General features: G+C 43.1%; 2 protein-coding genes across 16 annotated transcripts; one reads left to right on the forward strand and one right to left on the reverse strand.

The window, feature by feature from the left end:
• Positions 1-2,530: 2,530 nt before the first annotated feature.
• On the forward strand, positions 2,531-97,257 carry fancl (FA complementation group L). 8 transcript variants are annotated; one of them, XM_041215361.1, is made up of 17 exons: positions 2,531-2,574; positions 17,505-17,667; positions 29,839-29,953; positions 40,036-40,122; positions 40,297-40,355; positions 43,267-43,327; positions 44,273-44,329; positions 51,419-51,516; positions 60,038-60,134; positions 73,630-73,698; positions 87,587-87,737; positions 88,403-88,486; positions 88,579-88,624; positions 88,738-88,819; positions 94,842-94,958; positions 95,087-95,158; positions 97,121-97,257. In XM_041215361.1, exons 3-17 carry the CDS (start codon positions 29,861-29,863, stop codon positions 97,154-97,156), a joined length of 1,209 nt encoding a protein of 402 aa, XP_041071295.1. In that variant the 5' UTR covers positions 2,531-2,574; positions 17,505-17,667; positions 29,839-29,860; the 3' UTR covers positions 97,157-97,257. The 8 variants fall into 8 exon arrangements, with proteins under 8 accessions (XP_041071295.1, XP_041071329.1, XP_041071312.1 ...); XM_041215378.1 differs by lacking the exon at positions 17,505-17,667 and having other exon boundaries at positions 2,549-2,578; XM_041215384.1 differs by lacking the exon at positions 17,505-17,667 and having other exon boundaries at positions 2,552-2,574.
• On the reverse strand, positions 96,654-194,274 carry LOC121292843 (serine/threonine-protein kinase VRK1-like). 8 transcript variants are annotated; one of them, XM_041215345.1, is made up of 13 exons: positions 193,864-194,274; positions 189,197-189,337; positions 186,612-186,667; positions 182,064-182,133; positions 181,625-181,712; positions 181,437-181,545; positions 178,695-178,787; positions 176,588-176,720; positions 138,303-138,423; positions 134,262-134,320; positions 123,640-123,839; positions 98,107-98,235; positions 96,654-97,845 (listed from the first exon to the last, which is right to left on the reverse strand). In XM_041215345.1, exons 2-13 carry the CDS (start codon positions 189,333-189,335, stop codon positions 97,600-97,602), a joined length of 1,443 nt encoding a protein of 480 aa, XP_041071279.1. In that variant the 5' UTR covers positions 189,336-189,337; positions 193,864-194,274; the 3' UTR covers positions 96,654-97,599. The 8 variants fall into 8 exon arrangements, with proteins under 8 accessions (XP_041071279.1, XP_041071259.1, XP_041071268.1 ...); XM_041215325.1 differs by having other exon boundaries at positions 96,654-98,235; positions 193,961-194,274; XM_041215334.1 differs by having other exon boundaries at positions 96,654-98,235; positions 193,869-194,274.
• Between the last annotated feature and the right edge of the window lie 94,084 nt (positions 194,275-288,358).

The raw sequence follows: 288,358 nt of genomic DNA on the forward strand, positions 1-288,358 counted from the left end.
TTTAACTAACCTTTTAGCATTAATGTATTTGGGTTATTTTTAACTTTACTTGCTAATCTTTTTTTCATGCCCTCTCTTTGATTTCCTTATTTCCTGTTTTACTTCGTCCCTGCACTTCCTATATTCGTCTAGGTTATCTGCAGTGCTTAGTTCTTTGTGCCTATCGTATGCTTTCTATTTCTGTTTGATCTTCCCCTGTATCCCTCTAGACAACCAGGGAGGTCTAGATTTGGCAGTATCACTCTTATTTTTGTAGGGGACATATCTACTTTGTACAATTAGGATCTCGCTTTTTAGTGCTTCCCACTGGTTTTCCACTGTTTTATCCTCCAGCAGTGCTGTCCAGTCCACTTCAGCCAAGTCCCTTCTCATTTCTGCAAAATTTGCCTTCCCCCAGTTCAAGACTTTTAATCCTGCCTTATCTCTGTCCTTTTCGATGGTAATGCTAAAACCAACTGAATTGTGATCACTGTCCCTGATATGGTCGCCAACTGTCACTTCACCCATTTGCCCTTCTTCATTTCCCAAAACTAGGTCTAGAATTGCATCTCCTCTCATTGGGTTTGTCACTAATTGGTTGAAAAGATTTTCCTGGACACACTGCATGAATTTTTCTCTCTCAGTGCCCCTTATATTGTTTGAATCCCAGCTGATATTAGGATAGTTGAAGTCTCCTACTATTATTGCCCTCTTGTTCTTACAAGCAGAAATTTGCCTACATATTAGTTCTTCTATCTCCTTTTCATTATTTGGGGGTCTGTAGTATACTCCCAGTAGTGTAACTGCCCCTTTTTTATTTCTAAGCTCAATTCATAAAGCCTCGTTTGTTGACCCATTTAGTATATCATCCCTTCTCACAACTGGAATTGATTCTTTAACCATTAGTGCTAGCCCCCTCCTTTTTTATCTTCTACTCTGTTGTGTCTGAAGACTCTATAACCAGGGATATTTAGCTGCCAGTTTTGTCCCTCCTTTAGCCAGGTCATCTTGCTGCCATGTGTCTACCTGTGCCCTTAACTCATCTACCTTGTTTGTAATATTCCTTACATTGAAGTATAAACAGTTTAACCCCGTCAATTTCCCTTGTGGACACTTTTTAAACTTTACTTCTCCTGTACCTCCATGTCTATCACATCGTCCCTAGCTAATGTTCTACTTCCATTTTTCTGATCTGAATCTGACCTATCTGATCCTACTCCTGGGATCCCGCCCCCTGCCACACTAGTTTAAATACTCTCCAACAGAACTAGCAAAAGGTCCCACAAGGACACTGGTCCCAGCTCTGCCTGGGTGCAGCCCGTCCGCTTTGTACAGGTCCCACCTTCCCCAGAACCGGTCCTGGTGCCTCAAGAATCTAAATCCCTCCCGGCTACACCATCTCTCCAGCCACGTGTTCATTTGGTCTATCCTCTTATTCCTGCTCTCACTAGCACGTGGAACTGGGAATAATCCTGAGGTTACTACATTTGAGGTCCTGCATTTTAATTTCTCTCCTAACTCCCTGTACTGAGCTTGCAGGTCCTCATCCCTTAGTTTACCTATGTCGTTGGTACCAATGTCTACCATGACCACTCGCTGTTTACCTTCCCTCCCCACAATGTCCTGCAGCTGCTCCGTGACATCCCGGACCCTGGCATCAGGGAGGCAACATACCATCCTTGATTCACGTTTGCGGCCACAAAAGTGTCTGTCTATGCCCCTAACTATTGGATCCCCTATCACTATAGCCTTGTTTTCCTCCTGCCCCTCTGAGCTGCAAAGCCACCGACGGTGCCGTAAACTTGGCTGTTGCTGCTTTCCCCTGAGAGGCCATCCCCCCTAACAATATCCAAAGCGGTATATCTGTTAGAGAGGGGAAGACCACAGGGGACTCCTGCACTACCTTCCTGAGTCTTTTAATGTTCCTGATGGTCACCCATTCCCTTTCTGCCTGTGTAATCTTCACCTGCGGTGTGACCACTTCACTAAAGGTGCTATCCACTTTTTATCTGGTTTAGTGCTCATAGATAAGATAGTGTTCAGGAATGCTCCTTATGTAAGGTTGTTTTGTCTACTGTTTTGTTTTGGATTTCCAGCATCGCAGTTCTTTGCTTTTATGTTTTGTCTACTTACTATCTAATAACTCCCTCAATATCTGTGTACCAAACACTTTCAATATAACGATAAAAACAAAAAACTGCGGATGCTGGAAATCCAAAACAAAAAATAAAAAACAATTGGTTTGTTTTTCCTTGCAGTGCATGTACTGTTATTATTACTGCAACTCGGCACCGTTTACACTGTTTTAATTCACTTTAAAGGTGATCAGGTCTGGCGTGTTTTCCCATGTACTACCCACGTGGCTCTCTGTAACTAATCGGGACTGGCGGAGGCTGTGATTGGCTGAACAAGGCGGTGCGGAGGTTGTGATTAGCTGAGCAAGGAGGGGTGGAAGATGTGATTGGCTGAACAAGGCAGGACGTAGGCTGTGATTGGCTGAGCAAGGCGCGGGTCGCTGGGTCGTTTTGAATGAAGTGGTTGTTGGGGGTGGCGGGGATAGAACTCTGGCGGGCGGGAGATTCGGCAAAGTGTAACGTAAGTGAGTATTGATTAACTGGATCGCTTTAACTGGAAAACACCGGGAAATACTGTTCTAGACTGTTACGAAAGTGGCGAATGGAGAGTCTGAGAGACTGCTGACAGTTTACCGCGCTGATTGATTTATTTACATCTTTAGTATTGTATGAATTCATGGTTACTGGAAATTGCGCTCAATATGCCCATTTATAATGGTTTTGGCCTTCTAAGAAGTGGTTCCTTGTCAACTGTGGCTCTGTGGGTAGCCGTTCCTCCTCTTGAATCAGTAGGTTACGGATTCAATTCCTGCTCCAGAGACTTGAGCACAAAAATCTAGGCTGAGACTTCAGTGCAGTACTGAGGGATAAGGGCAGGAATTTCTCTCCAGTGTTGTGGCCACTATTTATACCTGGACCAATATCACTAAAACTGGTTATTTTCATATTGCTAATTGCGGGACTTTGCTGTAAGTAGGTTGGCTGCCATGTCTCCTATACTACACCAGGGACTGCTGAGTATTTTCTGCATTTTCTGCTGAAGCTGGAAACCTGAAAGACTCTGCCTTTGTGTTATGCCTTTTACTGTTTAGTCACCTTCACAAGTTTCTTACTAAAAAATGTTGCTTAATAATTTTTCTTTCAAAATTTGTTTATTCTTATCTTTTATGTTGAGGTCATGAGTCGTCAAATTCTGTACCTGATGGAATAATCTTCCTCAATCCAAATTGTCCAAACTAGTGAAAATATGTAACATCACCTGATCACTCTCAATTACTTGGAGATGTTAAAGGACGAGAGTTGGTGGGCTAGAGCCAAAGGGAGTGGTGATGGGACAAGAAAATAAACAAAAGATGGACCCAGAAGAGGTGTAAATGGCAGAAATGAACAGCTGTTTCTGAAAGCTAAAATGAGAAAAACAAGCTAAAGGCCAACACATGCAAATACAACCAGGCAAATTGGTGGGGCATAGACTATGGTATTAAATTGTTCAACTCATTGTTGAGTCCAGAAAGCTGTAAAGTGCCTAATCAAAAGGTAAGGTGCTGTTCCTCAAGTGTACATTGAGCTTCACAGGAACGCTGCAGTAGGCCGAGAACAGAGATGTCAATGTGAAAGCAAGGCGGAGAATTAAAATGGCAAGCCATTGGAAACTCTGGGTAATGCTTGCAGACTTAATGGAGGTGTTCCGTAAAGTAGTCACCCAATCTGCGTTTGGTCTCCCCAGTGTATAACAGGAAGCATTGTGAGCAGTGAATACAGTATAGTAATTTGAATAATTATATTTAAACTGCTGCTTTAGCTGGAAGGAGTTTTTGGGGCATTGGATGGTGAGGAGAGGAGGTAAAAGGGCAGTTATTGATCTCCTGCACTTACATGTATAGGTGTCTTAGGAAGGGTTGGGGTTTTGGGAATGATAGAGGAGTAGACCAGGGTGTCATGGTGGAAATGGTCCCTTTGGATGCTGAAAGGGGAGGGCAAGGGAGGATGTTTTTGGTGGTGATGGAAATGGCAGAGCATGATCTGTTGAATATAGAGGCTGCCGGGTGGACGGCAAGGACAAGGGGAACTCTATTGTGGTTCTGGAATGGAGGGGATGGGGTGAGAGCAGAAGTGAGGGAAATGGGATGGACACAGTCGAGGGACCTATAACCACAGTGGAGATAAGGAGGACATTGGAGGTGCTGATACGGAAGGTTGCATCATCAGAACAGATGCAACAAAGACGAAGAAACTGGGAGAATGGAAAGGAACCCTGACAGTGTGTGAGGAAATGTAGCTGAGATTGCTGTGGGAGTCAATGAGCTTATAATGAATATTTGTTAATTTACTATCCCCAGATAACTTTCATGCTTGATTACTTCAAGCGTGTTGCTGTTTAATATGGAATACCTATATTCACTCCTTCTATCTAATCTCATGACTTTACACCTATCTCTGTTGAACTCCATCTGTATGCATCCTTGGTGAAATTTTTGCTGATTTGAAACATTTGGGTATTTCAGTTTTTATTTTAATGTCAAAAACCAGAGGAAAAATTGATTCCAAAATCCAGGGTAAATTTGGAGAAAGTCAGTTATTTTGAACATTGTGAAAACATGTAATTGCGTTCCAATGTTGTACAGGTTTCCATGATCACCAAATATTGTCAAGTTATTACAGCATTAAGATTTATTTACAGTATTTTTGAATGAGCTGAAAAATGCCCACTGCAAAAATGTATATTTGAAGTAGCACATTGTTACTACAAAATCATGAAACAAAAACATATACCAAAATGTAATGCTGTATTGTGTATAATGAACAGTAAATTGGAATCATTTTGTTAATAACCTAGATGTAGTCAATATCAATATTCTTTAGATATTCTTCGTTTTGCACTAACAGCTTCCATTCAAATCATATTTTTAATGTAGAAAATGACCAACCCACTGTACAGAAGTAATCCGCAATACCCATACCCTGTGGAAGTGTTTTAAACATGTATAAACAAAAAATAAATGCCTTGCCAAGAAGATGGTAAGGGTAAGGCTATTTTTCATTGGGCTGTGCTTGTCACTGTCAAAGCCAATATTTATTTCCCATCCCTACGTTGCCCTTGAGAAGATGGTGGTGTGTCACCTTCTTGAACTGTAACTGTCCTTGTGGTGTAGGTACTCCCACAGTGCTGTTAGGTAGGGAGATCCAGGATTTTAATCCAAAAATGATGAAGGAATGGAGATATATTTCCCCGTCGTGCTGGTTTATGAGTTGCAGGGAAACTGGCAGGCATTAGTGTTTCCATGTGCCTACTGTCCTTGCCCTTCTAAGGGTAGGGGTTGCAGGCTTGGAAGGAGCTGTCGAAGAGCGAGTTGCTGCTGTGTATCTTGTAGAGGAGGAAGTCAATGTTTAAGGTGATGGATGGGGTACAAGTCAAGCTTTGTTACCTAAGGAGTTGTGAATGGAACTACATGCTTTGCACATCAGTGAATATCCTGACATTATGATGGAAGGAAAGTCATTACTGCAGCACTGCAAGAGTGGTCACTTTCACCTAGCCTTTGGGATCAACTGTTGTCCATGTTTGGACCAAGCTGTAATAAGGTCTGGAGCTGAAAGGTCCTAGCAGGAACTGAATGGCACATACATAAGAACCACAAGCAGGAATAGGCCACTTAGCTCTTCAAGCTTGCTGCGCCATTCAATAAGATTATGGCTGAAAAGATTGTAACCTACCACTGATAACCTTTCATCCCCTTGTTAATCAAGTCTATCTAGCTCTGCCTTAAAAAATATTTAAAGACTGTGCTTTCACTGCCTTTTGAGGATGATAGTTCCTACGACCCCCTGAGAGAAAAGAACTTCTCATCTCTGTCTTAAATGAGTGACTCCTTATTTTTAAACCGTGACCCTAAGTTCTAGATTCTCCCACAAGAGGAAAAGTGCTCTCCACATGCACTCTGTTAAGACCCCTCAGGATCTTAAAGGTTTCAATTAAGTCATCTCTTACTCTTTTAAATTCCAATGGATACAAACCTAACCTGTCCAACCTTTCCTCATAGGACAGCCCACTCATTCCTCTCAGCCTATTAGCCTAGTAAACCTTCTCTGAACTGCTTCTAAAGCATTTACATCTTTCCTTAAATAAGGAAACCAAAATTGTACACAGTACTCCAGATGGGTTCTCACCAGTGCCCTGTACAACTGAAGCAGAACCTCCCTACTTTTCTATTCAATTCCCCTCTCAATAAACAATAATGTTCTATTTGCTTTGCTGATACTTGCTGTACCTGCATACTAGCCTTTTGTGATTCATGCACTAGGACATCCAGATCCCCCTGAATCTCAGAACTCTGCAATCTCTCACCATTTAAATAATATGCTTCTTTTTTATTCTTCCTGCCAAAATGGACAATTTCATTTTTGCCCACATTATACTCCATTTGTCAGCTCTTTGTCCACTCACTTAACCTATTTATGTCACTTTGTAGCCTCCTTATGTCCTCTTGACAACCTATTTTCCTACCTATCTTTGTGTTGTCAGCAAATTTAGCAACCATTCCTTCGGTCCCTTCATCCAAGTCATTAATATAAATTGGAAAAAGGTGAGGCCCCAGCACGGATCCCTGTGGTACACCACTCGTTACATCCCATCAACCAAAAAAAGACCCATTTTTGGCTACCCTCCATTTCCTGTTGGCTAGCCAATCTTCTGTCCTTTTCAATATGTTACCGCCTACATCATGAGCCTTTATTTTCTGCAATAACCTTTGATGTAGCACCTAATCAAATGCCTTCTGGAAATCTAAGTACAGTACTTCAATCGGTTTCCCTTTATCCACAGCACATGTGACTCCTTCAAAGAATTGCAATAAATTGGCTAAACCCTTTCACAAAACCATTTTGATGCTGCTTGATTGCCATACACTTTCCTAAGTGCCCTGCTATAATAATAATAGCTTCTAATATTTTTCCTGTGACAGATGTTAAGCTAATTGGCTTGTAATTTCCTGCTCTGTCTCCTTCCCTTTTTGAATAAAGGAGTTACATTTAGCATTTTCCAATTGAATGGAGCCTTCCCCAAATCTAAGGAATTTTGGAAAATCTAAACCAATGCATCAATTATTTTACGACCCACTTCTTTTAAGACTATTGGATAAAGCCCTTCAGGATCCAGGGTATTGTCAGCCTGTAGTTCCAACAATTTGCTCAATACCACTTCCCTGGTGATTGTAATTTTCTTGCGTTCCTCCCTTTTATTTCCTGATATACAGCTATTCGTAACCTCTATAGTGAAAACTGATATGAAATACCTGTTCAATTCATCTGCCATTTCCTTACTTTCTATTATGAATTCCCCAAGCTCACTTTCTATAGAACTAGCGCTCACTTTGTTACCTCCTTTCTTATTTAAATATCTATGGAATCTCTTACTATCTGTCTATATGCTTCCAGCTGGCTTTCCATTGTACTTTAATTTTTCCATCCTTATTAATCTTTTTGTCATTCTTTGATCATCTTCATATTCTGTCAAATCTTCTGACCTGCCACTCCTATTTGCACAATTATATGTTTTTTCTTTAAGATAGATGCTGTCTTTAACTTTTTTAGTTAACCTCAGGATGGTGTCCTAGGCCCAACTATATTCAGCTGCTTCATCAACGACCATCCTTTCATCATAAGGTCAGAAGTGGGGATGTTCACTGATGTTCAGGATCATTCACAACTCCTCAGTTACTGAAGCAATCCATGTCCAAATGCAGCAAGACCTGGCCAATATCCAGGCTTGGACTGACAGGTGACAAATAACATTCGTGCCACACAAGTGCCAGGCAATGACCATCTCCAACAAGAGAGAATCTAACCATCTCCCCTTGACATTCAATGGCATTATCATCACTGAATTCCCCACTATCAAATTCCAGGAGGTTACCATTGACCAGAAACTGAACTGGACTAACCAAATAAATACTGTGGCTACAAGAGCAGGTCAGAGGCTAGGAATCCTGCAGCAGGTAACTCACTTCCTGACACTCCAAAGCATGTCCACCATCTTCAAGGCACAAGTCAGGAGAGTGATGGAATACTCCCAACTTGCCTGGATGAGTGCAGTTTCAAGAACTTTCCGGAAGCTTAACAACGTCCACGACAAAGCAGCCGGCTTGACTGGTACGCCACCCACAAACATTCACTCCGTCCATCACAGCCGCAGTGAGTGCCATCTACAAGATGCACTGCAGGTACTCACCAAGCCTCCTTAGATAGCACCTTCCAAACCCATGACCACTACCATCTAGAAGGATAAGGGCAGCTGATACATGGGAACACCACCACCTAGAAGCTCCCCTCCAAGCCATTCACCACCTTGACTTGGAAATATATCACTGTTCCTTCACTGTCGCTGGGTCAAAACCCTGGAACTTCCAGCAGCACAGTTGGTGTACCTACAACACATGAACTGCAGCAGCTCAGGAAGGCAGCTCACCACCACCTTCTCGAGGGTAATTAGGGATGGGCAATAAATGCTGGTCTAGCCAGCGATGCCCACACCCCAATAATGAATAAAAACAAACTATGGACGGTGGGTTCTCCACTTGGAAGCTTTTTTTTCTCATTGGAATGTATCTATTCTGTGTATTCCGAAATATCCCTTTAAAGGTCTGCCACTGCATCTCTATGGACCTATTCCTTAACCTCATTTGCCAGTTCACTCTAGCTAGCTCTGCCCTCATAATTGCCTTTATTTAAGTTTAAAATGCTAGCCTTGGACTCAGTGAACAGATTATTGGTACACAAGTGCCATGTAATAACACTGCATTGATACCTTCCATCTCTATGCTGATGATTGGAAGTAGACCGGGGTAGTAATTGCCCGAAAAGATTTGTCCTGGTTTTTGTAGACATTACCTGGGCAATTTTTTACTTTGTTGGGTAGATGTTAGTGGCTCTAGAGCATGAAGCAGTAAAGTTTGAATGGGGGTGCCTTGACTTTTATTCTCCAAATCTGGTGTTTCATGTTTTATATCTTAAAGGTTTCAAATACTTGATTCAGAAACTAAATGATCCAAAACCAGACTGATGAATCCTTGCATGGATCATTTAAGGTGAAACTCTGTTTCTCTGTCCACAGATGCTACCTAACCTGTGAGCATTTCCAGCACTCTTTTTGTTTTTATTTCAGATTTCCAGCAACCACATTATTTTGTTTTCATATTGATGAAATCTAGATGGATAACAAAAACTACATCACCCCCTTATCTACCAGATCTGAAGCTTCTTAAAGAAGTTCAATAAATTGATCAGGTGTAACCTGCTTCTTGTGAGCCAATGCTAACTTTGACGAATTAGACTTTGTCCTTCTGGATCTCTTACCCCATCCTCCATGAATGTCTCACATACTTCCTCCCCCTCAACTGAGGGGAGGTTCACAGGTAATTTAAGGTTTCATTGCCCAACCTTCTTTAAAGATGAAAGGAGCTCGCATTTCCTACTTTCTAATCCAGTAGGACATTGCCTAATTGCAATGAATTTTTCAATATACTTGTGAGAGGATTTGTAATCTCAACCAATTCCATCAGCATCCTTCGATAGATGTTCTGATTATAGATTAACAGAACTTTCTACAGACATAACCAGGAGTCTGGGACAGGCTGTTGCATCTTGGTTATCAAGATTCAGGATTTGAATGGATAAAATCCTGCAGTGGGAAGAGGAGATGCTGGAGATTATGGGGACAAACAACATGGGAGTCCCTTGCGACATTATTACCCCTTGAGCAACCATTTACTGCTCTGCTTCTTCAATCTGTTCATGGATATCATCATCTACTATTATATTCTGTCCATTTTCAGAACTGAAAATCTATGGAACACTTTTTGCCCCACTGGTGTCTCTGTTTCTTTCTAATCCCTTTGCATGCCTCATTATCTGGAACCCATATGTTACTGCTTGCTGTGTTGTTTGTTATCCTGGTGAAGACAGCCTCATGGACGATCTCTTCCAGACACTTTTCCTGCTTGTGTATAATGTGCCAGGTAGCTAGTTGGTTATTTAGTGCAGGAATTTATCTCTTGAGGGAGTCAATTACTTAGTATTCATGAAGGCACGCTCCACCCGGATTCTTTGCAGATCCAAGATGACCCACATCCTGTATGTCATGCTTACAGTAAGCTTAACATTCAAAACGACATCTCTATTTTTAACAAGTTAAAAATGTTTTAATTTTTTTCTCTAGATGTACTTTGATATAAAAATAATTACTTCCTACTGTCAAAAACTCACTCCAAATCTCCAAATATATCAAATTTGAACTTGTAATAAAGTTAATCATGTACAGTATAACCTGCAGGGCCTGTCTTGAGGGAAGAAAGCTGAACTTTACATAAAAAGCAAATACAGACTCCACTTCAGCTGTATACAGTGGCACTGAAGCAGCTCTCTTAATTTTAGCTGAAATTAAAGTCTAAACATTAAGATTTGTAAGTGGGAGAAGAGGACCTATCAATGAAGTTGTTAGTTCCTCCTCACTCATACAATTAGCTTATTGATGAAGAACATAGTTTAAAGGAGCAAGCAGTAAAAGTGAGGTTATTGAAACTGATCCAGCAAAACAGTTGTTGGAATGGGTTTGCAAAACTTCAAACAGATAACCAGCTGAGTGAAATCCTTTTAATGTCTTGTTTGCAGACATTGAGATAATTATTTTCTGAAAAATTCTCCGGGAATTTGGGGCAGAACCTTGTTCTGTTGGGATTCTGCCCTGTTTTGATTGGCCTTTTTCAATTCTGCTCTGGGCAACCACAGAGAGACCTTTCTCACTTCCCGTGTCAAAGGGGCCTCCAGGGCTTCTCCAGTAGATTCTGCCCATTTTCTGTCTTGAAATACCTCAGTGGCACTTTTCAAGAAAGACCCCAAATGTTACCTAATCTGAGGTAATCAATTGTCAATCCTAGAAGCAGAATGATTCCTTCGATGCCAAAGATTTGGGGCATTTTTTTTTGGCACTGTTAGGCATCAGGAGTTTAGGGAGAATGAGTCTGGGTCACTGATCCACGCTGATGAGTTGGGTTGCGTGTCATTGATTGTTCACTGCAGACATTGGCAGCCCATTGTGGCCATGTAAGTAACTTGGGCCCTGGGATTTAGGATAGGTTTCTAGCCTGGGGTAGGATAGATAGAGGTTCTAGTCTGTTTCCAGTATGCAGGTAGAGTGAACCCAGAAACTTAGACATATTAGAGATAAATTTTGATTGTGCCCTAAAATCACATGGGAATTGCGATGGGCAGTAAATCAGAGAAATTGATTGTGACCCTGGTAATATGAAATCTCCATGTTTTCTAATCATTTCAATAATTTTAGCATCCAGCCGTTGGCTGGACCTTTTAGCGCAGCACCAATATCGTGAGTGACTATTGCTTGCAGTCAGACTGCATTGCTTAAAGCTAGTTTGCTACTTAAGGTAAGACTAGGAAAGAGGATCTGTTTGGGGATTATCAGGAACTAGGAACTAAATTAAAGAACAGGTCCTCAAGGGTTATAATCTCCGGATTACTATCCGAGCCACGTGCAAATTGGCATAAGGACGTGAGAATAAGGCAAGTGAACACATGGCTAAAGGAGTGGTGCGGGAAAGAGGGGTTCAATATCTTGGGGCACTGGCATCAGTATTGGAACAGGAGGGATCTGTACCATTGGGACGGTCTCCACCTGAACCGATCTAGGACCAATGTTCTAGCGAAAAGGTTAAATAGGGTGGTCAACAGGACTTTAAACTAGAAGGTGGGGCGGGGGTGCATAGGGAAGGGTAAAACTCCAAGAAGTATGACTAATGGGTAACAAAGCAGCAGGTTAGGTGTTGGGGGCTGGATTCAACTTCATGGAAAATTATGAAAAAGCTGAAAAGAAAGGAGAGCCCAGGAGAGGCTACTAAAGTCTCCAGAACACAAAATAGGACAGAGTGTTTGGAAAGGGCTAGGAATCTAACTTCAAGCACATCAGATAAAGGGATGACAGTGAGAAAGGGGATGGGAAATACAATGCTGAAGGTGTTGTATCTGAATGCACGCAGTATATGAAATAAGTTAAATGAGCTTGTGGTGCAGATTTAAATTGACAGGTATGATGTGGTGGACATTACGGAGACATGGCTGCAAGGGGATCAGGACTGGGAGCTAAATATCCAAGGATATACATCCTATCGAAAAGATAGGTTGGCAGAAGGGGTGGGGTTGCTTTGTTAGTAAGAAATGAAATTAAATCGATAGCAAGAAATGATGTAGGGTCAGATAATGTAGAATCTGTTTGGGTAGGGTTGAGGAACCACAAAGGTAAAAAAACCATAATGGGAGTTATGTACAGGCCTCCGAACAGGATGTGGGGCACAAGATACACCAGGAGATAGGAAAGATGTGTAAGAAAGGCAAGGTTACAGCGATCATGGGGCATTTCAATATGCAGGTAGACTGGGAAAATCAGGTGGGTAATGGATCCCAAGAAAAGGAATTTGTGGAATGTCTACGAGATGGCTTTTTGGAGCAGCTTGTGGTGGACCCCACTAGGGAACAGGCAATTCTAGTTTTAGTGATGTGTAATGAGGCAGATTTGATAAGGGAGCTTAAGGTGAAGGAACCCTTAGGAGGAAGTGACCATAATATGATAGAATTTACCCTGCAATTTGAGAGGAAAAAGCTGGAATCAGATGTAACGGTATTACAGTTGAATAAAGGCAACTACAGAGGCATGAGGGAGGAGCTGGCCAGAATTGACTGGGAGATGAGCCTAGCAGGAAAGACAGTGGAACAGCAATGGCAGGAGTTTCTGGGAGTAATTTGGCAGACACAGCAAAAATTCATCCCTAGGAAGAGGAAGCATACTAAAGGGAGGACGTGGCAACCATGGCTGACAAGGGAAGTCAGGGACAGCATAATAGCTAAAGAGAAAGCATACAATGCGGCGAAGAGCAGTGGGAAACCAGGGGATTGGGAAGCCTACAAAGACCAATACAGGACAACTAAAAAAGAAATAAGGAGGGAGAAGATTAAATATGAGGGTAAACTAGCCAGTAATATAAAAGAAGATTGCAAGAATTTTTTTAGATATATAAAAGGTAAGAGAGAGGCAAAAGTGAACATTGGGCCACTGGAAAATGATGTTGGAGAAGTAGTAGTGGGGAACAAAGAAATGGTGGAGGAACTGAATAGGTACTTTGCGTCAGTCTTCACAGTGGAAGACGCGAGTGGCATCCCCAAAGTTCAAGAGAGTCGGGGGGTGGGTGGGGGAGGGGGGGAGGGGGAGGGGGAGGGGGGGGGGGAGGGGGAGGAGGGGGGGGGGGGGAGGGGAGAGGGGGGGGGGAGGGGAGTGGGGGGAGGGGGGGGGGGGGGAAGGGAAGGGGGGGGGGAGGGGGGGGAGGGAGGAGGGGGGGGGAGGGGGAGGGGGGGGGGGAGGGGGAGGGGGGGAGGGGGGGGGGAGGGGAGGGGGAGGGGGGGGGGGGAGGGGGGGGGGGAGGGGGGGGGGGGGGGAGGGGGAGGGGGGGGGGGGGGGGGGGAGGGGGGGGGGGGGAGGGGGGGAGGGGGGGGGGAGGGGGAGGGGGGGGGGGAGGGGGGGGGAGGGGGGGGGGGGGGGGGGGGAGGGGGGGGGGGGAGGGGGAGGGGGGTGGGGGTGGGGGGGGGGAGGGGGGGGGGGGAGGGGAGGGGAGGGGGGGGAGGGGGAGGGGGGGGGAGGGGAGGGGGGGGGGAGGGGGGGGGGGGGGGAGGGGGGGGAGGGGGGGGGGGGGGGGGGGGGGGGGGGGGGGGGAGGGGGGGGGGAGGGGGGGGAGGGGGGGGGAGGGGGGGGGAGGGGGGGGGGAGGGGGGGGGGGGGGGAGGGGGGGGGAGGGGGGGAGGGGGGGGGAGGGGGGGGGAGGGGGGGAGGGGGGGGGGGGGAGGGGGGGGTGGGGAGGGGGGGGGGGAGGGGGGGGGGAGGGGGGGGGGGGGGGAGGGGGGAGGGGGGGAGGGGGGGGAGGGAGGGGAGGGAGGGGGGGAGGGGGAGGGGGGGGAGGGGAGGAGGGGGGGGGGGGAGGGAGGGGGGAGAGGGGGGAGGGGGGAGGGAGGGGAGGGGGAGGGGGGGGAGGGAGGGGAGGGGGGGGGAGGGGGGGTGGGGGGGGGGGGGGGGGGGAGGGGGGGTGGGGGGGAGGAGGGGGGGGAGGGGGGGGGGGGAGGGCCAGGGGGAGGAGGGGGGGAGGGGAGGGGAGGGGGGGGGGAGGGCCAGGGGGGAGGAGGGGGGGAGGGGAGGGGAGGGAGGGGGGTGGGGGGGAGGAGGGGGGGAGGGGGGGGGGGAGGGCCAGGGGGAGGGGAGGGGGTGGGGGGGGAGGGGGGGGAGGGGGGGGGGGGGGAGGGGGAGGGGAGGGGGGGGGGAGGGGAGGGGGGGGAGAGGGGGGGGGGGAGGAGGGGGGAGGGAGAGGGGGGGGGGGGGGAGGGGGGAGGGAGAGGGGGGGGGGGGGAGGGGGGGGGGGAGGAGGGGAGGGGGAGGGGAGGGGGAGGGGAGGGGAGGGGGGGGAGAGGGGAGGGGAGGGGGGGGGGGGGGGGGGGGGGAGAGGGGAGGGGAGGGGGGGGGGGGGGAGAGGGGGGGGGGGGGGGGGAGGGCCAGGGGGAGGGGAGGGGGGTGGGGGGGGGAGGGGGGGGGGGGGGGGCCAGGGGGAGGGGAGGGGGGGTGGGGAGGGAGGGGAGGGGGGGTGGGGAGGGAGGGGAGGGGGGGAGGGGGAGGGGAGGGGGGGGAGGGGGAGAGGGGAGGGGAGGGGGGGGAGGGGGGGGGGGGGGGGGGAGGGGGGGGGGGGGGGGAGGGAGGGGAGGGGGGGGGGGGGGGGGAGGGAGAGGGGGGGGGGGGGGGGGGGGGGGGAGGGGGGGAGGGGGGGGGGGGGGGAGGGGGGGGGGGGGGGGGGGAGGGGAGGGGGAGGGGGGGGGGGGGGGGAGGGGAGGGGGGGGGGGGGGAGGGGAGGGGGGGAGGGGGGGGAGGGGGGGGGGGGGGGGAGGGGGGGGGGGGGAGGGGAGGGGGGGGGAGGGGAGGTGCAGAGGTGAGTATGGTGGCCATTAGCAAGGAGAAGGTGCTAGGAAAACTGTAAGGTCTGCAGATGGATAAATCATCTGGACCAGATGGATTACACCCCAGAGTTCTGAAGGAAATAGCTGAAGAGATAGCGGAGGCATTAGTGGTGATTTTTCAGGAATCATTGGAGTCAGGGAAGGTCCCAGAGGACTGAAAAAACGCTAATGTAACCCCCCGTTTAAGAAGGGAGTGAGGCAAAAGATGGGAAATTACAGGCTGATTAGCCTGATCTCAGTCGTTGGTAAGATTTTAGAGTCCATTATTAAGGATGAGATTTCAGAATACTTGGAAGTGCATGGTAAAATAGGGCAAAGTCAGCATGGTTTCATCAAGGGGAGGTCATGCCTGACAAATCTTTTAGAATTCTTTGAGGAGGTAACGAGTAGGTTAGACAAAGGAGAGCCAATGGATGTTATATAATTGGACTTCCAGAAAGCCTTTGACAAGGTGCCGCACAGGAGGCTGCTCAGTAAGATAAGAGCCCATGGTGTTAGAGGCAAGGTACTAGCATGGATAGAAGATTGGCTGTCTGGCAGGAGGCAGAGAATGGGGACAAGGGGGTCCTTCTCAGGATGGCGGCCGGTGACAAGTGGAGTTCCGCAGGGGTCAGTGTTGGGACCACAACTTTTCACTTTATACATTAATGATCTAGATGAAGGAACTGAGGGCATCCTGGCTAAGTTTGCAGATGATACAAAGATAGGTGGAGGGACAGTTAGTATTGAGGAGGCGGGGAGGCTGCAGAAGGATTTGGACAGGTTAGGAGAATGGGCAAAGAAGTGACAGATGGAATACAATGTGGGGAAGTGTGAGTCATGCACTTTGGTAGGAAGAATAGAGGCATGGACTATTTTCTAAATGGGGAAACAATTCAGAAATCTGGAGTGCAAAGGGACTTGGGAGTCCTAGTCCAGGATTCCCTTAAGGTTAACTTGCAGGTTGATGCGGTAGTTAGGGCGGCAAATGCAATGTTGGCATTTTATTTCGAGAGGACTAGAATATAAAAGCAGGGATGTGCTGCTGAGGCTTTATAAGGCTCTGGTCAGACCACATTTAGAATATTGTGAGCAATTTTGGGCCCCATATCTCAGGAAGGATGTGCTGGCCCTGGAGAGGGTCCAGAGGAGGTTCACGAGAATGATGCCAGGAATGAAAGGCTTATCATATGAGGAATGTTTGAGGACTCTGGGTCTATACTTGATGGAGTTTAGAAGGATGAGGGGGGGGGATCTGATTGAAACTTACAGAATACTGAAAGGCCTGGATCGACTGGACGTGGGAAAGATGTTTCCATTAGTAAGAGCGACTAGGACCTGAGGGCACAGCCTCAGAGTAAAGGGAAGACCTTTTAGAACAGAGTTGAGGAGAAACTTCTTTAGCCAGAGAGTGGTGAATATATGGAATTCATTGCCACAGAAGGCTGTGGAGGCTGGGTCATTGAGTGTATTTAAGACCCAGATGGATAGGTTCTTGATTGGTAAATGGATCAAAGGTTACGGGGTTGAGAAACTTATCAGCCATGATTGAATGGTGGAGCAGACTTGATGGGCCGATTGGCCTAATTTCTGCTCCTATGTCTTATGGTCTTAAAGTGGAGGTGCATTGTGGCTGGAGCTTGTGCTGACAGTCATACAGGAAGTGGCCCTGGGAAAAATTGAAGCTTGGTGCAATTGGGAAAGAATGGGCTCCAAGATTTCTAAATGCAGTGCTGGAAGCCTTGATGGAGGAGGAGAAATGTCCTGTATCAGAAGGGTGCCAGGAGTCCCTCCAGACATGGGCTCAGAAGGCAGTTGGAGCAGATAACTCACACTAGTGGTCAAGGTCAGTAAGTGCATCTTCATTTTACATCCTACCAATTGCATCACTAGCCTCAGCTGCTACTCAATTCATCACATTCCCATCACTTGCCAACCAACAATCTTTACCAATCAGGACTTATACCTGACATTCATATGCTCACTTTTACGCATTGAGCACTGTTGCGGATCTCAAAAAACACCTCACAGATTGCATGCACTGCCAGTTATTCGACTATGACAACCACATCATTCAAGCAGATTGCACAGCACTTGCTGGCATGCTTTCCTCTCTTTTGCAGAACAAGGTGGCACACAACCAGAGGTAACAGGAGCTAACTGGAGGGGAAGAAGTGCAGCTCTTAATCCCCCTGTAGGAGATGGTGCTGGCCATTACTGGTGTGACTATTGGTGAGCCCATGGCCAGTAATGGGGCTGAAGCCATCAAAGATGACAGTATCATCATACCTAATCCTTTTTTTCACATTCCATCTCCTTCTTACCCACAATCTCTCCTGATTTACAAGGTGCAAATGCCCCTCTTGCTTTCTGCTTCTCTCCATGGAACAACTTTATTCGTGAGCCTTTCTTCTTTCAGATACCCATGAAGTGCTGCCTGGCCAGGGAATGGCCATCATTCGATTTCACACTTGCAGCCATCAGCCCAGATACTGAGGCAATGTAATTTACAAGATGACATCATGGTGGGATCGGCATGTATTGAGACACTGCAGCCAGGACAAGAATCAAGGAGAGTGCAGGTGCCAGCTCACTTGAGGTCACAGAGTTTTCTTGCAAAGGACTTGGATGGGCAATTGGATGGGGAAGCCTATAGAAGATTGTTGATGGGTATGCACAAAAAAATACTTAGTGCATTGGGAAGCCTGCCAGAAAACCTGCAGTCAATGGGAAGGAACATGGAGGAGTCTGGCAATAACTTGGCAGTGGGCTTTGTGCAAAGAGTCCTTCTCTCCCTCTTCCTGCTGTGTGGCCTCTTCTCACTCATGTTTTATTCCATGAGGGGAATGCCAGCTAGTGCACCCATATCTGGGAGCAGCTGGCTTGTGCAGAAGTTTTGAAGTCAGCAAAAACTCTCAGCACCAGCCATACCACTTTCTGTAGACTTCTGTAATTTTAAAGAACAATGAAAAGCGCCACATACTTACAGGACCATAGCAACAGCTCAAATAAATTAGCCAGCAAGCAATCTATATGTAGTTCTTTTTACGTAGTGCTAATTGGAGAGGGACCCTTCCTGCTGCATGACACATGTCCATCTGTGTGTGGTTAAGAGAAGGGTTTTAGTTGGAATGTTGAGCTCCAAACTGGGATAACTGAGTGGAATTGGTATTGCAAACTGGCCTGATGGTTGCCTACTTAGCATATTTCCAGCAGCCATTCACGGAGCACGTGCGGATGCCATTTTAGAACTTTTAGGGCACTCGCAGTGCTCAAAAGTTGGGTGCTAATGATCCCAATTTCTCATCTATTGGTGCTAGTGGTATGTCCACCCATGAGTTTTCCAATCATAATATTTGCATATTAAAGACATTTTTGTCCTTTCAAAGAGCTGCTATTGACCTTTTGTCTTTCTAGCCAACATGCTCAGCAGTAAATGAATGCAAGTGTATCCTTTTATTTTAAGAAATACAAAAAAAGGAAGCTAAGAAAATGTTGGCAAAATATTCATTTTTTTCATAATCTCCTCTTGGGTTTGCTGGAAGAAAACAAGGGAAGCCAGGATATATACTGGAAAATCTGATACTACCCACGCACACTATTATCCAAGCAACTGTGTCAATAAACCATGGCATTGCTTGCAAAGTCACTGTCTTTGAAAGCATTTCATTCAGGATGCAATTATGCAGCCATATCATTTGCTGTAGATTGATTTGCTGACAGCCTTCATCACCGTTACAGCATTGCCCTCAATTGTGATGTCTTTGGCTCAGAGGGCTCCATGGGGACATCTAGGATAGATGCTAATTTGCAGCACATCAAACAGGTGACTGACGTGCTATTGCTCATGTGTTCAAATTCGTTCTTTATCTTCCCCATTTGAATAGCAATAGCTGCATGACTAGGCTGCCCAATTTTATCTTGTAGCTGTATTCCCCAAAGTCCAGCAAGTCACTGAAGGCATTCATCTAGCTTTCTGAACCCCTTGACACAATTATGCACAGTCAGCAAACTTCTCTTATAAGCAGGTTTCAAAAGTTCTGAATTGATGGAATTTGATGCTAAGGAACATTGGAAACTTCTCTGGCCACCAAGTGCCTGCTTCTTTATTGCCCCTAGCTGTTCCTCATGTATGCACTGTGAGTAACCTAATGCAACTTTCTCGAATTCTCTTATCTAATTTCCCCAAGGTAGATTAGCTGTGCTTAAACTTGCAGTGAGTGATGTCGGTGAGCGTGATACTTTGAGGTGCTGTTTGCTTTTGCCAGGATTGCTGGTTGTTTCCTAGGGCAAGCTTACAAAAACTATGCACATAACAATGTTGACTGCAGAACACTCCTTCCAAACTAATGGAAGGAATGTAATGTGTGTCCTGGTGTTGTTCTTGGGTGCATGTCACTGAGAAAGGAAGAGGAATAATAACAGGGGAGCCTTCTTCCTTTAAGTGCCTGAGCCAGTTATTTCTTGTTTGTCCTCCTTGGAGAAATTTAGGATCTCTTCACATAGAAGGGGAAAAAGATGATCTTTGCTCATTCATTGTCTCGCAATTCCAGTGTTCTTGGGGAGATAGTAAGATTCATTTGGTGGTATTAAGGCCATTTCTGTGTGGACTTTATTTTTTTCATTTTGTTTTTCTGATTTCACTTGAAATCAGACTCTTTCATGACTCTTGGTCGTAATCACCCTAATGCTTTAACTTACCAGCTGCATTTTGTCAACGATACAGACGAACATATGAAATAGGAGCAGAAGTAAACCATTTGGCCCCTCGAGCCTGCTGCACCATTCAATAAGATTATGGTTGATCTGTTTGTGTTTTGAATTCTACATTTCCACCTATCCCGAAAACGTTAGATTCCCTTGCCGAACAAGAATCTATCTACAAACACAGAATTACCTGGAAAAACTCAGCAGGTCTGGCAGCATCGGCGGAGAAGAAAAGAGTTGACGTTTCGAGTCCTCATGACCCTTCGACAGAACTTGAGTGAATCCAAGAAAGGGGTGAAATATAAGCTGGTTTAAGGTGTGTGTGTGGGGGGGTGGGGGGGCGTGGTTTGGGTCAGGGAAGAGAAGTGGAGGGGGTTGGTGTGGTTGTAGGGACAAACAAGCAGTGATAGAAGCAGATCATCAAAAGATGTCACAGACAACAGAACAAAAGAACACATAGGTGTTAAAGTTGGTGATATTATCTAAACTAATGTGCTAATTAAGAATGGATGGTAGGGCACTCAAGGTATAGCTCTAGTGGGGGTGGGGGGAGCATAAAAGATTTAAAAATATTTAAAAATAATGGAAATAGGTGGGAAAAGAAAAATCTATATAATTTATTGGAAAAAACAGAAGGAAGGGGGAAACAGAAAGGGGGTGGGGATGGAGGAGGGAGCTCAAGACCTAAAGTTGTTGAATTCAGTATTCAGTCCAGAAGGCTGTAAAGTGTCTAGTCGGAAGATGAGGTGTTGTTCCTCCAGTTTGCGTTGGGCTTCACTGGAACAATGCAGCAAGCCAAGGACAGACCTGTGGGCAAGAGAGCAGGCTGGAGTGTTAAAATGGCAAGCGACGGGGAGGTTTGGGTCATTCTTGCGGACAGACCGCAGGTGTTCTGCAAAGCGGTCATCCAGTTTACGTTTGGTCTCTCTAATGTAGAGGAGACCACATTGGGAGCAACGAATGCAGTAGACTAAGTTGGGGGAAATGCAAGTGAAATGCTGCTTCACTTGAAAGGAGTGTTTGGGTCCTTGGACGGTGAGGAGAGAGAAAGTGAAGGGGCAGGTGTTGCATCTTTTCCATGGGCATGGGGTGGTGTCATAGGAGGGGTTTGAGGAGTAGGGGGGTGATGGAGGAGTGGACCAGGGTGTCCACCTTTATCTACCTATCTATCTCTGCCTTAAAAATATTGAATGACTGCCCCCACTGCTTTCGGAGGCAGAGAGGTCCAAAGTCTCTCAACCCTCTGAGAGAAAAAAATTCTACTCATCTCTATCCTTTTTTGGCATTTCCTATTGTAGCTTTTCAGAGGTAAAAAGAGGAAGTGAATGCAAGTTTGGCCACACTGTGAGGATGTTTTTTGCTCACCTGCATAGTGACACATCTCATAACTGAGGAGCAGTAGTTCTTTCCCATTTTGAACTGACTTAGACCTGGGGCAGCATTTTGCCCTTGATGGGCGGGCGGGCCCAACCGACTCGGCGGCGGGTGGGTAGTCAATCGCTGCTGCCAAAACAAGCCCCACCGCCGTTATAAGTGGGTGGGCCAGTTAAGACCCACACAGCGGGCTGCCCAACGGGAAGCGCTATGCACTTCCTGTGCGGGCGGGGGGGTTCCCCAAAAGTGAGAGTGCACTCTTTCACGCATGCGCACAAAAGAGTGCACATCTCCCTGAGGCTAAGTGCTGCCTCAGGGAGATCGCTGAATGTTGTTCAAACATTAAAAATAGAAAAAAAAAATCCTTATCATGTCCCCCTCGTGTGACAATGTCACACGAGATGGGACATGTTAATGAAATACACAAAAACTTTATTAAACTTTTAAAATTCCGATATCAAACCTCATCCCGCCAGGTGAGGTTTGATAAAAAATCACCCGCCCGCCTGCCCGTTGGGCCCGTGCGCCGAGCCGAAGTTCGCATGGGCTCTTCAAAATCCTCATCGATTGGTGACTTAATGGCCTTAACAAGGCCTTTAATTAATGGTGGGCGCGCATCACACTGCATAGCGGCCCGCCGACTCAAACATCCAGATGCTGCGTGACCTGCCACTGCATGTCAGCCAGAAGATTCAGCCCATGAACTGAAAGCAGTCCCATATAACTTTGTTTGCTTGGGGCGGGAGGAGATTGTAGGTGAGCTGGTGTAAGTGTCGGCGTAGGGGTTGGAATTGACTCCTCGTACTCGAGCTTACGTTTGCTGTAACTGATTACTGTATCTTTGTACAGGTAATAGTTGATATTGCATCAGTCCTTGGACTGTTAGAAGATGAATTCTTTGACTAGCTTTTTTTTGTAATTTACCATCATGTGGCTAATGCATTTTGTATTGCAACAAGTGGAATTCAAAATTTGGGTCATTTTGTTCTTTGATGTATGTAGGACAGCAAACAATGGATATGGGAAAAGAGTGCTTACTTAGCAAGCTTTCTGCAGTTTCTGTGCTGCAGTTGTTAATGGGAATTGTTTAATATATAGTTCTGTCAGACAATTTCCTGGCAGAACTGGCTAGTGAGGATGGCTGGGCGGTAGAGTGAGTGAGTCAGCATAATATTTTTTCACCATTGGGATACTGGTTCATGTCCAGTTTTAAGCCATTGGTTGAAAGTTTCTCCATTTTACTTTAGTTGCTAGGATTTGAAATTAAAAGATTTTTAGGCAGTCTCAATTCAGTCACTTTGTAGACCTGGGCCTGCACCGCATTTAATGTGGCTGATTGGGTTGGACGGTGGGTAAGGAGGTGGGAGGAGAAGAGTTGGAGTTGGAACTGCTACTGAGCATCTGGCTGTAGGGTTACTTCATACAACTGCCTGTAATCAAAAAGTGTTTAATTTCCCTGCACTGATATCCTTCGTCATTATAAGTGCATTATTAAGCATAGTTTACCGTTTTTCTGAAGAGATTGACAGCAAAAGAAAAGGAAAACAACAGATTTTAAGCCACAATAAATTTGCAGGTTTTGTTCAGCATTTCACTTTTTATTAATCTATCATCAAAGAAGGTCTAACAGGAGTGAATACAGGCACCAGATCCCAGGACATTCAGGACCAGATGTGTTCCAGATCTAGGGATTTTATGGATTTTAGGTCCCGTATGGTGCACTTTCATAATATGAAAAAAGAATGAGAAACAAAGACTAAAAGGCTTTTATTTACTTTTATTGTTTTATTACTTTATTATTTTACTTTTGTAAATGGCATCTCAATTGAAAGAGTCAGCATCAGAGGGAATGTCTGGGGTGCTAGCTGCTTTACAGGCACAGGCTGTGGAAGTCAAAGATTCAGGCTCTGTTGTACTTCTTTTAAATAAGTCCTGCCGCTTAAGTTGTTTCAAGTATGTGAGCCTTTCTTTCAGGAACACCTCTTGTATTTTGTAAACCCACATAACATGCTGCTCAGTAATGAAGCTCTTTTGTTCCATCATACGAATCAATTCCTCCATAATGCTTATGTACCTGTCAATAGACACTTTTTCCTGTCCAATGCACCATTTTCATTGTCATCGTTATCACACTCATTCTCTTTATTCTTATTCATGGCCATGTCACATATTTCACCGTCTGAGCTGGAGGTGAACTGGAGCATCATTGTCAATATCAGACAATCCTTAACAGCTTCGTCATCCAATAACTTGGCTTCAGCACATGACAAATCTTTTGCATATATCAATAAATTTTCAACAACATTTTTTCTCCTCACACACACGGAAACCACTAAAATCAGGTTCAATTTCACCTTCACCATTTAGGGACATGGTAAATGGCCACCACCTATTCGCAAAATATCTTGGGGTACGTTGACCTAGGCCTTCGCAGAACTCCAGCGTGCATCTTTTACATTGAATTCTTTTTGGAATTCCTTAATTCCCAAGCCTCTGTTGCATGCAGTGAACGTTTTGTGCATGAATTCTGCCTTATACCTGGTCTTGACTGCCTGCAGAATGCCTTGGCCCAAGGGCTGGATGAAGGATGTACAGTTGGGGGGGCAAATAAACTCCGAAAACATCGGCCAGAATTTTCCCATTGGGGGCGGGGCCTGCTCGCCGACGCGGGATGACGTCCGGTGGAATCCCCGTCGTCATCCCGCTCCATTTAAATATTCAGGAAGGCAGGCGGACTGCGTGATCAGCTGTCTGCCCGCCGACCTGTCAATGGCTAATTGAGGCCATTGACAGGATAATTAAGACAATTAAAGGCCCTGCCCGTCCAAACTTAAGGCTGGTGAGCAGGCCAGGAACTCCAGCGGGTTCCTGATTATACATGAGACGTCATACACTGGCGGGATGAGGTTTCATGTCTGTTTTAAAAAAAACTTTAACAAACTTTGTCATATTTATTAACATGTCCCATCTTGTGTGACATTGTCACATGAGGGGGACATGTTAATTTTTTAATTTTTCTATTTTTTAATTTTTCTATTTTTAAACTTTGAAGCGCTGTCAGTAATCTCCCTGAGTCAGCATTTAGTTTCAGGGAGCAGTGCGCTCTTTCACGCGCATGCACGAAAGAGCGCACTTTGACAGATGTGGATTCCCCCCCTACTTCCTGTTGGGTAGGCCGCTGGGCCGTCCTTAATTGGCCTGCCCACCCAAAATGGCGGCGGGGCCCGCTTCGGCGGCGGCCAGCTGCTCGCCTGCCGCTGAGCCGGTGGGGCCCGCCTGCCCGTCGAGGGCTAAATTCTGCCCATTATCTCTGATGAAGAGTACTGTATTGGGATGTGCAGCACAATCATCAAGGAATAACATAATTGTGCAGCCCCCCAGGAAGACTCTCAGACTGACAAAGAGCCCTGGCTTCAGGAACAAAATGGTTCTCCTACCAGTCAAGGAAAATTGGTCTTGTCATCCACGTTCACTTATTGAACTCATAAACAACAGAAAAAACCCTGATCCCCTTGAAAGATATAGAATTCTGACTTTTCAGATAAGTAATTTATACCTGTGGCTTCCTGCTACATTTGAACATCCGAATACAGTAAGCCATTCTTTGGAATCTTTGAATCCCATTGGTGATGTTTCATCCGCAGTTACATAGGTTTTCCTGGGACCTGCCTCCAATAAAATATGATCTCATCAGCAGTGTACACTAGCTCTGCTGTTGGACCTTCTTCCGATATTATGGGGATGAATTTTGCCCTTGATGGGCGAGCAGGCCCGATTGACTCGGCAGTGGGCAGGCAGCTGATCGTCGCTGCCAAAATGGGCCCCGCCACCATTTTATGTGGGCAGGCCAATTAAGGCCCACCCAGTGTGACGCCTGACGGGAAGCGCTATGCAGTTCCTGTGTGGGCAGGGGAGGATTCCCTAAAAGCAAGAGTGAGCTCTTTCGTGCATGCGTGTGAAAGCGCGCACATCTTCCTGAGGCTAAGTGCTGCCTTAGGGAGATCGTTGAAAGGCTGTGAAAGAATGAAAATAGAACAATAAAAAAATCATGAACATGTCCCTCTCATGTGAAAAAGTCACAGGAGATGGGACATGTTAATGAAGTACACAAAACCTTTATTAAACTTTTAAATCCGATATCAAACCTCATCTCGCCACTGGATACTGGATGAGGTTCGTTAAAAAATCACTTACCCGGCTGCCGGTTGGGCCTGTGCGCCGAGCCGAAGTTCGCACGGGCTCCTCAAAATCCTCGTCGATTGGTGACTCAATGGCCTTAACAAGGCCTTTAATTAATGGCGGGCCGCATCGCGCTGCACAGCGCGCCCGCCGATCTAAACATTGCGATGCCACGTGCTGACATAGGGACGCAGGCGCGACAGTTTAAGCGCTGATGTGCCAGCCCCGCCACCCGCACGTCAGCCGGAAAATTCAGTCCATGGAAAATTTATCTAATTATGCCTCTGCAGCTTCATGGTCAGCTGAAGCTTTTTCACTGCATACTTTCAGTAGACGTACACCATGGTGTTTTTGAAACGTGTTATATCATCCTGATGAGCATTCACATGGCATTGTTAGACCTAACTGTTCATGGGGCAGAAATTTCCCCCTGTCGTGGTGGGTTATGTGGGGACAGGCGGGGGCTGGCGCACACCCGATGGGCGCCCCTGATTGGGGCCCTGCCGCCATTTTACGTGAGCGGGCCATTTAAGGCCTGCCCAGTGTGACGTGCACCCGGAAGTACTGAGCATTCCCGTGCGGGCCGGAGGGGAATTTCCCTGAGTCAGGGCCTGCGCTCTTGTGGGTGAAAGAGCGCAGAAATCTCACGTGATGGTGCCTCAGGGAGATTAGTTTAAGTTATGAAACATTGAAGAAAGGTAAAAATAAAATTTAAGGACATGTCCCCTCATGTGAAACTGTAACATTAATTAATTATTTAATTAATAAACCCTCCTTGGAACCTCAGCCCCCCTCCCCCCTCCATGGAAGAGGTTTCATGAAAAATGTGAAGGCTGCCTGGGCTCTTTGCCTGTCAGCCAACCTTAAGGTTGGACAGGCAGCATTCTTAACAACTTTAATCACTTCCTTAATGGGTCAAACTGATGATCTAAATGATGCGCGGTGATGTCGGGATGCACGCCTGACTTCATCATGCACCATTTTACGCATTGGCGAGCGGGGCCCCGCCCCCGCTCGCTGACTCGAAAATTCTTCCCATACAACATTTTTGCTTGGGCCATGATTATAAAGTGATCCAATGGATATTTTTCACTCTGACGCTGCTTGACCCACTCTAATAACGCTTAATCTGCCATAGATTGCTCATGCAGAAAAAGCGTTTTTCTATTATTCACTAATTTGGGCATATCGCTGTCCGCATAAAATTTAAGTAACTTCAAATCATAAATGGTCGATGTTCCAACACCATGGTTTTCACTTAGGGAAGAATTTCCTCCCCCCGTTTTATGTGGGCGGGCCAATTAAGGCCCGACCAGTGTGATGTCCGCATGCGCAAAGAAGAGCGCACTCATCCCCCTGAGGCTAGGTGCTGCCTCAGGGAGATTGGTGCCAAATTTAAAAATGGTCAATGTACAAAAATAAAATTTCCCTAACATGTCCCCTCATGTCATACGTCCATCACTTTTAATCAAACTTTTAATAAATTTTTAAAAACAATCATGAAACCTCATCCCTCCCATGGATGAGGCTTAATGCTTTTTCTTAAGCCCGCCAAGGCTCCCGGCCTGCCCGCCAACATTAAGGTTGGACGGGCAGGTCCATTAATTACTTGAATTAGTTTTTAAATGACCTCAATAGGCCGTTGACAGGTCGGCGGGTGCACAGCTGATTCGGCTGTGCCCCCGCCGACCTGAAAATTGAAATGACGCAGGGTCATGTCGGGAGTTCCACCTGACATCTTCCCGCATAATTTTACATGTCAGCAGGTGGGCCTCAGCACCCCCAGCTTGCCGACCTCGATATCCTGGCCTTAATCTTTTCACCTGAGGTGCCCTTATCTTGATGGCAGTTGGAAAGAGTGGGAGAGTTTCCTGATCAGCCATACTGCAGAAGGCAATGACAAGCTACTGCAGTACTTTGCTAGCACAATCACAGACCAATCCAATGGAAGCTCATGGTCCCCATTCTTAGGGAAATACCTGAAGGAGCATGAAAGTAAATCGGGGAGTTTGTATGGCATCCATAAGACTCGTGGGTTGTGGATCTTTGCAATTCTGTATCCCTGAGGACTGTGCATGCTCCTGGATTAAGTATATTCAAGACTGATATCGGTAGATTTTTGGAAACTAAGGGAATCAAAGGATATGAGGATAAGATGGGAAAATGGAATTGATTTAAAAGTTCAGCCGTGATATTGAATGATTGAGCAGCCTTGAGGGACTGTGGCCCACTCCTGCTCCTATTTCTTATGCCCATGTGAGGAAAGCTGTAGCAATATGGAATCATAATTCCCAGAATAAATAAGGTTTCAGGGATTGTTTTGAGACTTATAAGAATTTTTAAATCAGTGTTTCTCCCTTTTCTCCCTCAACTTTTACTGGGGTACAATTTCACAGGCGCTGGCAGCCCTTGAGAACAGTGCTTCCCAAATTTTTTCCTGATCTGACCCCATTTTACTGCCTCCGACTTCATGTGAACCCAGAGTGAAAAGTGGTGGGTTAGCAAGCTATTGACCTCAGGGTTGTGGGGGGCAGATGTGGAGTTTGCAGGTGTATTTAAGATTGCTGGGTTTGCCCTGGGAAAAGGGAAGATCCGCATTTTTGCAGGCTGTGGTTATAGCAGTAATTGGGCCCTTTGAGAACAGATATGAAGCCACACCCACTCAGAAAAAACAACAAACATATTTAAAGGGGCCTTGCAGCTGTCAAAACTCAGTTCAAGCTCCATGGCTACCATTGTTGCTGCAGAGCTTGTGACCCCAAAATCTAGTCAGTGGGACCATGGTCCATGGTTTGGGAACCCCTGCTTTTGTACTTTCCGTAAAAGACTGTTCTGCACGCATGAACCTTGCCAGTGAGCGTCAATGGGCTACTTGATTTTCGTGACGGAAGTGACACATTGTGGCCAAGCCCAACAGTATCCTCGCCTAGAGGCCAAGTCCCTTCATGTTCTAGCAGGGATCCTAGAGAGGGGAAAATAAATTGCAGTGAGACATTTTTTGTTGTAACCTCTCCCATGTTTAGCTTAGTATGATTAGAACAACCCCATTGCCATGCCAGCAGAGAAGATTTGAGTTTAAAATGATGATCGCTCCTGGCGGACGCAAGAGCAGGCACCACCTATCAGTGTTTTATACTATTGTTGTCACGATCATGGAAGGATAAAAAATTCACGTTGCTCTTAGAAGTTTATTATGAATATATCTGGATTTGATTGCCAGTTTATTCTCTGTTCGGAGTGTGTGTGTCAGAGTGTGTGTGTCAGAGTGTGTGTGTCAGAGTGTGTGTGTGTCAGAGTGTGTGTGTGTCAGAGTGTGTGTGTGTCAGAGTGTGTGTGTGTCAGAGTGTGTGTGTGTCAGAGTGTGTGTGTGTCAGAGTGTGTGTGTGTCAGAGTGTGTGTGTGTCAGAGTGTGTGTGTCAGAGTGTAAAATGTATATGGGCCTGAAAGGTCCCTCCGTCGGGCGGGCTCGGCAGGAACGGGCTGGGTCTGTTGAGGAGCTGACTGCCATCCATGATCAGCTCCGCACCGCCATTTTACGCGGGCGGGTCAATTAAGGCCCGCCCAGCATAATACGCAAGCAGCAGTGGGACCATGGTCCATGGTTTGGGAACCCCTGCTTTTGTACTTTCCGTAAAAGACTGTTCTGCACGTATGAACCTTGCCAGTGAGGCGTCAATGGGCTACTTGATTTTCGTGACGGAAGTGACACATTGTGGCCAAGCCCAACAGTATCCTCGCCAAGAGGCCAAGTCCCTTCATGTTCTAGCAGGGATCCCACCACCTGTGTGGGTGGGGAGGAGGAGGGAGAGTCGGGTCCAACGCTCTTTTGTGCATGCGTGCGAAAGAGCGCTTCTATCCCCCTGATTGAAGCGCTTTTTGAAAAAATAAATAAATGCAATAAAAATTTAATGAAACATGTCCTCTCGTGATTATGTCTCATGAGATAGGACATGTTTTTATTTTTCAGAAAGTTTTTATTTAATTTGTAAAAGAATTAGGAAACCTCATTCCACTCGTAGATGAGGATTCCTAAATAACGTAAAGTCCACTTGGCCTTTTTGCCTACCCGCCAACCATAAGGTTGGACAGGCAGCGTAACATCAATATTAATTACTTGCTTAATGGCCTAATAGGCCTATCAATTATTGGCATGCCCGCTCCTGTTCGCCGAATGTAAAATCCTGGCCATAATGTTTTGAGGTTGAGCATTCATTAACATTAGTAATTATTTTTATTGGGTTCCAAGAGTATTTGTAGTTATTATTTAACAGGAGAGGAAAATACCATGTGGTGCATTCAGGGTGGTGGTGAGGCGTAGGGGAGTTGCTTTATCTCTCTTGATGCATTTTGTATCAGTTGGCATGGAATATAATTTTTTAATTTTTGAAGTTGTTTTCATTTGTAAAAAATAGCTCTGCAATTGTATTTCAGCTTTCGAAGTATTTTGGTAAATAAAATACATCTTTGTTTCCATTCATATTATTATCTTCCAGATATTTATCTTTTTGGTAAACCATGACTGAATATGATGGTCTGATCAATGAATGCCCACTTCTATTGCCTCAGAACAAACAGAAGACTGTCTTTGATGGCTTCATTATGGTTAAGGTACAGTACCTATGTTAGAAGTGCTTGGTAAATACGAGCAGCACTAACAAGATAGAATTGTAGTTTGTGGAGAACATTACTGTAAGAGAGAATGTGTGGTAATTGGGGGAAAAATACATTTTTCCCTTTCTTTCTTTCTCTCTACAATTCCTCCCCACTCCCACCATCTTACCCCACTCCATAGAATTGTACAGTTCAGGAAAACTCATTCAGTTTATCATGCCCAAAAATGCTATATGCTCTAACCAATTCTACCCTTTCTATTTACCCTTTTAAATTTTTCTTTTCGAATATTTACCATTTTCCTTTTAAATGCATTGTGCTTGGAATGATCCATTCAAGTAGAATATCTCCTGACATGATGCATTTAATAAACCATTGCTCTAACTTTTTCCATCACACTTTTGGTGATGATCTTGTATTTGTGTGCTGTGATTACTGACTCATTGATCAGTAGAAATAGCTTTTCCCTATTTGTTTTCAAAAACCTTCATAATTTGAACATCTCTTTCAGATCTCCTCTTAATCTTTTCCATTTTAATGAAAAGAGCATCAGTTTCTCTAGTCTCTTTGTGATTAAACCCTCTCACCCCGGTTCATCTCTTGTGCACTGTCTCTGTGGCTTTAACATCATTCTTAATGATTTGTATAGATTGAGCATCACTTCCGCTTCTGTACTCTGCTTCTATTTATGAAATCTAGGATACCAAACGCTGTTTTTTATACCATAACTTTATTGATTTGTTCTCCCACTTTTAAAGACGTCCCTAAAATTTCTTGTTCCTCTGTTCCTTTCCATGTTTTACCACTTTTTAAAACTAGGTTTGTATTTATTTCCTTTCCTTACTTGTCTTTGCATTTTTACCTGGCATCTTTCTACCTATTTCCCCATGTCCTCCTGGAGTTGTTAATAATTGCCTTCAATTAACCAAGCTCCCTGTTTTATTTTGCCCTCAGATTTTGATACTATGCTCCCCATACCCAAGTTCAGATCACTTTTATAAAAGTTATTTAGCGATAAGAGTAGCAATTCCAAAACTGATTACCAGCGGACTCTACTCTAAGTAGAAATTTTCCTGTCTGTAAAATGTCCATTAGCTAACCCTCTCTGTATTCTGTCACGTAACTTCTTAGCTATGCTTCCACACACCCTTTAAAAACCTTTGTTTTAAATTTGCACTCAGAACTCAGGACAGAGATGGCATACATTTTATTCCCATTTTCTGCCCCACACTTCCTGCAATCACGGGAATTGCGGGAATACAGAATCACCTATGTAGAGTAAAATGTTTCAACAGTTTTCCATTTTCATATTTCCAGTAATTGAATGGCTTAAAAGAGAATTGAGGAGTAGGGATTAGTACTAAATTGTAAGAGTTATTTGTCTGGTTTAGATTTAAAACAAAAATTGTTTTGAAATTATTTTGAAATCTGCCTCTGTGCCTACATCTTTGACCAAGAGTCTTCCCTTAACGGATCCCTTCACCTTTCCCCAATATTCCCCCTCCACCTGGACCCCTCCCTCTGGCCTCATACCTTTCCTAGACCTTTTTGTTGAGAACTGCCGACATGAAACTGTCACTGACCTCATCTCATCTGGAGATCTTCCCTCCACAACTTCCAACCTCACAGTCCCCCAACCCCAAACAGCTCACTTCTACCTTGTTCCCAAAATCCATATACAAGACTGACCTGATCATCCCATTGTTTCAGCCCTTCCTGCACACAACTTATTTCTTCCTATCTCAACATCATTTTTTTGTCCCCTTGTACAGTCACTTCCTACCAACATCTATGACTCTTCCGATGTAACTTTGACAGTTTCCACTTGCCTAACTGTTTTCTGTTCACTATCGATGTCCATTCCCTCTGTACCTCCGTCCCCCATCATGATGGCCTCTGCTTCTTCCTTGAATGATGGTCCAACCAGTCCCCATCCACCACCACCTTCCTCCCCCTGTCTAGCATGTTCCCAGTTTTAACAACTTCTCCTTCAACTCCACACACTTCCTCCAAATAAAAGGTGCTCCCATGGACCCTAAAAAAGGATCCTGCTATTCCTTCCTTTTTGGTGAGATATATGAAACATTCATTATTCAGTCAACATTTGTTTTTTCCCAGCACATTGATGACTATATCGGTGCTGCCTCCTGCTCTAGCCATGAATTGGAAAATTTTGTTGACTTTGTTTCTAATTTCCACCCTTCTCTCACCTTCAGCTGTTCCGTCTCCAACCCTTTCCTTCCCTTCCCTTCCTTCCCTTGACTTCCCTGACTCCATTTCTGTAGATAGGCTGTCAACTGTTATTCACTATAAGCCACAGACTCCCACAGCTACCTTGACTATGTTTCCTCAACTTCCATCCTGTAAGGACTCCATTCCATTCTTCCGGTTTCCTTGTCTCAGTCACATTTGTTCCGACAGTGCAACCTTCCACACGTGCTTGTGATATGTCTTTCTTTTTCTTCAATTGAGGATTCCCACCCAGCATGATTGATGAGGCCCTCCACATCCATTCCATTTCGCAGACTTCTGCTCTCACCCTTTCTCTCCCTCTCAGAACCATGATAGGATTCCCTTCATCCTTACTTCTGCCCCATCAGCCTCCATATTCAACGAATCATCCTCTTTCTGCCAGTTCCATCGTGATGCCTCCACCAAACGCATCCTCCCCTCTCAGCATTCTGAAGGAACTGTTCCCTCCGCGACACTCTGGTCCACTCCTCAGTCACCCCCTAACACTCTGTCCCTTCCCTGCAGCACTTGTCCATTTAAGCTCAAAAGATACAACACCTGTCTTTACAGTTCTTCAGGTATTACCATCCAAAGCCCCAAACACTTCTTGTAAGTGAAACAATGATTTACTTGTACTTCTTTCAATTTAATATATTGTATTCACTGCCCACAATGTGGCCCCCTTTACATGGGGAGACAAAACACAGATTGATTGACTGCTTTGGGAAGCATCTCCATTCAGTCTACAAGCGTGAACCCAAGCTTCCTGTTGCTTGTCTTTTTAGTTCTCCACCCTGCTCCCACTCTGACATTTCAGTCTATGGCCTGAGACAAGTGTTTCGATGAAGCTCAACAGATGCTCGAGGAACAGCACCTCATCTTATGTCTTGGCACTCTACACCCTTCTGGACTGAACCTTGAATTCAACAACTTTGCCCCCATCTTTTTCTATGTGATTTTCTTTTAAGTTTTTTTTTGCAGGCTTGTTTCTTTCTTTATCCCTTTATGTTGCATCCAGATGGCTGCTATGTAGCCATTTATGCCTCATCTGGACATAATCTTTGTTTCTTTACAGGACCCGTTACCACTCTCTTTGATCTTTTCATCATTAAGTCTTTTGTTAGTATATCTCTCCACCTCCCCACCCAATCACAGACATTCCCTTTTGTACTTCTTGCCCCCTCTCCCTCTTTTATTGGCTCAAAAATGATTAGTTTTCTATCTTTCTTCTGTTGAAAAGTCATCAACCTGAAACATTAACTGTGTTTCTCTCCACAGATGCTGTCTGTTCTGCTATTTCCAGCATTCTTTGTTTTTATTGTTGAAATCGTTCTATCTCTGTGAGTGCTGTTTTGAAGCACGAGTTTCAATTAATATATCCCAGCGCAAACAGAGATATGTTAGCATTGAATAAAACGTAATTCCTTTAGCCTACTGAGGAGCAATTTTCTGCGCTCTTATTGTGGAAAACTATTCTGAAACTTTGTGATTTTTATTGCTGATGCCTAACAAAGATATTTTGAAAGCTGCTAAAAGAGATTTTTATAAGAGTGAAATGCTGCAGATGCTGTAAATCTGAAATAAAAACAGAAAATGCTGGAAAAACTCAGCAGGTCTGGCAGCATCTGTGGAGCCAGAAAGAGAACTAATGGTTTGAGCCCATATAACTCAGCAGATCTGAAGAAGAGTCATATAGACTCAAAACGCTAACTCTCTTTATCTCTCCACAGATGCTGCCAGACCTGCTGAGTTTTTCCAGAATTTTCTGTTTTTATTATGGAGTTTTTTTTACTCATTGTTCAGGAAGCTCATTTGCACTCCCATACAAAATGTACAGGGGCTGAATTTTCTGATTGGCTGGGAGGTGGGCATGGGCCTGTTTGCCGCCCTTGTGGCCATTTTATGTGGGCGGGCCTAAATACGCGACTCCTGAGGATAGTGGGAGCGGGCGGGCGGCGGGAGTGCATTGTCCACTGGGTCCAGTGGCGACCCGGCGACCTGATTATATGATGCGCTGGCAGCCTTTGCAAGGCTGCTCACAATGGCAAGTGGAAGAGCTGACCAGGGTGCTCCTGGTGAGCAGGCCAGTCCGGAGGGTGGGCCAGCGGAGCTGGCAAGGCTGGAGGGTAGGGTCAGTGTGTCCCTTGTTTTTCGGATGACTGCCTTGCTGCTCTCCTTGAAGAGGTGTTAGCACGGTGGGAGGTGCTGGTTCCCCAGGACGGGAGGAGGAGGCCTCACCAACATGACAAAACGTGCCTGGGAGGAGATGGTGAGCTCCCGTGACATGGTGCGACGCACCTGGATCCAGTGTCGCAAGCACTTCAACAACTTGTTGCCCTCTGGCAGGGTGATTACCATGCTGCCACCCCCTCCCCCAAGCCAAGTTTGAGTGTAGTGACTGCATTGAATAATTGATGGCATTGGTCCTTTGCTGGGTGAGCCAGCAGATACTGCCCATGCTGAGGTCAGCCTGAGAGAGCGATGAAGAGATGTGTTTTGCTCCTGCAGCATGTGTTACCCTGAGTCCCACATGAATGGTTTGGGGGCAACCTGGAGGAGCTGCTCTTAGGCACTGTGTTTGAACTCCAGGACTTGTCCAATTCAAGGTGATGACATGCTTGAAGGGGAGCTTCAATGTGGCGTGGCAATGAATCATCTGCGTTCTGCGCTCTACTTGCTTGTGCCTCCTTGCTATGGAAGGATATACCGTGTGGTTCCTAATGTGATGTAGGCAGCATGTGTCCGGGGGGGTGGGGTGGGGAAGCAGGCCTAGCATCTTTGTGTGAGTGTTCGGCACCAGTGGGGTGAGGAGGCACTGGAGCCCTGATATGCCCCACTCTGGTTGGTGTGGGCCGTGTGCGAAGAGAGTCCATGTACAATTTACACAAATCAATGCCCTTCTCTCATTTTCAGGAGAAGAATGCTAATAACGCAGCAGAGTGTGCGAGGACTGGTGGCGGCCAGGCGCAGTTAGCCATTCTTAGCCACTTCGAGCAGGAGGCCCTGGATCTGGAGAGGCACAATGCACCAAGGTCCGCTGGCGTCAGTGAGGCTGGGGTGCCACAGCCAGGTATTTATGCCCAACAGTGAGGTCAGCATTGTTCTCCCAACAGCCATGGCAGTGCTGAATGTTAATTGATTTAATTTTGCAACATGGCTTGACCATTGGCTATGGAAGGATGAGTGTATAATGATCAGGGGACAGGGATGCACTTTGACTTTGTCTCCACGTTAACTGATCCACTGTCCTTGTTCTTCCTTTCAGCATCAGTGGAGCAGGGCCGGGAGGAGGAGCAAAAGCCCCCACTCACACTTGAGGGTCCTGAAGTCTCACCAGCATCACACCATCCCTGCCAGGCAGGCACCAGCGCAGATACTAGCACCTCAGTGGGAATTCGCACATCGGCTAGTGTCCAGGGGTACAGCGGTGAGGGCACTTCACAGTCGCTGGAAGAGCTGGCAGAGACAGAGAGTGCCCATGGCACCAGCAGTCAGAGGACTGCAGGGAACCAGGCACATGCTCATTCGGTGCCTGATGATGTGCCTCTGGAGTTGTCTATGATGCAGCAGGTGCAGGAAATGTGGCTGGGTGTGCGGGATCATCTGGGGGAGATACATGAGGCTATGCTTGGCTTGGTCTCTGTGGTGGAGGGGTCTACACGGATGATTGCCGAAGTAATGAGCCACATTTCCAAGTGCCAAGTGTCCTCCATGGGGAGAATGACTACTCTCATGGAGATGCTACTCCAGGAAACCTGTCAGGGCTTCCTGGGAATGCGCTCTGACCAGCAAGCCCTCACATCGGTATTGACCTCAGCTGGTCAGTGCCAGCGTGGGAGATGGTTTGGGAATCAACTTTTCCAGCTTGGTGCACATCCATCCACAGTGAGCAGGGAGATCTGAAGTGACCTCATATTGGCACAGTAGCTGCCTGGCGTTTCTGCGGGCACCTCTCAGGGCGCTCTGGATGAGGGTGGCAGCTCCTCCGCCCTCTCCCAGAGACTCTGCGATCCATTGAGGCTGCGACGACTGGGGAGATGCCAGCTGTGGAACTGCCACCTCCCTCCCGGGCGGGGCCAGCACAGGCTCCACGGGCCGGAGGATGACTGCCAAGGTCATCGAGACCAACAGGACAGCAGAGTCAGCAGGCTGTCTCAGATGCCACTTCGAGCGATGGGGCAGCACAAGACGTAGCACCCATAAACGAAAGCTTAAGGCACCTTAGGTACACCACGGGTTTTTCACTGGTGCTTTCATGTTGGCCTGAGATGAGGTCCTTGTGATTTGTTTTTTTTTGTAACACTAATCTCTTTTTTGGAATAAGTTGGATTGCTTGACATATTAAATTCGGATATGTCACCATGGCTGAGGGTGTCTCTTTTCTTCTGCATGTGTATGGTTTCCAAAACTAATGAGTGCTTTGTTGGACATTCAGCTTTATTAACAAGGTCCTATTTGACTGTCAGATTTTGCACTTAGGTGTCGATTATCAAGCCTACAGCCCAGCCTTGTCCTGGTGGTCCATCTGTGGTGTGCTAGCTGAAGGTTCGTTGGATTAAAGCCTCCCGGATGTCCCAATGTCCCTGCAGTATGCCCGGGTCAGCGTCTACCCCCTCATCAATTCCTTGTGCGTGCTCATCCTCAGACTCACTGCTGGACTCATCGTGTGCAGCCACAGCATCGATGTCTTCATCGTCTACAGCGTCCACCCTTTCCAGTGCAAGATTGTGGAGACCGCGGCATGCAACCACTATCACTGAGACACGATCTGGAAGGTACTGGAGTGCAGTCCCTGTGTGGTCCAGGCATCAGAAGTGCATCTTGAGAAGACTGATGGTTCTCTCCACCACAACCCTTGTGGAGGCGTGGCTCCAATTGTACCGCTGCTCAGCTTCTGTTCTTGGATGGCGGAGAGGCATCATGAGACACCTTCTGAGGGGATAGCCCTTGTCACCCAGCAGCCATCCATCCAGCCGGGCTGGAGCACTGAAGAGCCCCGGCACCTGGGAGTGTCTGAGGATGTAGGCGTTATGGGAGCTGCCTGGGTACCTTGCACAGACTTGCAGAATCTGCATCCTGTGATCTGCATCCGGTGACGAAGGCACCGGGCTCCTTGGTGCCTTGATGGCCACGTGTGCAGTCTATTGCACCCTGGACATGGGGGAAGCCAGCAATGGCCGCGAAGCCTCTGGCTCACTGTGTCTGGCTTGCCTGGTCCCAATGGTAGTGGATGGAGGCTAATGCACGCCTGAACAGAGCACCTGTAACCTGCTTGACACAAGTGTGGACAGCTGATTGGGATACACTGCAAAGATCACCCACCGACCCCTGGAAGGAGCCAGAAGCATAGAAGTTGAGGGCAGCTGTGACCTTTAGAGCCACTGGCATGGGGTGTCCACCCACACAGTTAGCGGAGATCTCAGGGCCTCTCATCTGACAGATGTAGTTGACTGTCTCCCTTGAGAGACAGAGACTCCTGCGGCACTACACCTCAGACATATTGAGGTAGCTGCTTTGCCACTTGTAAACCCTGGCAGCAGGATAGTGGTGTCTTCTGCAGCCCCTTCCGCCTTGGACTTCCTCTTGGCCCTGTGCCCCTTGTGCCAGCGCTTGACCTTCCAAAGGTGGCTCCCCTGGAGGCTGAATGTGCACTCCTGGCCTCCTCCCCCTTCTAGCCCTCCCTTCCTCCTCAGAGGAGCAGCCTCCAGTGGAGAGTTCAGCTCCCATTCCCAGGCTAAGGGAAGGCTTCCTGAAACCTGCAGGCCCAGAGAAGATTACTCACTGCAAAGTGCTGACCTAAAGGTTAAAGAGTCCAAAAAAAGCAGCTGGTATGTGTTTTGAAGAATGTTAATCATTTATTGATTACAGACAAACAGGGGTGAAAACTTTACCTCCGCCCACTTTTTCAGTGGTGGGGGTAATTAAAGAAAATCTCACAACAAACTTCATTCTTTGAAAATCATCAGCTAAAAGAAGTAGTTTAGCTTCTGGGAAGTTGGGAACAAATATTTCTGGGGCAGAATTTTCCCATTGATGTGCGGAGGCAGATTACACAGGCAAGTTTATAAAAACTTTCATAAATAAATACTTGACTGTGCACACTCGCGACCTCAGTGAGCCCTCTTATCCCGCTCGTGGATAAGGTTTATACATATATATCCTACCCACCTGCCTGTTGCGCCCGTGTGCCGACGCCAAGATTGCACGGGCGCCAAAAAATTGGTGTTGATTGGGGAGTCAAGGGCCTTAACTGGCCTGTTAATTAATGGCGGGCATGTGTCGGACATCATTGCGTGCCCACCCAGCGAAATATCACGGTGGTGCCGGGAAGCTCACCCGATGTCACCGTGCATCATTTTATGTGCAGGGCCCGCCCCTGCACACCAACGGGAAAATTTTGCCCCAGAAGTATTTGTTCCCAACTTCCCAGAAGCTAAACTACTTCTTTTTGCTGATGATTTTCAAAGAATGAAGTTTGTTGTGAGATTTTCTTTAATTACCCTCACTACTGAAAGTGGGCAGAGGTAAAGATTTCACCCCTGTTTGTCTGTAATCAATAAACGATGAAACTTGGTACATAGATAGGGTATGGCCCAAGGAAGAACTGATTAATTTTTGGCGATGATGTGGATCTGGATTCTGGAATTTTTTAAAGGATCCATTATCATTAGGAGATAGGGAATTGACTTTTTTTTTTAGAATGTTGATTATTTTAGAATGTTGTGGATTGTCTCAGCTGCAGTGGAGCAGTTTGTCACAATTGGCAAAATTTGAGCAGAGTTTTCAGAGCAGTTTGTTGGATATGGACTTGGCCTAGAGCCGCCTAAGTGAGTTGGAAGCTCTTCATAAAAAGACTTTTTTTTTCAGCTTTGTAGTTACAGAGCATCAATAACCAGAGAAAAGCCTCAAGGAAGAGCTGCGTAATTGTAATAATGTTGAGTTAACACATTGTAACGAACATATACTGAATGCCTACTTCACTTGCTATTGTGGAACTAGATATCTGAGTGCTGGCAAAACATGACTTTGCTTTAGTTCAATTTAAAAGTATTTTATAACCTTCTCATTTAAAAAGGGACATTATAGTGATCTAATTCTGTAAGTTGCACACTGTTTATTTATGTCATGCTGGTTGAACAGAATTGTCATTTATTAGTTCTACAGTAATTTGTGTTCACCTGGTATGGCATAACCTCCAAAGTCCAAGCTTTCTTTAACTAACTGGATTCCTGATTTGAGAATTTCTTTGGATATTGGGAGACCAATGGTAGTTGGGTTGCCAGCATTTCTTCTTACATTTCAATTGGTTTGCTCCAATATTAGTTGGTACTGAACCATTGAGCTGTGTTACAGAATTGCCTGTAACTTCAGCCACTGGACCTATGAAACATAGATAAAATGCTTCTCCTGTGGTGATCAGTGTTCCCCCCACCCGCCCCAGCTACATAAATCAGTGCTAACAATAGTATGTGTTGACCTTCAGTTATTGTATCAGCAGTTTTTGCAGCACTAATCTCTGAGGAACTGCAGACTCCAAAGTTGTTAGAGATATTGCCCGTTTAAATGCACTTCTGCAATAGTGAACAGAGCAGGTCCTGAACATGTCAGCTTGAACCACCCTGCTCACGAATACAGAAGAGCAGTTAAGCAGACACATTTTCTATTAGTATTAAGATTGGTAGCTCCACTCAACAGTGCGGGTGAGTGCATATAGCCTTTAACATTCATCTGGATGGCTGTGATCATTTTTGAAGGAGTGTTTTCAACTAGTTCTAATTGTCTGGCAGCTGGAGTTATAGGAAGGTGCCTGGAAGAGTTGTGATAAATCAGTCGATTTTTGCCAACAGAGAGAAGTACTGCTGGGAGATCTCAGTCACCCACCAATTTGGTATCCATCAGTGAGGGATTGGTCCACTCTTTGGCAGATAATCAAGGTTCCGTTGCACTTAATTTGCTTTAATGGAACTTATGCGTTTTTAATTTTTCTTGCTGATGTCATGTAAATTGGGTTAAAAGAACATTGCTGTCATTGACATTAACAAATAGGAACTAGGGTCGCCATGGATTGTATAATAATTATTTCCTTTCTTTTGGCTTTATATTTCAAGGACAAGGAATTTCGTGTAAGGATACTGTTACCTGAACAGAAATGTCTGAGACGTGCAAGGTATGGATTTCTTTATTTTAATTATAACATTTGCACAGAATACTTAAATATTTGTCACCTTGACTTATTTGCAAGTTCTCACCAAATTTTATCCTAGCCTAGACTGGCATTTCAGTGCAGTACTGAGGGTGTACTGCTTTGGCAGATGTCATCCTTCGATTGGATTCTAAACTGAGGCCCATCTAAGTGTTCAGGTGCTTGTTAAAGATTCAGTGACCCTTTCTGAAAGAAAAACTTGCATTTATGTAACACCTTTCTTTATCTCAGGACACCCCGAAGCAATTTATAGCCAATATAGTAGTTTTGAAAGGTCATCCTTGTTGTAAAGTAAGGAACAGGACAGCCAATTTGCACACAAGGAGCAGAATTTTACATTCAGAGTGCACCTGCATGCCGAAGGCTTTTAAAGCCATTAACAAGCTAATTAGAATCAAATTAACGCTGCCCACCCAACCTTATAGTTGGTGGGCAGGCGAAAAGGCTAAGCGGCCTTTACATTTTTTTAGGAAATCTCATTTACGAGCGGGATGAGGTTTCCTAAAGCAAATAAACATTAACTAAAAAATTTATTTTTGAATTGAAAACATGTCCCAGCTCATGTGACAGAGCCACATGAGGGGACATGTTTTTAAAATTTTTACTGTCTTTATTAATTTTTTTAAACAGCGTCTCAATCTTCCTGAGGCAGCTCCTTGCCTAGGAGATTGAAACAATCTTTTGTGCGCACCCGAGAATTGTGTGCCTGGCCCACTCTCCCTTCTACCCCTGCCCACACAGCTAGCGCTGTGCGCTGTAGCTTGTGATCCACCACTGGGTGGGCCTTAATTGGAATTGGAATGGAGCTGATCGCGGGTGGCTTCCTGACTGCCCCTGCCCGTTCCCGCTGAACCCACCTGACGAGGGAAAAATTCTAGCCAAGTTTCCAAAAACAGCAATAAGATTGTAACCTGTTGGTTAAAGGATAAATATTGGCCAGGGCACCAGGGAGAACTCCTCTATTCTTCTTCAAATAATGCCATGGAGCTTTTGACCTTTATCTGAGAAGGTAGAAGGGTCGTCGATTTGATTGTCTGGTCTGAGAGATGGCAGCTTTGGAAGCATTGCCTTCATATTGCATAAAGCATTGGCCTGTACTATGTGTTAAAGTCTCTGGATTGGGTGATGAACCCATGTTCTTCTGACTCAGTGGTGACAAGCTGCTAGTGTGTAATATATTTTAATGCCACTGTGGGATCTTGCTCTGTGCCAATTGGCTTCCTCATTTGTTTACAGACAAAGCAGTTTACGTGTATGTGAGAATGTATGAAGGATCAAGACCTTCTTTGGTAACACAATAAGGCACCATATAGACCTGTTTAAGATTGCGTGGGAGGCCACATTTCAAAATTTTTCTCACTCAAGGGGTCGATGAATAAATGTCAGAAAGATAAAGTTTGGCGCTGTTATGGCACAACCGATGGTAAAAAGCGAGCTGGTCAAATCCCAGAGGGAAACTTGAAACAGCTGCCAGAACTGTTTTGCAATTTGTATTTTGTTTTGAGATGCATGCCTTGAATTCAGTGGTAATAAGTCCACTGAGACTTAGAGACTTTTTACAAAACTAAATTAAACATTTATTAATAAAAGAAAAGATTTAAGCACATACATAGGTCTACAAATTGCTACTATAATAACTCTTAAATTCCCTAATTTACCTGGCTCCCAGTTACACCTCTATTAAGGCAACAGTAAAGCAAAATATAAGTTTAACAGACCCAGGCAAAATACACCGTACCCTGGACAGTTAGTGATATTCAAAGTGAGTTTTCTTAGCTTCGGTTCCTATAGGCAGCAACTTGATGCACAGAGGCTGGAAGCTTTTCACGCTTGTTAGATCTTAGAATGCCTCCTTCTTACACACAACCTCATCTCCATTATACAGGTTTCTCCCTTTTTAATGTAAATTCCAGTTTTCCAATATGTCTTTGCAACTTTACTTTTCTCATGATATGAGTACTATGAAATAATTATATTATCAGTAACCTTTGGGAAAAATAAACGCACTGTTTGCCTTAACTTCTTATGGCTAGGCGTAACATCTTATGGGGTACAATTGATGAGTAGTGAAAGTAGAAAATAACTAATTATTTAGTTTCTGACACCTGCTACTGTTACAAAGTTCACTACTGGCAAACCGAGATTAAACATTGTAGGACAGGTGACTACGTTTTTATGTGTTTTTAAAAAATACTAATTTTAGTATATCAGGCGAAAGCAGTGAGTGAGCTTGGAGCCTTTGTTAGCTATGAGATTTGGAATAGAATCCCATTCATTCTTTATTCTTGTAACTTCGGGCATGCAAAGTTATATTAAGAAGCAGGTACGAAAGTACAGGGGCAGGTGTATTTTATTTTCAGGACTTGGATCAAAACGCTACATTTAAGTTATTTTAAATTGAGAGTACACAGGATTAGCGTCAAAATCTGATTGTTATACTTGGAGTGCTTTCAAATGCAGTGAATTCTGTTTTTATTTTAAAAATCACTAAATAATATCCCAAGGTGCCTATCTAAGGACTACAAAATTGAATTTGAATTTAGCTGGTCAAGTTAGAGTCTCATAGAGTTATACAGCACAGAAACAGGCCCTTTGGGCCATCGTGTCCATGCTGGCCATCAAGCACATATCTATTCTAATCCCATTTTCCAGCACTTGGCCCATAGCCCTGTATGCTATGGCATTTCAAGTGCTCATCCTGAGATAATTTTCTTGACTATTACTGTACACCGATAATGCCCTGAGCAGTCACCAACATCATGTACTCACTCATTTTCTAAGTGATGAAACCTGTATTCTTTAAAACTCTGCAATTTATAACTTGTAAATTATAAAATTTGTATCATTTTATTTTTATGCTTTTAATCTATTGAAGGCTTCAGTGCAGCTGGCAGTTAAAACAAGTCTTGCATGGATACCAGCACATTGTGAAGCAGGTAATGTGCAAAATAATGGCTTCAGTGGTGTAATAAAAATTTAGAGGTTGCTATAAATTGTCTTTGAACAGTAAAAATCTATTTGAATATAGTTTACTTTACTGAATGAGAAGGAGAAGTAGACTTTTAAAAATAAAATCAACACTTTATTAATATTATGAAGACCAGGAGTAACAGAAATTTTAATAACCATAAGAATCCTGCAGACCAAGGCAGGTTTAGTTAGAATACTTTTGTGACAACATTTAACTGTGTTGGCATGCTTTCTGCCCTGTTACATACGAAGGCTCAAATGTAGAGTACAAGTGAATCAAAATAGACCAGCAACTTAAGCACACAATGTTGATAATGAGCTCTGTTGCTTGGGCTGAAAAATAAAACAATGTGTTCAGTGTTCTAGCCAGAAGTGGTAGGTGGGCATTTGTGGTTCATCTTTCAACATTTCTTGCTATTACTTATCAACATAATAAATGAATGCAACCTTATGTATTCTTGTAGCTTAAATTCCCCCAGAATTATCCATGAGGCTCTCTTCAGTTCACATGCACTCCTATTTATGTTCAAATATTAGTCCACATCAGATGCTTGGAATTCATAGCTCTGAAAAGAGGGCTATTTCTGCACAAAAATGTTTGTCTCTTGAAAAAGAAAAGTTCTGTGCAGATGAGTAACCATGTTTAACTAAGCCTGCCAACTTCTTTGTCTAAATGTTATAATGAATTTCTGTTTATGAAGGCAACAGAAATCAGAAGAGTATTATTGGTATTTCTATTATATGATTTATTATCCCCCCAACTCGTGTGGCTATAAAATGCATATGGAATAGGCAAGAAGACAACACTTAATTTAGATGCTTATAATCTACTCTAGATTTGGCTTCTGATGAACTGTATTGCACCATCAGTCATTGAAAGAACATTTGACCATTTTCCTTTCCTTCACCAGAGACTACAACACTGCTCTGACCTGGTCAGTTTTATGTTGGAGTTTAAAACTGTTTTGGTGAGTGAAAACATTAATGAGTGGAACTTGAAGCATAGAGCGCCATAAACCCACCTTCTTAATGCTTACTTCTTTCAATAACTTAATCAATTCTACACTCCAGCCAAAAAATAACTCAGCTTTTAGTTTCTCCTTTGAATACAGAGAATAAACACTAGTCTAATTCTAGGTTTAGTTACGTTTATATTTCACTGGCTATATTTCACTGTGCAACTTTGGGGATAAATATTTTACTACAAGTTGTAGCTAAGTCTGTAAATTAATACCATTATCTTATTTTAAAAAAGCCCCTTTTAAAATATGATATTTATATTTAATATGTTATCATGGCTTCCAGTCTTGAAACATATTCAGCTTATCATTCCTGAAAAGAAGTTTTGCATATACATTGTCACAGTAGGAAAAATAGATGACTTATTCTACAATCTTTTTTCACATTTCAATCTTTAAAAGTACTTTTTAAAAGGGGGAAATAACCCCAGCGATGAAGTGGCGACTTTCACATTAAATATTCTTGATTAACTTACAAGTGGTCTCTTATTTCACTGGCTAGAGTACTCTTGGCAAGTCACTACTTTTGTCATCAACATCTTCTCCACTGAGTAAAAGAAAATGTTGCAGGAACTTCAGTCCCATGCAAGATCATCCCTCAATCCCATGGAAGATCATTTCTCGAGTTTGAGAGAGATCAGCTTTGTTATATATGTTACAATTATTGTGAAGAAAAGTGTTTAAATGCAAGAAACCTAAATTAACAAAAGTTGAAAAAAACAACTGAAATATTTCAAGTGAACAGTGGAAAAGGATAATAAAAATAAAAATACCTGGAAAAACTCAGCAGGTCTGGCAACATCTGCGGAGAGGAACACAGTTAACGTTTCAAGTCCATATGATTCTTCAGCAGAACTCTGTTGAAGAGTCATATGGACTTGAAACGTTAACTGTATTCCTCTTCACAGATGCTGCCAGACCTGCTGAGTTTTTCCAGGTATTTTTATTTTTGTTTTGGATTTCCAGCATCTGCTTTTTTTTGCTTTTATCTTAATGGAAAAGGATAGGTAGGGCATTTAAAACGTTGTGTACAAACACAAATGCAAAGTTAGAAACTATATGGAAAATCAAACTGACCTTGCAAACCTTCAAAACTGTAAAGTGTACAATAGTAACAGGATGAGCCTAACCAAATTAAACCCTTAGGTGCTATGTAGGTCAATCCGGTTGTTAAAAATGAGAATTGTTTTTACTTCTGTATATTGGTTTTATGTGAAATAACAACCAGGTGCCCCTTTTTGAAAAATGAATGCTTTTGTTTCTTAAGAGATCTGAAATGAGTAAGAAAGAACTGGTGAATAATACATTTGTCACACACTGAAATATTTTTTGTATTATGATCACATGTTAGAAAGTCTCATTGATTGAAGGACCTTTTTGGTTTTTCTTGACTCCCAAGCATGAGTTGGTAGTACTCCCAGCTGCAACTGAACACTGCAGGAAGAGCAAAGCAAGAATAAAATTTGATAATGGCTAAAAAAAAATGTAGCAAAAATCTTTAATAGAATGAAATTGAGGTAGTTAATAATGTGGGCCAACTGCTTAAATTCTTCAAAAAGTTAAATTTGCCACATGCATATGATGTGAATCATTAACCTGATTAACAGCTGATTGTCTGCTTTGATGTTTTTGCCAAAGGTACTTTATAACCAGCTGCTAGGTGGCCCAGAATCGCACAGGAAAATGTTTTGCTTCTTTTCCCTCTATTGTGTAATGCCTCACCCAGGAGGCTCGGCCAAGAACGCTTTGGAAAATTGCAAACATGAGGCCTCTTAATTTTTCCACAGTGTAGAGTACATTGTGGAACAGCGCTGTCTTTTGACCAGTAATTTGCATTTATTTAAACTGGGTTTTCTCTCAAACTTGCACTGTCTAATCATCTCTAGAGCTAAAGATGGTCACTTGAAAAGATTGTATTATCTATTCCATGAGCAAAAGATGGGTAACTTACTAGTCAATATACTGCAGCAGTCATTGAAAATTAATTCATTTTATCTGATATAATTTAATTTTTCACCAAAAGTCTGTTATAACTTGTCATAACAATATGCCCCAAGACTGTAACAAAAACAGAAAATGCTGCAAACACTCAGCAGGTCTGGCAGCATCTGTGGAGAGAGAAACAGAGTTAACATTTCATGTCTGATGAAAGGTCACAGACATGAAATGCTAACTCTGTTTCTTTCTCCACAGATTCTACCAGACCAGCTGAGTGTTTCCAACATTTTCTGTTTTTAATTTAGATTTGCAGCATCTGCAGTATTTTGCCTTTCCTTCCCCCCCTAAAACTGTCATCATTTATTTAAACATTTATTTCGCTCATGCAAGTTCTCAAAGTCTATTAATTTTTATAAAATATTGAAAGCATAGGCTGATGTAGCTTCATGTTGGCCTGCTTGTGGAGTTTTGAGTTTAAAACCATATAGGTTAAGTGAAGATAACATTGCTGATTGGAGCAGTTAAACAAGAGTAGCCGTGTAGTCCATTTGAAAAGAAAAATTAATCAAGCACTCAATGTTAACCCATTTCACATCTCCCAATTTTTATTTCCATTGCCGTCAATGGAAGATTGACTGGAGGCAGAGATTAGAGATGTAAAACAGGCTGCCATTTCTTTATCATCAGTTTTACACTATTGCACAAAGTCCCGATCTACCCCAGAGAGCGCTGATTATCAGTTTACTCCATCATAAATCAACCATTAAGCTCTCAAACTTCAACAGTACAAGTTGGGGCATAAGGATGATTATCGTGGTGAGGCTTGTGCACTGCAGTTGCTTACCCTGAAGAGCACGCTTTATCAGATTTCAAAAATCTTTGTCTTCTAACCTCTTCAAATTTTAAGTCAATACTTTGAATATTAGTATCTATTACAAAAACCTTATGTCATTTGTGACTTCAGAAAGTACAATTTAAAACACATTCATTGAAGCATAATTTTTGGCTCCATATTTTATACTACCTCTCTTCAAATTGCTGGGAAAGATGCCAAAAATCTAAATTTCTTTGAGCTGTGTGCATGCAAAGTTCAATAGGATTTGAGTCTTAAACCATCACAATTCACTTTCTTCTTCAAAAAAATTTTATTCTTTCGCTGCAAAATCTATGTTCTGCTTTTCTGCTTTTCTTCCTCCTGATACAATTATTTATAGCTGTTGCTTAGTTTATGGCCAATTCATATCCCACTACCTTCACATTGTAACTTCTCCATTTGCGTAGTTAGGCATTAGGGGCTGAATTTTATCCTGGGCTTTAGGACCCTGACGTTGGGCCAAAATTGGGTTCTGAGCCTGCACTTGCCAGCAGCAGGACCAGCTTGTTAATTTTACCATAGGTGGCCTCCTAATTTAGCCTCCTGTGGGCTCAGTGCCCAACTAAGGATGTCAGTGGGGCTTCTGATGCTGTCTACCCAATCAGAAGGCTGGCAGCTCTGAAGCCTCAGCAGATCCACTAGTAGAGGTGGTCGAAGATCTCGATAGTGCCTCAACATGGAGGCAACCTTGAACGGGTTTGTAAAAATTAAAATTCAGGGGCCTGAGAGGAGGAAGAGAGCCACACCCTTCACAGATGGCCTGTTGAAGCCTTGGGAGCTGCCTATCCTGCTTGTGGCCCCATTCTTTGGCCATGGAGTCTCCGACAGAGTGGGGCTGTCCGACCACCAGCAAAATTTGATGGCTCTTTAAATGGTCTGTAATTGGGCTTTTGATTATGCAAATTGGCTGCCCACCCCATTGATCCACCTCAGAGCCTGCCTGGCGGCAGGACAGTGATGGGAAGCTGTCCCAACGCAGCTCCAGCTCCTGTTTTCCCAAAGCTCCTGCAACTTCTGTTCTCACTACCCGGAGGCTTGTAATATTCAACCCTACGGGGAGAAATTTCTCCCCGTCTGGGGAGCTGAACGTGAGCAGACACTTAGCCGCTTGCGCCGCCATTTTACATAGGCGGGCCAATTAAGGCCCACCCAACATGACGTGCAACCGGAAGCGCTGGGCGCTCCCTCTGCAGGCGGAGGGAGGAGGCTGAGTCGCAGCCTGTGCTCTTTCATGCATATGCGCGAAAGAGTGCAGAAATCTCCCTGAGGCCCAGAAATGCCTCAGGGAGTTTAATTTTATTATCAAAAGTTGCATTTCTTTTGTCTATGAGACTTTATATATAAAAAAACTATTTTGTATTTTCCTTATCTGTGAGATGTTTTGGATAATGTGACAGTGAGCTGGGACATGTCTACGAATTTTATGAAATTTTTTAATTAAAGTTTAAAAACCTTCAAGAAACCTCATCCCACCCGTGGATGAGGTTTCGTGATTAAATGTGAAGGCCGCCTGGGCTCTTTGCCTGCCCCCAACCTTCAGGTTGGATGGGCAGTTCTGTTAATTCTTTTAATCGATATTTAAATAGCCTTATATAGGCCTTTGACAGTTCGGGGCACACAGCCAACTTCGGTATGCGCCCATCGAACTAAAGATCTGAATGACGCGCAGTGATGTCGGGGCACATGCCCGATGTCACCGCGTGCCATTTTATGCATTGGCGAGCGCTCGCCTCCCTCCGCACGCCAACCAGAAGATTCAGGCCTAGGTTTCAGAAAAATATTCAAAGTAAAACAAAGTAACAGCAAAAGTTAAATATATCCAATTGTTTTGAAGTGGCAATCTTGGTCCAGAATTGAATAAGCAGAAATTTCCTCAAATTGGATATTGAGATGACTTGACGGAACTCTTGGTCCTTGCCACATGCTCCATTCCCTAGCCACCAACTTCAACTCTTGACCCGGTTTGTGTCCCGAAGCTAAACCAGTCTGTTCGCAACCTTGACTGTAAGCTGAGTTTCTGATTCCGTATTTACTTCGTTCCCAAGTTCACCTATATCCAAATCGTTGCATGTCTCGGCCCCTATCTTGAGCTAAAAACCCTCATCCATGACTTTGTTACCTTCTAGACTCAACTATTCTTTCCTGCCAGGCCTCGAACCTTGCACCCTCTGTAAAATTGAGCTCACCCAAAACTCTGCTGCCTGTATCTGAACCGGCACCAAATCCTGTTCATTTACCACCCTGTGCTCACTGACCTACATTGACTTCTAGTCGAGCAATGCGCTGATCTTTAAAATTTTCATCCTTGTTTTCAAATTCCTCCATAACCTTGCCCCTCTCTACCTCCAACCTCCTCCAGCCTTTCAACATCTGCAATCCTCCAATTCTGGCCTCTTGCGCACCCAGGATTTTGAGTGCTCCAGTGTTGGCACGACAGCCTTCAACTGCCCAGGCCCTAAGCTGTGGAATTCCCTCCCTAAACCTCTTGGCCTTCTTACCTTTCTTCCTTTAAGACTTTCCTTAAAACCTGCCTCTTTAAGCAAGCTTTTGCTCACCAGTCCTGATGCCTCCTTGTGTGGTTCAGTGTTAAATTTTGTTTGATAATGCTTCTGTGAAGCACCTTTACTGCTTTCAAGACACTATATAAATGCAAGTTGTAGGACATGCCGCTCTAGTATTTTTCAGCTGTGCATTTATTTTTGACTTGTCAACTTTTTACTACTGTCAGTTTTTGTAGATTGGCTGTCTAATGTGATCTGGGACTGATCTTGCCAGTTTTCTTTTGAGGCTTCCCAAAGATTAGCTACAATGTCGCTGCAAAGTATGCCATCTGGCAGCCAAATTAAGAACTGAAGTCACTCTGTGAAGGTTGTCAAGTTTGTATGTAGAAAGAATTTGATCTTAAAATGTAAGAAATAGGAGCAGGCGTAGGCCATTCAGTCCTTCAACCTTTCTTTGCATTGAACAGAATTACGGCTGAAGTCCCTCAGCTTCATATTCCCACACTATCTTGATATACATTAATTCTGTTAGCATCGACTAATCTCTGTCATGAATATATTCAATGACTGAACATACACAGCTCTCTCGGGCAGAAAATTCCAAAGATTCACAACCCTGTGAGATTAGGGGAAATTTCTTTCCACACTCCTCGATGGCATACCCCTTATCCTCAGTCTGTGACCTAGTTCTAGACTCCCCAGCCAGATGTTAGTTTGGTTGGAGGTCTAACATGCTACTGCAGGAGCTACCAATCACCATTTTTATCCTTTAAAAGTTTCTACAAAATAGCTGCTAACTTCAGCTTTTGTATCTTAGAAGGCAGCAAGCAGATTCAACAAATGTTTCCTGCTAATGCTTGCCCCTAAAGCAAGACCACTTACTGGCTCTGTTAAATCATTGAAGTACATTTTTTGAGAATTATTGACCTGCTTTGAGAAATGATGGTGCTATAGCAAAAACATAGGGAAAAATTCCCCCCCCCCCCCCCCCACCCCATCCCCGTTGGGGGGTTGTGCGGGTGCAGGCGCTAACCTGATTGGCGCCCCTGATCAGGGCCACATCGCCATTTTACTTGGCTGGCCCAATTAAGGCCCTCCCACGTGATGCTTGCTTGGAAACGCTGAGTGCTCCCTGTGAGAGGTGCCTCAGGGAGATCAGTTTGATATTTAAAAACTGAAATAAAATAATTAAAAACTTGTAAAACATGTCCCCTCATGTGACACTGTCACATAAGCTGGGACATGTCAAAAAATTATTTTAAAAATTTTAATTGAATTTTAGAACACTTCATGAAACCTCATCCTGCCCATGGATGAGGTTTCATGAAAAGCGTGAAGGCTGCCTGGGCTTTTTGCCTGCCCGGCAACCTTAAGGTTGGACGGGCAGCCCATTTAATTGCTTAAATTAGTTTTTAACAGGCCTTAAAAAGCCTTTGACAGTTCGGCGGGCACACAGCCGACTCGGCTGCGTGCCTGCCGAACTAGAAACCAAAATGACACGCCATGACATCGGGACACCCGCCCGATGTCACCTTGAGTCATTTTACATGCCGGCAAGTGGGCGCTCCCTCCACAATGACCGACGAATTCAGCGCATAATCTCATTTATTTTCTAGCATTCTTTTGGTCTAGTGCATTGCAATTTTGTAATCTGCTCTAGAATTTTGAGTTGTATGGTAAATGTGTTGTAGGTAATCGCTAAACAATGACTTAATATTTTTGTAGGAAATTGCACTAAGGAACAAACGCGACCTGCAATCTCCTCCTCCTCCACAGTATTATGCGCAACTTATTAAAGAAATTGGAAGTTTGGGTTGGGATAAGTAAGTAGTGATTTATTTTGATTCAGTTATTATAGAATTTGCAAACACTTAATCATTTTATTAAATTGTTCTTGTTAAACTTTTATTCATTACTTAAGTATGTGGGTACTTTAAAGGAGAAATTTATATACATGGATCTTTGCCAGAACAATGGGCAGAATCTTCTGGCTTGCGTGAGGGTGGTGGAGTCCGCACGCCAGCACTTAAAATGTCGCGTGAGCGTCCCAACGTCAGCACGCGGCATCACAATATTTCGGTCGGCGGGTGTGCTATGCAGTGGGACGCCATTAATTTAAGGCCTTGTTAAGGCCATTAACTCTCCAATCGACCAGGATTTTGAGGGGCCTGTGCGAACTTCGAGTTGGCACATGGGCCCAATGGGCAGGTGGGTAAATGATTTTTTTTTTACAAACCTCATCCCATGGCGGGATGAGGTTTGACATTGGAATTAAAAAATTATTATAAAACTTTTGTGTACTTCATTAACATGTCCCATCTTGTGTGACATTTTCAACCCCCCCCCCCCCCCCCCCCCCCCCCCCGCCGCACCGTCTGCACAGGAAGTGCATAGCGCTTCCTGTCGGGCAACACATGGGCTTTAATTGTCCGGCCCACTTAAAATGGTGGTGGGGCCCGTTTCAGCGGCGGCGATTGACTGCCCACCGCCGAGTTGGTCAGGCCCACCCACCCATCAAGGGTAAAATTCTGCCCAATAGGATTGATAGGTAATAAAAACAGAAAATGTTGAAATGTTGGAAATATTCAGCAAGTCTGGCAGCATCTGTGGAGAGAAACACAGATAATATTGCCTCCTTCAGTGCTCTGACCATTCTATAATTCTATGATAGATGCTGCCAGAACTGCTGAGTATTTCTAGCATTTTCTGCTGTTATTTCATCTGCATCATTTTGCTTTTGTTGTAACTGGATTCATGAGTACAGTTTCTCTTGTATTCTTTCAACTGTGCCTTTTCAGACAGTAGTACCCCTATAACCTTCTCAGGAAGAATATCCCTTGGTCTTTGTATATCCCCTGGTGGTTCAAGAACTGCATTACTACAGGTTGATATATAACTTTTCTGTCTGCTAACTTGCCCATGTTGTTGCATCTGCTGGGGTAGATTGGAGCTCTAATTGAGGTGTTTAAATTGATTAAAAAAATTATATAAGACAGGTGCAAAACAGCTATCTCCTTTGGTGAGAAAATCTAGAACAAAGGGACATAACAAAATTAAAGCCAGGCCATTTGACTCCTAAATCAGGAAGGACTTTTTCACATGGTAGAAGAAATATGGAAGTAGCTCCCCAAAAGAATTGTGGATACTGGGCCGATTGAAATTTTCAAAACTGATAGTGATGGATTTTTTTGATCAAGGATATTGAGGCGAGAAAGGAGCAAAGGCAAGTAAATAGAGTTGAGTTATGTATCTAAGTCGTGGAATAGAGTTGAGGGGATGGAAAGCATACCCTTGTTCCTATGTTCCTAACCTCATTGGAGCTTTAGATTAGCTAAGAGATTTCAGAAGATGGGCGCTAGCTGTTTACATCAGGCGAACATTAGGGTTGTAATTTGTTTACGGACTTTGAAAATTACAAACTATTTTTCACAATGTTTGTGTGCAGAAGATGTTCTAAGAGCATTTGGTGACTCTATAATACTTGTTAGCAGTAATACCAATATTGATCTTTGGTGGATGTAATGATACTGTACATGATAAAGAAGTGCAGCTACTTGTTGTAGTTCTGCTCTGAGAACAAAACTTGTAATGTCCTTGGTCAGAGGAGGTGAGGATTCCCATGAGCTCACCTCCATCTGCCTGCTATATGCCTGTTCTCCAGTTGGTGCTGCTTCTCCTCCATCATCTCCAGCCACAATGGAATGTCTAACAGGCCCCTGATGAAGTCAAACATGGATTTTCAGAAGGACCTAATACAAGTTCCCAGTTGTGGAGAGAGTTGAAGAAGTTTTCAGCAATCAAAATCCACAACATTTCATGAGCGAAAAGTCAGAGCAAACTTCTCCATGGCCAGGATTTACCCTTTGTCGGGTGGGCCCGAGAACAGCTGCGAAACGGACTACCGCCTGCGATCAGACCCTGACCGTGAATTCACACTGGTTGGTCAATTAATGGCCATCCAGCGTGAAAGGCACGCTGAAACGCTTAGCGCTGCGGGGGTGGGGACGGGAGAATGAGAGTGCGGAAGTCTGTGCACGCTCCGGGGAGCGCGTGCTGAAAGTTCCCTGAGGGCACAGAGCTGCTTCAGGATGCTGAACATTTGGACAAAGGAAAATAGAGCTTTAATTAATGATATAAACATTTCCCCACATGCGACTCAGTCACATGAAGAGGGCCATGTTTAAATTGAAGTGGAAACATGTTTTTGCGTTTTTTACTTACCGCTGGAAACCTCATCCCACCCGTGGATGAAGTTTCGTAAAAAATGCAAAGGCCGTCTGGCCTATTTGTCCGCCCACCAACTAAATGGTTGAGCAGGCAGAGAAAAATACAACTTGCTTAATACGTTGAGGGCCTTAATAGGCCTCTTAATTGTTGGCGGGCGCGCTACCGACTCTCGTGCGTGCCCACTGATTGAAAGATTGCAAGAGTGTGTGATGACATTGGGACGCTTGCCCGATTTCACTGCGTGAGATCTAACTCGCGATCAGGTCAAGTGTGTGCCCGCCCGACGGATGTAAAATCCTGCCCCTTGTAACATTTTACATGAAAGCAGTATAGGATCCCTTTCAATTCAACAGGAAATACATTCTGCTATCATACCTTTATGCCACTATCAGCACCTTCTTTAGCCTTTAACACTACCATTAACACTCCCTTTGTCCTGTGTCCACGCCCCCAGCTCCAATGACTCCCCATACCCTCAATGCCAACCTATGCTCCTATGCCTACCCATCGCCCTTTATAGCCTTTTTGCAAACTTAGTGCCTAGTCATGTTATCCCATGTTTCTCCCACCCTCTGTGCCAATTCACTGTGTCCATCATTGGCAGACCTCAGAACCCATGCTGAGATGAAATAAAATAAAGTTCTAAGTGTCTATTGTAGACCTTATTAAAAAAAAAACTCTCATCCATAACAACCCATTCACTACCTTTAAATTCCTTCAACCACTTAATACCTTATAAAAACGAGCTTTTGCATTCATAGCACCAATTCAAAGACTTTATAACCATTGGAACTTAGAGTTATCAATCAACCTGTGAACTGACTGGCACCTCACTGTGATAATCATAGATTGTGAAATCTGTTATGCAGCACAAATCCTATAATGATATCCCTCAGGCTTATGTCAACAGACAGAGTAAATTAGCAAGCACTGATTTTTTTTTTAACTGCACAATTATTTTTAACCTTTGAAGGTCCGAAGATTTAAATGCCTCTACAGCTTGACAGTTCTGATGCATTTGGCAGTTCAAATGAGTTTGACAATTCTGATCAGATTTAGATCCCTTGACAGCTTGACAGATCCAATCAGCTTGACAATTCCAATGAGCTTATCCACTATTTTATGCATTCGTGCCTACTTTTAACAATCCAAAAGGGCACCTGACCCCTCTCAAACGTGTCCGTTGGCCCCTCCAAAAAGGTACCCTAACTCTCCAAATAACTTCGGCAGCTTTACACCTTCTGAAAAGTGTAAAGCCCACAAGTCATGTTTCGGACACCCCACTAGCGAAAATTAGATCTGTTTGAAGGCAGCTGCAGTTTTACATGTGCAGCTGTACCTATGAAATACAGATATATTGAGTCTAGGAAGAGTATCCTGCAGTCAGCATTGTGGTGAAGCAGCCTGGGAAGAGAGTCCTGCAGTTAGCATTGTGGTGAAGCAGCCTGGGGAGAGTGTCCTGCAGTCAGTATTGCTGTGAAGAGTCTGAGAAGCGTGCCCTGCAGTCAGTTCTTGTCGAAAATAACACACGTGACATCGCAAGAGAGCGCAAGAGAGTGGCAGAGAGATCAGAACCAGCGCAAGTGTGGGGAAGCTTCAAAAAGTGATGTCAGCACAAAGGTGAGAGCTGATTGGTGAGTAGTGGGTAAGTGTTTTTCCCCTGTTTTTTTTTTCTCCAGCTTTTTTCCAGTTTAAAATAGATTAAGCTAAGGAAAGATAAGGGTTCTAGTTTTTATTTAAAGTACATAAATAATTTAACATTTTTTTACTGTATCTAATTTTAAGGGTTTTTTTTCAACTAGAGACATGGCAGAGCAACTCAGTCCTGTGTTATGTACCGCCTGCAACATATGGGAAGTCCCAGACGCTCCTTGCGCTCTGACCGACCATATGTGCAGGAAGTGCCACCAGCTGCAGCTACTTGAGCTCTGAGTTTCGGAACTTGAGCGGCAGCTGGAGGCACTGAGGTGCATCCACGAGGCTGAGAGTTTCGTGGATAGCACATTTTTAGATGTCACCCCACAGCTTACGGAAGTGCAGAGAGAGAGGAAATGAGTGACCATCAGTCAGAAGAAAGGTGTCAGGCAGGTAGTCAGGAAATCCCCAGGGCGCATCTGGCTTGAGAACAGTTTTTCTGTGTTGGAAAACGATGAGAGTGATGTTTCCCCTGGGGAGTGCAGTCACGTTCATGGCACTGTGAGTGGCTCAGCTGCACAGGGGGTGAGGAAAAAGAGGAGAAGAGCAATATTGGTAAGAGACTCATTAGTAAGGGGAACAGACAGGCGTTTCTGTGGCTGTAGACGTGACTCCAGGATGGTATGTTGCCTCTCTGGTGCCAGGGTCAAGGATGTCACTGAATGGCTGCAGGGCATTCTAAAGGGGGAGGGCAAACAGAGATCGTGGTACATATTGGTACCAACGTCATAGGTAGAAAGAGGGATGAGGTTCTGCAAGCAGAATTTAGGGAGCTAGGAAACAGATTAAAAAACAGGACCTCAAAGGTTGTAACCTCTGAATTACTTCCGGTGCCACGTGCTAGTGAGTATAGAAATAGGAGGTTAGTCCAGCTGAATGCGTGGCTGGAGAGATGGTGCAGGAGGGAGGGCTTTAGATTTCTGGGACATTGGGACCATTTCTAGGGGCAATGGGAGCAGTACAAGGCGGACGGGTTGCACCTGAACCGGAATGGGACCAACATCCTTGTGGGGAGGTTTGCTATTGCTATTGGAGAGGGTTTAACCTAACTTGGCAGGGGGATGGAATCCTGAGAGGAGGTTCAGCAGGGGGAAGTGCTAAGCCAAAATTAGAAGAGAGACCAAGTGAGTCTGGAAGGCATAGAAATTATAGGCCAGTTAAGGCACAAGGGAGTTTGGTGAGGTTGGATGGTATTTATTTTAATGCAAGGAGTCTGACGAATAAAGCAGATGACTTGAGGGCACAAATTAACACATGGAAGTATGATATTGTTGCTGTCACAGAGACATGGTTGAGAGAGGGGCAGGATTGGCAGCTCAATCTTCCAGAATATAGGGTCTTCAGGTGAGACAGGGAAGGAGGTTAAAAGAGGAGAGGGATGACATCTTAGAAGGCTCTTCAACTGAAGCCATATGGGTAGAACTGGAAAACAAAAAAGGAGCAATCACATAGTTGGGAGTGTACTATAGGCCCCCAAACAGTCAGAGAGAAATAGAAGAGCAGATATGTAGGCAAATTTCAGAGATGTGTAAAAATAGGGTAGCAATAGTGGCGGATTTCAACTTCCCCAACATTAACTGGGTTAGTCATAGTGTGATAGGTTTAGAGGGAGCAGAATTCTTAAAATGTATCCAAGAAAGCTTTTTAAGCCAGTACGTAGAAGGTCCTACAAGAGAGGGGACGGTCCTGGACTTAATTTTAGGGAATGAAGCCAGGCAAGTGGTAGAGGTATCGGTGGGGGAGCATTTTGCAGATAGTGATCAAAACTCCATTAGATTCAAGGTTGTTATGGATAAGGACAAGGATGGGCCAGAAATCAGGGTTCTTAATTGGGGGAACGCCAATTTTAATAAGATCAGATGTAATTTGGCCAGACTGGACTGGGAGCAGCTACTTTTAGGTAAATCTGTGTCAGAGCAGTGGGACCCATTCAAGAAATATATAGGGAGAGTACAGAGCCAAGATATTCCAGCAAAGGTATAGGGTGGGAGCAACAAGTCCAGGGAACCCTGGATGTCGAGGGATATACATGTTTGGATAAAGAGAAAAAGGGACGCAGGCAATAATTTTCAATACCTCTCTAGCCACAGGAGAGGTGCCAGAGGACTGGAGGACAGCCAATGTGGTAGCATTATTCAAGAAGGGAGGAAGGGATAAATCAGGGAACTACAGGCCAGTCAGTCTAACCTCAGTGGTGGGGAAACTATTGGAAGCAATTCTGATGGCCGGAGTTAATCTACACTTGGAGAGGCAGGGATTAATCAAGGACAGTCAGCATGGTTTTGTTAAGGGGAGGCCATGTCTGACCAATTTGATTAAATTTTTTGAAGATGACCAGGTGTGTAAATGAGGGCAATGCATTTGACATAGTCTACCTGGACTTCAGCAAGGCTTTTGATAAGGTCCTGCATGGGAGACTGATACCGAAGGTAAGAGCCCATGGGATCCAAGGCAGTTTGGCAAATTGGATCCAGAATTGGCTGAGTGGCAGGAAGCAGAGGGTGACGGTTGAGGGCTGTTTTTGTGACTGGATGCCTGTGTCCAGTGGGGTTCCACAGGGATTGGTGTTGGGTCATTGCTGTTTGTGGTATATGTAAATGATTTAGACTTCAATGTAGGAGGGTTGATCAGTAAGTTCGCGGATGACATGAAAATTGCTGGGGTGGTAAATAGTGAGGAGGATAGCCTTAGATTACAGGAGGTTATAGACAGGCTGGTCAGATGGGCTGATCAGTGGCAAATGGAATTTAATCCAGATATAAGTGTGAGGTGATACATTTGGGCAGGACAAACAAGACACAGGAATACACGCTGAATGGTAGGACCCTGGGAAGTACTGAAGATCAGAGGGACCTTGGTGTGCATGTCCACCGGTCCCTTAAGGTAATAGGACAGATAGATAAGATGATTAAGAAAGCATATGGAATACTTGCCTTTATTAGCCGAGGCATTGAATATAAGAGCAGGGAGGTTATGCTGGAACTGTATAAAACGCTGGTTAGGCCATAGCTAGAGTATTGTGTGCAGTTCTGGAATCCACATTATAGGAAGGATGTGATTGCGCTAGAGAGTGCAGAGGAGATTTACCAGGATGTTGCATGGGCTGGAGAGTTTTAGTTATGAGGAGAGATTGCATAGACTGGGGTTATTTTCCTTGGAGCAGAGGAGATTGAGGGGGCACATGATTGAGCTGTATAAAATTATGAGGGGCATAGATAGGGTAGACAGGAAGGAACTTTTCCCTTTGGTGGAGTGATCAGTAACCCTGGGGCATAGATTTTAGGTAAGGGGCAGGAGGTTTAGAGGGAATGTGAGAGAGAATTTTTTCACCCAGAGGGTGGTGGTAATCTGGAACTCACTGCCTGAAATGGTGGTAGAGGCAGAAACCCTCATAACATTTAAGGAGTATTTGGATGTGCACTTGTGATGCCTTGACATTCAAGGCTATGGGCCTTGTGCTGGAAAATGGGATTAGAATGGTTAGGCACTTGTTTGACTGGTGCAGACTCGATGGGCTGAAGGACCTTTTTCTGTGACTCAAAGAGATGTGTGAACTGCAAACCACCCCAGTTTCCCCAACTTGCCCATCCCTGCCGAAATGGTGGGTGCCTTTTGGGGGTGGGACTTCTGGAATCTGGTCTCCAGCACTGTTTTGGCTACGCCAGAGATCCTCTCTGTCTTTCTGAAAATTCAGACCAAGTGTCACAACACAGGGGATAGTAAATTCCTTTAGCTGTAATTACTATACAAGTTTTGTTTGCAACAGTTAGAAATTGATTAACAATGCTGATCCGAGCAGTTGAGTGGCCATCGCTGGAATAGTTTATAGATTTTGTAGAGCTCTCTGATTGAATGAACTGCATTAATGAGCTTCCTATTCAGAATTGTACACAATCTGTGATAAAGTTAATACTTCAAAAGCAGGTTATTTGGAGAAGTTGTACACGCACAAATGATGGTTATGTTGCAATGTTAAAAGTTTTCAGGACGAAAGATTTAATGAGAAAGAGCAGATTAAAAACTAATAATTTTAATGGGCTTAAAAAAACATGCCGCCGGTCTAACACACTATAAAAGTGGAAAAATTGATCAAAGACCTGACAGGAAGTTTTATGTGTACATAAGTAAAGGCTGACAAGAACGTGCTGTGTGTGCCAAAGGTTCCCATGATGGAAAACTGAAACATGGTGCTCACTGACCACAGCGTGAGCCTTGACACAGGTCATAAATAACTTTGTGATATATGACCACATTAAATAGCCGACTGGTGTATTAACAGCAGTAAATCTGTGACAGGAGAAATGCTTGGCGCTCAAGACCTTGTCTTTCTGATATTAGTTTCAGATTAATAGAGGTAAAGCAAACACATCAAATCACTAGTAGACTTTGATTTCATAAACCTTTCATATATTTTCTTCTCAGACTTGCTTATATAGATGCAGAGTTCAAAACCATTAAGCTGAAGGCTGAGGATTCTGCAGGTCGAGAGCATATGATCACAATTAAGTTAAAATCAAAGGTGAGGCACTGGTAATGGATTCAAAGATATAATGCTGGGATTTCTTTTGAACTGGAATTTTGTATATTAAGAAAAATCAATATCAGATACAGTGATGGATTTATTTACTATGGCAACTTGGTTCTAGATATTAGTTGGTCTTGCATTTTCATCCTACTTAAGAGTTTGAGGTTTTAAACCAATGATATAAAATGGCCTGGTTCACAGTTGCATTTGTTTGTTTTTTTTGGGCTAGTTGATGCTTTAGCCAAATGCTGGAACTGCTCAGTATAAAATAATTAATGAATCAGTCTTGATCATTTAATGCTAACTTAAGACTTCAAGCAGTTATATCTGGTGAGCAATTATTACTTGGAATTAACTTCTGGAAGAATTAGAAGAAATATTTAAGGGACAACAATAGACATCTTTACAAGGTTTTTTAGTTTGGGTACATTGAAAAGAAAAACACACCCCTTGAATAATTTATAAATGTCTAAGTTGCAGTAGTTGATACTTCTGTTTTGAGAGTGTATATTATGTACACGTGCCACACTTTGCAAAGTAATATACGGAAACATACAGAAACGGGTGTTGAGAAAATACTCCTGAAGTTGTTGTGACTATCTTGTTGGTAGAATGGGGGTGATATTAGGCTGTCCCTACTCCCCCTCCCCACCTTAGAATTGAGATTTGAGTAGATCAGGGTACTTGGCTTAACCCTACATTAATATGTTGTTTCGAGTTTTTTTTACAGCTCTTCATGTTGCCAAAATTTAAATATTCCTTGTTGATTTTAAAAGGCAGAAGTTCTATATACCTGTTAAGAAAATATTTGCAGGTAATGTCACTGTCCGTGATTGACAAGCCATGGAATGTTCAGTCTTGCCATGGTGTAAGAAGTTGAATTTGTCAGTTATCTTGTACTACATACTTTTCTTCACAAACTAAATATCTTAACCTCTTGTAGTACTGGAGTGCATTAAATAAAAACTCTAATTTGTCACTTAGTTGTGTCTCTGTCATTGAAAGTTGGCTATGGAGCATGAAGCGAGAGTGCTCATATGTAAACCTTGTGGCAGGTGACATTGAAACTTGGTAGCTAACAAATAGAATTCACATCATATGCTGGAAGGGAAGTATGGTGTCATTTTACCTAACAGATTTGAATATGGCAGAGTGATAAAATTGCCGGCATTCTGATTTGGGTCTTTATGCAGACAGCACCTCTTTGGTGTCCTGTTTGTCTTTTTTGAAAAAATTTATAATTCCATGTAAATGTGCAGCGATACTCAATAGTATGCAAAAGTATATTTTTGGAAGCAAATAGCCGTTCTAAAACTAAAGGAGTAGCAACATTGCTTGTTTCCCATTTGATTCTTGCCTGGATGAACATGAAATAGGAAATTTGTTAGCTATTGGTTTCAAAACTTTTGATATTTAAATAGCTTGCAAATTGGTTGAGGAATCTAATAGAATGTATATCAGAGCTATTGATTTTTAAAAATAGCTGATGTGGATTGCTTTAACTTTGAAGAGAGCAGAATGTACATATTGTGCAGGAATTAATCCTATTATGTTGGTTGATAGAGAGGGCTGATTGGTGTTTTTTTAATTCATTCATGGGATGTGGTATCACTGGCATTTTGTTGCCCATCTGCTAAGTGCCCTTGAGAGGGTGGTAATGAGCTGCCCTCTTGAACTGCTGCAGTCCATATTGTTTAGGTACACCCACAGTGCTGTTAGGAAGGGAGTTCCAGGATTTTGACCCAGCGACAGTGAAGGAATAGCGATTATAGTTCCAAGCCAGAATGAGTGGCTTGGAGGGGAACTTCCACGTAGTGGTGTTCCCATGTGTCTGCCATCTAGATGGTAATGGTCGTGGGTTCGGAATGTGCGTTGGAAGGAGGCTTGGTGCGTTCCTTAGTGCGTCTTGTAGATGGCACACGCTGCTGTCACTGTGTGCCGGTGGTGGAGGAAGTGAATGTTTGTGGATGTGGTGCCATTCAAGCGGGCTGCTTTGTCCTGGATGGTGTCAAGCTTCTTGAGTGTTGTTAGAGCTGCACTCATCCAGGCAAGTGGCGAGTATTCCATCACATTCTTGACTTGTGCCTTTTAGATGGTGGCCAGCTTTGGGGAGTCAGGATGTAAGTTACTCACTGCAGGATTCCTAGCCTCTGACCTGTTCCTGTAGTCACGGTATTTATATGGCTAGTCCAGTTCAGTTTCTGGTCAATGGTAACCCCAGGATGTGGATAGTGGGGGATTCAGTGATGGTAATGCCATTGAATGCCAAGAGGTGATGGTTAGATTCTCTTGTTGGAGATGGTCATGCCTGGCACTTGTGTGACGCAAATGTTAGTTGCCATTTGTCAGCCCAAGCTTGGATATTGTCCCAGTCTTGCTGCATTTTCAAATGGCCTGCTTCAGTATCTGCGAATGGTGCTGAACATTGTGCAATCATCAGCGAACATCCACACTTCTGACATTATGGTGGAAGGGAGCTCGTTGATGAAACAGATAAAGATGGTTGGGCCTAGGACACTATCCTGAGAAACTCATGCAGTGATATCTTGGGACTAGGATGATTGAACTCCAACAACCACAACGATTTCCTTTTGTGCTAGGCATGACTCCAACCAGCGGAGACCTTTCCCCCTGATTACCATTGACTCCGGTTTTGCTGGGGATCCTTGATGCCACATTCAGTCAAATGCTGCCATGATGTCACGGGCAGCCACTCTCCCCTCACCACTGGAGTTTAGCTCTTTTGTCCATGTTTGAACCAGGGCTGTAAGGAGGTCAGAAGCTGAATGGCCCTGGTAGAACCCAAACACTAGCGTCCATGAGCAGGTTATTGCTCAGCAAGTGCCGCTTGATAGTACTGTTAATGACCTTTTCCATCACTTTTTACTGATGATCGACAGTAGACTGAAAGATGGTAATTGGCTGAATGGATTTGTCCTGATTTTTGTGTACAGGACATAGCTGGGCAATTTTCCACAAAGCAGAGTCGATGCCAGTGTTCTGGCTGTACTGGAACATCTTGGCTAGGGGCACAGCAAGTTCTGGAGCACAAGTCTTTTGTACTTTTGCTGGAATATTGTCAGGGCCCATAGCCTTTGCAGTATCCAGTGCCTTGAACTGTTTCTTGATATTAGGTGGAGTGAATCAAATTGGCTGAAGACGAACATATGTAATGCTGTGCACCTCTGGAGGAGGCCGAGATGGATCTTTCACTCTGTACTTCTGGCTGAAGATTGTTGCAAATGCTTCAGCCTTATCTTTTGTTCTGATGTGCTGGGCTCCCCCATCGTTGTGGATGGGGATATTTGTGGAGCCGCCTCCTCCTCCTCCAGTGAGTTGTTTAATTGTCCACCTATTGACAACTGGATGTAGCAGGACTGCAGAGCTTAGGTCTGATCAGTTGGTTGAGGAATTGCTTAGTTCTGTCTATCACTTGCTGCTGATGCTGTTTGGCATGCAAGTAGTCCTGTGTTATAGCTTCACCAGGTTGACACCTCATTTTTAGGCATGCCTGGTGCTGCTTCTGGCATGCTCTCCTGCAATCTTCATTGAGCCAGGCTTGGTGTTAATGATAGAGTGGGGGATATGCCATGCATGAGGTTACAGATTGTGGTTGAGTACAATTCTGCTGCTACTGCTGATGGCTCATGGTTGCCCAGTTGCTAGATCTGTTTGAAATCTATCCCATTTAGCATGGTGGTAGTGCCACACGATACAATGGAGGGTATCCTCAATGTGAAGATGGGACTTGGTCTCCACAAGGACTGTGCGGTGGTCATTCCAACCGATACTATAGTGGACGGATATATCTGTGACAGGCAGTTTAGTGAGGATCAAGGATCAAGGATGTTTTTCCATCTTGTTGGTTCCCTCGCCACCTGCTACGGACCAGTCTAGCTGCTATGTCCTTTAGGACTTGGCCAGTTCGGTCTGTAGTGGTGCTTCTCAGTCACTCTTGGTGTTGGACATTGAAGTCTCCCTCCCAGAGTACATTCTGCACCCTAGCCACCCTCAGTGCTTCCTCCAAGTGGTGTTCAACATGGAGGACCACTGATTCATCAGCTGAGGGGGAGGCAGTATGTGGTAGTCAGCAGGAGGTTTCCTTGCCCATGTTTGACCTGATGCCATGAGAATTCATGAGGTCCGTAATCGATGTTGAGGACTCCTGGAGCAACTCCCTTCCAACTATATCCCACTGTGCCGCCACCTCTGCTGGGTCTACCCTACTGGTGGGTCAGGGTATATTCAGGGATGGAAATGGTGGCGTCTGGGACATAGTCATACCCACAGAATCATGCCTTACAGACAATGTCAGGCTGTTGCTCGACTAGTCTGTGAGACAGCGCTCCCAATTTTGGCACTAGTCACCAGATGTTAGTGAGGAAGACTTTGCAGAGTCGACAAGGCTGAGTTTGCTGTTGATATTTCTGGTGCCTAGGTCGATGCCGTTGATGAGCCCAGTTTTTTGAGACTTTGTAGTAGTTTGATACAACTGAGTGGCTTGTTAGGCCATTTCAGAGGGCATTTAAGAGTCAACCGCATTGCTGTCGGTCTGGAGTCACATGTAGGCCAGATGATGTAAGGACAGCAGATTCCCTTCCCTAAAGTACATTCATCAACCAGATGGGTTTTTAACGACAATTGGCAATGGTCATCATTAGATTTTTAATTCCAGATTTTTATTGAATTCAAATTTCAACATCTGTAGTGGTTCGATTTGAACCGAGTCCCCATGGTAAGGTCTCTGAATTATTAGTCAAGTGACAATATCACTTCCCCTACTGCTTCCCCAGACTGATATAACGTGAACGTTGTTTTAAAAATGTGAGTTTGTGCATGCTTTTCTTACAAAATGTATTTTGGAAAAAAAAACATCTTGAACAAGAAGATATTTGCTGTAATGTTTAGCTCTGTAACATTGCTAGGCGCTAGTGCTTTGGAAGCTGAACAGCTAAAAATGTCAAGCACACTTTGTGTGGCCACACACCACCCCATGGTTGTAAGAACTCTGGAGCTGGTGTGCCATGTGTGCACTGGAAGCATGTAGAGTGCACAGATCACAACTTCACACAGCGTCAAAGTGATGCCCACTTTGCCAATTTTGATCATACAGGTCCAGTTAATGCCCTCTCATAATCCTTCTCAACTGGTATGCATCCAAGGGGGATCCACTGACTAACTGCCCCCCACCTCCACTAGCGTTATTTATAGAGCTAGCCATCCAACAAACAAAGAAGGTGTTTTTGACTTTTTTCCTGTTGCAAAGTTTGTGAAAGTACTGTGCTCTTGAGTAGTTTTGGTGACTTGTTTGAGTTTGAAGGGAGTGTTACTGAATCCTGACAGAACTCAGGGAAACTTTCTGTCCTGTCAACAAAGATCCTATCAGAGTTATGGGGATTACTGTTGTAATCCGTCTTGTCTTGCAACATGGCAAGGACATTTGAGCACAGGCTGTTGAGAAAGGATGCCTTAGTCGAAGGTCCTACCCACTTAATGGTCTTCAGGGAGCACTTCTTTTATCACCATTTCAGCCATGAACATTGTCTAAGGCATCTATGATTCAGCAAGGAGGTGGTCACTGAACTGTGGTACCTCCTTTAGTAGGACCTACAGCCTCACAGGAAGGTGAAGATAGCAAGGCCATTAAGGTCACTTCTCTCAATTATATATGCATGCAAATCTTTCCAGGCAGGAGCAGAAGACATAGCCAACAATTCACAGTTCATCTATTGCTGCATCAGGGAGGTGGCAAAGGCCCTGTACACCAGGAGAGGGGACTTGATAGCCTTCTGTTACCAGAAAGAAACAGAAAGGGTGAGCACATGGCTTTGCTAGGCAAGAGCGATTCACAATGGTGCCAGGTGCCATTGACAGCATGTATGTGGTTCCGAGTCTCACACGTTAACGGGAGGTGTACTGGAGCCATAAGGGCAACCACTCTATCAGCATGCAGTTGGTATGCATGCCATGACACCTTGACCTTAAGGCAGCCAACTGTTTCCACTGTTTTGAGCCACAACAAACCAGCAACTGGTTGCTCCCTTCTGCTACCCCACCATGTGTGGATGTGGTGCCTATAAGAGTACCGTGAAGCCACAAGTAGCATTGGAACAAATGATCGTCGTCTTGAAGTACTGGTACTGCTGCCTGGACCACTTGGCAGGAGTCCTCCAGTATTTATCAGAATAGCTGCCCAAATTTTTTGATGTCTGCATCCTCCACAAGTTTACTATTACCATGCCAGTACAGGCGTGAAGATATTACAGTTTTTTTTGAAAAACTGTATTCCTTTTAACACGGACCCTAATGAACTGTAAGATGGCTGCTGGGGGAATCACCTGACCTTTGCAACTTCAACACTCTAGCAAGTTTTCTGGAAAGTTCCAAATTCCATTATAATGGGTAGTGGTCTCCCTTAAATGGACATGCCTAAACAGCATTCTTATGTGGAATTTCACACCCGCTATTGTCAAGACTTACTCCAAAACACACAATAAACTCCCAGACCCTGACTCCAGGTCTGTAGTGTAACATAGGGGGCAGAATTTTGCTGTCGGTGAGCATGGGGCAGGGCCTTTCGCCAACGTGTAAAATGATGTGTGAACCCCCGATGTCATCCTGCCCCATTTAAATTTCCAGGAAGGAGGGGGGCTGTGGGCCCGCCTACCTGTCAACGGCCAATTGAGGCCATTGACAGGATCATTTAAACAATTAAAGGACCTGCCCGTCCAACCTTAAGGTTGATGAGCAGGTCAGGAGCCCCAGCGGCAAATAGAAAAAACATGAAACCTGATCCCCGGGTGGGATGAAGTTTCATGCAGGGTTTTAAAAAATTTAATAAAGTTATGGTGTAAATTATGAACGTGTCCCATCTCATGTGACATTGTCACATGAGGGGGACATCTTGGGGAATGTTTTTATTTTTATTTTTAATCTTTTTCAATGTGAACGCAATCTCCCTGAGGCTGCACTTTGCCTTAGGGAGATGTGTGCTCTTTTGTGCACATGCGCGAAAGAACGCACTTTCCCTTTTAGGGAATCCTTCGTGTGTCCCCCCCCCCCCCGGCCGGATGTCACGCTGGGCGGGCCTTAATTGGCCCGCCCATGTGAAATGGCGGTGTGGCCCGCTTCTCTGGCGGGGATCAGCTCCCCGCCCGCCGGAGATTGGATCAGGCCTGCCCGCCCGACCGGCAGAAAATTCTGCCCAGGAAGTCTATCAGGGCTGAGTATCCACAATTAAGTGCTAAAGACCTCTGCCTACCTTTTATTGTATATCAATGGCTTTTGACCATATGCCTGAAATTCCTCGTTCACTATGCAGGACCATAATTTGCCTTCCACCGTATATCAATGGCCATTCATCATGTGATTGAAGCTACCCCCAATTTGAAATCCTTTTACCAAAAACTGAGGGGTGGGGACTGGATAGTCTGCAGAACACAAGCAACTATATTACAGCAGCAGAAAAAATGGTCGTGTTATCTTGCCTTTTTAAGACCTGTGAAGTTTAAAGTCTCTTAAAGCTCTTTTGTTGGAAAAGCTCTGAGTTAGCCTGTAAGAAATTGGACCTCTGGTTACAACAGCCATCAGGACCTCTCTACACTACCAGTTGAACAGTCTTTACTTTGAGGGAACTTTACATTTAATTCAGCGTTTGGCCCTAGCCATCTGAACTTAGCTGAACTTTGATCCCAGAGTGAGAAACACTGTCTCTTTCACTGGACTGTCAAAGACATGTGAACTGCTAACCATTCTGTTTGGTTTTAATATTTGTTTAAATGAGCTACTGTCTTTAATTGTATCTTTCTTGGGCTTGAAGTGATTGATGTAGCAGTAGGCCTTTCCGGGGTGAGTGTGTGAATAAATAATACTCCTTGTTTAAATCCATGAAAGCCTGCTACTCATGACTTTTAAGTTGACCACACACTAACAGGAGTTTGAGAACACACATCAGCCTTATCAAAATTAAACTACACTGATTATGAACAGAAGGGAATTGGGGTTTCAGTAAGTCTCTCTTCCCTGTCTGTAACACCATCATGAGGGTGCAACCCTTGTCATCAGGCATTCTGAGGCCAACTAGGGAGACGGGAAAAAAAGGAGGAGGCAGGAAGAAGGCAACTAGGGCCTTGTGGCCCTGGAAGGGTTGTCTGTGACTGGCTATTCAGACTCTGTTCTCCTAAGACATCATCCTATCATTGCCATTGCTTCACAATTCTCCACCTATCTATCTGCTACATTCCATCACAGAATCCTTTTATCCAAAATCTTAAAAGCTGCCAACAAAAAGACGTTCCATAACAACTTCACCCAATTATAAATATGAACCTGAACTATGCACCCTTGCAAGAGAGGGAAGAATGCCAATGTTTGTGTTGCAATGTGTTTGGATGATATGCCTGTTATGGATGAATAGCTGGTGGTATGTGGAAGCAGAGAGAGATGGGTGTGAGGCTGGCAGCATTAAGTGTTTGGCTGAGGTGCAGTATCGGAATGTTAGCCCTGATTTCCGTTTACTAGAGATGTTCATGGCTGAGTGATGGAGGAGGAATGGTGCATTGAGTGTCACGAGAGGTTGGTGGCACAATGGATCATAAATGTGTCAAGAAACTACCATGTTTTTCATAATATTATTGTGGAGTATTATAAAGTAGGCTTATGTTTGTGTGTGTGGGGTTCTGTGTGTGGTTGATTTAATTGAACTGGAGTCAGATAGACTGCTAGGTTGAATTTATCAAAAGAGCTAGGCGTAAAAAAGGCATTTGAAATGTTGATGAGTGAGCTAGGGTAAAAGTTTCAGCAGAATGAAATTTGCAGTTTAAGATTAGTGGAGAGGCGTTTAGTTTTCAAAGAAACATGATAAAGTTATACAACTTGACAGGATAAATAGGGCAAGGTTATTATGTTTATTTTTCAAAAAGAAAATGGCCATATTAACAGCATGAAAAATTTCTATATTATGGGAAAAGTAAATTCTGAAGACATATGGGAACAATGGGATTTACAGATTAAAGAGTGAGAAATATCTTTAAAGGAGGTTGGAAGGCTGTATGGGATGGCTGTATAAGATCTAAAAGATACACTGTGTGAAACAGACTTGGGGAAGCTCTAGCCACTTTGCAGAAGTCTGCTGTTCTAGTAACCAAAGTTGTGTTAAAAGCCTTTGGAATTCTACTGTTAAGTGGGTGCCTGTGGTATCCTTGCTGGATTGCCTATCTAATTTTAAAATCTATTTTGACCTGTTGCTTTAAAAGGTGCTGTGTTGTTGGGAATCAGGTTAATTAGGAATTTTGGGATTTATTATAATAGTAAAAAAAACGGTGTAATTGTAATCTTGTGCATGTGTCTTAATTTTTTTTGTTAATATATGTTTTAATTTAATTTTTAAAACCTCTAAAGGCGATAGTGGACTCATTACTTCTGACGTTCAGTGCACAAACCTCGTAATAAATACAAATTGCAAAACCGTTGTGATAGCGTGGCCAAGTTTCCCTTGTGGATTTGGTCCATCTGGCAAATACTACCTGTCATATCATAACAAATGTCCTTTGAAGGTGGACTCACTGATCTCGACCACCTGCTTGAGGTCACTGAATTTTCTCTGTGACTGCTTTTCAGGTCCTTGGGACCAAACACCAGGAAATTATCTTCCTCGCCACCTGTTCCCATTCCCTTTTCAGGGTGTGCCTCAGAGCCTTCTGCTCATGCAGTAAATGTAATTTATCTAGATTTGCAAAAGTCCTATGATGCGATGCCCCATAATTGGCTAATGAATAAGGTCAGAGAAAGTGGAGTCGGGGCAAGGGGCAGGATGAATTGCTAGCTGGATTCAAGATAGAAATTAGTCATAGCTCTGGAGAGAGTGCAGAGAATGTTTACAAAAATGTTGCCAGCGTTAGAAAAGTGTAGCCATGAGGAAAGGTTGGGGTTATTTTCCTTAGAACAAAGAAGGCTGAGAGGTGACTTGATTGAGGTGTACAAAATTATGAGGGGAATAGTTGGAGTGGACAGGATAAAATTGTTTCCCTTGATGGAGAATTCTAGAACCAGGGGATATAGATTCAAGATAAGTGGCAGAAGGCGTAGGGGGGACATGAGGAAGAACTTTTTTACGCAGAGGGTAGTGAGTGAGTGGGTGTCTGGAATTTGCTGCCCAAGTTGGTAGTAGAGGCAGAAACTTTAAACTCTTTTTGAAAAGTACCTGGATCTGCACCTGAAGTGCTGTAAGCTACAGGGCTATGGGCCGGGTGCAGGAAGGATTAGAAAGGGCACCTAGGTGTCCTCGGGCTGGCATGGACAAGATGGGCCAAATGGCCTTCTTCTGTGCTGTAACTTTTCTATGGTTCTAATTGGGAGTAAAAAGCAGTTATTCAGAAGGGCAGAAAAGTTCACTGGTATCTGAGTAAGATACAACTGATGAAATTCTAGTTTCCCAATTTCTTGTTAGCTCAGCAAACGCCAGTTCTATTATTCAGTTGTCTATTCTCCAGATTTAATTTGTTGTAGCAAATGAATGTACCAGTATTTTCTTCAGTTTAAAATAACACATCCCTCAGTTCAACTTTTACATACAATTGGCCATCCCCAAGGAAGAGGGAAACCATCTTTGCCCATTGTTCCTTTTAGAACATTCTGACCAGAACATTCTAGTCAAGTGAAACCCCTTTATTTCTGTGCTGTATTGGGTCTCACTCTTGTCGAAGCATTTGTTTATTTTGCTGTTGGCATCAAATATGTCTGCAGATCTGTGTAACTGGGGAAAAAATCTCTTTACCTTGTCTCTTCTGTGGTTTTTATTCCATAGCTCTAATCTCTCTACGGATACTAAATGTGAATGATGACCATTTAGACTGAGTAACTAAAGTGCAGAAGTGTCCATATAAATATTCCTTAACGAAGAATTGGTGACTTCAGTAAACGGGAGAAAAATTTGCTGAGAAAATTCACAACTTTAGTATTGAAAATTCTCTAAACTGTATTAATTCTGATTAAATTCTGTTACATATGGGTGTAGTATCTAAAGCTAAAGGCCTGTCTTATCCTCGCGTTTTACTTGTGCAGTATACAATTCTTAAAAGCATCGTTTAAAAAAAAAACTGCCCTTGCTGGAATAGCTATTTCAATGCATTTCTGAGATTGAGCTGTGGAGACTCCAGGTACTTCAAAAATGGTGGGCGGGATGTGGATCCGAACGCCCTAATCCCATTTCCAACAGATCCTACTTTTGCCGGACGAGGGGAAATGGGGGCAGGATGTGACTCCTACACGTGGGAATTCCAAACTCAGCAAAGCCATTTGAACTCACTGCTGAGTTCAAACAGATCCCATTTTTGCTGGAGCAAGGGCCTTATCCCACAGTGTGGGAGTTATGAATCTTTAGAGAAGTCGTAAATACTCGTGAAGGGCAGATAAGGTCTGTAGAACTGTCAAAACGTACAAGTTAATTAAATGGACAGCCCCTTAAAAATTGAAAGTAAAGCATCCTGCTTTTGTCTGTGAGAATTGAAAAATATCTATTGTAGCAGTTTCAATAACTGTTAATATAATCCTAAATGCTATTGTAGCATTATCAATGCTTGGATGCTTTCCAGAGCCTATCATTATCACAGTGAAGTTGGCTGTAAGTTCATAATCTGGCAAAGAGGTTATTAAAGGATTGGCTGTTTTTGATCTGGGTTACGAATACAAGTCAGTTTGTTTTGATAAGGGAGGGGTTAAGTACTTGAAGGGATTTAAATGTTTTGAATGAGCTTTCATGCATAGGATTTTTAAAATATAATGAGCTCTAATATATTTCATCTCAACATGGTTCCTGAGATCTGCCCATGGTGGATACTGGATTAGTTGGCAAAGGGTTGTGGGTGGAGGATTGAGTTGGCATAGGGGCTATAAGGGGCCGTGGGGATGGTTGGGGTGCATGCGTTGGCATAAATTGGGACTAAGTTAGCATAGGCGCTATAAGAGGTCATGGGGATGGGTGGGGCCTGGGTTGGCATTAGTTGACATTAGTTTGTATAGGGACTGAGGTCTTGCGGATGGATGGGTGGCATGGGTTGGCATGGATGATATGAGGGGGGCTACGGGGCATGGGTTGGCACGTGTCGGCTTGGGGAGTGGTTGGGGGAGTGAGAGCGCTAGAAGACGTTTTTAAGAAAACAATTGGGATGAAGTGCCAAAGAACTGAGGTGGGCCTTTTAAACAGCCTGCCACAGCACTCGGCAGTCCTTGCAGCTGCCTCTGATCTGCATCTAGGAAAGGCAGGCCTGACTCCATCCTGAATGCGACCACCGCCCCACCTGCCCCACCATCCGAATGAATAACCTGCCATTTAGTTCATTTTTACCTGAGGGCAGTGGGGTGAGCCAGGAAATTTACAGACTCCCGCTACCCGACTCGGGATGAAAAATCCAAGTCTTGGTGTAGAAACTTAATGTTCCGTTGTCAGATATCAGCTTTTAGTTGCTGGGGACCAGCAGGATCTGATTCAGAATGTTTCTATGCCTCATCCATAAAAATGGCAGGATCAGTTTGTAGTCCATCCATTTGCATGAGTTTTTTAAACAGAACTCAGCGGTGTATTTTTCAGGCAAGTGCTCAAGTTAGACTTGCTTTTATATTTGAGAGCAGGAAACTTTTATGGTAGGAATTAGACTTACTTTTGACTGATTTTGATGGGCAATTGTTAATTCTACAGGCAAATGGCCTGAGAGCGGAGACAGCTGGAATTTCTGTTAATTTAATACTTGCTTTAAATATGGTACATGTGTGAATAACTATCAGGGAAATAGCGCAGTTCAGTCTAACTGTTTATATGCATTTTCTAGTACAAGTCTTTAATGTGTATCAGGAGCCTTGGCATTTTTTTATTGCCTCCAGCACAAACCAAGAGATACTGAGATCAATGGTCAAGCCCTTCTGCCTTGGTTGGAATCTCCTAAGCCGTCACAAGCCAAGAATTAAATGGGGCGACATCTTATTTTTTATAGCTCAGAACTAACTAATGGGGCATCGTGGATCACTCACTTATATTAAAAAAGAACTGTTCTGGTTGTTGTGATTATAGAATTTAAGGAATTTTGTGTTCACTATTTTTAAAATTTGCAAGGATGTTTTACGAATTACATTTTATTACTAAGCTGGAACTTATGACTGCTTGTTGGGTGTTCACTGACTTTAGGGGGAGCTGTAGAAGAAAGGTGTGAAACCTGACAAAACTAAAATGTAAGTGTATCACTTTCAGAGTAATGTATCTCAAAGAAACATGCAGCTATGTGTTGATGAATAGGTTTGAAAACTAAGCTATGCTTGCTAATTAATGGGTATGAAACTCCTACAATATCCTTTAAAAGATTTCTCACAAGCTAGATTGGAGGAACACTTGTCCTAATAGCTTGCAGTCAAGAGTTCAGAGGTCTATTCATTAACATCTTGTGCCATTCCTGAAGGCATCAACAACCTATTACTTACTTGACTTCTTTTTTATCTTCAGTATCCAGCTGAACCACCTGATTGCTCCACAGATTTTCCTGTTCCACTTGTGATTTCTTGGACACAGCAGGTACTAGTCAGATTCTGTAAATGCTCTTTTACTGTTGATGGTTTTTTTTGTAGTACCATAAGTATTCTTGTCAAGGGAATATTCTGCCTTTATAAATTATACCAACTATATAAATCTTTGCTGTAGCTGAATTTGCTGTTAAGATAAGCAGACATCTTGTTTGGAAGAGTAAGCTTATTTCAAGTTTCAAAACATTTCAAGACCTGTTGTTTGTTTGAGCTTTCTCAATGGTTTGGTGAGCTCATCTAATAATTGGCTAAGCCATACAGTTGAAGAAAGCTCCTGGCCTATGCAATGTTAGCTGATCTTAGCCTTGCTGCCAACATCCTAGCTACATGTGGCTCATAGGCTGGAAGAGAAAAGTTGGTTAGAGTTCCTGCTTCTGATCCTTAACCAGCGACCTCTGCTGCAGGGACAGATGATGGACTTTGGGTGAGGAAACATTGGCCTGAGCTGTGATGAGGCCTCCTTAATCAAATGATACGAAGGTTCTGTTGGGTCTTCTGAATAAAAGTCACTTGGGTGAAATACCTGAAGGTGACCGACCCCCAGAAATGAGTCGAGTAAGAAAATCAACAAAGGAGAAAAATCAGTGTACTTTGAGTAACCCAAACTGACACAGCTGCTGGCATCAAAATAGGCAACAAGCAATGAATGGAATTGTTATTCACTGATACCTGTGCAAGATACAGCTGATGGAATTGCCAGTTTCCCAATTTCTTGTTATCTCAGCAAATGACAGTTCTGTTATTGAATTGTCCATAATCCAGATTTAATTTGCTGTGGCAAGTGACTGTACCAATATTTTCTTCAGTTTAAAGTAACATATTCCTCAGTTCAACTTCTGCATACAATTGGTCATCCCCTAGGAAGAAGGAAACCATTTTTGCCCACACTTACTTTTAGAACTTTGTGACATTAACCTGTCAAGGGAAGCTCCATTATTTTGTGGTGTACCAAGTCTCAATCTTGTCTAAGCACTTGATTAATGTGTTCTGCTCTTAGCATCAGATACGTCTCAGATCTGTGTAGCTGGAAAATATTCTCTTTACCTGGTCTCTTCTTTGTTTTTGTTTCCATTGTCTTAATCTTCCCTGCATTGTTTCCTTTTTAATTCTTTTAATGTTTTTTCGCAAGTTCCAACATATCCTGCTATTGATTTTATTCAGAAAGCAAGCCTTGCCTTCTGTGCCATCCAAATGTATAGGTCAGATTGTCTTCTGACTTAAAAAAAAGTTATATGTTCTATTGTCCTTCAAGTTGGTTATGTCTCTCTTTGATCCTGATTTTTAAACAACTGAAAATTGTTAGCCAAATGATTCAGTGAATTCTGGATATTCTAGAATTAGATCAATTGGCCTTTTTTGTGGATTTGTAAATAAAATTACAAATTGTTAATATGTCAAGATTACCATATAATAAGCATGGTAAGGGTGTGGTATAAATTGCCTTTCTCCTAGAAGTCAGGAAACTTTTATATTAAAATCTTTCAAAACTCTTTTAGTAATTGATAATGGGGGAAGGGATAGAGATTTGAATTAACGTAACACCTTTCACAATCTCAAGATGTTCCAAAGCGCTTTGCTGCCAATTGAGTATCTTTTTAAGCGTAGTTACTGATGTAATGTAGAAAATGTGGCAGCAAAATCCCACAAGTATCAATATGGAAATTAGCAGAGAACCTGTTTTTTGTGCTGGTTGAGGGAAAAATATTGACTAGGGCACCCAGTATTCCCGTACTGTTCTTCAAAATAGTGCCATAGGATCTTTGACATGCACCTGATAGTACAGGCAGGGCCTTCGTTTAATGTGTCATCTGAAAGATGGTACTTCTATTGGACTGTGATTTAGACTTTGCACACAAATTCCTGGGACTTGTTAGGTGCTTATTCACTTATTGTGAATACCAATGTGATATAGCACATTTTTAACTAAACAATATACACTATTTCATGAATGGTAAAACTAAAAAAGACTATCCACAGGTAGAGGAGAATGAGCTACTTTCTATTAGATGGATAAAAGTCAGAAATGGCAGAATTTAGGAAAAGTATATCCATGGACAGAATGGAGGCTAAATTACTAAAATCAGAGAAGTTCCTGGGTAATCAAAGCCAGTGCATGAAAAGAGACAGGGCACCATAAAGGAAAATGTCAAACATTGAAATCCTCTAAGTTCCAATAATTTTAAGAATGATGACTCACAGTGCATATAGCAGACATGATAATAAACTTTGTTATATCTTTTACAGTTGGTTCAATACAAATTAATTTTAATCTGAAGTAAATCTTGTTAACTAGTATATCATCTTTCTGTCCCTTTCCTGCCTTTAATTTTTTTTCAAAATAAATAACTGTCCAAATCTGTTACTGCAGGCCCTATTAATTACACCAAAAAAACTGGTAACTGAGTACATGTATTTTGTAACTATTTGCTGCTTGTGTTTATTTTGTAAAGATTTGGATTCATGCACTTGTTGCCAAGGCTTAGGCAGTAGTATTTGAATATATTTATAATTAAGGAGTATTTTTTTTTCCACTGCTAGAGTTATAGCTTGACATTTTTACATGGCATCCATATTGAAATGCATAATTTTCCTTATGGTCCCTGTCTTCCTGCTGGGATGATAATGTTTTGATGTATTTTTCTGTTGCCGTGATGAGAGGGCTGCTGCTGCTGCTCTGACATATTCATTCAGATGAATAATTATAACTTGTGCAATGTCAAGCAGATGATGGCAGGTCTTTGCACATCAAGCCAAAGCCTGATCGCCAGTGCAGGTGTTTCACAGCATGATCAGATAAAGCCAGTGGTTTGAAGCTGAGATGGCACATAGTGACTAGTGAGGAATGAGCATCAAGGGCAAAGTGGCCTATGCCCATATGTAACTGCTATCTCACTGGACAGCTTTATCTAGTGACAGGGCTGTTAACCTTTTGCTCTCAACTCGTAACAAAAATAAAAACATGAATTGAAGTCCATGGCTTTCTTGAGGAAAATCACCTGAAGGCAAAGGGTTAATTTCCTACAGGCTAATCTTTGGCTGCAGCGCTGTTAACACTGAGTTCTTTTTTAATTAAGAAATGAATTGGTTTTCCAGGAGATCAGCACAATGATGCACTTTCCACTATTGTGCATCTGAATCTGCAAAATGTTCAAAAACCTGGTTCTGTGCTACAGGCATTCAAAGTAGTGAAGTCTGGCTTTCAACTCTAGCAGGTTTTTAGGTTCTGTAATTGTCATACTTATACAGTCGGCTTTTTAGTTATGTTCTGTCAGTGTGATTTAGAAAATGTAATGGTTGAATTGTGTCTTAAATTAAGAGCCCTTGGCCTGCACCACAAAGATAACCATAGAGACATTGATTTTTTTTTTAAAACCCATCATCAGCGTTACAACCACTTTTTTACCTACAAATGTGTCTTCAGATATTGGAGTTTAAAAGGAAAAACTTTTTAAAAAATAAATTTAAAAATATGAAGCATAAATGCTTTATTTGTAGAAACTAAATTATGGTTGATGAACTGTCAAGCACATGACTGCCTCAGGGCCTTGGAGTTGAGAATGAAAGTGATTATTTGGAAATTTATCTCTAAAAATGTTCATGATGTGAAGTCAAAATGAAATCTAGATCATGCAAATGCTACTGAACACAATTATTTATCTGGTGGGAGGAATCTGGTTTTATGAAGTGTGTGAAAATAAGCTGCAGTTTAGCCAAGTGGTAGCAGATGAAGGTATTAATGAACCAAAACTATGCTAGAATGATTGACAAGATTGCAGTGAAATTTTATTTTTTTTAAAGTGAGGAGAAAGAAAATCCTTAGATATTTTGAAAGAGTACGATGTTAAATTCAAGGCAGATCACACACAGTGTAATTCATTGGTGCTATTTGGTCCAATTACACACTGCAAGCTGAAGGGGATCACTATTTGCTTTGTACTTCCACAGCAGATGGAGCCACTTTACTGTAACACAACCATAAATAAACTTTCAGTAGAGATTGCTAAAGCAGACTAAACCTTTCAGAATAGTTTACATTAAAGGCAGAAGCATGAGCCTGCAGCAGAATGGACTGAGAAAAGAACATGGACCTGCAGTCTGTCATGCTGTCAAGAGTTAGTGGCTCTGGGCCAGACACCGTCAGCTGTCAATCATTGGCCTGATTTACAAGTTGAACAGAAGAAAACATTACTTAGATGGATTCTTTGGATGTAGATGGGGCCAAATATTGGATTTTCCTTTAAAAGGGGAAAGATGGGACAAACAATTTAGTTAATCTATGGAGTCTAAATATAGTTGGCATTTGGAGGATTATTTTACAATGTTCCTTTCAGTCTATATGTAGCCCTTCTCTATATGTGTGTCTATGTATATGGCTTTACAATATATGTGTAGTAAATTGAATTGTATTCCTTTGTCATGTTGGTTTCAGCAAACTGCAACATGGGAGAAAATACACTACAAAAAATAATGGGGCTTTTTGTTCAAATATTTAAAAATTTATATACTGAATGTGTTTGAAAATGAAACTGTCACATCAGCTTTAACTTTGGTGTGCACATTTGCTGAGTAATCCATCAAGTTATTAAAATATGCCAATGTCTGATCAGAGGTGAAATTCTAAGTTGTTTTTGTTCAGGAATTTGGTGTTGGGTGTGGAACATCTTCCCACTGATAGGGTTCTTGCATTTTCAGTCCAGGTATAGCACGCACAGTTGCATAAAGGAAAACCAACAAACTTGGAAAATACAATACTTTTCCACTGCCATATTTATGGTAGAGTGGAAATCCAAATAGCCAGTGACTCAAGTGCTTGACTCTCAGATTTCCCAGAGTTAGGGAATTTACATAATGTTGCTAAACATGCCAGTGCTCACATAATGAGGAGAGTGGCAACAGTAAACTAGCACCAGGCAGATTCTTGTGAATATAGCCAGGAGATCCAGCTGAAGAAACTGGCCCTCTTTTTAGGAAGGCTACCAAAGGAAATAATTATCTCTCAATAAACTAGGCCTGGAAAACTCCTGTGGATCCCATTGCCTCTGCAGAAATGTACTGTACAGAATGCCATTACACTAGTTCTGCTTCCTTTTATTATGTCAGACTGCAAGGAGGTGGATGCATTAGTTGTGTTGCCCCGCCCCAATGGAAAACGCAAGGCAGTATTGAGTCCCACCCTAATATCTGCCTACAAACTCCCTGCCTTAGACGTACATTGCGTTTGTTGCGTGATTGAAGATTTTTGGGACCTATCCCTATGAGAGCTGGTAGAACTCCTATAACCAATAGAGGAAGTATTCGCACCTATGTCTTGAAGGTGAAGTCGTGCTCATTGCAGATTTTTAGTTATGATGTCAGAAATGGTTCACTGGTCATAGAACTGATCTAAGTCTGAAGGTCATGGATTCGAGCCCCATCTCAGACACTTGTGCATGTATTTAGACTTCCATTTCTGTGCAGCCTATGAGAGAGTGCTGCACTGTTTGTGATGCCAACTTTCAAATTAAACGTCAAACTGAGGTCCTGACTGCCCTCATGACATTATATAAAGGGCAGGAGTTCTAGTCAACATTAACCCTAACCAACAAACAGATTGTTTGATTGACATTTATTGTTTGAGGAATCCTGCAGCGTACCCATTGGCTGCTGCATTTCCTAAATTAACAATTGCTACAATCCATTAGTACTTCATTGGCTTTGAAGTGCAGTGATTTCCTAAGGTTGTGAAAGACATTATATAAATGTGATTTATTCTTTTTATTCTTTTCCATTTTCTCTCATCTGCACTGACACCACCACAGTATGCAGTCACATTGAAGACACCCAACTATTGTGGGGGGGGTCTTTGGCACTGTGGTCAAATTACAGTGCCGACCAAACCACACAGCTCAGCAAGCTCCATATCTGCTGCCTTGGAAAGGGAAATGTCCCCTTTTGTAAGGAAGCCATTCATAAAAATTTAGAAAAAATATACTGCATTTTTCTTCAGGAATCCAAGCCACTTCTCTGGCCTGTACCCACTTTCCTTGTCCTGCTAGCACCCTTCATGAGGATGGTATGTCTGGAATTGCCAATTCTGATTTTGAAGTACTTCTTGGAGATTTAATCAAGTGACATTTGATCACATGGCATTTGATCATGGGCATTTTCCCAATGTTTACAAAAATTTACCTCAGTTGAGTGTTTTGGTATCACCAAATCCTTAATAAAATATTTGACTTTTTGTTTTTTACTGAGATAAGTAATACGATTTATAACTATAGTACACAAAAGAATAGAAAGATATAAGGATAAGAAATATTTAACTAAAAACTACTTCTGTGATGTTTCTATAGTATCAATCACAATGAGAAACACTTAAGTAAATACCACTGATTCAACAAATCACTAATTTTTAACTGAAGTTTTCATACAATTCTATGACTTTTTGCAATACGCAGCAAGTTATAAACACAATAAATAAAATGAAAGCCACGCCAGATTCAATGCACTGACTCCCACAGCCCCAACACTGAAGTTTAGCTTCAGCCCTCCGGGAGCAGCACTAAAGCTGCTTAATTCCTGTATTAAAACAAACTGGACCGAATTTTGCAGTCAGCAGCAAAGCAAGAGCACTCGCTGCTGACCACCAGATAAGCCTCACTGAGAAATCTGGTGATCTGTCTGGTGAGAATTTCACCTCTACCACTGTGCCACTGATTGCGTATGTCCAGTAAAGAACACTGCAGTGTGGAGTTGGAGTGATCTCATCAAGCTATTCAAGCAGCCAGATACATTAATGGATTTTCACAGACCGCCCCCCCAAGCCAACCAGGATATAAAAATCACTAAAATAAAATAACTTCCTTTTTTTTTACATGGAGCAAATTGTAGTTGATACAAACAAATGGGGTGAAGGTAGAAATGAAAATGTTCTGAAAAAAACTTATTAATTTTTAAAAATTAGTTTTAAAAATATCTAAATTATTCAACAGCACCCATAGTAAAATTATTTTTCTCTAAGCCAATTCTGTTCATCAAATGTTATTAATCAGATCATCATTAAAGACCCAGTTACACCTTTTTGGACAAGTTGTAGCTTTTCATGGGGTTTTGAACAATGATGTGGGGACAAGAAAATTGAAACTCTCACTGATTTCAATGATTGGCTGCGGGAGGAGCCATAGCTCGTGATAAACTGCAATCTCAGAATTTCCATGCTCATTAATACATGCCCAACATCTTGAAGTTGTGGTCAGTTTTAGAGTGCTAATGACAGTGAATGCTGATAGTCCGGCCCATTATACAATAGGCCACATCTCCTTTTCCCTCTCTCTCTCACACAGCTTCTGTAGCCTTCTTGGCACTCAGAGTTTCTAAGTAATTTTTGCTGGCTCTGATAGCACCATCCTCACAATCCGTAACAAAGGTTCTAAGTAGGGGATCAGCAGAGTTCAGATGATGCACTTTGGCTGCAAGCAATGAAAATCAGGGCACTGCACATCCGTGAACTGCACTCATAACGATAATTTCTCTCGAGTCATGAGCAGCAGTCCTTGAGAAGGTGGTGGTGAGCTGCCTCCTTGAACAGCTGCAGTCCATGTGATGTAGGTATACCCACAGTGCTGTTAGGGAGGGATTTCCAGGATTTTGACCCAATGACAGTGAAGGAACAGCAATATAGTTCCAAGTCACAATGGTGAGTGGCTTGCGGGGGAACTTGCAGGTGGTGGTATCCCCATCTATCTGCTGCCCTTGTCTTTCTAGGAGTTAGAGGTCTTGGGTTTGGAAGGCCCTGTAAAAGGAGTCTTGGTGAGTTGCCTTAGGTCTGTTTCATCTTGTTGCCAGTTTCCACTAACACTAAGTCCCACTGAATCTCTCTGACACAAGAGATGATGTTTGGCACAAATGGTGTTTCTGCTCCAGAAGCATTAATTGCCATTTAAGGGCCTCAGATGTGCCATGGGCAGGCGGCCCATCTGATGCCTCCCCTGCCACCTGTAAACTTGTGGTGGTGGCAGGTTGGCTGCTGGCAGGTGAACTGCCAATAGCATGAAGCCCTAATTTTTTTCCTGTCTGCGGGGTGACCCATAAAATTCAGCCCTCAGTGTGGGTGAGATGAATCTTATAAATAAATTCAATGGAAAGCTAAATGAGCCTACTGGGGAGAAGGGAGTGGAAGCATATGTTGAGAGGGTTAGGTGAACAAGGGTGAGAGGAGGCTTGTGTGGAGCATATACACGAGCATTGTCTGATTACTTGTGATGCACTGGTACAAATAAGTGAGGACATTCCATAGTCTTCACATAGACTCTGAGAATGTCTGACTCCTTTATGACTGAGGGCAGCTTGCTTGTGCTCTGTGATCAGCGTCATATCTTAAGAGATGCGGCCATGAAACTTTAAAAGCATCTAATCCTTTGTCCGCCTTCAGCACCTGAGCCCCTCAGGAGCACAGCGTCAGTGGTCACAGATGCTGCAGAGATGGGGGCCAGCTGCACCTTAAAGGTGCTGAAGCATACAGAGAGAATGATGGAACTTTGTCTCGCCTGCTCACAACATTCTGGCAGCAATGACAAGCACCATCGAGGCGCAGGCATAAGTAATGTGTCCAGGAAGTCTGAGACTGGACCATCACTTTGGTCTGAAGGCTGCACAAAGTACAGGGAAGAGGCCTTGGACTGAGACACCTTCCTTTATCTTGTGCAGAAAGGTTTCACATCTGAATGACATGAACACTGCTCATCAGAGCAGGGAGACATACTTGGGAATTTATTTACAAAAGTGAACACTATGTACAAGTGATTAACACCCATGCCCAGTCTGTGCAAACACCCGGTGCGGAAGGGAGTCGGGAAGGAGGACGACCTCCTCGTGAACCTGTTCTTGGGCCTGGCCAACTTGGCCATTAACAGGTCCAGGCAGCAGACGATCAACGGGGGAGTCCCGCCCGATTGTTTGTCCCTCTTTCGCGGCCGGGTGTCCCTGGAGAGGGAGCACGCGGTGTCTGCTGGCACTCTCGAGGCCTTCCGTGCTCGGTGAAATTGATTTATCCCAATTTTGTTAATTTAGTTTAATTGTTTTAACTCAAAAGAGTTACACAGCGCGGAGGAGCTTTCGGTACGGACTGCTGCTGCACACTTTCCATTTTCTCGCCCTTGTCCGCCGCCCAGACACGCCCTGGCGTGCCTTGTTGCCGTCCGGCGGCGGAGGCCCCCGATGGGAGGCCCTCTACGGAGGTGTCCTCCCACTTTCTATCGGGGACCTGGGTTGGAGGGTGTTGCATGCAGCAGTCCCTTATAATCGTAGGATGCATAGGTTCACGAACTCTCAGGACACATGCCCTTTTTGCGGTCTTGTGGTGTCCGTGGACCATGCATATATAGGGTGTGGTAGGTTGCACTCCCTTTTCAGTTACCTGAAAAACCTGTTATTAATGTTTTGTTTGCACTTTAGCCCCACGCTCCTGATCTATGGGCACCCGGTGCGGAAGGGGGTCAGGAAGGAGGAGGACCTCCTCGTGAACCTGCTCCTGGGCCTGGCCAAGTTGGCTATTAACAGGTCCAGGCAGCGGGCGATCGACGGGGGAGTCCCGCCCGATCGTTTATCCCTCTTCTGCGGCTATGTTCGCGGCTGGGTGTCTTTGGAGAGGGACCACGCGGTGTCTGCTGGCACTCTCGAGGCCTTCCATGCCCGGTGGGCACCGCGGGGACTGGGGTGTTTTGTTGACCCCTTTTATCACATTTTGGTTTAAAGTTTGTAAGTTTCCTTTAAACTTTGTTCTTGGTTTTACAGCTGACCTGAATTAGGGGCTGTGCCTGATTTATCCTAATTTTGTTAATTTGTTTAATTGTTTTAACTCAGCAAGAGTTCCATCTTAAGTCTTGGCACAGCGCGGAGGAGCTTTCGGTACGGACTGCTGCTGCACACTTTCCATTTTCTCGCCCTTGTCCGCCGCCCGGACACGCCCTGGCGTGCCTTGTTGCCGTCCGGCGGCAGAGGTCCCTGATGGGAGGCCCTCTACGGAGGTGTCCTGCCCCTTTCTATCGGGGACCTGGGTTGGAGGGTGTTGCATGCAGCAGTCCCTTATAATCGTAGGATGCATAGATTCACAGCCTCCCAGGACACCTGCCCTTTTTGCGGTCTTGTGGAGTCCGTGGACCGTGCTTACATAGGGTGTGGTAGGCTGCACTCCCTTTTTAGTTATTTGAATAACCCTTTATTAATGTTTTGTTTGCACTTCAGCCCCACGCTCCTGATCTATGGGCACCCGGTGCGGAAGGGGGTCGGGAAGGAGGAGGACCTCCTCGTGAACCTGCTCTTGGGCCTGGCCAAGTTGGCCATTAACAGGTCCAGGCAGCAGGCGAACGGTGGGGGGAGTCCTGCCCGATTGTTTGTCCCTCTTCCGCGGCTACATTCGCGGCCGGGTGTCCTTGGAGAGGGAGCACGCGGTGTCTGCCGGCACTCTCGAGGCCTTCCGTGTTCGGTGGTAACCGTGGGGACTGGGGTGCTTTATTGACCCCTTTAATCACATTTTGGTTTAAAGTTGTAAGTTTCCTTTAAACTTTGTTCTTGGTTTTACAGCTGACCTGAATTAGGGGCTGTGCCTGATTTATCCCAATTTTGTTAATTTAGTTTGTTTTAACTCGAAAGAGTTACATCTTACCTCTTGGCACAGCGCGGAGGAGCTTTTGGTATGGACTGCTGCTGCACACCTTCCATTTTCTCGCCCTTGTCCGTCGACCGGACACGCCCTGGCGTGCCTTGTTGCCGTCCGGCGGCGGAGGCCCCTGATGGGAGGCCCTCTACGGAGGTGTCCTCCCACTTTCTATCGGGGACCTGGGTTGGAGGGTGTTGCATGCAGCAGTCCCCTACAATCGTAGAATGTGTAGGTTCACAGACTCCCAGGACACCTGCCCTTTTTGTGGTCTTGTGGAGTCCGTGGACCATGCTTATATAGGGTGTGGTAGGCTGCACTCCCTTTTTAGTTATTTAAAAAACCTTTTATTAATGTTTTGTTTGCACTTCAGCCCCACGCTCCTGACCTATGGACTCCCGGTGCGGAAGGGGGTCAGGAAGGAGGAGGACCTCCTCGTGAACCTGCTCCTGGGCCTGGCCAAGTTGGCCATTAACAGGTCCAGGCAGCGGGCGATGGGGGGGGGAGAGAGTCCCACCCGATTGTTTGTCCCTCTTCTGTGGCTACGTTCGCTGTCGGGTGTCCTTGGTGAGGGAGCACGCGGTGTCTGCCGGCACTCTCGACGCCTTCCGTGCTCGGTGGGCACCGCGGGGACTGGGTTGTTTTATTGACCCCTTTAATCACATTTTGGTTTAATGTTTGTAAGTTTCCTTTAAACGTTGTCCTTGGTTTTACAGCTGACCTGAGTTAGGGGCTGTGCTTGATTTATCCCTTATTTTGTTAATTTAGTTTAATTGTTTTAACTCCAAAAGAGTTCCATCTTAACTCTCCCAACCATGCTGCCTGGCCATCCACAGCGGAGATAGAGGCAGCCTGCTGACTGCTACACCCTGTCTGAATTCCTTGATGAGCATCCTCTGGAAGGCCCCGGCCTGCTTTTGGAGTCCAGCTGTGTGGCAGTGTTGCCCTCCTCAGCCTGTGGAGCTGGAGCTGTTGAAGTCACAGGAAGAGGGGATTCGGATGGGCCGGACACTCTCAGAGTCACCTAGATACATGGCCCCGGGTGGTACACCTGTTTATCCACCACTCTATGGGTGCCCAAGGGTCCCTGGCTGACTCCTTGAGAAGAATGGGTAGCTGGAGTATGATTTGAACTGCTCTGCACCCCTCCTGTGCACACATTGTTGGAGGTCAGGGATGGAGTTGAGCCCATGCAGCAGTGTAGGAGCGATGCCCTGGACCAAGGTCTCCATGGCAGCTGCCATCCTACCAGTGTTGCCCTCAGTGCATTGGCATGCCAGCGCTATCACCTCAGCCTGAAGGCAGACGGACTCCTCCATCGTGCCTTGCCATCTGAGGAGTGCAGCGGATATCACTTCCTGATATTTCCGAGCTTGCCTTTGCAGCTCCAGCAACAGTGATATGATCGAGTACAGAGGCTCATCAAATGACTAGGACTCAGCAGATTTCTGGCTTCAAGCAGTCCTCCGAGTTCCGGACACCAGCAGGAGTCCCTGCTGCGGATCAAACAGTGCGATGTGCTCACCAGATTGTGACCCCGAGGCTACTGTAAAGCTATGTCCCACTGAGGTGTTTGTCTGTGTGCTGGTGGAAGGTGTGGGTGAGCGCTGTGATGGGACTAAAAGAAGGATGCCTCCAGATTCCTCTTCAGAGGTTCCTTCGGGGCTTGATTGGAGGTCCTGGGTCGTGGTCTCTGTCAGCTGTTTCCCAGATGTGACTGCAGAAGCAAGGGGAAATAATTAGTGCATGGCAGTGACCTGTGAAACTGGACACATCACTCATTGCCTGGTTGTCCGATGGATGTTTCACTGCTGGATTTTCACTTGGTAGAGCACCGCTGACCTCACTCAGCACAGGGACGGTCCAGATCATCACCGGCCAGCTGGATAGCTCTGTTTGTGATAAGAAAGAGAGTGATAAGAAAAGTGACTTATCCTGGTGGAACGGAGGAGATCATTCATCCTCTTGCAGCATTGGGTGGCTATCCTCTTTTGAAGGGCGTTGGTGCTGACCATCACTGCCACTGGCTCCTAGGCCGGATTAGTGAGGATTCTGCCCATCCTGCGGCCAGAATGGGAGTAGGTGAGCCTCCACTGCGTCCAAAAGGCACTCGAGGGATGTGTAATTGAACTGCAGTCTTTTTGCCTTGCAGGGCCATGTCTTCTTTGCAGCAGTTGTGGTCTGGAAGCACTGAGAGGTGTACGCATTACTAGACTTTAAATATGGCGCCTGGCACGCTGAAGCAGTGAGATGATGGCGTGGTGGATGAATAAGAGCGAGCCCGCCCGCCATGGAAATGGCATGCTTCCCGGGATGCATAATTAATGCGGCAGGATTGGGATGATATGGCATGGAAGGCCGCCATTGCGGCTGGCCGGTGCGCCTGCCACCACACTTGGTGCAAATCTGGGGCAATTCCGCTCCTTGGCATTTTTCCTTAAGTGGGATGCCCAGAATTGAACACAATACTTTAGCTGGGGCCTAACCAACGTTGTGCAAAGGTTTGGAAAGACTTTCTTGCTTTTGTACTCTGCCTAGATCTGTGAGACCGAGTGTCCTGTATGTCTTTTTAACATCCTTTTTACCTTGTTCTGCCAACTTCAAAGACTTGTACACATATATCTGTTCCTGCACCCTCTTTAAATGTATGCCATCTAGTTTGGCTTGCTGGTATATGCTGGTGTATATGCTCCACATGAGCCTCCACCCACCCTTGTTCATCTAATCCTCTCAGCATATGCTTCTGCTCCTTTCCCCCATAGTCCTCTTTCTTCCAGCCAAAATAAATTGCTTTACACTTTTGTGCATTCTGCTGTCTTCCTATTTCACCATTCTTTCTGTGCCCTGAAATCTGTTACCAAACTCCTCGCTGTTTACTTCATTTTCGAGTTTCACATCATCTGCAAGCTTTGAAATTATGCCCTGTATGTCCAAGTCTCATTCATTAATGTACATCAAAAGAGGAGTGGTCCCAACATTGTTGTCCGGGGTTACTATTGTATACTTCCCTCCAGCCTGAAAAACAAGCATTCAACAAACCTCTCTGCTCTATGTTCCTTAGTCAGTTTAGTATCCACACTGCAACTGTCCCTTTAATCCCATGAGTTTCAATTTTGCTAACAAGTTTATTATGTGATAATTAATGCACTTTCAAAAAGTGTTTCATATGCACATCACCTGCACTACGCTCATTAACCTTCTCTGCTACTTCATCAAATAACTCAGTATTACTCTTTTCCTTTTTCAGAGCTCCTTAACAAACCTCCACAGTCAGTTCCTGGCAGCACTGGAGTCACTGCAGGAATTCTGGGATGTTATGGATGAAATAGATGAGAAAACCTGGGTCCTAGAACCAGAAAAACCAGCACGGGCTACCACAACACGGAGAATTGCCATAGGTACAAGGCTTTTATTATAAGTAATGGATTTATCTGAATAGGTTCTGAAATGACATAGAGGAAAAAATTGAATGATACAGATACTGATGAACTATTCAGCATTTCTTTAAAAAATGGTCATAGGAACACTATTAAAAAACTGAAATCCCACTGCACAATGTATTTTTATGATCCCTCCGATAAGACAATCACCTTGATTTTACTACTGTTTTTGAAGTTGTGGTATGAAAACCTGATATTTGCTTAGCTTTAGCTCTTATCTATTTGTTGTTTTCCTTCCACATCTTAAATGCTGTGAAGATCATGACTCTAAACAAGAGGACATCTGATCATATTGATAGGATCAATAACAATTTTCAATTATAAAGCAGCCTCAATTAGTAAAAGTCACAGGTTTCTTCTCGAGATTTATCAGAAAATTTTATAGAGCCATGCAAAGAGTTATGACAGATGACCAAAAGCTTGGTCAGAGAGCTAGAGTGACTCCTATAGAAATGCTTTACTACACTGCTTATTGTCCTTGCTTTATGACACAGCACTGCCACTATTGTTGAAGGTTACTTTTTTAAAAAACCTCCATTTGATCAGTTGAGCTTGACATCAGTTAGCAATGTTAAATGTTGCTGGGTGGTTTATTCTTGATAATTTGTTCTTGGATTTCACAGGTAACAATGCTTCAATAAATGTGGAAGTGGATCCTAGACATTCTAAAATGTTGCCTGAATGCTGCTTCCTTGGTGCTGATCATGGTATGTGGTCCTACAGATCAGGTTTGACTTTCTGATTTTTTTGTTAATTCCTGTTAAAATTTAAAGAGGTAACCATATTCATTTGATCCTAGTGGTAACTCCACTGAGGAACAAGCTGAACACTAACATGCATCTTTGGTAAGTAGTGCTCAAATATTAGTCTCATCTGAGAGCTTGTTAAAAAGAAATAGTCTTTATCACCCAGTGACTAAATAAAATCTTTGCAAATAAATATAGGATGTGCTTTCCAGGTCTCCGGAGTGCACTGTGTTGCAAAACCTGAAGGATATGTTGGAGATAGACTTTCCATCCCCTGCCACCCATGAGAAGTCTGTAAGTTACAACTACTCTATTAAATGAGAAAACCAAAAATTACAGATAATCCAGTTTCTCTTTCTGACTTTGTCCAGCTTTTGAAATATGTACATGGCTCTGGTGGTGTGAAAGATAAAGCAGTCATCGCTTTAAATTTCTGAAAATTGCTGCAGCATTGAAGAAAATTGTGGTGATACGTACAACATCTAAGTAGTTCTACATATGCTTTTTGTTTGGGATGATATTTTAGAGGTGCAGATCAAGCAAATTTGAAATGGTCCTCTTTATCTAAAGATACATAAAGGCCAGGATTTTACAATCGGTGTGCGGGGGCGGGCCCGACACGCTGGCGCGTAAAACAACACGGGATGACGCGGGGCGTGCGTCCCGACATCACTGTGCACCATTGTGATATATCGGAAGGCAGGCGTGCTATGAGTACGGATGCGTGCCCGCTATTAATTAACATGCCAGTTAAGGCCCTTGAGGCACCAATTGAATTCGATTTTTCGCAGCCCATGCGATTTTCAGTGCGTCACACAGGTACAATGGGCAGGCGGGTAGAAGACATTTTCAAAATCCTCATCCACAGGCGGGATAAGAGGGGTGAGTGGGCATGCTGATGCGAGTTGTTAGAACTTTAGATTATTACTTACTGCTACTTGCTTCTATGAACAGGAGAACTTCATTTTGCTTCAAAGCTGCTTTAACAGAAATAACAGGCTTCAGTTCACGGCTCCAGAGGAGTCATAACACTTGGGGCCTTCCAGTTATCAGACAGCATTCCCTTACCCTGGGAATGAGGATTGTGTTCTTTGCTGGAGGCACCTCCTCTGAGGTGGAAGAGAGTGCCAGAAGGGGAAGGAGGCCAGGTGACCCTATTTAACCTCTAGGGGAGCCACCTGTGAGAGGAGAGGTGCAGGACCAACAGGAAGTGCAAAGTGGAAGGGGCCGCAGAAGGGTCAACACCCTGCTGGACTTCCAGCATCTGCTGCCTCAGGGACGACTCCAGAGGCGGCACATCAGCCACCGATTGAGCATATTCCTGGTCCCCAGCATTCCTCCAACTGCCGGAGCCCTGGGCACTCTCTGCCTCCGCCTGCACCTTAAGTGAATGTGAAGTGGCCTCACCGCTGTGCACTGAGATACTAGCCGAAGATATTATTCCCACCAAGGTGCAGGTATCTGTGCTGGTGCCTGTCTAGCTGAGAGGGTGTGACTCTGGTGCGTTTAGATCCTCATGTCCCCGGGGGTGAGCAGCGATCTTTCAGGCTCCCAAGACTGAGGATCTTCTGGTGAGCCTGAAAGGAGGAACAAGGACATGTGATTAGTTGAAGTCATTACACTGTTACTGCTGCCAGGGTTTACAAGCGGCGATGCAGCTACCTCAACGTGTCTGAGGTGCGCTGCCGAAGGAGGCTCAGCCTCTCTAGGGAAACAGCGACGTCCATCTGTCAAATGATCGGCCCTGAGATCAGCTCCAACTATGTGGGTGGACAACCCATGCCAATGGCGCTTAAGGACACTGTGGCCCTCAACTTCTATGCCTCTGGCTCTTTCCAGGGGTCGGTGGGTGATCTTTTTGGAGTTTCCCAATCAGCTGTCCACAGTTGTATCAAGCTGGTGACAGATGCTTTGTTCAGGCATGCATTGATTTTCATTCACTACCACATGGACGAGGCCAGCCAGGCTGAGTGAGCCAGAGGCTTTGCCGTGATTGCTGGGTTTCCCCACCCCCAGGATGCTATAGACTGCACACATTTGGCCATCAAGGCACCAGCGGGTGAGCCGGGTGCCTTCGTCAATAGGAAGGGATTCCACTCCATGAACATGCAGACTGTTTGTGACCACAGGATGCAGATTCTGCAAGTCTGTGCAAGGTACCCAGGCAGCTCCCATGACACTTACATCCTGAGACACTCCCAGGTGCCGAGGTTCTTCAGTGCTCCAGCCCGGCTGGATGGATGGCTGCTGGGCGACAAGGGTTATCCCCTCAAAAGGTGGCTCATGTTGCCTCTCTACCATCCAAGAACAGAGGCTGAGCAGTGGTACAATAGGGGCCATGCCTCCACAAGGGTGGTCATGGAGAGAACCATTGGTCTTCTCAAGGTGCACTTCTGATGCCTGGACCGTTCAGGGGGCGCACTGCGATACCCCCCAGATCTTGTGTCACTGATAGTGATTGCATGTTGTGCTCTCCACATTTTGACGCTGGAAAGCGGCGACGCAGTGGAGGAAGATGATGTTGACACAGCTGCTCTGGCTGCAGATGATGAGTCCAATAGTGAGTCTGAGGACTGTGCAGTTGAAAGTAGTAAATTAGTACATTTAAATTATTTTCTTGGAGCAAAACTCCAGGGAAGGCTTTCAGAAGTTATATTTATTAGCCTTCACTAAATATTTGACACTTCCTTGGATAAAATTAAATTTCAAACTTACCTACCTGTGTTCTGGACAATAATGCTCATTAGACACTGGGCTTATTTTCAGAGTACTTCAGTAACTGAAAATGACAAAATGGTGGACGTAGAGTTCAGCACTCATTAACAATATTACTGTAAGAATATACATCTCCTCCTGTATATATTTTGTCTCCCTTGGAGTATTCTTTTCTTACACTTTCCTTATAATTTGACAAAGGTGATTTTTTTGCCTATTAAACCTCTAGCTAGCCAGTGAATTGTGAACTATGTTAAGCCCATTAAATTGTTGTTCTACTCAGCTGAAACCAAAGGCTTCTGACTATCATTTCATGTTAAAAGAGCGGAAGACAATTACAGATAAGGAAGCAATTTGGTCTTTCTCAGCTCATTCATCCAGAAAGATCCTTTAAGTCCTTCCAGTGCAGCATCCAATTATTCCAGGGTTTTCTTCAGCTTTTAACTGGATCTCTGTTCCACATGTTTAGCATCTCTGTGTGAAAAACAATTTCCTGATTATCACTTCTAAATTTTTTTTCACTAGTTTCAATCTGTATTTCCTTACACAGCTTCTGAAATTTAAAATAATATTCTGTATTTACTTTTTCCGATCCTTTGACCGTCTTTTTGTACCTTCTATAAGATCACCTTTTATGTTTCCTTTTTAGACTGAAAAGCCCAATTTTCTCAAATCTTTCCCAATAACTCTGACATGGACCTTAAACAGATTACTCTTACATATGGATCAGCCTTATAGTTCTCCTTGCACCATCTCCACCTTTGAATAGGGTAAATTTCCAGTTTCCCACCACCACAAAACTGGCATCTCAAATAGGCTACCTTATACAAATTTCCTGATTTTTCACCTACTGGGCCCCACTTTCCCTGTTGTGTCTATTATTTGGAGATCAGAGCTGAATACAGTATTCAAGGTGCAGCCTAACTGAGCACTGTAGTTTGAACATTTACCTTCCCTAACTCCTTTGTTTCTTTAAGGATTTAAGGATCATTTATGGTATGTGTGTCTTCCTTGTAGAGTACTTCACGCTTGTCTATCACACTTCATCTGTTCTTTCCATTTGTATATTTTGGGGATTAGCTAAATTAAGTACCTTGGTCATAGAATCATAGAACGGTTATAGCAGAGAAGGACGTTATGCAGTCTGTTGTGTCTCTACTGTCTCCCTGAAAGAGTAATCATTCTCGACCAACATCAGTAAAACAATTTATCTGGTCATTATCTTTTTTTTATGGTACCTTGATGTATGCAAATTTACCGTCATGTTGCCTGCCTTACAAGTGACTACACATCAAACATACTTCATAGACTATGAAATGATCTGGGACATTCTCAGTTCATAAAATGCACTGTATAAATTAGTTTTTTTTCTAATATTTTCTGCAATTTCTAATTTCATTGCCCTTCCTAGTTTGGCATCACCTGCAAATTTGATGAATTTTACAATGGGGCTGAATTTTACAGGTTATCCAAAGGCGGGAAAGCAGGCAGGTGGACCCATAAATTAGGGCACTGTGCTCTCAGCATCATGCCTGCACCCCACCCCACTTCGATTTTATGAGGGCAGGTGAGGCATCAAGTTGATTGCCAGCCCATGCCCCAATTAAAACCCTTAAGTAGACAATTAATGCCTAATTAAGGGCTTCATCCAGCCGTCAATCTGATTTAAAGGGTGGCGGGAAAGATTTGTGACTAATATTTAAGCCTGCAGACTGTTGGTCAGTTAAGTGCGGGGTGGAGGGGCGGGGTGTAGTTTGTGCCTCTTTCCAGGTTCTGGTACCAATCTGAGCCCCTCCCCACTGTTTTGCCTCCCCATGTCCATCCTCCCCTGTCCAAAATACCGCCCAACCCCCTCACCAGGTCCTGTCAGTTTGGCCCCAGCAAGATCCAGGACTTACCTGACCACCACATCTCCTTGGCCTACCTGCAGCACCAGCAGTGGCCACTGCTCCTGCAGGCACTACTGGTGTGCAGAGCTGCCGGCCTCAGATTAAGGTCAGCAGCTCTGTGAGGCGGGCCTTCCACTTCGAGATTGGCAGAAGTCCTGCCCTATACTAATTAAAGGGCCATTCACCAGAAAATTAAAGCGGGACGAGTGGACTAAGCAGAGATGGGCTTGCCCTGACATTTACACTGGGGTGCAGGGAGCCCATCCTCAACATATAATCCAGTCCATTGAGTTTCTGAATTCAGGAACTTTTATAAATGAGAAATAATAGTGGTTCAATCGCAAGTCCCAAGGCACCCACTTGTTAACTGTCCCCACTCTGATTTAACTTCTCTAGTAATTGTTTCTTACCCAAGGTTTAAAGAAAAAAATAAAGACTTGCATTTATGTAGTACCTCTTACATCTTCCTCAGAACATTCTAAAGTGCTTCATAGCATGAATTACTTTTGAGGTGTTGTCACTTGTTATCTAGGGAAACCTGGCATGGTAAGTTCCCACAAGCAGCAATGTGAGAAATGACCAATTAATTAATCCATTTGCTGGCATTGGTTGATTGATAAATGTTGGCGTGTAATGGAGAAAATCCCATGTCTTCTTTGAATAGTGCTGTTGAATCTTAAGACCACCTGGGAAATAAGTAGTACTTTGGTTTAACATCCTAATCAAAAAAATCCAATGAGATATTACCTGAGGCTCACCTTGAGTTAAATTAATTGATTTTCAGGTCAAAATGTACACTGACATAGGTCCACTTGGATTGTCACTTCCTCCAAAGGGGTTGAGGAAGTTGGTCAGCTATGATCTTCCCCATCTAAATTCAAGTTGATTGATAATTAAGTTATTATTGTACAGATAATCCTCAAAATTATTTCTGACAATCCTTTATTTTATGTAGATTGGAGGTAAGACTATTGAGTCTGAAGTTGCTAAAGTTTTGTCATCCTATTTCAATATGGGCACAATGTTTTCCATCTACTGGTGCCTCTTCAGTGCCATTAGACACCCTTATTATGATTCTGTACCTCTGATTACTTTGCTCTTCTCTCTTAGCACTCTGGTGTAAACATGATATATGTTTGTGGATGTATTTATTTCGAATTCTTTTTAGCCTTTCTGGTACTTCCATTTCATATCAAAGCTGTTGATTTTATTCAGCATATCTTAAATTGGGGAGGGATGACGATCATTTTGTCACTTGGATGAAATAATCACTCAGTTGACTTTTTGTACTCACTCAGCTTTGAGCCCGTTTGCGCCTTTTATGGTTTCCACCTTATGATACTGCTGTGGAAGCAAAATAATTTTAAAATTATCTTTGCCCTCAACTACTATGCTTTTTAATTATTAAAATTGGCATTTCCAAAAATAGTTATTTGGCACCTGCTACGATTAGGTCTTGGTGAAAACCATGTGCACACATCAAACTGTGGGGTTAAAAGGGAAAAGTTGGAGAACAGTTCAAATGGGGTGTCCTGCCTAAGTACTGTCCTTGCTGTTTGAGGGCTTGGGGAAGGGTATAGATAAAGTCGGTGTATTTTAAACATTGTATATATAAAATATTACATTTAGGGGGTGACCTCCTTCTCTGGAGTTTATAGTGTAGACGAATTCTGAGAAGCCCATTTTCTTAACTGCATTTATTTATTTGGCAGAGTTTCAATATGGAATGTGGAATTTGTTATGCATACCGACTCGCTTCATCCATACCAGACCAAGTATGTGATGACCCCCGTTGTGGGCAGCCATTCCATCAAGAGTGCCTTTATGAGGTTAGTAAAATTTAAAACACATTTTAAAAACCTAACATTTATAGCTTCTGTTATTTTTGAACTGCATGATGTATCCTAACATACACATCACTGTATTTTGATAATCATTGAAATGTTCAACCCTGCAGTGGTTACGAGGGCTACCTCACTCTAGACAAAGTTTTAACATCATCTTTGGAGAATGTCCTTACTGTAGCAAGGTAAGAACACATTAATTTTAATAAACTAAACTGTATAATTACCTAATCAGTGTGAAACATCCAAACTAATTTGTGTTTTAGTCAGTAAGTTTGTCAGAAGAACCCCTTAAGGTTCTAGGCTTAAAGTTAGTGTAAATTTTTCACTTGCACATTCCTAATATAAAGCCACGCCCACCAGGAGCACATATTAGGAAATTATGCTGATGGAGCCTATGATTTTCCATTCATTAAAATTAACGGGTGAAAAATTGTGGGCTTTGCCTGTATGAATGGTTACCTGATTCTGGTGGGCAAGAGTCCTATATCAAGTACACAAGTGGAAAATTTACTCTTTAATTGCTAGCCTTTTCTATGGAGTGGGCATTTTAATCTTTGTCGCAAAAATGGTGAAATATGGTGAATTGTAATGTTTGGTCGGTAGAAATGTTCACAGGAAAAACAAAGCTGAAGTGAATCTTCCGATGAGAATCTAAAAATAATTGACTGAAAAGCATATTCAAAGGACATCGATCCTTCAATTTCCAACTACTTGGCAGAGCATTATAAATACATTACCAACACATTTCATTGTATCAATCTATTTTTAAAAATTACATGCTTTGCCTTCAATTCTAAAATGCCAGGAATGCCTCTTGAAATCTCGAATAAGGAAGACGTAGCCCATTTATTATATGCACTGCTTCCAATTACTTCCTGTGGTGCAGAATGCGACCTGTTTATACTGTGACGTTGAGCGGAAGAGGATGCATTTAGTTTCCTGTTTCAACTATTTTCCTGTTCACGTGGAATACTATGCTCCTTGATCAGTTACTGAAAATCAGTGGTTTTAGTTACCTAGTATATTTGTAAATTTTATAGTCCCTTTTGCAATTATAGTTTTATAGTAATCTACTTAATAATTTGCATTCTTTGCTGTACAAAAGCCAAAAAATTGTCTGCTCCCTTCAGTCTACAAAATGTTAAATGAGCATTTTCAGTCTGAATTTTAACTGCATGTAGACTCGGTATCACTTTCTAAAGAGCTATATATTCTTGATGTGTATTGAAAGGGTGTGGAAAATAAAAGAATGGGATTAGGTCAGCTGGTTAGTGAAGAAAACACAAGTCAATTATTTTTTTTTATTCTCTATTGTAATGTTCAATATTTTCATTGCTTTGAACAACAGCACTGCCCAGCATGCAGCAGCAATACAACCTATATTTTAAAATATTAATGGGATTTTAAAAAAGACAAGGCATAAATTCAATTAGGTAATCAAAGCAGCCAATAGTGGTTTTGTAATGTTATCTTAGACCCAAGTTAAATGACATTGCCTTTTAATTGCTATTAAAAATATTTGGTTTGTGGTAACAATGCAAAGCATTTTATAACTTCAAGTCTTTTCCACTAAACTCAAAGAATTAAAGTATGATTAGTATCCTCATAGTCACATTATGGTTTACATCTGTATAATATAATTTTGTGACAATGGTTGCTGTTTTGTTAGTAATTATATTTTTGTCATTTGCAGCATTTAGAGGGACTGCATTTTACATGTCTTGTACATTTTTGGAAAGAAGTTTAAGATCATTTGTTTGACCTTATATATCTTAACTAATGCACAATTAGATGCAAATTGAATTAAATCCCAATCAGGAAGTAAAGCAATAGTATTGAGAGTATAGAGTGCTGCATACTTTTTGTCAAGCTATAAGCAAATAAACAGACTGCATTCCAGGATTGGTTTCTTATTTTAAAAATTAGCATTCGGTCCATATAAGCAAGAAGATCGACATTATTTTGGCATAATCAAGGACTTGTTTTAGTCTGAGTTCTCAAATTACTTTACCCAAAGAAATCAATTAATTTTTCATACAGCAATCGTTAAAAATTGAATCGTTATCACATTGTTTTACAGTAAACAATAACAAAGTAGTGCAAGGAAGTCTCCGTTCTTGATTTTTTTCTCCTCCTTTCTTCAGCCAATTACAGTAAAGATGACTATCAAGAAACCCTAACCACTGAAGAGTGAAGATTCCTGCTCTGGATATTTGTAAACAAAATGTCTCATTTCTATGAAGTTGGCAATCTATCCACAATTTAACAACCTTATTAATCTACTCATAATTGTGCGCAGGTTAACCTGGCAGTATATCTGATGATTTGACAGCCTTCATTTGATGTATACCACGATCACAACCACTAATTTGCCAAAACTGCAAAGTAGCGAATGCAATCCTTCTAATAAAAACAATTTCAAAACCCCATGTAATAAAAACTAAATCAGATTCATTCAGTCACCGTAAACTAGTAATCCAATGTATAATTGTTTAAACTCCTTAAATTTGCTAAAATTAATTTGCTGACTCAACAGCTTTATTCAAAGATGGCAGTCAGTTTTCTGCAAGGTTAACCTGTTACAGGATATAGAAACAGACACCCGTGGTACTTTGTACAGTACTTAAAAAAACAACAGTACAAGGATAATTAATGAGATCAAGACACAGACTGCACTACCATAATGGAAGATGTCTGATTCTATTCGGATTTGATCCTGAGGCACTTTTGAAGGTACAGTTGGGCCAATTACTCTTTCCTTGTTCTGAACAGTCTTTGTGACCTCTGGTTTCCTGTCTCTGACCTGAGACGCCATTGACGGTTCAATTGGACCAGTTATTCTTGCTTTGTTTTGAACAGTCATTGTGACCTCTGGTTTCCTATCCCTGACCTGAGACACCATTGAAGGTTCAATTGGACCAGTCATTCTTGCTTTGTTATGAACAATCATTGTGACCTCTGGTTTCCTATCCCTGACCTGAGGCCTTATTGAAGATTCAGTTGGGTCCATTATTCTTGCTTTGTTTTGAACAGTCTTTGTGACCTCTGGTTTCCTATCTCTGACCTGAGACGCCATTGACGGTTCAATTGGACCAGTTATTCTTGCTTTGTTTTGAACAGTCATTGTGACCTCTAGTTTCCTATCCCTGAGTCTCAGTGGTGCTGGATGTTCAAAATTATGTGAAGTGTTACTTTTCTCTTTAATCGATATTTGTGCAGGTACTGTGTGTCTTGTTGGTTTTGGTCTTCGTACAGCTGTCTGTAAGAGAAATTTATTATACACATTCATGAGAAAATATACTAATAATAGCTCTCATTGTGCTCAGGAGCACATCTATGTTCATTGATTATCTGTTAGTGGTAGTCGAAAATCTTAACCATTGTAACTTTTTTTCATTGCATCTAAAGTTATTTTACAGTCCCACATGAAATGAGTTTCACGATACTACCTGAAAGTTTGAAATAAATGTCCAAACTATTGGCTACTGTGCTTACACCAACTAGAATGCTAGCATTTCTATTATCAAAAAGTATTTCAATACTGTAATTCACATTGTAATGAGTATTTTTGAAACTAAAAGTTGATCAATAACTAAAATTTGTGAACAGATTCTCTAAAAGGACAATAAAATGCATAAATGTAAGAAGTTTCTGCCAGCCTTTGAAAATAAAATAAACGCACAGCTTAGAGGAGTCTCAAAATCTTAAAAGGAGTCCTGGAGTAAATCATGGAATGAAGCTGTTGTTTTGAAGCATTAACAGTTGATTTAAGTGAGTTTTGGAGACATTTTCTTCAGCTTCTTTGAGGATGTTGACAAAGCTGAACTAAGTTCAATACAACAAACGATAATGAAAGGCACTGAAGGAAGAATTCCCAGCTCTGCAAACCCAACGTTTAAAAATGGCTGCTCGGATGTCAGATTTTCAGCCTGGTGGGCTAGGCTGAATTAGAAGCCTGGGTGAGCGACCCAGGAACAGCTGAGGAGGATGCCAAGTTTAGAGGTGGACTGGGCAGAAGGCCTGCCTTGTGGCTCTGGTACTGTATCCAAAAACGCAAAAATGAATAAAACAGGAAACATCCCTCCAGCTCTCACTGCCACCACCCCCCCACTTCCATGCCACCTCATGCCCCCATGCCAAGGTATGTCCCAACCACCTCCATGGCCTTTTATAGCCCCATGCCAACCCAAGCCCCACCCACCATCCTTTGCCCTTACATCTGCCATACCAACTCATCCAGTTTCCACCATGAGCAGATCTAAGAACCCATGCAAAGATGAGATAAAATAAAATTCTAAGTGTCTATTTTAGACTTGACTAAATGGGGAAAAAAACACTCATTCATAAAAATCCATTTACTACATTTACATTCCTTCAACTAAATAAAGCCTTATAAGAGATTGTGCACTTCAATAAAACGTTTTTTGTTATAATAACAAGCATTGGAATTCATATTCCCACATCAAAGAGTCTATAACCACTTGTAGCTGTCAATCAAACTGTAAAATGGAAGCACCCTACTGTGATAATGATGGTGATGAAATCAATCATGCAGCACTAACTCAGTAATGGAAACCCTCTGGCTTATGTCAAAACAGATGGAGTGAAATAGCAAGCAATTTTTTTTTAAACACTCCAGATATTTTTTCAAAAACTGAAAGGGCAAGACTTAAATGGCTTGACACTTTTGACAACTTCCTTTGACAGGTACTTGCAACAGTTTTAACAGGTCTGCTGACAGTTCCAATGAACTTGACAATAATGAAATTATGCATCTTTTGCACGCATGTATGCTTACTTTTAACGCTTCCAAAGGGCACCTGACCACCCCCTAAGGTGTCCCAGGACCAGAAACAAAGGGGAAACTATCTCTCCAAAGGAGTGCCCTGGCTATCCAAACAAATCCATCAAGTTAAGACCTGCTTTTACTGGTCTAATCTGCACATGCTGGGTTTTACACTCCTGGCCCACTAAAATCTCACTTCAGTGGAGGCAGCTGATGGCCAGCTGTCTCCATAAACCATGCATGTGTGAAACACACCTACCCCCCAACCCTTCATTACTGCCCCCATGAAAATGAGAAGTACCATGTTTGGGGCGGGACATCCAATTTTCGGGCATTTCCACTATTTTCGCGCTCAGCTGTGGCGAAAATCGGGGCCTTCATGTCAAATACTTTGCAATCCATGGCACAAATAACAGACCAATGCAAGCCACTTTGAACTAAATTTTTGTGTTTTCAACATTACTTTCAGTAGCTTCTGATAATGGCTTTGTAATTGTTGGCATATTTGAGTTCCCACATTTAGCCTTTAAAGAGAGACAATAATACCATCGTTGAGAATGGTCAACTATGGCTCAGTTGGTAGAGCTATCATTTGATAAGGATGTGGGTTCAAGCTCAACTCCAAAGACTCTAGCACAAAATCTAAGTTGACACTCAGTGTAATTCTGAAGTAGTATTGCATTGGTGGAGGTGCCATCTTTCACGTGACACTTTAAACTGAAGCCCTGACTGCCACCTCTGATGGACATGCAAAATCCCATGGAAATATGTGAAGAGTCACTGCACTAAATTAGCTACCACATTTCTTAAATTTACAATAAAGACTAAACGTCAAACTTTAATGGCTGTAAAGCGCTTTGGAGTGTCCTGAGTTCATAACAGGCGTCATATAAAAAGAAAATTCTCAAGTTGCAAACTTTCATGATTATAGATTAATGTTGTAAAGGAGATCAAGCATTGGCTAATCAGCCTGACATGGACCACGGTAAGCACATCATAGCGCATCAACTTTTAAGTAAGACAGCCCTGAATTATATTTACTACAAGCAGGCATGGATACGTACATTTATTCACAGTTACTAAACAAATAGATAGAACAGGCAACATTATGACATGGAATTTCCTCAAAGCTTTCCTACAATCAACTGTCAGAAGAAACTCTATGAGCATTAATGAAGCTTTCACTGTTTCCAAAAGTTCATGGCTGAGAAAATTCTTCGCCCATGTATTTTTTTTGTGGTAGTATTTACCCTTCAAACTGTTACACTCTTCCACCGGCCATTTATCCTCTCGTATTTGTTAGCCCTTTCCAGGCAATGAGATGTAAATTCGGCCTCGTTGCAACAAGTTGCCTAAAATTGACATTGGACCTGTGTTATGAATGCAAGACTTTGAGATGGGTTATGTTTTAAAATGTTTCCTTTAAGTTAAAACAGGGGAAGGGAGGGGATGTGATCAGTCTGAACTCTGTCTGGAGACAGGCCTGTGTGATTTGGTTCCCATGGGGACAGCAACCCAAATTGAAACAGACCGAAACTCAGGTGTCAGTTTTCACACTCTGACGCAGAAGAGGGGCAGCTGGTTTTTCTGGACATAGACTTTCAGACTAGACCCTGGAGAGAGAGAGGTGCACCTGGAAAGGAAGACCAAAAACTGTTACTTCTATGCCAAGCAGAGAGAAAGACTATTTTTGTGTTAACACCAAACAGAATACTGATGAGAACAGTTGGCCGGTTTAAAGAGATGGGAGTTGTAGAGGTTTAAAAACCAAGGAGTTGCCAGAGGGCACTTTGGCCCCTGGAAGGCAGTTTGATGAAACTGAGGAGATTGTGAAGGGACTTTCAAAAGGACACTGGAAGACTCGTCCCTGATGTGACAAGAAGAGAACCTGCTGAAGCGCCAGGAGGGATTTGGATCTTATCCACAGGGCTAGATATTTGCTGTGAGTGTGATGTAACGTTTAAATGTGATGTGGGATTTTTGGTTGTGTTACTAGGGAAAGTACCTTTTCTGTAGTTTACTTAGTAGGCAACTAAATACACATGTCTAATATATGCTGATTTTAGTGTATTTGTTACAGTAAAAGTTTTAAAATGTGAAATCTTGTCGTTGATGCTTTCTGTTAGTGACTGAAAAATTCATATCTCGTTTTTAAAAGTTAGTTCTCTCTATGGGATCATAACAGCTGTCAATTACATGTAAAGGACCTAAAGCCTGTTAAATCCCTTCTGGAATACTTCATCTGGTGTCAACTAAAGGCCTCTCCTGGCTCACAAAAACAAATGAAAAATTATGTCCTGGCCACATTAGCTGGAACACCGTCATGGTCCTCATGTATTCCAGGTTGTAAAAAGTAAATGCAATTTTAGTGCAAAGTTGCAAACGTGTACACTCTTTTTCAATTTTTATATTTAAGTTAAATGATAAAGTCAAACATCCTGTGCATGTTTGATTTTAGTTATTTCAACCACCAACACCCCCCCCCCAACTATACCCAACCCCCCTGCCACTCCCACCCATACAGAGAATCACCTAACATCTCCCGGTGGCTTAGTGAAAAAATGTCACCTGATGGAGCGCATTTATTTGGAGCCTTATCACAGCTTTGTGAAATGCAGGAACTTGATGCCAGAGCCACAAATTGCAATGAAATAATAAGTATTTCTAACATTTTTTTGTTTTTCTTTCTGCTTTTGTTGGTACTGGCACAAGTAAGAATGTTGGCTAGTCAACTGGAAGAACTTGTTCTTCTCTGGATATTACTTTGTGATCTTTAAGAGGAGATTTTGAAATGGTGGAGACTGACTTTACATTTTTTTTATAAACATGGAGATGAATTTTCATCATGGGCAGCAATCTGTTAATGAACCCACATGATTTTCATTCCATTGGAATCATCCATTTTTTGGTGCGAACTCAGGTGCATACTGGAAGGTGATAGTGTTAGTTTTGTGTTTCTTGGATTTCTGCTGGAAGGCTGGAACTAGCAGGGAGTTATTTTGACCTCCCTGCAACTTTCTAGTATCAATGCTCAGAAGAGCACTGACTGAGCAAAATTTCAAAATAAAGTCCAGCCAAAATTTAAGGATGCACACGTTCCAGGACTATATTGTAGTCAATTTTTGCATTTGCAAAATTTGTATGAGCCACCTCAATGACATCCAATGGTTCATATTGGTTAAAGTTATATGAAGTGCTGTGACAAAGAACCCATTTGGACAAGAAAACTCATGCTTTCTGACACAAATAAAATCTCTTAAAATATGGCTCCCCCTTTTCAAATGTTGCTAAGGGTGATAGAGATTCTCAATTATTGACAGGTTTCGAGTGCCCTTAACACCACCCCCCCCCTCCAGAATTTATAGATGAAATAAGATCACATGCCACTTCATGGTTGAACACAATGGTTAGTCCTGTCCAAAAACAAAAATACCATGAAAAACGCAGCAGGTCTGATGGCTTCTGTGGAGAGGGATACAGTTAACCTTTCGAGTCTGTATGACTCTTCATCAGAACGAAGGAAAAATAGAAAAGAGGTGAAATATAAGCTGGTTTAAGGGTGGGTGGGAGAGGTAGAGCTGGATAGAGGGCCAGTGGTCGGTGGAGATTGCCAAAAGATGTCATAGACAAAAGGACAAAGGGGTGTTGACGGTGTTAGCTAAGGAATGTGCTAATGGTGACATTAAGGGTAGAAAGCAGGACGAGCAAGGGACAGATAGCCCTAGTGGGGGTGGGGTGGGGGGGAAGGGATTGAAATAGGCTAAAAGATACAGATAAAACAATGGATGGAAATACATTTAAAATAATGGAAATAGGTGGGAGAAGAAAAATATATTTAAATTATTGGAAAAGGGGGGATCGGAAAGGGGGTGGGGATAGAGGAGAGAGTTCATAATCTAAAGTTGTGCTAATTACTTGTACTGTGCAAACATCAGTTTTCTTGTGCAGATCCTGATCATGCTGCTGTTATTCCTTTGCTATATTTTTTGTCTGACATCTCAGCAAGCACTTCACAGTTTCATGATTTTTTCAATGGTAATAGTATTTGCATTTATACAATGCTTTTCATAAGAAAACCACTTCACACAATTACAGCTTGCAGTGCATTGACTGATTAAGTATGCATGTCCATTAATCACCTTTGTTTCTTCTCATTAGGTTTCCTGAAATTATTTTCTCCAATCAGTGCAGCTATTTTACTTGTCTTTATTTAGAATTGTTATTTTGGTTTAAGCATTTTATTCCAAATTCAAAATATGTATCGTCACAAAGTGGAGAATAAATCTTTTTGTCAATAAGTAGTTCAGACTTGCCACTGTAAAGCAGGTATACTAGTAGCCATTGGAAGGCAATGCTGGGATTGTCATCTGAAATAATCTAACTATATACAAAGTGGAAACTCAGCATAAAATTGGCATGATGACCTTGCTTTTTGCTCGTGTGACTCGGCAGCCGCTGGTGACAACATACCCTCTTTTTGATTGCACAGGTGATTTGTTTTTAATTTACAGTCCCTTTAAGTTGGCATGCAGGAAAAATTTAAAGGGGCCAGCTTTTGGGTTGCTGCGTGACTGCAGCTTAGAGGGAACATGGCTGATGAAATGGAATTTTTGGGAATTGGTCAAATCAGCACAATTTTGGCAGCCTCCTGCGGGTAGGAATAGATGCCTATGCCAGAAAATGGCTGCTGGAGGCCTCAGCAACTGGGCAGATTGTGGGGCAGATGAAGAGGAAGACAAAACTTTGGAAGGAGGGAAGAAACACACCTTTGTGGGGCATGAGTGTGCGGTCTATTTCCCTGTCATAAATTGCACTCCACTAGTGGTAAATTTAAAATATAAATGGTCTTAAATAACAGCGATGGATGTGACAAACAGGCTGTAATGAAAGCTGGTAATGATGAAAAGTGTGATTAAAAAATGCTGGAGATCTGAAATAAAGACAGAAACTGCAGGAAAAACTCAGCAGGCCTGGCAGTATCCGTGGAGAGAGAAACAGTTAAGGTTTCAAGTCCACTATGACTCTTCTCGGAACTGAGTTTAGGGAGGTGGTGGGGTAGTGGTAATGCAGCTGGGCCCAGACTAAAGGGGACAGGGTTTCAAATACCATCATGGCAGTTAATAGAATTTAAATTCAATGAATAAAACTGGAATTAAAAAGCTAGTCTCTAATGGTGTCCATGAAACCATTGTCAATTGTCATAAAAACCCATTAGGTTCACTAATGTCCTATAGGGAAGGAAGTCTGTCATCTTTACCTAGTCTAGCCTACATCTGACTCCAGACCCACAGCAATGTGGTTGACTCTTAAATGGCCTAGCAATGGCCTACTCAGTTGTATCAAACCGCTACAAGGTCTAAAAGAAATGAAACAGGACAGACCAGGCATTGGAAATAATGGCAAATTCAGCCCTGTTGACCCTGCAAAGTCCTCCTCACTAACATCTGGGCCTTGTGCCAAAATTGGGAGAGCTGGCCCACAGATTAGTCAAGCAACAGTCAGACATGGTCATACTCACAGATACATACCTTCCATGCCAATCTATTGCATTCCTATGCCTATTCATCCAATATACACTCTGTCCAGAACCATTGAATCCTATAGCATATGTGAAAAGCTTTAAAAACTAGTCATTCATTCATAAAAATTGCTTTAACTTGTTTCAACCGAGTAATAGATGTCTGGGATCTCAGCCAAGCCTCATTATGTTTCTGCTCTGAATGTATATGTTCTGAAGAAGAATCATATGGACTTGAAATGTTAACTCTGTTTCTCTATCCACAGATGCTGTCAGACCTGCTGAGTTTTTCCAGCCTTTCCTGTTTTTATTTCAGATTTCCAGCATCGCAGTATTTTGCTTTTACCCCATTATGTATTGTTGGCTGTGCCATAATACTTTAAACAGCCTGCCTCAACACCCAGCGGCCCCTATGTCTGCCTCTGAACTCTTTCTGGGGGTGGGCCTGACTCCAATTAGTAAACACCGTCCCCCCCCCCCACCACCCAATGACTCCAAACCAAAATCCTGCCTTTGCAGACGCTTTCTCCTGAGACAGACATGCAAAGCTGGGAAAACTCTCGCTACCCACCTCAAAGACAAAAATCCAGCCCCATCTCCCTTGAATGCCTGACTAGATCTATAATTCCTTTTATGAATTTACCTACACTCCCAATATGAACAACTATATAAAGTTTTATCCACAAGTAGATTTATCTAAGCAGCAAACATATTTGATCATTTTATTTTTGAGGTAGCTTTGATTCAGGTATTGCATCACATACATTTTCCATCTTGTTCTGTATTACCCTGACTTAAACACTTGTGTGTGGTAGAGTGACACAGCACAACAGCAGTGGGGATGTGGGTTGGACCCACATCACCACTGAGCTGCTGATCATAGTTTTGCTGTTGCTTTGGAAAGAGTCACAAGGACAGAAAAAAAGTCAAATGGAAAAAGGCCTGAGATTGAGTTATTTATTCAGCAGCAAATGATATATGATTCAGGGATTATCCAGAAATCATCAACCAAAACCAGCAAATGAATGAAACCTTACATGTTACCATTCTTAAGAAAATCCTTTGGTTTTGGTTGGTAAATAGTGTTTTATAGCCATGCTCTATTGGGTGTATGACTTTACAAAATGAGTTACAAAATTTGGGTGGGAGTCCAATGGAGTAACAGGAGTAAATGATCGCGGATAAACATGACCAAGCTTCTTCCAACTGTGCCTCTTGCTTGCTGGTCATGATATAATATGGTGACAACTTTTAATTTCTCAACTAGCTGATGAAGTATAGGCATACGCAATTGGAAAACACAATGGGCCAAATTTTCCTGGAAATCTAACAATAACTTCACAGTACATGCAGTTATTAATATGTGAAACAACTGGCAAATTTAGACATAGAAGAGATACATTGTTTCTCTAAATGTTGGTTGATTTACCCTATTCTACCATTTTCTTTACTCAAGCAATATTTTTCCTTGGCCTCCCTGATATTTTTTAAGGACTTGCTGGAGATCTGCACATTAATTGTATATTAAACTCACCATAGAAATTAAGGCTCAGACTTAAAACCCATTCAGTGACATGAGAATTGGAAAGCAATGTCACTTAATCTCTCTGACCAAGAAAGGGAACAATTTAACCTGCTGAGTCCCATTCCTGCATATCATAAATTCATTTAAAAGTTTTTTTCACCTGTTTTTCTTTCCACTCTCTTACTCCAACGAGGTGAGGTGAGACTGACTGCCCTTGACATCAAGGCAGCATTTGACCGAGTGTGGCATCAAGGACCCCTAGCAAAATTGGAGTCAATAGGAATCGGGGAAAACTCCACTGATTGGACTCATACTGAGCACAAAGGAAGATGGTTGTGGTTGATGGAGTTCAATCATCTCAGCCCCAGGACATCACTGCAGAAGTTCCTCAGGGTAGTGGGGTAGTGTCCTAGGCTCAAACATCTTCAACTGCTTCATCAATGACTTTCCTTCCATCATAAGGTCAGAAGTCAGGATGTTTGCTGATGATTGCACAATGTTCAGCACCATTCACAACTTCTCATACTGAAGCAGTCCATGTCCAAATGCAGCAAGACCTGGGCAATATCCAGACTTGGACTGACAAGTGGCAAGTAACATACGTGTCACACAAGTGCCAGGAAATGACCATTTCCAATAAGAGAATCTAGCCATCGCCCTTTGACATTCAATAGCATTACCATTGCTGAATCCCCCACTATCCTGGGGGTTACAATTGACCAGAAACTGAACTGGACTAGCCATATAATTACCGTGGCTACAAGAGCAGGTCAGAGGCTAGGAATCCTGTGATGAGTAACTCACCTCCTTACTCCCTAAGCCTGTCCAGCATCTACAAGGCACAAGTCGGGAGTGTGATGGAATATTCCCCACTTGCCTGGATAAGGATGGCTCCAACAACACTCAAAGCTTAACACCATCCAGGACAAAGCAAACTGCTTGATTGGCACCCCATCCACAAACAATCATCACCACCTGGAAGTTCCCCTCCAATCCATTCACCATGCTGATTTGGAAATATATCGCCGTTCCTTCACTGTCGCTGGGTCAAAATCCCTCCCTAACAGCACTGAGTGTACCTACACCACATGGACCACAGCAATTCAGGGAGGCAGCTCACCACCACCTTCTTAGGGGCAATTAGGGATGGGCAATAAATGCTGGCCTACCCAGTGATGCCCACATCCCATGAATGAATAAAGAAAATCTTTCTTTCCCTCTCTTTATCTGATTTAACTCTAATTCACCCTCCTTCTCAGTCATGTCTCTATTTCTTTCTCAATCTTTAAATCTAATTGATTTTGGAGATACATTGTTGGTACTATCATTACCAAAAATCCCAGATGTCCTGTTTCCCTCATCATCAGCTTGTACTTCCAGCAAGGTGTGACACATTATACTCCAGCTGAAGTGTGTAGTGGCATGAGATGCCAATTCCAACAAGATTTAGCCCAATATAAGGAGTCTGCAGACCAGATACAGAGAAGAGCAATAGGGGTTCAAGTAACTTGTCCAAACATCCATGAGAAACAGAAAATGGAAACCAAGGACTATGAGAAAATATCTAATTCATTTGAAAACTTTTCCACACTTCAACAAAATAACCATTTCATTGCTCAAATGAATGCTGTGGGAGACCTAGCCAGTGCACTCAAAAACTGTTGCTTAGGTTGAACTTATTTTAAGCAAAAATTTGAACTGAGTCTTATTATTGCTCATCAATTGTAATACTATGTATAATATAACCATTATATAATATTGTAATCACTAAAACAATTGTCTATTGTTCCACTCATTGAAAATGAGCACCACTCACTGGATCTTTTCTACATTACAATGTAAAGGTCTGTACTCTATAAACATACCCTTTACATGAATAGCTAAGCTCATCTTTTACATTTTTACTTCAGTACAATAGTCATGCCTAACTTAACAGGGATATGCATTAGTCAATAATTAAGTGCATTTTCTCTTTCAGATAGCCATATCTGATAACTTTTCTGCCCTGATATATATTACCCTGACAATTAACCTTTACTAATTCAGCATTACTTTCTGTTATATTTAATCACACATTGTCAGCTACTTTGCTGAATTTGCAGCTAATTCTAAACCTAGCAACCAATGCATATCTAACTGACATTCCTTTTCAGATGCATCTAAAGCTTCATGCCCAATTTGTGATTCATTTGAATCAACTTAAAGTAATATAACAGTTAAAAAAAGATCTGCTACATGCACTTTTCATTCATTTGATTAATATGTCCGCACGTAACAGTCTCTGGGAACCGCTGCACTTGAATGATGAGGTCAAAGGCTCTCTCAATATTGGAAGATTTCAATGAAGCAGGCAAGGTGAGAAGAGCCCACAGGCAAAGAAGAGAAAGATCAGGCAGCAGGTCTCAAGTAAGTGGGTCTGGAGTTGATGCCAGGAATTGAGTGGAAACAGGGCATCGGGTCCATGGGTTGAGGTTGAGAGTGGGGGCCATTAGTCCCTTTAATGTTGTCTGGGCCTAACATCTGATCCTTAGGCCTGGTTTCCTTGAAGTCAACGGCAGAGCAAGAAATCTTGGAGATAGGAGTGAGGAAGGGCTAAACATGTGTTATATGTTATGTCCCATTAATTGCATATACAAAGGTCCCAATCCCTATATCAGACATAGATAAGTAGTTTTTAATCCTTAACCTGAACAGTAGGCAGTGCTTCCAGATGGTTAAGACTTCCTGTCTGGCATATTGCAGGTACAGGTAATGTGTGAAAAACTGGTCTGCATTACACCAGTATTTACACTAATGCCTCTTTCTCTAGCTGTTCCTAAACTACCTTCCTAGTTAAATGCAGACTCAGTTTTATTTCTCAGCCAGTCACTTCCTAAACTCAGCTCAGAATTGCCCACTGACATGCAGATACTCAGCCATTTGTATTCTCCCACCATTTTCCCACTAGCTGGAAGGTAAGTGGGATTAATTGTCATTCTGCAAAAAGAAAACTTGGAGCAAAATCTTCGGGTTAGCGAGTGGGGGCAGACCCTGCTCGCCGATGCCTAAAATGTCGTGCGATGACATCAGGCATCCAGTTCGGCGGGTGCGCACCGGAGTCAGCTGCACACCTGCCGAACTGTCAAAGGCCTAGTAAGGCCATTTAAATAAAATTTTAAAATACTTAACTGAGCTGCCCATCCAACCTTAAGGTTGGTGGGCAGGTGAAGAGTCCAGGCGGCCTTCGCATTTATCATGAAACCTCATCCACATCCACAGGTGGGATGAGGTTTCATGAAGGTTTTTAAAGTTTAACAACATTTTTAAATAAAATTCATTGACATGTCCCAGCTCATGTGACACTGTCACGAGGGGACATGTCTTAAAAAAATGTTTTGTCTTTATTAGAATTTTTAAAACTCAAACTGATCTCCCTGAGGCAGCTCTTTGCCTTTGCATGTGCGAAAGAGCGCAGGACCCGACTCAGCTTACTCCCCCCGCCCGCATAGGGAGCGCCCAGCGCTTCCGGGTGCGCATCACGCTGGGCGAGCCTTAATTGGCCAACCCACATAAAATGGTGGCGCGCCTGCTCCTGCCCAACCTCCTCCCCCCACCCACAACGGAGAGAAAATTCTCCCCCTGAATATAATAGTTCCACGTAATCGTGATTAAAATTCTGTGCTAACATTATGAAGTCATGGCAGCATAAATAACTTAATTTTCTGTCTCTGGTGTTTATGAAGCATTAAAATTCCAGACAGTGAACTCCATATGCACCACACAAATGTCTTTTTTGATTTTTTGAGTTAAATCACTGCTATTACACCATTGACCTTTGCACACATATACGTGCACACATATATATGCACACAAAACCCCATTTCCAACATGTTTTGGAAAAGCAAATGCATTGTTTAAAAGTGCTTAAGCCCACGCTGATCCTTCAATCACTTTCATAGAAGTTCAAACCTCATCCAAGGAAAATGGTTGATAAATAGCGGGCTCCGGATTCTAGATGATAACCTTTCCAAATAGATATTGACTGCAGAGGCACCAGTGAATTGAGGTCAAATGTAGGCAGTGTACATGTTTGGAGGTTTGTACTCAGCTAGATAAACTAATTCAAAACTGGAGTTTCAACTTTTTTAAAAGCATGACAAACGACGGGGTACAGGTCAGGGCCCCTTGATCTTTGCAGCTGCAAAGGGAAATAAATTTGACTTTTAATAACTTCTACATAGTTGTATGTTTTCAATTCACTGAAGCTGACTCATCTTACCATTGTGTAAAGCACTTGAGAAATTTCAAGGTAATGAAATACTATATAAATGTAAGTATGTATTTTGCGACAAACATGATGACATCAACAACTGATGCCCAATACCAAACACCAATACTATTACTAATATCAAGTCACAGACAATTCAATGTTGAAGAAATCACATTCAAATTGCTGGCAGTGTCTTTGTTTTCCTTTCCTAAGTTAGTAAATTTCTGAGTCCCATCATACACCCTTCAAAACCATTGATAATATTAAAACATCTACCTGATGTGTTAACGTTATATTTATTAGTATAATTTTATAACAAACAATTTTGCACACACAGCAAATCTTTCCATCCTGTCTAGGTTATAAAATTAAAAAGAAAATTGTTTGAAACACTATATATTTCTGCCATCCTGACCAAAGCTATTGAAGTCTCACTTTAGAATTTCATGTCTGGATGGTAGTATTAACCTTTTTTTTCCAGAGACAAGGATCAAATTATAAAACCATAGGATGATTACAGCACAGAAGGAGGCCATTCAGCCCATCAATGTATGCTTTCTGCAAGAACAAATTAGCAAACCAACTCTCCCACCCTTGCCCATTGCCTTGATTGCTTTTCCCCTTCAGATGCTTATACAACTCCCTTTTGAAAGCCATAATCAAATCTGCCATACTAGAATTTTATTGTTCTGGTCTATTATTAAAAAAAAAAGATAAAACCCAGTCGTGTTATAATATGCCTTTAAGGGATATCAGCATAACATCACTAGAAGGTATATGTGTCATATGATCCAGTCTTAGTTTCACCTTTGCTTTGAACACAGCTAAATGAAAATACCTGGTTTGAGAAACAGATCTAAAGTAATTGTAGATTAAAGGGTGGATTATGTTTAAAAGGCCATTGTGGAGAGTATTAGAAACTAAACAATCGATTACCTCTCTGAGCTTCTTGGTGGAGATGGAATGTTTACAGCTGTCTCAATAAGGGATTTAAATTATTCGTATGATTTCCTAGAACAAAAGGACAGTGTGGAGTTTGGGATAATTAGTTTAAATCTCTATCTGGGACATCCCAGGCATGCCATATTTCTGTGGAATAGATTGCAAGGAGGGTTCTTTTTGGTTTTGGGTTTTATCTGGGTGATTTCTCAGAGAAACAGGCAGTTGAAGACTAGGTCTGGTGCAATTTAGAGGAGGCATAGAGAAAATCTGCTAGGAGTCATGAACCAGTATCAAAGGACTATCAGAAACCCGGAGCATTTCTGATTTGAAGTCACTAGCAGTGAGGCCCATGCTCGAGTTGGGGAGTGCGTAATCATGAAGTATTGACAGAGAATTGGAGTGTTTGCCTAGTGAAAGGACCTCAAGGAATCTCATACCTCAAAGAATAATGAGAACGCTGAGGAGAGGCAAAGTAAATTCCTGACAGCTTTGGCACAGCTTGGTTTGGTCCCATGAGAAGTGAAATTTAAAAGCAGTGAGACTTCAGGGCTGTGGGTGTTTAAAAGCGGTGAGACTTCGGGGCTGTGGGTGTTTAAAAACGGTGAGACTTCGGGGCTGTGGTGTTTAAAAGCGGTGAGACTTCGGGGATGTGCATGTTTAAAAGTGGTGAGACTTCAGTGTTGTGCATGTTTAAAAGCGGTGAGACTTCAGGGATGTGCATGTTTAAAAGCCGTGAGACTTCGGCGAAGTGCATGTTTAAAAGCAGTGAGACTTCGGGGATGTGCATGTTTAAAAGTGGTGAGACTTCAGCGTTGTGCATGTTTAAAAGCGGTGAGACTTCAGGGATGTGCATGTTTAAAAGCGGTGAGACTTCAGCGTTGTGCATGTTTAAAAGCAGTGAGACTTCAGGGATGTGCATGTTTAAAAGTGGTGAGACTTCAGCGTTGTGCATGTTTAAAAGTGGTGAGACTTCAGCGTTGTGCATGTTTAAAAGCGGTGAGACTTCAGGGATGTGCATGTTTAAAAGTGGTGAGAATTCAGGGATGTGCATGTTTAAAAGCAGTGAGACTTCAGGGATGTGCATGTTTAAAAGCGGTGAGACTTCAGGGATGTGCATGTTTTAAAACGGTGAGACTTCAGGGATGTGCATGTTTAAAAGCGGTGAGACTTCAGGGATGTGCATGTTTAAAAGCGGTGAGACTTCAGGGATGTGCATGTTTAAAAGCAGTGAGACTTCAGGGATGTGCATGTTTAAAAGCGGTGAGACTTCAGGGATGTGCATGTTTAAAAGCGGTGAGAATTCAGGGATGTGCATGTTTAAAAACGATGAGACTTTGGAACTGTGGGTGTTTAAAAGCGATGAGACTTTGGGGCTGTGAGTGTTTAATAGTGGCAAGACATCAGGGCTATCTATTAGGAGCCAATCTGGAGGTTCAGAACCTTGTGCAAAAGAAGAATCGAGGTGTGGCATCACAGGGATGCAGGTTGGTGGTTGGCTGGTGAGTATTTCCTATTTATGTTATCTAAACTGGGGAATTTCAATCGGAGAAAATAGAGCATCAATTGAAATAATAAGAATATAAGCACAGACAGGACTAGAGGCATTAATTAAAATTTAATTGGTAAAATAATAATTGGTTAATTAATCCACTATAAAGATGGCAGGGCAGGTGATGTGTTGCAGTTGCAGTATATGGTGCCTTGTGGACACCAGTTCAATCCAAGACAAACATGTCTGCAGTAATATCTGCAGCTCAAGGAGCTTCAGCTTGGAGTCAGTGAGCTGGAGGCCATGCTACAGACACTGTGATGCATCAGGGTGGAGGACCTGAACACTTTATTGCAGAAGGCAGTCACATCCATTAGGATAGGGTCTTCTGATTTAGTCCATGGTCAGAGACAAGAGGGTGTGAATGCAAGTGAGGCAGGTATAGGGACCCAGAAGATAGAAGTGGAGGAACCTGTCTTTGCAATTGTCCAACAGGTTTGAAGTTCTTGCAGCATGAATGGAAGAAAGCGGTGGCTGTGGGTGGAAGAGTGAACTGACCATGGCACCATGGTACTGGAAGCCATTCAAGAATGGGGAATAAATAGGAACATAGTGTTAGTAGGGGACAGTTAACTTAAAGGGCGGCGTCAGTACTGTCCCCTGTGAGTCCACCACAGGGTGCTGGCTAGCAGAGTCCTTACAGGACTTTAAGTTCACCTAGAACAATTCAATTATCCCCACTGAGAGTGACCTTGTACAATGTATAGAGGGAGGGCCAGCTAATCCGGCAAGTTCAGCCATGACCCATAGAATGGTGAGTCGACACTGGACAGTCATGTGAACATTCAAGAAAGAGTGAATGCAAAAACGCAACATTGTTTTTTTCACAATACAGGAAATGTCCCTAACTGCCCTGTAGCCATCAATGTGTGCCAACCATGAGGCTTGCCGATACCTTTAGCTCTCTGACCAAGCTAGTCTCAACAAATAATTTTGATGCGCACATGAATAAAGTGAAATTGATGTAATGTGATAGGTTGGATAGTAAGTTGTGAAGAGGACGTAAGGATCCTGAAAATGGATGTAGCCAGGTTAAATGAGTGGGCAAACATTTGTCAGATGGAGTATAATGTGGGAAATTGTGAACTTGTCCACTTTGGCAGGCAAAATGGAAAAGCAGCAAATTATTTAATTGAGAGAGATAGCAGAAGTTTGAGGTGCAGAGGGATCTGGGTGTCCTGATACATGAACCACAAAAGGTTAATATGCAGGTACAGCTAGTGATTAGGAAGGCAAATGGAATGTTGTTGTTTATTGAAAGTTATGGAATATAGAAGTAGGGATGTTTTGCTGTGGTTGTACAGGGCATTGGTGAAACTACATCTGGAATACTGTGTACAGTTTTGGTTTCCCTATTTAAGAAAGGATATAAATGTGTTAGAAGCAGTTTAGAGAAATTCACTTAACTGATAGCTGGGATTGGTGAGGCCAGCAGGAAGTCTTATGAGGACAGGCTGGGCCTGTATCCATTGGAGTTCAGAAGAATGCAAGGTGGTCTCATAGAAACATATAGGGGAGAATTTTCTACCCATTGGGCGGGCCGGTCAGGAGCAGGTGCGCGCGGAGCCAACTGCCACCCGCGATCGACTGCGCGCCGTCATTTTACATTGGCGGGCCAACTAAGGCCCGCCCAGTGTGATGTGCACCCAGAAGCGCTCAGCGCTACCTGTGCGGGCGGAGGGACGAGGGAGAGTTGGGGCCTTTCACGCCAGGTTGGCACCTCATTTTTAGGTATGCCTGGTGTTGCTCCTGGCATGCACTCCTGCACTCTTCTTTGAACCAGGGTTGATCCTCTGGCTTGATGGTAATGGTAGAGGGGGGGATATGCCAGGCCATTAGGTTACAGATTGTGTTCAAGTACAATTCTACTGCTGCTGAATGCTTTTGGATGCCCAGTCTTGAGTTGCTAGATCTGTTCCAAATCTATTCCACTTAGCACGGTGGTAGTGCCACACAACACAATGGAGGGTATCCTCAATGTGAAGGGGGGACTTTGTCTCCACAATGACTGTGTGGTGGTCACTCCTACCAATACTGTCATGGACAGATGCATCTGTGGCAGGCAGGTTGGTGAGGATGAGGTCAAGCATGTTTTTTCCTCACCATCTGCTGCAAACTCCAACCTGGGAGCTATGTCATTTAGGACTCGGCCAGCTCGGTCAGTAGTGGTGCTACCTAGCCACTCTTGGTAATGAACATTGAAGTCTCCCACCCAGAGTACATTCTGTGCCCCTGCCACCCTCAGTGCTTCCTCTAAGTGGTGTTCAACATGGAGGAGCACTGATTCATTAGCTGAGGGAGGGCGGTACTTGGTAATCAGCAGGAGGTTTCCTTGCCCATGTTTGACCTGATGTCATGAGACTTCATGGGGCCCGGAGCCAATGTTGAGGACTCCCAGGGCAACTCCCTCCTGACTATATACCACTGTCACGCCATGTCTGCTGGGTCTGTCCTGCTGGTGGGACAGGATATACCCAGGATGGTGATGGTAGTGTCTGGGACATTGTCTGTAAGATATGATTCCATGAGGGTGACTATGTCATGCTGTTGCTTGACTAGTCTGTGGGACAGCTCTCCCAATTTTGGGACTAGTCCCCAGAAGTTAGTAAGGAGGACTATGCACGGTCGACAGGGCTGAGTTTGCCATTGTCATTTCCGGTGTCTAGGTCAATGCCCTTTCATTCTCATACTTTTTCAAGAAAAAAAGAAGAAAGCCTCTCTATATTTGTATTATGGACACTCCATTATTTTAGGAACTTGTATTATGACACACTGTATGCTTAAAAAAAATCCTCCAATGAAAACGGAGTTAGTGCTTTAACCTTCCTTCACTGGGTCAATGATCTTTACCTAGAATAATTTTTTGAAGTTTTCAGAATCCAGAATCCTTACCACTGCATGTACAGCTCTTTATTCCATATTGTGATGATATTTTTATATTTAGTTAATTCATTATTGGTACCATCTGAAAATTTGCACGTTCTAATTTAAATTTTTTCATCAAGATCATTTAGAAATGCTGAATATCGTTAACAGCAGAGACCCTAGGACTGATCTCTAAGTTACTCAGCCAGTCATTGCCGTCCAATTAGTGCCAGCCCCATTGCTCATTACCTTATGTTTCTGGTTATTTAGCCAAGTTATTATCCCATTTACAATATCCCCCTTTTATCCCAAGAGTATTCTCTTTACATACAAGTTTCTTTTGAGGTACTTCGTCAAACAGCTGCTGAAAATCCAAAATGTTTATCAACCACATTACCCTCATCCACCATTTTATGTAGATCCTCAAAGAATTCTAATAAAATTTGTTAGGTACAACCTTTGATAAAGTCATACTGGCTTGGAATTATTGCCTTTTCTCTTGTTAAATGCACTGAATTGATCTACTTGAAATAGACTCCAAGCTGTAATATAATTCAATAGGCTTTGCTGCTTTAACTATTCACATTATCAGGCCTCTAATTTGCAGCATCATTGTATTGACTTTAAAAATTGGAATACAATCCAATTTTCTGGCATTAGCCATCAACTTAATGAAAAGAATAGAAAATCAAGCAAAGCTCCCTCTACTTTCAGCCTTACTTCATCTAGTGCTCTTAGATCCATGTATCTGAGCAGTTTCCTTAAGAATAGAAAGTGCTCCAGTTTTCCCTATACGAACACATTTCCCTGTTCATAATCATGACAGGAGTGGGTCCATGGCTGGCAATCCCTCTGCTATCTCACCCATATTAGCCTAGATAATGAATGCTAGCGATGACTTTTAAAAATTTGTTCCCGAGATCCAAGTGTCGCCCATCCCTACTTGCCCTTGAGAAGTTGGAATTAGCCACCTTCTTGAATCAGTGCAGTCCATCAGGTGTAGGCACACCCACAGTGCTGTTAGGGATGGAGTTTCAGGTTTTTGGCCCAGTGACAGTAAAGAAATGGCGAAATAGATCCAAGTCGGATGGCATGAGACTTGGAAGGGTACTTAGGGTTGGTGGTGGTGTTCTCATGCGCTCGCATGAGGAGAGGTCGCAAGTGCTGTCAAAGGAGCCTAAGTAAGTTGCTGCAGTTCATCTTGTAGATTACTGTTACTGTATCAGTGGTGGGGGGTATGAATGTTTAAGATGGTGTCAACTTTCTTGAATGTAATTGGAACTGCACTTATCCAGGCAAGTGGAGAGTATTCCATCACAATCCTGACTTGTGCCTTGTAGATGGTGGACAAGCTTTAGAGAGTCAGCAAGTGAGTTACTCACCTCTGGATTCCCAGTCTCTGATTTCTCCTGTAGCCATGGTATTTATACGGCTGGTCCAATTAAATTTCTGGTCAATGGTAACTCCCAAGATGTTAATGGTGGGGAGATTCAGTAATGGTACTACCATTGAATGTCAAAGGGAAATGGTTTGATTCTCTCTTGTTGGAGATGGTCATTGCCTGGCACTTATGTGGTATAAATGTTACTTACCACTTACCAACCCAAGCCTGAATGTTGTCCAGGTTTTGCTGCATATGGATACAGACTGCTTCAGTACCTGTGCTGAATAATGTACAATCATCAACGAACATCCCCAATTCTGATTTTATGATGAGGGTAGGTAATTGAAGAAGCAGGTGAAGATGGCTGGGACCAGGACACTAACCTGAGGAACTCCTGCAGTGGTGTCCCGGGAATGAAATGATTGTCCTCCAACAACCATAACCATCTTCCTTTGTGCTAGGTATAACTCCAAAAAGTGGAGAATTTACCCTCAATTCCCACTGACTTCAGTATTGCTAGAGCTCCTTGATGCCACATTTGATCAAATGCTGTCTTGATGTCAAGAGCAGATACTCTCATCTCACCTCGAGTTCAGCTCTTTTGCTCATGTTTGGACCAAGCCTGAAATGAGGTCAGGTGCCAAATGACCCTGGCGGAACCCAAACAGAACATCGGTGGGCAGGTTATTACTGTATAAGTGCCACTTGATTGGACTGTCCATGACCCCTTCCATCACTTTGCTGATAATTGAGAGTAGACTGATGGGGTGGTAAGTAGTCAGATTGGATAGTCCTCCTTTTCACGGACCAGACATACCAGGGCAATTTTTCACATTGCCGGGTATATGCCAGTGTTGTAGCTGTACTGGAACAGCTTGGCTAGGAGTGAGGCTAGTTCTGAGCACAAGTCATCAGTATTTCTGCTGAGATATTATCAGGGCCCATAGCATTTGCTGTATCCAGTGCTTTCAGCCATTTTTTAATATCACATGGGGCAGAATTTTACACTCGAGCATTCAATAGTGCGCGATATTTCAGTCTGTGGCCACGCCCGAGAGTCGGCAGCGCACCAGCCGAGAATTGAGAGGCCAGTTAAGAGGCAATTGATGGCGATTTTTTGCTGCCCGTCCAATGTTACAGTTGGCGGACGGGCGAATTTGTCAGGCGGCCTTTGCATCTTTGAGGAAACCTCATCCAAGGGCGGGAGAAGGTTTCCGTGAATAATTTTTTCAAATAATTTTCATCATCCGTAAGTTGAGGTGTCTCATTCTGAAGTGTGGACGTGTTCTCCGGGTTTTAAATTCTGTTTTTATTGATCTTAAATTTGTCAGCTTCCCGAGGCAGCTCTCTGCCTTCAGGGAGCTTTCCTTCCGCGCTCCCCCACACCCGCGCTGATTTCAACACTCGCCCTCCTCCCACCCCCACCCTGGCAGCGCTGAGCCTTTAAGCGCATCTTTCACACTGGCTGGCCATTAATTGACCAGCCAGTGTGAAATCGAGGTCGGGGGCCAATCGCAGTCGGCGGTCCATTCCCCTGCCGCTCCCGGCCCGCCCATTGCGGCCACCCGCTGACCCAAAAATTCTGCTCATGGACTTAACCAAATTGTCTGAAGACAGGCATCCATGACGATGTGGATCACAGGAGGAAGCAGATGGATCATCCACTTGACACTGCTGGCTGAAGGTGGTTACAAATGCTTCAGCCTTGTCTTTTGTACTGACATGCTGAGCTTCACATCAATGAGAACGAGGATGTTTGTGGAGCCTCCTCCTCCTGTTCATTGTTTAATTGTCCACTACCATTCACAACTGGATGAGGCCAGGCTGCAGAGCTTTGATCTGATCCGTTGGTTGTGGGATCGCTTAGGTCTGTCCATCACCCACTTCTTCTGTTCAGCATGCGATTAGTCCTGTGATGTCGCTTCACCAGGTTGCCACCTAATTTTGCCATCTATTGTAGCTGAACCTGATCTAGTCTTCACTCAATATCTGTGTGTACCCAAGTTACTGGATAGGAAAAGGAATCCTCACTAATTTTTTCCCAGGGATCAAGCTTGGAACCTCTCTGATCTACATGGTCCCGTACCACATCACATTTATTCCTTGAGGAATTGGGGAAATGCAGCACTTTAGTCTTAAATGACTAATCTAAACTTTCTTTGAATTTAAATACATTCCATAGCCGTTTTGATAGTTCAAGAGATATCACATTCCTACGGTAAAATCAGTTACTAAACAAAATCTAAAATCTCTCATTTTGTTGTTTTTCCTTTCTATACCACAGCTTTATTTTAAAAAAGGCCTCCACATTTGATCTTAAAAATTTTGCTTGCCACAAACATATCCCCAGATTTTTTTTTTTAAACCCCTAACTATAAACTTAAAATTTCATTTTCTATTTGTTTTATTCATTCATGGGATGTGGGCTTTACTGGCTGGACCAGCATTTTTTGCCCACCCCTAATTGCCCTTGAGAAGGTGGCGGTGAGTTGCCTTCTTGAACTGCTGCAGTCCCTGTGGTGCTGGTACACCCACAGTGCTGAAAGGAAGGGAGTTCTGCAATTTTGACCCAGCGACAGTGAAGGAACGGCGATATATTTCCAAGTCAAGATGGTGACTGACTTCGAGGGGAACTTCCAGGTGGTGATGTTCCCATCTATTTCCTGCCCTTGTCTTTCTAGATGGTAGTGGTCGTGGGTTTGGAAAGTGCTGTTTAAGGACCCTTGGTGAATTCCTGCAGTGCATCTTGTAGATGGTACACACTGCTGCTACTGTGCGTCGATGGTGGAGGGAGTGAATGTTTGTGGATGTGGTGCCAAACAAACGGGCTGCTTTGTCCTGGACGGTGTCAAGCTTCGTGAGTGTTGTGGGAGCTGCACTCATCCAGGCATTCCATCATATCCTGACTTGTGGCTTGTAGATGGTGGACAGGCTTTGGGGTGACAGGAAGTGTGTTACTCACTGCACGATTCCTGGCCTCTGACCTGCTCCTGTAGCCACAGTATTTATATGACTAGTCCAGTTCAGTTTCTGGTCAATGGTAACCCTAGGATGTTGATAGTGGGGGATTCAGTGATGGTAATGCCATTGAATATCAAGGGGCGATGGCTGGATTCTCTCTTGTTGGAGATGATCATTGTCTGTCACTTGTGTGGTGCGAATGTTACTTGCCACTTGTCAGCCCAAGCCTGGATTTTGTCCATGGACTGCTTCAATATTTGAGGATCGCAAAAGGTGCTGAACATCGTGCAATCGTCAGCGAACATCCCCACTTCTGACCTTATGATGGAAAGAAGGACACCGAGGAAGCAGCTGATAGTTGGGCCTAGGAACTCCTGAGGTAATGTCCTGCAGCTGAGATGATTGACCTCCAACAACCACAACCATCTTCCTTTGTGCTAGGTATGAGTCCAACCAGCGCAGAGCTTTCCCCCTGATTCCCATTGATTCCAGTTTTTCTCGGGCTCCTTGATGCCACATTCGTTCAAATGCTGCCTTGATGTCAAGGGCGGTCACTCTTACCTCACCTCGGGAGTTCAGTCCTTTTATCCATGTTTGAACCAAGGCTGTAATGAGGTCAAGAGCTGAGTGGCACTGGCGGAACCCAAACTGGGAGTCAGTGAGCAGCTTATTGCTAAGCAAGTGCCACTTGATAGCACTGATGATGACCCCTTCCATTATTTTACTGATGGTGGAAAGTAGACTGACGGGGCAGTAATTGATTGAATTGGATTTGTCCTGCTTTTCGTGTATAGGACAAACCTGGGCAATTTTCCACATAGCTGGGTAGATGCCAGTGTTGTAGCTGCACTGGAACAGCTTAGCCAGGGGCGCGACAAATTCTGGAGCATAATTCTTTAGTAATATTCCCAGAATATTGTCAGGCCCCATAGCCTTTGCAATGTCCAGTACCTTTAGCCGTTTCTTGATATCACATGGAGTGAATGGAATTGCCATCTATGATGCTGGGGACCTCCGGAGGAGGCTGAGATGGATCATCCACTCTGACGTTTGATACTAGAGGTTGAATATCCTTTATCCATACATCTGAAACTGAACACATCCAAGAACCAAACTTTTCTTCAATGGCTGTGCAGTTAATTTGTATGTTAATAAAGCAATGTAATATTATATTACTGGTGCAATAAGTGTTAACAGGTAAGAAGTATGGCGTGTGAGAGTTGAATAATGGAGAAGCAACCTTGTATTTGCAGACTACAGCTAGCCTAAGCTTAGGCAATTGTAATGTAAGTAGGCCTAGGTCAACTGAATATATGGTAGATCTGAAAACTGAAAATATCTGAATACCAAAACGCAATCGGCCCCAAGGGTTTTGGATAAAGAATACTCAGATCTGTAAGCTTCTAATCCATATGATGCATGTTTGAACTGCACACTTCTTTATACATATATCCTTAAAAGCATTGCACTTTTATTGAGCATTTTCCACTTATTTGGCCACCACCTTAAAGTCAGCTTTTCTGAGCCCGCTATAATCTTGGTTATGATTATTATTCAGGTGTTCTCTATGTCTAGGTGTTCTCCCCATCTATTGTTGACTTCTAGATACTGAAGTAAATGCAGCCTTGTTTCTTTAACAATAAGGACAAAGAATACATTTTGTAATCAGGGCACCTTTTAAAAATTCAACCGTTATGTGGATTAAAACTGTTTGAATGCCTGTTTACATTTCCTTGTCTATTTCTGTTAATTTGTTTGACTGGAATTGTCCAAGAATTTAATTCTGATGACATGATCAGCAGTACAACTGATTTTGAATTTGTGGAGGAGTTCAATTAGCATCTGTTAATATCATTATTGACCCAGAGGGTTACAACTCCAGATAGAAGTGTGTTTTTGTATCCAGCTATGCCTAAGTGTGAGGGGAAATAAATGAAAGAGTCTGCAAGGGTAAATAAGAGTGAGTGAGAGAGTAAATGAGACAGAGTGTGAGTGGATAAATGAATGAGTGAGAAGGAGGTTAAATGAGAGTGATTGGCAGAATGTGTCCTTGGTTGCATAAATTCAGTTCCTTCTCTCGATCTTATTAGCATGCACCCTTTAAACATTTTTTTTCAAATGGTATGATAGAAAAACATTGGAATACATTTTCAAGTTAATTAGAATGATTTTTAAACTGGTGATTTTTGAAATGATCTCAATCATTAAAGTTCCTCTTTAGAATTTATGAAGTACCCATTATATAATAATAGATTTTCTAGAACACTTGAAAATGTTTTACATGGGACTAGAGATGTTTAACCTTTTGAGCAAGCAGTTAAAATCCAAACTACACTACCAACTTCAAAAGCTTCTATAAAACCTAACTCTTTGATCGCTTCAGCCAAATTTTCATCTATTCGATTACTTTCCAAAGCTTTGAGATGTTTACTATGCTGAAGGCTCTAGACAAGTGTAAGTTTAAAATAAATGGGGTAACATCACGGCTAAAAATAGCAGAGAAGGGAATCAGGCATGAATATGTTAATGGTCCTTACATTAGTACTGTATCGCATAATGTAATTTCAAAGCCCATGTTCTTTAGGTGCCCCATGCTACTCATTGCTTAAGACAGAAAACTCATTCCTAACCCTTTGCCAGTACCGTTCTCTTATTTAAAAACTTATATTAGCCATCTCCCCTTCCAACCTTCCCTCAAGGAAACCTCCTACTTCTACCAACAGTCCTCGTTAAGATTGGGAACTAAATATTTGGTGTAGCCACTTGTGCTGCATTATCATCAGTATCAAAAACTATTGTATATAAACTGTGACAAAAGACATTAGAAAGCATCCATCCATTAACTCTTCAAGCTAGGAAACTGCAATAAAATGTTGTTGCTTACATTTTGAATTGGGCGTATGTTCTCAAAATTTTCCGTATCAAACAAAAGCAAAGAATCCGTGTACTCTAATCCACTGAGATCCTTGTACTTAGATCGACTGGCTTCCAGATTGTTTAACAAGATGTTGTGTAGTTTCTGATAGTGTGGCCTTTCTTCATACTTCAGGGTGCTCACATAAGACAAATAGTTAATTATTTCACCTGCAAGATCATTCAAGGATACAAATTAGACAAATATCTAGCAACCAAATAAATGCTTGATGTAATAATTAGCACTATCCTTTTAATCTCATTGTGAATTTTACTGCCAGACTGAAGCACAGCAGTATATTCTCTATCACCAGTTTAAATCATTTTTTCATTATCATCATGTGAATTTTAGACATTGCATTGCATAAAGCAGCCTTTACATTTGTACTCCAGAATAAACTAAATGTGAGTAACCTTACCATATTTAGTGATGCAATGCAAAAGGGAATGTCTATGTCTTAGAGGATTAAATAAATAAGACCAGTCAGCCTGAGACTGCGGCATAACATCTGATTCAATGCAGTAACAAAAAGGTATTAAACATACACGTAATTGATCATGGGTTGAAACTAACAGGGGACGGGGCTCCTAAATCTTTGCACCTGCCTCTAATTTACAGAAATCATGGCTCTGTTCTGCCTGCATATTCTAAATTGTGAACAAGGGATTTGCAAGTGGCCTGGACCTGATGCTGCCAAATGTCAACTCTAAAAATCCACAGCTCTAAAATTTGAAAAATAGAACACAGAAAAAATAAATGTTTTTAAAAACATATGGCGTAGAAACATCATGCTTCTTTTAATCCAATGCAGCCATGAATTTGTTTCTTTGGTATCTGGGAGGTTTGTCTCTATCAGAAGTTAAGGTACTGTTTTTTAATCAATTTATTTTGCAACAGTTGCTTTATATTTTTGATTGGCTATGTCCTGTATAATATGTGCTTTCAATCTTTCTGCTGACCACAGCAAGTGCTTTCAGAAAACCTTTCTATTTGATACTGAAAAAATTCAATGCTGCAACTTTTTGTGCAACCATTATATTTTCTCTGTTTGTCGTTGTGAATATTTCTCAGCCGGACACACAAACAACTGATCATAATGGTAAGTGACCTTTCAGCTCACTGTGATTATAATTAAAATAGAGTTGCTCCTTAACAATAATATAGCAATATCATCATCTTGTGCGGGCATAACTGGCCCTGAGGTACTCATTACTAGATCAAGTGAAGCAAGGGATGGTAATGAGCACCTCAGGGCCAGTAATGACCATAATCCTTGAACAAAATGATGTTATCACTATTATCAATCTATGTGGCCTTATTCTGTCTTCTACACTTGTAACAATGCTATTTTTCACAATTTTTGCATTCCAAAGGTACTTATTTACAATTTTTAGCACTTCAATAATAAAGGTTATAACCTGTTTCAGCAATCCATTTGAACCAGAGTGCATCACTAATGTTGCACATAGCTCGGTTAACATATAGACCTTCAAATATTCTAATTGTATTGCAGCATGTTACACAATATAATGTGTGTAAGAGTTGTTGAATTAGCTCTAGTTAGTTTCTTCAGTGGAACTGGATTTTATTTTTCCAGTTCTCAACCTTGATCACATATTATGGCCATGCAATGATCAATAAAATATAGATATAGTAGCCTACAATACATCTATTGGGATTTACAAACACTTTTACAAAACATTAAAAATCTAGACTACCTACTTTAATAGGCTCTTCTGCATTTCACATGTCAATATTTAAACTGGTATCTGTGAAACAAAAAGGTGGCCCCCCCACTTCGGTCTCTTGTGGTTAGCAAATTGTAGACTGTAACCTATGTTTGGTGGGCTCTCTGGGTGTAGGTGTCAACCCCAGCAATAGTGTTCTATGAACTATTGAGCCCCTGGAGATAAATGAATGGGTGACTGCAAGAATAAGAAGCTATCTGGATCTGTGTTTTGGATAGCCTAGTAATGGTTCTCTTCTCGAAGGCCTGAACCATGATTTCTGTATTTTATACGTGCTTTTTGAATTAAGTTGCTAAGGTTCCAAATAGTCTCCAAAAATGCCATTGCTGTCCACAGGAGGCTGCAACAGCCATCAATGAAGTACTCCAAAGTCTGACAGCAAGCATAATCAATCTAACTTATAGAGCACAACCCTGAGTATCATATCCTGAAATCAACTGAAAGGTAGCCAGCTTTTGGTTCCAGAAAGGGCCAAGATTAACCTTAACTACTGTTTAAGGGAAGCTAGATAACTACCTGAGGGGGAAAGGAATAGAAGGAGAAGCTAATATGGTTAGGTGAGGAGAGATGGGTAAAGTCTCACATGGAGCATAAATGCCGACATAGACCAACTGAGCTGAATGGCTTGTTTTTGTGCTGTAGAATCAATGTAATTCTATGTTTGGGTCCACATTGTTCATTCATGCAAAAAATGCTACTCAGTGGGCTTGATGAGAAGTCAGAAAGATCACAGGATGACATGCATCAAGCAGTAGGGGATGATTCATGCCTTGGGGACTTAGGGTTTACAATCACCTGAGAAAGATTTCCCTAACCAGGACAACCTCTGAAAGATTAATGTATAATCCTCAAAACAGGTTATTGTTTAAGGCTCTATTGTTTCAGAGAATGTTTTTAAAGCCTTGTCCACTTGGAGAATAAGGTCGGGCAGCTTGCACGTTCCCTCTGCAGCCATATTCAAAATTCCAAAAAAAGATTGGCATAATGAACCCTGAAATATTGTTAGACTGAGTTCTTTCAGGAATTTGATAAGAGGATTGTACTTTATAGACAGAGGGCACAGTTTTAACTGCCAAGGGGAGGCGGGTTCTGCTGCAGGCAGGGAGGAGAATAAAGCCTTGAAAAGTGCTGTTGGGTCAGGAACCTGACGTGATGCAATCTACTTCCAGGTTTAAACCAGACTGGTTTGCAGGTGAGCAGAGAACCCTCGAGGAGCTGTCGGGTAAGTAATTAAAATATTCAGAGACAATTAACTGTGAATTTAACCCAGCATTCTGGCTTTAACAGCCAGCGCAGGAGTTTCCCCTGCAATCTCAAACTTCCAGAGTCAACACAGTGAAGCACAACGGGCAGTCTTAGAACAATGACTCTGAGGAGCTGGGAAGACTATAAAGAGTGAAATTGCAAAGATCGTGACCTGCCTGTGTGAAAGGCTTCTGTTTACAGGGTTAGTCTTGAGAGCCTGATTCCACTCTTTTATAGGTCATTTCTAATTTTTTTGGAAGTCACCTATTTTGGTGTTTACTCACCTACTTTTCCCTACTATGAGCCTCTCTGCAGCATGGGAGCAACTTATGCAGCAGTGACATGGACCTCTGATAAGGAACAACATGATCAGTCACATCAATATCAGCAGCAGCAGGAGCCACACTAACAGCAGCTGCCTTCTCCTCAGACATAGGTCGCTGCACAGGATAGAGGGGATGGACAGCTCTAGCACAGGATACAAAAACAGAGGGTAAGCTTCCTCAGCATGACAGAGCAACAGCATCTCAGGAGGCTTGTCCAATAGGTCATTGCTGACATGGGCAGCCTCCTGGAACAAGACCTCCTTCCAATAAAGCCAGCTGGACACACATTGCCAGTGGCTGTCAAGGTCACCATAACCCTGAATTATTTTAACTACAGTTCCTTCCAGGGATTTGCTGGTGATATCTCAATGATTTCTCAAACTTCTGCCATTAAATGCAACTCTCAGGTTCTCCACTTATGTGCACTTAGCAATGGATGAGACCAGTGAGTTTTGCTGCAGTGGTTGGATTCCCACAGGGACAGAGGGGTCATTGGCTGTACACGAGGCAATCAAGATACCCTCAGATCAACCTGGAGTGTTTATCAATCATAAGGATTCCATTCCCTCAACACTCAAATAGTTTGTGACCGCTAGAAAGTGACCATGCATGTCTGCACTAGATATCCAGGGACCTGTCATGATTCATTCATTCTGCGGCAGGCATATCTCCCACACGACACACAGGGGCAGCAACCTGCTCTTAAATGTCTAGATTAGTGTCGTGCCCAATAAAGGCTTGTCATATTCATAACTTTACACATGGTGTGAGCTCATAAAGAAGCTTTTGGAAGAGTCTTTTATTTCAAATGGACACTGATGAACTGTTAAGATGGCCGCCAAGGGGTAAGGTGCTTTCACTTATTGAACAAGAACTTTCAAAACTCTTGAAAGTTCCGAATTTAATAGCTGTGGTGAGGGGGCCTTCCCCTGGAATGGACATATCTGGACAGCACCTCTCTGTAGAATTCACGCCTGCCATTATTTGAAGCTTTCCAAAGCACAGAGTCAATGGATTCGTAGACTCTATGGGCTGGATTTACATCCTCGAGGCAGGCACTGGAAGTTAGGAAAATTTCCGGCTCAGCTTAACCGCCTCTGGAGAAAGTGCCAGGAAAGATGGTAATTTTAATTGTAGGGGAGATATGTTTGGGCTGCAGTGAGACCAGCCAGCCTGGGAAAGAGTTCAGAGGCAGTCACAGGGGCTGTCAGGTGCAGAGACGGGCTATTTAAAAGGGCCACCTCGGTCTGTGGGATATCGTCCCAATTATAATGAAAAAGGTAAGGCCCTCTAGTCCTCACCCCTCAAACCCCCTCATCCCTCGCACACTCCCCATGTCCCATCCATGGCACCTACTATGGCCCCTCATGCCCCCATGCCAAGTTCTGCCCCCCCACCCATCCCCTATGGGCCCACATGCCAAAGTATGCTGTCACTCACCCCTTATGGCCCTTCATTCCTTCCATGTCACCTCTATGCCCATTCACCCACTACACACTGTATAGAACCAATGAACCCTATAGTAACAATAGGATGTGTAAAAAAGCTTTTAGAAAAAGTTATTCATTGATAACTTTACACTTTCTAAACTTTTTACTACAGGTCAATAAAAGTGTTGATCATCCGTACCATTTAAAGTATCAATAACTGAAATTGCAAGCACTGAAATTGCCATGAATGCATAATGAGGCTTGGGTCAGAAATCCATTGGACTATTGAAACAGCTGAGCGGCAGGAAAAGCATCACTTGATTGACAGCTCTGACTCTCTGATCTCTTCTGTCAGTTTTTACAATGTTTATTTGCAAAAGATAAAGAAGTTTCAAGTGTTTGCAGCTTCAGCTATTGAAGCATTCAGTTAGTCATTGACTAGTCTAGTGTGGCAACTTCCGGTCCATACCAGTGCACAGTACTTATCTTCAGAGCATTCAAGAGGCATGGTTGATGTCTGAAGCACAGAAACTAATGCTCCCATCTTGTGCTTGCCACTTTCTAGACCAAGCTGGCTCTTGTCTTTGTCTTTGTGGCATGTGCAGGTGGTTGTGCAGTTCAGCTTCACCCTGTAATAGCTCGCACTGGAATCATTTTACACTGTATTGCCATAGAAGGTCACTTTCATGATATACTTAGGGTTCCTGTTATCAAGTTGGAATTTTATAGGGATTTGACTTGGGCTTTCATTTCCAGAAATATTTTAGCAAGGGTTTAGGACACTCCTCAAGGTGGACTCAATGTCCTTGAAAGTTGCTGCTTGCATTGCCAGGGCAAGGTCAAATTGCACAACTTTGCTGGTGGCTTGTCACTTGTGTCACAACAGAATATACTTGCTCTCTTATTGCTCGTAATAAGTGTCTTTTGTGAGGAAAGAAGTGTTTTTTCTTGCTCTTGGAGGTGTGTAATCCAATCAAATAATTCAACAGCAATCTTTCATGAGTTTAAAATGAAAAAGATTATTTATTTTAACACAATTACCCCGAAATAATGTAACATCACACACACACACACAAACACACAAAGATTGGATAATTCAATCACTGATTTATGATTATTTCCAGTCTCCCACATGCAGTCTGTGGTTTCTTGAATGGATTTGATAATTTAAAGTTCAAGTGAGTATCTTGTAAAGTGAAGCATTCCTAGCAGGTTGCAAGGTTTCTTGTAGTTGAATATTTAGGAAGTTGGTTCTCAGGTGAACTTTGAAACTGGAACAGGCCAAGTCTTTGGTTACTTGATGACTTACAGCTAGTTTCAGAGTCTGGTTCTCAGACTGGCTGATGACTGATGGTTCTTAAATGGCAAACATGGCACAACCTTTCTCTGCAGTTGTTGTCTTGTCAGTGTTCTACTGCAGTCTGCCTAGGTCTCTTCTGAGTGTTAGGATCTCAGAACTTTCGGTCACATGATCAACATCGATCCAGAATGGCTTAAAGCTAAAAGTCCATTGATATACAATAGAAGATAGATGGTGGTTTGGTGAATGCTGCAATGCACTACATCATTGGAACCCTTTGTAAAATTGAGGTCATCAAAAACTCTGCTGTCCCTCTCCTAATTTGCACCAAGACTCGTTCACCTATCACCCCTGTGCTCACTGACCTATAATGACTCCTGGTCAAGCAACATCTTGATTTTTTTTTAAATGATGGATCTTTTTTTTAAAAATCCCTCTATGGCCTCGGTCCTCCCTATTTCTGTAACTACTTCTAGCCCTACACTCTCAGAAAAAGCTGCACTCCTTTAATTCTGGCCACTTGAGCATCCTTAATTTTAATCAGTCCACCATTGGTGGTTGTGCTTTCAATTGCCTCAGCCCTAAACTCTGGAATACCCTTCCTACATCTGTCCACCTCGCTTCCCATCTTAAAGTCACTCATTCCCTCTTTGACCAAGCTTTTGATCATCTGATCCAATACCTCTCCATGTGGTTCAGTGACATATTTTGTTTTACAATGTTTCTGTGAAGCCCCTTGTACAATTTATTACACTAAAGGCATGATATAAATATAAGTTGTTGGCGGTGTTGTTGGTTGGAACAAAAGTTTCAATATAGGGATTGAGGACAATTGAACGAATGGCAGATTTAGAGCTGGAGTTTTTGTCTCTTAGTGGAGTCAGAAATCAGGTTGCCAAACACTGAACTTAATTTTTTTTTGCCTTGGGTACAAAACACACATAAGCCACTCCTGTGGTCGGGGTCACCACCGTGAGGGTCTTGGGAAATTTAAATTTCCTTCCCCATGCTATTTTTATGTACATATGTGGGTTTTGGAAGCCCAAAAGAGACACACTTCTTGAAGAGTTCAAGACAACTGTGAAAAGCCTGCTGCAGATTCTGGAACATTCTGACAAGTAAGTGTTAAATGTTTTGACACCTTCAAATGTTAGTATTAGATGCTGTATTGTAATGAAGATGTGTTTTTAATGCAGTGATTGATCAGCGGGCTCTGTCCTGCAAAGATAAGTTGACCACTGATCACTATTGTCTAACGTTAACATGCATTACAGTACTTCGCCCAATAGGAAAAATGTCATACTGCTTTCAAAACTGTAGTCCTGACAAACAACCCTGTCACATCTTGGACTGAGATTTAAATCTCCAGATATCTTTTACTTTGAAAAAAAATCACCCTGCTGGTGAAAGTTTAAAAAAAACACCTGCTCCAGTCTGTTAATTGACAAGTAATCTGCTTTGAAATGGAAATGTAACACCATCTGTTCTTTCAGTTTCAGGGGGTCTAGGGCTGAAAGCTTGTTTTTTTGATTGCAGTGATCATTATGAATGCGTAGCTGAGTTCCAAAAGTCCCACAGCAGACTGGAGTGTATGACTTAGGTTGACAATCCAGTGCAGTACTGAGTTAGTCCTGCCCTGTTGGATGCAGCATCTTCTAAATGAGCCATTAACCTGACGCACTCTCACCTTCTCAGGCGGATGCAAAAATTCCCATGGCATTATTTTGAAAAACAGCAGAGAACTTCCCCACTGTTCTGACCAATATTTATGCCTCAACCAACATCACAAAAAAACAGATTATCCGGTCATTATCTCATTGCTGTTTGCGGGAGTTTGCTGTACATAACTTTGCTGTACGCAAGTTGGCTGTTGCATTTCCTACATTACAACAGTGACTGCATTTTAAAGCATTTCATTGGCTGCAAAGCACTTTGGAATGTCTGGCGGCCATGAATGGCGAAATATAAATGCCAAGGTCTTTATTTTCTTCTTGCCGTTATGCAAGGTAACATCATAAAAGCAGCTGGGAATATTTCCCCTGTTCCACAATTCAGAGTGAAATCAATACAAATCTTTAAGAAAGAACCTGTTTAGAATTTTGCTAGAAATATATAAAAGAGGAAATTTTACAACTGTATTCATACTTCAAGTAGATTGGAGAAGGTTGCACTGGTTTCTTGGAGGAGAGAAGGTTGAGAGGAGATTTGATCGAGGTATTCAAAATCATGAGGGGTCTAGACAGAGTAGATAGGGAAAAAATGTTTCCATGGTGGAAAACCAGAGGATACAGATTTAATGTAATTGGCAAAACAGGTGATGGCAACATGAGGAAAAAAACATCTCCCATGCCTCTGCCCTCACACCTTCCTCTCCCTCCCAGAACCATGATAGGGTCCCCCTTGTCCTCACTTTTCACCCCATCAGCCTTCATATTCAAAAGATCATCCTCCGCCATTTCCGCCAACTCCAGCATGATGTCACCATCAAACACATCTACCCTTCACCACCCCTGTTGGCATTCCGTAGGAACCCTTCCCTCCGGGACACCCTGGTCCACTCCTCCATCACCCTCAACACCTCATCCCCCTCCCATGGCACCTTCCCATGCAATCGCAGAAGGTGTAACACTTCTTTACCTCCTTTACCTCCTCCCTCCTCACTGACCAAGGGCCAAAACACTCCTTTCAGGTGAAGCTGCCTGCACCTCCTTCAATTTGGTCTACTGTAATCGCTGCTCCCAAAGTGGTCACCTCTACATTAGAGAGACCAAAAGCAGACTGGGTGACCGCTTTACGGAACACCTTTGGTCTGTCCGCAAGCATGACCCAGACCTCCTTGTCGCTTGCCATTTCAACACACCACCCTGCTCTCATGCCCACATGTCCATCCTTGGCCTGCTGCAATGTTCCAGTGAAGCTCAATGCAAACTGGAAGAACAGCACCTTATCTTCTGATTGGGCACTTTTCAGCCTTCTGGACTTAACATTGAGTTCAACAACTTCAGACCATCTCCTCTATCCTCACCCCATTTTTTATCCCCTTTTTTCAATATTCATTTTTATTTTTTATTTTTTATCCACTTATTTTTATTTACTTTCATTTTTATTCATTGTTTTAACTCCCACTTTTTATCCTATTTTCAATCCTTTTTCCTCATCAACCCCCACTCCGCTCCCTCAAGGGCCAGCTGTCACTTGTTCATGTTGTTCTTTCCAGAGTGCTTACCCTTGTCTTGCTATTGTCATATTATGCTTCCCTAATGCCACCATCAGCACCTTGTGATGACCACTACCACTACCATTAACACTCCCTTTGTCCTTTTGTTCATGACATCTTTGTCAATCTCTCCTTTGTCCCCACCTATTGCTGGCTTCTATCCAGCTTCACCTGCTCCACCTCCTTAAACAATATAAATTTCATCACATTCCTACTTCTCTTTAGGTCTGAAGAAGAGTCATACGGACTCGAAATGTTAACTGTTTTTCTCTCTACTGATGCTGTTAGACCTGCTGAGTTTTGCCAGCATTTTCTGTTTTTGTTTCAGATTTCCAGCATCCACAGTATTTTGCTTTTAAAATATTAGGTTATCTGTTTGGTCCATTGCTATTTCATATAATGCACCAATTATGGCAAAAATGCCACAGCCATCTCTTTTTGTAGGTACATGACAGTAACTAGAATCTAGATAATTTCATAATAGTTTTAAATAGTAACTCATGGTTTCCGATGATCAAGGTCAAAAAGACTGCCTTTTAAATAATGTTGGCTCTGAACTAAAGTAAAACAAACAGGGTGACCTGTATTGTACTGTAAATGTGTACAGTTGTGAAAGTGGGCTGCCTATGATTTTTCACACTGAAAATTGTTGATCTTAATCTTCCCGTCAGAGAGAAGCACTTACTCTTCTTGAAAATAAATAATTATATGAATTAATTGATCAAAGCCACTCCTGCATATTTTCAAGGGTACTATAGGGAGTGTACAGGATCGGTTATCTGTCCGTTTCCCTCATTACTCAAACCCTCTTCCTCGCAAATGTTTAATTTTCTCGTGTCAAATACATTTAAAAGTAAACATAATTGTTAATCTAGTAATAAGTTTTATTTCAACTTTTCATGAGTGATACCAGCATTTATATACAAGGAGCCCTTTGCCAAGCAAATCTCACAAGGATTAACAGCAGTTATAAAATATAAAAATCTACAACTAACTCATAGTGAAGAAATGGAATGGGAAATAACATTGCTTATTCTCTGCAGCTATTCACGTTAATTAAGTCATCCTTTTTTACCCAAAATCCAATTAACATGTTTACTTTTAAAAAGCAAAATCAATAGAGTTGCGTTTAAAATGGTAATTGTGCATCTTTCTTCACAAATAGATGATATGATTTATCTGATAATAGGTGAAAGCAAAATATGAGGTTGTCATTTTAGTGGACATTCAAAAGCAAATCCCTGTTCACATTGGGACAAACTATTGAAGAGTGCCATTTCATAGTACTAGAAATGTACTAGTGTATTTGTACATAAACACACTTACTGCTTTCACATCCAGAGGGAAAACACTGATTCACAGAGGTCGGAAGGTTTTCCATAAGTCTGAAATAACAATAGCAAACACATTATAGTAAGTCACAGGAATACTTTCTGAGAGCAAAAGATTGTGAGCTACAAACACTCAGAACATTGAGAAAATGTGCCCAATTTAATATTTTAACTTATAACCCCATCTCTTTTTAACATAAGGATTTCTCAGTACATTTAATCTTCCATTAAAGTTGAAAGCAAATAAGTTCACAAAGGCTGAAACATATAAATTTTCATCTGAACAAAAGTGAAGTTAAGTTTTTCTTGCTATTTCACATTAAAAATATTGTATCAAAATGCTGATCATATTAACAGGATTTATTAATGTTGGACTTGGGAAGACTTTGCATTTCACACATAATATATATGCTATCAATATTTTAACAGTTATCCCTGGATTTGATATTCTTGGATTAAATAATAAGTTATTACACATACAACTCAGTGTTCCACCACAATGTACTTTGAACACTTTGCATATGAAGTTTATACATGCTGATCACAATATGTGCACCGAGTAACAGGTCGGAGTTTTTATCTAAAGAGTTTTGAGTTACTTTCCACATTCAGTGATCTGAAAGACAAATGTTTTCCCTAGATTTCAGAAACATTGGGTTTTTTTATGGAGCTCACAGAGATGGGAAACATGGCGTTTGGGGTGACTTAATCAGGCAGGATACAAAATTTTGCTTTCCTCACAGCACGCTGAGATGCAGAGGTAAAGTCAGCAGCATGTTCGTGGTGTGTCGAGCATTACACCAGCCTGTGGTGGGTTCCTATCTGTAATATATTTGCATGCCATGAATACTCAGTAGTGTAAAATTTTTAAAAATTATGTCCTACTTTCAAGATAAAGTCAGCAGTGCACAGGAATCTCGTGGTACCCAGTTCATGATCATTTAAAAGTGGCATGCACCAGTCGGCTTTGTGTAGTTGTGTGTAAACTCAGGGGTTTTCCTTGTTTAACTCTACAGCACAAGGGAGGGGAGAAGGAAAATGGACTCTTGCATGGAGGCTCAGAGCTGGCTAGGTGAGGGGGAATTGTGGAGTGGGGCAGGGAGGCATGGAGAAGAGGAAGAGGGATCCATGGGAGTTCAGAGAGTGAGGTCAGGGGCATGGAAGGGCTCAGTGTCCTGGGTGTGGTACAGGGGTTGGATGGTGGGAGGGGGAGGTGGTGAGACTGTCAGTCAAGGTAAGAAAATAAGGGATCTAAAGGGCGATGTCAGTACTGTCCACATGTGGATCCACCACAGGGTACTAGCTGTCAGAGTCCTAAAGGGCTCTGAGTTCACCCATAACATTTCGATTATCCCCATTGAGTGATCTCGGAAAATGTCCTTTACAATGCATAGGAGAGAAGACCAGTCAATCCTGCAAGTTCAGCCATGTCTCATAGAATGGTGAGTAAACACTAATGTGACACCAATGTGAACATTCAATAAAGAGTGAATGCAAAAACACAACATTGTTTCTTCCACCATATAGGTGCCACCATATAACTGCCCTGTAACCATCAATGTGTGCTAACCATGAGGCGTGCCGGTACATTCAGCTCTCTAACTAAGCTAGTCTCAATAAATAATGATGCACACATGAATAAAGTGAAATCAATGTAATGTGATAGGTAGGATAGTAAGTTGTGAAGAGGACATAAGGATCCTGCAAGTGGGTATACATAGGTTAAATGAGTGGGCAAAAATTTGGCAGATGGAGTATAATGTGGGAAAATGTGAACTTGGCCGCTTTGGCAGGAAGAATAGAAAATCAGCATATTATTTAAATGGAGAGAGACAGCAGAACTCTGAGGTACAGAGGGATCTGGGTGTCCTGGTACATGAACCACAAAAGGTTAATATGCAGGTACAGCTAGTGATTAGGAAGGCAAATGGAATGTTGTTGTTTATTGCAAGAGAAATGGAATATAAAAGTAGGGATGTTTTGCTGTAGTTGTACAGGGCATTGGTGAGACTGCATTTGGAGTACTTTGTACAGTTTTGGTCATCTTAATTAAGAAAGGATATAAATGCAAATGCATAAGAAACAGTTCAGAGAAGGTTCATTGACTGATACCTGGGGTGGGGGTGGGATTGGAGCGAGGGTTTATCTTATGAGGACAGGCTGGGCCTGTATCCCTCAGAGTTCAGAAGAATAAGAGCTGATCTTATTAAAACATATAAGATCCTGAAGGGATTTGACAGGGTGGATGCTGAAAAGATGTTTTCCCATGTGGGAGAGACGAGAACCAGTTTAAAAATAAGGGGTCTACCATTTAAGATGGAGATTAGGAGACATGTTTTCTCTCAGTGGGTTACAAATTGTTGGAACTCTCTTCCCCAGAGAGTCTTAGAGGCAGGGTCAATGAATATTTTTAAGGCAGAGGTAGATAGATTCTTGACTAACAAGACAGTCAAAGGTTATTGGGGGTAGGGAATGTGGGTTTCAGGCCGCAGTCAGATCAGCCATGATCTTATTGAATGGCAGAGCAGGCTTAGGAGCCGAATGTCCTATTCCTGCTTCTGATTCGTATGTTCGTATTTTCAAGTGAAATTTAAATTTGCAAAACACACATGCCACCTTTGTGCTCTCACGTGTTATGCTAATGGCAATGTAGTTGGGCAGGATAGTTATGGCTGTGATGCAGAATATCTGTTTGAACAGGAGGCTCTTTAATATGCTGCTTGTAGATGCAGCACTGTCAGCTAATGCAGGTTTCACCAATGAAAAGCATCCCTTGCTGCTAAATCAAACTTGTTTTCCATGAAAGCTGCTGGCACTTAGAGCTTTAGTTATAATTGAGTGGAAAATGGCAAAAAGTGGAAATGGCGCATAGTTCTGGTTACAACTTTAGGAAAGACATGTTGTCGACGAAGTCCTGGCCATTGTTTTAATGTCCCTCTCTTTCCATCTCCATTTTCTTCTTGAGCTGCTTCGGGTCTTCTCAAATCTATTGACTAATGCATTTACTTCTATGTCCTTTAATGGTATTCTTGGGCAGCATTGTCAAACAATTTTATTAATTCCAAATGCCTTGATATTTCTTTGCTATCATCAAGCATTTTTAAAGTTTTCTTTTATATATTTATTATTTCATGGCATGTGGATATTGCTGGCAAAGCCAACATTTATGCCGATCCCTAATTGCCTTTGAACTGAATGGCTTGCTAGGCCACTTTAAAGGTCAACCTAATTGCTGTGGATCTGGAGTCACATACATAGGCCAGACAAGGTGAGGATGGCTGATTTCCTTCCTTAAAGGACATTAATGAACTAGATGTTTTTTTTTTTATGATATTCAATGATAGTTTCATGGTTATCATTACTAATACTAACTTTCCAACTCCAGATTTATTAGTTGAATTTAAATTCCACCAGTTGCCTTGGTGGGATTTGAACCCATGACCCCAGAGCATTAGCCTGAGCCTCTGGATTATTAGTCCTGCAATTATTAGTCCATCTTCCCTATTGCTTTTCGGATTCTGTTCCTCTGGTTAATGTTCAAGTATTTGGTTCTGTTGAGCTTTCCTTTAATTTAAATAATTTCATACCTTCCAAAACATTTTATATATTCCAAAAGAGAAATTTTGAAACATTTCCAGTTTTGAATATCAAAAATAAGGAACATAGAAAAAATTACCTAACTTCTTCATATTTTAAACAAAATTATTCTTTATTTAGTACTTTTACTTGAATGTAAAGAAGTCACCTGGTCCTGAAACTGTCAATGTCAATTTACTGTTTAAATGCTCGAAATAATGTCACCCAAAGTGTATATATCTAAGTGTACTTTAATGTCATTCAGGCATCGTTTTGTCAAAAAACACCACAAACTTTGAAATTTCTATCATATTTATGATGACAATTTGAAGTTATTACGAATGAAATGAATACTTGCTCGCACAAGGGGCGAAACGTGATATTCTAAAGAAACTGATGTGCTTTGAAGATTTTTTTAAAACCAGCTACAGTAAACCATAAAACAGAAGAAAACTCATACTTGATTTTGGCTCCTTGGACTGCTATAGGATCCTTCAAGCTCTGCTCCCAGGGCAGCTTCCCACACAGCCACTGTAGCATGCAGTAGCCAAGGATTTCCAGGTCACCTCGTCTGGATGGGGCTAAGGGAATGTGATTGAGGAAGAGGAATTAAGAATGAAGGATTAAAAGTCACTCAAGGCAAAAATAGAGAAAGCTTTCATTTAACTCCTGTTGATGAAATGTGTAAAATCCAAGCAGGCAAGTGGCTTGTTTGTTCAGCTGTATTAGAGTTGGAACGCCCAAGTTTTTGGCTGTGGTTCACAGACAGGCTGTGACTTGTGCAATAAAAGCAGGGGTCAGTTTCCTTACCTCCCTTAACCTCATCCTTCCTCAGTCTGGCCTGTCACATGAACTTGATCCCTGTGGCCTCTGACATGATCCAGACAGCTCATAATCCAGCACCAACACTTCTCAAAGAGCCAGCAGTAAAACAAAGAAATAAATGTCTGCCTCTAAATTACTAACATATGTTCCAGGAAGTCCACAGGATCTGAATCACCAGCACAGAGATCCCGCTCACAGACTAAACAGTGATGGCCTTTCCTTTACTACACAAGTGCAAAAAGTTTGAGGCAATGGCAAAACTGCCATCTAGTGTAGAGTAGGAATGGTAAAAAATTAACACATAAGGTGATTTGCAGATTGGCAGTATTCTTTCCAAATAAATAAAATGTTTATTAATTAAATCGTTGAAGACAAGTGTTACTCACTTGAAGTGAATCAAAAATACCAATTGATATGCTTATTGAAAATTTCATTTTACAAAGGACAAATTTGAAGACTTGGGGGGCTCAATCTTTAATCACACAACTTAACCCTAATTACTAATCTAACAGAGTATACCAAACAGGCTTCTGCAATCTAACACTAAACATACAGTCCCTTGGGAAGTTTATTATCTTTTTTTTATGACCTGGCATGGATACAATAATATCCAGACACAGAACTTGGCTCTGCACATGACAACTAATTTACACTGAATTGCAGCTCCATTTTGTAACAATTTCACAGGCTATAAATCTCCTATTAACTTTGTGGAATGATGTGACTTACCCATCTTTTCCCTAACCCCATAATTTAAATCTCCGTTATTCCATATCCAGTCAATCAAATACCAAATTCACATTTGTTCACTTGTGTAAGACATAAGTCTTCAACAAAACTGAACATATCTAGTTTTGTCTGAAGTATAGGAGGGGCAGTTCATTACTGAATCTGAATTCTGAGGGAGCTGGTGGTCTTCATTTAAATGTCTTTCTCATTATAGCATGCATTAATGTGACCTAACCCATAAATGTAGAAGCTACTGCTTATCAACTGGCTCCAGAAACTACGGAAATAGTGGAAAGTAGTATTATATGATAACCTGAACCACCACCTGCATCATTTATTCTTATGCATATCTAATTCAGCAATAAATTAATTAAATGCTACTGAGATTTTTAACTGTTCAGCTATGACACACACAGTGGTAGTACTTTTGCCTCCAAGTCAGAAAGTTGAGTGATCAAGTGCCACTTCTGAGATGTGAGTTCATAATCTAGGTTGACATCTCAGTGCTGTGCGCCACCCTCTCAGGCGGAAGGAAAAGATCCCATAAAACAATTTGTGATTTTGCCCTCACATGCCCTTTCCGGTAGCTATTGTAACATCCCTTAGATACAAGGTTTATGTCTTCCACATCACTTCAGTAAGTGGAACCACTGCTGGCAAGGTCCCGCTAATGTGCCATTTTTAAGGAGGCTGGCCAGATAAGGAGCAAGATGGCTACCCGCCCACAAGTCTTGGATAGCCAACTGAGTGGCTTTATTTGGCACCTCTCCTGCGCTGTCTGGAATTTTGCAGTTGACAGGTGGGCCCCTGCAGTGGCCAAAACAAGGCCAGAAAAAGGAGGCAGCCTCCTGGTAGCAGACCAGGGACCAGTGCTCCACTTTACTATTCAAGCATTCCCCCACTCTTGCAGCAACATACAAACAGCTCGACACTGCCCTGTGGAGGAGTCCCAGAAAGAAGGGCTGACAATTGTAACATAAAAATCTTCAGAAGATTTTAAAAATATTGACAGGGTGTCTCCAACTTGAGGTGACCCCCCCCCCCACCCCCATCTCTCTCTCTCTCTTACCTGTAACAACAGGTTGCAGCTCTTTCACTGCACGGAGAGCCTCCTACTGGTCCTGCAGCTTTTGGAGTCCACCCGCCATCTTTAATTGAATGGTGAGTGTACCCTCTGCCCATGATTTGTCTTTCAATTAAAAATCAGGATGTGAATATCACGCCCATGCAGTGCAGGATTGGGACCTAGAATTATGCCCAAATTGGGGTTCATTCAGCCCATTGTTTCAAAATCAAACTGCACTGTTATTGTCAGTTATTATTTTTATCTATTAGCGAATAAGGAAATAAATGTATTAGTTCATTCCACCATTTTTTTTATTGTTTTGTATAGGGATTTACATAAACTTGCAAGTCATGGCTTGATGCAGAATACTTAATATTTCCAGATACAGACACTGAGGATCACTTACAGAGTTCTGGGGGGTTTGCATGAGACACTAAGGCCTGTCTTTTCAGTCAGGGTAACTGCTTTTGGAAGTATGGACTGGGTGAGATTCAGGCCTGTGAAAAGGGACGTTACACCTCTCTGGGCTGGATTTTCACAGGGTTGGGGAGACTGCACAGATGTTTTAAAATTTCAGAGATGCTTCCATTCCCGGTGCCCCCATTTTTGCTAGCCTGGGATAAGGTTGAAGGCAGCAAGCCCGCATCCAGCATTCTTGACCTGGCTAGCTCCAAAGTGGGGATAGGCATCTCTTAGCACCCCACAATTTTCATGGAGTCAGGCCAGCTTCTCAAGGACTTGTAGTTCAACAGCCCCTCAGTGAAGTCGTGAATCCTGGTCTGGATGTGGGACCCTTTTGAAAGATAATTTCAAAATGTCTTACCCATAACCCATGCCAACTTATGCCCCCCACTCATCCCTAATGGCTCCTCCTACTAGCATGCTAACCCATGCCCCTCCACCCATCTTCAATGGTCCCTCGTAACCTTCATGCCAACCCTTGTCCATCCAACCACTCTCAATGATCCCTCATACCCTCAGTGACAACCAACGTCCTTCCACCCACCCAAAGGTCCCTCATACCCTCCCTGCTAACTCATAGCACTTCCATACCTATTCACCCAGTATACACTCTGTATTGAACCTATGCACCCTGTAGTAACAATAGCATGTGTGGAAAGGCTTAAAAACAGCCATTGATAACTTTCTTAAAAATGTTTTCCCTTGTGTCCACCTGTTTCAGTGAACTAATGGAAGTCTGGGCTCTCAGCCAAGCATGCATTAAAAGGCTTGGCTGAGAGCCCAATCTTTTGTCCAAACAGGTGCACACAAGGGAAAACATTGCTTAATTGGCAGCTTTTTTCTTAGATCTATTTTGTCACTGGCTCAATGTTTTTTTTACACAAATGCTTATAGTTTCTACTATTGAAACTTTAAAAGGTCTGGTTGAGTGACACTTTTATATGGTTGCTGTAACAGCAGTTTTTTTTTAAAGGAAGTTATGAATGGGTGCCTTTTTAAAAACTTTTCCACAAATGCCATTGTTATGATAGGGCTCATTGGTTCTGTATATGAATAGTCATGGAAGTGTTATAATTTGGTTGACATGGAGGGTATGGGCAATTGGGGTGGATGGAGGGGCATGGATTGACATGAGTTGGCTTGGATGGGGAGTGGGTGGAGTGGCATGTATTGGCATTAAGCGTATGAGGGGCCTTTGGGGGTGGCTGGAGGGACAAGGGTTGGTATGAATGGAATAAGGGGCCATTGGATGTGGGTGAAGGGACATGGGTTGGCATGAATAGAGCATGGGGAATGGGTGGGGGGTGAAGGGATGAAGGCAGTTGGGGGTGCATGGAGGGATATGGGTTTGGCATGGAGGGAATGAGGAGCCATTGGCAGTAGATGGAGAGGCAAGAGTTGGCAATAATGGGGCATGTGGAGTGAGCATGGGGGTGAGCTGGTGTAAGGGGTGGGGGATAGAAGGCCTAATATTTAACACCCAGGCCTTTCAGTCATACTGCCTCAGCACTCCACAGTCCCTATGGCTGACTCTGATCTTTGTCTGGGGTCAGGGGGCCTGACCCCAGCACAAACCCACCAGCCAGAACAAAGGTCACATTATTCAAGGCATTTTCTCCTTGGTGGGCATGCCAAGCTGGGAAATTTCCTGACTCTTGCTTCCTGCCTCTAAGATGAAAATATAGCCCTTAAGAAGTAAGAGCAGGAGTACGCCGGTCAAGCTTGCTCCATCACTCAATAAGATCATCAATCTCTCCTCATCACAGGAATCAGGCTAGTGAACCTTTGTTGCACCTCCTCAGGTAAGCATATCCTTTCTTAGGTAAGGAGACCAAAATGTGCGCAGCACTCCCAATGCAGTTTCACCAAAGCATGCAGTAAGACTTTTTAACTCTTATACTTCAAACCCTTTGCAATAAACACTAACATATGATTTGCTTTCCTAATTTCTTGCTGTACCTGAATGTTATTGCTGTGATTTGGGTACAAGGATACCCAAGTTCCTCAGAATACCAATAATTCTGAACTCCATGCAAGCCTGTTCTTCATTTGCTCTGCTTAATGCTAAAAGGCCTATTTATGTTTTTATCTGGAAGAAGCATTTACTGCCATTAGTTGAAAGGTTGTCTTTTTAAAAAGTATATAAGCATTGCCAGGTTAATTCACAAATCCGAGTTAAAACTGTATAGGCAATATCCCTGAGTTCACTTTGACAATTAAGAGGCGATCATTTCAAAACTGACTTTCTTTCTCCCTTGGACCGAGAGTTCTCCTTTAAATTCTGAGTTATGGATTAACAAAAATGGAAGGCAAGGCTTGGTATATTGCAGCAACATTCCTGCCTTGAACCTTAATGGCTGCAAGTACAAAACTGCAATGTCCTTCGATACTTAATCACCTGCCAAATTCCACCTCAGATACCTAATGTGGTGATCTATTAGGATGAAATATATTTATCTGACTTTTAACTCAAGCAATTCCTTCTATAGCCACATTGCTTCTTTCTTTGCCACCTGCCTCCAAGCACACCCCCACCCCACCCTCCCCAACACCCATAACTTTTAATTCTGGAGGGAATTTTTAAACATTCAACTCAGGAGCAAGTTACTCCTTAGCAGCCATTAACTCTACATCCATGCTGAATTTCCCAACATCTTAGATGGCAACTGAACAAGGTAACAAAATTATTTAACTCCCTGCTTCCTTCACTCTACTCAAAGGTATGATCCATAAGTTTCTTAAAGTGAATGAGTTTCTTATAGGTAAACCAGTACTTGAACTTCTTTTTCAAACTTACAATTATCCTGTACTCTATATTCTAATACATCAACACATAGCCAAATGACTTCCAAGCTCACTGTTCCCTCATGATGAAAAATGTATTAAGGTAACAGCCTTAAGTTAGGATGATATGGGTGAAATTGACAGTGTGTGATGGTCCATCAAAGGTACAGCAGAAATCTTTTGGTTATCCAATGATACAGATATCCTTTGAAATAAATCCACATTGGCCAGCCTTAAGAAAATATATATGAAATTGTTTTACTTTGAAATACACCTATACATATGAAAACTCTGCCACTTTATGACTAGATAAAACAAGATTGAAGCTCACAATGTTTTAACCCTGACTTCAGAGTTGATGAGAATAAATGTCCCAATTGTAACTGGTTGTCAGACTGGCAGACTTCTCAACAGTGCAGAATAGTCACAACCGCCAGCATTCACATATCCATGCTTGAAGCATGAGACTTGGAACATCCAGTTCTCCAACACGGCGGCAACATTTAGGAAAACATTTCAGTTGCTGCGATAAGAATGTACACTTGTAAAGTATATAGCAAGTATGCATTTGATTCACCTTATTAAAAAATAGCTTTTCACTCTAATATGGAACCCAGAAGAACCATAAAATGGCTACTGCCAAATACTCTAGTATAAAGCTATTTCTGCTGGACCAGATTTCTACAGCATTGTTGCAGAGTCTCGTAATCACAGCAATAAAATAGGTCCTGACTTGTATGTTGGCAAATAGACAATACGTTAAAAAACACCTCATTTTGGTAAGTAAGTGCAATATACTGCTATCTCCAGAGAAATTAGATATTGACTACATGCTTCAGTGACTAGAAATATGGCTGCAAAACAGTCCATGCATTAATCTAGACACTACCATTTCAGTGACACTAACAATGTTAAAAAGTTCAAACAGAACTCGGATACAGTAATAATTCCCAGTAATTATCAAAAGCTGACAATGCAGGATTTTAATTAATAAAGTTATTCATTGTGCTCTCTGGTAATTTGCTTGTAATATTGACAACAATAAAGTATTTTGCTCCATGATAGATCAAGCAGAACAAGCTTGACCTCTGCTTTGCTTCAAATGATACGTGAAAATAATGGGCAACACTATAATTAGTCTGTCTGTGTAATGTGTGTTCTGTATTAGAACACTGACATGAGCATTCATGTTTACTCCACACTGAAAGTGACCATTAAGGTGCTCATCAGTCGGGCAGACAGCAGTCTAACCTGCTTTACCCTGTTGTATCTTTTAACCCTTAGATTAAACTAATGTATTAGAGAGTTGCATTTTTTTTTACTGTGGCTCAGCAATTTCTACTGCTGTTTAGTATACCATGTAAACAGGGAAGGCTGGGAAACAAAAAGGTTAATAGTTCTAAGTATTCAGTCAAAACAATACAAGTAGAATTCTAACAAAACCCAAAACATATTAATAAAATTGAATGCAAGTGATAATTAAATTGATGGTTGCAGTAAACTGTCCAGAGCTTATGGAGCTTTCAAAAAGCACATTTTCCTCTCAGTGGTGCAATGGTGGAAGATCAACCTGTGAACATGGAAAACAGGTTTTGTCTGGGAATTTCCTCACAGCTCTTGCTGCTTTCCCATTGTAACTTCTCTGTGTTCCGTTACATTGCTGATATGTGTTTTGTTGGTCATAGACAGATTTTGGGGAGTCATGAGATGAGTCACTTGTTGAAGAGAGCTCTGTCTTTTCCTTGCTGGAGTAGCCACTGCATTCATGTGGCTGGCCCAGTTTAGTTTCTGATGAATGGTGACCCCTAGTATGTTGAATATGTAAACTGGGCAGTGGTAATGCCATTGAATGTCAAAGGGAGGTATTTATGCTCTCTCTTATTTAACGTGGTCATTGCATGGCACTAGTGTTGTGTGAATGTTATTTGCAATTTATGTCAATGTTGTCCAGGTCTTGCTATGTGCAGGCAAGAACTGGTTCATTATCTGAATAGTGGCAAATGTAGCTGAACACTATGCAATCATCTGTGATCAGGCCCTCTTCATAGCTCTGGAACATTCACACTTCTGACATTACGATGGAGGGAAGGTCATTGATAAAGCAGCTAAAGATGAGTGGGCCTACGATGCCACAGCAACGTCCCAAGGCTGAGATGCTTGGCTTCCATCAATCATAACTACCTTCTTTAGTTGCAGGAACGATTCCAGCCACTGAAGGTTTCCACCTAATCTCGTTGAGTTCAATTGTATTGGGCTCTTTGGTGCTTCATTTTACAACCTTAGGGCAGATTTTCTGTTTTGGGTTGGGACCCTGTCGTCGGGAGCAATTGTGGGTCCAAAACCCCCACTGGGGAGGGAGCAGTAATCTGACATCAGTTTTCACTGGATTCATCAATTAGTGGCCAAAGAGTGTACTCACCCATCCAATTAAAGATGGCAGGTGGACTCTCAAAGCTGATGGGCCAATAGGAGGCCATTCAGCAAACAAGGACCAATAGGAGGCCACTCAGCACTGAAGGAGCTGCAGTTTGCTGTTGCAGGCATGGCAAACAAAGGGCGCCTCCATCTTAAGTCATCCTCTTAGCACTTTTAATATATTCAGTGGGAGGCTTCAAAATGATCCTGCAGCGTTAACTCCTCTGTCTGTTCCTGGAATGTCACCTCCAGGGATCTGCAAGGGACCCGCAGGCTGACTGGCTTCCAGGATTCCAGTCAGCCTCTGATCAATGGTCTTAATTAGCCTTTTAAATAATTTAACAAGCTACACACTGCTTTTGGGGTTGAGAGAGGTGGGTGTAGCTGTTCGTCACTTGATCTGGCCTTGAAGAAAATGACTGGGGGAATCAGCACATCGGCCAGCAGGAAATTCCACACATGCTCGCTTCTGTTCGTGCCCCCATCTCTGGGCCAATATCCTGCTCTTGATCTCAAGGCTATAGCGAGTTCTGGAACAAAAGGCCCTGACACAACTTAGATTAAGCATTGGTGAGCATGTTAACAGTGAATTGAACAGTGGTGGAACCCCCTTATTTGGAGAATGAGCCATCAATCAGTCTGAAGAATTTACAAGGCTGGAGAAATTGGAGGAGAACACAGAACTAATGGCAATTACTACCTATTTCTCTGATTTTCAACATAACTAAATGCATGAATAAAAATACAATAAAGTAATTGAATAAGTGTCACCTGTCTCCCCACAAATGTACCACCCATTCTCTTTAGTGTAAAGAAACCCAGCATACCTGCAGCTACACCCAATGAGACATATCCAACTGTCAGCCTTTAGCACTGAAGCAGCACACGGCTGTGCCATGCCCAAGGTATCTATTCTGTGACAGTACACTCTCAGCCAGGTTAATATCTCCTGCGAGCTGTCATCTTTTTGTGCCCCTGCAATCTGAACTACCCTCTCCTCTTTATGTTCTAATGTAATGTAACCACCAGTGGCTTCATTGCTTACATGATTGGATAGGAATCTCCTCTATTATATTCAGGTGTCTGATGATACTTCACAAGTATATTTTTAAACTTCTAACCTAGAGAACAGCACTCCCTATTTTATGTGATTCTACAGCTGCGGAGGATGAAAGAAGCTTATCAACAATGACTTTTAACAAGGCCTTACTAAGAACCAATCGATTTTTTCTTACTGTTCACTAATTTGCTTTAACTCCTCTTTTGGATGGGTCACTAATTATTAACAAAACAGAGGTAATTCATCAGTGGTTTTCACCCAACATTACACCACTTTCTACTTCCAATTTTTGCTAAAATTACTAATAAAAGCTTCAGTGTTAACTAAAATGCAGATATGGAAAATCGTCTGCTCACTGAGGCGGCCAATATCAGGGCTGTGGAAAATCCACTTTTGAAGCCATTCACTCCCAAGTCATGTTTTACCAATGTACTACCAACCTAGTATCAGGACAGATCCTGACTATGCTGGTGTCTTTTTCCCATTTTCCACACCAGCTATTTTGTGGTCGCTCTGATTTTCCTATTTTCCTGAAAATTCTCCCAAATTGTCAGCATGTTTGAGTGGCGGACAGGTGTCCATAGAAAAAAATTAATTACAAGTAGCAGCCTCAACACTCTGTGATTCCATAGTTGTGGAAATCACCATGAAATTTAACATCCTTCTCTCCTACTTCTCTGCCCAATCATTTATCCTGCTAATTTTTCCATTGTCATTGTGTGTAAGTCAACACCTAGAATAGAATGATATTAGGTGCCAGCCTTGTCTCAGTGGTAACACTTTCAGACGGTCAGAGTTTCAAGCCCCTCTCCATAGACTTAAGCACATAGTCTAGTCTGACACGTCTGTACAGAATTGAGGGAGTGCTGCACTGTCAGAGGTGCCATCTTTTGGATAATGTGTTAAACGGAGGCCCTGTCTGCCTGCTCAGGTGGACTATTTGAAGAGCATGGAGTTCTCTCTTACTGTCCTGACTAATATTTAACCCTCAGCCAACATCACAAATCAGATCATTGGGTCATTAATCACATGGGGTTTTGTTGTAATCTGGGGAAACACAGCAGAACAATGTCTACATTTCAAAAGTAATTATTTGGATGTCTTAATGTCAGTCGACACCATTCCAACTCAAGGCACTAGTTGCTGGTGACCTACTTTGAAACAAAAACATTGCAGAGGCTGGAAATTTGAAATAAAACAGCAAACACTCAATGGCAGGCAACATCAGTGGGGAGTGACTGAGCTACCATTTTAAATATTTATAGGTACCTCACCCAGCTAGGTAAAGTCAGATAAAACAACTCAGCATGAAGTGCCAGTGATTACTGTAAACAGTTAAGCTAATGTGGGACCCTGGATTAAACTCCTTTTTTTAGCGAAGTTTAAAATGCATAACTTTACTAAAACAAAGGCAACCAGTGCATTGCTGTCTTTACACAATTAAAAAAGTACTGGAATTGAAATATACCTGGCAGGCCTATTGCAGAATCTCATTCTCACTCTGCAGAATTTGTTTAAAACTACAGCAGAAAGTGGCCTCAAGTTGCTTCAGAGTTCTAGCAGCAACAACTATAGTCATTTAGCTTCAAGGCCTTGCAGTCAATGGGGACTTACAGTCTGGATTGGATTCAAACCAGGTCTCTAGGTGAAAGGTCAATGCTAAAACACATTGCCACCAAGTTCCCACGAAAGAAACAAGCCAACAAAGCACTCTAGGTTAGGTGTTGGTGTAAGTATTTTTATTTTTGTATCCTTGCCTGTGCATTTTTTTCTCTTTTAAGATTCTCACTGCTGTGTCCTTCCATCACACCTCCATTCGTCAATGGAAGGGAGGATAATCCAAAACACTGTTATCTCAAACCTGCTCCATACACTTTTGAGAGACAAGAAGGAAACTGCCAGTTTTGCCACCCCCAGAGGTACAGCGCTAGGTCACATGATGCAGGGAGAGGTTCCAGACTGGGGGTGGGGGGAGTGGATTTGCCCACATTAGGCCCCTCACTCACTTTGAGGAGCATGCCATCGTGCTGATGGTGAGGATGTGCACTGTGCCTGTAGCAACAGTGAGGTCTGCGATGAACACCCTCGTGAGGATCCTGCACCACATCATCCCTCTCTCCTCCCTGGATGTCCACGATCTGAACAGGGCCCTAACGGTATGTCCCGATTTCGGCACGTCACATTTATCCAGATGTGTTCTGGGCCAGCGTATTTTCCCGCCAGCTTAACGGTAAATTGGGCGTGGGGGGACAATTCTGGTTGCGACTTACTTTGCATCCCATTAGCTGGATGCAAATCAGGTTCATGCTGGCTTCCAGCGGGATTGGAGTTCTGCCATGGTGGGTACCTTTGGATAATTCCGCTGTGCTTTCACACTGGCGTGAAACTGATTTTTGCCCTTCTTGCCATATTGTCCTTCCCCCCAGCCGCCACAATGCCTGACACCGACAGGGCCAGAAAATTCCAGCCTATGAATGTTAGATTTGAGTCGCGCTTTATAGAGAATGCTGGCAGGTTAAGTTAACAGGAGGTGGAGATGGTGAATTGAACAGTGGGTTAGGCAAGGGCTGCAGTTGGTAGGATAGAGCATTTGAAGATACATTCACTAACCTTGACCATTTGTGTGTGGGCTTTAAACTGCAACTTGCTTGGAGCTACATTGCTGGAATTGACAGCCAAGGCTACCTGCTCCCACTGCCTTTCTGGAGGGCTTTCTAGGCCCCATGGGTAGGGGATCTCTCTCCAAGGCCTCTAGTACTGCATCTGAGAACCTGGAAACACAATCTCTGCTCTGTTGCCCTATTTTCACTCTTCTTCCTGCTCAGAGCCTCTTCCCCAGGCACTTCCAGCACCAGCATACACCTCTCCATTAAGATGTGCAGGATGGTTTAAGTGGTCCTAGCCTCGCTTGAAACTGGACCCCTAGCTGAGGCATGTAAACACTCAGAGTGTACATAGGACTGGGCTGCATGCAGCTACAATCATTTAATTTAGCAAGCAGCATAAAATTTACATGATCGCTTTATCGCAGTGAATGAGCATGTGTTAGTTGCACATTGAAATCTCTGCACTTGTTTTTGGGCCATATCTAAATTTACCTTCTCCGTCTCTCAGGGCCAGATCTTAATGATGTTGAGAAAGCTCTGTGGTCCTTTAAAAATGGCAGGTGGGACCTGGATGCAGAAGTTATGCCTCCATTTCAGTTAATTCCAATTTTTGTCAGTAGGGGAAAAAGGATGGGGCATGATTCACACAGGCAGGAAATCAGAACACAGCAGGGCCATTTGAACTCAGTGCTGGAGCACAAGTCTTCAGTACTATTGTCGGAATATTGTCAGGGCCCATAGCCTTTGCAGTATCCAGTGCCTTCATTCCTTGATATCACATGGAGTGATTTGCATTGGCTGGAGACTGATATCTGTGATGCTGGGGATCTCCAGAGAAGGTGGAGATGGATCATCCACTCAGCACTTCTGGCTTAAGATTATTGCAAATGCTTAAGCTTTATCTTATGCTGGGCTCCTCCATCAATGAGGATGGGGATATGTGTGGAGCCTCCATCTCCAGTGAGTTGTTTAATTGTCCACCACCATTCACAACTGGATGTGGCAGGACTGCAGAGCTTAGATCTAATCCGTTGTTTGTGCAATCACTCAGCTCCATCGCTTGCTGTTTATGCTGTTTGGCATGCAAGTAGTCCCATACTGTAGCCTCACCAGGTTGACACCTCATTTTTAGGTATGCCTGGTACTGCTCCTGGCATGCCCTCCTGCACTCTTCATTGAACAAGGGTTGATTCACTGACTTGGTGGTAATGGTAGAGTGGGGGATATGCCAGGCCATGAGGCTAGAGATTGTAATTGAATACAATTCTGCTGCTGCTAATGGCCCACAGCGCCTCATGGTTGCCCAGTCTTTGTTTGGTTGCTAGATCTGTTTGAAATGTATCCCATTAAGCCCGGTGGTAGTGTCACACAACATGATGGAGGGTATCTTCAATGTGAAGACAGGACTCCCATTTCCACAATGACTGTGCCGTGATCACTCCTACTGATACTGTCATGGATAAATGCATCCGCAGTGAGGAGGTTGGTGAGGAAGAGCTTAAGTGTGATTTTCCCTCTTATTGGTTCCCTCACCATATGCCGCAGACCAAGTCTAGCAGCTATGTCCTTTAGGGCTTGGTCAGCTCAGTCTGTATTGGTGTTATTGAGCCGCTTTTGGTGATGGACATTGAACGCACCCACCCAGAGTACACTCTGTGCCCTTGCCACCCTCAGTGCTTCCTCCAAGTGGTGTTCAACATGGAGGAGCACTGATTCATCAGCTGAAGGGGGCGGGGGGTTGCTGGCGGTACATGGTAATCAGCAGGTTTCTTTGCCCATGGTTGACCTGCTGCTATGAGTCTTAATGGGGTCTGGAGTTAATACTGACGACTCCCAGGGCAACTCCCTCCCTGCTGTATACCACTGTGCCACCACCTCTGCTGGGTCTGTCCTGCTGGTGGGACAGGACATACCCAGGGATGGTGGTGTTTGGGACATTATCTGTAAGATATGATTCCGTGAGTATAACTATGTCAGGCTGTTGCTTGACTAGTCTGTGAGACAGCTCTCCCAATTTTGGCACAAGCCCTCAAATGTAAGTAAGGAGGACTTTGCAGGGTCGACAGAGCTGAGTTTGCTGTTGTCGTTTCCGGTACCTAGGTCTATGTCAGGTGGTTCATCCAATTTCATTCCTTATTGACTTTGTAGTGGTTTGATCTAACTAAATGGTTTGCTAGGCCATTTAAGAGTAAACCACATCATTGTGGATGTAGAACTGGAGTCACATGTAGGCCAGACCAGGTAAGAATGACAGATTTCCTTCCCTAAAGGGGCATTAGTGAACCACATGGGTTTTTACAACTGTAGTTTTGTAGTAATCATTAGACTTCTAATTCCAGATTTTTATGAAATTCAAACGCAGGATTCGAACCTGGGACCCCAGAGCATTACCCTGGGTCTTTGGATTACTAGTCCACTGACAATACCATTACTCCACCACCTCCCCATTAATGGACTTCGCTACTTCGTATTTCTCATGCTCTTATATTTATGCGGCAAGTAGTTATAATCTGGAATGCATTGCCTGAAAGGGTGGTCCAAGCAGATTCAATAGTAACTTTCAAAAGGGAATTGGATAATTAGTCGAATTTCTTTTTGTAAGGTTTTGGTTAGAGCAGGGGTGTGGGACAAATTGGACACCTCTTTCAAAGAGCTCGCAAAGGCATTATGAACCAAATAGCCTATCTCTGTGCTGCATGATTCTCTGAACTATTTCCAATTATGACTCTTACAGCCAGCACAGGCGGAACATGATATCCTCTATAGTTCTGAGCTCCATCAAACCAAGGCCCCAGAAATGAAACTGTTCCAACCAGTGACTGCATCTTTTCCACTGAAAAATATTTAGTAAAATCTTATGTCATTTATACCTGCAACAAGAAAGGCGTCATCAAACCATTTGCCAAATTGCTGAAGAAACAGTTAAAAGTATATTCAAATAACTTACTGTCACAAAGCCTGCCTGAAAAAAGCCCATAAATGGTAAAAACACGCCTTTAAGAAATCTGGCAATGCCTTGTCAAAGTTTCAATTTGATGATAATGTAATTCACTCACTTTTCCAAAACTGCTTCATCCAATTCAGGGTCATGGGAAGTCAGAGTCTGTCCCAATAGACAATGGGCGCTAGGCCATCACAGGGCACACTCACACAGACACACTGGGTAACAATTTACTGTAGTCAATCCACCTTTGGATGGTAGGAGGAAACCGGAGCACCCAGAGGAAAGCCATAGGGAGAACGTGCAAACTCTATACAAACAGTCACCCAAGATCAGGATCGAACCCGGGTCCCTGGAGCTGTGAGGCAGCAGCGCTATCCACTGTGCCACCATGCCACCTGATAATGTACTATATATTTATAAAATATACCACAAAAGCCAGATAGATTATGTTTTTTTCTCTCTTTTGTTCCCTCAAGTTCATGTAATATCAATAGTCTGCAAGACCTCTATAACAACTACCACAAAGATTCAACATGTTTTACAGATTCTACACTCTGAACAAAATTGAATATAGGCTGCCTGGTCAATTACAGTCTCTGCTTTGCAAAGGTAATGCTGGAAGGCTATAAAAATGCTATTGATTGGTGTAAGGATTACTGTGGCTATATTTGCTTTTCTCAGCTGGGCGGCCAGCAATCTACCTGACTTTGCCCAAGTTCCTAATATTTCTCCCTGATCCAAAGACATAGAACAGTGCCTGTTCAGTGAGTAAATCATTTAACTCCTAATTGACTTTTGCCAAGCAGTTGTATGTTTCTTCTTTGTAATAAACTACGTATCGTTTCTCAAACTCAATCTGCACTCAGATTCCCTCGTATTTGTATTTTCTCCCCCCTCTGGGTTCAGATGCAACCACAATAAATGTAACCTCATAAAATCATTGTCAGTACTTAAACCAACCTAAATGCGAAGATAAGCACACTTTACATTTAATATTCTTAAGGTTTATTTATCAATGATTAAGGGAGTGCAGTTCTTAGTAACCGTTATTTTGAAGCTTAGTTGTTCCACACCTCCTTTTAGTTTTGTAAAAATGAGCTGTTTAGCCTATGAGAATAAATTGATGTGATATTTCCCTCGCCAAAGCAGCTGTTATACCTAAGACTTAATTAAAACTGGGAAATAAAAACTTCCCCATAATTCAGTGAGTTTATCACACAGGTAGAAGAGATATACAGAACAGGAAAACCTTAGGTTCAATCTCCTGTCTCTCCTAAGTTAGCTGACCCTCTCTGATTTAGCCGCAATGAGCTAAAATCAACAAAGGTTATTACACCCAATCAGAGTACAGTGGCCATTGTGCAGTGTGGGTCGGTGGTTAAGGTAGAATCTGAAACAACTGTGGTGTTCTGTGGGCAAAAAAGAAGAAAAGAATCACTGTAAAGGCTCAAATATGAATAAGGTTCAAGTGGGTAAGGTACCGCCACCAATTAGAAAATTAATGAGGAAATGCAAGTAAGTTTAAAATATTTTCTAAACAGATAATAGTCACAAAGTCAGCTCCTCACTATCACAGAGGCTTATTTTCAAACTTGCAAAATATAAACTTTAAGCAATAATAAAATTTAACACTTTTTTTTCACCTGATTTGTTGCGCTCGCAATTCATCAAATTTTCTGAAGCTGATTTTCCTGGCCCCTCTGAACATGAGCTGGCAGCTTTACTATGCTTTCCCATGCCTCCATATGCTGAAATTTGGTGGACGGGGTTATTTGAATGGTTCCGTTGCACCCTGGTTTAATCCTATGCCCACGAGGTGAGGGAAGTAAGTCTGGATGGTCTTTGTAATCAGGAACTTCTGCTTGATGTGAGAAACAGCAAGTAGGAAGTGTGCAGTTAAACCCTGGCCAAGTATCCTCAAAAATTGTTTAAAGAACCACTTGCCTGCAGAACACCTCTCTGCCCTCTCTGATTCCTAGGTTGAGGAGAGCTGGATTACAAGGCCATTAGGACATTTCTCTGGGTTCCCTGCAATGGGTGTCCTGTTGGCAAGGCAACAAATGAGGCAAGAATGTCAGGAAGTGCACATGCCCACCTCATTTGAATGACTGCCCAGATCCAGATTTAATGGCAGTGCCAAGTGTTAAAGCCCATGAATCTTACAGCAACGTCAAAGGAATGAAGGTCTGCTATTAGTTAATTTATCTTCTAAGCTGTCTCACTGAGTCTGCCAAATCTTAATTGCATCCTATAATTCCATGCAAACACAAGGCAACAGCCCTGATTCACAATATCTTGATATTGGAGAGGTCATTCTTTTGCAGATATCTTGACCGTATAAAGTAGGTGCAATGATTTGACAATCTGGCCTTGCCGAATATGCTCCTAAAAGTATGTGAAACATTTTACTGTTGTCTTTTTGGGAGGGATGTTGTTTGTAGTTTGCCTTTCTTTTCATTTGCATTGTATTAGTTTCCATTATTTTTCAGGGCTCAATTTTGCACTGTAGTACTTTCCTATTTCCTGCACTTTTTCAAATGGCTGTCTTGATTTTTTTATTCATTCAGGGGGTGTGGGCATTTTTACCAAGGCCAGTATTTATTGGCCATTCCTAGTTGCCCTCGTGAAGGGGTTGGTGAGTTGCCTTCTTTAACCACATGGGGTGCTGCAGTTCAAGTAATTCTACAGTACTGTTAGGTCAGGAGTTCCAAATTGCATGCTCCCTATTCTGTACAACCAACAGATCAGATCTAAGCTCTGCAGTCCTGCCATATCTAGTTGTGAATGGTGGTGGACAATTAAACAACTCACTGGAGGAGGAGGCTCCACAAATATCCCCATCCTCAATGATGAAGGAGCCCAGTATATCAGCGCCAAAGGTAAGGCTGAAGCATTTGCAACAATCTTCAGTTGGAAGTGCCAAGTAGATGATCCATCTCGGCCTCCACTGGAGGTCCCGAGTACCACAGTTGCCAGTCTTCAGCCAATTCAGTTCACTCCAAATGATATTAAAAAAACGGCTGAAGGCGCTGGATACTGCAAAGGCTATGGGCCCTGACAATACTCCGATAATAGTACGAAAGACTTGTGCTCCAGAACTTGTCATGCACCTAGCCAAACAGTTCCAGTACAGCTACAACAATGGCATCTCCCCGGCTATGTGGAAAAGAGCCCAGGTATGTCCTGTACACAAAAGCAGGACAAAAGCAACCAGGCCAATTAGCGCCCCATCAGTCTACTCTCGAGCATCAGTAATGTGATGGAAGGAGTCGTCAACAGTGCTATAAAGCGACACATGTTTAGCAATAACCTGCTCACTTGATGCTCAGATTGGGTTCTGCTAGGGTCGCTCAGCTTCCAACCTCATTACAGCCTTGCTTCAAAGATGGACAAAATAGCTGAACTCCAGAGGTGAGGTGAGAGTGACTTCCCTTGACATCAAAGCAGCATTTGTCTGAGTGTGGCACCAAGGAGCCCGAGCAAAACTAGAGTCAATGGGAATCAGGGGGTAAACTCTCCACTGGTTGGAGTCATACCTACCACAAAGAAAGATGGTTGTGGTTGTTGGAGGTCAGTCATCTCAGCTCCAGGACATCACTTCAGGAGCTCCTCAGGGTGGTGTCCTAAGCCCAACCATCTTCAGCTGCTTCATCAATGATCTTCTTTCCATTAAAAGGTCGGAAGTGGGGATGTTCACTGATGATTGCACAATGTTCAGCACTATTCGCAATTCCTCAGATACTGAATCAGTCCATGTCCAAATACAGCAAGACCTGGACAATATCCAGGCTTGGGCTGACAAGTGGAAAGTAACATTCACGCCACACAAGTGCCAGCCAATACCATCTCCATCAAGAGAAAATCTAACCATCAGCCCCTGACATTCAATGGCATTACCATCACTGAATCTCCCACTATCAACATTTTGGGGGTTACCATTGACCAGAAACTGAACTAGACTAGTCATATAAATACTGTGGCTACAAGAGCAGGTCAAAGGCTAAGAATCCTGTGGCGAGTAACACCTACTGACTCCCCAAAGCCTGTCTACCATCTACAAGGCACAAGTCAGGACTGTGATGGAATATTCTCCACTTACCTGGAAGAGTGTAGCTCCAACAACACTCAAGAAGCTTGACACCATCCAGGACAAAGCAGACTGCTTGATTGGCACCCCATCCTCAAACATTCACTCCCTCCACCACCAACACACATAGCAGCAGTGTGTATCGTCTGCTTGATGCACTGCAGGAACTCACAAGGCTCCTTCAACAGCACCTTCCAAACCCATCATCACTACCATCTAGAAGGATAAGGGCAGCAGATAGATGCAAATGCCACCACCTGGAAGTTCCCCTCCAAGTCACTCACCATCCTGACTTGGAAATACATCGCCGTTCCTTCATTTCGCTGAGTCAAAATCCTGGAACTCCCTTCCTAACAGCACTGTGGATGTACCTACACCACATGGACTGCAGCGGTTCAAGAAGGCAGCTCACCACCACCTTCTTAAGGGCAATTAGGGATGGGCAATAATTGCTGGCCCAGCCAGCAACACCCACATTCCGTTAATGAATAAGAAAAAGTTCTGCTACCTACTGAATAAACTCACTGAGCTACGGTGGAAGTTCACATTTTGAAGGTTTAATTAAGAGCATAGGTATAGCAGATGCTTTGAGGGAATCTATTATGCTCATTTATTCTTGCATGCTAAACAGCTGACTTTAACAAAACTAAAAGCAGAGATGGAACAGTGATATTTCAAAGTAACAGTTACTTAGTACTGGACCCCCTTAATCATTAAAAAGCAACTTTAAAAATATTAAACTTAAATATTGAATGTTTGTTGCCAGCTGTTATTTTACTTGCAGCATGAAACAGCTCAGCATGAGAATTTCTCTAGAGATTTCAGTGCCTTTGGGATTCCCCAAAGGAATTCCCAACAAGAGGCAAAGAAGCATTTTATATCGGAGACATTCTACACAGATCTGCCCTCGCTTAAGAAGGCACTTCTTTCAGCCTCAGCCAGACCTGGGCAAGCTACAGCCGGGGAGGTCAAATCCACCTGTGGCTGCGCCAGGGAAATGAGCAATGAAAATGGGCAAAACATATTTGAAAAAAACAACTGAACAACAAGAGACCCTTTATCCTGCTTGTTTTTTATAGAACACAAATTGGCTTATGATCCTTTTGTTATAAGTATCTAAATGACCCTCCCATCCCCAGCACACCCACACACAGTCCTGCTCTGTTTGAAACTTATATCCAGCACTGCACTGCTCAGAATTTCAGAATGTTGCCTGGAATCGCAGGACAGGCTGAATGGCAGATGGCGGTTGCTAAGAGATGAGGAAGCATTTTCCCAGCAGTGTTCGAGCTGGAATTCATGCTTTGGGTTCACTTCACCTGAAGCTACTACGTTCCTGGTGGGGTTTAAGCTAAGAGGAAGAGCAGGAACCATGCAGGTAGTGTTGGGCCCGTTGTCACTAGATTTATCATGAATAAATCAGTTAGAGGAGGTGAGCACACATGGAGATGCATGGAAAGCAGCACATGGTAAGTGTGCATTCAAGATTACTACAGTTTCGATTTGCATTTTGTTTATTCCAAGTATATAAGCTGAAATTTCAAAACTCCTTCTTCACTTTTCACATGGGTTTTAAAACTCATTTTGAAAAGTCAACTCTTATATAGTTTTATTTCTCCATTTTTCTCATTTCCTAGCCTGAAGATGTGGATCCTTGCCGAGGTCTGATGCCATGGTTGCGGCCAGTCCTTCAGTATCCTTTCTAAGTGGCCATTCTTCATATGCAGCCCTGCACAGTGAATGTCTTCAGGCTGTTTTGCACTGACCCAGCCCCTGTCCTATCCAGAACTAGTGCACACTATTGATCGGTGTAACCAACATTCCTTTCTTTGCTGTGCCCCTAATATTGCTGAGGGAAGCAGTACAGCACTAGCTGTTGTCTTGGTTTAGATCAGCTAACTTGCAGCACAGGCCAGGAGGTGAATCTGGGACCATCTTGTCTGCATTGGCATTGTAATGCACTGATGAGTGCCTTTACCCACTAGAATGGCTGTGTATCTATAATCTATTAAAAAAATCTTGCAACCGTGTGTATGTTCGGCCAACTTTTTACATTGTAAGTTCCTATAGCGACATTTATAATGGTACCAGGGATGATGACCTTCAGGAGAGGAGATGAAAGAAGCCAGGGTTGTTTTCCTGGCTGAAGTGTCGGTAACCACAGCTCATGGATTTAAGGTAATTGGCAAAAGAAGCAAAGGGAAGCAGATTTGCAGACCCAGTTAACTGACCAGCATCACAGATTTCCACAACAGGATTGTAAAGTGGGGTCACCTACTGCATTGTTCACATTAAGCCAAGAAGGTGTGAAAAGGGGGGAATCATTGGTTTAATTATTGTAATGCTTCATTATAACGGTAAACTTATAATAATAAAGATTTTATGTTAATTGTACCAAAATTTATCTTTATTTTAATTGTTCAATTCTTGAGCATTTATGGAACTTCCATACAATTCCCATACCCACATTTGCAACTCTGGCTGAATAGTTTCCCAGCCCCTGGGTTAAGCATAACTGTTTGGATGTATCAGAGGGACCCTACTACTGCTATGGGCCGAATTTTCCTAGTACAGTCGAGATGGAGTTGGAGGCAGGGGTGGCTAGTAAAATTTAGGGAAATCACTCTCCCTGAAGCATTCCCAGCTATGAGGCACTTCCCAGGGGTGAGCTGGAACCAGGGTCAGTTGCCCACTCCACAGAGGTGAGCAGCCAATTTTGTGATGTCATCAGCATTTTCCTGCCATCAAAGCAATGCCCCACAGAGTGCGGAGCCTGGCAGCTCACTGGAGGAAGACATGGTGGCCATCAGAACAGGAGGCTCCCTTTACCAATGACAGGGCCGTAGGGATCAAAGGCCACAACCTTGTCCTTCACTACTCCTGTGGGGGGATTTTGCCTCTGCTACCTCTTATTTGGGGCTCTTATTTGTTGACAGCTCTGCAGGTGACCATACGTGCCTCCATGTTGAGACATCCTCATGCTTACCTGCCTACCTCATCAGTGCCTACATCTCCTAGTGGGCCCTGGCATCGCTACTGGCCCTCTGATCAGAAATCCCATTTCCCTGGTCCACTATTGTCCTTAATTGGATGGGACACCTGGAGGCAGCTTCTTATTTAGTCGCCTCAGGGAAGATCGCCCCCGACATCCCACCATCTCCACTTCCGGGTACCCGACCCAGAATTGAGGCCAACGTCAGGATTGGAACCCAACTAGGAAAATCAACTCTCATGCTTCTAGAGAAAGGCTCTCATCAATTCCTTGTGTCTTCAAATCTGACCTACAAATATCATTCATTGTAGAAACAGCTCCGCCCATCACTTTGAAGGTGACTAAAGCATTAAATTGCTATGGCATTAAACCTTCCAAGCTACCAGCAGTACTTTTATTGAGCAAATTTTTCAGTCAGCTGTGCATTGGCATTGATGAATCAAATCAGTAACAGAACCTTTGTTTGATCCAGCTATTATTTTCATCATTTCCCATGAAAAGAAAGAAAAAGAGGACACAAGAATTGCCAGGATTCCCAAAAACACAAGGCATCATCGATGGACCATTCTGGTCCCTAACACCAAAATAATTCCTGAGCACAGAAACTTCTGGAGATGGGAAAGCGGGTGTTAGTGATGATGGAAAAGCAGGCCAGGTTGTCACAAAGAGAACAGCCCCTTTGGAACACCGAAAGCAAAAGTGTTTGATGGTGGCATTGTTATCCAGGTGTCGGAAATGGCTGAAGTTGATTCACTTAATGGACAGGCTGGTGAGGTGGAAGGATGAGTCCGGGAAATGGGACACATATTGATTAGGGCACTATCAACTACAGTGGAAGGGAATCCTCAGCTGTAGTAAAAGGAAGACATTTCACAGTCACAGCTGTGGAAGATGGCATAGTTGGAAAAGATGTGACTGAGATGGAAAAACTGGGAGAATAGAAGAGAGTCCTTACATGAAAGGGGTTGGGCGAAGGTAGAATCAAGGTAGCTGCAGGAGCTGATGGACTCGTAGAAAATATTGGAGAACAGAAATAGGGATAGAGAAGTTGAGGAAGGGAAAGGAAGAGTCAGAAATGGGTCATGTGAAGGTAAGGGAGGGGTAGATACAAAGTTGATGTACTATTCAGGTTTAGGATGAGAGGTGATTATAGCATCATTACACAGTACCAAAGTTCCTCAGAGTAGTGTCCAAGGCCCAAACATCTTCAGCTGCTTCATCAATGACCTTCCTTCCATCATAAGGTCAGAAGTGGGGATGTTCGCTGATGATTGCACAATGTTCAGCACCATTCATGACTCCTCAGATACTGAAGCAAGACACAGATAATATCCAAGCTTGGGCTGACAAGAGGCCAGTAACATTCATGCAACATAAGTGCCAGCCAATGACCATCTCTAACAAGAGAGAATCTAGCCATTGGCCCTTGACATTTAATGGCATTATCATCACTAAATCCCCCACTATCAACATCCTGGGGTTATCAATGACCAGAAACTGAACTGGACTAGTCATATATATACTGTGGCTACATGAGCAGATCAGAAACTAGGAATCCTGCAGTGAGTAACTCACCTCCTAACTCCCCAAACCTGTCTGCCATCTACAAGGCACAAGTCAGGAGTGTGATGGAATATGCTCCCCATTCCTGGATAAGTGCAGTTCCAACAAAACTCAAGAAGCTCGATACTATCCAAGACCAAGACTGGTGCCCCATCTACAAACGTTCATTCCCTTCACCACCAACGCACAGTGGCAGCAGTGTGTACCATCTACAAAATGCACTGCAGGAACACATCACGCCTCTTTAGACTTTCCAAACTCATGATCACAACCATCTGGAAGGACAAGGGCAGCAAATAGATGGGAACACCACCACTTAGAATCTCCCCTCCAAGCCACTCACCATCCTGACTTGGAAAAATAACATGTTCCTTCACTGTCACTGGGTCAAAATCCTGAAACCCCCTTCCTAACAGCACTGTGGGTGTACCTAGACCATATGGACCGCAGCAGTTCAAGATGGCAGCTCGCCACCACACTCTCAAAAGCAATTAAGGATGGGTAATAAATGCTAGCCTAGCCAGCGATGCTCACATCCCATGAAGAATTTTTAAAAAGGAAAAAGAGATGAGGAAGGGGTTCCAAATAGGACTGGAACAAGGAATGTTCCACATATCCTTCAAAAGTGCAGGCATAGCTAGATTTCCACAGCAACGCCTTTTATTTGGAGGAAGTGATTAGAGATAAAGAAAAAATTGTTCCATGCGAGAACAATCCTTTATAGCATTTTTCAATTACCTCGTTAGAAATCAACAAACAACCGTTGAATAGAAATACAACTGAAATACAATTAATCAATGCTTGCCCCAAGATTCTGATGGACCATACCATCAGTCCACTCAAATAGATATTCCATTGTTTCAGCATACTGGGTGGGAGGTGGATTGAGTTTCATGGCTGGGTCAATGTCTTGAAGATCACAAATGTGAGCTATATCTTGCACAATTTTGTTATCCATCAAAGAGATATCAGAAAGAGAACAAGCATACCATTGGCAGAGGAGGACATTAGAGAAGAAATCGTTGGAGATTTGCTGTCTGGCTGGAAGAGTTCATAGAATCACAGAGTAGTTATAGCACAGAAGGAGGCCATTCGGCTCATTGTGTCCATGCCAAGTTGTGTACTAATAAACAATTAAGAGGACATTTGACTATCTAATTAATCAACTCAATGGACAAAGAGTCCGTCGCTACTGTGCACAATACAATGGGCAAATGCACACTGAGCTTTCTAATTTATATTGTACCTCAACTACCAAGCATTCCCACCCTTCCTTCTGTTGCTGCTCTAATATACCTTTTGTCAAATAGAAATGCGCAGGTCCTCATGCGATCATATGCCACCAGTTAACTTTCACAACAGTCAATTAAGTATGAGCAATTATGTTCCACTCCAGTGCTTTCCCTTGGTGATAGTGTAGTTTGTGGTTTCTAGACTGTAAGGTAACACTCCCAGTGGGAACAGTGGTGTGGTGATAATCAAGGGGAACTTGATGAGAAGAAGGTAACCCAGACCTAGAAATTCATCCATTTGTGAGCACCTCACTCACAGAGTACAAACAGCCCAAGTTCAAAGGGTAAGGCCTGAGGAGCCTGTGATTTTGGGCCTCAGGCCTCAATATCATGTAAAAGGCACAGTGATAGGAGCCCAAATAAGTTCACATGCCAATATTCAGTTAAGTGAATAGGTAAGAATGTGGGGTCAGGAAAGAACATAGCGAGATCATACAGCATGAATGGGAAGGGAGGAGGGTCAGAATGTGATCAGGGAGGCCTGGAGGTCACATTCAGGAGTGAGGTCAGAGATCTTGGCACCAGGAGTAGCAGTGATTAAGTTAAGCACTAACATCTCTTTCATTCCACGCTGATTTAGCATTGGTTTTCCCAGAGGTAATCAAGATTGGTGCTGGTGGCCTCAGGCACAAGCCATAGTTGCAAGAAGGAGCAGAAGCAGGTCTTAGACCCCTTATTTGCAGATGTTAATTGCTTAATGCCCACATCTGATATGGGTGAAGGATGCTTCTTGTTTGCTCCTTACAAAAATGGCATCCAGGACAGCCCGCATCAAAATTGTGCACACGTGGCACAGATTCCATTTTGGACACAAAATGGCTCCTGTAGCACCAAATAGCCGGGCACTATAGAGCTGAATTTCTAGCCCTAAGAGTCAACTGATGCTGGATCACTTGGTGGCCTTGCACAGCCAGTGGAAGCATGTCTCACACAGTACTGGTTGTCTGGTTCTGCCCACTACCTGCCATTGCTTCAAACCTCAGCTGCATGGGATGGATGTGACATCACTCAAAAAGGCAATTTCCTGGTCCAGGCCTCTCCTGCCACCGTGCTCTTTTCACGTGTCAGTTATTTTTGGGGTAACAAACCATTCAATTTTATATCAGATAAATCTCCCTACATATCAAGTCATGTCTTGAAGGGCCCCTGCATAATGGAACTCACACCTTCAATGACCGTATTCCGAGCATTTAGCAGAAGCCTACAATTGGGCTTCTCACCTCTGCCTGCAGAGTTCCTACAGCTCCCAGGTGGCCTGGAGGTGTATGATTCACTTCTGCAGTAATGTTGGACCTATAATTCTCAACACTGTTCAAGAGTTCTGGCTGAGTATTGTGAATATTCCTAAAAGAGTAGGAAAATGTTCTTCTGCTCATCAATGAGCTACCTATAATGGACATCCTCTTTAAGGATGCATCATGGATCCTGCAGCAGAGAAGGATATGGATTGTATCAAGGAAAGCAATTCCTTTTATCTCTTATGGCCACATGCATATCATCAATGATGTATTACACCATGGGGAATTCAGCCAGATGCTTTAAGTATAGGAATAAAAACAAAAAATGCTGGAGAAAAACTCAGCAGGATAGGCAGCATCTGTATAGGGGAGAAAAAATAGATTTTACGTTTCAGGTCTGTGACCTTTCATCAGATTTATTTACTTCAGATTTCCAGCATCCACAGTTTTCTGCTTTTAGTATGGGGCTTCTTATTGCTGCCTGTGTTCCATAGAAGAATTGATAAATTCACTGACTGGTCATGTCATATGTGAAATTAGGTGCACTGCAGGTTAAGAAATCTTACATATTTCCTGCTGTTAGAGTCAGAGGACAGAGAACTGAAAGGTGCAAGAGATAAATGATGACCACCTTGTTCTGAAAGTAGTTTGTCAGTGGCTGCAGGACATTAGCCTTGTTTCTCGCTCCGAGCCGAGTAGCAGGAGTTGGGAAATTTCCCAGCTCGCCATACTCGCCTTGGTAAAAAGTACCCTGAATGATGGGATCTTCCTTCCAGGGGGAAGAGGATGTGAAATGGAATCGGGCCTACCGCCCCCAGACACAGATCAGAGGCAGCCACAGGGGCTGCCGAGTGCTCAGGTAGGTTTTTTTAAAAGACTCAACTTGGTTCTCTGAGGCTTCATCCCAGTTGTTTTCTTAAACATTAAGCCCTCCAACCCTCACCTCTCATCCTGTTCACTCCCCAAGCTGCCCACTCATGCCAACCCATGCCCCCACCTATCCCCACAGGCCCTAATAGCTCCTTTGCCAACAGTGCCAACTCATGTCAACTCAAGATCCCCACACATCCCATCACCCGTTATAGCCCTTCTGCCAACTCATGAGCCCCTCCCGCCCACCCACCACCCTTTGCCCTTACACCCTCTGTTCCAAATAATCCAGTATCCACCATGTGCAGACCTCAGAAGCCATGCTGAGATAATATAAAATGAGATAATAATAAAAGTTCTAAATGTCTGTTACAGACTTCACTATATAAAAAACCCCCCCAATCATTAAAGCCCATTCAATATATTTAAATCCCCTCAAATACTTAATCCCTTACAAACATTTGTATTCATAACCTCACATCAAAGACAGCTGATCTTTTAATAACCTTTAAGCTGTCAAACTGTGAACTTACAGCACCGTCCCACTGTGATGATAGGTTGTTGAAAGCATCCAAGCAATAATAATACAATAATGATAGCATTTAGGGTTATATGAACAAACAGCTATCAAGATTGCTAGAACAGACATTTTCAATTCTTACATTCACAGGCAGGCAGCTTTTCAATTTCTAAAGGGCTGGCCATTTAAATAACTTGGACATTTGACAGTTCTGCATCCTTCACAAACATTTTTGACTTCGCTAAAGATTTGTAACTCCCACACTGCGGGTTAAGGTCCTTTCTCCAATGGAAATGGGGTCTGTTTGAATTCAGCACAGTGTTCAAATAGCCCTGCCGAGTTTGAGTTTCCCAACTGTGGGATTCAGATCCCACCACCTTGGCAAAAATTAGATCTATCAGAAATAGGGGTGGGTCTTCTAGATCCGAGTCCTGCACACAATTTTGGAAGGTCCCTGGAGTCACCACAACTCCATCAATGTATAGGCCACTTTGAGGAATAGTGATCTCTACATGCAGGTTATTGGAACATAGTTCTACTAATTCCTTCAGGTGGGATATAAAAGTGAGAGGATTCCATGAAATGATCTAACATATGTGCTTGTATTACATTCTGCTTCCGATCCTCCTACTTCTTCAGAACCTGTAAATAGAGAAATAGCTAAACAGATACCCAAAGCTACTAGATAAGCTACAAACAAGGACAGTTCCCTGCAAAACGGTGAAATGCTATGTATGGGCTACAGCTTTGATGATCTGAGTAAATTAAATGTTTTATACACAGGAAAGAAGCAATAAAAATCAATGCAAACAAACAGAGCAGTTGAGAACAATGACAAAAAAAATTTAAGAGGAATCAAAAAGGATACCCTGCTTCCCTATCTAGTCCTGTGCATCTAGGAGCCTTTTCTGATACTCCCTCAACACCACCATGTCTTTTTTGAGATTTAATGGGCAGAATCTAATGCCGGCAGTGAGACTGGAGGTGGGAGGACATTTAATCGGGTTGGAGGGCACTGGGTGGGGACCCTGCCCCCTTCCTACCTCTGCCCCAAATAAGCCTGGGGTGGGAAGGCTCACAATTAATGCCTCATCGCTCCAGGACTATTATTAAACCAGTGGGGGGCAGGGGAGTCACCATGTGTGAAGCCCGAAACAGGCTCCCAGAGTTGGGGAGCCCCTTCATTCAGATCGAGTGATCTGGCATCTGGAAAGGGTGGCTCGCTCAAAGCCAACACCCCCCTTTCTTTCGACCCCCTTTCACCTCAGCCAATGACCTCCCCACAGCCCCCATTCCACCCTCACTCACCTATGGCCTGGGTGTCTCAGCAATCCTAGGCCTCTGGTAGATGTAGTATAAAGGGTTAACAAAATGGATATTCTAATCTAAGGGGCACATAATGATGTGACACTGACATCAGGCAGTTGTGTGTGAGATACTGTAGGCAGCAGACAGGCAGCCACGAGGGGAGGTATGCCTTCCCAATAACTCACTATATACATACTGTAAATAGTGTAAATAAACTCATTTTTAAGTAGATACCCTGGTACGCGTGTGGCTCTTCCTTGCTAGAATCCTGGCCTAGCACTTTCTACAACAGTAGGTACATTACCAATGGCTGCCACTGCTCCCAGTGGCACTGCCTGTAAGGGGTGCTGCAAACCTCTGATTAGCTGGCAACTCTCAGGGGGTGGGATTTACACTCCCACGGTCCTAAATCCAAGAGAAGGCCCGTTGCTGGCCAGTTAAGTGCCTGATAGGCCCTTGATATGGTGGGCCTTCCCCAACAGAGGTGGTGCAAGGTTCTTACTGGCTCTCTAGCCGTGGTGAGATCCCTGTCGCCTGAATTAGATTCTGCCCGAATTAGATTCTGCCCAGTGAACCTAGTACACAAATACGGGCATAGACATGGGTTGAGATACTCAGCAACGCCAGCATTCTGCAACTGCATTATGCCACACTACGTGCGCCAGCATTGATGCTCAATGATGTGGGGGGCGGGGGGGGACACTGCCCACTGCTCAGTGGGACTATGAGCATCATATATTCAAATATTGATTCCTACGTGTAATAACAGTAGACATATAGTAGTTTGCTCATGTTCATTGCTAATTAGTGTTAATTAGTGGAGCTAGTCAAGTGGCAGTATCTGGCATTGTTAAAGCTATATTCTGTGCGTGTCACATTTTCAAATGACACTTTAGTCAAATAACTTTGGTGTGGAGTGTCTGTACAGCACTTCACACTAAAAGAGTGCCGACACATGATTAGCTGAATTTCAGAGATGTTTTAATTGAAGGTTATTTTATCAGAGGCACATGTCATGCAAAAGTCATTATTTCTTTAGTATTGCTAATCCTTTTCATACTACCAAATGAAGTTAGACAATTATAATATTATAATAGAAAATGTTCATTCCAGAGTCATTGCATGTTAAAAACACTGAACACTAAGTCTCGGAAACATTCCAAACCAACACATAAAACAATATTAGTTTAAATTGTGATGAATGGGAAAAATGGTAAACTTAGAAAGAAAATGAAAATATGTAATTATCTCTAATTGAATCTGCCTGAGGTATCCATCAGTTTTTCTATATCCTTTCATTTATGCACACAGTGCCCTTTTCACACTCTGGCCAGAATCTTCCAGCCCCCCAGCAGTGAGTTCCCCCACAGCGAGGCCAGCAAGCCCCTGAAATCCCCATTCACACCAATGGGACCAGAAGATCCCACTGGCGTGTAGGGCTAGAAAATTCCGGCCTATGAGTCAAGAAGTCTCCACAAAAGTGGAGATTTACTAATAGAAAATGCTGGAAATACTTAGGTGAGGCAGCATCTGTGGAGAGAAAAACAGAGTCAATGTTTCAGGTCGATGACCTTCTGATGAGTGTTTCCAGGATTTTCTGTTTTTATTTCAGATTCTCCAGCATCCATAGAACAGTGCTTTTGTATTCAGAGCTTTACTCATTTTTGTCTCAACCTATTGTACTTTGTAGGGCACTGATTCACTTAGAGGTGTGAAAGCACCTGGTTCCAACCAGATACTGTTGATAATTTAGAATATAAGGCTGGACAAATAGGCTTTTCCTCCTTCCCTCCCTTCCATGCCTCTAAAATTTTCTGACTTTGTGAAACCACTAAATCTTTCTCTGCATTGTTGGTAGGATATAAGCTGGCTCGTGAAGTTGAAACCAAAACACAGAGCTTTTCTTTACTGAGAGTTTATTGACTTGTTCAGTCTCACAGCTCTCCTCCCACTCAACCCAGTGTCTCAGCTATTCCCTATTTATATGTGCTCAAAAAGAATTAACGCCAATCACCTGCTTTTCTTAACCTTAACAATGTAATTGACATGCATTAACAAACCTTAACATGTAAATGAAAAGATATTAACATGCATAACTCCACATGTAACATGCTACATATTCCATGACCATTCCTACCCCACTCAATCTTTACCACTGTACACATAGTCATTAGCACAGTTATTCCACCTACAGCCCATCATAGTCCATTACTCTGGTAGTAAAGACAAAAGAAATTGCAAGCCAGGAGTCATAGGCCTTGAGGTGGAAATAGAGTAGGGTGAGTGGGGTGATTTGCAAAACCCATCCACAATAGTTTCTTGCAGATCTTGCTGAAATTAACAGTTGGAGAATCCATTTAAAATCTTTTCAACAGGCTTCCCATCTGAATGCCAGTTAGCTTAATAGAAGCAGAATGGAGGCAAGAAGAGTAAATCCAACAACATCATGTGGACTGACAATCACTGGCGCTCTGATCATGCTGGGGTAAACAGGGAACCTGGGTGGACCAGGGGAATCCATTGCTACTCTTCCTGATCCACAATTAGTGTTGTAAATCTGGCTTTTTTAAATTCCCTCCAAGGACCAGGAAAACCAGCCTCCAGCTATGAAAAATAAAACTTCACAAAAAAATGGAGGCACCCAGCCTTAGAATACTTTGGTCATCTACCCCCTCCCCGAGGCCAGGTCGAGCACAGATTCCACCAAGCCAGCTCTGGTAAAACCAGAAGTCTGTGCATTGAAGCCAGGTTGCCTACTTTTTTTTATTTTAGCCTTATCATCAAGAGAAAGGGAATGACATTGGAGGCTTTAACCCAAGAATTTTTTTTTTTTTAGCCAATTGCACTCAATCGGACTTAATTAAGTCAGAGCAGAAAGTGCCCTGTCAATGGGACCAAAAGCCGAGGGCAATCTTGTCCTGGCTGTTTATGCAACCCCAGCTGCATTTTAGTCCCATCTGGCAACTCATTAGTTACTGTTGGGTCTCTGCCTCTTTAAAGAATTGGATCCACCTCTAAGTGTTGCTGGCAAATCAGCTGGCAGTCTTCAGTCTTAGCAGTGCCACTGGGAACAGTGGCCACTGCTGGAACTGCACTTAACTGAGTGGACGCAGTGATGGACACCATCCTCTCAATGAGGTGAGTAGGATCTGGGGTCGCTAGGGCCAGTTGGACAGGTCCCAGCGAGGAATGGTGGTGAGTGCAAGGTGGTGTTGCCAGTGCCACCGAGAGTCCCCTCCATGGGCCACAGAGTTTTCAGTTAGGAGGGCCCCCAAAGCCCAGAATAAGGCCACCAGGGTTCACCAGGCGGTCACCCCATGTGACAAGAGGGCACATCCGCCAGTGGTAAAATGCCAATGGCAGCCGAGAGGAGGCCCTTAATTGGTCACTTAAGTTGTTCAGTTGCCCTCTGGACGGGAGGGCAGCCCACCACCTTCCCTGCTGCTGGAAAGATGACATGGCAGTGGGGAAGATGAGGGGCACGCAAATGCCCACCTTTCCTCGCCTTTTAACTGGCCCTTTGCCTCCCTGTCTGTCCCTCAATAGCTGGTAAAATCCAGCCCAAGTATGTAAATCTCTGGGTGAATTTGCAGCCACAATTTATGATTATGACATGTCTTTTTGTGAGGTGCTTCCAAAGTTTATAAGCTTACAATTTGTCTTTGATATCCTGATTTTCTGTAGGGCAGAAACAAGACAGACCCAAACACTAGCCTCTGTGGAACTCTACCTAACCCAATATGAGACACCTACTTACAAGTACACTATGGCTTGGATTTTCTATCAGGGTAATCCCGAAAAAAAATTCCTACATTACAACAGTGACTACACTTTAAAATTACTCAATTAGTTCTAAAGCACTTTGGGAAGTACCAAGGTCATGGAATATGTTGCATAAAGCCAAGTCTTTGAGTCATCAAGGCTGTTGCTTGGTGTGCCAAATTGGAGATAACTACCTCTTAGTGCCACCAAGCAATTGCAGCTGAGATAGCCAATTATCCCACTTTGTTTCGCAGATCACATTGGTCCCATTAGACCTGCTTTCCTGAAGATCAATGTCTCAGTGCCTGACAAGAGTGGCACGTCAGGAATGAGATTACGTTACGAGGTTGCCTCTCAGAATAGCAGCACATTCATACTTACCTGCTAGCTCAGGCAAATGCCCGCATGTACAGAAACAAGACAGCAGCACACAAATTGTGTAACCTAAAGCAGATCCATTTCAGAACTTAGCCACTATGAGATTAGTGCAACATCTGTCTCAGGATGTCAAACCAATTCATGGCCTCCTGCTAATCCAGTAGCACCAAGGAGGAACACTGACTTACAGTTAAGAATTTATACTTCACACAGCAGGACAAGGGAAACATTTAAAAACACACAAAGGTTTTGATGAAAATGATGGTTATGGAATTTTTCTGGGTAAAGTTTGTAAATGGCTGAGATGTGGCTTTGATGAATTATGTTGGTTGCTGTGCACAGGAAATCTTCTGCAGATGACAATACCTATGGATGACAACCATATTAGGCCTGGTATTGTGCAATGAGATGGGAGTAATTAATGATCTCATAGCGAAGAAGGCCCTAGGTAGCAGCAACCACAATATGATTGAATTTTACAGTCAGTTTGAGGAAGAGAGGAGTGGGTCCAAGGTTATGTTTTTGATCTTAAATAAGGGCAATTATGAGGGCACGAAAGCTGAACTGGTTAAAGTGAATTGGCAAAATGGTTTCGGGATGGGTCAATAGCAATGCAGTGGCTAATATTTAGGGGGATATTTCAAAATGCACAGAATAGATATATTGCAACGAGTAAGAAAAAGTCCAAGGGATGGACACACTATCCATGGTTAATTAGAAAAAATAAAAATAGTATCAACTTAAAGAAAAAGCATATAATTGTGCAAAGATAGGTGGTAGGTCAGAAGATTGGACAGAATATAAGGAACAGCAAAGAATGACTAAAAGACTAATAAGTAGGGAAAAATTAGAGTATGAGAGAAAACTTGCCAGGAATATAAAAAAGATAGTAAGAAACAAGTTAACAAAATGAGCGTTGGTCCTATAGAAAGTGAGTCTGGTGAATTGATAATGGAAAACAAGGAGATGGCAGATGAATTGAACAGACATTTTGCATCAGTTTTCACTACAGAGGATACAAGTAACATCCCAGAAGCAGCTATAAACCAGGGGCAGAATTTTTAGCTTGGCGTGCAGGCACAAGTTCGAGCTTAAAATAGCACAAGATGACATCGGGCAAGTGTCCCAATGTCATCCCACACTCAAGTGATATTTCAGACAGCGGGCACGCACGAAATTCGGGAATGTGCTCGCTGACAACCAAGAGGCCAATTAAGCCCATTAAAGTTCCGACTGTCCCCGATGTTTTGTGGTCCTTACAACCTTACAGTTGGCGGGCGGGCAAATCTGCCAGACGGACTTTGCATTTTTGATGAAACCTCATCCAAGGACGGTATGAGGTTTCTGTTCTTAATTTTTTTTAAAATCCAAATGTATGGACAGAATTTTCATCATGTATATGTTCAGGTGACTGATGCGTGGACATTTTTTTCTGGATTTTAAAATCTTTATTTATTGCTTTTAAATTCTTCAGCTCCCTGAGGCAGCTCTCTACCTTCAGGGAGCTTTCATTCCACACTCCCCCATGCCCACCCTCCTCCCACCTCCACCCCGGCAGCGCTGAGCATTTCAGTGTACGTTTCACGATGGCTGGCCATTAACTGGCCAGCCTGTGTGAAATCACTGTCACGGTCCGATTGCGGGTGGCGGTCCATTCCCCGGCCATTCCCGGGCCTGCCGATTGCACCCGGACACTGACCTAAAAATCCTGCCCCAGGAAATGGAAGGGAGGAACTCAGAAAAATTACACCCACCAGAGAAGTGGTACTGAGTAAATTGTTGGAGCTGCGGGCTGACAAGAGCCCACGTCCTGATGGACTTCATCCTAGGGTTACAAAAGAAGTGGCTGGTGAGATAGTTGATGCATTAGTTTTAATTTTCCAAAATTCCCTAGATTCAGGGAAGGTCCAATTAGATTGGAAGATACAAAATGTAACTCCGTTATTCAAAAAGGGAGGGAGATAGAAAGCGGGAAACTATAGGCTAGTTAGCTTAACATCTGTCGTAGGGAAAATATTAGAAATTATCATTAAAGAAGTTATAGAAGGGCACTTAAGCTCAAGGTCACCAGGGAGAGTCAACATGGTGTTGTGAAAGGGAAATCTTGTTTTGCCAACTTATTGGAGTTCTTTGAGGAAATAACATATGCTATGGAGTGGATGTACTGTACTTAGATTTCCAAAAGGCATTTGATAAAGTGCCACAGCAAAGGTTATTGCAGAAAATAAAAGCTCATGGTATAAGGGTTAATATATTGGCATGGATAGAAGATTGGCTGGCTGACAGAAAGCAGAGAGTAGGCATAAATGGGTCTTTTTCAGGCTAACAAGATGTAACAAGTGGTGTGTCACAGGGATTAGCGCTGGGACCTCAACTGTTTACAATTTATATAAGTGACTTGGGTGAGGGATGGATGGGATGGTTGCCAAATTTACTGAAGACACAAAGATAGGTAGTAAAGTAAGTTGTAAAGAGGACATAAGGAGGTCACAAAAAGATATAGATAGATGAAGTGAGTGGGCAAAGATCTGGCAAGTGTAGTATAATGTGGGAAAATGTGAAATTCTCCATTTTGGCAGGAAGAATAAAAGAGAAGCATATTATCTAAATGCTCAGAGATTGCAGAGCTCTGAGGTGCAGTGCGATCTGGGTGTCCTAGTGCATGAATCACAAAAGGCCAGTATGCAGGTACAGCAAGGAATTAGGAAAGTTAATAGAATGTTATCATTTATTGCGAGGGGAATTGAATGCTAAAGTGGGGAGGTTATGCTTCAATTGTACAGGGCACAAGTGAGACCACATTTGGAGCCTGTGTACAGTATTGGTCACCTTATTTAAGGAAGGATGTAAATGTGTTGGAAGCAGTTCAGAAAAGGTTTACTAAGCTAATACCTGCAATGGGTGGGTTGTCTTATGAGAAAAGGTTGGACAGGCTGGGCTTTTACCTGCTGGAGTTTAGAAGGGTAAGAGGCTACTTGATTGAAACATCTAAGATCCTGCGGGGCTTTGACAGGGTGGATGTGGAGAGGATGTTTCCTCTTGTGGGAGAGTCTAGAACTAGGGGTCACTGTTTAAAAATAAGGGGTCACCTATTTAAAACAGAGATGAAGCGAACTTTTTTCACTCAGAGGGATGTGAGTCTTTGAAACTCTGTTCCGGAAAAGGCGGTGGAAGCAGAGTCTTTGAATATTTTTAAGGCAGAGGTGGATAGACTCCTGGTAAGCAAGGGGCGATAGGTTATCAGGTGTAGGTGGGATGCAGATTTCAAATTACTATCAGGTCAGCCATGAGTATTATTAAATGGCAGAGCAGGCTTGAGGGGCTGAATGGCCTACTCCTGCTCCTTGTTCGTATGTACGTATAATGTGCCAGTAACAGGAAAGAGAAAACGTCCATAGTTTAATCAAATGTGGTTTTGAAGAAATGGTCTTCAGTAGTAGTGCGGCATTAGTGTGCCTTGCAGCCAGAAAAAAGGGTTTATTCCACATCCTCTTCAGGCTGCTGTACTTTTCCTGCTCAGGCAAATGTAGGTGGAAACACCTGTCTGTGATCTCAGATGTGGAGGTGAGGTACCAATTAAAACATAGTATACACATGCACTGCAGCCTCACTAATCTACATCAGTTCTGTTGCCCATCTTCTTTATATATTTATATGTTTGTAGATATATATATATATATATATATATACACAGGAGAAGGTACCATAGAAAACCCAGTTTGCACCCTGTATTAAGAGATTAAGAGGCAAGGGGGAGAAACAACCCCACGATGATCAGCTTAATGGTAAATGGCAATGTAATTAGCAGAAGAAAAAGTTAATAATTAAAATAATTTCAAAATCTACGGGGCAGAATTTTACATCCCGCAGGCTGACCCGACCGGGCATAAAATAGCGCGCGATGATGTCGGGTGAGCATCCCGACATCATCGCACACTTGCACGATATTTCAGTTAGTGGGCATGCTGCTGGGTCTCACGCACACCCACCGACAATTAAGAGGCCCATTAAGGCCACTGAAGTTTCAATTAGCGGTGATTTTTCACTGCCCATCCAACATTACGGTTGGCGGGCGGGTGAATTGGCCAGGCGACCTTCAGATTTTTGAGAAACCTCATCCAAGGGCAGGATGAGGTTTCCAATATAAATTATGAAAAATAAAAATGTTTGGGCAGAATTTTTATTATCTGTATGTTTCGCTGAGTGAGTCCGATGTGTGGACATTTTTTTTGACATTTTTACACCCTTATTTCTTGGTTTTAAATTCTTCAGCTCCCTGAGGCAGCTCTCTGCCTTCAGGGAGCTTTCATTGTACACTCCCCCCATGCCAGCACAGACTTCAGTGCTCGCTCTCCTCCTGCCCCCCACCCTGGCAGCGCTGAGCCTTTCAGTGCACGTTTCACACTGGATGGCAGCTGGTTGGCCAGCTAGCGTGAAATCACGGTCGGGGGCTGATCTCAGGCAGCGGCCCGTTTACCGGCTGCTCCCAGGCCCACCTACCGCGCCCGCCTGATGTCCCGAAAATCCTGCCCACGGAGAAGTGAGGAACCTGCAAAGTTTTTAAATCTGTATTTGGCTCTTTAAAATGTCTCCTGCAGGCTCAATGGAAAATGGGATTGTTGTATCATATCATTACAGCCTCATTTAAATACACAACCCATTTCAGGATAGGTGATTCCATCATTTATGAGAAACTACACCAGAACATATATCTAGAAATTCTATTAGACATTAAAATTACAGACTAGGACTCCGCATTTCATTTCAAAATGCATTGAAAAGTCCTAGGTCACACTATCTGAATTAGGAAATTGCATCATAAAAGTGTCAACATTCACCTACACACCAGTTACATTCAGGGCTGGCACTATGATTTATAAAGAAGTGTCACATAACATTAGCCCCAAGCACAACACTGTATCCATATTGTTGCTTATCTTAAAATAATGATTTGTGACAGCATGCAGCTGCAAGCGCAGAATAAAGGTTTGTGCAAAGCCTCTCCTAAAGGGATCAGGAATCCAGTTGTCATGGCCTTCGGGCCCTGGCCCCACTGCTCTCCCTAAAATTACTTCCTGCCCCCATTTCACCCTCAACAAAGAGATAAATCATATAATAGCCCCCTGTGATTTCAATAACTCCGTAGCCCTCCCCCACCAAAACCATTAAAAGAACCCCATATATGAACTTCCAGGTTCCATGTAATCACAGCTTTCCTCAAAGTTTCCCCTTTATCCCTGTAGACATTGCATAACTTCTTATTTTCATTTTAATTGACATCTCCAATTTAGTGAGTGCTTCTTTAGCTTATATTTACTTTTCTTGGGTACTTAGCTTGCATTTTCAATATCATATTTTTAAAAAATATTCCATTCTCCCTCAGCTGAATTATCATTCAGTGGTACCTCACAGTTAACTTATTTGAGTTCACCCATCATTCTACTGAAGCTTGCCTTTTTGAAAGTAAATGTTTCTTACTCCAAGACTTTCAAAATGATTTACAGTAGAGAAACTTTTGAAATCAATCGCTAGCTGACGGGCTGGACAAAAGAGCTAAAATAATGCAATCGAATTTGGAAGCAAGCAAATCAAATGACAATGTCATTATTTACAACATTATTATAGAGCTGTATTACTAGAGAAGTACAGTATTGGTGTTTTATGGATGGTACCATTTCCTGCTGGGTCAGCTATAAGCTTTCATAACCCATACTGCAGTGTAACCAGTGTAGCTAGGCTGGTTGGATTAAAGTGTCAGGTTACAAGTCAAATAATATAAATCCTGCCCCAAACTGGCAGTCTACATCACTAATTGTACAGTAATTAAATGGGTGTCATTCTTACCTACACCTTTGTGAGCATCTATACTAGTAAATTCAATGGTCCCATTGTGACCTTTCTTGGGATTCTCCTCATACTGTTTGTGAGATCCATTTGGATGGTACCTGAAGGCAAGTCCATAATCTGCTAGATAAATCTGAAACATTTAAAAGCAATAAAATGAAAGGATGTTATTTTGAAAGCAACATTGTTATTATGTTATTTTCTGCATCAGAACTGCAGACTTTCCAATCAAATCTGTTTTCTGTGCTGAGAAGCTGCTTTGTTCATCCTTTCCAATGATGTTATAAGTGGGGAGAGAAACTCATCAAATCATGGGCCAGGATTTTACGGCCCCTCCCGCCCGGCTGGATATTACGGTCCCGCCAAACTGAATGGAGATTTAAATGCATCGCTGTATCTGCCAGGGAGAGACACATAGTGGTGGGATCATAAAATCCTGGCCATGGCATGCAAATCTCATGTCCCGTCACTATTCAGTACATGATTTTCCTATACCAGCGTGTTGTGACACCAATTTACAGATTAGTGATCAGTTTAAATACAAACAGGGGCAGAAACCTGATTGGAGGGTTTCAATCATGGTGTTCCAGGAAATACGGGCACCGACTTGGGAGATGACGACATATTCCAGGACTTTGGGGAGGAAAGTGAGTTTGGAGATTGGAAAGTGGTACGGGTCAAGAATTGTTTTTTTTGAGGAGAGGGGTGATGACAGCAGACTTAAAGGAGATAGGAACAACAGCTGAATAGAAAACCATTAATAAAATCACTAACAAGAAGGCCAGGAGGAGGAAGTTGGGCGATCAGTAGTTTAGTGAGAATTGTTAGAAATTAGGAATGTATGTTTGATATGTAGCTTGGAATAAAGCACAGGGTTAGATTGTTGCTGTAAGTTTTGTTTTATTAGAAACAAGTGGAATGAGTGTTTTGACACATGACAATTGCCCTGTGTGTAGGGAAACCAATAACCCAGAAGATGGGGCATGGCCAGATGGTGCTTCAGCAATAGTGGAAAAGTAACTGGGTAGATGTCTAAATAAACAACCATACTATAAAGTTGTGTTAGGATTGTTTATAACCTTGTTTACCAAAGTTGTTTGCTAAAACACATAAGTTAACCAATGTGTGAAAATAGAATAAGAGGTGGTTTTGTAATTGTTCCTATGGTAAATCATTCTATGGTAAAAGTTTGTTAATGGGGTAGAAGAGTCAGACTGGATGGCTGGCCTATGCGCAGCTCTGAGCTGAAACAACTGGTAATAGACAGCAGAAGACACAGTGGGGATGTCGATTGAACAGGAAGATTGAAGGTTGGTTTGATCCTAGGGAATGGTGTGTGAAACCGATCAGGGAAACAGCATAGAATGAGATATGGAAAACAATCCTTAGCATGCTAAAGCGGCACAATAAGGGTGGGCTTCTCTCCATGGCTTGAACAAAGAACTTAACGTACTATTAGGTGCCTTGTATTAAAAGGAACCTCTTTAGGACAATGGAATTGTGAATAACAAAAATCAGGGCCACCCCAGGAAATGGGCGCATGAGGAGCCATGAGGTTTGGTGGGGCCATGAGGTGGCATGGGTTGGCATGGATGAGGCATGGGGAGTGTTTGGGGGTGAGGGAGGGGGTGAGAGGTGAGGACTAGAGGGATGTTTCATGTTTTATTCATTTTTTAAATCTTTTAGATACAGTGCCGAAGCCTCGAGGCAGGCCTTCAACCCAGCCTGCCTCTGCACCCAGCACCCTCCTCAGTTCTCCTGGGGTTGCAAGTCCTGACTTCTAATCCAGTTTCAAAATGTTCCAGTACAAGATGTAACATGACAATAAGATCTGTAACTTAGTATTTACTCCATAAATATTCATATGAAAATGTAACAATTAGAGATCTTTCATATTCAACAGAGTACAAATGTTCTATGGCCACTGTTAGCAGCTTCCACAGATTTGAAAAAAAAATGGTTGAGATTCCTAAATCAGCTACATCACTAAATCTTTTACCTTTTGCTCTTACATACTTGCTCTGTATGACCTTATTTTTTTCTCTTTTGTTCGTTAAATAAAATAAGCATACATAACTGTGTTATCAGCAAGATGGATGTATAATACCTCTTTGTAATTTCTGAAGCCCAGAAGCAGGTTTGCTGACTTGATATCACCATGGATGTATTCATGTTCATGAATAAACTCCAAAACATCAAGCTGTATAAATGAATAAATTTAAAAACAAGTGTATGTAAGCCCACAAGGTACAGGAAACAAATTTTTTTTTACACATGATAATGTTACGTTACTTTAAACAGCACAACACTGAGATACTGGATTTCTCATACACTCTCTAATCACAGGTTGAAATCATAATTGGAGACCATTTGAAAATCACAGCTAATCACAAACCTTTCCAAAGCTAAACATTTAGCAGTTCAGCATGATGGTACTGTGCTAGTCATTTCCAAAACAAAACCAAAACAGCTACAATGTCTGTGACATTTAAATTAGATTACATCCTCACTTTCAGAGTTTTAGCATAAGAACATGTTGATGTGTGTTTCCATGGATCAGGTAGCCCTCTGATTCCTCACAAAGGCTATTCTTCTCATGCAAAAACCCACACACAAGAGCGTTCGCTGAGTTAATTTAAAGATTCCCAAACTGAAGCCAGAGCTCACCCAGCTCCTACATATGTGTACCTCTAGCAGGGGTCTCGGGATTGTTGTCCACAGAAGTAAGCTATGTCAAAGATGCTGAGGCATAACATGTACACTGCAACCCTGGCTGACAGCAACTCAGCACAAATAAAAGGTTTAAACATATTTCAGGATCTGTATGGGCCGGATTTTACATCCGGCGGGCAGGCGCGCGCCTGACCTGACCGGGCATAAAATTGCCCACCTGCCCATCAGACATAAAATCAGTCGAGGGTCCTGACATCATTGCGCACTCGCGCAATATTTCGGTTGGCGGGCACACGCGAGAGTTGGCAGCATGCCCACCAACAATTAAGAGACTATTAAGGCCATTAATCAAATAATTTAAAGCTACTTTTCTCTGCCAATCCAACTTTACAGTTGGTAAGCGGGCAAGTCAGCCAGGCAGCCTTTGAATGTTTTTGGGAAACCTCATCCATGGGTGGAATGAAGTTTCCAACATTAACTTAAAAAAAAAATTTATGACACAATTTTTATTACTTTTATATTCATGTGAGTGAGTCCTATGTGGGGACATGTTTCTCACAATTTCAGAATCTTTATTTTTGATTCTAATATTCTGCAGCTCCCTGCCTTTAGGGGGCTTTCAGTTCGCAGTCCATCATGCATGCGCAGATTTTTGTGCTCACCCTCCTCCCACCCCCAGCCCAGCAGCGCTGAGCTTCTCAGCGCGCCTTTCACACTGGCTGGCTGTTAATTGGCCAGCCAGCGTGAAATCGCAGTCGGGAGCCAATTGCAGGCAGCAGGCCATTTCCTGGCTGTCCCTGGACCTGCCTGCCGTGCCTGCCCAGCGACCCCAAAAACCTGCCCTATGACTCAGTAATGTAGCACATCCTACATTTAATCTTCACGAGTGTTAACCATTTATACATAATTAATATATATGCAACATTCTAATTGAGCTGTTTTTTTCATTTTCCCCCTAGTCTGGGCAGAATTTTCATTTGGTGGGTGGGTGCATGCCCGACCCACTCGAGTCTGAAATTACGCGCGTTGATGTCAGTTCAGCATGCCTTAATTGGCCCGCCAGCATGAAATCGCGGGCGGTGATCAGCTTCCCAACAGCTCCCCGCTCAGCGCTCAGCCCGCCTGCCAAGGGCAAAATTCTGCCCTCTAAGTAAATAGAAGTTTTACGGACCTCATTTTTAAAAAGATTCTAACTACAATCAACTGTGGCATAATGAATTTACAGGACCTATTACTTTCAAAATACTTGCAACAGCCTTGTAGCTTATTAACATGGAGACATAATTAATGGGATTTCACACTACTGCTATGACACAAAAATACAATTCAGTAACTACAGTTTCAAAACTTCCATAAACGTTCCCTACAATTTACAACTTCCAAGATTTTCAGATATATGGATTCCTCCCTTACCCTAAAGGAATGAATTCTAATGACATTAAAAGTCAACAATACAGTGCAAACTCGAATCACATGCAGACCTGACCAGCCAGGGATGCAAGGTTCCCTTCCCAGAAGGTCCTTCGTGAATCAATTCAATTTTAGCAACAATCTGGCAGCTTTCACTGTTATTTTCTGATGCTAATTGCCAGATTTATTGAATTGAATTTCATAACTTGCCACAGTCAATTTATAAGCTCTTGGTTATAGACTAATACCATAAGCACAAGACTACCATACCATACCCATCACAAGGGTTCTGACTTTTCAGCTGAGATTACTGAACACTGGGGTCTTTGCCTGATATTTAACCACTCAAGCCCAGGGTGATGAGAGCAATTCTTGGACCTGAGCTGCTGGCTTGTCTGAATTAGAGAACTCAGCAAAAACACAGGTATCAGACTTAATGAATGTTTTAGTACTATCTCAATGATGCATTTCTTCCTGAGGCCACCTATCATTTTGAGAACATTTTCAATTTTGCAACGCAATAGGGGGATAAAGAATGAGCCATGTAAGAGTAGGAATACAAAGGAGCCTGTCTACCATGTTTTATTAGCAGTTGCCCTTGCCCATTTGATTTTGCACATAGTGTGTCTCATTAACCCAGGTGCTCATTTTGAACTAAGGTATTTAGTTCATTTACAGTGATAAACAAAGCCTGGAGTTCAGTGTGATCCTGGCCTCCTATTGGTACAATATATGATACAATCATCATTTGTGTCCAATTGCTTACCAATTGACTGCCTATCTTCAAAACAGTTGCTTTACTCAGCCGGTTCCGATTTGCTTCCATCACTTTTTGCAAATCTGTGCCGAGTCTGTCTAAAACCATGAATCTGTAGCTATACAGGACAAAAAAGGTTAAAACCATGTCATTGTTTCAAATAGGGCTGCTTGACATTAGATGTGGGGCTTTCTCACCTCTTCCCATTGTGTTCAGCCAACCCTGATCCCCAGTAAGTAGGAATTCCCAAGAAACTCAACTGGTGGTCCTTCATCCATTTCTTTACTGATAAAGAAATATACAAGCAAAACCCACTATTAAAATACTTGTATTTTCTTTAGATGAGCAAATGAAATATTAGCTTATTCCTTTGCTGGGTCCTGTTTAATCCTGTTATCTTAATAGTAGCATTGTAATTATGTATCAGTAATTATTTTCCTCATTCATATGCTGCAGAATAAAGAAGATGATGATATGCAGACTTTAGCCCTGAACATACTGTAGCACTAATTTAAAAATGTATATAATTACTATGTACAAAGGCATCACAATGTACTTAAATTTCTACTTATTCATACAAGTACAGTCTCAGAAATAAAATGTGCAATTAGCATACTCTACGTCACAGGTACCTACTGTGCTCAGATTTCGCTGCTCTCTGATAAAATTTCAGCTCCGTGAACAAGGGTCCATTATCCTGGTGCTCCTGAAACCAAGAATTACCTCTTATAATAGAGCATTCATATAGAAAAATAACAGAATTAACATCAAATAAGCATATGGCTCTACATGTAACATGAAGTAATAACAAACATATCTATTCATGAACTGGTTCTGCTTGTGGACAAGTGAGCATTTTATCAAGTAGTTCTGAGATATACAAACCAGGAAGCGCCAAGGTTCAAACCATGGTCCATATTGAGGGAGCTGATCTGGCATAATAATTGACTTCAGTATCCCTAGTTCAAAATCATCACATTCCCAAATCCGATCTGACCACTCCTGTTGAAAAGTACACTTTTGGCATGTCAATCAGGACATGACTTATTCCTTTGCTGGGTCCTGTTTAATCCTGTTATCTTAATAGTAGCATTGTAATTATGTATCAGTAATTATTTTCCTCATTCATATGCTGCAGAATAAAGAAGATGATGATATGCAGACTTTAGCCCTGAACATACTGTAGCACTAATTTAAAAATGTATATAATTACTATGTACAAAGGCATCACAATGTACTTATGTTACTACAGTCTGACAGTCTATTGACCTTTGTCTAGATTCACATTCAAAAAACTAACTACTTGGGTAAGATGCTGGAGGAATACAATCACATTTGGACCTATACACCTTATGCATTGCACGATCGGGTGATCTTAATCAGCAAAAAGTGGACAGGATGATCCAAACCCGCAAACACTGACTGTGCTGCACCTGTTTCATCTGCAGCATTGTCATTGGAGAGGGTAGTGAATAAGAGAATGCAGGTCAACTCTAGATATTCCTCCTCTTGTCTACTACATGCCCCTCACTTGTCAGTATTCCTAAACATAAAGTTAAATTCCGCAATCCCTTGCAAAGTGGAGGGGGGGGAACGGAGGTGAAAGCTTCAGGAGAATGTTTGAAATTAGCTCAATCAGTAAAAGTAAAGAATAATTGGAAATGCATCTGCATAAACACTGACTTGCATTTGTATAGTCTGTTTAAACATAGAGAAACATCTCAAGGTGCTTCACAGAGCTTCACAAGATAAAACAGGTGCTGAGACAAAGAATGATATTTTAGGAAGGCTGATCAAAAACTTGGTCAAAGAATTGGATTGTAATGGAGCGTTAAAGAGGAGAGGTCGACAGGAAGTGAATTTCAAAGTGTGGAGCTCATGTGACTGTAAGCATGGGTATAAAAGATATGGGGAAAGGAGGGTTTAATCAGGAAGCCTGAGCCCAGAAATAGAGAATTCAGGGAGGGCTGGTGGTGCAAAGCCATAGAGGGTTTTGATTACAAGGATAAGAATTTTTAATTTGAGGTGTTAGGGAACTAGGAATCAATGAAGGTCAGGGAGGAAATGGAAAAATGGCAAATTGGACAGCAGAGTTGTGCATAAGCTGAAGCTTAAGAAGGTTGGGGGCAATATTTCCGTTACAATTTACTTGTATGTGGCCAGTTTTTTCAATGCGCCCTCACTTTAAATAATCTTTGCAGGGCCATGCACGTGCATTATTCATTGAAGGACAAAGCCTGCGTGGTGTCTTTCAGGGTGCTGCGTGGTCACACATCTGTGCAGTTTGGTGGGAACATTGGGTGGAGGTTATCACGCTAGCCAAGAGAAACTTGGAGAAATTGAATCTGAATATGACAAAGATACAAGTGGTAGTTAGGGCAGGGGTAGGTGATTTTATGGCAGTGTAAGTGTGTGGACTTTGTGGATGCAGGGAGCTGTGGGGTTAGAAGGTCAATTAATGGTCAAACAGGATGACCAAGTTGCCACAGTCTGTTTCAGCCTGTAACAGCAGTCAAAGAAGGAGATGAAATCAGAGATAAAGATGTGGAGTTTTCCCAGAGGCTGAAGATGGTGGCTTTGGTCTTTCCATTATTAAACAGAAATAAGTCATGGCTCATCCGAGACCGGATGCCAGACAAGCAGCCTGATAACACTGGGGCAGTGAAGAGCTGAGAGATCGGCAAGAGGTAGAACTGGTTTTCATCAGTGTAATTGTGGAATTAAATTGCAAGAAGGTAATTAGCAAGCATTAGTATTAGGGGCAATATTGCTTATATTTTTCATAAAGGATTTGAAACCCAGCTATCTAAGATTACTGATATGAGTCTAGGCGGGACTTAAAAAAGAAAAAAGTTGAGTAACTTCAAGAGATTTAGAGAGAAGAGGTATTTGGGCTAAAACAAACTAAATGTTGTTTAACATGAAAAAACTACAAGGCCATGAAACTGGAGTGGGGGAATATTCAGCGGGATTATAAAACAAAGTGCAGAAAAAAAACAGGGTGTAGCACAGGAGAAGAACCTGAGAATACTGGTGGATAATTTGTGAAATTATAAGCACAGTATAATTCAACAGTAAAGAAGACAAGAAAGATCTTGTGGTATACAGTCATGGGAATAGGTCATAAATTGTTGGGGTAAGAATTAACCTGTATAGAACAGGGATTTGCCCCCCCATCTGGAGTTCTGTATACAATTCCAACATACCACTGTGAGGATGTGCTAGCTTTTGAGAAGTATTGTGGTACAATATTAAACTCATCAGGAACTTGACCAATGAGGAGAGACAAATGAAGCTGGAAATATATAATTTAATGGAACACCAGGAGCAGCATAACATCACCTGACTTTGCCCCTGTCCCAGCTCATCTGCTGCTGAAACCCTCATTCATGCCCTTGTAACCTCTAGACTATTCCAACGCACACCTGGCTAGCGTCCCACATTCCACCCTCAGTAAACTTGAGGTCGTCCAAAACTCTGCTGTCCATGTCTTAACTCGCACCAAGTATCATTCACCTATCACCCTGTGCTCACTGACATACATTGGTTCCTGGTCGAGCAACATCTTGTTAAAACTCTCATCCTTGTTTTTAAATCTCTGCATGGTTTTGCCCCTCTCTATTTCAGTAATCTCTTCCAGCCCCACAACCTCCAAGATATCCGCGCTCCTCTAATTCTGGCCTCTTGAGTATTCCTGATTTTAATTGCTCCACCGTTGGTAGGTCCTAGGCCCCATGCTTTGGGATACCCTCCTTTCACCTCTCCACCCCTGCTTTTAAGACATTCCTTAAAACCTCTTTGACCAAGTTTTGGTCATCTGACCTTATATCTCTACATGTGTCTCGGTATCTTGTTTTATAATGCTCCTGTGAAGGATCGGGAGCATTTTATTATTTTAAAGGCACTATGGGCGGAATTGTCCCAGATTTGCACTAAGTGTAGTTCTGGGCAGCTGAAACGACATTTTACCCGCTGGCCACAATAGCGGCTTCTCACACCGTATTGTCCCAAACCCACTGCATTAATTATGCATTCCTGGGAAACACGCAGTTTCGATGGCGGGTGGGCTCTCAGACTGCTGCAAATAAGGCATGGCCCGAAAGGCATGAGGTCTGCAGCCCCAAGGTTTAATGACAAGTCCTTCGAGTGCCTTTTGGATACTGTGGAGGCTCGCTGGTGTCCTCTACCCCCACTCTGGCTGCGGGAGGGGCAGCAACATTACCACTCTGGCTTGGTAGGTGATGGCAGTGGTGATCAGTGCCAATGCTGCACAGAAGAGGTTGGCCAGCCAAGGCAGATAGAGGATGATTGATCTCATCCATTCCGCCATGGTAAGGCAACCATCTCATCACTCTAAACTCACACACTCAAGCTCATCACACATTCGCTGACATCTCACTCACTGCCAGCTCAAGGGACATCACCACTCACTCTTTCACACACACCCTCATATCTCCATCTGGCCTCATCTCCTCTGGAGACTGCCTCCTTAGCCCACACCATCTTGAGGCCAATTGCACAGGTCAACTTGTGCCCCACACAAACCTTGGGCTACCCCCTTCCTCAGTACAGCCCTCAGCCTGCTGTCTCTTCCCTTGCCTGAGGCCACCTCTCCCCCTTCCCCAAACAAGTCCTAGCCCTACAGCCGTACAAAGCCTTATGGCTGGTCTGGTAGGTAGAGACCTGCCCATAAACTCCCCTAAAAGTGACACGGTGCTGTCAGCGAAGCCTGGTGCTGATGACTGTAAGTGCTGCCCAAAGCAAGATAGGCAAACAAATCTCGAAGTCCCGAGTGAAGTGCAGCTTAGCAGGCAAACGTCACTTATGTGCAGTTGTAAAACACGTTGATGTGCAATCACGCCGACGTGGGTGGACGATCCAGCTTGGGGGGATGAGTTCGGTGGGCTAGCCTATAATGATATGCAAATATATTACAAAGAGGTTCCCGACGTCCGATGGCAATGCAGCCTGCCTTCAACGGGCTGAGCGGATGATTGCAAACTGGTTTCACAACGTCACAAAACCGATTTTTGGCCTTCTCGTCACATTGCCCACTCACGCCACCAAGCACGCCCGACCCAAACAGACACGGAAAACTCCCCCGTATATAAATAGAAGTTGTTGTTGATGAATAAAATTTCAACTGAATCATTGTGTAAAGATTTCTGAAAGTAGAGTACTTACTACTTTAATTACATATACCGCATCATCCCCAACATTCCTCTCTGTGGCATGAGAAGCTAGAAATAATTTAAAAGATATCAAGATAAAACAGGGATCAGAACAAAAGTAAACACTAATTATTGGTACAGAACTTCATCAATGGACTGCTAATTGAAGGTTAACAGTGAACTAGCAGCCCAACTGACAGCTACTCTCATGCTGGCTCCAGAAGTCAAACTAGACAAATTCACCTTCATAGACTTGTAAGCATCTACTTACTTTCTGTGCTACTTCATGAAGCCAAAAGCATGCAATAATATCCTGCAAGGCATGTTTCATTCCAGTGTGCTCACTCCACACAAAGCAGACAATGTTTGTAGAATAGGGAATTCCCTCAATACACCATATTATGAATTGCAATCAAGCAGTGCAGCGGAATTCCAAAATTAGATCCCTGGTCTGTGCTAAGTTAGTTGATCTCAGTCAAAGCGCTGGTGGTAATGCAACAACTGCCCTCACCACCAGCAGGTGAGACAAAAAAAACATGTTCTCCATTCCCAAATTCTATAAGGCATGCTTGATGCTCAGCTTGTAAAACAATGAGAAAACAATCAATCGACAATCAGATTAGAAACTTGTAATTAATCCTGTTGTTGCTGTAAATCTCAGTTGTTAAAATTCCTGTTGAACGTAATGCTGATAGTGGTAACTGTAAAAATAAAGTTGGAACCACATGTTTCAATTATGTCCAAATATGAACCAAAACAAGAGCAGAATTGGAGTAGGTTATTCAATCCAATGAGCCTGCTGTGTCACTTTGTTAGTGCAAGCAAATCTTCATTTAATTTCCCTCCTTTTCCTTGCATCCTTGAGTATCCTTATCTCTCATATAAATACATATCTTACTTTTTAAAACTTTGATAATATTGCAGACATTTCAATCAAGGTGTCAACAGAACCCTCTTTAAGGCCTTCCTATCCCTCCCATGACAGGGAAGCAACCTAAAACTAAACACAATGGGGTAGAGTTTCCTTTTTGGGTGCAATTGGCAATCCAGGCCCAATCTGTGCTGAAACAATCTGAAACTTGCGCTGGTTTTCTGAAGTGAATTTATGGTTCAAGCTTCTGTTCAAATTAATTTGTACAATCTCAGATGCAAAAATTTCCATGATCCAGTTCAATAAGGCAGAGTTTTGGAATGGAATAGTTTATTCCCCCCACCCACCGTTGATGTATTTAAGAGTGGTAACCTGATGTAATTTTACTGAAATAATTTTATCACAAAAATATCAGCATTTTTAATAAGTATCCAGTCCAACATGTAAGTAAACTAATTTTAAATAACTGAAAATGGCTTTTAAAAAACTATAGACCATTTTTTAGTTACAATGGTATATATATGACAGTTTCTTAATAAATTAAACATTCTTTAATATTTGAAAAACATAGAAAAGGTGCCTATTAGTGCCTTTTCACCTAAAAATCACAGTTTCATTTGAAGAGCCTCCTTGAAGGGCCAAAAATAAGTATAATAAGCAGCAATTAAGCATGGTCATTAATTCAATCTAGGATCTTGTGGGTGGGACCGACATTCAGCACAACGTCTTTAAAACCAGCAAAAGAATTTGCTCCTCATGTAACATGCACTTGAAATTCCTCAAAGTTTTATGCTAGTTTGACCATTTCCAATTGATTCAAGTTATCCAGAAAACATCCACCATTATCAAAGACAAAAGACAAATAACCATACAGGAGGAACACACAATGATTAATTCACTATGAATTTCTTTCAGCTAAAAGAGGCTTTATTAAATTCTCAGCATCTTGGAATCAGCAACAATTTAGATCTATTTTGGTCACCTCTATTGGGATCCTTCACTGAGAAAGTGATAGTGCAACTGTCCGGAATATTGTGGTGACTTTGTTTCACGTGGTGACTATTAAACATCATGGCTCACCCTTTAACTCTGATGAATTTCACTATACTCGTGCAAATATGCCACTGAATGGATAATATTTCAGTTATTCATTATGAATAAATAAATTTTCCTCTCCATTTTTTAGTCTAGTGCATGACTTTGTACATTATTCTGGGCTGAATTTATTCACTATATTTACAGTTCCTGATTGCTAAAGTGATGGTATTGGTCATATGGATTGTACAGATGAATTAATAAACTAATATGAAAATTAACTAAGGATATACCTCACACACAGCTATTGATTAATAATGGCAATATGAGATACCAAGAAAAATGCACCTTGCACTGGACAGAATGGTATTTGCCTTCACCCACTTGCTTCCTATTGTATTCAGTACAAGAACAAATACCTTAAAACTTAGTTGACGTAAAAATAAAAACAAAAACACAGATGCACTAAAATATTAGGATGGATTAAGTTTTTTTTTAATGATGATCTGCGATAGGACGTTCCAAAACTTCTTGCACTTGTTCTTACTCCCTCAATTGGCTTTTTGGTGCAAAGTAACAATTGGGAAAGGGATATATTAATAATGAACATTTGCTTTAGATAAACCACCTTTAAAAGCTCAGGCTTTCTCAACAAAGAAATCATTATGAAATGGTTCATTATGCTTCCTTACCCAAGTGTATCAGCCCAAATCCGCCTTTACCAATAATTTTCCCAAGCTTCCACTGCTTCTTCTCAGAATCCGTCAGGATCAAGCCCTCAGGGAGAGGATCAGGAAGCTTCTTTCTCATGTTACCTTTGGGTGGCATCATACCTAACAAAAAGCAAGACGGGTTTTAGTTCTGTATATGAAAGCACAAAACGCACAGCAGTTTATTTTCTTTTCCATTTTCTTGGCTCTTTTTCCAGTTAAACTTTTCTCCTTCCTTTTCCAATGTAGAGTCAATTGATCAAGATTTACTGATAATAGTAGTGGTTCCAGATACATAATGGCCCAAATTTTGAGATAGTAATGAAGTGTTTGCTGTCATTTCTTCCCGAAAACCAACAGCAACTTTGGAAGTCTGCACATGCTCAAAATAATGTGGAAATCCAGTTGCTGTCAGTGTTGAGGCACCCAGAGTGCAATCCCTTAACAATCAGTGAATTGACAAACTTTAATTTTTATGCTGTTGGGCTCATTGTAAAAGCCTTTGAAATAGTTGCATCTAGTTCAATGCGTTGCAACTGGGGCCAAAATGTTCTGTTCCCGTTGGCAGGGCCTTCTGCACAAGCAGCTGAAGATCCACAGCGAGCCGTCACGTGTAGGCGCCTCGCTAGACCCAGGGTCTATAGATGGTTCTCGTCATTCCTGCAAATGACTGAGAACCAGTGTCACCGGAGACTGCGCATGTCTGGGGAACTGGTTGGTCACATATGCCACTCACTGCAGGATTTGGTGCCACGGGGACATGGAGGTCATCTACTGCCAGTGGTCATGAAAGTGACCGCGGCGCTCAATTTTTACACCAGTGGATCTTTCCAGGGCTCCACAGGTGACCTGTACAGGATCTCACAAGCCTCCACACATAAGTGTATCCAGGTGGTCATGGACACAATCTTCGCTGAGGCAGAGAACTTTGTGCATTTTGACTGGGATCAGGAAAGCCAGGAAGCAAAAGCTCTGGGATTTGTGGCAAACTCAGGTTTTCCACAGGAGCAGGGTGCCATCGAATGCACTCAAGTGGCGCTCAGATTTCTGTGGCAACAAGTGCTCCAGTACGTCAACCACAAGGGCTTCCACTTGCTGAATGTTCAGCTGGTGTACGACCACCCCAAACACATCCTACAGGTCTGCGCACAATTCCCAGGGAGTGTCCACAACTCCTACATCCTCAGCAGGTCTCAGATCACTGACATCTTCCAGGGTCCACAGAGGCTGCAGCATTGGCTCCTCAAGGACAAGGGCTACCCACAGATGATGTGGTGATTGGCACGTGTGGCAGCCTCAGACTGCAGCAGAGCAACGGTATAACAAGGCTCATGCCACAACCTGGACAATGGCGGAGCAAACGATTGGCATATTGAAAATGAGGTCCTGATACCTCGACAGGTCCAGTGGAGCACTGAATACAGTTCCCAGAGGATGTCACAGATCATGGTCACTTGCTTTGCCCTTCACAACCTGGCACTCCAAGGAGGGGAGGACCTGGCTGAGGCAGCGATGAAAAAGCTGCACGTTTCATCCGATGAGGAGTATATCGAAGGGGATGAGGATGATGTGGTCTTCAAAGGCAGGGATGGAGACGATGAGGCCATTGCACTGGCCAAATGAGGCAGGCGTGCTCATGGGGCCCTAATAGCTGCAAGATTCGTGGAGAATGATGACGAGATGCAATGAGGCCAGTCGTGACATCCTTACCTTGCATCTGTGAATGTTTGACTCCTGTGTGGCTGATGGCAGCACACATACCCCCAGTGCTCAGGCTCATGTCATGGAAATGCAGTGGGGGCCCTAATAATTGCTCGATCACAGGAGGATGATGAAAGCATGCAGTGAGGACACTCCATAGATCTTCCCATTGCCTCTGTGAATGTCTGACTCCTGTGTTGCTGATGACAGCACTCGCGCTCTGTGATTAGGGTCATATTCTGGAGATGAAGCCATGAAACTTTAAATGAACCTGATCCTTTGGCAGCTTTCATCGCCTGTACCCTTCAGGACCACACCGTCACCAGACATAGATGCTGAAGAGATGGGGGACCAGCCCCACTTCAAAAGGTTTTAAGAGCACACAGAATGACGGAACTCTATGATGCCTGCCCGCCACATTCTGGCAGCAATGATCAGCACCATTGAGGTGAATCCAGTGAGTGTGAAGCCAAACTATCACTTTGTTCTGAAGGTTACATGCTGCACAGGAAGGAGGCCCTGGACTGGGAAACTTGCTTTTATCTTGTGCAGGAACCAAGATTTCACATGACATGAACACTGCTCATCATAACAAGGAGCCATAGACAAAGAGAAATTCCTGTCTGTGATTACCTTGGCAGGTGTCCTCTAAAGTGCTGAGACCTGGAGGGCCCCAGCTGCTTTGGGTATCCTGCTGTGGACCAGATTCACCTTCCTCAGCCTTTGGAGCTGGAGATAATGGAGTCACAGGAAGAGGGGATTTGGCTCGGCCAGACATTTCCGGCGTCACCTGGGTGGATGGCCCCGGAGTGTCGAGCTGCTGATCCTCCTCCCTATGGGTGCCTGAGGCCCCTGGCTGGCTCCTTGAGGAGAAGGGGCAACTGGAGTGAGATCGAGCTACCCCACACCCCTCTCATGTTGACCCTGTTGGGGGCCAACTATGGCGTCAGCGATGGAGTTCAGCACGCACAGCAGTGCAGGAGCAATGTCCTGGACCAAGGTCTCCATGGTGGCCGCCATCCTGCCAGTGTTGACCTCGGTGCATCAGCTTGCCAGCGCTATCACCTCAGACTGATAGCAGACGGATTCCTCCATCATGCCTTGCAATCTGAGGAGTGCAGTGGACATCCCTTCCTGATGTGGGCCTCCCTGCCATGGACTTAATCGGGGTTATGGAGGGAAGATGGCAAAGTCCAGCCTGCCACCCTCCCCCGATTAAATGCCCATCCACCACCAAACTCGTCACAGGGGAAGACACAAGATGCCGCCTAACATTTGAGGTCCATGGTGACATTTCATGTTTTCAACAACAACTTATTTATATAGCATTTAATGTGATGAAACGTCCCAAGGTGCTTCACAGGAGCATTATAAAACAAGGTATGACACCGAGCCACACAGGGAGACATTAAGTCAGAAGTCCAAATCCTTACTCAAAGCAGTAGATTTAAGCAGTGTCTTAAAAGAGGAAACAAGTTAGAGAAGGAGGGAATTCCAGAGCTTGGGGCCAAGGCACCTGAAGGCACGGCCACTAATGGTGGAGCGATTATGATTGGGAATGCACACAAGGCCAGAATTGGAGGAACGTAGATATCTCGGAGGATTGTGGGGCTGGAACAGATTACAGAGATAGGAAGGAGCAAGGCCATGGAGGCATTTGAAAATAAGAATACAAATTTTAACATCAAGACAATGCTTGACCAGGAGCCAATGTAGGTCAGCTGGCACAGGCACGATAGGGGAATGGGACTTGCTATGAGTTAAAACAGGATGACTTCAAGTTTATGAAGATGGTAGAATGTGGGAGACCAGCCAGGGGTGCACTGGAATAGCCAAGTCTAGAGATAACGAAGGCATGGATTGAGGGTTTCAGCAGCAGATGAGTTGAGATGGGGTGAAGACGAGCGATGTTATATCAGTGGAAAAAGGAGGCCTTAAGAGATGGCATTAATATGAGGGCACAAGCTCATCTCAGGGTCAAACGTGACAACAAGGTTGCAAACAGACTGGCTTAATCTCAGACTGTTGCCAGAGGGGTGGAGTTTGCAGTTTTAAAGAAATATCTGCTCATCCAGTATTGGATGTTGGATTATTAGTCTGATAACAGTGAAGAAGATGAGAGAGGTGGTGGTGAGGTGGAGCTGGGTTTAGTGGGAAAATGGATGCCGTGCTTTTGTTTGATGTTCTGAAGAAGGTTCATCATGGACCTGAATCACTAAGGTTGGGATTTCCCAGCCCCGCCCACTGCCAGCATCGTCCGGTTTCACCAAAAGCGGGCTGCAGAATCTCTTGCTATGCTAGGGCCAGAGAATCCCGGCTTGTTTCCCTTTTCACATGCTGCATGACCTGCTGAGTATTTCCAGCATTTTCTGTTCTTATTTTACGCCTTTGGTTGATTGCACTGATTATGGAGAGATTTTACATTCAGGCTTTTGCTATTTTGTGCAGAAACTTGGGCGTAATTTCAATGTGTCCGGATGGACAAAGTCTTGGGTGCATTTTGGCAACAATTTGCCAATTGTGCCCTTGGGGCAAACTCAAGGCCCATGTCGTGTGTCCACACACTGGGCAAACAATGTGCGTGGTACTGGCCGCCTGATCCCACTGTCGTAGGGAATCGGGGAAGAGTCCGGGCACGGTAAAGCCAGCAATCGGAACTTTAAACTTTCCAGGTAAGCCGCCGCGCACATTTGCGCGTTGGGCCATCCCCAGGGCTATTAGCGACCATGTGTCTTTTCCGCTCCCCATATCGAAAGATTCAGGCCAACCACTCTGTTCCTCTTTCCTGCCTGATCAGTAATTGTCAGCATTTTCTGATTTTACTTCCAATGTCTTCGAATTATAATTTTTTATAATTTGCATGCAGTTAAATACCATAGCCATTAAAAGTAGATTTTTAAAAACAGAAGTTTACATGTTTGCAGAAGATAAATGAAGTAAACATGTACATTACAAAGAGCTTGAAGATGGGAGGTCAGGAAATTGGAGTGTGTAATAGAGAGCTGGGCCAGACCATACTCCCGGGCACTGGCTGCCTCCTCGTACCGTGGTCTCTGCTGCTCGCTGAACCGAATCGCGCTAGAAGCAGCAAGTGGTAATGTCTGAACCACAGCTCGAGTAAACCTCTGGGATCTTTGAAAAAGTCACAATGCTCCAGCCATTAGCTGGAGAAAAGCTGGTGTTTCAAATTTCAGCCCCGCCGCACGGTCTCTGATCATGATTCTGTGCAGTAGTTTCTGTTTGTAAAAAAAGACTGACGTGCGCCTGCGAAATGTGATAGCCCTGTGACACTTCCACTTCCTCACAAGCTCATTAAAGGCTCAGCCTTAAAGTAACTCGGCATTTTCCCCTTGTGCTTTGCAAACAAAAGTTGGGGGTGGGGGAAGAAATTCTAAACGTTTGCGATTGGCTCGCAGATGTTTCCCATCGATAGTTGTAGACTTCCTGTAGATGGCTGCTGAAGGTTGTAGATGCTTTTAGACTGACTCCATTGCTGTTATCTTGGTTTGCCAGGGGTTAGAGTCTGTTGATGGATGAAGACAAATGAGAAATGTGGCACTATTACAGAATAGTTACTGTCCTGAGGTTGTGGTTGCGACAAAATAAAGGGAACATTACTCTATAAAAACAAAAAATGTTGGAAAAACTCAACAGGTCTGGTAGCATTTATGGAGGGGGAGGATGGTTGAGGCAGAAATCTTCACAACTTTTAAGTATTTAGATGAGCACTTGAAACGCCATAGCATACAGGGCTATGGGCCAAGTGCTGGAAAATGGGATTAGAATAGATAGGTGCTTGATGGCCAGCACAGACACAATGGGCCGAAGGGCTTGGTTCTGTGCTGTATAACTATGACTATGAGAAACAAAGTTAACGTTTTGAATCCATATAAATCTGCATATTCTCTGTATACCTCTGCCTTGGAATGTTTGATGCTCCCCATTACCTAGCATAAAGCTTGTTATATTATTTATAAAATGCCAGGGACTGTTATGATAGTGGAAGTAAGCAAAACTGTTTGAATACATTTTTATACATATGTAGACATTAGGACTGGCAGTGATGTAATTACTCGCATGGTGTCACTATGATGCCCAACTAGGGACACATTTAAGAACAGTTTCTCAATAAAGCATCAAGTACGAACATCAATGCTGACTCTTCAGCCCAGTTTGTACTGATCTAAGCACAGAAATACAACATGGTGGCAACAGTGGTGGCTCAGCAGCCCAACAAGAAGTGGGAAGCTGGTGGCACAATCTGATCATAGTTCTCCCGAGGTGAGTAACAAAAAATTTAGGAGTGAGTTGAACGCGCTCTAGCTCTTTGCCCTGACAAAACAGAGTAAATGCAGCAGGAGTGTTAGCCAGTGAGACGAGTACAATGATAGTGTATTTGGACATGGATTTATGCTTACACCGTTGCCACACCTGCGCACCTGTAACTGGTCCCGGTGCGAGAAACCCTCCCAGCTCATTTGTTATAGTGTCTAAATGCAGCTGGCAGGGTGCACTTCCACAGAATGAAGGCATCATTATTGCCGACAGGATACTGAGTATTGACTTGATAAATCACTGAGTGGTATTGTGTCGGCCTTGCCAACACCACACCTTCCCCCCCACTATCAGGGTCTGCATTCTTTCCCTGCCTGTAGTGGGCTAGCTAGCCCTAGATGAAGACAAAAGAAAGGCATGTGATGAGAAGGGATGCAGCAGAGGTTCATAAAGATGCATGTCCCCTGTGTGTGTGATGAGCCCTCCCAAGCAGGTCTGAGGATGGCAAGTGCGCAGCCTGATACATGGGATGGAGGTGATGTGAAAGTTTCTGTCAGACATTCGGTGGTGATATGTGTGCCCGCTAATGGTTGTGTGAGATTCCTGAGGAGGGTAGCCTTTTAAGGACATGATGCCATGATGAGAGTTTGATACTGGAAGGAGTTGATGGATGGCTTACCCTGGCAGAGTGGATAAGATCATTCATCCTCTTTTTGCATTGGATGGCGTTTCAGGTGTGGTTGTCAGCCACACTGACATCCCATGAAATGTCTCCCATGCTGGAGCGGTGAGGCTGGTACGCTTTCTGGAACCATCCCTGGGATCTAGGACATTGCTATGCGCCCCCACTCCTCTGATCAAGGCCTGGAGTGCCTCATGGCTGAAGCGGGGTGCTGCCTTCTCCAGGCTTGCAGCCTTCCACATTTGGCTCAATCACATCTCCATTTGTGTCCTGGAGACAGGTGGGATGGAGAGAGTGAGATGCATGTGCTCGGCTGCCTTTTAAATATGGCGCTCAGACCTTTGACCCCGCCAGCTGATGGCGGGGCAGATGAATCAGCTCCCAACCCGCCAGGTGATTCGGAGAGATACTCACCTGTGTATAATTAATGAGCTTCCAATGGGGAATCGGGCGCAATTTCCCACCATTCCGAGCAGCAGAATACACGCCTCGAAACCCGTCTGCCACTGCACTTAGTTTCAAAAATGGAAAATTCCACCCCTTGTCATGAAAGTCCTTTAAGTTGGTCATTGGGAATTCGATATCTTTTTGGACTCTATGGGAATCGTAACAACAGCCATTAACAGTGATGCCTTTGTCCTGGGGTGAGGTCACAGTTGTCACTGCAATGGGTGGCAGGCCTCACTGAGGATGTCTTTACTGAAATGCAGACATCTTGCATATCATTCCTCCCTGGGTGAGGGGGAGAAAGCTGTCAGGGTGATGGGGAAGAGAGTAGTCAGAGTGGGAGGGAGAGAGCTGCCAGAGCCAGGGGAGAGAGCTGTCAGATCGGTGGGGGGGAAGGGGAGGAGAGCAGTCAGATCAGTTGGGGGAGAGAGCTGTCAGAGCCGGTGGGGAGGGAGGGGTGGGGGGGGGGGGAGAGAGTTGTCAGATCCGGAGTGGGGGTGGGGGGCCGTGGCGGAGAGCAGTCAGATTGGTTGGGGGAGAGGGCTGTCAGAGCGGGGGGTGGGGGGGGGTGGGAGAGAGTTGTGAGTTGTCAGGTTCAGGATTTTGGGGGGGAAAGCAGTCAGAGTGGGGAGGGTGCCGTCAGATTGGGTGGGGGAGAAAGCTGTCATACTGGAGAGTGAGAGAGTTGTCAGAGTGGGGAGGGTGCTGTCAGATTGGGTGGGGGAGAAAGCTGTCATACTGGGGAGTGAGAGAGTTGTCAGAGTGGGGAGGGTGCTGTCAGATTGGGTGGGGGAGAAAGCTGTCATACTGGGGAGTGAGAGAGTTGTCAGAGTGGGGTGGGTGCTGTCAGATTGGGTGGGGGAGAAAGCTGTCATAGTGGGGAGTGAGAGAGTTGTCAGAGTGGGGAGGGTGAGAGAACTGTCTGAGGAGGGAAAGAGCAGTTAGAGAGGGAGACAGCTGTCAGATCAGGGGCGGGGTGCCGGGGGAGAGCAGTCAGAGTGGGTTGGGGGAGAAAGCTGTCTGAGTGGGAAGGAGAGAGCTATCAGATCAGGTAGTGGGGAGAGAACTGTCTGATCAGAGTGGTTGTGAGGGAGAGTTGTCAGATAGAGGAGGGAGAAAGCTGTAAGATCGGGGGTGGTGGGGGAGAGCTGTCAGAACCGGGGTTCGGGGGTGGGGGAGAGGGCTATCAGATCGGGGGAACAAGGAGAGAGCAGTCAGATCGGTGGGGTGAGAAAGCTGTCACTTCAGGAGAGAGAGCTGTCATATCGGGGTGAGAGCAGTCAGATTCGGTGGGGGGAGAGCTGTCAGATCATGGGAGAGAGCTGTCAGATTAGTGGGAGGAGAGCTGTCAGATTGGGGATGGGGAGAGAAGTGTCACTGGGGTTCACGATCCACGGTTTGGGAACCCCTGGGCTAGGGCCTTCTGCATCGAGCTCTTCTTCCATCCATGTAAAGCTTCCTCTCTCTGCATTATCTGCTCAATTTTTGTGGTGCAGACCCAGAGGTACTGCAACAACAACCCCCATGGCTCTTGCAGATCATAGGTGACAAAATCTTCTGTCCAACCTGAGTGGAATACATCAACTCGCCAACAGACTTCCAAAAACGAGCTACAGTGCTTCCACTAACTTTGACATGGCAAAAGTAAGTCAAAAGTACCTCACCTGAAGTTGGATGCCTGTCATTCTAAATAGTGGGATTCCCTATGCTATTGAATGCAAGTTCAGCTGAGAATGATTAGCACAGGCGCTCTGTGAACCTGCGTAGTGGAAGTTTCAGCAATGTGTGTCAAATCAACTGAGGGGGTTGATTAATGTCACAATCCAAACTCTTCTCACTCTACTGGCAAATGCACAACATACAGCAAAAATGAGTGACAGTGCAGCCAATGAATGAGACTTTATGCTTTCTAGGTTTCAGTAGCACTGCTACAAAGCCCAATTTCATGACCTCAGATTCCTGATTTGTTTGGTCTTAAATTAATGTCTGAGGTGAATTTCTGTGAGAGCTAAGTACAATTAGAGTTGCTGAGTTTGAGTTGCTTAATATTCTAAAAAGGTGTTGAATTAGATAAAATTAGCTTTCAAATCTGTCCTTCGTTGGAATGCTAAACAGCGTATTAATGTGGCACAAAGTTCCAGTTTAGACAACTATATAGATTGCCATAGTTTATGAATGATCAGTCTTATGAATGAGGAAATCATAGAGTTTTGAAGCATAAAAAATTATTTGGCCAGTCGAGCCTGTGCTGCTCTCTGAAATGGCTGTACAAATATTCCTATTCTGCCTTTCCCAATCCTCTTTAAAATGTTTATTTTTCTGTTATTTATTCTCTCATTTTACTTTGGATTCAGCTCCACCATTGACTCTAGTAAGGCATCCCTTGAGCAAAAAACACTGCATTTAAAAAAAAACTACTAACTTCTCTGTTTTGCTTTTGATGAATACCTGAAATTAAAATATTGTCATAACCTCTCAAGTTTGTTACAGTCTTGTGACACACTCTTGGGTAAAGTAATGTTTTAACTATTGCGCACACAAGTTTGGTGACTACTATTTGACAGAACATTCAGACAATACCAAACCACTTTAAATGGAAGAGACAACTGGCAGTAAATCAAATGTCCAGTGTGTCAAAAACAGTAAGCAAGATTGGTCTTTGACAATCACAACGTGAAGTCTATGTTGCCAATAGACCAGCCTGTTCAGTAATAGCAAAAATGGTGTCAGACAGATTAAATCTGACGCAATATTAGAACAAAGGTCATCAACAGTTTCACCTACACAGTTATCGTAAAAACACTTTCAGGTTAAAATCATACCCTTTGAAAGCTGTTGTTGGGAAATGTTGATATACTTAAACTCTTTGTCTCAATCTTTTCTACTAGAAAGATGGTGTGGATGTTACAGAATTTATGTTATCTGTAAGCAAAAAAATCCAACCAAAACTAGATTTTAAATTAATAGAACAAATCTTCTCATGCATCTACCATGAAAATCTGGCCCATATACTTAACTTATTGATATTTGTGATGAGTCATTTTGTAAATAAACATTGAGTGTGAGTTGCTGTAGGAAATAATAATATTCCATAATTTGCCAAAATTACTATCGTCACAGTTGACCTTAAACCAAGGATCTTCAAAACGTTTGAGTCCTTTAAACATCTCTAAACAAGATGTAACAGACTTCAGACAGAGTAAGCATGGAGACAGTTCATCATTCTATCACAAATATTCACATCAGACATTGCTTCTTTTGTTGTTTTAAGACCTTTAAACAGGACAGAAATCAAAAACCAACCGAAAACTCATTTTTTATTTAAATTTTTAATTCATAGCATGTGTGTGTCATTGGCAAGGTCAGCATTTTTTGCCAGTCCCTCATTGCCTTTAAGATACAAACATATGGCTTGTTCGGTCTTTTTAGAGGGAAGAATCAACCACATTGCTGTGGATCGTGTGTTGCTTTTAGGTCAGATTGTGTAATAATAGCAGATTTCCTTCCATAAAAGGTGTAAGTGAACCATGATGGGTTTTTATGACAATCTGGTAGGTCTGTGGCCATCATTACTGATATTAGCTTTGGTTTTACTCCAAATTATTTCATTAACTGAACTTAAATTCCCAACTTCTGTGGTGGGATTTGAACTAATGTCTTCAGACTATTACTCCAGGACTCTGGGTTACAATTCCATACAATCACTATGCATACGCCTTTAGCATTTTGTCTCTAAACTGGAATTGTTATCCACATTTCTGGCCTATATTCAAACTTGAAACATATCTTATACAATGAAAGCAGAGCTTCCTGAATCCTGAATAAGTTATTGGTTTATCCACTGTAAATATATAGAACCATTGGCTATGCATATGTTTGAATTGCTGATTGTTGCCTTTGTATTTTTAGAGTCTAATACCATGAAGTATTACCTGTTTGTCCAGACAAAAAATATAGAAAGAGTTACTTAAATGCTAATCATATATCAAAAATCACTAAGTAATTAAGATTTTGCAAAATGGATACTGCTGATACCCTGTCTTAATTACAGGTTGCTTGAGTTCAGTAGTACATTTTTGATTAGGGATTCTGTCAAATGGAGGATTTAGTAACTTGAACTGTAAATTAGATGCATCACATTTCAATTCGTGAGCAGATCACATCTTGGGAACTTTTCCTACAATTTTTGTATGTGATGATTTACAACTTAATGTTTCTTTTATGGCAAAATAAATGATGACGAAGAATGCAGCAGGTGCCTACCATCATTGGCCAGAGACCCGCAAGAATTTCATGAAATTTCTTTGAGAAAAATAGAGTGCGAAATGTCCCTGCCCACTATTTTTAATAGACTGATTAATGTGTTTGTATCTTATACCAATGTACAAAGGTGTTAGCTCATTTATTTTAACTGAATTAACGATTTTGTTAAAATAACTACTTGACGAAAGAGCATTAACCAGTATACTAAAAATAGTGGTCAAAGGATTATCAAGTCTTGACGTTTAAGTGTTGGTAGGAAACCTCCAGGGAAGGAGTGTAATTCTTTTCCCTGCTGAAGTACAATAAGAAGGGCACACAGTGCATTTAATTGTATGTTATATCATCTAGGAAAATGAATGCATCTCTAAGGAACTGAAATTATAAGTGCACTCACCATTTTTACAGCTTCATAATGTCACCTGGATGGTCCCTTTTGCTTGAGTTGAGGGAAATTAAGGTTATGAAGGACTTGGTTAAGCTCTTAAGAGTATTTTATTGTAATGAGATGCCAGGCAAGGCACAAATGGGTGGATTATGCAGACTGTCATCTCTTATTTTTTTTTACAGTAATTATTATTGGAAAAACTACGATCCTGGGTGCCAAGGCGCCCCAGTGCTACTGAATTTTCCAACCCCCCCACATCAAAATCCACAATCTTTTCTGAAATGTCCACTTGTGCTCTCCACTGCAATCCTTGAAAGACAATAGAGTTCAGAATTAGTAGCATTTTAAAATGCTACACACAGCATTAGGCATGTTTTCATAATTCAGTAAAAAGGTTTCTGTTGTTAAGGTCCTTGCAGTTTCACCCCATCTCCCCCATGCATCTCCTTCAAGCAATCCACATTCATCTTCTCAATCCAACTTTTGAGCATTTAACTTTCCTTTAGCTTTAACTTTGATAATTATTTTTCCCGTTGCTCAGATACTGTTGTTCTCCCTTTTAAAAATATTGTCATCAATCCCCCTCAAAAAAATCCACCATCAGCCCTTCTATCCCCATTAACTACTGTTCCAACTCTAACTTTCTCCCTGAGGTTTTTAAATGTACCTCAGCACCATCACTATATCTTTCAAAACCCCCTTGTTTGAATTCCTCCATTCTTGCTTCTGCCCATGACTCTGACCAAAATCATAAATACTTTCTGCTGTGATTGTAATGAACATGTGTAAAGCTCTGCTTGGCCTCACTGTCATCTTTGCAGTGTTTAAAAAAGTGCACCATCATCTCTCAGTGAAGCTCTGTAGAGCGGCCCATGCATGATTCCACCATCACCTTTATAAATTCAGCCACAGTGCATCTCCAGCAATAACTTCTCTTCCCATCCCTGAAGCGTACTTCAACTCCGGAGTTCAAAATTTAAATCTTTGCCCTACTCTTCTTCCTAATGAATATGTTAACCCCTTGATGATATCATCTGCAGGCATGAGGTGAGCTTTCATTTGGAAGCTGAGGATATTCAGTTCAATTCTCTATGGCCTCACTTGACTCTATGGTCGCTTAATATTAAAAAAAACTGAAGTAGTTTTTTCAACATTCCTATAAACTCTGTTCCACACCCTGACATTAGGAAATTCTCATTTTACAATATTGAAAGTTCAATAAGTGTATTTAATATATGATTTTACATGTGTGATTTTCACCTTCACTAGCTGGGCAGTATCCTGATAGAATTGATCACTGTCCCATTCCAAGTGATTTGCAGATGATACACTCTATTAATGTTATATTAATTTTGTTTAATCATATGCAGGTACTGGACATTAACTGGGGATTCACTTGTCCTTCTATAAATGGACATGAACTAAAATTGTGGTTGTTGAGTTTGGATGTACATGCTTGTAATGTGTAACTCTGTAAGTGAATGCTTATAAAAGTGTGTAAAGATTGGCTCAAGTTCTATCCTTCAGCCACTGGACTAAAACACCTCTACCATGATAAATTTAGCATGCAGTTTACTGAGTGCTCTCTTCGTTTTTTATTATTTGTTTTTATTTCAAATTTCCAGCAACTGCTCCAGAGATTAGGTAGGTAGGTCAGATGTTTCTCATGTGTCGATGCAGATTCGATGGGCCGAAGGACCTCTTCTGCATTGTGTGATTCTGTGATCACAGATGCCAGTCTTCAGCCAATTCGATTCACTCCACGTGATGTCAAGAAACGGCGGAAGACACTGGATCTGCAAAGGCTATGGGCCTTGATAATATTCCAGCAATAGTACTAAACACTTGTGCTCTACAACTTGCCACGCCCCTAGCCGAGATATTCCTGTACAGCTACAACACTGGCATCTACCCAGCAGTGTGGAAAGTTGCTCAGGTATATCCCATCCACAAAAAGCAGGACAAATCCAACCCAGCCAATTACTACACCATCAGTCTACTCTCGATCATCAGTAAAGAGACGGAAAGGGTTATCAACAGTGCTATCAAGCGGCACTTGCTTAGAAATAACCTGCTTACTGACGCTCAGTTTGGGTTCCTCCAGGGTCACTCAGCTTCTGACCTCATTACAGCCTTGGCTCAAATTTGGACAAAAGAGTTGAATTCCAGAGGTGAGGTGAGAGTGACTTCCCTTGACATCAAGGCAGCATTTGATTGAGGAGCCCTAGCAAAACTGGATTCAATGGGAATTGGGGAAAACTCTCTGCTGGTTGGTGTCATACCCAGCACAAAGGAAAATGGTTGTGGTTGTTGGAGGTCAATCATCTTAGTTCCAGGACATCACTGCAGGACTACCTTAGGGTAGTGTCCTAGGCTCAACCATCTTCGGCTGCTTCATCATTGACCTTCCTTCCATCATGATGTCAGAAGTGGGGATGCTCACTGATGATTACACAATGTTCAGCACCATTTGTGATTCCTCAGATACTGAAGCAGTCCATGTCCAAATGCAACAAGACCAGGACAATATCTAGACTTGGGATGACAAGTGGCAAGTTACATTCGTGTGACACAAGTCCCAACAAGAGAGAGTCTAATCATCGCCCCTTGATACTCGATGGCATTACCATCACTGAATCCCCCACTATCAACATCCTGGGGGTTACAATTGACCAGAGAGTGAACTGGACTAGCCATATTAATACTGTGGCTACAAGAGCAGATCAGAGGCTAGGAATCCTGTGGCGAGTAATTCACTTCCTGACTCCCCAAAGCCTGTCCACCATCTGCAAGGCACAAGTCAGGAATGTGAAGAAATACTCTTCATTTGCCTGAACGAGTGCAGCTCCAACAACGTTCAAGAGCTTGACACCATCCAGGACAAAACAGCCCACTTGATTGGCACCCCATCCACAAACATTCACTCCCTCCACCACCAATGCACAGGGGCAGCAGTGTGTACCATTTTTAAAAATTAATTAATGGGATGTGAGTGTTGCTGGCCAGGCCAGCAATTATTACCCATCCCTAATTTCCCTTGAGAAGGTAGTGGTGAGCTCTTCGGGAATTCACCATGGCTCCTTAGATAGCACTTTCCAAACCCATGACCACTACCATCTAGAAGGACAAGGGCAGCAGATGCATGGGACCACCACAACCTGAAAGTTCTCCAAGCCATTCCTGACTTGGAAATATATCGCTGGTCCTTCACTGTCGCTATGTCAAAATCCTGGAACCCCTTCCCTAACAGCACTGAGTGTACCTACACCACATTGAATTCAGCGGTTCAAGAAGGCAGCTCACCACCTTCTCAAGGGCAATCAGCAATGGGCAACAAATGCTGGCCTAGCCAGTGAAGCCCACATCCCATGAATGATTAAAAAAAGGTCCTGAAATATTGTTGGCTGGCACACCTGTAACATTCTGAACTAAGAGACCAATATGTAACAGACTGCTTACCATCGCAGTATCTACCTGCATGATAATCAGAGCCAACCCAGCAAGCTGTTTGTCTGAAATTGTCTTAGCACTTCAGGTGTTGCAGGGGGGCCTTGGTGGGCTGAACCCAACTTAGTAATCAGTAATCTCTGCAGCTCCCTACCTGGTCCAAAAGGCTGTCTCTGCAGTGCATCATCATGATCTCCTGTTGCCTGAGCTGCTTTCTAACAACCCTTCTGTATCTACATTATTCCCTACTATACTATCAAGTGGCATTGACAAATAAAATAACACCTCCATGATGTCAGTGCAACCATTACATTCCAGCTAGACCCTGGCTAGCAGTACGTCTGTACTCAGCCGTAACCCTTGATTATGGACAACTTTGCTCTTTATACAACAGTGGTATTTTGCCAGACTGCCATGTATTATCATGAAAAAGTAGCCATTCTCTCAAAACCCTTATTTGCAACTCATTCATCATGACTGGGTAAGGAATCACCTTCTTTACAGAACTAGCTATCTCTTACCCTAGGTGCTCACATGGCTTCCTGGTTTGTGATGTAGGATTTCTGAGTGACCAGTAATCGTACGCTTTATGATCCACCTCACTGCATTTAAAACTTCTAACCTCATTGTCTTTGCACTGACTTCTGCGACATCTGGAGTGGGCTGAGCAGTGGCTTGTTTAGCACTTCAGTCGTAGGATGGCAAGAGGCACCTGATCACTGGCTCATGCAACAGCTTACCTGTACTCATGAGCAGGAATGTATCCATGGATGGCCTGGATGGGCCACAGCCCACTCAATTGGCGTGAAGCACACGCAAATTGCAACCGTAAAATAAGCTCATATTCCACAAACACCTACAAATGGGAACTCCAGTTCAGTTATATGATATATGAATATGTAACGTAAAATACTTAGAACAATGGACATTTTTCTTTTAAAATCCATGTATTGAACCATTTGCAATAATAAAGTAACAAGTGATAAAATGAGATTGGTGCATGAGGCAGCGCAATCCTTGGCTTTGAGGAGAGCAGAGAAGTTATTGCTGGAGATGCATTATGGCTCAATTTATAAAGGTGAGGGTAGAATCATGGGCGAGTGATGTAATTTGAGGTTGTCTAGCTCTGCCTGAGGGTGCCATATAGGACCATATTGGCCTGCAACCACTCCACACAAAATCCTTTATCATCTAGGATGTGTGTGGTTAATAAAATCTAGATTAAACTGCATGATGAACACAATTTGTTTTGAAGGCAGGGATAAAAATCAAGTTAGGTACTTAAATACACAAACATGCATCAGCAAACTTCATGCTCATAGATAATGCCATTAATTCACTTTCTTAAAGTGTTTTTAACTGCCCACCTACCTGACTATCAATCCTACGTGGAGAAAGTGGACTAAAGATCCCAGAATTGTCCTTCACTGCTGCAATTGTAATACAGTATTGGAGAACTGTTGAGGGTGAAAGTTGCTTATTCTTGCTAAATGTATTTAGCATTTTATATTTAATTTTAAAATAATATATTAAAATAATTTGTTTGGGATACTATAACTATTTTAATGCAAGTAACACTGAGAAGGATGGTGGACCTTTGTACAATAGTGTGAAACCAGTAACATTGGGCAGAATATTATGCCCTCCCCCATGGCAAGTTTGGTAGTGGGGAGCCATTTAATCAGATGGGAGGGCGGCGAGTGGAGGCCCACCACCCTCCTGCCTCTATCCTGATTAAGTCCAGGGCAGGAAGGCCCAGGGATGACCTTCCTACCCCGCTGCCAAGTGAGACCCTTAAGTGGCAATTCTTAAGTTGCCCTTCTCAAGGGCAATTAGAGATGGGCATTAAATGCAGGCCTAGCCAGTGACACTCACATCCCATGAAAGTAAAAAAATGAATGCCAACTTCAGCTGCTGTCCCCACCGTGGCTGGTATTAACCCAGCAGTGGGCTGAGGGCTCATCATGCAGGGAGCATGACAAGCAAACACTGTGTGTTTGCATGCAGGCTCACAGGGGAATCCTTCATTCAAAGTCGAAGAGCCAACACCCATTACCACCCCCCCCCCTACCCTTGCAGCTGAACACCCTCCCCCAACTCTCCTCCAACTCCTTTGCTACCTTCACTCACCTCTGCCTGGATCCCTCCTCGATCCATGACTTCAGAGGAGTGTCTACAAGCAGCAGTACCACCTCCCCAGTGACATGGCTGAGTGCAGAAGACCTGCCAGCCTTTAACGGGCAGCAGCCCTCGGTGGGCAGTCTCCCACCCTTGCTGTCCTTGATCCCAGAGGAAGGCCTGCCACTGGTCTGTCAGATGCCTGAGTGGCACACGACATGACCAGCCTTGCCGAAAAGAATTGATGCGGGTCTCTCGCCAGCTCTCCAGCCAATGGCCAAGGTCCCTGTCGCCTCCACTAGTTACCCATCAAGCTGGCGACCTGTTTTGCATCTCTCCTGATAGGTGACTATGGACTTTACCGCAAAGTATTAAAACGTTTCATACAATAGGCTGTACAATGGCTGGTAAAGAGCTTATTTGAACCACAGAAGGGTAATTTCTTTTAAATTGTTTAGTAGTCAATTCCTTTATAAAGATCAAAACATTTTTAGAAGTCAGAGGCAGCAGTCCATCCTTGCTCAGTCATTGTCAAAGCATCATACACCTGTTTTTCAAGGTTGTGGCACCATTTTCTATACCTGGTTCTGTGAGTGAGATAACTTAATTGTAACAATTAGGCAGGCACCTAAGGAAATCATCAGTGACCCACCCAAACCCAAGCCCATATGGTTTGAAGTAGATAATGAGCCAGTTAATGTGCTATGTCCAGACCTAATGGATACCAGATATGGATGGCAAGAAGCTGTAATTTGCCAGATTTTTGAATGATAACTTCTTGCAACATAGATGAGTAGCTCTATTACTTCAAAATTGGTAACAAGGTCAAAGTATTAACAATCCTAATGTTTCAGAACAAAAAAAATGTGAGGCGGCAGCTGCCACCACTTAAAATATTAACTTTCAAGGAATAGAGCTTTAAAAGCTATTTCAGGTATGAAAAAGGAGAACAAAAGTATCTAAATGCCACAGTGGCCCACTTTTAAATAACAGGCTATTCACTTTTTGACTGTGATCTCAGGACAATGAAAGCAATTTATGAGGAAGATTCCAACTTTGGAATTTCTACTAATAAGTAAAAGTGTTTTCTCATTTTATTATACAGAATAGAATTTTATGTATCCATAAGATTTTGAATATAGTTCTTGCTATTGGGAAAATATCGACATATGCAGGTTATCGAAAAAAATGCCTGTACATTTCAAATCGGATTGAAATGGCTTCCCACGCTGCCCTGGTTAAAAGCTAAAACAAAAATGATATCCTCAGTTGTGATAGCTATAGAGTTGAACTACTGAGATGTGAATTTTTGTATCTACTTCTCTCCATTACCATTAAACACAAAACAAGTTAACAGAGCACTTAAACAATCTATTTTTTATATCCTGGGAAAAACTTTGCTTAGCAATTTGATTTGATTGCTAATAAATACATTTATGTGAAGTTGGAACCAGAAACAGTAGCTGGCTTCTATTGTGCTGATATCATACAGTTTTACTAAATTTGTATAATATACTTTCATCTTTATCAATGTTAACTGAATCAAGGGAGTCTGTTCCAGGGGCATCATTTTAAAACTGCAGGTTTCAAACTTTAAAAACCTTGAGTGTACTTGTATAATATTAGAATGTGAACAAAATGGTCTATAAAAAAGACTCAGAAAATCACAATTGTACATTGCAATCTCTGGGAATCATCATAAAGAAAACTACCGCAAGTCTTCAGGTGCAGGTGTGCTAAGTAGAGTTGTGCTTTTCTGAGAAGAGTAAACTTCATCAGCAATATTAAGAAACATAAGCTCAGCTTTTACAACCCCATGGAGAAATCATTATTTTCATTATTCATTTTTCTGTCCATTTTAATTACTGTGATCTTTTATTAGGCTTCTCTTATTCTTCTCTTCAAAACATTTTGTGTTCATTGATATATATTGATCCAGCTTGTTGGGATATATTTTACCTATTGGACTCCACTTTCCTCCACTTTCCCAGTCCAAGTCGGATAGAACAGTAGAGGAGAACATGGAGAAATCAGACTGAGAGATCTACCGCTGCAACCATAGGGACAGGAGTGGGCCATTCACCCCTCAAACCTGTTCTGCCATTTCATTAGATCAAGGCTGCCTGTGCTTCAGCCCTGCATTTGCTCCAGATTCAGTAATTATTTAACTTAATGAAAATCTTTCAATCTCAGTCTTGTGAGTTTCAATTGACCCCCTGTTTTGGGTGTGCAAACTCATAACTGTTTGTTAAAAAGTGCTCCCTGATTTCACTCCTGAATAGCATAACTGTAATTTTAAGATTATGCTCCTTTGGATGGAATGTAACACTAAGGCATTGGCTTTGACCCACCCACTCCCCGCCCCTACCCCACTCCACCCCCACCCCCCAAACATCCCGACTGAAAAGTTTGTGCCAAACCCGCCTCAGCTTTGCAGGTTGCCCTACAGTGATTTTCTGGCCATTGGGCTGTTGATTGGCTTAGGGTGAGACTTCTGCCCCATCTGAGAGGAATTCCCATCTCCGAGAGCTGCCAGCCATTTAAATGGCTGGCCGCTGTCTAGTCCCAGCAGTGCCACCAACAGCGGTGGCCACTGCTGGGACTACAGGCAGTCTCCATCACCGAAGATTCATTGAGCCAGAGACTCAGGTTAGTCCTAGGGTTGCTTGGCTGGCAGACCCTGGTGAAAGGTTGGGGGGTTGCCATCAGGAGGGTGGTGGGGGGAACACGAGGGTGGCACAACACCATGGCGGGAATACCAGTGGTGGTGGGAGGGGTCCCTGGTATAACTCTGGTGAATCTGTGCTGTACTGCTCCAAGGCCAGTGTGTTCTGAAGTGCAATCCTGAAATCTGAAAATGAGATGTGGCCTGACCAAGGACAACTGAAGGATCACTTTCTCCTCTTTGTTATCCAGCTGCTATTAGATAAAAGCCAATATTCCATCAATCTTTTTGAATACATTTTGTAAACGTGCACTAGATCTTTGGGTTTGTGAACATGGGTACCAAGCACCCTTTGCTCCTCCACACCTTTCAGTCTGCAGATTTAATGAAGCCAATGCAAGAAACCAAGGGCATGATGAAATTGGGACAACAGATTGAAGTCCCATCCAACCCTCCTTGGGGTAGATGAGGAAAATGTAGTATGGCATACGCCATTGTACCATTCTCATTTAAATAACAAAATCATTCTCAGAATCTGTAAAAACACAAAGACCTAATTTACCTGCAAATCTCAGTATGAAAAATACATGACCTAAATAAAGGAGGATCAAATGTTGTGGCCTGAGGTTTAAGGCCTAGGAATAGACATTGGCAATAATTATAATAGAAACAAAAGTGAGTAATGTTATTGAATGGATCATTTAGCTATTGTGGTCTATTTCCCTTTTAAGTTAATAATCTGGTCTGCACTTAGGTCTATGACTGTTAACTGCTGCCAAATGGCTGTGTATTCCTGTTCCAGATGAATGCCCACAGCATTGGGTCTTGCACATCAGGCTTCTGCAGCTCATTTGGTGTGGCCGTTTGAGTTATTTTTCATGATGGTAAAAGCTATTGTCAGGTATAATAGAAAAATGCTGGCACCTTATTTTCACAGATCCTGTAGAGTTTGATATTTCTCATTATCCCTGAATTCCACAGTTCAACAAACTTACAACAAGATGGAGCAAAACAGATTCCTTGTTACAATTCAAGGCCAATTGATTTTTATATTCCAACTCTGGGACAATGTTTACTGTCATACAAATTGGTTGCTAGACCTATTAATGCCATGCAGAAATTTTGAACAATTACAATAATATTTCATTTAAGACACTGATATCTGAAGCAGTTAGAGCTCCAAAGATGTTACAAACATTTTATTAGATTTGGAGTTCTCTTTGCACTAATTCATAAACAATGTCACTTTAATAGCTTGATAGCATTCAGACGTATCTGGATCAATTTTAGTGAATGGACTAAACTCCATTTTAATATGGATAAATATAAACTCTCGTACAAAGAGCAGGAATTATGACTTATGTACTTACATGTGTCAGTGTTTCCCAAGGAGACTAATAAAGTAGGCATGGCATAAGAAGAAGAGATAACAAAAGATATTTAAGATAGAAAGGTGGAAGAAAATTGATACACCAAGGGCAGAATATTGAGCACGGGTGGGCATGCACCCAACCCAGCCAAGCATAAAGTGACGTGTGATGACTTCGGGCAAGAGTCCCGACATCATCGCATAGTCCCGCAATATTTCGTTCGGTGGGTGCATGCCTTAGTCGGCAGCATGCCCGCCGACAATTATAAGGCCTTTTAAGGCCATTAAAAAGATAATTAATTTCAAATTTACGCTGCCCGGCCAACCTTACAGCTGGCCAAGCAGCCTTTGCACCTTTTAGGAAACCTCACCCATGGGCAGGATGAGGCTCTCTAAAGCAAATAAAAATAAAATTTTGCATTTGAATTAAAAACATGTCCCTGCTCATGTGACAGAGTCAGGACATGTTTTATGACATTCTTATTTTCTTCATTAGCTTTTTAAACAGCGCTTCACTACCTGAGGTAGATCCATGCCTCAGGGAGATTGAAGCACTTTTTCGTGTGCATACGCGAAGTTCGCACTAGGTCCGCTCGTCCTACTCTCCCTGCCCACACCAGCACTGAGTGCAGCCATCTGCGTTCCATACTGGGTGAGCCTCCCCAACCGCCTCCGCCAAGCACCCCCGCCAAGAGCAAAATTCTGCTCCAAGTAAACTTAGAGATGATTACAACCCTGCTTTGGATGGATCGCATCTTCACATATGAAAAGATGTCAGGAAAGGGTGCAGTTTGTTTGCAGTTTTGGCACTGTAGCTTCAAAAAGAGACCAATCTGTTGAATAGAGTTCTCAAAAGAACAACAGAGATGGCTTAGAGATTTAGGATGCTGAGTTTATTAGGAGACACAGACAGAGTTTTAACCTTCTTTTCCACTGGAGGAAAATTGAAGAATGGCATGATCCAGTTCTTTAAAATGTTTAGCTAAATACTATGGGAAAAATTTTCCTCCCTTTGGTGGGGGAAGTGTGGGGCCGCACCGCCAGTTTACGTGGATAGGCCAATTAAGGCCCACCCAGCGTGACGTCCGCTCGGAAGCGCTATGCGCTACCTGTGCGGGTGGGGTGGGGGGGATTCCCTCAGCCAGGAGTGCGCTCTTTCACGCATGTGCTGCCTCAGGGAGATCGGCTCGGAATTAAAATTTGTAATACAATGATTAAAAAAAATTCCCTGACGTCTCCTAATTGGGACATGTCCATAACTTTTATTGAAACCTTTAATTAAAATTTAAATACCCTCATGAAACCTCATCCTGCCCGTGGACAAGGTTGCATGCTTATTCTGAAGCCCGCCGGGGCTCCCGGCCTGCCCGCCAACCTTAAGATTGATCAGCAGGTCCATTAATGACCTTAATTTTTCAATGGCCATTGAAAGGTCGTCGGGCGCGCAGCTGATTCAGCTGTGCCCCCGCCGACCTGAAAATGAAAATGACACGGCGTGACATTGGGAGTTCCACCCGACATCATCCCACGTTATTTTATGTGTCGGCATGCAGGCCCCGCCCCCACTCGCCGACCAGATGATCCTGCCCTATGAATGTAAGCAGGCTGTTAGACTTCAGATTGTGAGCACATAACTGGAGGACACAAGTACAGCATTAACAAGGGTGAAGCAAGACCAGAGATTTCAAGATGATTTTTCCCCTCAAAGAACAATAATATATCAAATAGGCTCCCAACCTAAGTGCTGTGTCGATAAAAACTAGAGATTATAGTGTAGTACAAGTATCTGGTACCTAAAGGGTTAACATAGAACTGAGTATAGTACTGCCCACACAGTGATGTAAGAAGGCACATGACCCAGAGCTAAGGACAGTCTAAAGATAGGTGACAACATGTAAGGACCTGTGGGGTCCTCTCCATACCTTTACACTCCACTGTAAATATGTACATAGTTCAGTAATGTTAATTAAGACTTCATTATAACTTTAACAAGACTGCTTCATGGTGTCCCAGCAAAACACATCATTTATAGCAACAACAGAACAGATCAGATGGTATTATGATTAAGGTGCTACTGTTCCCACCCATCTGTGGACAAACCACTTTTGGTTGCCAGTCACCATGCCATACTTGCTTTTTGGGTTCAGGAGTTATGTGATCCAATATTGCCATGTGTATTTCTTTCACATTTCTCAATCAGTAAACCACTTCTCCATTGATGAGTAATTTTTCTGTCAGCTTGATTCAGTGATTGTTCTCTCACCTTTGAGATAGAATGTGGTGGGTTCAAGTCCCACTGCAGCACTTGTGGACATAATAAAAGCTGAGGGGTTGCAGTGTTGTCAGAGATGTTGTCTTTCAGGTGAGACATTAAATCACGGTCCAGACTGCCTGTTCAGGTGGATGTAAAAGATCCATTTGAACAATTTGTAAAAGAGCAAGGGAGTTCCCTGGTGTCTCCCAACGAACACAAGCAAAACAAATTACATGGTCTTTTAACTAATTTCAAATTGTGGAATCCTGCTATATGCAAATTGGCTGCTATGCATGCCTACAGAACAACAGTGATTGCACTTCATGGACTGTCAAGTAATTTTGGGAGATCTTGATGTAAAATGTGTTGTTTAAAAACATTTTTTTTTACTTTTCTTTAAGATATACTCACATGATTTGTTGAATCTGCATAAGCAGCTAGCATGTCTAGTAGATTTTTGAGATTATTTTAATTAAATTTTGAATTAAAATGTTTAGAAAGTATTAAAATAATATTTGAGCAGTCATATTGAAGTTTCTCAATTATATAAAAGCCATTATGTCTGTACTATAACTGTTTAATGATTGTCTTAATGCAGCAGGTGCCAAATTATTTTTGCCACGTTACAATCAAGTATGAATAGCAAACAGAAAATGTTATTACAAATCATTTTATATAAATCCAATGAGCAATAACAAGCAACTGTTTTGTCATTATTGAGACAACTGCTAAGTGCTAATAAACACTCATTTTTGCCATTTGGAGCAATCACTAAATAGAATTCACTTTTTCCAGCCTAAATCTACCCAAAAGCCTGAGGCGACATAAACACAGGAACCCTGAGCCAAGTATTATTGAGACAGCTTCATAAATGAGTGACGACGGGATGCCTAACTCCTACCAAGATAACAAGATGCTGTGAGCAGTACTGAACACCCGCATTTAAAACTGCCCACCTCAGGGTACAAATTGCTTCTTCCTTAAGTCATGTCGTGCTGACCACCCAATTAGATCAGCCAATCAACCAGAATAACTCAAACTCGCACTGGAACACTCTAGCCAAACTGTGTCTCATAGTGTACAGTGAGTGGGTATGAGCCATTTGTAAATAATTTCATTTTAATTTGAGAGTGCACAAAATATTAGTAGCGCCAGGGAGACACAACCTGACCGAGGACGTGTCAGCTCTCATTTGTCATGGTCTGTTCTCACCTCTCACTTAGGCTTTGAAATAACATTGTTTGATATTAGTGCACATATGCCGTTGAACTGTTTATTTTAAACAGATCAGCACTTTCATAAAAATAGAAGACAAGGGATTTTCATGTTAAGGGATTAAGCATTCATATACTAATACCACACAACATGATATCAAAGCCTTAATTTGTTTTCAATTCCAGAACTCCCTTTAACTTTTTATATGGTGGAACTAAAGTGAATTTAATGGTAAACACCATGGCATCTGTGGTTCCCTTTTTGCTCTCACTATTCCTTAAGTTCTCCTGCAAATTGGAATGCAGGCACATTCTCTGTGATTTCTGAATCAAAGTGACTAGAATTATTTTCATTGTTGGTTAATCCGGCTGGAGCACCAAGTATTTTTTAAGAAGTGAAGCACTGCATAAACTTATGGTTCTATCCGACTGCCTTCAGACTGCTAAAGTCTTAACATTTGTATAATTAAACAACTATTACGTTTGGTTTTGTATTTTTCATGCTACTGATTCAAGTTTATTTGAGGCACTAACTATAATGTGCGCGTAGAAACTGCTTATCTTCTGCAGGCCATGTTTTAATGAGGGTAGGGTATATTTCTGTTCCACACTGTCAACTGTATTTTTGACATTTTGAGAGAGGTATGTGGTTTTTATCTAATATGATGCAGCACAACAACAGAATTGTAACAAGGGCTAATACCTCACAAAATTGATACTGGTTGTTAATAAGTGTATAAAAAAAAAGACCTGGAACATTTATAGTGGGGACAAATAGCCAAGCCCAGAACCTTTCCTGCAACTTCAGTTCAGCATAAATAATTTTACAAACAAGGGCAAAGCTCCAGCCAATGGTCTGTAAGAAATTTTAATGTACTGGAGAAAGTGTATGCAGCTTTCATTCTGTTCAACACTCCCAGATTGACACTCAACCCTGATGTGCATAGCAGCAGCTTTTATCTTCCTATGTGAAAATGCAAGTCTAGTTTAAGAGTTCATAACTCTTCTGGTGCTGATTTAGCCACTTTACTAAGATAACAAAGGTACAAATGAAAACAGTTCTTACCCCAGCATAAAAATTATTTCCATAATAGTTCAACTAGTTTTCAATTCTGGCTTAGGGAATATGGAGAATAATTTATTATTTTGTGCATCAGACAGACGTGACATTGACCATTGCTGATATTTAATTCCTCCCCCTGCCCACCCCACCAAGTTGAGTTTGAAGGTGGAAGACAATTATTCAGGTGGGAAGGTGGTGGGTAGGGACCCCACTGCCTTTCTGCCTCTGCCCTGATTAAGTCCAGGGCTTAAAGGCTCATACACATCCTTCCCATCCCACTACCAATTGAGGTCCATTTGTAGGCAATTACTGTCCACATAAGGGCCTCATCTCACCACCACTGGTATTCACCCAGCGGTGGGTGAAGGTCTCGCCATGTGGTAAGCCCATAAAGCAAACCCTCTCAGGGTTGTTTGCAGGCTCTGGGAGGGATTCCCTCATTCCAAGACACAGCGTCTGATCAAGCGAACCGGCATCGGAAGAGAATTGAGGGTGGGGGTGGGGGTGGGGGTGGGGGACAGAGGGTGGCCTGCTGAGAGCCACCCCTTTCCCTTTGCTGCAGACACCCCTCCTTCACAACCCACATCCCATGACCCCCATCCTTCCCTCACTCATCTGTGACCTGGGGTCCCTCACTCACCCTACCCCTTTGGTGGCTGCATTCTTGGTAGCTCCCACCATTCCTCTGATGGCACTGTCTACAGTCTCTGATGGGCTGGCAGCTCTCGAGGGGTGGAATTCAGGAGTCCTTGGTCCTGGGAAAGGTCTGTCACTGTCCACTTAATGCAATGGGCCTTCATGACAAGAAGCAACAAGGGGCTCTTGCCAGCTCTGCAGTCGGCAGGTGAGACCCCTGTATTAAATACCATCCCATTCGTGGGTTTGACTGTCATCATTAGTAGGGCTATTTTGCAAAACTATCAGAAATGTCAATGAATACCCATGTCACCCTGGCCCCACAGTGTTATGATTTAATACTTGAAAGACATCTAGCTCTATTATAAAAGTTATTCTGTTCAAGAATAGTTACTATTTTTATACCTACAGTTTTACATAAAAATGAACATATAGCCAACAATGTACTGCAGAAAGAGCAGCAAATGATCTCTGCTGTTCGGTAGATTTGCCCATGTCTGTTCCATCTTGATGCTATTTTGTGCCACAAGTTTTTAAAAATGTGAGCTGATACTGTTTCAACGAGGGAAATCAGGGTCTGTGACTTGGGTGAACTGGTCAGGCAACTGGGTATGTCCTTAATCAATTAGGTTAAAGGATTGTGAAATAAAAAGCACAATGATTGACATGGAAGTATAAATAAGAGCGGGCAAGTTCAAAGTTAGATCAGGTACAGAAAGAGAAACATTGGGCAGAATTTTCTGTTTTTGGAACTAAGTGCGGTCAGGTTCCGAGGCGTGCATCCTGATGCTCAGAATGGTGGGAAATCATGCCCAATTCCACACTTGGAAGCTCATTAATTTTGCACAGATGAATGTCTCTCCGATTCACCTGCCTGTTACCTGGCGGGGTTGAAGGTCCAGGCACCATATTTAAATGCCAGCTGGGGCCACCTGCCTGCAGTATACACAGAGATGTCTTCCAGCCAAAACAAGAAGGCTGCATGCCTCAAGAAGAAGGCAGCACCCCACTTCAACCACCAGGCCTTCAAGGCCTTGATCAGAGGAGTGCGGATGTATCGGGATGCCCTATATCCCAGGAACGGTTCCAGGAAGCACACCAGTCTCACCTCTCCAGCCTGGAAGGCCATCGCAGAAGATGTTAGCGTGGCTGGCAACTTCACCTGAAATGCCATCCAGTGCAGGAGAGGATGAATGATCTTATCCACCAGGGTAAGTCATCCTTCAACTCCCTCCAGTGTCAAACTCTCATCATGGCATCATGCACTCAAACAGCTATTCTCTTCAGGGAGCTCACACAACCATTAGCGGGGGACACATATCAACACTTATTCTCTCATCAAGACTTTTATATCACCGCCATCCCACTTATGCTGCGGATTCTCCATCCTCAGACCTGCTGGGGTGGACTAACCACACACAGGGGACATGCACCTTTCCCAACCTTTGCTCTATCCCTACTCATTACATACCTTTCTTTTGTCTTCATCCAGGACAAGCTTGCCACAACAATCAAGAAAGGCACAAACTGGGGGAGGACCAGCTGACATAATTGCCCTTATGGAATTCAAAGTGGCTGCAGCTGAGATTGCTGGGAAGGACAGGGATCACTCCTGTTGGGAAGGGCAGATCGGATTGCCTCAGCATCCTAACATGGTTCACACTTCCATCAGTTCATCACAACCTATCAAGCACAATGAGTGACATGCAAACTTATAAATCTCTTGCTCATCAACTAAAACTCTGTTCTCTATCTTATAAGCACCAGCAGATCAAGGCCCATAAGGCAGCTCAAAATAAGTCCAAGCCTCCAGACCCCGTCAAAAGAGGACACTCTGAAAGAAACATGGAAGGCAAAGGGGCAGGAAGGCTTTGCAGGGAGGTGGAGGAGGAGGTGGCAAGGTGGAAGGCAGAGTGTAGACCAAGGGGCAGGAAGCTGGAGCTTGACAAGGGTAACAGAAATGCTGACAAGCAAGGGGACTGAGCAGGTGGCTTGTCTCCAGCAGTCCTCCAAATGCCGGAGACCTAGGCTGTCCCTGCCTCTGATTGTTGTGGCGATGTGGTAGTGAGGTGTTCTCTCTTTTTCAAATGGGATTCAGACCGATGTAATTTCCCACTGGTTTTATGCAAATTGGAAGGCGGCACATGATTCTGGCGAGCATTCAAGCGTTCAAGAGATGGTAATGAATACAAATGGTGTGCACGACACAAGGCAGCAGGATGACCGGCCCACTATTCGGGAGAATTGCAAACTATTTTTACACTGGCAGGTTTCCGATCTTTTTGCCGCCTCAAAATCCATTGCGATCAGGATGGGAAAATTTGACCCATTATGTTTTGATGAACTTTGGTATGGCAAAAAAGGTCAAAACAGTGCAACACACTCTGTTGGACACCTGGGACCTATATGAATATGGCAAGCAACTGTGTATATCCTTAACCAATCATATTGAGAAATCATTAATAAATAGTGCAGAGTCTGAACTAGTAAGTGTCAGAATATTGAACTCAATGTCAAATTAGGTACAGAAAGTGAAATAAAGAGACGAAAGAAAGATGGGATTAAGAGAAAGGGATAAAAGAGGCATATAAGAAGGATCCAGTTGTCGTGGTCCATGTGGCTATCAATAACATAGGTAGGACTAAGAAAAAGGTTCTGCTGAGGGAATATAAGCAGTTAGGAGCTAAATTGAAAAGCAGCACCAACAGAAAATAGGGTAAATAAGATCAGAAGGCAGGATCTTTAGGTCAGCAAGCGGATGGCAAGGCCCGCTCGCTGGCGCGTAAAATGACACGGGATGACATCGGGAGTTCCTCCCGATGTCACCCCGCGTTATTTCCATTTTCAGGTCGGCGGGGATGCAGCCGATCAGCTGTGCACCTGCTGACCTCTCAACGGTCTATTGAGGCCATTTAAAAAGTACTTAACGCAATTAATGGACCTGCCCGTCCAACCTTAAGGTTGGCGGCAGGCTGGGAGCCCTGGCGGGCTTAAGAAAAAGCATGAAAAATCATCCACGGGCAGGATGAGATTTCAAGAGGGTTTTTAAATATTTAATAAAGGCTTCCCTGAAAGCGATGGACATGTCCCAACTCATGTGACAGTGTCACATGAGGGGACATGTCAGGAAAATTTTGTTTTTGTCTCTTTAACATTTTAAAATTTGGAGCTGATCTCCCTGAGGCAGCATTTAGCCTCAGGGAGATCAGTGCACTCTTTTGTGCACATGTGTGAAAAAGCACACTCTCGGCTGAGGGAATTCCACCCCACCCACACAGGGAGCGCATAGCACTTCCTGGCGGACGTCATATTAGGTGGGCCTTAATTGGCCCACACTTGTTAAATGGCGGCATGCCCCCAGTTGGGGGTGCCGATCGGAGGCGCGCCTGTCTGCGCCCACTCCTGCACTTACCCCCCAATGGGGGGAAAATTCCTCCCAGAGAGTTGAAATCATGGCTCAAAGATTGGTGTGGGAGAAGTGGGTTTTGATTCATGGGGCACTGGCACCAGTACTGGGAAATAGGGAGCTGTACTGTTGGGACAGTCTTCATCTGAACTACTCTGGGACCAGTGTCCTAGTGAAATTTATAACCAGGACTGTAAAGAGGGCTTTAAACTAAATAGTGCAGGATCAGCAGTGTGGATGTTGAGGGTGGGGGTGGGGGAGTGGGGGGGGGGTGGGGGGGGGGGCGGGGGGGTGGGGGGGGCTGGTGGCTGGTGGGGGTGAGGCTAAACATGAGGGAAGTTTTAGAAAATTAAAGAGAAAGGACAAGGCAATAGTGGACAGTACCAATATGAGCAATAGTAACCAGAGTGTGATAGGAAGGGACAGAGCGTACAAACATTAGAGTCTGCCAGCAAATAGCGTCAGAGTAGGGCAAGATAGCTTTCAAAAGGAAGGCAGAATAGAAAAGGAGAAGGGATAGTCTTATTGATAAAGGATGAGTTAAGGATTTCAGCGAGAAAGGATCTTGGTTCAGAAAATCATGAAGTGGAATCTACATGGATGGACAGCAGGAATTGCAGGGGTCAGAAAACATGGGCGGGAGTAGGTTATAGGTCTCCGAACAGTTGTTATACCATTGGACAGTGCATTAAACAAGAAATTATTGGAGCATGTAACAAAGGCCATGTAACAATTGTGGGGTACTTTAATCTTCATATAGGCTGGACCAATCAAATTAGCAAAGCTGGTCTGGAAGGTAAGTTTGTAGAATGTTTTCAAGACAGTTTTCTGGAGTTATATGTTATGAAACTAACTAGGGATAAAGCTATTTTAGATCTAGTATTGTGCAATGATGCAAAGTTAATGTGTCATAGTAAAATATCCAATGGGAAATAGTGATCATAATACAATTGAATTCCACATTAAAGATTGAAAATGACAGACTCCAATTACAAACAAGAATTTCAAACTTAAACAAAGCCAATTATATCGGTACAAGGGACGAGCTGGCCAAGGTTTATTGGGTAAATAGACTAATAAGTATGGCAGCATAAACCGTGTGAAACATAAAGATACAATTTAAAATTTTCAACAAAAATACATTCCATTGAAAAGCAAAAACTCAGCGAAGGTTCACTAGGTTGGTCCCTGGGATGTGAGGATTGTCCTATGATGATAGGCTGAGTAAATTGGTTCTATATTCTCTGGGGTTTAGAAGAATGATAGGTTATCTCATTGCAAGAGACATGATTATGAAGTTGTGAAGGGACTTGGTAGGGTAGGCACTGATGCGTTGTTTCCCTGGTTGGGAAATCTAGAACACAGGGGGCACAGTCTCAGTAAAAGGGATGATCATTTAAGACTCAAATGAGGAGAAAGTTCTTCATCAAGGGACTGTGAATCTTGGGAATTCTCTACCCAAAAGGGTAATGGGTGCTCCATTGTTGAATATATTTAAGGCCGGGTTAGAAAAGGTTTTTGGTCTCTTAGGGATCAGGGGTATGAGGAGCAGGTGGGAAAGTGGAGTTGAAGCCCCAGATCAGTATTGATTGTATTGAATGGCAGTGCAGGCTTGACGTGCCGTATGATCTACTCCTGCTCCTACCTCTTGTGTTCAGAAGATGAGAGAACATTATACAAAAACAGTGTTTCTAATCTAACAGACTTCTTGTGATTGCATCAAAATTCTCCAATGAGATTGCCAGTAGTACAACAAGTTTATTTTCAATCAGAATAAGTTTTTTTTGAAAAAAATGACATTGCTGCTCTTGCTTTAGGCAGAGGCTGCTTGATCTCCACCCACCAGGATGAAGAGAAAAATAGTGGCAAATGTGCCAAATAGCAGTATGTATGATAGCTTTGGTTAACTAATGGATTATTTTGAATGTGGAGCTTGAAGTGTCTGAACAGGAATATACTGATATTTTATTAATTAATCTGAAATAGCCTAACTTAGGTTCTTTTGATTTTGGAATGCAGTTTGTATATACTAATAACAACAAACTTTCGAAGAAAGAAAGACTTACATTTACATATCATGTTTTACAAACTCAGGATACCACAAAGCGCATTAATGACAATGAAGAACTTTTGAAGTCTGGTCACTGTTGCGATGTAGGAAACTAAAGTTGTCATAATGTGAGGCATGCTATCATGTGAGGGGAGGCGGGGTGGGGATGGGGGGGGGGGGGGGGGAAGGGGGGGGGGGCGGTTTGGGAAAGGGGGGGTAGGGGAATGAATTTTATTGTAACAGCAGCATCTTAGAAGGCTAACTGTTCCAAATTATAATGGCATCTTCATCATGCCAGCAGGCTGAGAGTGTTTGATATTTTAAGTACTACACTTTAGTAATATTAGCCTATAAATTACTGTTAGTGATATTAGCAGACAAATGCTTTGTGCATTTGTATGACATTCCACTGTTCTATTCCAGCAGAGACATTGAACCATTTACAACATACTGGCTAATACTTGCATTAAATTACTAAAAAATATCACACAAAAGAGCTCAGCTAATATCACCACCAGTAATTTATAAGCATAGTTATATATAAATGTGTTTCAGGAGAAGATGATAGGTCCATCTGGCCTATCTGCCCAATGATTCCCTTTCTCCTGTGAGAGATTTCTTTATTTATAACATTTAGTAATCAAGAATTTCTTTTGATGCAGGAATTTGCTTATTTCCATCTTGCAACCATTTAAGTTTCAGAATCCCAAGCTTCATGTCAGAATTTGAAATGAAGATTGAGGAATGGCGTATATGGACTCTCCAATTGTTCAATAAACCTTGCAAATCATATAACCAGCGTTCCTGTCACCGATCTTTATTCTGTTACTTCCAGTGGAAAGTGATTGAGTGTGAACATTAGGTGAGAATAGGCTCAGGCTCAGCTGTGATGCCCCATCTGGTCAAATAGCTTGCTGACATTCCCTGCCTAAGCCCACACCTTCAGCATGGCCTCTTGGGTAAGGTGCCGAGAAGCTGCTGCTCTATGTGAGCTTTTTTCTTCAGGAGAAAAGAGAGAATGAAATATGGGATAGATTGTTTGCTATTTGTGGTGAAGTGATAAATTAGTTCATTAATAATAGCACACAGCGAAGATCAAGCCACATAGTGCTATTAATCTGGCAAACTCATTGCCATACTTTGCATTGCTTGGAAGCCTGATATTCCTGACAACATTTTTTTTAAGATCGATGAGTTTACCCTTGATCTCTGTATATTAATTTACTACAGTTCTGGGAAGAGTCATTTAGAGTCACACTTTTAAAACATTTGATAATATGCACATCCTTTAGACTTGTTTAATTCAACAGGTTTGCATCTATGGTACTTCATCAGTTGTGAAAAATATTTTTTCTGTGAGAAAGCATTTTCATGCCTCAAAGTTATTTCTTAACAAATGTGGAATATCTTGTAGCATATTGCAAGATCTGAGCACTTTGTTATATTGTTCTCTCGGTTAGTGAGGTGTAAATAAAATTAGTTCAATAATAGCTGCCTGTTGTGAATCCAAATGGCGACTATATCTCAGTGCAATGTATAACATAAAGATGGTGGTGAGGATGTAATGGAGTTCTTGCTTACATTCTATTTGAAAAAGTAGGGATTGAAGAAAAATGTGACAGATTTTTGGAACTCCTAAAGTTGGTTTTGAGCAAGTTTGAGCAAGTTGAAAGGTTGCTCCATGTGCACTTAATGGGTGGTATCTTCCATTCGGGAGTATAAGTTGGGTGGTGGGAGTGGAAATGAGAATGACTTGGGTGGTGGGAGTGGAACGCACAGCAAATCTAGTGTTGGGGCAGGCAGGAAGCTTCCATCTCTGCCCTTACCTCATGGGGTTGAAGGTCTGGGCACCAAATTTAAAGGACACCCACACTGCAAGCCAGGAGCTCCAGTTTCTGCATCAATCAGAATGCTGCAGAGCAGACAAAATGTGTCTCCATGGTTCTGAAGCCTTCCCGTAGGTTCTCCTCCAGATGGCAGCAGTAGGCCCTCTCGTCTGACTAAGGTGGCTTGGGCGGAGGTCACAGTAGAGGTTAGTGCCCATGGGGCCCACAAAGGAACAGGCCAGCAATGCCAAAACAGGATGAATGATCTGCTGTGTTCCACCAGGGTAAGTGGCACTGTCTACTCACTTCAGAGTAACAGTCATGAGTGCATTAGGCAATATAAATATGTGAGTGCACAGGGATGTCAGACAGGAGTTTGGATTGCAGGACTAGGCAGCAGATGGGATATGTGAACTGAATGTGTGGCAGCCACTTCATGCTCTCAATGTTGCATGACATAGTGCTTGTTAATCACTTACTGGGGAGGGCTCAGGAGCTGGCTCCATGCAGGCTCTTAAACTGCTCATGCACCTATTGGGATGACACTTAATCCTTCTGTATGTCTGCAGGACAAGAATGCACACAACAAAAGGGAACAGGCCAAGACCAGTGACAGCTTGTGGATATTAGAGTTGTCACCACCTTTGAAGAGGAGACTGCCCATCCTACCAGGGAGGACAGGGACCATGCCTGTACTGAAGGTGAGACAGGACTCCCCCAGGAAGCCAGTGAGGATGCCCCCAGTATGCAGTGGTCAGATGTGTTGACAGAGTGAGACATTGTTCTAAGAAGAGAGCCTGCTTAAGCATCCACTAGATCTTTCTCTTCTCCACTCCACGTACCAGCAAGAAAAGGGGGAGGCCCACAACAGCGACTGGCCATAGCTCCATCTACAACCCAATGTCTGAGGAGGAAGCCTCTAAAACCTCAGAGGATGCACTGTCATAACGTTTACCTGCATCCTCCACCAGCACAGAGACATGGACCTCGGTGGGTGTGGTTTCTAGAATAAGCTCGTAGACACAATCTGGTGAGTACCTTACAGAGACATGGTTTCAGAGGACAGAGGAAGTGACAGCAGAGGTCTTTGACACTCAGAGGACTGCTGGAGACCAGGCCCCTGCTGAGCCCCATGCAAATATCAAGCCTCTAGACTCAGCCATAAGAGACATGTTGGTGATGGAGACAGGCAGGGGAACATCAGGCTGAGATGCCAGAAGCCATGCGCAGACTGGACTGAAGGCTGGAGGAGTCCATCCACATTCCATCTGCTGTTGTGGCTCCAGTATGCGAGCACTTGGCTGCCTACATGGAAAGGGTGGCGGCTACCTGGATGGCCAGGTCCAGCAGAAGCACAGTGGCTGTTGCATATGCACTTGGACCTGCACTCTATTGCTCTATCCGTGGGTACAGTGCAGCAGTGGCTGGATGCAATGCAGCAATGGTTAGGTGAGTGGGGTATGAGGCACCTCAACCTCCCTCCAGGTACCCCATCTCACAGCCAACAAGGCATAGCAATCAGCAGGCTGCCTCCACCTCAACTGTAGATTTCAGCTACCTCGGCATGACAATAGAAAAATAAAGATTAAGAAGTTCTGAAGGCACATAGGGTGGTATGAGTTTACAACCATTCTATATAGTTTTTGCACTTGTAAATATATGTTCATTTGTACTCTTTGGAAGTATTCTGGATTCCATCTTGCTGCTAACTGCATCAATGGTAGCAGGCATTTAAGGGCATGGAACTCGGTCCACCAATAGAGTCTGATAGTGAACTCCTAAAGAGTGACTTCTCTCACAACTTTGTGATTACTTGATATTCCAACATGAGGAAGCTTAAATGCTGATTAGTTGTGAATGTGCAGCCTGGGCACGCATTATGCAATCCATGACTTGCAGCTTGCTATGTTCTGAGCTCTGAGAATGATGTCTGCACAGAGTGCGCAGTGAGGTCATTGCATCACCGGCTGCTGTTGCCCTGATGTGAGATGTGAGGTGGATGCAAAGAGTCTTCAAGGGGAGTTAAACAGGCTATGTGAGTGACAAGGAATCTGGGATTGGAATTCCCTGCAAGTGGACTGTATAAAACGTGATGAAAGAACCCTAAACCCCCACAGACACACGTATTGTGAATAAAAGCCCAGCCTCAGTACAAAACACTGAGGCAGGCTACATTGTGGGGTGGGGGTTAATCTCAGACATTCCAACATCACAACAGATCTGATACTATTAAAAGGACTGGAATTTAAGACATCATCACAGCAGTGAACACAGAATAACCACTATCGTGTAATCTAATTAAGAAATGAGGAAGCCATTGTCACAACCAAATGGCCCCAGACAACATCCATTCATTCCTGTCACGGAAGGAGAGAAACCATTCGCCTAAAGATCAGCTTTGGAGCCAGGGATACTTCACCTTGGTGGGGTTCATTGTTTTCAGTTGTGGAAACAACATCAGCACTGAGTAGTTCCAGACTTGAAGGATGAAAGATGGTGCTAAGCACTAACCATCCAGCAGGATGACCTCAGGAAATGTGTTCATGATATTTCGATAAGAATCATCATAAAAAGGCCAGGAGAGAAGGGTTTGTCACTGCAGTCAAGAAGGAGGGTCAGGAAGGGTCAATCTGGCTCGCAGACCTACAGTTCTCACCAGAAGGACCAACCGTGTAGTGTATTGTAAGTTACCAGCCAATTCTGAGCGGTATTGGGGCTGAGAGGTGAGAGTAACTTAAGAGTAATGAAAAAATCCAGGGAGTTGGGTCTGAACTAAGTATAGTTGGGGTAGAAACATGGGGTTTTACCTATGGTTATTCCTAATAAGTTGTGGTGACTTTGTGTGTTTTGGTTGGGAGCCAAGGTCGAATCGTGGAGAGATTTGAATCGGTCGAACCAATCGAGGTGTTGTCATTTAAACCAGCTTAGAGTTTTGTATTAGGGCGTAAAGACGTTTATTCCTAATAACCAGCAAGTTTGTAGTTGAGCCAAACCCTCTGTCTATGCAATTTTCTTCTCTATAAAATCCTAAAATCCAAGAACCATTTTGGAGAGGAACGGGAACGGGAACCACTAACAGGAACATTGTAGGTGTAGTTTGAGAGTTAAAAGAGTGAAGCTCTCCACTGTGGTCTGAACAAAAGAAAACCAGAGGCTTCTCTAGACGTTAGGGAAATGAAGAGGTGTGCACGGCCAATTGGCTGTCCTTGTTCTATTATAATATTAAACTAACATGCAGGTATGTGCCTGTGTGCTGGACCATGCGGAGGACTGTGAGGCTATGTGAAGCATCAAGAGCTCTTACAGGGCTTTATAGGATCCATGCAAGAAAGATGTTTAACTTGGTTGGGGTGTCTAGAGTGATGAATCACAGTCTTGCACTAATACAATGGCCATCTAGGATTGAGATGTGTAGGAGTCTCTGCAATTGGGTGATTGTGACCGATTGGACCTCCACAGCCCATTTGTGTAGGTGAGGCACTATCATTGAGTGGGCTGCAAAGTAACTTTGATACTTTTTGGGATAATAAAGATGTTAAGCGATATGGAGTTATTAAGGGTGAGTGGTGATCAAGGACCAGTCACAAGAACTTCCCTGATCAAGGTGCATGGGGAGGTGCGATTAGGAGGGGCAAAATGCTATTCTTCCCTGTGCTCCCATGTTTCTAGTTCTGCCGGAAAGAGCTCCCTGCAAGGTCTACTCCCCATTGGGAGCAGGTGTGAAGGTGACATGAGTGCATCCCTGCCAAGATAAGAAATCATGCTGTTTTCAATGTGCCATGCATATGGACTTTATGAGGGTATGGGAAATATTTCATTTCTACTTGTAGGCGCTTGAGGTCGCGGGAGAACGGAGTGCTGTGCAGGTTCAAAGGATGCATTTGCCATAAGTGTCTGCATATCAGCACAGCTTGGCACATGAAAAGTATCAACTGCCAGCAGGGCTGACGTTAAGTAACACAATTTAATTTATAAATCAAGGTACGTGAGAGTGAACTATAATGTACATTACAAATAAAGAGCCACGGCCTGCCAGCCAGCAGATAATTGAAAACAAAATAGGAAAGGGTAAGTATTGACAGCTTACTGTACCTGGAATCTACTAGCTGTTAGATTGTCAAGGGCCATGTTGTACCCTTGCAATGGCTTCTGCATGTGGCTCCGCGACATCCTGGACCTTGTCATCACCATCCTCTTCCCTGCCCTCATTGTCGGAGGAGTCACCTCGCTCCTCAGTGCCTCCCTCTGCAATGGATGAGGCTGTGCAGAGCACAGTAGACAATGATGATCTGGGACACGCTGTGTGAAGAATGTAGGAGTGCCCCACATGAGTGGTCCAAACATCTAAATCTCATCTTTAAGAGGCCTATTGTCTGTTCAGTGGTGGCCCTTATGAAGACATGTGCAGCATTGTAGCTTTCCTCAGGGGCACTCCGTGGATGGTGAACTGGAGTCATCAGCCAGGTCTTCTGGGGGTATCCCTTATCCCCAAGGAGGCAGCCCTGCAATCGCTGGGTTCTTAAAAAAATTGTGGCACCTGGGAGTGGTTCAGAATGTAGGCATCATGAGAGCTCCCTGGGAACTGAGCACAAATATGGATTCTGTTGAAGGGTCATGAGGACTCGAAACGTCAACTCTTTTCTTCTCCGCCAATGCTGCCAGACCTGCTGAGTTTTTCCAGGTAATTCTGTTTTGTTTTACAAATATGCAGGATTTGTCTGGTGTGATCACACTTCTGCTGTATGTTCAAAGAGTGGAAACCTTTCCTATCGATAAGTTGGCTGGCTGTTACCAGGGAGCTCTTATGATAACATGTGTGCAGTCAATAGCCCCTTGCATCTGCAGCAATTCTGCAATTGCTGCAAAACCTGATGCTCTGGCTGCCTGCCTCTCAGGATCCAGGTGGAATTGGACAAATTGGTGCACTCTCCTGAAGAGGGCATCTGTCATGTCTCAGGTGCACTTATGTGTTGCTGACTGGGAGATGCCGGACAGGTCCTCAGTGGAGCCCTTGAAGAAGCCACTGGAAAAGAAGTTTAGGGTGGCCATTGGCATGGGATCGCCTCCAAGTCCTTGCAGCCGCAGGTCCTCATAGAGAAGCTGACAGCTCTGTGCAAACACATTGTCCAACATCCTAAGGCACCTCCAACATTGACTTTCAGTCAGCTGCAAGTAGCTGCACCACCCGCGATATACCTGAGTTTGGGCCAATGCTTGTCGTTGCACTGATGGCCAGCATCCTGACCTTCTTGAGGCTCCGCTGCCTCTTGCTGCTCTGGTCACTGTTCTTCCTGGCCCTGGGCTAACCTGCTCTGGTTCCTCCTCATCTGGACCAAAGCTAGCAGAAAGACTGGATTGCCTGGAGACTGCAGTGACAGCGAAGGAACTGCAGTATAGTTCCAAGCCGGGATGGTGTGTGGCTTGGAGGGGAACATTCAGATAGTGCATCCATGCGTCTGCTGTTCTAGCCCTGGATACACTCCTAAATAACCCTGGACGTTCTGGCTCCCTTCCCCTCCTGTCCTTCCCTGCTGATCCTGCCTCCCTTGCCCAGTCTCCGTGCAATTGGTCGATTGGCAGCTGATCTCAATCAAGAGGGTGGCTAAGTCCAGAAGAAGTCGATCTCGTCAGGTGCACATCACTTACATGCAGTCATAAATGTGCATACATGAATTTCTCACTGGCAGAGAACTTAATTTGGAGGGGCACTTAACTCTGCTGACTTGCCTTTTCATGAGCATGCATGACTTGCAAATGCATGCAAACGGGCTTCCTGACACACTTCATCAGGAAACTCGACCCGCCTTTCAAGCCTTGAGAACTTAATTGCCAAAGTTCATCCCAACATCAGGAAACTGATGTTTAACCTCCTGCTCAATTAAGTTCCCCCTCCCACTACGTTTCCCACTCAAGGTGGGCCCTGCCTTTTCTGCTCAGTATTCAGGTGCACAGTGAGTCAGGACAGTATGTTATTGAAAATAAAGGCAAATTTGCACATTTGGCTGAAAGCAAACAAAATAGGAGATGAGGGTAAAGTGAAAGTTTTCGTCACCTTAATGGGGGGCCAGGTGCTTTTGACCAATGTTGCCCATGAGACCCCAGTCCTATGGACTATTCTAATCAATAAGATCCTGGACTCAACAAGGGTTGAAGATGTAGTTCCAGCACCCACAGTAAAAATGAAAGTTGCAGATCCACAACTTACTTTCATCGTTGATACAGCTGCAGCAATGTCTATTATCTCTGGAAGGCAATGCAAGAAATCCCTAAGTCACATACACAAAACTGGTGAAACTGACTAGTTAGTCCAGTAACAGTATTCTGATGTTAGGTGAAGTTATATTAGGGTGGAATATGATGATACAACCTATTACTTGCCATTGGAAATACTAGGAGGGAAAAAAGTCTCCCTGATGGGAACAAATTGTTTTAAGAAGATATGGTTAAAATGGGCCGAGTAATTTACTGCAGGGGTCAATAAGAATATGTCTGACATTAAGCAAGTGCTAAGAGAGCACAAATGAGTCTATTCGTAAGGAGGATCAAATGATGAAATTAGCCATCATTACGATATCAAATATTGTAAATCAGCAGATCTTGCAAATACATAAATTCATTAAAGTTTTCCCAGGAAGACTGATAAATTTCTAGTCAGAGTTACCTGCAAACCACTTTACATGCTCAAATGATATGCCAGTATCTGCCAGAGAAATTTGTGAAGAAACATGCAAGGCATGTAAAGCGTTCAATTATGCTATGAATGGCTGGCCTAAAGAGTGCGGTACTGAGAAATTGCAGAAGTAATGTAGAAATGAACTAAATGTAGATCAGCGTTGTCTCCAGTGGGATTTACCAACAAAAGTTCCTTTCATTCCATTGTCTAACACAGGAAACGGGGGAGTGCCTACATCTTGATTTCTTTGAAGTGCAAGGGAAATATACCTTGTTTTGGTCAATATCTATAGCAAGCAGATTAATGTTGAGTTTATGTCCAATACCACAAGTGCCAAAACTATTGAGGTTTTGAGAAGTTGGTTTGCAATTTATGGGTGGCCAGAGGTGTTGGTGTCAAATAATGTCAACAGTTTATATCAGAAGTATTTGAAGTATTTTTGATGGAGTCAAACACAATCTAGTACCAGAATTGTGCTGCAGAAAGAACTGTTCAGATTATGAAGAGGTCTTTGCAGAAGTATTTGCTGAGTGACAAACTAGGCAGCAATTTCCATGTTTCTCTTTGACACAGGCTAGACAATTTTCCATTCTCTTACAGAATAATCCCAGAGTCTACAACAGTTGCTCACATTATGGGTTAGTATTTAAACATGCTCCTAGGAAGGTTTAGTTTGCTTAAGCCTGACGCCAATAGCAAAGTAAGAGAAAATCAAGACATAGTGAAGACGAGTCATGATACACCAGACATGAAACTTAATAGAGTTCAGTGTTGGTCGGAAAGTCATGGTGAAAACCCACTGAGGTGATAAGGAGAAGTATGTGATTGGAGTTGTTGTAAAGAGACTAGGTGCATTCACATATCTAGTGAAGATAGGAGACTCTGCCAGTGTCACGTAGATCGTTTGTTTGAAAGAGAAAATCTGAAAATGGGAAAGCATGAGAAACCTCCAATAGTTCAAATTCCTCCTACAGTCCCAAATGCAAGTCAAAAAGAAAGTGAAAGTTGCCAAGAAACTGAAAGTTTGCCAGTACCACAAAATCCACCGATACAGAAAAGTGAGAAGGCAAATCAATCAATGTCACAGACCCAACCATTAAGTGGAGTTGGTACTCAAAGTCAAAGTTCAGGATTGACACAGTCAGAGATATTGAAAGACCAGAGTCAAGTTAATGGAAATGGAAGGAGATACCCAGACAGAAAGAGAAAGAAGCCAGATAGGTTAATTGAAAGTATGGAGGAAGGAAAAGGAAAAAAAAATTATTTTCATTACTCCTTGTCAAACGATGATATTTTTGTTAAACACATATGGGTGTGAAGAAAAAAAATACACGTAAATTACTCTGGTAATTTTGATCATACATGTTTTGGTTGTGATTACAGTAAAAACATATTTGCAACCCAACCTGTTAAATTTTCACATATTGTATTATTGATCTTGGTTTAGTCCTGTTGTATTCAGGAAACACAGATCATTTTATATTTTAATGTATAAGTTGATTTTGAGGTGGGGAGGGACTGCAGTATATTGCAAGACCTGAGCACTTTGTTAACCGTTCTCTCTACTGCCCTTTCTGTTGGGGAGGTGTAAATAAAGTAATTTCAATAGTCCCCACTCTCTTATTATCTCAATTTTTGAAATATATTCCAGAACTGGAATAAAAAAGTATATCTGTTTCTCAACTGCTTCAATTAGTCAGGCTGAAGGATGCAATCTCACAACAACAAAAACTTGCATTTATATAGAACATTTAACAGAGTAAAATGTCCCAGGGGACTTCACAGCAACTCAAATTAAATTTGATACCGAGCCACCTAAGGCAATATTTGGAGATGCAATACAAAACTTGGTCAAAGAAGTAGTATTTGAAGAGCATCTTAAATGGCAAGAGACATAGAGGCAGTGAAGTTTAGGGATGCATATGAGGCCAGAAATGTACAAGTGCAGAATTGTCTGAGGGGTTAGGGCTGGAGCAGTTTATAGATATAGGAAGGGGCGAGGCCATGGAGCCATTAGAAAAGAAGAATAAAAATTTTAACATAATGTGAGACTGGGAACCAATGGAACACAGGGATGATGGGTAAATGGGACTTGATGCGAGTTAGGATATGGGAAGCAGTTATGGATGAGCTCAAGTTTATGGACAGCACCAGGTGGGGTGTTGGCCAGGTGAGCATTTGGATAGTCGAATCTACAGGTTACAAATGCACAGGTGAATGTTTAATATTCCACTGTGTATGATGATTATCACTCAACAATGTAATTCTAATATAATTTCAGCTATTCGTTATTTTAAATAAACCTTTCAGTTTTTCACAGTCTGCTAGACATCTGTGCACAATTTTCTAATTGATTACTGTCTGTCCATTGGCAGAAAAGCAACAGGGGAGTAGTAAAAATGTAGCAGCTCCATTTCTCACTCTATTCCTGCTGATTCGCCATTTTAATGCTGCTGGCTTTGGTAGAAAATGAGGCAGGGAGTATCATTATTAAATGTAAATAAGGGTTCCATGATCTACATGGGACTCTGATAACATTTTAACCCATTCCTGACCCATTGGTGCACATTTCACCAGGTAAAGCTGTCAGGAAATCAGCAAGGCCTCTTAGCTATGTTAAAAGACTTTTTATTGGGAGTGGGAAGAGGAAAAGTGCTCCTTCAGGCTCCAAAAGGGAAGTACAGACCTCTGCAGCACCAAGTCTCCTCCTCATCTACAAGGCCCTTGTACTACTTCCCCACTCCTGGACATAGCTTGCTGCCAGCAGCCTCTCCCCAGTGCTAGTGGTTGCGTTCATATAAATCCCAGAAATTAAAATCAGCTGGACCCCAATGAAGAGTCCTACACGGAATTGCTATTTTCCCCTGTTGATTTCCCACTGGCAGTTAAAATTGATCTTAAAGATTATGGCTGCTTTGATGTCATCAGGTCAACTACAAAATCAACATTTAAAACGACAGTTGGTTATTCTGTCTATGAAAATAGAAATGGTTCCTTCCATTAGAGAAAAGTAAAACAGCAACAGTTGAACAATATTTGCCATAACACCTTTTAGAACCATAAAATGGTTAAAGCACAGAAGGAGGTCACTCGGCCTATCCTGCCCATGCCAGCTTTCTGTAAAACCTGATCAGCTAATCCACTCTGTGCCTTTTTACCATAGCCCTGCAATTGTTTTCTCTCCAGATAATAATTCAACTCCCTTGAGTCTGCCTCCACCACACTCTCAGGCAGTACATTCCAGATCCTAACCACTCGCTGTGTAAAAAGCTTTTCCTCATGTCACTTCTGGTTCTTTTGCTACTCATCTTTAATAGGTGTCCTCTGATTCTCAAAACTTCTGCCAATGAGAACATTTTCTCCCTGTCTACTCTGTCCAGACCCCTCATGATTTTCTCTCAACTTTTTTTTCTCTAAAGAGAACAGTCTCAATTTCTCTAATCTATCCTCGTAACTAAAGTCTCTCATCTCTGGAAGCATTCTCATAAATCTTTTCTGCACCCTTTCCAAAGCTTTCACATTCTTCCTAAACTGTGCTGTCCAGAATTAGACCCAAAAACTCCAGTTGAGGTCGAATCGGTGTTTTATAAAGTTCATCATAACTTCCTTATTTTTGTACTCTATGGGCAGAATATAATGCCCTACCCTGAGGTGAGCTTGTGGGCTGGGGATGCATTTAATTGAGCAAGATTGTGCAAGGTGGGGTTGCCACCATCTTTATCTGCCTCTGACCTGATTAAGTCCATGGGGGGATGTCATGTGAGTGGCCTTCCCACACTGGCACCAACTGAGGCCCATAAGTGGGCAATTAATGCCCATTTAAGGGCCTCAAACCACTACAACTGATATTCAACCAACAGCGGGCAGGTGACTTGCCATTCGGGATGCCCATAAAGCAAACACGTGGGTTCCTAGGGGACATCCCTTGTTCAAAGGCATCCAGTGCTTAATTGAAGATCCAGGCATCAGGAAGTGTGGGCCTGTTGAGAGTCTCCCCTCTGCCCTTCCCTGCGAACCCATGTGCCCCAGCAAGAGACCACCACCCCACCCCACCCCCTCCCCCCCTCTCGGTGATTCCCAGTCAAACCTCATTGTCTGTGGCCTTGGTCTCTCGCTGATCTTAGGCCTCTGGCGGATGCATTGCTGGCAGTTGCCACCACTCCCAATGACACCGCCTGAAATGTGGAGCTTCCAGCCTCTGATTGGCTGCCGGCTCTCAGGGGCAGGTTTCTTGTCCCTGGGGTCCTTGGTCCTAAGAAAGGCTCGCAGCTGCCCATTTAAATACTTGACTGACATTTAATAAGCGGACCTTCCTCAAAAGAAGTGATCTTGCTGGCTCAGCAGTCAGTGGGTGTGCCCCCCACCACCTGGATTAAAATCTGCTCAATGTTTCTATTTATGAAGCCCAGAATCCCGTATGCCTTATTAACGACTTTCTCAACCTGGCCTGCCATCTTCAATGATTTCTGCACATGTATTTCCAGGTCCCTCTGCTCTTGCACCCCCATTAGAATTTATTCATTTAATTTATATCACCTTTCTTCCTACAAGAATGATCCACTGCATACTTCTCTGCATTAAATTTCATCTGCCATGTGTTCATCCATTCCACCAGTCTACATTGTCTTGAAGTCTATCACTATCCTTCTCTCAGCTCACAAATACTTGCAAGTTTGTGTAATTTGCAAATTTTCAAATTGTGCCCTGCGTGCCCAAATCTAGGTCATTGATACATATCAGGAAAATCAGTGGTGCTAATGCCTATCTCTGGGGAACCCCACTGCATACACTCCACTCTGAAAAACAACTGCCTGCCACTGTTCTCTGTTTCCTGTCACTCAGGAAACTTCCTATCCACTGCCACTGTTTCTTGTATTGCAAGGGCTTCAATTTTGCTGAAAAGCCTGTTATGTGGTACTTTATCAAATGCCTTTTGGAAGCCCACAAGGTACAAGTCAGTAGTGTGTTAGAATACTCTCCACTTGCCTGAATGAGTGTGGCACGAACAACACTCAAGAAACTCGATACCATCTGGACTAATCAGCTTGCTTGAATGGCACCCCCTCCACCAACAAAGCACAATGGCAGCAGTGTCCACCATATACAAGATGCTTTGCAGCAACTCACCAAGGTTCCTTTAACAACACCTTCCAAACCTGCGACCTCTACCATCTTATAGGAAAAGCGCTGCAGATGCATGGGAACACCATCACCTGCAAGTTCTCTTCCAAGCCACACACCTGACTTGGAAATATATTGCCGTTCCTTCACTATCACTGGGTCAAAATGCTGGAACTCCCTTCTTAACAGCACAGTGGGGTATCTAAACCACATGGACTTTAGCAGTTCAAGAAGGCAGCTCACCTCCACCTTCTCAAGGGCAACTAAGAATGGGCAACAAATGCTGGCCTCGCCAGTGAGGCCACATCCCATGAAAGAATTAAAAAAGTTATGTATACCACATAAACTGCATTAGCCTCATAAAACCGTTCTGACACTCCATCGAAAAATGCAATCGAATTAGTTAAACATGGTTTGCCCTTAAAACATCAATGCAGAATTTCCTTATTTATCCATTATTTGACCAAATAATTGTTAATTTTGTTCTACATTATTATTTCCAAAAGTTTTCCCACCACTGTGGTTCAGCTGGTTGGCCTGCTGTTGCTGGGTTTACTCTTGCACGCTTTTTTGAACGGAGGTGCAATTTTCCAGTCCTCTGGCATCACCCCTGTATTTATGGAGAATTGGAAGATTATGGCCAGTTGCCCCTGATATTTTCCACCCTTAATTCCCGCATCAGATGCATCTGATCTTGTCCTGGTGACTTAACAACTTTAAGCACAGCCATCCTTTCTAGTACCTCCTCTTTGTCAATTTGTAGCCCATCCAGTGTCTCAACTACCTCCTCTTTCACTATGACTTTGGCAGCATCTTCTTTCTTGGTAAAGGCAATACAAAGTTTACATTTAGGATCTTAGCCTTGCACTCTACCTCCATGCATAATTTCCCTTTTTTTGGTCCCTAATCACTACTCCTCCTTTTGCCCTTTTACTACTTGGGTGCCTATAGAAGACTTTTGGATTCCTTTTTTTGTTGGTTGCCAGTCTCTTCTCATACTCTCTCTTTGCCTCTTATTTCTTTTCTTACTTTCACTCTGAACTTTTTATATTAAGCCTGGTTCTCACTTGTATCATCAAGCTGACATCTGTTGTGCTCAGCTTTTTCTCTGTTATATCTTACACTCTATCTAGTTTGTTATCCATGGAGCTCTGGCTTTGTTTGTCCTGTCTTTTCCCTTTGTGGAAATGTATCTCAAGTCTACCCAAACTATCTCCTGTTTAAAGTCAGTACATTCTTCAATTACAGTTTTGCCTACCAATCTTTGATTCCAATTTACCTGGGCCAGATCTGTTCTCACCCCAATGATATTGGCTCTCTCCCAATTAATTATTCTTACTCTGGATTGCTTCTTTTTCATAGCTAACCTACAACTTCTGATACTATGATCACTGTCCCCTCAATGTTCCCCTACTGACATTTGATCCACTTGTCCCACCTCATTCCCTAGATCCAGCAATGTCACCTTCCTCATTGAATTGGAATTACACTCCTGAACACACTTCAGGAACTTTTCCCCTCCCTACCCTTTGGCCCTGACCAGTTTTCATTTCCTTTTGTGCCTGTATTATAAGCCCTTCATTGTTCTGCTTATTGGCCTGTATACATTGACAATTCCCCCACCCCCCCACCCCCACTCTGATTATGCCTTTTATTGTCCTCCTGGAACATTTTAGCTACAAGCTTCTGTACAGTTTGGCTACAGCAATTTTTTTTTAAATGGCAGCCAGTGTCATTGGCATGAATTAGCATCTGCTTTGTGTATTCTATTTATTTTCCAATGTGTTGTCACATTTATGTACAGCTTTTCAAGACCACTGGTTAGTGCAGAAAAATCTATGTTGCATCATAAGAAGCAGAAGATTTATACTGGAAATTGAGATTACATTTTGGAGCTGAACAATGTTGATGTAATGGACATATACAATAACATATTCTTCATGTTAGATTGTGATGCAAGTATTAGAACAATGTCTCATTTCAGAAACATTTTACTGCAGCTCCACTCAGTCATGAGAATTTCTCCAATTACAGTGTGCTCTTATTGTCATGTCTTGGGTTTTTTTCTTAAGCATGTATTTTAATTTGGTCACTTTTGTCCAGTCATTAAAGTACTTTACCTCCTATCATAAGGTCTGAAAGATATTTGTGCATCGTGGGCAGAGACTTTTTCCTTCCTGGTGTCACCAACAATGTTTAGCAAATACCCACAGTTTACTTAATGCTGTATATTTATATTCAGCTGTTTAGTATTCTAGATAGAATACTGGTGATTCACCTGAATGGTAGGTATTTATGAATGTAAGTTGGTCAGCAGTGGGACAGTTAGTCTACTTTGAAACACATGGTATATTGCAAATTAACTGGTAAAGACATATGTTTATCTGGTGTCTTAGTTCACTTGGGGCCAGTCTGACAAAGGAGAATGCTAAAACTAACATTAGCATGCTGAATCACAAAAAACAGCTTTGAACTTCTTTGTGCTGATAGATTATGGATGCCTGTGTTTATTTTTTCCCTAACAAAAACAAAAACAGAATTACCTGGAAAAACTCAGCAGGTCTGGCAGCATTGGCGGAGAAGAAAAGAGTTGACGTTTCGAGTCCTCATGACCCTTCGACAGAACTTGAGTTCGAGTCCAAGAAAGAGTTGAAATATAAGTTGGTTTAAGGTGTGTGTGTGGGGGGGCGGAGAGAGAGAGAGAGAGAGAGAATTGGAGTGGGGGTGTGGTTGTGGGGACAAACAAGCAGTGATAGAAGCAGATCATCAAAACATATCAACAACAATAGTACAAAAGAACACATAGGTGTTAAAGTTAAAGTTGGTGATATTATCTAAACGAATGTGCTAATTAAGAATGGATGGTAGGGCACTCAAGGTATAGCTCTAGTGGGGGTGGGGAGAGCATAAAAGATTTTTAAAAAATTTTTTTTTAAATAATGGAAATAGGTGGGAAAAGGAAAATCTTTATAATTTATTGGAAAAAAAAGGAAGGGGGAAACAGAAAGGGGGTGGGGATGGGGGAGGGAGCTCACGACCTAAAGTTGTTGAATTCAATATTCAGTCCGGAAGGCTGTAAAGTGCCTAGTCGGAAGGTGAGGTGTTGTTCCTCCGGTTTGCGTTGGGCTTCACTGGAACAATGCAGCAAGCCAAGGACAGACATGTGGGCAAGAGAGCAGGGTGGAGTGTTAAAATGGCAAGAGACAGGGAGGTTTGGGTCATTCTTGCGGACAGACTGCAGGTGTTCTGCAAAGCGGTCGCCCAGTTTACGTTTGGTCTCTCCAATGTAGAGGAGACCACATTGGGAGCAACGAATGCAGTAGACTAAGTTGGGGGAAATGCAAGTGAAATGCTGCTTCACTTGAAAGGAGTGTTTGGGTCCTTGGACGGTGAGGAGAGAGGAAGTGAAAGGGCAGGTGTTGCATCTATTGCGTGGGCATGGGGTAGTGCCATAGGAGGGGGTTGAGGAGTAGCGGGTGATGGAGGAGTGGACCAGGGTGTCCCGGAGGGAGCGATCCCTACGGAATGCCGATAGGGGGGGTGAAGGGAAGATGTGTTTGGTGGTGGCATCATGCTGGAGTTGTCGGAAATGGCGGAGGATGATCCTTTGAATGCGGAGGCTGGTGGGGTGATAAGTGAGGACAAGGGGGACCCTATCATGTTTCTGGGAGGGAGGAGAAGGTGTGAGGGCGGATGCGTGGGAGATGGGCCAGACACGGTTGAGGGCCCTGTCAACGACCGTGGGTGGAAAACCTCGGTTAAGAAAGAAGGAGGACATGTCAGAGGAACTGTTTTTGAAGGTAGCATCATCGGAACAGATGCGACGGAGGCGAAGGAACTGAGAGAATGGGATGGAGTCCTTGCAGGAAGCGGGGTGTGAGGAGCTGTAGTCGAGATAGCTGTGGGAGTCGGTGGGTTTGTAATGGATATTGGTGGACCGTCTATCACCAGAGATTGAGACAGAGAGGTCAAGGAAGGGAAGGAAGTGTCAGAGATGGACCACGTGAAAATGATGGAGGGGTGGAGATTGGAAGAAAAATTAATAAATTTTTCCAAGTCCCGACGAGAGCATGAAACGGCACCGAAGTAATCATCGATGTACCGGAGAAAGAGTTGTGGAAGGGGGCCGGAGTAGGACTGGCCCTGTTGTCTGTGGTGCTGTGGAACAGCAGTAGTATCATAGAATGGTGGAAGGTTTTGAGGTAGAGTAAAACCATTATTGGTTTTACAAAAGTTCTCAGCTAAATTGCAAACTCTTCACTGATGTACTCTAATTAGGATTACAATCATCATAATAAATCCCAATATTTGCACTTGTCAATCTGTAGTCATCCATTAGTAATTAGTGATGATGTCAAAATGACTTTACAACTCTAAAAGTACCCAAATAGCTATATCTGATACTTTTTGAACTCTAGTGATGGGTTGTTGTTGTGCCTCTAAAGGGTTTGCTTCCAGATACGTGCATACAGCTATTAGGATGCTCATTATGGTACACTACAATGTCGGTGGCTGTCAGGGTGTCCTTAGAGACAGATGGCATCCCTTTAACTACATTGAGTTCTCGTACAAATACAATGTTCATTCTCTATATGAAAGAAATTATGTGTTTTTATTCAAGATTTTTGTATTATGTTTCATATTTTATCTTGAAATGCTTTGTCTATTTTTCCAGAACTTATACAGACCCACAATAAGTTAAAATCTGTTAAAAAAAATTAGAATTCAGGTTCTTTGTAACTTTAGTGCTATATAATCTTGAATGCGGAGACACCACTGGCTGATGGATTAATTTTGAATATAGGAAATTGACCTGGAACTGACAAGTAAAAGATCTGCCATCTTCAAATTGCTACCAGCAAAGCGGCAACAATAAAAACATTGCCATTAATCACAAAGTTATTCTTTGGGCTTTCCTGGCAGTGCAGCTCCTAAATAGTTGACAGTGGGGTTATGTGCCAGTGTTCCCAGCTGAGTCAAAATTTGAAGGACTCTATTTTCATGAAGTCAATAATATTCCTTTCTCTGTCAACTTGTTTGAATCTAACAGACAAGTAGGAAAATAAGTCAATACTCCATCTCGTTTCCATACAACCAAATGATTTGTCATAAAATATCAACTGATTCTGACACTTAGATTGGATTTACAACCCCATTCTCTCACCATGGAGCTGTATTCAGAAGAATGATGGATCCCAGAGTCAGCACTACATTGTTGTCACCCTATCTCCCAACCTACGCTTTCTCCAAGCAGGCTTCCCCACTAAGAGAGTAGGATTGGTGAATTCCATTTCTGGTATGTACATGCAACCTGAAAACCGCACACCAAGGGGGAATTTTAATTTGAAAGTGCCATGGGGGGTGGGAAGGGGTATTCTGTTCACATGCAGGAAACCCAGAAATAGGTGCAACACATTTGTTTGTGGCTTTTTAACCAAACCACAGTATTTATATCTGATTTCTGTGCTTCCTGACCAATTAGGTTGAATAGCAATGATGACAACCTGAATGAGTCAACCTCAACTCCAATACTTAAAGCAACACCGCAAAGATGACAGTTCATGAATTCTGGAGGTGGGAGAACTAACAAAGGAACTATCAGAATGGAGTCCCAGTGCTCCCAGTCTGCGCCTCACTTTAGTGATACCTGGATGCTTTGCTGGGGACTGTAAGGGCCCACAGAGAGATCCTGTTTCCTAATGGCCAGAGCAGGAAAGCTTACCAGTAAATCCAAGGAAGTGACTGAAAGTAGCTGAGGAGGTCAGTAGCCAGAATGTGGTGCAACAGTCTTGGATTCAATGCCGAAAGTGGTTTAATGACCTAAACAGGGCAGGGAAGGTGAATACAGTGGCATATTCAATTGCAACCTAATTGGCGTAACACCCCAATCCCCTCACTCCTCCTTCTCAAGCCTACTCCAGCATGTCACTCCTCACAACAAATTACCTTACAGGTGCAACCACACTTCTCTTTCTGTGCACTTTGTCATCTTTTGTACATTCACCATGGAAACTCGCCTATTAAGGCAATGTCATGCCTCTCCTTCAAAGTCACCCTCAACAAATGTTGTCATCCATCTATTCAATACATTCCATTATGCTCAGTCAGAGGTCTCTTCTTCCCCTCCATACAGGGCTGTCTTGTAATGTAGTGCATTGTACAGAATATGAATGCCTTTGATTTAATGTGTTTTGAAATTTTGGTTGTACATAAAAACTCAAATGTTTACTTAAAGAGAGATTGTATATTATTTGTGTTTAATTGTATGCAAATGGTGGGCATTAACAAGAAATTCACTCCTGTTGCTAAATAGGAACAGACTGGACTATGGTTGTTGGGTAGGGAGACACATATCTGTAATATGTATGTCTGTAAACAAATGCTTGCATAAGTGTGTAAAGGTTGGCTCCAATTCTGTCCTTCACCACTAGTTTTCTGATGTATAACACCCCCAAATCAGTATCTCACATGCTGCCTCTTGGCCGAATGGCTGAGTCTGCTCCTGCACAATTATAGGTGGAACAGGAATTGGAAAGGCCTTCATGCGCTTCAAAGCCCAATGATTTTAGCCAAAAGCATCTGAACAGCCTGCTTCTACCTCTGCTGCAATCATAGGGATTGCATCATGTAGAAGTATGAGGAAGAGGAAGATGTGGAGTTGCTTTATACAATGTTAGATTGCAATGTTGCTGGCCGGAATTTTCCCGTCCCTGTTGGCATTGGGCGTCATGGATGGTGTGAGCAGACAAAATGGCAAGAAAGCCAAAAATTGGTTTCATGCCATCGTGAAACCAGTTTGTGATTGTCCGTTCCATATGTCAATGGCGGGCCGTGTTTCCCACCGCCGCATGTCGGGAACATCATTTTAATACACCTCAATATCATTATAAGCCCTGCTCACTGGAATCATCCCTCCAAATCAAAGTTACCACCCACATTGGCAGGAAAACACATCAGCCCAGAACATGTCTTGACAAGTGTGACGTGCAGAAGTTGGGACTTACCATTAGGGCCTTGCTTACATCGTGGACATCCAAGGAGCAGATGCTGGATCCCTACAACTACTGGATCCTGGAGGAACACGTGCATCACACACTGGGTGGATTTTCATGGGCATGGCTCCACTGCGAAGCAGCTCATGAGAGTTGGAAGGTCACTGTTGATGTCAGGGGTCTGCTTCAGGACATCAGGGTCTTGGTCATGGGCTGCTACAGATGAGCGTCGGGGAACGGGGTCGGAGGGAGAGGAAGGTCTAAGTTTGACTGGGAGAGGAAAGTGTACTTAGCAGGGGGCGGTGAGGTTGGGAGAGGGAGGACATAGGTGTTGAGGAGGTGAGGTTGGGGGATGTAGGGAGTACGTGGGGAGGAAGGTATAACAGGGAAGAATGTGGCAACTGGGGAGGTAGATGTAAGGTGTGGGGGGAAGGTGTAAGGGAAGGAGTTTGGAGTGGGATCATCTGGGGAGGAAGAAGTTTGGGGGGGGAGGGGGCAGGAGTCCAGGGGAGGAAGGAGTTTGGTGGGGGAAGAAGTTTTAGGAGTGGAAGGAGTTCATAGCGGGGAAGGAGTCCAGGGCGAGGAAGGAGTCCAGGGTGAGGAAGGAGTCCGGGGGGGGGAGTAAGGGTGGCGGGGGCAGGGTGGAGGAAGGAGTAAGGGTGGAGGAGGGAGTAAGGGGGGCTGGATTTCCAGGTGAATGTGCAAGGGAGGGTTCTGTGGAGTGGATGACTTCCGCCTCTCGTGAGCTGCTTCGCGGCGGAGCCATGCCCATGCAAATCCACCAGTGTGTGATGCACGTGTTCCTCCAGGATCCTGTGGAGCAAACTGAGGGTGGACATGATAGGGGGGGAATGGTGAGGATGCGAGAGGGCAGTGCGAGCTGGTGGGGTTGGAGGGTAAGGGTATGCCAGTAGAAGAGACAGCGAGGGTGGTTGGTGGGGACTCAGAGGTAGACACAGACTCTGGATGTGGGAAGGAGGAAGTTGGGGAGGTGAATGTGGACGGGGCTGGGATTCTCAGGAAGGTAGGGAACATGCACCTTCACCTGGTCATCCTGAAAAGAAAGCAGTTCTGGTTGGTAGGTGTTGGTGGGGAGGTGGAAAGTCTTGCCGGGGGGGTCAACAGTGATGGGGGAAAGGACGTGGATGACTGGGGGAGGGGAAAGGATGGGGCAGCCGAATATGAACCTTACAACACATGTTTCTGATATAGAAAGTAAGAGGAGCCTCAGGTTGGGCAGGCACAGATGCTGCATGGGACTGCGATCAGTGGGTGGGTGGAGATGCAGGTCAGCTCAGATAGACAACTGAAAGAGAACCCCAGCAGGCAGCATTGAAAATGCTCAGGACATTAAGATGAGTATGATGGAGGAAGGATCTGCATGCGTGGGAGAGTGCTTGCACGAGGCTCCAAAAGGCCCTGCCACACACACACTTCTCCCTGCAGAATTGACCTGGCTGTGTGCAGCTGAACTGCTTGTGGTGGGGGTTTCAGGGGTAGAACTCGTGAAGCTTGTAAATGAAGCTGAAAGGCACTATTACACATTATTCAGAGAAAGTCAATATATTTTCAGATTATAAAGTGACAAAATGTGTTCACCCGTGCAACCACTTGTGATCAGAAATTCTTAACTTTTCTAGGACTACCACTTCTAGGTGCTGCCCTGACATCTGCAGGAGAGGTAGAGACAGCCTGTGCAATGGTTGACTCTGTTGCCTCTGATGACTGTGACGTGGGTCCTCTGGAGAGCTGAGGCCTTGAGGGCCCAGTTTGCTTTGGCTGTCCTCCTGTGGGTCAGCCGCTCCATCTATGGGTGACAGAGGATGAGGTTGAGGGGGTCAGAGGCAAAGGAGACTTGGAAGGAGGGGACAGCCTCTGAGATTCCGAAGCGGATGGCCCAGGGGAATCCAGCTGCCACTCCTCATCCCTTCAGCTGCCCGAGGGCCCTGGCCTGGCTCCTTGAGGGGAAGGAGCACCTAAAGGGACGACGGGATGCCTCATTTCCCTCTTGCGTTGTCATTGCAGGAACTCACCCATTGTTGCTGTGATGGAGTGCAGGCCTGCGCGCATATCCGCATTCTGCTGGTCCAGGGTCTCCAATGGCGTCTGTAATCTTCCCATGGAGACATCCATACATGCACGTGTTGGCACCACTTCATCAGAGAGCAGGCAGATGTGCTCCTCCAATTCGTGTGCCACTCTTTTGAGAGCTTCTGACAGCTCTGTGCGATGTTCCCCCACCTTCTTCTGACTCTACACAATGAATTGGAAGGCCGAATGCAGAAGCTCATCATCTGACTCAGACCTCACAGATACCTCTTCCCCAGCAGTCCTCTGAGTGCCAAGGAGCTCAGCCGAACCTGCCTTCTCCTGCTACAGACACGTATCCGTGTGGTGATCACCAGACTGTGAACCCCAGCCTGATCTAGATCTAGGTCCCACTGAGGTGTGTGTCTCTGAGCTGGTGCAGGGTGTGGGTAAGCGCTGTGATGGGTCTCCCAGGCTGATTATTTCCATCCCTTCAATGAAGGAGGTGTCCTCTTGGCTGGAGGTGAGGATGTGGTTGGAGCTGAGGGATTGAGCTGTCGGTCGCTTGGCAGAGCTCCCTGTGAACCAAAATTGAGATAATTAGTGCATGGCAGCAGAGTCAAAAGCAGGAGAGAGAACATTCACAGTTGCATTGAGAGAGGGATGATATGGTGCAAGATTCTCACCTGGGTGTTTGCCACTGAGTTCACTGTTACCATAGGGCAGGGTCCACGTCTCACCATCAGCGCGATGGCACACTCCTCAAAGTGAGCGAGGGGCCTAATGTGGGCCACTCCATCCCCAGTCTGGGACATCTCCCTGCTGTTGTAAGCCAGCTTCTCCTGCAGGAAAACAGACGGAGAGAGGGTGAGCAGGATGCCTGGTACTGTGTGGAACCTTTGTGTGGTGAGCAGAGTCATGGATGGGATGAGGGCATGAGCTCGAGAGGAAATGAGCCTGATGGGGATGTGAGGGTGTGTGTGAGAGTTAGTGGTGTTGTCCCTTGAAGTGCGAGATCCCTGTAGATGTTTGATGGGTTTTTCGAGTGTTTGAGTTGAGAGTGATGAGAAGAGTGACTTACCCTGGTGGAATGGATGAGACTGTTCATCCTCTTCCTACATTGGGTGGCTGTCCTCTTTTGCAAGTCATTGGCGCTAACCACCACTGCCACTGCCTCCCATGTTGGATTGGTGACGTTGCTTGCTGGTCTTCATCCAGAACGGTGGCCTGCACCATGTCCAGTAGTCACTCGAGGGAGGCGTCGTTAAATTTGGGGGCAGCAAGTTCTCTCGCTTTGTCAGCCATCGGTTCCCAGCAGCTTCCTATCCCTTGAAGAGTGCTAGCTCTCTGCAGGGGTGGCCTTTAAATATGGTACCTGGTTTACTGAAGGCCTGAGGTTACGGTGGGGCAGGTGAGTCAGAGGCTGCCTCGCCAGTGACTCGGCGTGTTTCCCGTGAATGAATTATTAATGAGGCTGGAATGAGACAATGCGGCATGAAAAGTGGCCATTGCGGCTGGCAGGTAAAACATCCTTTTTCCCGCCCACTACTGCACTCAGTGAAAATCCGGGATGATTGCACCCACTATTTCAGTTTTCAGCCACATAAATATTATTTACACATACCAATTTCACATCTTGTCCGATGTTTTGGCTGCTGCCAGGAAATGTTTTTTTTTACTTGGGATGAATGGTAAGACAAGGCTTAGTGCAATAGGTGGCTGTGAAAGGGATACTTGGCTGATCGCAGGATTGCTTTATGTTAGTGGAAAGGGGAGGAGTGGATGGGAGAAGTGAGTATAGTATGTGACTGCTGGATGGATGCACTGATGGTACCTAACTGAACCTTGCCATTATGAGGGCATTCCAGACAGCAAAGTGTGCTGCTGCTGCTGCACTGGCTGCATCTTGTCCCTTTTCCTCCTTTTCTGAAATCCAAAGTGGCTCTGTGCTCTCAGCCTTACTTCTCCTGAAGGTCCAATCCCCCCTGCTGTTCCATGGTGTGCAGAGTGCAGCACACCGCAATCATCCTGGAAGCCCTGGCTGATATGTATTGAAGGTAGCCTCCAGATCTTTCCAGGCACCAGAACCACATCTTCAACATGCTAAAGGCTTCCTCAGTGACTCATCTGGTTTTCATATGGCTTTCATTGCATTGCTCCTGGATCCCATGAGTTTGGTTCCACATGGGGATTAGCAACCACAATTGACTCCAAGCAGCCAGCTGGTAACTGTTTCGAAGTGTGAAGAGATCATGGAGGGTGGACTGCCACAGGATGAAAGCATCATAGGGCTGCCTGGGAACCTTGCTGCATATAGTTCTTTTTGTGGTTGCACATTACCTGCGCATTGATCTTCCTGCTTGCTATTGCTGTTGCTGCTTCTGGTCATTTTGGTCCTCATCTGAGGTCCAAGCTTAATACAGCATACACAGCATGCATGCTGATCACAGCTGCATAGTATAGGTCAGATGCACAAACTTCCAAAGTAATGAAAGTCACCTTACAGAACAGTAGTGTGAGCAATGGCCATTCACACAGTTAGGCAAGGAAGCCGAGTGAGATTTCAGTACTTGTGGGAGTTCTTCAGCCCCTCAATTGCCATTGTGTTCTCACGTTGCTTTCACATGGTGAGTTCCAGGAAGCCTGGGAATATGTGCACACATAGTCAAATCCCAAAACCAATGTTAAAATCGCCCTTTTAGGCATATTAAAATTAATAACCCATCTCCCCTGAGGAGGTGGCTTGCATGTAGCCTAATGGGTTGAAGTTCAGTGTTAAGGTTTGTGAGGTGAAGACAGCTTTCCACTCTGTCATTAATTTTAGTACTTTGAATCCCTCACCAGCGCGTAACTCCTGGTCTCTCCTACAGGTAAAAATCCTTGTTCCCAGATGCCTGTTAAGAGCTTAACTGTTAACAACTAGTCTGATGATTAGTTCCAAAGCTATTGTCAAAACAATGTAAATACAAGAAAATATTCCTAACAAATTTCCAAAACTTGTTGCTAGTCATAGTTATGACACTTCTTTTGCCCCTAAATGAATTAATGCAATGAAAAAGTCTTTAAAACACAAAACATCAATGACGGTAAGTTGTTGCTACTCAATATTTATTGTAATTTGGTGAAAAACACATCCCTTTAAGGAGTCTTTGGAAGCTTTCCGGCACACTTTGCTTTGCCCAGTTTGTACAGCATGGATAGCTAGCACAGTGAGTCTCGATATTTACAGGCAGATGGAGAAGGTGCGAAAGAGTGGAGAAGGCCTAGTGAAGCCAGCAACATGAAGGTCCTGCCAAATTTAATGATAGGATCTCATTTTTTTTTTTACATAATGCTCAATGAATATACATTCCATTGAGAAATAAAATCTCCATAGAAAAAGTGATCCATTTATGGCTAATTAGAAAGTTTAAGGACAGCATTAAGTTGAAAGAAGATTGATGAAAAGAGAGACATGTTGCCAAAGTTTTTCATCTTGCATTCACCAGGACAAATGCAAGAATGCCAAATTTTAATCAATCGCAACAATTTATACTATGGGAGAACGATCGTACTGACTGATTACAAAGCCGGCTCTGATTGGTTGAGGCATTGCCTTAGAGAAAGCAACAAGGAACAATAGGCTCTACAAGCTTATGGAAAACTCTAAAAAAGCGCAAAGCTTGAACATATTCCTTTTGTTTGCAGAGATGGGTCCCTGTGTATGAATGTAAGTCACTTCTAGCAAATGTGAAAGAGCCATGATACAAACTTGACTGATTACCTTAAGTTAGTTGTCAGTGTAGCTACTGGCACTCTCAGGATTATTCAGCAAGTGCTGCCCAATCATGGAATCACATTAACGGTAAACATTTTGTTTTGGGTTTTGCAAGTGCAACTGCTTGAGTACAATCTGTACTCTTACTCTTGCCGGAGGACCATGCTGTTTGACTTCTTCAATCAATTTCTGGAACATAGTGGGCAGAAGTTTTTGCTGAGCCCGTGTGTGTGTGCCCGACCCGCTCAAGCATAAAATAGCGCGTGATAATGTCGGGTGAGAGTCCCAACATCATCGCGCTCTCGCGCAATATTTCGGTCGGTGGGCATGCGCAGGAGTTGGAGCTGCACCCACTATCAATTGTGAGGCCAGTTAATGCCATTAAAAAGGCAATTAAGCTAGATTTTATGTTGCCTGTGCGATTTCTTGCTCGTCAGCTGTCAATTTGCTAAATCTCATCCAAGGGCGGGATAAAAATGGTCAGCAGCATTGCCAGTATGAGTAGTGAGGAGTTTTGGATATAGTTTGCAGCTGGTTGCTTATTGGTACTTGGCAGCTTCACTTCTGTTGGGGCTTCATTCTTAGCACTTCCAGGCTTCATTGGTGCTTCCAAGGCCCCCGGAGCATTCAGACTGTGTGGACCCTTCCAGGAATCAGACAGCCTTCCGTTACCGTGGTAATGAGGATTATGGCCTCCGCTGGTGGCACCTCCTCTGAGGAGGAAGAGAGAGGCAGAAGGGAATGGAGGCCAGGTGTCTTCATGTAGCTTCCAGGGGAGGGACTTGTGGGAGGAGAGGCGCAGGCGGAAGGGGGGTAGGGCCAGCAGGAAGTCCAAGGCATAAGGGGCCACAGAAGATGTCACTATCCTGCTGCCAGGGTTTACAGGCGACGACTCAGCTACCTCAATATGTCTGGGTGCAATGCCAGAGGAGGCTCCACCTCTCAAGGGAGACAGTGACCTCCATTTGTCAGATGATTGGGCCTGAGATCAGCTCCAACTAAGTGCGTGGACATCCCATGCCAATGGCTCTGAAGCTCACAGTGGCCCTCACCTTCTATGCCTCTGGATCTTTCCAGGGGTCAGTGGGGGATCTGTGTGGAGTCTCCCAATCAGCTGTCCACAGTTATGTCAAGCTGGTGACAGAAGCTCTGTTTAGGCAGGTACTGACCTTTATTCTTTACCATAAGGACGAGGTCAGCCAGGCTGAGCAAGCAAGAGGCTTGCAGCGATTTTTTTTTATTATTCATTCGCGGGATGTGGGCTTTGCTGGCTGGGCCAGCATTTATTGCCCAGCCCTAGTTGCCTGTGAGAAGGTGGTGGTGAGCTGCCATGTGGTGTAGGTACACCGACAGTGCTGTTAGATAGCTGGGTCCCCCTGCATCCAGGGTGCAATCGACTGCACACATGTGGCCATCAAGGCGCCAGCGGGTCAGCCAGGTGCCTTCGTCAACAGGAAGGGCTTCTACTCCATGAAGAGCAGATAGTTGTGACCACAGGACGCATATTCTGCAAGTCTGTGCAAGGTATCCTGGCAGCTCCCAAGACGCTTACATCCTGAGATACTCCCAGTGCTGAGGCTCTTCAGTGCTCCAGCCTGATTGGATGGATGGCTGCTGGGTGACAAGGGGTATCCCTTGAAAAGGTGGCTTATGACACCTCTCCGCTACCTAAGAACAGAGGCAGAGCACCATTACAATATGAGTCATGCCTCCACAAGGACGGTGGTAGAGAGGACCATAGGTCTTCTCAAGATGCGCTTCTGATGCCTGGACCATTCAGGGGGAGCACTACAATACCTCCCAGAGCAGGTGTCACTGATACTGGTTGCCTGCTGCGCTCTCCACAATCAGGCAGTGGCAAAGGGGGACCCGATGGAGGAAAAGGATCTTGACGTAGCTGCACAGGCCACAGGTGGTGAATCCTCAGAAGAGGAGCACGGGGAGGAGAACGCTGAGGGCACGGAGGCAGACCTCGGTAACTTACAGGGAGGCAGGGACACCAGAGATGCCTTCATCCAATGCTCCTTCAGCTAGGCTACCAAAGACCTGATTCCACCTCATGCCAGGGCTGTTGCCTTCATCCTGGGTGTCTGAAATTACACTTTCATTTGCACCCAAAGTCCACTCAATGCCTGTGCAATGAAGTATCCAGCCACTCACATCCAGCATTACATACTGCCGTTCCCTGCACCAGAAAGAGAAAAGGTATAGCATACTCAGGCCATCAGAGCTAAAGCAGACTTAATTTTATTGTCACATCGAATGCATAGTGACATTACTGTTACTGGTGTTGATGTCCACACCAGCAGACATATAAATGAAACATAAATGAACAAAAACTCACCTCTGAACTGTCCCTCTTGCGCTCATGGTGCCTTTAACTTACATTTCTGAGTGCTACGTTTCTGAGCCCACTGACTCTACAGTCTTGTTGATCTTGATGACCTTGGTGGTCGTCCTCTTGCCAGTGGAGCTTGTGCTGGCCCCACCTGGGAGGGAGTGGCCAGTGTTATGTCTGGCATCTCCCCAGTCATCATAGTCTCATCAGAAGCCACGGTCACTGGCAGAGGGGTGGAGGAGCTGCTGCCGTCATCCAGAGCTCCCTGAGAGGAGCCCTCAGAGATGACAAGCAGCTCGTGTGCCAACGTGAGGTTGCTCTGGACCTCCCTGCTCACCATTGATGGATGGGGATACTAGGCACCACATCCAATTCCCACACTGGCACTGACCACCTGATGTCATTGCCTGTGTGAAGGCTTGCAGGTCTGAGCGCAACTGCAGGAACCCCTAATTCTGTCCCTGGAGCTGCTTCCCCTGAGAGTAGCCACTCCCTCAATAGAGGATGCATGAGGGTCAACGCAGTACTCATGTTCTACAACAGAGACCATGGCACGCAGACCCTCATGGATCTCCACCAGATCCTCCTGCTCATCCCGCTGGACATCCAGCATCTGCTGCCTAATAGACGATTCCAGAGGCTCATCATCTGCCTTAGACTCAGCATTGTCCTGGTCTCCAGCAGTCCTCCGACTGCCAGAGCCCTGGCACTCTCTACCTCCGCCTGCACCTCATGTGAGTATGAAGTGCCCTCACCAGTGTGCACGATTTCTAGCAGCTGATTTAATGCCCCCAGAGGTGCTGGTATCTGCGTTGGTGCCTGGTTCAGAGAGCAGATATGACACAGGTGCAAATGAAGCCTGGTGGTCCTCCAGCATCAGGGTGGTCCTTCAGGGTCCAGACAGCGAGTGCCTGCTGGTGAATCTAAAAGGGAGAAGAAGGACATGTCATTAGTTAAAGTCATCACACCATCACTGTGCATGCTGTGCACCCTGGTGAGACAATGGAGATCTGCATCATGGTGCCGTCATCTTTCAATGATTAATGGGGACTCCAGGTTTGAGGCTTCCATCAATGAAGAGACTACAATAGAATGGCTGCACAATCCAAAATTCTCACCTCTGTGCACTGCACTCTTACCTTCATCTGGCACCCCCGCATCTCCATACCCAGTTGCATGTGGAGAGTGCCAGCTCTCCAGCTCAATGTCATCCTGCCCGAGCTTGATCAGCCGCAGCAGGTTGGGGGGGGGCCTCCACCTGTACATGACCTCTCTCATTGGTTATGGCTCATCTTCTCCTGAAAGGATAGAGGAGCATTGATTAGTCCACTATCTACCTGCAGCTCCATTGCAGCCTGGTTAACCCCACCTAAGGAACACCTCACAGGGCACATCCAACTCTTGGCTCTTGAATCACAAAGCACTCAGTCCAAGCAGCCAGAGCTCACCCACTTGGCCACCTCCAGCGTCAGTGACAGTTGGCACTCAGATCTAACACCCCTGGGGTGCACAGGGGTTTGATGGCCACACCTTAACACTTCTGCACACTGACCCATGCCAACACTGCACTTGCCCTTCCTGAGCGTAGCGGGTCATTGGACCTCTTCCAGCACTGCACCCATGTATGACATAACACGTCATGGTTGCTCACCAGAGCTGCAACCTCCTCCCATGCCCCCTTTGTGAGATGCAGTGGTCTCCTCCTCCCACCTCTGGGGATAAGGGTGTCCCTCCTGGCAGCCACCTCCTCCAGGAGGGCACGAGGCATTCATCCGAAAAGTGGGGGCTGAGTGCCCACCCGACTTGCCCTCCCAACGGCTGTGTCCAGTCACACTCAACTCCATTACTTGATTTTTGACAATGCAGAGGAGATGTTCTTCTGTGCCATTGGAACAGGCGGTCAACAGACCCTTGCCCCCGCTCGGCTCTTCCCGACCAGTGGGGAGCAGTGTTTCATACTGAGTGGGCCTTAATTGGCCTGCCGATGTGAAATCATTGTTGGGGGCTGATCTTGGGTGGCGGCCAATTTCCCGGCCAATCCATGGCCCACCCACCACACCCGCGTGCCGAACTCAAAATTTTGCCCATGGTCTATGAATCTGGCATCACACCGGCTACACCAACAGCCAATTTGAGATAATCATTCGAGTTTGTAACGTGGCTCATTTCAGCTTGCAGGAACATTCATACAGGAACCCTGTCTCTGCAAACAAAAGTAATATGTTCAAGCATTGCCCCTTTTTTGAATGAGCCGGAAGCATGAGAAACCTATGGTTTATCCATCGTTGGGAAGTTCCCGGTGGTGCCACCAGTTTGACTCCAAGTGGAGACTTAATCGAACCTAATTTGCCGCCAGCCACTGCTAGGCAGGTGGCTGGGGCCAGTCAGACCTCAGTCTGGCAAGAGTGCTTGGAGGCGCCATCCCACCGGGGAGCTGCCTGTTGCACGATTCTCTAAATTTGCTCTCAAACTCATCTCCAAACACGTCTCCTAGGGACTGGGAAGCTTTAGCCCACAGTCTTAGGATAAGGGTTTGGCCTTTTAGGATTAAAATGAGGAGAAAGTTCTTCACTCAAAGGGTTATGAACATTCAGAGTTCTCTAGCCTGGATAGCTCTGGACGCTTAGCTGTGAAAAATATTCAAGACAGAGATGAATAATTTTTTGGATACTGAGGGAATCAAGGAATATGGGGATTTGGCAGGAAGGTGGAGTTGCGATTGAAATTCAGCTATGGTTGTACTGAATGGCAAAGCAGGCACAACGGGCTGTGTACCCTAGCCCTATTCCTATTTCTTATGTTCTTATGTTCTTCTTTCTTTGAGTTTTGGGTATGGCAATAGGATTGCAGGACAGGCTACAACTCAGGGCCTGGGAGGGAGGTTGCTGATTTGACAGTGGGGGGAGTGGGAGAGACAGAGAGACCATCACCCGTAAGGGGGTGCTGAAGATTTCATTGAGCAACTAGGGAGAGCACTTCTGCTCCTTCTAGCTCACGAGCATTGCTATAAAAAGCAGTTATCTACTGGATCCAACATCACTCACCTCCATTTCACTATCAGATTTCCCAAGCCCTGCATAACCCATTAAATTTAATTTAATAAGCAATTAAATTTAAATCAGGCATCATTAAATATCAAAGAATCAACTTCATATATGCTGCATTATTCTTATATAACCTTGCTTCAAGATTGCTTTTCCCATTTTCCCTGGAATCAAATGTTCAAACTTGGTTATTTGACTTTATCGTCTTGCTGCTCCTTACCAACATTGTTACTGAATTAAAATGATCAGTCATATGATGCACTTTGATCCAATGAAAGTAAGTTACTAACTGGGATCATATTAAAAAGTCTCATCAAGCTTCTTTTTCATTGAAGTTAGAGAGTTATTCACTGTATTGTATTCCTTATAATGAAATTAATCTTTTATGTGTCAAAACCTTCCAAAAAACATCTGCTGTTTTAAATTACTTTTATCTAAATACAAAATGCAATTATGATTAAAGTATGCTGCACGGAGACTTTTATTTAGTAAATTAAAAAACCCTCAGTTATGCTATATTTTCTGAAATGGCTTTTAGAAAGCCATGATCATTTCCTGAAAGGTTAAGCAAAGACAAAGAACAGTTAATACTGCTACAATAGACCACTGTATTTTACTCGTCCACAGAAATTGCCTTGTATACTTTGAAATTCAATTTTTACTGTGAAATTTCCCCTGTTCTTCCCTAAGAGATATTTTTCACAAATCTGTTTTTTGTATAAGCCGGGTAAAATGTATACCTTTCAGTCAAAATGCAGGAACTTAGCAACCAGAAATCAAGCCTTATAATAACATATAATTCAGTCTGATTTTGCAGGGACATTTTATAGGCACCACTTCAATTTTTATCATGAATACAGTCAAATTGCTCTTGTTTCCCTCTCCTGAATTGAAAACCTTGTAAAGCAAAATAAATTCCAAAGCAAAAAATGCTGCTCTTAAAATTATTATTCCATCTAAGTTAGACTTGAGTAACTGCATAGTGTGTTGTTTAGATATCATTGTCTGACAACAATAAGACCCATGTCACTAAATTTTGTTATGTAACAACAGTCGTATTTAATCAACAAGATTAAAAACAATACTAAAGCCATGAGGATCCAATGTGAAAGGAAGAAGATGTTAAGACCTAACTGAAAGCCATTCATGTAAATGCTTTTATTGGTTAAGATAAAGTCATTGGGCTGAACTTTTGGGCCCCACTGAGGTCAGGATTGGAGACAGATAGGGCCCAAACATACCACTGCCAGATGGTAAGCCAGCTTCCCAACCCCTTTCCTGGTACTGGCCATTGTTGCCAAGGCAGGTTCAGGGTTGGGAATGGAGTTGGGAATCTGACACATTGGCCAGTGCTGGCAGAACTATTCCACGAGGCAGGTTGACAATTAGGCCATTTAAAAGCCTCATTAACTCATGTTAAAAGCTGATTAGGATTTTCTGGTCAACCTTCAATTTCCCGACATGATGGGGGGCAGTTTTACTGCCCAGTGGCGAGACCCAACAGCAGGCATGTGGGGGGCTGCGGAGGGCGGTGGGTGGTGGCAGCTCCACACGCCCGCTCTTTATCTGGGTGTTGGTGCAACCAAAGGCTACCCTGCAGCGTAATTCCCCTCCCCCTCACACCCCTGTGCAGCTTGGCTGCTTTTTTCTATTTTTTATCTAAAGATTTAAAAAGTGGCTGAGAACATGCCTCCATGACGAACCCTCTCAGTTATTTACCATTCATTACAGCCTGCTGCGCCTCTCAAGCTGGAGACCTCTGATTGGCCCTCCAACTTAGAGAAATCACCCACCTGCCTTAATTGGACAGGGAATCTGTTTCTGTCTGTCAAAATTCCAAACAGTGACTGTTTCCCCCTGGAGGTGGGTTGGGTACCCAGGAACAGTCCCAACTCCTGTTTCCCATCCCTAAAACAAACATTCAGCCAAATATTTTATTTAAAATCTACAATCTTGATTCGTTTATTATAGCAATCAATAATACTCACACAGTTAGCGTAGTATAATGGGTTAATAGTTATGGTAATGAGTTAATGATGTGAATCATTTTATAACAGTTACATCAGTAGTCATGGGTTAGAGACTCTATAGAACAGATAGAATAGTCTGTACCCAACAGAGATATATTAACCTTGTAGCCTATCTTGTACATAATGCAAATTAAGTAGTTTTGAAGTAATCTACCTGAATCAGACCAGAGTTACTCATGGTGAGTGGGAAGCCTTCCTGATATAGATTAGGCCAGGAGATGAACACACTATACATGATAGCAGCGGTTGTGACACCAATCTAACAATGATTTGGTGCCATCGACAGAACACCCATGGCAAGAAAGTGGAAGAAGACCTGTTTGCATCAAGGATCTGAAAGGTTATCTTCAACAGAGGCACATTGAGAATAGGTGGCGGTGTCAGCACCAGTCTAGTGGATACTGCTCCTTCTGCAGCCATTTGAAAACCTCAAAGGTCCACAGAAAGGTCAACAATGGGATTTGTGGCAAAGAAGGTATCAAGCTGCATTGGGTTTAAATGCTAAACAGCAGAAGCACCAGGTTAATTAATTCCTCTACACCATAGGGCCAATCGCTTATGACGTGCAGTTGAGATAGAAGGTAGAAGAGGCCACTGCAGACTTTGAAACAACCCTAAAAGCATTTGATGCATATTTTACTCCAAAATGGAACCTTGTCGTCGAGCGAGTGTGATTCAATTAGAGATTCCAAAGACCAGGAAATCTGTCAAATTACTGACTGGTATAGGTTAGCCAGATGTTGCAAGTATGGGGCATTGGAAAACAAAATTCCACAGAGGTGGTCAAAATGCATACAACATTTCAGACTTAGGCTGATGTGTTATCATTTCATAGCTGTGTGTATGTGAAGGAAATCGCAGACCACAGCCGATGCCTTAACCAGAGCTACAGTTGATCATGCTTCTACCCAGGACTTCATACTTGTTTCTGAGGTGGAAGCATACTCATCAATCATAACAAACTCCCTACCGGTCTCCAAACAAAAGCTACAAAAAATCAGGAAAGCACCGAAGATGCGGGGTATACCCAGGTCAGGAAATTTTGCCAAGAAGTTTGGTCAAAATACAGTCCAACTGACCAGCACCTATGAAAATACCATGAATAACAAAAGCATCTAAGGATAGTGGATGATCTTCTGGTCTTCAACCACTGCCTGGTAATACCCAAGACTATGAGAGAGGAGATTCTTCAGAAAATCCACGGTGGTCACTTGGGAATGGCAAAGTGTAGAGATTGTACTCATCAATCTGTGTGTTGGCCAGGCATTTCAAATGCAATTTAGGATTGATAAAGGTAAAAATGATTGTGCATAAAAATGCATAAACTCAATGGAACTGTCAAAGCTGTCAAAGAAATGCCAAGCTGTCAAAGAATTATCAAAGCTGTCAAAGAACTGTCAAGCTATCAAAGAACTGTGAAAAGATACTAAGTGAGTTGGTATGGAGGGGGTAAGGTAGTTAGTAGGGGGCATGTGTTGGCATGAGTTAGCACTAAATTGGCAAAGGGACTATGAAGAGGAGAAGTTACACTCTCCGATTCCACAACGACCACATGGGACTCAGGCTTCCTTTTAACAGGTTTTATTCAAGCATATGCAAGGGAGCCGCAATCATTCCTAAGAATGAAGACCCAGTTCCCTGATTGATTACATTTCACTACTTTTGTACTTTTCCTTATCATAACACATTTGAGTACATTTGAATACATCCAATTGGTAACCGGCACACCAATTCCATACTATCTCTATCCTAGTGAGTACATAAACATGTGATTTTGCTAACCAATTATTCTAAAGCATATATACATAATTATACTATCCAATCAGAGTTAAAACACATACTCAAGGACCTTGGTTCTTACAACTCAAAACTGTTTATCAAAGCCCCTTCCTTGTCCATTGTTCATCTTCCTATATCTAAACTAAAACCATTTGTCCTCTCCTTGTCTGAGAGATGAGCATACTTAATATAATTTCATTCCATGTTTTATCTCCAGTCTGGCTCTCGAGGTTGTGCAATGCCCATCTGGTTTTCCTCAACTGTTAATAAGTTTAGCATCAATGGCTGCCTGGAGATTTAAGTGTGAGCAGCAACGTCTTACTGTGTTTTCATTTAATATATTTAATTTCCCCCTAACAGACTATATAGGGCCATGGGGATGTGGGGGGCATTGTGGATATGGGGGGCAATGGAGGGTAGAGGGACGTGGGTTGGCAGAGGGGTATGATGGAACATGGGGATGAGTGGGGAGCATGAGGTAGCATAGATTGGCATAATGATAACACTATAGGTTAATAGTTATGGTAATGAGTTGTATCGAATGAATACGTATCATGATGTATCAGTGACACCAATAGTCATGTGTTAGAAACTCTGTAGAACAGAATAGTCTGTACCCAAGAGAGATGTAATTACCTTGTAGCCTATTTTGTATATAGTGTAAATAAAGTAATTTTGAAATAACCTACCTGTGTCAGACCAGAGTTACTCATGGTGAGAGGGAAACCTTTCCAGTATAGATTAGGCCATGAGATCAACACACTTAACAGTTAGCATGTCTGCAGAAAAAAATAGATTGAATTGTACTATTAGGAATTTCTTCCCTTTGGTTACAGTTTGGGCAGAATGCTAAAGCTGGGGACAAAGAAGACAATACCACATAATTACTGTGGTAAAGTGAGGTACCCTGTCCCTTTAAGAGAATGCAAGTGTGCTGATCATGTGACAGCATTGATGAATTACTGTGCAGTGCAGGCAGCTGGGAACTGTAAGACTAGCCTTGGAGTTTTCTGAGTAAGCACGTATGATCTGGTGCTCTGCCCTATGTCTCAATAAACCGTCACTGTTTATTCTTACATCAGTCTCTCCCCATTATTGATTGCAAGCAGCAATTGAGGAGAACATAGGAAGGCATGCAGTTAGAGTTCAGTTGGCCAACAAACTCATTTACCCAAGACATAAAATTGGCGACGAGGATAAAAACATCACAAGACCCCTGAGTGAGAGTCCACAAGATGGGCGAGCAAAGCATTGCAACGTGCAACTGTACTTGCCTTGTAAAATAGGTGATAGCGAGCAATATGAGCAGAAGAAGTGCTGCAGTTTAAAATAAAAAAAAACCCTGCAGAATCGCGATCGCGGGGATCCCTCCAAAACTCAAAAAGAGCAAGAAACCCAGAGGCAAAAAGCTGACAGCTGCAGAGACAGAGTTTAAAAAAAAGGTGACGGTTCTTTAAGAGGCAATACATTTAAAAGGTTAAATCCGTGAAAAATGGCTATGGGCAGAAAGTTGTAAGAGACCCAGAGAGAGCACAGCTCAGCGGTAAGCCCAACACCTAAATTCGGCATTACCTGGAAAGCCTATCAGAAGTGCAGTCCCCTTGCAGTCATTCACGATGCCGCAGTTCAGGCATGTCGATCCATTCGACCCCATTTCAGGTGACTGGTCTCAGTATGTCGACCGCCTAGTGTTCTTTTTACCGCTAATGACATCGCGGGGGAAGAGAAGAAGAGGGCGATTCTTTTGTCCTCATGCAGGAGCAAAACGTATGGGCTGATTCGTAGTCTTAGGTCACCAAGCGCCCCAGACTCGATGACTTTTGACGAATTAATAAAAATTGTACAGAGCCACCTGAGATCAAAGCCCTCAGTTGCTATGCAGCGCTTCAAGTTCAATTCAAGGAACAGGCTTCCAGAGGAGACAATAGCTGACTATGTTGCCGTTTTAAAGGCATTAACTGAGCATTGTGAATTTGGAATTCCCGTTAGTGATATTTTGAGAAACCGGCTGATATAAGGGTTTGGAGATGATACTATCCAAAGGCGTTTGCTAGCTGACCCTAGTCTAGACTTCAATAAGACATCAAAATTAGGTACTGCGATGGAGAGTGCTGTTAGAAATTCTGAAGTTATGAAAGATACACAAAATGTCGCCATCCATCTGGTCGAGCTGACAATCCGGCAACAAAAGGCACGAAAACTTCGGACTCCACAGAAAGGCAGGAAACGCTATCTAGCTCCAGCCCATTGAAAAACAACGGCACTGCAGTGAAAACCCACAAAATGAAGGAGAGTAATACATCCAGGCCTCCAGTAAGCAAACAACAACTCAAGCAAGCCGAATGCTTTTTCTGTCACCACTATGGCCACATTAGGTGGCTAAAACAACACTATAAAGGCAGAAGGAAAAATCGTGCAATATGCCTTTTGGAAGGCCAGAAGAAATAGAATCAAACGTCCATTTGTTATATAGCCTTAAAGCGGTTAGAACTGAGCCAATCCATGTAATCATTATAGTTAACAGACAACCCATTAAGTTGGAAGTTGATATGGGACCGTCGATCTCCGTCATTGGAGAGCATACTTTTAGATATCTGAGTAAAGGAACCCATCCTTTGAAGTTAGAAGTTTCAGACAGGGGTGATCAATAAGACTGAAAGGGTTATGTCAAGTCTTGGTGACGTACGGAGATCAATCTGAAACGTTACCCTTGATAATGGTAGCTGGAGAGGGCCCCAGCTTAATAGGCTACAACTGGTTCAAAAAGATTAAATTGAAATGGGCTGAAATTTTTCAAATTACAACGAAAAGCTTACAGGAATTGTTGCAAAAGTATGTTTCCATTTTCAACGATGAGTTAGGAAAGATTCGAGTGCTACAGGTCAAGATCCATGCAGACCCAAACGCAACCCCCAGATTTATAAGAGCCAGACCAGTCACTTATGCTCTTCTGGACAAAAGTTGAAACCTAACTGGACAGACTGGAAAAACTGGGCATCCTACAACCAGTGCAGTTTTCTGAGTGGGCAACACCTGTAGTAACTGTACTGAAGCCCGACCAAAGCATGTGCTTATGCGGTGACTATAAGCTAACCGTCAATAAGGTGGCCAAACTTGATAGACAGCCGATGCCTAAGATTGAGGAATTGTATTCAAAGTTGGCAATATTCGAAATTAGACATGAGCCATGCCTATCAACAGGTAGAGTTGGAAAAGGATTCTAGGGAATTCGTCACCATTCATACATACTGAGGATGGTATCAATACACACGTCGACCCTTTGAGGTCTCCTCGGTGTGTGCTATTTTCCAAAGAACGATGGAAAACTTGCTCCAAGGATTGCCCCATGTTAACATTTACTTGGATGGCGCATTGGTAATGGGACTGAACGACAATGAAAACTTAGTAAATCTAGAAGAGGTGCTCAAATGCTTCACACAAGCAGGGGTACATTTAAAATGAGAGAAGTGTTTGTTCCAAGCTAAGGAGGTCATTTACTTGGACCACAAGATTAATGCGCAGGTCCTGCATCCTGTGGAAGAAAAAGTCAAGGCCATTTGCGAGGCATCTGCCCTGAAAAATACCACAGAGCTTAAGGCCTTCTTAGGCATAGTAAACTGCTACGGCTGATTCCTCCTAAATCTTTTGACTGTGCTGGCCCCATTGTACAGCCTGTGTAAGAAGAACCCCGCACCAGGATGCCTTCCTAAAAGTGAAGCGAATGTTAAGATTGTCAGCCTTGTTGGTCCACTTTAACCCAAGAAAGAATTAATTTTAACATGTGTTGCATCCCCTTATGGAATAGGGGCTGTCCTTTCACATCAGATGGCAGATGGCTCCGAATGACCCATTGGTTATATATCTCACACACTCAGTGTCGCAAAGCAACGATATTCCCAGATTTTAAAGGAGGGCTTATCTATTGTGTTCGATGTCTGGAAGTTTCATCAATATCTCCATGGTCACTATTTTCATATTATAACCAACCACAAGCCCCGATTAGGATTATTTGGAGAGAATAAAGTGATACCACCTATCGCATCAGCTCGCATCCAGAGATGGGCACTAATGTTAGCCACCTGTGAATATACTTTTATTCACCATTTGGGAACTCAAATCGCACATGCCAACGCACTAAGCCACCTTCCCCTGCCAGCTAATAACGGGGAGGTTCCGATTCCCCAGAAACTGGTCTTAGTGCTAAATTTTCCAGATTCCTCCCCTGTTCAGACCGGACAAATTTGTGAGTGGACAAGCCGGGACCCACTATTGTCTAACGTCCAGGAGCAGGTCTTGAATGGTTGGTCAGGTGGATCTAAATCCAAGGAGATGAAGCCAGATTTTGATCGCAAATATGAACTCTCCTGCCAGGACAGCATATTACTCTGGGGAGCAAGGATTATCGTGCCTCTGAGGGGATAAAGGCCATTATTAGCCAAGCTACATAGGGCTCACCTGGGCATTAGCAGAATGAAAATACTCACATGCAACTATTTATGGTGGCCAGGCATGGACTTGGATATAGAAACCCTGGTCAAAAGCTGTCTTCAATGCCAGCAGGTGCAAAAGCTCCCCTGCTTAGCTCGATTGCACCCATGGGAATGGCCGGGGCAGCCAAGGCTGCGCCTCCATGTCGATTACGTGGGACCCTTCTTGGGCACAATGTTCCTTTTACTGATTGATTCCTACTCCAAATGGATGGATGTCTATGAAGTCTAATCACCCATGTTGGCCGCCACAATAGATCATTTGCAGCAGAGTTTTGCAGTGCATGGGTTGCTGGATGTCCTCATTTTCAACAACAGGACCACTTTTGCCAGTGGGGAGCTCCACAGGTTCATGACTCTTAATGGCATTACCAATATCAAAACCTCACCCTTCCACCCAGCATCAAATGGCATGGCTGAGTGGGCAGCCCAAACCTTTAAAACAGGATAAAAAACATGAAAGGGGATTCCACCAGCACGAGATTGTCCCGGTTCTTGGTCGCATACCAGATCACGTCATACACATTGCCCCTGCAGAACCACTAATGAAGAGACATCTCCAAACCCACCTGACCCTTATCCGGCCGAATTTAGAGGGGAGGATGGAGAAAAGTCAAGAGGTGCAGAAGACCAGGCATGATGGTCATGGTCGATAAAAAAACTTTCATGGTGGAAGATGCAGTCCTCACGAAGAACTTTGGAGATGGGCCCAATTTGCTGTTAGGCGAGGTGAGTGCAGTAACTGGACCCCTCTCCTAAACTGTGTCGGTAAACAGCTAAATAATTAGATGACACATGGATCATCTTCACAAAAGAACGCCAGTCCCACCAGGAGAAATGCAGTCTTCATCCTCACTTAAGTTTGTGCCGCAGGTAGAGGACAGGTCACATGATTTGGAAGCACCGGTGGGACCTGTGGGACCAGGGGGGTCGAGGAGACAAACCTGTCAATTTCCACTGAGGAACCTAGTGGAAAACTGTCCCCTCAAAAGGTGGCCTCAAAAAAACCGGCCGAGGTTTATGAACGGAGACGCTCAACAGATCATCCGAGAAAGCCTCCTGAGAGACCTGACCTGTAAATAGTTATTGTGTAAATAGTTAATGGGGAGAATTTATCCCCCATTGGGGGGGTTGTGTGGGGGCAGGCGGGAACCTGATCAGTGCTCCCAATCGGGTCCGTGCCGCCATTTTATGTGGGCGGGCCAATTAAAGACTGCCTAGCGTGACGTGCATCTGGAAGCTCTGTACAGGCAAGGGGGTGAGTTCCCTGAGTCGGGAGTGTGCTCTTTCACGCATGCGGCACAGAAATGCCTCAGGGAGATAAGTTTTAAGTTTGTAAAATTTTAATGAAAAATTTTATTTAATTTATAAAGCCTTCGTGGAACCTCATCCCGAACGTGGATGAGGTTCCATTGAAAAATGGGAAGGCCACCTGGGCCCTTTGCCTGCCTTCCAATCTTAAGGTTGATGGGCAGCTTTCTCAATAGGTTTAGTTACTTAATTAATGGCCTTAATAAGCCTTTGACAGTTCGGTGGGCGTGCAGCCGAGTCAGCTGTGTGCCCGCCGAACTGAAAATCTAAATGACACGTGGTGATGTCGGGACGCACGCCCAACATCATGCTGCGTCATTTTATGTTTCGGCAAGCAGGGCAACTGGGAACCGTAAGTCTAGCCCTGGAGGTTTCTGAGTGAGCACAAATGATCTGGTGCTCTGCCCTATGTCTCAATAAACCATCACTGTTTATTCTTACATCAGTCTCTCCTTGATTGCAAGCAGCAATTGAGGAGAAAATCGGAAGGCATGCAGTTAGAGTTCGGTTGGCCAACAAACTCATTTACCCAAGACATAAAAGCTACAATATTGGCAAAGTACCAAGTTGATGAATAAGATAATGAAAGATGCCACTTACTAAAAAAAGGATTGCACTCTTAAAATTGCCAACTTGTGTGATACTGGTGAATGCAGATTTTTCTCTTTTATTTTATTGATATACTGTCATTTAAGGACAGAAATGCTTGTAATAGATGGCATGAAGAATTCACTTTACTCACAGTTGTCAAGTCATTTCACTACATGTGCTATAATAATAGCTTGGTGATAAGACGCAACATAGGCTCCAAGGTGCAGTGTAAAAAATAAGAAGCACAAAGAACTTGAAATAATCATAAACAACATTGATAATTTTTTAAACAAAAGTGTGTTTATTAGTAACTGGGTGTTGTTGTGAGCTAGAGGTATATTTTTCTTTAACTTTACAAAGCTAGATTAGTCAATTAGTAGAGTGGGATAAAGTTTCCTTTATTTAGAAGCTGCTACAGGTTCCAAGACTTTTCAATCTCAGAGCAGCTGGTGGACTTGTGTCCTCAGTGTAAACTGTCATCATGCTCAAGATCAACCACGGCTAACAGTTGTAGTTTGTGAACTTTTTCTAGTTTATTTTTACTCTTTAACAATATATATTGATGCAAGTATTGAGCACTTATTTGCAAATACATTTACACCATATCTTGCTTGTCAGCTTGGCTCAATTCGGCAAAGAAAATCGCAATGGAGTTAAAATTCCTCCTTGCATTAAAACAGAGCATTTGAATTAATGTGCAATAATTTGACAGGTTAGCATTAATGAAGCAAAATTCCTCCCAGGATGAATCTGCTTCAATTGATATTAATGCACTGAGGCAGCATTGATGTTTTTTGGGGCTTGTTAATGGTTTGTTGAGCACCAATTAAAGATTAAACAACTTATTTATACTTCCCTTCTAGCCTGCACTGCAGTAATGGCATGGTCTGGAACTGGAGAGGTGTAAAGATGCATCAAAAAACCTGACTTTGCTGTATATGGTGGAGCATGTGGGCAAGCAGCAGAGGATTTAACTTACAAAGTACAGTGCAGCAAATTTGCAGCATTATTTTTGTTGACTAAGGCCCAGATTTTCGCCACGATGGAGAGGCTGTCTGTCATGGTGGACGAGCCTGGAAATTCCAACCTCCCCCCCAGCCCCCCGCCGCCAACTGAACACAGCAATTCCTATTTTCATGGGGGTGGGACTGAATTCAGGCCGGGGTTCACGCATGTGCAGTTTACTGAGGAAGATGGCCATTTAAATCACCAGCTGCCTCCACTGATTTTGGAAGGCCAAGAGTGTGAAACTCTGGAGTGTGCAGATTAGACCAGGTAGGAGCAGATCTGAACGTGGTAGATTTGTTTGGTTAGCCAGGGGCAAGGTAACGTAACCCTTTGGATATGGTCCCTGGACACCCTTGGGAGAGGTAAGTCACCTTTTGGGATTGTTAAAGGTAAAAACAATTGTGCATAAAAATGCACAAACTCACCGGAACTGTCAAAACTCTCAAAGAACTGCCAAGCTGTCAAAGAACTATAAAAGCTGTTAAAGCTGTCAAAGAAGTGTCAAGCTATCAAAGAACTGTGAAAGGATGCTAGATGAGTTGGCATAGAGGAAATAAGTTGGTGGGTGGGGAGCATGTGTTGGCATGAATTAGCACTAAGTTGGCATAGGGGCTATATAGAGCCATGGAGCTGTGGGGAGCGTTGGGGCTATGAGGAGCAATGGAGGGTGGGTAGAGGGAAATGGGTTGACATAGGGGTATATGGAAACATGGGGGTGGTTGAGAAGCATGAGGTGGTGTAGGTTGGCATGAATGGGGACTGTAGAGGGGTTGAGGACTGGAGTGCTATTTTTTATTTTAATCTTTTTTTTATTTAAGTCAACGAAGTGCCGGAGCACAGCCTCCACATGATCCGGGGGTGGCAGGCCCAACTTCTAATCCAGCTGTCTCTGTGCACCCGACCCAGGAGCAAATATCGGGGCCTAAGTTTCCTTTCAATACACCAGTACACCAACTGGGGCCTAATGATGCAACATACTTACATGGCACAGCAATAGTGTGAACTGACTTAGCACATTGGGTCCTCAATGAAATCAGATACCCACAAAAACTGCTGGCAATTTACTAAATAGAAAGAATATTATCCTGTGCATTAACATTAATAGATCACACTAGAAAAGGACAACATATTTCCTTCCCCTAAAGTGCATAAGTGAAGTAGTTGGGTTTTGATGACAATCTGATAGCTTTATGCTCGTTTTTACTGATACCAGCTTATTTCCAGACTTTTTAACTCAATGTTAACTCTCAAAATCTCAAGTCCTCTGGATTCAGACCTCTGGATTACTAGCCCAGTAACATAAACATTACGCTACTATAACATGGCCAGAATCTTCGGATTCTGTTCGCTGACACGTAAAATGACATGTGGCGATGTCGGGTGTGCGTCCCAACATCAGTGCGCGTCAATCCGATTTTCAGTTTGGCGGGCACGCACCGGAGTTGGCTGCATGCCCGCCAAACTGTCAAAGGCCTATTAAGGCCATTTAAATATCAATTAAAAAACTTAACATTGCTGCCCGTCCAACCTTAAGGTTAGTGGGCAGGCGAAGAACCCAGGTGTCCTTCGCATTTATCATGAAACCTCATCCATGGGCAGGATGAGGTTTCATGAAGGTTTTTAAACTTCATAGAAATGTCGCATGACGGGACATATCTTGAAAATTTTTTCCTTTCTTTATTTAAATTTTTAAAAATCAAACTAATCTCCCTGAGGCAGCTCTGTGCTCTTTCACACACAGGCCCCGACTCAGCCTACTCCCCCCACCTGCACAGGGAGTGCTCAGCGCTCCCGGATGCATGTCACGCTGGGTGGGCCTTAATTGTCGCATCCACGTAAAATGGCAGTTCTCAGCCGATCGCGGGCAGCGATCGGCTGTGTGCCCCGCCCGTGCCTGCTCCCACCCAACCCCCCCTCCCCCGATGGGGAGAAAGTTCCCCCATATGTATCCCTGCATTTTTGGGGCATTGTGAGTTTGAGTCAAAAAGTGTACTCAGTTGGTGAACTGACCTATACAACACAAGAGCATCCGCAAAACTGCATGATTGCTAATTTTTTTCTTAATAGTTCAGGGAAATCTTAGCAAAATGGTCATATCCTCATTGGTCACAAAATGCTTATTAAATAACTTATGTGCAATGGTAATTAAAAGAAAAAAATGTACCAGTGCATAGGTTCCCTATATAATCATCAACAACAAATTTATTTCATAAGGGCTTGAATCACTTAGAATAGAATGAAAGAGTTAGAGCAAAGAAGGAGGCCATTCGGTCCATCATGTCAGTGCCTGATCTCTGCAAGATGAACTCAGCTATGACCCATTCCCCTGCCCTTTCTCCGTAGCCTTGCAATTTTTTTTCTCTTCAGCTAATCATCCAATTCCCCTTCAAAAGCCACAATCACACCTGTGCAGTCCAAATCCTAATCACACACTGTGAGAAAAAGTTTTTCCTCATGCCACCTTTGGTTGTTTTTCTATCTACATTAAATTAGTGTTCTCTGGTTCTTGACCCTTATGCCAGTAAGAACAGTTTTTTCCTACCTACTCTGTCTAGACACCTCATGGGGTGGAATTTAATGGTCCCCCCAGAGGCGGGTTCCAAAATGGGCGTGTCGACACAGTTTGATTGGGTGAGAAGGTGTGGGGTGGGGACGAATAAGTCTGGATGGGAAGGCTTTCACGTGGCCTTTCCTCTAGGGTTTGTTTGAAACCTTGCTGGAGGTGGGTCCCAACGGACCTGATATCGAGAATGGGGATGCCACCAAGAGCCACCCCTGCCCTTTCCTTAAACCCCCCCTTTGTGCTCTCACCAGTGATCCCCTAAGCAAGACTCCGGAGGGACTCTCACACCTCATTACATTCCCCAAGGTCTCATTCTGCCCTCATTTACCTTTCTCCAGGTTTGCCTGGTGAACACCTAAGTATATTACCAGCAGCAGCCACTGCTCCTGGTGGCACTGCTGGTAATGGAGAGTTTCCAGCCTCTGATTGGCTGGCACGTCTTAGGGGCAGGATTTATGCCCAAAGGGGGCTGTCCTGCAATTAAATTTACCACATTGAGCCAGGATCCCTGGTTCCTGCTGTCATCAAGGAACTTGGTTCCATCGGGGCTCCCAGAGATCAGTTTTGGTGGAAGACGTCAGACCCCACCCCATTGTTAATAAATTCTGCTCATGATTTTGAACACCTCTATCAAATCTCTTCTCAACTTTCTTTAGAACTGCTTTAGATTCTCCAAACTATCCTCGTAACTCAAGTCCCTCATTCATGGCACTATTTTTGCAATTCTTTTCCCCACCCTCACGAAAGCCTTCACATTCTTCCTAGAGTGCTCCACAATAGGACATGATACTTTAGCTGAGGCCGAATGAATGTTTAATAAAGGTTCAGAATAACTTGCTTGTTTATGTACTCCATTTTTCAATCCCAGGATCCCGTTTGCCTTATTAAAGATTTCCTCAACTTGCCCTGCCACCTTCAATGATTTACACACTTAGACCCCAAGTCCCTCTACTCCTGCATCCCTTTTTAGAATTGTACCCTTTATTCTGTATTGCCACCCCTCATTCTTCTTACCAAAATGTTTCGCTTCACACTTCTCTGCATAAATTCATTTCCCACTTGTTCACCCTTACCTTAGCCTGTCTATGCCCTCTTGAAGTTTATCATCAACCTCCTCACAGTTCACAATACTTTCAAGCTTTTTTCCAATCTGCAAATTTTGAAATTGTCCCCTACACATCCAAGCCTTCTGGATCCTTCTGGGTTCTACACTTCTGGGCTTATTTTTTGATGTGTCAGCTATGATGTCATTGGTAGCATTCTTGCCTCTGAGGCACATAAATAAAACGATACTAGTGCTGAAATTTTCTGGGCCCTTTGAGGATGGGCTGACCAATGTGAAGGCTGGCAAAATGGTGCAGAAAGGCATTGGGTGTGGAGCCTGAGTCTTCTTGCCGCCAAGCCATTTTGACAGCAGTGGGTAAGTTGACAGGGCGGACACTTACTGGACGGTCCACTGAGTCACTCAAATGACCAATTAAGGGCCATTCCCCGTCTCCAAGGACATTTTACCCACATCCAGACTGCACCCTGCCATGCGGGTTGACCACCCGGTGAAACTGGGCAGTCTCCCAATGAGTTCAGTTGGTGGGGGTGGGGTGGGGGGCTGGCGGGGGGATGTTGTGGGGGGAGCATCCTTCAGGTCCATGGTCCACAGAGGCATCAATGACTACCTTGCAGCAATGGTGCTGCCAGCACTCAGCAGCCCATCCCCCAATCTCTGACACTTGCCTGCCTGGTCCCGGTGACCCCCTCCAATCCCGCTTACCTCTCTTCAAGAGTGCCCAGCCATTGAGACACCCTTTCCCTGCAGCCGTAGCTTCGGCAATGGCCACTTTTAGCAGTGGTGCTGCTGACGCTGCTGAACTGCTGGCCCTGTGATTTGGCTGGCGTTTCTTGGGGTTCGACTGCTGTCCTCAGTTGGGCAGCAGCCCTGATGGCAGACATTTATCCCCCATCCCCCCTTGGTCCTGACACCGGCTGAATTGGGTCCATCGCCACAAAGTTCAGCCCCGTTTTTTTATTTGTGTTGTGAAGAAGAATTTCAGAAAGTAGTCCTGTAGTCTCATATAATGTGTTAAACTGGTATAAAATACTTATCTTTTCTTTAAAAATATTGGCTACTTTTAACTTTCAATAATTTACACACTACTACATTATTTATGTAGATGTTTAAGCTGTGCCAAATTTATATGGAATTATCCAATTTATTACATGATGATTAAAGTGTTCAGCCATAATTGTTGCTATGCAGTTAAGTTTTGAAAGCTGCACAGATGGAGGTACCATCATACAACACTTTAAATCACACTGAAAAATCTTCTATGAAATAAGCTTCTGGTTTGAAGTAACAGATCTAAAGAACTTTCGCAGCTAAGTCCAGTTGCTGATTCCCCATTATGTTTCTTTTATGATTAAATATACAGAACAAAGTTTGTCTGTCCAATGGAAAGCTCACTTAAAGCGATCACACAGTACCAACATGCCATCTAGTGCACAGACAGCTGAAACACTTATGAATTCCTCTCAAGGCCCACGTATAATTGATACTGTACTCACATTAAACCTAATATTGGTGAAAAGTGGGTCATGTTTACTCACTTTTCAAGGACCTTTATTTGGCTTGAATTTCTAGTACCTATTTAGGAAAGTACAGTAATTATTTGCAGCAAATTACTTTATTTTCTCCTGTTAAATTGCAACATGATGTGGGGTAAGAAATGTAATTAAATAGCAAAATGCATTTTCCAAATTTCTTTAAAAAAAAATATACACTGATAGTGGAAGAATACGTTTGATTTATTTTGCTAATATTTGGTGATCTTGTTTTCTGTTCTTGCAGGTTAAAGGCAAAGAAACAAAGATTGATGGATAGCCACAGATTGATAACCTTCCATCTTGTATTGCCAAAAGTGTCATGAGTGTTGGCCTTCTGGCAGGGACAAACCCCACCACAGTGAAGTCTTTTGGTTTTGATTTGATTATTTCTGAGGCCAATCAGCTAAGTAAACCTTTGTTTGGCTCACAGAGCTCACCTAGACTCAATAAGAAGCAGAGAACACAGAGGGTGAGTAATGAGTGTTTTCGTAGACTGTGAGCGGAGCTTTATTTCTTTCATTAGGATTCAGAATGAAGCAGATACACAATTTCCATTGAAGGACTCAACAAAGTTCCATTTCCAATGCACCACTGAAAGCAGAGGTGGCAAACTAATATGCATGCAAATTGTGATTAATGATAACGTGAACAAAATGATTGAGGGCACTTCAGTGCAACATTTAAAATGTAAAAAAGAAAAAGATTAGCTAAATGTTCACAGCTAAATACGATGACCAACTGTTATAGCGTAGTTACAGGTTTCGATCCATTTTTCTCAGCTTCAAAAAGGACTATATTGTATATACGTTGAACCAGTTACATAGTTTCTGCTCCTAAAGTCTGTCCCAGTGTCGAACAATATCTGCTAATATTTTGGCACTTGGTGGGGTGCCAGTGGAACAGCTCTTCAGCTGAATTCCTGTCCCCACCAACCTTAAGATATACTTAAAGTGGGGTGAACGATAATTGAAAATTGATCCAGCTAACTCTTGGTCTAATCTGGAATAAAATGTTCAATTTACAGTTTTACAATGCAGCTGAGGAATGATCCAATAGTTCACAATTAGTGACCTCTAACAACTCTGTAACAGGGAAACTTTGATGTTTTCCCTTACTCTTTGAAAATGAACAAATAGTCGATTAGCGCTTTCTACCGACATTATGCCACTTAGAACTGGATTTTGTCAGCCCTGTGGAGAGGGTTGCAAGTGGGAGGGCTGGGAAAATGGGCAAAACTGTGTTGGGGTGACTCCCTAAACATTCCCACATCCAGGGGCTTTCCCAGGGGTAGACTGGGAACTGGGTTGGCTGTCCATTCCACAGAGGCAACGAGAACAATTAGGACCCTGCTTAGGGGCCATTTTGTGCCAATGCCAGTATTTTACTGATGGCGTAGCAGCCCTCTGATTGGGCCTGCAGCATCAGCAGCCCACCTGCCGTCTTTAATTGGACAATGAGCAGAGAGGTGGCCAATTAGGAGGTTGCCTCTTGAAAGATCATGCCAGAGGGCGCATTGAGGGCTTTGGCAGGCTCAGGACCTCCATACTTGTCCAAAGTCAGGATCCCAATGCCCATTGGAAAATCCACCATAGTCTATGCATCTAGTTATTTGATTAGTTCAGTGAAAATTGGAATATTGTAACCCAGATTTTTCTCCAACACAAACATAATTTGCTTGAGAGAAAATTGCTGCCACTTAAAACAAATATAAAAAATTATTTGGGCAGAAATTTGGCTACTATACATGCTGAAATAATGTATGTTTTTAGACTAAGCACAGTTATCCTGATCAATATAACCATCACAAGAAAGTCCAATTGTAGCACATTACTTGGGCATTTTATTAAAGCTTGTTAAATGAAGGGGCCACTCACTTCCTGTTAATTATACTTATTTATTCCAGTCCGGTGTGGGAAAACAGTATAGATAAACTTCCGGTCGTAAGCGATGTACAACCCACTTACTAAAGAGATTGCTGTCGCTTAGCCCTACAGAATAACTAGTGTCGACCCAAAATTTGTAACAGTGGCACAAGTGACAATCAACAGGAAATGCATGCAAAATGCTCACTTCATTATGGAGTTTGGTGCTTTGTGAAAAGGAAAAAATATCATAACTTATAATATGGACTTTGCATGAAATTCTTTTATTTATAGCACATGTTTCAACTTTAACTAATCTTCTTCTGGAATACTTTACACTGAGGGGAAATGCTGGTACAGGGGTTTTGAACATAATGCATATTGACAAGGGTAAACAAACAATCTCTGACACTGGTGTGTGAAGATCAGATTTCTCTCTCTGTCTCTCTGGGGTTTAGTAAGAGTATAAATCTTTCATGACTCCATAACTTATTTATAATTCTGGGCCATTGTGTTAAATTCCGATTTAATATCTAGTGTGTGCCTTAGTTACAACTTCTGTACATGTCTGATAATTATGCTTTGACTTTGCTATTATATACTTATAATTTATTTTAGAAAATATTTTCTAGCCAATAAGGGCCAAGTGTGAGGTAAATTTATACTTTGAACTCATGTCACAGAGAGCAAGATTGAGTCTGTCCAGATATCTTTCAGTTAGCCCATCACATGGAAAAAAGAATGAAAATTATTTCATTCTCATCTGTCTGGAGTTGATTCCTGGGTTTGGGTCTAATACACTATGTACTAAAGCATCTTTTATATTTACAGTGGTATTATCATCCTACTCAGGAGGGTGAGGAATTGAGGACGCATGGTAACTACTTAAAACAGGCTTAGCTTGTATTGCTAATGCAAGTATATTCATAGCATGGTAACAGACTTTTGCACTCTTTTCAATACACTACTCTGAAGGGTTTGAACATTGTGAACTTCATCTAGAAGCTTGTACATAAAAACTGCAATGTTAAGCTGTTTGAACACAGCCTTGTTGGAAATAATCTATCAAATGTCACATTCAATAATGTGCCAAACGGTTTATTGTTTACATGTCCCTTTAAGGATTAGAAAGCCCTATGTAAAATATTGAATGCAACTATGTGCTTTCCTCACAATGTTGCAGAACGACAAGACACAAATGGCAAATTAATATTATGTAAGGATTCCAGGATTTTGCATGGTCTATTGCCATTACCCTACTACCAACTTATTATTCTTTCATGTATAAATGAATAAGATTACAAGTGATGGCAGAAGCTATTATTTTGCATCTCGATATTGAGGGATTAAACCATTCTGTATTATATCTGTCTTATATTGCAAGTCACTGCAAATTTAGTTACAGAGCATTTTTAGAGCATTTCCTTGTTATTTTATGACTAATACAGTCATCACAATAGCTTTCTAAGGAATAAGACTAAAAATGCAGCAGGATAATTTCATGTGTATTGAAAAAACATCTAGGTTTTATGCACTGTAGGTTTTACTTTCACTTGCCATCAGCACATGTTATACAATTTGCACCTCATTGTAATGCAGTTGAGCTGTTTTCCTTATCAGATTCAAACAAGATTGTTTGGTTCAGCGTAAAAAGATGGCCATATGCCAAACAAAAAAATGTCCATCTGTTTGATGTAAGTTATCATTTGTTTCAATTCCAATATAAATTTGTTGCAGTTTCAAATATTTAATTCATTAGTTCCTCTTCCCCAACAATGTTCAATATTCTTTTGTAAAATGAGCTTCCTCCGTCACTCATTTCTGCTTCACATCGTGGCTTCAATTCTTTTTGCCAGACATATTTGCAAAGGATGGATGGAGGTTTGAATGTTTTTCTCTTTTGACGTCCTACCTAACTGTAACCATGTCCCCTGACAAAGATTCACTCCCACGCAATTTAGATTTATGATTTAGCCTATCATCAACTTGTATTCCTGTTAATTTAAAGCATGTATTTAAAATTATGAGTTTAACAGTTTGAATTTGTTTTATTCTACTTTCTGTCCTTCTCATCTCTCCTGAAGGTGCTGGTTCATGATGGAGCACAATCTGTGATCACCCTGACTGTGATCCTGTCCTCACTCAAAAACTATATCATTATGCCTATCGCTAGATAACGATCCAGAATGGGAGCCAGAACCAATTTTTATGTGCCATACAGTTGTTTGCTGCACACCCATTGCTGTATCATCTGAGATTACAGCTTAACACTGAAATATTGAACCTAGGGTTTTTGTGATTGTCCCAATTCCTGGTATAATGTTCATCACATCAATATTTATTTTTACCAGACAGTCTCAATAGAACAGCCCCTTCTATAAATGGTGGTTGGGGGCCATGTTTTCCAAAAGTTTTAGGCAAATTGGTGAACATTGCTTCCAGTGCATGACTGCTGTAGAATAATATTATCGCCTGACTGCTGTAGAATACTATTTATTATTAATTAAAGAGTGCCTCGAGGAGATGTATCAAAGAAAGTTGGTACTTTATTAGTAGCCAGCTTGTGGAGATATCCTTTGTCACCCACACATGGAGCTAGGTGATTATTTATATGGTTTATAAAATATATATAGCTTCCTTGTGGGAGCTTAATAACTAGTGACTGATTTTTATTGTCTCTGCCAGTGGGAACAGAACTGTAATGCTTCAAAGTCATGGGTCTGAACTGCCTGCTCCCACTCTGCCCACTGGCATTTGCAACTGGCTCTGGACATTGCTGTCAGATCACCTGCCTGCTTCAAGGGTGCATCTCGTTGAAGTATACAAATCAGGCCCTATGACATAAAATTTATAACTGACAATGGGCAGTAGTGGACCACAAGCACTCCATCCATTGGTACTAAGTGTAGAACAGTCTAACTTACAGGAGCTGGTTGCTCCTGTAAGCTGTCTGATAATGACGGAAAATACACCGAATTGTATCCAGAAATATTGCACTTTAAAAATAAGACTTGAGTTTTTAAAAATGCACACAAGCCTCTGGCTGGAATGCTGCAGGATAATGGAACTCCACCCTGTTGCCAGACAAGGTACTTCTAAAGACATCTAGAAACTAATTGCTCCCTCCGGTAGAGACAATGGGATATAATGGGAGATGAGTATCGTCTCATCACAAAATACTGTGAGCAATGCCCAGACAGATTTGTGAATCCTCGTCCCACTTGGAATATAAAAAGAAGGGGTTAAAAGTGAGCTGAAAAGCTGCCCCAGTGTCTGTCTGTTGGTGGGTGTTCTGAGAGAGAGCAAATACTGGATGTTTGACTCAGAAGTAAAACAGCCACACGCTAATTACCATTTTTAAAGGTATCCCGATCTCTCTCTCTCTCTACCGAATTCAACACTAGTGGAACCTTGAAACCAACTATTCGTTTACCAGAGTCAACTCTACTGGAACCTCAAAACTGACTATTTGTCTACAGAGGTCAACACGATTGGAACCTTGAAACCAACTATTTGTCTATCGGAGTCAATTCTACTGTAATCTTGAATCACAATGGTCACAGTGCTCAATCACCTACTCCCCAAGAGTCAAGGACTGTTTTATATAATATATTCACTTGCTTCAAGCTAAATTCTTACCTTTAACCTACATGACTGTATTTGCGTGTGTTTTATCCTTTTTTGCCTTTAGTAGTTAATAAACTTACTCTTACCTTTAACTCAAGAAAGTCTGATCAAATTGGGTCCTTCAAAACCAGAATGATTGGGTCTGGGAATAAGGTATCCATGAAAGGGATTCCTTTTAGATTAAATCTTGGTGCTGAATAAAGACAGGAAGCCAGTTCCTCCCCTCTCACCTGGGACATAACAATTTGGGGGTGTCTCAGCCAGGCGGTGGCAAATTGAGGTGTCTCACTTGGATCAACAACTTTGGGGAATCTCACCCTGGGGTGCGTTGTAACAAAGCACACAAAGCGAGTTTTTAGAATGTTTTATTGTTGGGGCAAGAGAAACATGAATTCTCCTCCTGGTCATTCAGACATCTTCCTGCCCACTGCATCATTTGTGCCGCCCCTCCAGATCACTGCTTCCCATTTTAAGTCTCAACCTCCAGCTTGGCACAATAGAGGAGGCACTAGATTTCCCCTATCACTCAAGTTTGCTGCAGGGTCAGTGCTAGCAGGTTGCCAATCAGATGCAGATGAGGCTCAACTACAAAATGGCTCAGACTTCATGCCTGGACGGGCAGTACCTAATACTGACCTGGTAGGTACTGATAATGAATTTGTGTGCATGTGTCATTTTCTAAATGCCATACTTTGGGCAGAATATTACGCTTGGCATGTGGGCATGTGCCTGACATGCCCCAGTGTAAAATGAGGTGTGATGTCGTCAGGTGAGCGTCCGGGCGTCATTGCTCAGTCCCGTGATATTTTGTTCAGCGGGCAACTGCCAGAGTCGGCTGCACACCCATCGACAACTAAAAGGCCTATTAAGGCCACTAAGAAGCTAATTAAATTCAAATTTATGTTGCCCATCCAACCTTACAGTTTGCGGCAGGTGAAAAAGCCAAGCGGCCTTTACATTTTTTAGGAAACCTCATCCACGGGCAGGATGAGGTTTCCTAAAACAAATAAACATCAAATAAAAATTTTATTTCTGAATTAAAAACATGCCGCAGCTCATGTGACAGAGTCAAACAAGGGGACATGTTTTATGACAATTTTATTTCCTTTTTTTTAAACAGCACTTCATCTCCCTGTGGCAGCCCCATGTCTCAGGGAGATTGAAGCGCTCTTTCATGCACATGCACGCAGTTCGTGCTCACCCCGCTCACCCTCCCCCCCCCGCCGGCTTGTACAGGTAGTGCTGCCGCTCGTGTTCCACATTGGGCAGGTTTGATTGGCCTGCCAACGTGAAATCGCAGTGCGGAACCCATCGCGGGCGGCAGTCAGCTTCCCAACCGCCCCAACCCGGCCCCACCGAGCACCCCTGCCAAGGGCAAAATCCTGTCCTTTGATACAAAATCCATTCACTGACAAAGAGTCAAAAATTGGGCTCAAGCTCGTCTCTAAATCAGAAAGTCAGGAGTTCAAATCCTACTAAGAAGTTAGGCAAAACATATTTGGTTGTGAATCACATTGGGACATCTTGTGGCTAGTGATAGACACCTTCTTTCTTACCTGTGAGCAATTCCATGGAGGATCTGCTAGTGTCCAACCATCTGGACCACTTGGGGGCTAAATTCAATAACCCCTGAAAACAGGCATTGGGAATCATAATGTGTGATAACCATTACTGGCTGAGTGCAATGCAGGTGACATGCCAGCTTTGTGCTGTCTGCTTATTTTAATGAGTCCAGTGTTATTCGTGCAGTTGGTTGGCTGGATGCATCAGCAGTGGGTCAATAACATGAGTGGCTAGCACCACTTACAGCTAACCTCCACTGCATAAAAGAGAAATGTATTGTGGCTGCAGCAGGTGCGAACAGTCATGAAACAAGTGAATTTGACCTGGGAAACATCAACAAGTGGCATAACACTGGGAGTCCGGGCTCCAAGATTTTCAGGCACAGCCCTGGAGATCTTGGTGGAGAAGGTGGAAATGAGGACAGATGTCCTGCTTCCACACATGGGGCCAAGGAACTCTTCCGACATACCCAGCAGACAGTGGGAGCAGATAACCATAGAGATTAATGCCAAGAATCGAGTCCAGTGGACCCAGATGCAAAGCTGCAAGATATTCAGTGACCTCATACTAATGGTAAACGTTAGTGAATGCATCTTGAAATGCCACATCCTGTCAACTGACACTTACCACATTCCCATCACTCATTTTCCAACCTGTATCAATCAGGCCTTATACCTATGGTCTACCTATACTTCAGCTCACCTTCACACATAACTTTACTGAATGCCTACATGGACTACAGTAGTGCAAGAAGGCAGCTCACCACAACTTTCCCAAACACAATTAGGGATGAGCAATAAATGCTGACCCAGCCAGCGGCGCCCACATCCCATGAATGAATTTTAAAAAGCCTCACACCATCTCACAGCTTGTACACACTGCCAGCTATTCAGCCATGACAGCCACATCACGTAAACAGATTGCGCAACAATTATTACACATTTACCTCTCTTTTGCAGGATATGGTGCCACAGAACTGAAGGCAGCAAGAGGTCAGCTAATTGGAGATGGGTAGGTGCTCATGCATACCCTAAACTCCATGGAAGGGACAATGCTGGCCATCATTTGAATGTCCATGGCTGATGGCATAGCCAGTGACAGGGCTCAAAACATTCAAAGCTGAGGGATCTTCATACCTCGCCTTCACTCTCACATCCTATTTCCCACCTCATTCCACATTTTCTTCTGATTCACAAGTTGCAGATAATATAAGCTTGCTTCCCCTTCACCCAGCTGCCGGAAGAGGGAAGAGGGAGGAGGAGAGAGAGAAGAACTCTCAGCAAGAGTTCATATCCATCCTGAGTGTTCAGAGAGCAATTTTCCTACTTGAACCCAGCGAGGAACAATGTGTGAGATGTCTGCACTTCATTAACTATGTCCTCACTGAAATCTGTCTGCAGCCATAACTGTAACCTTAGAGCAAGGCAAGGAGCACTTTTCCAATGGCTGTTAAGGTAACTGTGGCATCAACTTTTAAGCAGCTGGCACCTTCTAGGCTGTAGCTGGGGATATTTACAAGATCTCCTAATAGGATTCAAAAAGTGAGTGAAACGATCCCAATTCCTCACCCCTTGGGTTTCAATGAAGAAAGTGAATGAATTATTGGTAATCATCCGTTTGTAGAAATATTCAAGGTTAGAACAGCACTTTAGCCTTAATTGAATTTTGTCCATAAGTTAGTGGCTGATTTAAAGTTGTTTCAGGAAATCTAATATCATCAGCTTTTGCTGAATTTGCATAGTAGGCGGAGAGCTGAAATTGCAATAGATGAGCACAGAAGTTTGAACTTTTATGATAATTACATTGACAGGCCATTTTTCTGCAACTTTGACACGTTTGCTAGTTAATATAATAAAAATGCTAAGGAATATTTGAAGGTTTTTACTTATTGTGGAATGAGGACATGACACAGGAAGAAATTAATAATCTGTTGAAAGACTAAGATGAGGAGGAATTTCTTTGTTCAGAATCTTTGGAATTCTCTACCGCAGAGGGCTGTGGAAGCTCGATCACTGACCTTGTTCAAGACAGAAATCCATAGATTTCTGAATACTAATAATATCAAGGGATATGGGGAGAGTGGGAAAAATGGTATAGAGGTAGATGATCAGCCATGATTGTTTGAGTGGTGGAACAGGCTAAGCGGGCCAAATTGCCTACATGCTTCCCAAGTAGAATACCTTTTATAAAACATCTACCTATACCATACTGAAACATACAGATAAATTGTTTACATTACTGCAATTCTGTGCTCTCTGTGGGAGGCCCCACTTTGCCATGTTGACAGTCTGGCTATAAAATTAGCCAGGGTCCGAGAACAGGTGCAGGGATTGTGATGTAGGGTTACACTGTGTACATAGCTTCCGATGCAGGCAGTGTGCAAACTTCATGCTTACTTAAATGATAGCAGCCTGCAGCCAGTGTACAGTGCACTGTTGACTGGCTGCACCCCCATGGAAGGAATGCAAAATTTTGAAACACTAGCATGATTTAAAGTTAGCCTACACTAATTGAAGTCAGCCCACACCTCTTAAAGCGGAGATGCAGTCTGGCTGAGGCAAATGCTGAAAATCATTTTAAAATGATTTTGACGTGTGGAACATTCAACAATAGCACAACATGGCAAAGAGCGGGATGCAAGATTTTAACCAGATTGCACTGGAGGCCTTGGTCAGTAAGTGGACAGGAAAAGAGATCACAATGATCCATAGGGTGACAGATTGCTCCCCTCCAGTTAAACTTTGTGAAGGCAGTGGGACCAGATAGGCTTGGAGTTCAATGCCTGGAGTCTAGCCCCAAGGACCTGGATTAAATTCCAAAAAAAAGTTCACTGACCTCTTATTTCACAGATTATAAGGATAGTTAGGTAGAATATAAATATTAGGTAGAATTCATATATAATTAGGACATTATACTTTAGAATTGAGAAAATGGTTAAAGCTAACAGGCAACCATTTAACCCGGGAGCTTTTTCACACATACACAGGGGCAGCATTGAACTTAATGAAAAACAGCTCTGAATTTAATTAAAGACAGACAACATTACATCATATTGGTAGCATCCACTGGAATTCTGGTTCTCCTGTCTTTTTTTTGGAAATAGGCATCAATATGACTATCCTTTCACACTTTAAATGCTTTATTCACTACCAAAGGAATTTTTAAAAAGATGATAACATACATTAATGATAGTTCGGTCTGTGATTTGGAATCGTTACTTATTAAGAAGGCATTCTTAAAATTTAGCTCAGTATATCATGAAAGACCAGTGGGCTTCTAAAAGTCAGAAATGAATATTATCAGACACCTGGTGCAAAACACAGATGCTATAAAAATGTAGCTGGTCTAGAAAAGAACAACTTTAAGAATCACTATTTCTGTGCTAAAAGTTCAAAATCACTTTATGAAAATATAGAAGTGAGATTAATTAGGATTGATATTAGAACACATCACAAGCATTTATTGACCAGATAAATTCTCACAATGTTCACATAATAATAGTAAATTATAAGGGATAATCAAAATGGAGGAGTTTAAACAAGGAAGCAGCTGCCGGAGGTGATGTAATTCAGTTTTTTCTCCAGAAAAGCAGAAGTATTGAAGAAGGTTTTAAAGAGAAAACTTAAACCAATGCTTCTCAGACCATCGAAGAGTTTGACATTTTAAATGAAGTTTCCTCATGTCCTCCTATTCAGACTGCCAAAGCTACTCGGGGATTTAAGGTAATACTTTGCTTTAAATATTTGAATAAGGTTCTAAAGGATTTTTAATCTGCGGCATTATTTTTTAAAGTTTCTTTTACTGGATTCTATATTAGAATTAAGATTATGTTTTCCATCTTTCTATAGTCTTTAGTATTGTGATGTATGTATTCATTTTTGAGTGTATTGCATGTTGGACTGTTCTTTAATAATCTTGTAAATAAATTAGTAAACTATAATGTCTCACATAGTTTTCTGTATGTAGCTTAAGAACCCCCTTTCTGTATTTCCTAAAGTGGGGAGGCACAATTTTTGAAGAGAGATCCCGGACCCATATAATATCTGGGTAATTATAACCTAATTGACAATTATTTAAAAGGCTTTCTGGAAGGAAGTAATATCTTTTGATGATTATCCTCCTTATGGGAAGAGTCGTTCACTTGCTCAGACCCAGAACAGACTGTGGGAAGTGACTATTTTAAACTCAATTGAGGTTGCTTATTGAGGGAATGTTCCTGAATTGGGGTAGCCCCCAGAAAGGGGTTAGGATTATAATTCACTTCCATGCAAGTGGTCAAGGTCAGTGAATATAACTTCAAATGCCATATCCCATTCACTGAACCACTAGTCTCAGACATTGCTCAATGCACTACATCTCTTCTATCACCTATCAACAACCATTATCCATCAGGACTTATACCTAAGATTGATAGCTTCACTTTGAACTGTTATGCTCACCTTCACTTAGCACTGTTGCAAACCTCACACATGCAACTCATAGCTTGCATATTCTGCCAGCTAGTCAATCATGACAGCTACATCTCACCTAAACACAATGCACCACATGCACTGACACACTTCCCTCTCCCTTACAGGACAAGGTAGCACATAACTGGAGGCAGGAGAACCTAACTGTCGGGGGACAGGCACAAATGGATGTCCTGATCTCAATGGAGGTCAAAGTGCTCATCATCACTGGAGCAGCCCTGACAGAGGATACAGCTGTATTATGAGTTATCCTCTTACCTAATCTTCCTTCTCACATTCCACTTCCTCCTTATTCCACAGTCTCTTCTGATTACAAGCTGCAGGTGGTCTAAACACATTCCTTTTGCTTCTCTCCCTCCCCTCACCACAATTCTACCCTTGGCATACCTAAAAATGAAGCTATACACAGGACTACTTGCGTGCCAAGCAGCATAAGCAGCAAATGATAGACAGAACTAAACGATCCCACAACCAATAGTTCAGATCTAAACTGTGCAGTCCTGCCATATCCAGCCCTAAATGGTGGTGGACAATTAAACAACTCACGAGAGAAGCAGGTTCCACAAATATCCCCATCCTCAATGATGGGGGTGCCCAGCACATCAGTGCAAAAGATAAGGCTGAAGCATTTGCTACAATCTTCAGCCAGAAATGCCGAGTGGATGATCCATCTCGGCCTCCTCCGGAGGTCTCCAGCATCACAGATATCAATCTTCAGCAAATTCAATTCATTCCACATAATATCAAGAAACGGCTGAAGGCACCGGATACTACAAAAGCTATGGGCCTTGACAATATTTCGGCAATAGTACTGAAGACTTGTGCTCCAGAACTTGCTGCACTCCTGGCCAAGCTGTTTCAGTTCAGCTACAACACTGGCATCTACCCGGCAATGGGGAAAATTGTCCAGGTATATTCTGTGCACAAAAAGCAGGAGAAATCCAATCCGACCAATTACCACCCCATCAGTCTACTTTCCATCATCAGTAAAGTAATGGAAGGGGTCATCAACAGTGCTATCGAGCAGCACTTGCTTAGCAATATCCTGCTCACTGACGCTCAGTTTGGGTTCTGCTAGGGGTGCTCAGCTTCTGACCTCATTACAGCCTTGGTTCAAACATGGACAAAAGAGTGGAGCTCCAGAGGTGAGGTGAGAGTGACTGCCCTTGAAATCAGCCTGCATTTGACTGAGTGTGGCATCAAGGAGCCCTAGCAAAACTGGAGTCAATTGGAATCTCTCCGTTGATTGGAGTCATACTTAGCACAACGGAAGTTGGTTGTCGTTGTTGGAGGAAATCATCTCAGTTCCAGGACATCACTGTAGGAGTTCCTCAGGGCAGAGCCCTAGGCCCAACCATCTTCAGCCGCTTTATCAATGACCTTCCTTCCATCATAAGGTCAGAAGTGGAAATGTTTGCTGATGATTACACAATGTTCAGCACCATTCATGAGAGGTTGTTTCCCCTTGTGGGAAAGTCTGAAACCAAAGGGCATAATCTCAGAGTAAGGGGTCACCCATTTAAGGCAGGAGGAATTTCTTCTCTCAGAGAGTAGTGAATCTGTGGAATTCTTTACCGCAGGGGACTGTAGAGTTGGGTCGTTAATTGTATTCAAGACTGAGATAGACAGATTTTTAATCAGTAAGGGAATCAAAGGTTATGGGGGAAAGGCAGGAAAGTGGAGTTGAGGACTATCAGATCAGCCATAATCTCATTGAACAGCGGAGCAGACTCAGTGGGCTGAATGGCCTACTTCTGCTCCCATGTTTTATGGTCTTATGGTTTTATACCCAAATACAGCAACACCTGGACGATATCCAGGCTTGGGCTGCCAAGTGGCAAGTAACATTTGTGCCACACAAGTGCCAGGCAATGACCATCTCCAACAAGACAGAATCTAACCATCACCCCTTGACATTCAATGGCATTACCATTGCTGAATCCCCCACTATCAACATCCTGGTGGATACCATTGACCAGAAACTTAACTGGACTAGCCACATAAATACTGTGGTTACAAGAGCAGGTGAGAGGCTAGGAATACTGCGGTGGATAACCTATCTCCTCACTCACCAAAGTCTGTCCACCATCCACAAGGCACAAATCAGGACTGTGATGGAATATTCCCCACTTGCCTGGATGAGCGTAGCTCCAAAGAAGTCAAGAAGCTTGGCACCATCCAGGACAAAGCAGCCCGCTTTATAGGCACCCCTTCCCCAAACATTCACTCCCTCCACCACCAATGAACAGTGGTGGCTGTATGTTCCATCTACAAGATGCACTACAGAAACTCACCAAGGCTCCTTATGCAGCATCTTCCAAATGCATGACCACTATCATCTAGAAAGAAAGGGCAGCAGACACATGGGAACACCACTGCCTGGAAGTTCCTCTCCAAGCCACTCACCACCCTAACTTGGAAATATATTTCCGTTCCTTCACTGTCACAGATGGAGTATAATGTGGAAAATGTGAACTTGTCCACTTTGGCAGGAAGAATAGAAAAGCAGCATATTATTTAAATGGAGAGAGTTTGCAGAACTCTGAGGTACAGAGTGATCTGGATATTCTGGTACATGAATCACAAAATGTTAGCATGCAGGTACAGCAAGTGATTAGGAAGGCAAATGGAATGTTGATGTTTATTGCAAGGGGACTGGAATATTAAAAAAAAGGGATGTTTTGCTACAGTTGTAGAGGGCATTGGTGAGACCACATCTGGAGTATTGTGTACAGTTTTGGTCTCCTTATTTAAGAAAGAATATAAATGCATTAGAAGCAGCTGAGAGAAAGTTCACTCCATTCGAAGGTTCAAACCCCTGGGATGAGGGGTTTATCTTGTGAGGAAAAATTGGACAGACTGGGTCTGTATCCACTGGAGTTTAGAAGAATGAGAGGTGACCTTATTGAAATATGTAAGATCCTGAGGGGACATAACAGGGTGGGTGCTGAAAGGATGTTTCCGCTTGTGGGAGAGACTAGAACTCGGGGACATAGTTTTAAAATAAAGAGTCTCCCATTTAGGATGGAGATGAGGAAATTTTATTTCTCTCAAAGCGTCATGAGTCTTTGGAACTCTCCTCCCCAAGAGTGATAGAGGCAAGGTCATTGAATATTTTTAAGGCAGGAGTACATGGATTCTTGACTAACAAGGGAGTCAAAGGTTACTGGGGGGTAGGTGGGAATGTGGAGCTGGGGACACGATCAGATCAGCCATGATCCTATTGAATGACAGAGAAGGCTAGAGGGGCCAAATGGCCTACTCCTGCCCCTAATTCGTATGTCTGCATGTATTATGTCTACTTCAGAGCAGTGATTCCCAAACTTTTCTGATGGAAGTACCTTGTTCTTAAATGGTTTAATAATCAAAGAACCTTCGCATCTAAATTAAAATAGTGTAATGCTCAGAATATGAAAATGTTGCATGTAAATAGTGTCCAATAATGTTTTTAAGAAAACTTATTGACATCAATAACTGAGGGCATCCTGGCTAAGTTTGCAGATGATACGAAGATAGGTGGATTGAGGAGGCGGGGAGGCTGCACAGGATTTGGACAGGTTAGGAGAATGGGCAAAGAAGTGGCAGATGGAATACAACATGGGCAAGTGTGAGGTCATGCACTTTGGTAGGAAGAATAGAGGCATAGACTATTTTCTAAATGGGGAGAGAATTCAGAAATCTGGAGTGCAAAGGGACTTGGGAGTCCTAGTCCAGGATTCTGTTAAGGTTAACTTGCAGGTTGAGTCGGTAGTTAGGAAGACAAATGCATTGATTTCTAGAGGACTAGAATATAAAAGCAGAGATGTGCTGCTGAGGCTTTATAAGGTTCTGGTCAGACCACATTTAGAATATTGTGAGCAATTTTGGGCCCCGTATCTCAGGAAGGATGTGCTGGCCCTGGAGAGGGTCCAGAGGAGGTTCACGAGAATGATCCCAGGAATGAAAGGCTTAACATATGAGGAAAGTTTGAGGACTCTAGGTCTATACTCAATGGAGTTTAGAAGGAGGAGGGGGGATCTGATTGAAACTTACAGGATACTGAAAGGCCTGGATAGAGTGGTCGTGGGGAAGATGTTTCCATTAGTAGGAGAGACTAGGACCTGAGGGCACAGCCTCAGAGTAATGGGAAGACCTTTTAGAACAGAGATGAGGAGAAACTTCTTTAGCCAGAGAGTGGCGAATCCTTGGAATTCATTGCCACAGAAGGCTGTGAGGCCAGGTCGTTGAGTGTATTTAAGACCGAGATAGATACGTTCTTGATTGGTAAGGAGATCAAAGGTTATGGGAAGAAGGCGGGAGAATGGGGTTGAGAAACTTATCAGCCATGATTGGATGGTGGAGCAGATTCGATTGGCCAAATGGCCTAATTTCTGCTCCTATGTCTTATGGTCTTATGGTCTTATAACTATGTCTTCTTCTCACTGCGGAGTGTTTCTCCTTGTGAACTCTCCTCCTAGAGGAGACAGTCAGCCCATCCTGTGCAGCGCATGTGATGGCCTCAGCTCCCACTTCCTGGCTGCATTTCACATTGTTTCTTGGATCCCTGTAAAATTTCTATGGACCCCGGTTTGAGAACCACTACTTTAAAGGTTAGCCTTGAGGTGAACCTGCAAATGGTGAGACATCAGGCACGAGTGGCTGTCTGATTGGGTAGGGGACAAGGGTAATGCAGGTGCCAGCTCACTGGTGAAGCATCCTGTCTGCTGCTGAACGTGTGCTCCGCTCTGTGAGGACAAGAGAGAGCATTAGCTGGGGTTTTGAGCTCCAAAATCTGTGCTGTGGTCAAATCAGCATTTCATGTTGATTAACCTCCCATTTTGTGTACATGTATTGCTGAAAAAGTGAGTGTTAAGGAGCCAAATTTCACTGCTCCAATATCTGACCTACGCTCTTTAACCTCCCTACTCTTTTCAGGTTCTGTCCTTGAATATCTAAACATCTGGCTGACTAAATCTGCATATTTTATAGATGATTTTACCATATATCCAAAACAGAGTGCTAATAAAGAATTGTTGCATGATATAAGTGAAAATTTGGTGATCCTGTACTCTCAGGATTCTGATTTGCATATTAAAAGTGGCCTCCTGCCTGAAACAGGAGGGCCCCTACCAAGATGGAAATGAGATAGTAATGACCAGCATCTTCCTGCTGCTACCATCCAACTTAAGCCACGTGACTACAGTTAGCAATGGCTCCAATAATTTCAAAAATATGGCTTGACTCTGTTTAGCAATTGTCTTTTACAAGAAATTTGCTTAGCCATTTAGGTAAAAAAAGTTAAACCATAAAAGCTATTAGTTGTTCAAGCTTGGCTATTTATTACAGCTGGAGCCTTTATGCAAATTAAATCCTTTAATCTTACTGAAAAATAATGCCATTAATTATCTTTCGACCAATTAACCCTTTTTGCCATTCCTCACTCAACACTCAATCCAATAATTGAATTGCTGCAAGAAAAGAATATAGAAATTCTTGTGCATCAATTTAAAATTCATTGTTTTCTAACTTTCGATAGGCCTAAGATCAGTAATCATCACCATTTTAGTATTCTTCAATTCTCCACTGTTGCAGAACTAAAAAGGAACAATTGCAACATACTCAAGAATGTCTTTAATTTCTCAGTCTAGAACACTGCAAGAAACAATGGACACCAAGAACACTTTGAAGCATGTTAATGCAAAAGGCAATTTCAGATATTTAGGTACCATAGCCTCAAAATAGTTTTGATCCATGAGAATCGAATCTTAAGTTCTTTACAAGGCCATTATTATATAATTCCACTAAAGAGAAAAGTAGAAGTATAGGTTTTATATTTAGCAATTCTTGCACATTAATCAACAGCACTAATGGTAGCTGAAATTATACAAATTAATTGGATTGTGTGGAAAATCCTCTATGTGCCCCTTTGGGGCATGGTGTCAAATTCCTCACATGTACTACAAACTTAAATGCTAGCAAGACAGAAGGGAGCATATTTCTCATTTTGACATTTTATATGTTGCAAATTAGTATGTTAATACATAGGTAATAAGTAGATACTAGAGAAATGCACAATTTAGGGATTCAAATCATAGTTGTTTACCTGAATTCTGAGGCCAGACTTTTGCCTTTATCTTCCTTCCATCCCAGTACAAAAAAAACTTTGATTTTCAATAATGTGGCATAAATTTCCATTTGATTAGAACTAAGGCCCTTATTAGTGACAATATATTTGATACTACAAACTTTTATAATGGAAAAATGCATGATTATTTACAAGGTATCTGTAGAAACCATAAAACATCAAACAGGAAGGAGAAATTGCTGGAAGTGCACTTCCTTTTAACCATGTACAAGATAATGCTGACATTACTCTGGTGGACTATGTACTCTAACCTGGCAGGGAGTACAGGGGTTGGGATTGGGGTGGGAGGGGGTGGGGTTTGGGGAGACAACTGAAAGCACTGTGGAAGGGATAAATTTTAAGGAAGTTTTTCTCGACATGGAGAGATGTTGTCATGAGAAGGGGTTTAGGGAGGAATGAAATACAATCAGATGACATGTAAATGATGAAATTTGCTCATCTTGATGAAGGACTAGAAGTGGAACTTGCAGCTCAGCTCAGGGTCAAACAGGATTTTAAGGTTAGACACTATGGAATTGACTTTGAGTGGCCATGTGGGAAGAGGGAGGGGACTCAGAATAAAGAAGGAGAGAATTTCATCTTTATCATTTAGACTATGCTTTTGTACAATGAATCTCCCATCCATTGTGGAACCCGCTCCATTATCATTCCATTGAAAACAACAGAATGAAAATTAGGCAGATTCAATGGTGGGCTTCCGATCTGCTCTGCCAGATTATTCACTGGGCAGTGAAGGTGAAAGTCCATCCAAGAGACTTGCTTTATCCATTAAACTTAATGGCACCATATCCTCAGGAGGTAGGGAGCAATTTCAAAATAAGAGGAACTTGAACTGAACATCTATTATTTTGAATAGAGAACAAGTCAATAATATAAATGAAGTGATTGCATGTTGTTCAGCTCTGTACAGTTCAGCAGTTGGCAGAGTTATACATAAATGTTGTATTGTAATGTATGTAAGGCAGCAAGTTCTTGATTCCCAAGTGTCTTAGTTTTGTAAATCTGCCAAATAAGATTTTGTGGACAATTTGCAACAATAGTTAGACATTTATTGAAATTCATTAAGGATGTAAATCTTAACAACAAAAGAAACACATTTCCTGGCTTTCCTTTGAGTCATCTTCTATTGTTTCAATGACCTTTAGTTTTTGACAAAATTAAGTCTTATACATGAATGAATGGATACTTTGTAAATATCTATCACTGTTCTGACTAAGCAGAAATGGGAGTTAAAACAGGTGCTATTTGGTGTAGTGCTAAGAAGCCTAGCTTGTTTTAAGGACTGGATTTTGGCACCTTATTTTCGTCCTTTTACTAATTACTGGAATTTGAACTTGCCTGGAGTTGATAATCCTGGTAGAAACTGGTAGGTTTAGCA

This window comes from Carcharodon carcharias, chromosome 2 (assembly GCF_017639515.1).
Source record: "Carcharodon carcharias isolate sCarCar2 chromosome 2, sCarCar2.pri, whole genome shotgun sequence".
NCBI lineage: Eukaryota > Metazoa > Chordata > Chondrichthyes > Lamniformes > Lamnidae > Carcharodon > Carcharodon carcharias.

Excerpts from the sequence above, each read along its gene's own strand:
- fancl (XM_041215361.1), top strand. The coding sequence starts at position 29,861 with ATGACTGAATATGATGGTCTGATCAATGAATGCCCACTTCTATTGCCT. Across the intron at positions 51,517-60,037 it reads GGAAGTTTGGGTTGGGATAA|ACTTGCTTATATAGATGCAG; the intron begins GTAAGTAGTGAT and ends TTTTCTTCTCAG. Across the intron at positions 60,135-73,629 it reads CAATTAAGTTAAAATCAAAG|TATCCAGCTGAACCACCTGA; the intron begins GTGAGGCACTGG and ends TTTTATCTTCAG.
- LOC121292843 (XM_041215325.1), bottom strand. The coding sequence starts at position 189,335 with ATGATGCCACCCAAAGGTAACATGAGAAAGAAGCTTCCTGATCCTCTC. Across the intron at positions 181,713-182,063 it reads AGCAGCGAAATCTGAGCACA|TAAAGAAATGGATGAAGGAC; the intron begins GTAGGTACCTGT and ends TTTCTTTATCAG. Across the intron at positions 123,840-134,261 it reads TCCCTCTGGATGTGAAAGCA|GTGAAATAATTAACTATTTG; the intron begins GTAAGTGTGTTT and ends ATGATCTTGCAG.